At 31.0% G+C, this 288,358-nt stretch overlaps 6 protein-coding genes and 1 long non-coding RNA gene across 7 annotated transcripts; 2 read left to right on the top strand and 5 right to left on the bottom strand.

The window, feature by feature from the left end:
- Positions 1-59,055: 59,055 nt before the first annotated feature.
- Positions 59,056-61,029, bottom strand: LOC134697954 (ankyrin repeat domain-containing protein 50-like). Its single transcript, XM_063560239.1, has one exon. The coding sequence runs from the start codon at positions 61,027-61,029 to the stop codon at positions 59,056-59,058; it is 1,974 nt and encodes a 657-aa protein (XP_063416309.1).
- A 31,730-nt stretch (positions 61,030-92,759) lies between these two features.
- On the top strand, positions 92,760-95,197 carry LOC134695941 (uncharacterized). Its single transcript, XR_010102868.1, has 3 exons — positions 92,760-93,078; positions 93,823-93,891; positions 94,654-95,197. It is a non-coding gene; the product is annotated as an uncharacterized LOC134695941 (long non-coding RNA).
- A 36,974-nt stretch (positions 95,198-132,171) lies between these two features.
- Positions 132,172-243,792, bottom strand: LOC134696583 (uncharacterized). Its single transcript, XM_063558442.1, has 10 exons — positions 243,680-243,792; positions 242,343-242,422; positions 240,595-240,762; positions 239,162-239,285; positions 235,266-235,410; positions 233,887-234,015; positions 233,139-233,314; positions 231,147-231,295; positions 227,169-227,259; positions 132,172-132,302 (listed from the first exon to the last, which is right to left on the bottom strand). The coding sequence occupies exons 6-9, from the start codon at positions 233,942-233,944 to the stop codon at positions 227,226-227,228; spliced, it is 417 nt and encodes a 138-aa protein (XP_063414512.1). The 5' UTR covers positions 233,945-234,015; positions 235,266-235,410; positions 239,162-239,285; positions 240,595-240,762; positions 242,343-242,422; positions 243,680-243,792; the 3' UTR covers positions 132,172-132,302; positions 227,169-227,225.
- Positions 139,650-145,450, bottom strand: LOC134697953 (uncharacterized). Its single transcript, XM_063560238.1, has 6 exons — positions 145,445-145,450; positions 142,974-143,097; positions 142,047-142,198; positions 141,291-141,435; positions 140,464-140,547; positions 139,650-139,801 (listed from the first exon to the last, which is right to left on the bottom strand). Exons 1-6 carry the CDS (start codon positions 145,448-145,450, stop codon positions 139,650-139,652), a joined length of 663 nt encoding a protein of 220 aa, XP_063416308.1.
- LOC134697952 (ankyrin repeat and KH domain-containing protein 1-like) lies at positions 180,899-183,478 on the bottom strand. Its single transcript, XM_063560237.1, has one exon. It carries the CDS (start codon positions 183,476-183,478, stop codon positions 180,899-180,901), a length of 2,580 nt encoding a protein of 859 aa, XP_063416307.1.
- On the bottom strand, positions 233,966-259,212 carry LOC134697951 (WD repeat-containing protein 49-like). Its single transcript, XM_063560236.1, has 7 exons — positions 259,199-259,212; positions 242,343-242,422; positions 240,631-240,762; positions 240,176-240,207; positions 239,187-239,285; positions 235,266-235,410; positions 233,966-234,015 (listed from the first exon to the last, which is right to left on the bottom strand). The coding sequence occupies exons 1-7, from the start codon at positions 259,210-259,212 to the stop codon at positions 233,966-233,968; spliced, it is 552 nt and encodes a 183-aa protein (XP_063416306.1).
- On the top strand, positions 255,872-266,088 carry LOC134696307 (uncharacterized). Its single transcript, XM_063558025.1, has 2 exons — positions 255,872-255,934; positions 264,306-266,088. Exon 2 carries the CDS (start codon positions 264,311-264,313, stop codon positions 266,033-266,035), a length of 1,725 nt encoding a protein of 574 aa, XP_063414095.1. The 5' UTR covers positions 255,872-255,934; positions 264,306-264,310; the 3' UTR covers positions 266,036-266,088.
- Positions 266,089-288,358: the final 22,270 nt, after the last annotated feature.

Raw genomic sequence — 288,358 nt, 5'->3', positions numbered from 1 at the left:
CTTTATAACCTATAAACATAAATACAAAAATACTCATACAAAATACTCAAATATACATGTAGCTGTTCCTGTCTCAAAGTCCCATTTCTTTATAAACTATTTACATAAATACAAAAATACTCATACAAAATACTCAAATATAGCTATTCCTGTCTCAAAGTCCCAGATTTTTATAAAGTATTTACATAAATACAAAATACTCATACAAAATACTCAAATATAGCTGTTCCTGTCTCAAAGTCCCAGATCTTTATTACCAATAAACATAAATACAAAATACTCAAATATAGCTATTCCTGTCTCAAAGTCCCAGATTTTTATAAACTATTTACATAAATACAAAATACTCATACAAAATACTCAAATATAGCTATTCCTGTCTCAAAGTTCCAGATCTTTATAAACTATATTAACATAAATACAAAAATACTCATACAAAATACTCGAATATAGCTGTTCCTGTCTCAAAGTCCAAGATCTTTAGAACCTATTAACATAAATACAAAAATACTCATACAAAATACTCAAATATAGCTGTTCCTGTCTCAAAGTCCAAGATCTGTATAACCTATTAACATAAATACAAAATACTCATACAAAATGCTCAAATATAGCTGTTCCTGTCTCAAAGTCCCAGATCTTTATAACCTATTCACATAAATACAAAATACTGAAATATAGCTGTTCCTGTCTCAAAGTCCCAGATCTTTATAACATATTAACATAAATACAAAATACTCATACAAAATACTCAAATATAGCTGTTCCTGTCTCAAAGTCCCAGATCTTTATAACCAATAAACATAAATACAAAATACTCAAAAATAGCTGTTCCTGTCTCAAAGTCCTAGATCTTTATAACCTATTAACATAAATACAAAAATACTCATACAAAATACTTAAATATAGCTGTTCCTGTCTCAAAGTTCCAGATCCTTATTACCAATAAACATAAATACAAAATACTCAAATATATTTGTTCCTGTCTCAAAGTCCTAGATCTTTAGAAACTATTAACATAAATACAAAAATACTCATACAAAATACTCAAATATAGCTGTTCCTGTCTCAAAGTCCCAGATTTTTATTACCTATAAACATGAATACAATTTACTCAAATATAGCTGTTCCTGTCTCAAAGTCCCAGATCTTTATAACCTATAAACATAATTACAAAAATACTCATACAAAATACTCAAATATAGCTGTTCCTGTCTCAAAGTCCTAGATCTTTATAACCTATAAACATAAATACAAAAATACTCATACAAAATACTCAAATATACATGTAGCTGTTCCTGTCTCAAAGTCCCATTTCTTTATAAACTATTTACATAAATACAAAAATACTCATACAAAATACTCAAATATAGCTATTCCTGTCTCAAAGTCCCAGATTTTTATAAAGTATTTACATAAATACAAAATACTCATACAAAATACTCAAATATAGCTGTTCCTGTCTCAAAGTCCCAGATCTTTATTACCAATAAACATAAATACAAAATACTCAAATATAGCTATTCCTGTCTCAAAGTCCCAGATTTTTATAAACTATTTACATAAATACAAAATACTCATACAAAATACTCAAATATAGCTATTCCTGTCTCAAAGTTCCAGATCTTTATAAACTATATTAACATAAATACAAAAATACTCATACAAAATACTCGAATATAGCTGTTCCTGTCTCAAAGTCCAAGATCTTTAGAACCTATTAACATAAATACAAAAATACTCATACAAAATACTCAAATATAGCTGTTCCTGTCTCAAAGTCCAAGATCTGTATAACCTATTAACATAAATACAAAATACTCATACAAAATGCTCAAATATAGCTGTTCCTGTCTCAAAGTCCCAGATCTTTATAACCTATTCACATAAATACAAAATACTGAAATATAGCTGTTCCTGTCTCAAAGTCCCAGATCTTTATAACATATTAACATAAATACAAAATACTCATACAAAATACTCAAATATAGCTGTTCCTGTCTCAAAGTCCCAGATCTTTATAACCAATAAACATAAATACAAAATACTCATACAAAATACTCAAATATAGCTGTTCCTGTCTCGAAGTCCTAGATCTTTATAACCTATAAACATAAATACAAAATACTCAAATATAGCTGTTCCTGTCTCAAAGTCCCAGATCTTTATAACCTATAAACATGAATACAATTTACTCAAATATAGGTGTTCCTGTCTCAAAGTCCCAGATCTTTATAACCTATAAACATAAATACAAAAATACTCATACAAAATACTCAAATATAGCTGTTCCTGTCTCAAAGTCCTAGATCTTTATAACCTATAAACATAAATACAAAAATATTCATACAAAATACTCAAATATACATGTAGCTGTTCCTGTCTCAAAATCCCATTTCTTTATAAATTATTTACATAAATACAAAAATACTCATACAAAATACTCAAATATAGCTATTCCTGTCTCAAAGTCCCAGATTTTTATAAAGTATTTACATAAATACAAAATACTCATACAAAATACTCAAATATAGCTGTTCCTGTCTCAAAGTCCCAGATCTTTATTACCAATAAACATAAATACAAAATACTCAAATATAGCTATTCCTGTCTCAAAGTCCCAGATTTTAATAAACTATTTACATAAATACAAACTACTCATACAAAATACTCAAATATAGCTATTCCTGTCTCAAAGTTCCAGATCTTTATTAACTATATATTAACATAAATACAAAAATACTCATACAAAATACTCAAATATAGCTGTTCCTGTCTCAAAGTCCCAGATCTTTATTACCTATTAACATAAATACAAAAATACTCATACAAAATACTCAAATATAGCTGTTCCTGTCTCAAAGTCCCAGATCTTAATAACCTATAAACATAAATACAAAAATGCTCATACAAAATACTCAAATAAAGCTGTTCCTGTCTCAAAGTCCCAGATCCTTATTACCAATAAACATAAATACAAAATACTCAAATATAGTTGTTCCTGTCTCAAAGTCCTAGATCTTTAGAAACTATTAACATAAATACAAAAATACTCATACAAAATACTCAAATATAGCTGTTCCTGTCTCAAAGTCCCCGATCTTTATTTACTATTAACATAAATACAAAAATACTCATACAAAATACTCAAATATAGCTGTTCTTGTCTCAAAGTCCCGGATCTTAATAACCTATAAACATTAATACAAAATACTAAAAAAAAGCTGTTCCTGTCTCAAAGTCCCAGATCTTTATTACCTATTAACATAAATACAAAAATACTCATACAAAATACTCAAATATAGCTGTTCCTGTCTCAAAGTCCCAGATCTTCATTACCGATAAACATAAATACAAAATACTCAAAAATAGCTGTTCCTGTCTCAAAGTCCTAGATCTTTATAACCTATTAACATAAATACAAAAATACTCATACAAAATACTTAAATATAGCTGTTCCTGTCTCAAAGTTCCAGATCCTTATTACCAATAAACATAAATACAAAATACTCAAATATAGTTGTTCCTGTCTCAAAGTCCTAGATCTTTAGAAACTATTAACATAAATACAAAAATACTCATACAAAATACTCAAATATAGCTGTTCCTGTCTCAAAGTCCCAGATCTTTATAACCTATAAACATGAATACAATTTACTCAAATATAGCTGTTCCTGTCTCAAAGTCCCAGATCTTTATAACCTATAAACATAATTACAAAAATACTCATACAAAATACTCAAATATAGCTGTTCCTGTCTCAAAGTCCTAGATCTTTATAACCTATAAACATAAATACAAAAATACTCATACAAAATACTCAAATATACATGTAGCTGTTCCTGTCTCAAAGTCCCATTTCTTTATAAACTATTTACATAAATACAAAAATACTCATACAAAATACTCAAATATAGCTATTCCTGTCTCAAAGTCCCAGATTTTTATAAAGTATTTACATAAATACAAAATACTCATACAAAATACTCAAATATAGCTGTTCCTGTCTCAAAGTCCCAGATCTTTATTACCAATAAACATAAATACAAAATACTCAAATATAGCTATTCCTGTCTCAAAGTCCCAGATTTTTATAAACTATTTACATAAATACAAAATACTCATACAAAATACTCAAATATAGCTATTCCTGTCTCAAAGTTCCAGATCTTTATAAACTATATTAACATAAATACAAAAATACTCATACAAAATACTCGAATATAGCTGTTCCTGTCTCAAAGTCCAAGATCTTTAGAACCTATTAACATAAATACAAAAATACTCATACAAAATACTCGAATATAGCTGTTCCTGTCTCAAAGTCCAAGATCTTTAGAACCTATTAACATAAATACAAAAATACTCATACAAAATACTCAAATATAGCTGTTCCTGTCTCAAAGTCCAAGATCTGTATAACCTATTAACATAAATACAAAATACTCATACAAAATGCTCAAATATAGCTGTTCCTGTCTCAAAGTCCCAGATCTTTATAACCTATTCACATAAATACAAAATACTGAAATATAGCTGTTCCTGTCTCAAAGTCCCAGATCTTTATAACATATTAACATAAATACAAAATACTCATACAAAATACTCAAATATAGCTGTTCCTGTCTCAAAGTCCCAGATCTTTATAACCTATAAACATAAATACAAAATACTCATACAAAATACTCAAATATAGCTGTTCCTGTCTCAAAGTCCCAGATCTTTATAACCAATAAACATAAATACAAAATACTCAAATATAGCTATTCCTGTCTCAAAGTCCCAGATCTTTATAACCTATAAACATGAATACAATTTACTCAAATATAGCTGTTCCTATCTCAAAGTCCTAGATCTTTATAACCTATAAACATAAATACAAAATACTCAAATATAGCTGTTCCTGTCTCAAAGTCCCAGATCTTTATAACCTATAAACATGAATACAATTTACTCAAATATAGCTGTTCCTGTCTCAAAGTCCCAGATCTTTATAACCTATAAACATAAATACAAAAATACTCATACAAAATACTCAAATATAGCTGTTCCTGTCTCAAAGTCCTCGATCTTTATAACCTATAAACATCAATACAAAAATATTCATACAAAATACTCAAATATACATGTAGCTGTTCCTGTCTCAAAGTCCAATTTCTTTATAAATTATTTACATAAATACAAAAATATTCATACAAAATACTCAAATATTGCTATTCCTGTCTCAAAGTCCCAGATTTTTATAAAGTATTTACATAAATACAAAATACTCATACAAAATACTCAAATATAGCTGTTCCTGTCTCAAAGTCCCAGATCTTTATTACCAATAAACATAAATACAAAATACTCAAATATAGCTATTCCTGTCTCAAAGTCCCAGATTTTAATAAACTATTTACATAAATACAAACTACTCATACAAAATACTCAAATATAGCTAATCCTGTCTCAAAGTTCCAGATCTTTATAAACTATATATTAACATAAATACAAAAATACTCATACAAAATACTCAAATATAGCTGTTCCTGTCTCAAAGTCCCAGATCTTTATTACCTATTAACATAAATACAAAAATACTCATACAAAATACTCAAATATAGCTGTTCCTGTCTCAAAGTCCCAGATCTTAATAACCTATAAACATAAATACAAAATACTCAAATAAAGCTGTTCCTGTCTCAAAGTCCCAGATCTTTATTACCTATTAACATAAATACAAAAATGCTCATACAAAATACTCAAATATAGCTGTTCCTGTCTCAAAGTCCAAGATCTTAATAACCTATAAACATAAATACAAAATACTCAAATAAAGCTGTTCCTGTCTCAAAGTCCCAGATCTTTATTACCTATAAACATTAATACAAAATACTTAAATATAGCTGTTCCAGTCTCAAAGTCCCAGATCTTTATAACCTATTAACATAAATACAAAATACTCATACAAAATACTCAAATATAGCTGTTCCTGTCTCAAATTCCCAGATCTTTATAATCTATAAACATAAATACAAAATACTCAAATATAGCTGTTCCTGTCTCAAAGTCTCAGATCTTTATAACCTATAAACATAAATACAAAATACTCATACAAAATACTCAAATATAGCTGTTCCTGTCTCAAAGTCCTAGATCTTTATAACCTATAAACATAAATACAAAATACTCAAATATAGATGTTCCTGTCTCAAAGTCCCAGATCTTTATAACCTATAAACATGAATACAATTTACTCAAATATAGCTGTTCCTGTCTCAAAGTCCCAGATCTTTATAACCTATAAACATAAATACAAAAATAATCATTCAAAATACTCAAATATAGCTGTTCCTGTCTCAAAGTCCTAGATCTTTATAACCTATAAACATAAATACAAAAATACTCATACAAAATACTCAAATATAGCTGTTCCTGTCTCAAAGTCCCATTTCTTTATAAACTATTTACATAAATACAAAAATACTCATACAAAATACTCAAATATAGCTATTCCTGTCTCAAAGTCCCAGATTTTTATAAACTATTTACATAAATACAAAATACTCATACAAAATACTCAAATATAGCTGTTCCTGTCTCAAAGTCCGAGATCTTTATTACCAATAAACATAAATACAAAATACTCAAATATAGCTATTCCTGTCTCAAAGTCCCAGATTTTTATAAACTATTTACATAAATACAAAATACTCATACAAAATACTCAAATAGAGCTATTCCTGTCTCAAAGTTCCAGATCTTTATAACTTATTAACATAAATACAAAAATACTCATACAAAATACTCAAATATAGCTGTTCCTGTCTCAAAGTCTCAGATCTTAATAAACTATTAACATAAATACAAAAATACTCATACAAAATACTCAAATATAGCTGTTCCTGTCTCAATGTCCCAGATCTTTATAACCTATTAACATGAATACAAAAATACTCATACAAAATACTCAAATATAGTTGTTCCTGTCTCAAAGTCCTAGATCTTTAGAACCTATTAACATAAATACAAAAATACTCATACAAAATACTCAAATATAGTTGTTCCTATCTCAAAGTCCCAAATCTTTATAAACTATTTACATAAATACAAAAATACTCATACAAAATACTCAAATATAGCTGTTCCTGTCTCAAAGTCCCAGATTTTTATAAAGTATTTACATAAATACAAAATACTCATACAAAATACTCAAATATAGCTGTTCCTGTCTCAAAGTCCCAGATCTTTATTACCAATAAACATAAATACAAAATACTCAAATATAGCTATTCCTGTCTCAAAGTCCCAGATTTTAATAAACTATTTACATAAATACAAACTACTAATACAAAATACTCAAATATAGCTATTCCTGTCTCAAAGTTCCAGATCTTTATAAACTATATATTAACATAAATACAAAAATACTCATACAAAATACTCAAATATAGCTGGTCCTGTCTCAAAGTCCCAGATCTTTATTACCTATTAACATAAATACAAAAATAATCATACAAAATACTCAAATATAGCTGTTCCTGTCTCAAAGTCCCAGATCTTAATAACCTATAAACATTAATACAAAATACTCAAATAAAGCTGTTCCTGTCTCAAAGTCCCAGATCTTTATTACCTATTAACATAAATACAAAAATGCTCATACAAAATACTCAAATATAGCTGTTCCTGTCTCAAAGTCCAAGATCTTAATAACCTATAAACATAAATACAAAATACTCAAATAAAGCTGTTCCTGTCTCAAAGTCCCAGATCTTTATTACCTATAAACATTAATACAAAATACTGAAATATAGCTGTTCCTGTCTCAAAGTCCCAGATCTTTATAACCTATTAACATAAATACAAAATACTCATACAAAATACTCAAATATAGCTGTTCCTGTCTCAAAGTCCCAGATCTTTATAACCTATAAACATAAATACAAAATACTCAAATATAGCTGTTCCTGTCTCAAAGTCCCAGATCTTTATAACCTATAAACATAAATACAAAATACTCATACAAAATACTCAAATATAGCTGTTCCTGTCTCAAAGTCCTAGATCTTTATAACCTATAAACATAAATACAAAATACTCAAATATAGATGTTCCTGTCTCAAAGTCCCAGATCTTTATAACCTATAAACATGAATACAATTTACTCAAATATAGCTGTTCCTGTCTCAAAGTCCCAGATCTTTATAACCTATAAACATAAATACAAAAATAATCATTCAAAATACTCAAATATAGCTGTTCCTGTCTCAAAGTCCTAGATCTTTATAACCTATAAACATAAATACAAAAATACTCATACAAAATACTCAAATATAGCTGTTCCTGTCTCAAAGTCCCATTTCTTTATAAACTATTTACATAAATACAAAAATACTCATACAAAATACTCAAATATAGCTATTCCTGTCTCAAAGTCCCAGATTTTTATAAACTATTTACATAAATACAAAATACTCATACAAAATACTCAAATATAGCTGTTCCTGTCTCAAAGTCCCAGATCTTTATTACCAATAAACATAAATACAAAATACTCAAATATAGCTATTCCTGTCTCAAAGTCCCAGATTTTTATAAACTATTTACATAAATACAAAATACTCATACAAAATACTCAAATATAGCTATTCCTGTCTCAAAGTTCCAAATCTTTATAACTTATTAACATAAATACAAAAATACTCATACAAAATACTCAAATATAGCTGTTCCTGTCTCAAAGTCTCAGATCTTAATAAACTATTAACATAAATACAAAAATACTCATACAAAATACTCAAATATAGCTGTTCCTGTCTCAATGTCCCAGATCGTTATAACCTATTAACATAAATACAAAAATACTCATACAAAATACTCAAATATAGTTGTTCCTGTCTCAAAGTCCTAGATCTTTAGAACCTATTAACATAAATACAAAAATACTCATACAAAATACTCAAATATAGTTGTTCCTATCTCAAAGTCCCAAATCTTTAAAAACTATTTACATAAATACAAAAATACTCATACAAAATACTCAAATATAGCTGTTCCTGTCTCAAAGTCCCAGATTTTTATAAAGTATTTACATAAATACAAAATACTCATACAAAATACTCAAATATAGCTGTTCCTGTCTCAAAGTCCCAGATCTTTATTACCAATAAACATAAATACAAAATAATCAAATATAGCTATTCCTCTCTCAAAGTCCCAGATTTTAATTAACTATTTACATAAATACAAGCTACTCATACAAAATAATCAAATATAGCTATTCCTGTCTCAAAGTTCCAGATCTTTATAAACTATATATTAACATAAATACAAAAATACTCATACAAAATACTCAAATATAGCTGTTCCTGTCTCAAAGTCCAAGATCTTTATTACCAATAAACATAAATACAAAATACTCAAATATAGCTATTCCTGTCTCAAAGTCCCAGATTTTAATAAACTATTTACATAAATACAAACTACTAATACAAAATACTCAAATATAGCTATTCCTGTCTCAAAGTTCCAGATCTTTATAAACTATATATTAACATAAATACAAAAATACTCATACAAAATACTCAAATATAGCTGTTCCTGTCTCAAAGTCCCAGATCTTTATTACCTATTAACATAAATACAAAAATACTCATACAAAATACTCAAATATAGCTGTTCCTGTCTCAAAGTCCCAGATCTTAATAACCTATAAACATTAATACAAAATACTCAAATAAAGCTGTTCCTGTCTCAAAGTCCCAGATCTTTATTACCTATTAACATAAATACAAAAATGCTCATACAAAATACTCAAATATAGCTGTTCCTGTCTCAAAGTCCAAGATCTTAATAACCTATAAACATAAATACAAAATACTCAAATAAAGCTGTTCCTGTCTCAAAGTCCCAGATCTTTATTACCTATAAACATTAATACAAAATACTGAAATATAGCTGTTCCTGTCTCAAAGTCCCAGATCTTTATAACCTATTAACATAAATACAAAATACTCATACAAAATACTCAAATATAGCTGTTCCTGTCTCAAAGTCCCAGATCTTTATAACCTATAAACATAAATACAAAATACTCAAATATAGCTGTTCCTGTCTCAAAGTCCCAGATCTTTATAACCTATCAACATAAATACAAAATACTCATACAAAATACTCAAATATAGCTGTTCCTGTCTCAAAGTCCTAGATCTTTATAACCTATAAACATAAATACAAAATACTCAAATATAGATGTTCCTGTCTCAAAGTCCCAGATCTTTATAACCTATAAACATGAATACAATTTACTCAAATATAGCTGTTCCTGTCTCAAAGTCCCAGATCTTTATAACCTATAAACATAAATACAAAAATAATCATTCAAAATACTCAAATATAGCTGTTCCTGTCTCAAAGTCCTAGATCTTTATAACCTATAAACATAAATACAAAAATACTCATACAAAATACTCAAATATAGCTGTTCCTGTCTCAAAGTCCCATTTCTTTATAAACTATTTACATAAATACAAAAATACTCATACAAAATACTCAAATATAGCTATTCCTGTCTCAAAGTCCCAGATTTTTATAAACTATTTACATAAATACAAAATACTCATACAAAATACTCAAATATAGCTGTTCCTGTCTCAAAGTCCCAGATCTTTATTACCAATAAACATAAATACAAAATACTCAAATATAGCTATTCCTGTCTCAAAGTCCCAGATTTTTATAAACTATTTACATAAATACAAAATACTCATACAAAATACTCAAATATAGCTATTCCTGTCTCAAAGTTCCAGATCTTTATAACTTATTAACATAAATACAAAAATACTCATACAAAATACTCAAATATAGCTGTTCCTGTCTCAAAGTCTCAGATCTTAATAAACTATTAACATAAATACAAAAATACTCATACAAAATACTCAAATATAGCTGTTCCTGTCTCAATGTCCCAGATCGTTATAACCTATTAACATAAATACAAAATACTCAAATATAGTTGTTCCTGTCTCAAAGTCCTAGATCTTTAGAACCTATTAACATAAATACAAAAATACTCATACAAAATACTCAAATATAGTTGTTCCTATCTCAAAGTCCCAAATCTTTATAAACTATTTACATAAATACAAAAATACTCATACAAAATACTCAAATATAGCTGTTCCTGTCTCAAAGTCCCAGATTTTTATAAAGTATTTACATAATTACAAAATACTCATACAAAATACTCAAATATAGCTGTTCCTGTCTCAAAGTCCCAGATCTTTATTACCAATAAACATAAATACAAAATACTCAAATATAGCTATTCCTCTCTCAAAGTCCCAGATTTTAATTAACTATTTACATAAATACAAACTACTCATACAAAATACTCAAATATAGCTATTCCTGTCTCAAAGTTCCAGATCTTTATAAACTATATATTAACATAAATACAAAAATACTCATACAAAATACTCAAATATAGCTGTTCCTGTCTCAAAGTCCCAGATCTTTATTACCTGTTAACATAAATACAAAAATACTCATACAAAATACTCAAATATAGCTGTTCCTGTCTCAAAGTCCCAGATCTTAATAACCTATAAACATTAATACAAAATACTCAAATAAAGCTGTTCCTGTCTCAAAGTCCCAGATCTTTATAACCTATTAACATAAATACAAAATACTCATACAAAATACTCAAATATAGCTGTTCCTGTCTCAAAGTCCCAGATCTTTATAACCTATAAACATAAATACAAAATACTCAAATATAGCTGTTCCTGTCTCAAAGTCCCAGATCTTTATAACCTATCAACATAAATACAAAATACTCATACAAAATACTCAAATATAGCTGTTCCTGTCTCAAAGTCCTAGATCTTTATAACCTATAAACATAAATACAAAATACTCAAATATAGATGTTCCTGTCTCAAAGTCCCAGATCTTTATAACCTATAAACATGAATACAATTTACTCAAATATAGCTGTTCCTGTCTCAAAGTCCCAGATCTTTATAACCTATAAACATAAATACAAAAATAATCATTCAAAATACTCAAATATAGCTGTTCCTGTCTCAAAGTCCTAGATCTTTATAACCTATAAACATAAATACAAAAATACTCATACAAAATACTCAAATATAGCTGTTCCTGTCTCAAAGTCCCATTTCTTTATAAACTATTTACATAAATACAAAAATACTCATACAAAATACTCAAATATAGCTATTCCTGTCTCAAAGTCCCAGATTTTTATAAACTATTTACATAAATACAAAATACTCATACAAAATACTCAAATATAGCTGTTCCTGTCTCAAAGTCCCAGATCTTTATTACCAATAAACATAAATACAAAATACTCAAATATAGCTATTCCTGTCTCAAAGTCCCAGATTTTTATAAACTATCTACATAAATACAAAATACTCATACAAAATACTCAAATATAGCTATTCCTGTCTCAAAGTTCCAGATCTTTATAACTTATTAACATAAATACAAAAATACTCATACAAAATACTCAAATATAGCTGTTCCTGTCTCAAAGTCTCAGATCTTAATAAACTATTAACATAAATACAAAAATACTCATACAAAATACTCAAATATAGCTGTTCCTGTCTCAATGTCCCAGATCTTTATAACCTATTAACATAAATACAAAAATACTCATACAAAAAACTCAAATATAGTTGTTCCTGTCTCAAAGTCCTAGATCTTTAGAACCTATTAACATAAATACAAAAATACTCATACAAAATACTCAAATATAGTTGTTCCTATCTCTAAGTCCCAAATCTTTATAAACTATTTACATAAATACAAAAATACTCATACAAAATACTCAAATATAGCTGTTCCTGTCTCAAAGTCCCAGATTTTTATAAAGTATTTACATAAATACAAAATACTCATACAAAATACTCAAATATAGCTGTTCCTGTCTCAAAGTCCCAGATCTTTATTACCAATAAACATAAATACAAAATACTCAAATATAGCTATTCCTCTCTCAAAGTCCCAGATTTTAATTAACTATTTACATAAATACAAACTACTCATACAAAATACTCAAATATAGCTATTCCTGTCTCAAAGTTCCAGATCTTTATAAACTATATATTAACATAAATACAAAAATACTCATACAAAATACTCAAATATAGCTGTTCCTGTCTCAAAGTCCCAGATGTTTATTACCTGTTAACATAAATACAAAAATACTCATACAAAATACTCAAATATAGCTGTTCCTGTCTCAAAGTCCCAGATCTTAATAACCTATAAACATTAATACAAAATACTCAAATAAAGCTGTTCCTGTCTCAAAGTCCCAGATCTTTATTACCTATTAACATAAATACAAAAATGCTCATACAAAATACTCAAATATAGCTGTTCCTGTCTCAAAGTCCAAGATCTTAATAACCTATAAACATAAATACAAAATACTCAAATAAAGCTGTTCCTGTCTCAAAGTCCCAGATCTTTATTACCTATAAACATTAATACAAAATACTGAAATATAGCTGTTCCTGTCTCAAAGTCCCAGATCTTTATAACCTATTAACATAAATACAAAATACTCATACAAAATACTCAAATATAGCTGTTCCTGTCTCAAAGTCCCAGATCTTTATAACCTATAAACATAAATACAAAATACTCAAATATAGCTGTTCCTGTCTCAAAGTCCCAGATCTTTATAACCTATAAACATAAATACAAAATACTCATACAAAATACTCAAATATAGCTGTTCCTGTCTCAAAGTCCCAGATCTTTATAACCTATTAACATAAATACAAAATACTCATACAAAATACTCAAATATAGCTGTTCCTGTCTCAAAGTCCCAGATTTTAATTAACTATTTACATAAATACAAGCTACTCATACAAAATAATCAAATATAGCTATTCCTGTCTCAAAGTTCCAGATCTTTATAAACTATATATTAACATAAATACAAAAATACTCATACAAAATACTCAAATATAGCTGTTCCTGTCTCAAAGTCCAAGATCTTTATTACCAATAAACATAAATACAAAATACTCAAATATAGCTATTCCTGTCTCAAAGTCCCAGATTTTAATAAACTATTTACATAAATACAAACTACTAATACAAAATACTCAAATATAGCTATTCCTGTCTCAAAGTTCCAGATCTTTATAAACTATATATTAACATAAATACAAAAATACTCATACAAAATACTCAAATATAGCTGTTCCTGTCTCAAAGTCCCAGATCTTTATTACCTATTAACATAAATACAAAAATACTCATACAAAATACTCAAATATAGCTGTTCCTGTCTCAAAGTCCCAGATCTTAATAACCTATAAACATTAATACAAAATACTCAAATAAAGCTGTTCCTGTCTCAAAGTCCCAGATCTTTATTACCTATTAACATAAATACAAAAATGCTCATACAAAATACTCAAATATAGCTGTTCCTGTCTCAAAGTCCAAGATCTTAATAACCTATAAACATAAATACAAAATACTCAAATAAAGCTGTTCCTGTCTCAAAGTCCCAGATCTTTATTACCTATAAACATTAATACAAAATACTGAAATATAGCTGTTCCTGTCTCAAAGTCCCAGATCTTTATAACCTATTAACATAAATACAAAATACTCATACAAAATACTCAAATATAGCTGTTCCTGTCTCAAAGTCCCAGATCTTTATAACCTATAAACATAAATACAAAATACTCAAATATAGCTGTTCCTGTCTCAAAGTCCCAGATCTTTATAACCTATCAACATAAATACAAAATACTCATACAAAATACTCAAATATAGCTGTTCCTGTCTCAAAGTCCTAGATCTTTATAACCTATAAACATAAATACAAAATACTCAAATATAGATGTTCCTGTCTCAAAGTCCCAGATCTTTATAACCTATAAACATGAATACAATTTACTCAAATATAGCTGTTCCTGTCTCAAAGTCCCAGATCTTTATAACCTATAAACATAAATACAAAAATAATCATTCAAAATACTCAAATATAGCTGTTCCTGTCTCAAAGTCCTAGATCTTTATAACCTATAAACATAAATACAAAAATACTCATACAAAATACTCAAATATAGCTGTTCCTGTCTCAAAGTCCCATTTCTTTATAAACTATTTACATAAATACAAAAATACTCATACAAAATACTCAAATATAGCTATTCCTGTCTCAAAGTCCCAGATTTTTATAAACTATTTACATAAATACAAAATACTCATACAAAATACTCAAATATAGCTGTTCCTGTCTCAAAGTCCCAGATCTTTATTACCAATAAACATAAATACAAAATACTCAAATATAGCTATTCCTGTCTCAAAGTCCCAGATTTTTATAAACTATTTACATAAATACAAAATACTCATACAAAATACTCAAATATAGCTATTCCTGTCTCAAAGTTCCAGATCTTTATAACTTATTAACATAAATACAAAAATACTCATACAAAATACTCAAATATAGCTGTTCCTGTCTCAAAGTCTCAGATCTTAATAAACTATTAACATAAATACAAAAATACTCATACAAAATACTCAAATATAGCTGTTCCTGTCTCAATGTCCCAGATCGTTATAACCTATTAACATAAATACAAAATACTCAAATATAGTTGTTCCTGTCTCAAAGTCCTAGATCTTTAGAACCTATTAACATAAATACAAAAATACTCATACAAAATACTCAAATATAGTTGTTCCTATCTCAAAGTCCCAAATCTTTATAAACTATTTACATAAATACAAAAATACTCATACAAAATACTCAAATATAGCTGTTCCTGTCTCAAAGTCCCAGATTTTTATAAAGTATTTACATAATTACAAAATACTCATACAAAATACTCAAATATAGCTGTTCCTGTCTCAAAGTCCCAGATCTTTATTACCAATAAACATAAATACAAAATACTCAAATATAGCTATTCCTCTCTCAAAGTCCCAGATTTTAATTAACTATTTACATAAATACAAACTACTCATACAAAATACTCAAATATAGCTATTCCTGTCTCAAAGTTCCAGATCTTTATAAACTATATATTAACATAAATACAAAAATACTCATACAAAATACTCAAATATAGCTGTTCCTGTCTCAAAGTCCCAGATCTTTATTACCTGTTAACATAAATACAAAAATACTCATACAAAATACTCAAATATAGCTGTTCCTGTCTCAAAGTCCCAGATCTTAATAACCTATAAACATTAATACAAAATACTCAAATAAAGCTGTTCCTGTCTCAAAGTCCCAGATCTTTATAACCTATTAACATAAATACAAAATACTCATACAAAATACTCAAATATAGCTGTTCCTGTCTCAAAGTCCCAGATCTTTATAACCTATAAACATAAATACAAAATACTCAAATATAGCTGTTCCTGTCTCAAAGTCCCAGATCTTTATAACCTATCAACATAAATACAAAATACTCATACAAAATACTCAAATATAGCTGTTCCTGTCTCAAAGTCCTAGATCTTTATAACCTATAAACATAAATACAAAATACTCAAATATAGATGTTCCTGTCTCAAAGTCCCAGATCTTTATAACCTATAAACATGAATACAATTTACTCAAATATAGCTGTTCCTGTCTCAAAGTCCCAGATCTTTATAACCTATAAACATAAATACAAAAATAATCATTCAAAATACTCAAATATAGCTGTTCCTGTCTCAAAGTCCTAGATCTTTATAACCTATAAACATAAATACAAAAATACTCATACAAAATACTCAAATATAGCTGTTCCTGTCTCAAAGTCCCATTTCTTTATAAACTATTTACATAAATACAAAAATACTCATACAAAATACTCAAATATAGCTATTCCTGTCTCAAAGTCCCAGATTTTTATAAACTATTTACATAAATACAAAATACTCATACAAAATACTCAAATATAGCTGTTCCTGTCTCAAAGTCCCAGATCTTTATTACCAATAAACATAAATACAAAATACTCAAATATAGCTATTCCTGTCTCAAAGTCCCAGATTTTTATAAACTATCTACATAAATACAAAATACTCATACAAAATACTCAAATATAGCTATTCCTGTCTCAAAGTTCCAGATCTTTATAACTTATTAACATAAATACAAAAATACTCATACAAAATACTCAAATATAGCTGTTCCTGTCTCAAAGTCTCAGATCTTAATAAACTATTAACATAAATACAAAAATACTCATACAAAATACTCAAATATAGCTGTTCCTGTCTCAATGTCCCAGATCTTTATAACCTATTAACATAAATACAAAAATACTCATACAAAAAACTCAAATATAGTTGTTCCTGTCTCAAAGTCCTAGATCTTTAGAACCTATTAACATAAATACAAAAATACTCATACAAAATACTCAAATATAGTTGTTCCTATCTCTAAGTCCCAAATCTTTATAAACTATTTACATAAATACAAAAATACTCATACAAAATACTCAAATATAGCTGTTCCTGTCTCAAAGTCCCAGATTTTTATAAAGTATTTACATAAATACAAAATACTCATACAAAATACTCAAATATAGCTGTTCCTGTCTCAAAGTCCCAGATCTTTATTACCAATAAACATAAATACAAAATACTCAAATATAGCTATTCCTCTCTCAAAGTCCCAGATTTTAATTAACTATTTACATAAATACAAACTACTCATACAAAATACTCAAATATAGCTATTCCTGTCTCAAAGTTCCAGATCTTTATAAACTATATATTAACATAAATACAAAAATACTCATACAAAATACTCAAATATAGCTGTTCCTGTCTCAAAGTCCCAGATGTTTATTACCTGTTAACATAAATACAAAAATACTCATACAAAATACTCAAATATAGCTGTTCCTGTCTCAAAGTCCCAGATCTTAATAACCTATAAACATTAATACAAAATACTCAAATAAAGCTGTTACTGTCTCAAAGTCCCAGATCTTTATTACCTATTAACATAAATACAAAAATGCTCATACAAAATACTCAAATATAGCTGTTCCTGTCTCAAAGTCCAAGATCTTAATAACCTATAAACATAAATACAAAATACTCAAATAAAGCTGTTCCTGTCTCAAAGTCCCAGATCTTTATTACCTATAAACATTAATACAAAATACTGAAATATAGCTGTTCCTGTCTCAAAGTCCCAGATCTTTATAACCTATTAACATAAATACAAAATACTCATACAAAATACTCAAATATAGCTGTTCCTGTCTCAAAGTCCCAGATCTTTATAACCTATAAACATAAATACAAAATACTCAAATATAGCTGTTCCTGTCTCAAAGTCCCAGATCTTTATAACCTATAAACATAAATACAAAATACTCATACAAAATACTCAAATATAGCTGTTCCTGTCTCAAAGTCCCAGATCTTTATAACCTATTAACATAAATACAAAATACTCATACAAAATACTCAAATATAGCTGTTCCTGTCTCAAAGTCCCAGATCTTTATAACCTATAAACATAAATACAAAATACTCAAATATAGCTGTTCCTGTCTCAAAGTCCCAGATCTTTATAACCTATAAACATAAATACAAAATACTCATACAAAATACTCAAATATAGCTGTTCCTGTCTCAAAGTCCTAGATCTTTATAACCTATAAACATAAATGCAAAATACTCAAATATAGATGTTCCTGTCTCAAAGTCCCAGATCTTTATAACCTATAAACATGAATACAATTTACTCAAATATAGCTGTTCCTGTCTCAAAGTCCCAGATCTTTATAACCTATAAACATAAATACAAAAATAATCATTCAAAATACTCAAATATAGCTGTTCCTGTCTCAAAGTCCTAGATCTTTATAACCTATAAACATGAATACAATTTACTCAAATATAGCTGTTCCTGTCTCTAAGTCCCAGATCTTTATAACCTATAAACATAAATACAAAAATAATCATTCAAAATACTCAAATAAAGCTGTTCCTGTCTCAAAGTCCCAGATCTTTATTACCTATAAACATTAATACAAAATACTGAAATATAGCTGTTCCTGTCTCAAAGTCCCAGATCTTTATAACCTATTAACATTAATACAAAATACTCATACAAAATACTCAAATATAGCTGTTCCTGTCTCAAAGTCCCAGATCTTTATAACCTATAAACATAAATACAAAATACTCAAATATAGCTGTTCCTGTCTAAAAGTCCCATTTCTTTATAAACTATTTACATAAATACAAAAATACTCATACAAAATACTCAAATATAGCTATTCCTGTCTCAAAGTCCCAGATTTTTATAAATTATTTACATAAATACAAAATACTCATACAAAATACTCAAATATAGCTGTTCCTGTCTCAAAGTCCCAGATCTTTATTACCAATAAACATAAATACAAAATACTCAAATATAGCTATTTCTGTCTCAAAGTCCCAGATTTTTATAAACTATTTACATAAATACAAAATACTCATACAAAATACTCAAATATAGCTATTCCTGTCTCAAAGTTCCAGATCTTTATAACTTATTAACATAAATACAAAAATACTCATACAAAATACTCAAATATAGCTGTTCCTGTCTCAAAGTCTCAGATCTTAATAAACTATTAACATACATACAAAAATGCTCATACAAAATACTCAAATATAGCTGTTCCTGTCTCAATGTCCCAGATCTTTATAACCTATTAACATAAATACAAAAATACTCATACAAAATACTCAAATATAGTTGTTCCTGTCTCAAAGTCCTAGATCTTAAGAACCTATTAACATAAATACAAAAATACTCATACAAAATACTCAAATATAGTTGTTCCTATCTCAAAGTCCCAAATCTTTATAAACTATTTACATAAATACAAAAATACTCATACAAAATACTCAAATATAGCTGTTCCTGTCTCAAAGTCCCAGATCTTTATTACCTATTAACATCAATACAAAAATACTCATACAAAATGCTCAAATATAGCTGTTCCTGTCTCAAAGTCCCAGATCTTTATAACCTATTAGCATAAATACAAAATACTCAAATATAGCTGTTCCTGTCTCAAAGTCCCAGATCTTTATAACCTATTAACATAAATACAAAATACTCATACAAAATACTCAAATATAGCTGTTCCTGTCTCAAAGTCCCAGATCTTTATAACCTATGAACATAAATACAAAATACTCAAATATAGCTGTTCCTGTCTCAAAGTCCCAGATCTTTATAACCTATCAACATAAATACAAAATACTCATACAACATACTCAAATATAGCTGTTCCTGTCTCAAAGTCCTAGATCTTTATAACCTATAAACATAAATACAAAATACACAAATATAGCTGTTCCTGTCTCAAAATCCCAGATCTTTATAACCTATAAACATGAATACAATTTACTCAAATAAAGCTGTTCCTGTCTCAAAGTCCCAGATCTTTATAACCTATAAACATAAATACAAAAATACTCATACAAAATACTCAAATATAGCTGTTCCTGTCTCAAAGTCCTAGATCTTTATAGCCTGTAAACATAAATACAAAAATACTCATACAAAATACTCAAATATAGCTGTTTCTGTCTCAAAGTCCCATTTCTTTATAAACTATTTACATAAATACAAAATACTCATACAAAATATTCAAATATAGCTGTTCCTGTCTCAAAGTTCCAGATCTTTATTACCTATTAACATAAATACAAAAATACTCATACAAAATACTCAAATATAGCTCTTCCTGTCTCAAAGTCTCAGATCTTAATAAACTATTAACATAAATACAAAAATACTCATACAAAATACTCAAATATAGCTGTTCCTGTCTCAAAGTCCCAGATCTTTATAACCTATTAACATACATACAAAAATACTAATACAAAATACTCAAATATAGCTGTTCCTGTCTCAAAGTCCCAGATCTTTATAACCTATAAACATAAATACAAAACACTCATACAAAATACTCAAATATAGCTGTTCCTGTCTCAAAGTCCCAGATCTTTATAACCTATTAACATAAATACAAAATACTCATACAAAATACTCAAATATAGTTGTTCCTGTCTCAAAGTCCTAGATCGTTAGAACCTATTAACATAAATACAAAAATACTCATACAAAATACTCAAATATAGTTGTTCCTGTCTCAAAGTCCTAGATCGTTAGAACCTATTAACATCAATACAAAAATACTCATACAAAATACTCAAATATAGCTGTTCCTGTCTCAAAGTCCTAGATTTTTATAACCTATTAACATAAATACAAAAATACTAATACAAAATACTAAAATATAGTTGTTCCTGTCTCAAAGTCCCATATCTTTATAACCTATTAACATCAATACAAAAATACTCATACAAAATACTCAAATATAGCTGTTCCTGTCTCAAAGTCCCAGATCTTTATAGGCTATTAACATAAATACAAAATACTCATACAAAATACTCAAATATAGCTGTTCCTGTCTCAAAGTCCCAGATCTTTATAACCTATAAACATAAATACAAAATACTCATACAAAATACTCAAATATAGCTGTTCCTGTCTCAAAGTCCTAGATCTTTATAACCTATAAACATAAATACAAAATACTCAAATATAGCTGTTCCTGTCTCAAAGTCCCAGATCTTTATAACCTATTGGCATAAATACAAAATACTCAAATATGGCTGTTCCTGTCTCAAAGTCCCAGATCTTTATAACCTATTAACATAAATACAAAATACTCATACAAAATACTCAAATATAGCTGTTCCTGTCTCAAAGTCCCAGATCTTAATAACCTATAAACATAATTACAAAATACTCAAATATAGCTGTTCCTGTCTCAGAGTCCCAGATCTTTATAACCTATCAACTTAAATACAAAATACTCATACAAAATACTCAAATATAGCTGTTCCTGTCTCAAAGTCCTAGATCTTTATAACCTATAAACATAAATACAAAATACACAAATATAGCTGTTCCTGTCTCAAAGTCACAGATCTTTATAACCTATAAACATGAATACAATTTACTCAAATAAAGCTGTTCCTGTCTCAAAGTCCCAGATCTTTATAACCTATCAACATAAATACAAAAATACTCATACAAAATACTCAAATATAGCTGTTCCTGTCTCAAAGTCCTAGATCTTTATAACCTGTAAACATAAATACAAAAATACTCATACAAAATACTCAAATATAGCTGTTTCTGTCTCAAAGTCCCATTTCTTCATAAACTATTTACATAAATACAAAATACTCAAATATAGCTGTTCCTGTCTCAAAGTCCCAGATCTTTATTACCTATTAACATAAATACAAAAATACTCATACAAAATACTCAAATATAGCTGTTCCTGTCTCAAAGTCTCAGATCTTAATAAACTATTAACATAAATACAAAAATACTCATACAAAATACTCAAATATAGTTGTTCCTGTCTCAAAGTCCCAGATCTTTATAACCTATTAACATAAATACAAAAATACTCATACAAAATACTCAAATATAGCTGTTCCTGTCTCAAAGTCCCAGATCTTTAAAACCTATAAACATAAATACAAAATACTCATACAAAATACTCAAATATAGCTGTTCCTGTCTCAAAGTCCCAGATCTTTATAACCTATTAACATAAATACAAAAATACTCATACAAAATACTCAAATATAGTTGTTCCTGTCTCAAAGTCCTAGATCTTTAGAACCTATTAACATTAATAAAAAAATACTCATACAAAATACTCAAATACAGTTGTTCCTGTCTCAAAGTCCCAGATCTTTATAAACTATTTACATAAATACAAAAATACTCATACAAAATACTCAAATATAGTTGTTCCTGTCTCAAAGTCCCAAATCTTTATTACCTATTAACATAAATACAAAAATACTCATACAAAATACTCAAATATAGTTGTTCCTGTCTCAAAGTCCCAGATCTTTATTACCTATTAACATAAATACAAAAATACTCATACAAAATACTCAAATATAGCTGTTCCTGTCTCAAAGTCTCAGTTCTTAATAAACTATTAACATAAATACAAAAATACTCATCCAAATACTCAAATATAGCTGTTCCTGTCTCAAAGTCCCAGATCTTTATAACCTATTAACATAAATACAAAAATACTCATACAAAATACTCAGATATAGCTGTTCCTGTCTCAAAGTCCCAGATCTTTATAACCTATAAACATAAATACAAAATACTCATACAAAATACTCAAATATAGCTGTTCCTGTCTCAAAGTCCCAGATCTTTATAACCTATTAACATAAATACAAAAATACTCATACAAAATACTCAAATATAGTTGTTCCTGTCTCAAAGTCCTAGATCTTTAGAACCTATTAACATAAATACATAAATACTAATACAAAATACTCAAATATAGTTGTTCCTGTCTCAAAGTCCCAGATCTTAATAAACTATTATCATAAATACAAAAATACTCATACAAAATACTCAAATATAGCTGTTCCTGTCTCAAAGTCCCATTTCTTTATAAACTATTTACATAAATACAAAAATACTCATACAAAATACTCAAATATAGCTGTTCCTGTCTCAAAGTCCCAGATCTTAATAACCTATAAACATAAATACAAAATACTCGAATAAAGCTGTTCATGTCTCAAAGTCCCAGATCTTTATTACCTATTAACATTAATACAAAAATACTCATACAAAATACTCAAATATAGCTGTTCCTGTCTCAAAGTCCCAGATCTTTATTACCTATTAACATATTTACAAAATACTTAAATAAAGCTGTTCCTGTCTCAAAGTCCCAGATCTTTATTACCAATAAACATAAATACAAAATACTCAAATATAGTTGTTCCTGTCTCAAAGTCCTAGGTCTTTAGAACCTATTAACATAAATACAAAAATACTCATACAAAATACTAAAATATAGCTGTTCCTGTCTCAAAGTATTAGATCTTTATAACCTATTAACATAAATACAAAAATACTCATACAAAATACTCATATATAGTTGTTCCTGTCTCAAAGTCCCATATCTTTATAACCTATTAACATCAATACAAAAATACTCATACAAAATACTCGAATATAGCGTTCCTGTCTCAAAGTCCAAGATCTTTAGAACCTATTAACATAAATACAAAAATACTCATACAAAATACTCAAATATAGCTGTTCCTGTCTCAAAGTCCCAGATCTGTATAACCTATTAACATAAATACAAAAATACTCATACAAAATACTCAAATATAGCTGTTCCTGTCTCAAAGTCACAGATCTTTATAACCTATAAACATAAATACAAAATACTCATACAAAATGCTCAAATATAGCTGTTCCTGTCTCAAAGTCCCAGATCTTTATAGGCTATTAACATAAATACAAAATACTCATACAAAATACTCAAATATAGCTGTTCTTGTCTCAAAGTCCCAGATCTTTGTAACCTATAAACATAAATACAAAATACTCATACAAAATACTCAAATATAGCTGTTCCTGTCTCAAAGTCCTATATCTTTATAACCTATAAACATAAATACAAAACACTCAAATATAGCTGTTCCTGTCTCAAAGTCCCAGATCTTTATAACCTATTAACATAATACAAAATACTCAAATATAGTTGTTCCTGTCTCAAAGTCCCAGATCTTTATAGGCTATTAACATAAATACAAAAAAACTCATACAAAATACTCAAATATAGCTGTTCCTGTCTCAAAGTCCCAGATCTTTATAGGCTATTAACATAAATACAAAAAAACTCATACAAAATACTCAAATATAGCTGTTCCTGTCTCAAAGTCCCAGATCTTTATAGGCTATTAACATAAATACAAAAATACTCATACAAAATACTCAAATATAGTTGTTCCTGTCTCAAAGTCCCAGATCTTTATAGGCTATTAACATAAATACAAAAATACTCATACAAAATACTCAAATATAGCTGTTCCTGTCTCAAAGTCCCAGATCTTTATAACCTATTAACATAAATACAAAAATACTCATACAAAATACTCAAATATAGTTGTTCCTGTCTCAAAGTCCTAGATCTTTAGAACCTCTTAACATACATAAAAAAATACTCATACAAAATACTCAAATATAGTTGTTCCTGTCTCAAAGTCCCAGATCTTTATAAACTATTTACATAAATACAAAAATACTCATACAAAATACTCAAATATAGTTGTTCCTGTCTCAAAGTCCCAGATCTTTATTACCTATTAACATTAATACAAAAATACTCATACAAAATACTCAAATATAGCTGTTCCTGTCTCAAAGTCCCAGATCTTTATAACCTATTAACATAAATACAAAAATACTCATACAAAATACTCAAATATAGCTGTTTCTGTCTCAAAGTCCCATTTTTTATAAACTATTTACATAAATACAAAATACTCATACAAAATACTCAAATATAGCTGTTCCTGTCTCAAAGTCCCAGATCTTTATTACCTATTAACATAAATACAAAAATACTCATACAAAATACTCAAATATAGCTGTTCCTGTCTCAAAGTCTCAGATCTCAATAAACTATTAACATAAATACAAAAATACTCATACAAAATACTCAAATATAGCTCTTCCTGTCTCAAAGTCCCAGATCTTTATAACCTATTAACATAAATACAAAAATACTCATACAAAATAATCAAATATAGCTGTTCCTGTCTCAAAGTCCCAGATCTTTATAACCTATAAACATAAATACAAAATACTCATACAAAATACTCAAATATAGCTGTTCCTGTCTCAAAGTCCCAGATCTTTATAACCTATTAACATAAATACAAAAATACTCATACAAAATACTCAAATATAGTTGTTCCTGTCTCAAAGTCCTAGATCTTTAGAACCTATTAACATAAATACAAAAATACTCATACAAAATACTCAAATATAGTTGTTCCTGTCTCAAAGTCCCAGATCTTAATAAACTATTATCATAAATACAAAAATACTCATACAAAATACTCAAATATAGCTGTTCCTGTCTCAAAGTCCCATTTCTTTATAAACTATTTACATAAATACAAAAATACTCATACAAAATACTCAAATATAGCTGTTCCTGTCTCAAAGTCCCAGATCTTAATAACCTATAAACATAAATACAAAATACTCGAATAAAGCTGTTCATGTCTCAAAGTCCCAGATCTTTATTACCTATTAACATAAATACAAAAATACTCATACAAAATACTCAAATATAGCTGTTTCTGTCTCAAAGTCCCAGATCTTTATTACCCATAAACATAAATACAAAATACTCAAATATAGCTGTTCCTGTCTCAAAGTCCTATATCTTTATAACCTATTAACCTAAATATAAAAATACTCATACAAAATACTCAAATATAGCTGTTCCTGTCTCAAAGTCCCAGATCTTTATTACCAATAAACATAAATACAAAATACTCAAATATAGTTGTTCCTGTCTCAAAGTCCTAGGTCTTTAGAACCTATTAACATAAATACAAAAATACTCATACAAAATACTCAAATATAGCTGTTCCTGTCTCAAAGTCTCAGATCTCAATAAACTATTAACATAAATACAAAAATACTCACACAAAATACTCAAATATAGCTCTTCCTGTCTCAAAGTCCCAGATCTTTATAACCTATTAACATAAATACAAAAATACTCATACAAAATACTCAAATATAGCTGTTCCTGTCTCAAAGTCCCAGATCTTTATAACCTATAAACATAAATACAAAATACTCATACAAAATACTCAAATATAGCTGTTCCTGTCTCAAAGTCCCAGATCTTTATAACCTATTAACATAAATACAAAAATACTCATACAAAATACTCAAATATAGTTGTTCCTGTCTCAAAGTCCTAGATCTTTAGAACCTATTAACATAAATACAAAAATACTCATACAAAATACTCAAATATAGTTGTTCCTGTCTCAAAGTCCCAGATCTTAATAAACTATTATCATAAATACAAAAATACTCATACAAAATACTCAAATATAGCTGTTCCTGTCTCAAAGTCCCATTTCTTTATAAACTATTTACATAAATACAAAAATACTCATACAAAATACTCAAATATAGCTGTTCCTGTCTCAAAGTCCCAGATCTTAATAACCTATAAACATAAATACAAAATACTCGAATAAAGCTGTTCATGTCTCAAAGTCCCAGATCTTTATTACCTATTAACATAAATAAAAAAATACTCATACAAAATACTCAAATATAGCTGTTCCTGTCTCAAAGTCCCAGATCTTTATTACCTATTAACATATTTACAAAATACTTAAATAAAGCTGTTCCTGTCTCAAAGTCCCAGATCTTTATTACCTATAAACATAAATACAAAATACTCAAATATAGCTGTTCCTGTCTCAAAGTCCTATATCTTTATAACCTATTAACCTAAATATAAAAATACTCATACAAAATACTCAAATATAGCTGTTCCTGTCTCAAAGTCCCAGATCTTTATTACCAATAAACATAAATACAAAATACTCAAATATAGTTGTTCCTGTCTCAAAGTCCTAGGTCTTTAGAACCTATTAACATAAATACAAAAATACTCATACAAAATACTCAAATATAGCTGTTCCTGTCTCAAAGTCCTAGATCTTTATAACCTATTAACATAAATACAAAAATACTCATACAAAATACTCAAATATAGTTGTTCCTGTCTCAAAGTCCCGTATCTTTATAACCTATTAACATCAATACAAAAATACTCATACAAAATACTCGAATATAGCTGTTCCTGTCTCAAAGTCCAAGATCTTTAGAACCTATTAACATAAATACAAAAATACTCATACAAAATACTCAAATATAGCTGTTCCTGTCTCAAAGTCCCAGATCTGTATAACCTATTAACATAAATACAAAAATACTCATACAAAATACTCAAATATAGCTGTTCCTGTCTCAAAGTCACAGATCTTTCTAACCTATAAACATAAATACAAAATACTCATACAAAATGCTCAAATATAGCTGTTCCTGTCTCAAAGTCCCAGATCTTTATAGGCTATAAACATAAATACAAAATACTCGAATAAAGCTGTTCATGTCTCAAAGTCCCAGATCTTTATTACCTATTAACATTAATACAAAAATACTCATACAAAATACTCAAATATAGCTGTTCCTGTCTCAAAGTCCCAGATCTTTATTACCTATTAACATATTTACAAAATACTTAAATAAAGCTGTTCCTGTCTCAAAGTCCCAGATCTTTATTACCAATAAACATAAATACAAAATACTCAAATATAGTTGTTCCTGTCTCAAAGTCCTAGGTCTTTAGAACCTATTAACATAAATACAAAAATACTCATACAAAATACTAAAATATAGCTGTTCCTGTCTCAAAGTATTAGATCTTTATAACCTATTAACATAAATACAAAAATACTCATACAAAATACTCATATATAGTTGTTCCTGTCTCAAAGTCCCATATCTTTATAACCTATTAACATCAATACAAAAATACTCATACAAAATACTCGAATATAGCGTTCCTGTCTCAAAGTCCAAGATCTTTAGAACCTATTAACATAAATACAAAAATACTCATACAAAATACTCAAATATAGCTGTTCCTGTCTCAAAGTCCCAGATCTGTATAACCTATTAACATAAATACAAAAATACTCATACAAAATACTCAAATATAGCTGTTCCTGTCTCAAAGTCACAGATCTTTATAACCTATAAACATAAATACAAAATACTCATACAAAATGCTCAAATATAGCTGTTCCTGTCTCAAAGTCCCAGATCTTTATAGGCTATTAACATAAATACAAAATACTCATACAAAATACTCAAATATAGCTGTTCTTGTCTCAAAGTCCCAGATCTTTGTAACCTATAAACATAAATACAAAATACTCATACAAAATACTCAAATATAGCTGTTCCTGTCTCAAAGTCCTATATCTTTATAACCTATAAACATAAATACAAAACACTCAAATATAGCTGTTCCTGTCTCAAAGTCCCAGATCTTTATAACCTATTAACATAATACAAAATACTCAAATATAGTTGTTCCTGTCTCAAAGTCCCAGATCTTTATAGGCTATTAACATAAATACAAAAAAACTCATACAAAATACTCAAATATAGCTGTTCCTGTCTCAAAGTCCCAGATCTTTATAGGCTATTAACATAAATACAAAAAAACTCATACAAAATACTCAAATATAGCTGTTCCTGTCTCAAAGTCCCAGATCTTTATAGGCTATTAACATAAATACAAAAATACTCATACAAAATACTCAAATATAGTTGTTCCTGTCTCAAAGTCCCAGATCTTTATAGGCTATTAACATAAATACAAAAATACTCATACAAAATACTCAAATATAGCTGTTCCTGTCTCAAAGTCCCAGATCTTTATAACCTATTAACATAAATACAAAAATACTCATACAAAATACTCAAATATAGTTGTTCCTGTCTCAAAGTCCTAGATCTTTAGAACCTCTTAACATACATAAAAAAATACTCATACAAAATACTCAAATATAGTTGTTCCTGTCTCAAAGTCCCAGATCTTTATAAACTATTTACATAAATACAAAAATACTCATACAAAATACTCAAATATAGTTGTTCCTGTCTCAAAGTCCCAGATCTTTATTACCTATTAACATTAATACAAAAATACTCATACAAAATACTCAAATATAGCTGTTCCTGTCTCAAAGTCCCAGATCTTTATAACCTATTAACATAAATACAAAAATACTCATACAAAATACTCAAATATAGCTGTTTCTGTCTCAAAGTCCCATTTTTTATAAACTATTTACATAAATACAAAATACTCATACAAAATACTCAAATATAGCTGTTCCTGTCTCAAAGTCCCAGATCTTTATTACCTATTAACATAAATACAAAAATACTCATACAAAATACTCAAATATAGCTGTTCCTGTCTCAAAGTCTCAGATCTCAATAAACTATTAACATAAATACAAAAATACTCATACAAAATACTCAAATATAGCTCTTCCTGTCTCAAAGTCCCAGATCTTTATAACCTATTAACATAAATACAAAAATACTCATACAAAATAATCAAATATAGCTGTTCCTGTCTCAAAGTCCCAGATCTTTATAACCTATAAACATAAATACAAAATACTCATACAAAATACTCAAATATAGCTGTTCCTGTCTCAAAGTCCCAGATCTTTATAACCTATTAACATAAATACAAAAATACTCATACAAAATACTCAAATATAGTTGTTCCTGTCTCAAAGTCCTAGATCTTTAGAACCTATTAACATAAATACAAAAATACTCATACAAAATACTCAAATATAGTTGTTCCTGTCTCAAAGTCCCAGATCTTAATAAACTATTATCATAAATACAAAAATACTCATACAAAATACTCAAATATAGCTGTTCCTGTCTCAAAGTCCCATTTCTTTATAAACTATTTACATAAATACAAAAATACTCATACAAAATACTCAAATATAGCTGTTCCTGTCTCAAAGTCCCAGATCTTAATAACCTATAAACATAAATACAAAATACTCGAATAAAGCTGTTCATGTCTCAAAGTCCCAGATCTTTATTACCTATTAACATAAATACAAAAATACTCATACAAAATACTCAAATATAGCTGTTTCTGTCTCAAAGTCCCAGATCTTTATTACCCATAAACATAAATACAAAATACTCAAATATAGCTGTTCCTGTCTCAAAGTCCTATATCTTTATAACCTATTAACCTAAATATAAAAATACTCATACAAAATACTCAAATATAGCTGTTCCTGTCTCAAAGTCCCAGATCTTTATTACCAATAAACATAAATACAAAATACTCAAATATAGTTGTTCCTGTCTCAAAGTCCTAGGTCTTTAGAACCTATTAACATAAATACAAAAATACTCATACAAAATACTCAAATATAGCTGTTCCTGTCTCAAAGTCTCAGATCTCAATAAACTATTAACATAAATACAAAAATACTCACACAAAATACTCAAATATAGCTCTTCCTGTCTCAAAGTCCCAGATCTTTATAACCTATTAACATAAATACAAAAATACTCATACAAAATACTCAAATATAGCTGTTCCTGTCTCAAAGTCCCAGATCTTTATAACCTATAAACATAAATACAAAATACTCATACAAAATACTCAAATATAGCTGTTCCTGTCTCAAAGTCCCAGATCTTTATAACCTATTAACATAAATACAAAAATACTCATACAAAATACTCAAATATAGTTGTTCCTGTCTCAAAGTCCTAGATCTTTAGAACCTATTAACATAAATACAAAAATACTCATACAAAATACTCAAATATAGTTGTTCCTGTCTCAAAGTCCCAGATCTTAATAAACTATTATCATAAATACAAAAATACTCATACAAAATACTCAAATATAGCTGTTCCTGTCTCAAAGTCCCATTTCTTTATAAACTATTTACATAAATACAAAAATACTCATACAAAATACTCAAATATAGCTGTTCCTGTCTCAAAGTCCCAGATCTTAATAACCTATAAACATAAATACAAAATACTCGAATAAAGCTGTTCATGTCTCAAAGTCCCAGATCTTTATTACCTATTAACATAAATAAAAAAATACTCATACAAAATACTCAAATATAGCTGTTCCTGTCTCAAAGTCCCAGATCTTTATTACCTATTAACATATTTACAAAATACTTAAATAAAGCTGTTCCTGTCTCAAAGTCCCAGATCTTTATTACCTATAAACATAAATACAAAATACTCAAATATAGCTGTTCCTGTCTCAAAGTCCTATATCTTTATAACCTATTAACCTAAATATAAAAATACTCATACAAAATACTCAAATATAGCTGTTCCTGTCTCAAAGTCCCAGATCTTTATTACCAATAAACATAAATACAAAATACTCAAATATAGTTGTTCCTGTCTCAAAGTCCTAGGTCTTTAGAACCTATTAACATAAATACAAAAATACTCATACAAAATACTCAAATATAGCTGTTCCTGTCTCAAAGTCCTAGATCTTTATAACCTATTAACATAAATACAAAAATACTCATACAAAATACTCAAATATAGTTGTTCCTGTCTCAAAGTCCCGTATCTTTATAACCTATTAACATCAATACAAAAATACTCATACAAAATACTCGAATATAGCTGTTCCTGTCTCAAAGTCCAAGATCTTTAGAACCTATTAACATAAATACAAAAATACTCATACAAAATACTCAAATATAGCTGTTCCTGTCTCAAAGTCCCAGATCTGTATAACCTATTAACATAAATACAAAAATACTCATACAAAATACTCAAATATAGCTGTTCCTGTCTCAAAGTCACAGATCTTTCTAACCTATAAACATAAATACAAAATACTCATACAAAATGCTCAAATATAGCTGTTCCTGTCTCAAAGTCCCAGATCTTTATAGGCTATTAACATAAATACAAAATACTCATACAAAATACTCAAATATAGCTGTTCCTGTCTCAAAGTCCTAGATCTTTATAACCTATAAACATAAATACAAAATACTCATACAAAATACTCAAATATAGCTGTTCCTGTCTCAAAGTCCTAGATCTTTATAACCTATAAACATAAATACAAAACACTCAAATATAGCTGTTCCTGTCTCAAAGTCCCAGATCTTTATAACCTATTAACATAATACAAAATACTCAAATAAAGTTGTTCCTGTCTCAAAGTCCAAGATCTTTATAGGCTATTAACATAAATACAAAAAAACTCATACAAAATACTCAAATATAGCTGTTCCTGTCTCAAAGTCCCAGATCTTTATAGGCTATTAACATAAATACAAAAATACTCATACAAAATACTCAAATATAGTTGTTCCTGTCTCAAAGTCCCAGATCTTTATAGGCTATTAACATAAATACAAAAATACTCATACAAAATACTCAAATATAGCTGTTCCTGTCTCAAAGTCCTAGATCTTTATAACCTATAAACATAAATACAAAAATATTCATACAAAATACTCAAATATAGCTGTTCCTGTCTCAAAGTACCAGATCTTTATAACCTATTAACATAAATACAAAATACTCAAATATAGCTGTTCCTGTATCAAAGTCCCAGATCTTTATAACCTATAAACATAAATACAAAATACTCATACAAAATACTCAAATATAGCTGTTTCTGTCTCAAAGTCCCAGATCTTTATAACCTATAAACATAAATACAAAAATACTCATACAAAATACTCAAATATAGCTGTTCCTGTCTCAAAGTCCTAAATCTTTATAACCTATAAACTTATAATACAAAATACTCAAATATAGCTGTTCCTGTATCAAAGTCCCAGATCTTTATAACCTATCAACATAAATACAGGAATGCTCATACAAAGTACTCAAATATAGCTGTTCCTGTCTCAAAGTCCCAGATCTTTATAGGCTATTAACATAAATACAAAATACTCATACAAAATACTCATATATAGCTGTTCCTGTCTCAAAGTCCCAGATCTTTATAATCTATAAACATAAATACAAAAAAACTCATACAAAATACTCAAATATAGCTGTTCCTGTCTCAAAGTCCCAGATCTTTATAACTTATAAACATAAATACAAAATACTCAAAAATAGCTGTTCCTGTCTCAAAGTCCCAGATCTTTATAACTTATTAACATAAATACAAAATACTCAAATATAGTTGTTCCTGTCTCAAAGTACCAGATCTTTATTACCTATAAACATAAATACAAAATACTCAAATATAGTTGTTCCTGTCTCAAAGTACCAGATCTTCATTACCTATAAACATAAATACAAAATACTCAAATATAGTTGTTCCTGTCTCAAAGTACCAGATATTTATTACCTATTAACATAAATACAAAAATACTCATACAAAATACTCAAATATAGCTGTTCCTGTCTCAAAGTCCCAGATCTTTATTACCTATAAACATAAATACAAAATACTTACGAATTGAATGTTTCTTTTTGTAAATTGATTGGGGTGTAAAAGCGTTGACCGAAGTACATTTTGTATGAAGCGCTTCCACTAAAAATGTGCGCACGGTCAACGCTTTTACAACCCTATAAAGTTACAAAAAGAAGCATTCAATACTTATAATTACATTTTTAAGCTATGATCATGAAAACACGATTTTATAAATTTTGTATATTGTTCACCTGTGCACTTTACTGTGGGACCACGTGCTATCATAAATGAAAAGTTTTATTGAGTGATGCAATTGCTTACGGAATAACAATTGATGTGCCGTTATCCAATCAAGATAAAGTATTACAATGAAACATACATCTAATGTAATTATTCAAATATAGCTGTTCCTGTCTCAAAGTCCCAGATCTTTATAAACTATTAACATAAATAGAAAATACTCATACAAAATACTCAAATATAGCTGTTCCTGTCTGAAAGTCCCAGATCTTTATAACCTATTAACATAAATACAAAAATACTTATACAAAATACTCAAATATAGCTGTTCCTGTCTCAAAGTCCCAGATCTTTATAACGTATTAACATAAATACAAAAATACTCATACAAAATACTCAAAAAAAGCTGTTCCTGTCTCAAAGTCCCAGATCTTTATAAACTATTAACATAAATACAAAATACTCATATATAGCTGTTCCTGTCTCAAAGTACCAGATCTTTATAACCTATAAACATAAATACAAAAATACTCATACAAAATAATCAAATATAGCTGTTCCTGTCTCAAAGTCCCAGATCTTTATAACCTATAAACATAAATACAAAAATACTCATACAAAATACTCAAATATAGCTGTTCCTGTCTCAAAGTCCCAGATCTTTATAACCTATTAACATAAAAACAAAATACTCAAATATAGTTGTTCCTGTCTCAAAGTACCAGATCTTTATTACCTATAAACATAAATACAAAATACTCAAATATAGTTGTTCCTGTCTCAAAGTACCAGATCTTTATTACCTATAAACATAAATACAAAATACTCAAATATAGTTGTTCCTGTCTCAAAGTACCAGATATTTATTACCTATTTACATAAATACAAAAATACTCATACAAAATACTCAAATATAGCTGTTCCTGTCTCAAAGTCCCAGATCTTTATTACCTATAAACATAAATACAAAATACTTACGAATTGAATGCTTTTTTTTGTAAATTGATTGGGGTGTAAAAGCGTTGACCGAAGTACATTTTGTATGAAGCGCTTCCACTAAAAATGTGCGCACGGTCAACGCTTTTACAACCCTATAAAGTTACAAAAAGAAGCATTCAATACTTATAATTACATTTTTTAGCTATGATCATGAAAACACGATTTTATAAATTTTGTATATTGTTTACCTGTGCACTTTATAGTGGCACCACGTGCTATCATGAATGAAAAGTTTTATTGAGTGATGCAATTGCTTACCGAATAACAATTGATGTGCCGTTACCCAATCAAGATAAAGTATTACAATGAAACATACATCTAATGTAATTATTCAAATATAGCTGTTCCTGTCTCAAAGTCCCAGATCTTTATAAACTATTAACATAAATAGAAAATTCTCATACAAAATACTCAAATATAGCTCTTCCTGTCTCAAAGTCCCAGATCTTTATAACCTATTAACATAAATACAAAAATACTTATACAAAATACTCAAATATAGCTGTTCCTGTCTCAAAGTCCCAGATCTTTATAACCTATTAACATAAATACAAAAATACTCATACAAAATACTCAAAAATAGCTGTTCCTGTCTCAAAGTCCCAGATCTTTATAAACTATTAACATAAATACAAAATACTCATATATAGCTGTTCCTGTCTCAAAGTACCAGATCTTTATAACCTATAAACATAAATACAAAAATACTCATGTAAAATACTCAAATATAGCTGTTCCTGTCTCAAAGTCCCAGATCTTTATAACCTATAAACATAAATACAAAAATACTCATACAAAATACTCAAATATAGCTGTTCCTGTCTCAAAGTACCAGATCTTTATAAACTATTAACATAAATACAAAATACTCAAATATAGTTGTTCCTGTCTCAAAGTCCTAGATCTTTAGAAACTATTAACATAAATACAAAAATACTCATACAAAATACTCAAATATAGCTGTTCCTGTCTGAAAGTCCTAGATCTTTATAACCTATTAAAAATAAAAACAAAAATACTCATACAAAATACTCAAATATAGCTGTTCCTGTCTCAAAGTCCCAGATCTTTATAAACTATTAACATAAATACAAAATACTCAAATATAATTGTTCCTGTCTCAAAGTCCTAGATCTTTAGAAACTATTAACATAAATACAAAAATACTCATACAAAATACTCAAATATAGCTGTTCCTGTCTGAAAGTCCTAGATCTTTATAACCTATTAACATAAATACAAAAATACTCATACAAAATACTCAAATCTAGCTGTTCCTGTCTCAAAGTCCCAGATCTTTATAAACTATTAACATAAATACAAAATACTCAAATATAGTTGTTCCTGTCTCAAAGTCCTAGATCTTTAGAAACTATTAACATAAATACAAAAATACTCATACAAAATACTCAAATATAGCTGTTCCTGTCTGAAAGTCCTAGATCTTTATAACCTATTAACATAAATACAAAAATACTCATACAAAATACTCAAATATAGCTGTTCCTGTCTCAAAGTCCCAGATCGTTATAACCTATTAACATCAATACAAAAATACTCATACAAAATACTCGAATATAGCTATTCCTGTCTGAAAGTCCTAGATCTTTATAAACTATTAACATAAATACAAAATACTCAAATATAGTTGTTCCTGTCTCAAAGTCCTAGATCTTTAGAAACTATTAACATAAATACAAAAATACTCATACAAAATACTCAAATATAGCTGTTCCTGTCTGAAAGTCCTAGATCTTTATAACCTATTAACATAAATACAAAAATACTCATACAAAATACTCAAATATAGCTGTTCCTGTCTCAAAGTCCCAGATCTTTATAACCTATTAACATAAATACAAAATACTGAAATATAGCTGTTCCTGTCTCAAAGTCCCAGATCTTTATAACCTATTAACATAAATACAAAATACTCATCCAAAATACTCAAATATAGCTGTTCCTGTCTCAAAGTCCCAGATCTTTATAACCTATAAACATAAATACAAAATACTCATACAAAATACTCAAATATAGCTGTTTCTGTCTCAAAGTCCTAGATCTTTATAACCTATAAACATAAATACAAAATACTCAAATATAGCTGTTCCTGCCTCAAAGTCCCAGATCTTTGTATCCTATTAACATAAATACAAAAATACTCATACAAAATACTCAAATATAGCTGTTCCTGTCTCAAAGTCCCAGATCTTTATAACCTATAAACATAAATACAAAAATACTCATACAAAATACTCAAATAAAGCTGTTCCTGTCTCAAAGTCCTAGATCTTTATAACCTATAAACATAAATACAAAAATACTCATACAAAATACTCAAATATAGCTGTTCCTGTCTCAAAGTACCAGATCTTTATAACCTATAAACATAAATACAAAATACTCAAATATAGTTGTTCCTGTCTCAAAGTCCCAGATCTTTATTACCTATAAACATAAATACAAAAATATTCATACAAAATACTCAAATATAGCTGTTCCTGTCTCAAAGTCCCAGATCTTTATAGGCTATTAACATAAATACAAAATACTCAAATATAGATGTTCCTGTCTCAAAGTCCAAGATCTTTATAACCTATAAACATAAATACAAAAATACTCATACAAAATACTCAAATATAGCTGTTCCTGTCTCAAAGTCCCAGATCTTTATAACCTATAAACATAACTACAAAATTACTCATACAAAATACTCAATTATAGTTGTTTCTGTCTCAAAGTCCCAGATCTTTATAACCAATAAACATAAATACAAAATACTCAAATATAGCTGTTCCTGTTTCAAAGTCCCAGATCTTTATAACCTATAAACATAAATACAAAAATACTCATACAAAATACTCAAATATAGCTGTTCCTGTCTCAAAGTCCCAGATCTTTATAACCTATTTACATAAATACAAAAATACTCATACAAAATACTCAAATATAGTTGTTCCTGTCTCAAAGTCCCAGATCTTTATAACCTAAAAACATAAATACAAAATACTCAAATATAGTTGTTCCTGTCTCAAAGTCCCAGATCTTTATAACCTATAAACATAAATACAAAAATACTCATACAAAATACTCAAATATAGCTGTACCTGTCTCAAAGTCCCAGATCTTTATAGGCTATTAACATAAATACAAAATACTCAAATATAGCTGTTCCTGTCTCAAAGTCCAATATTTTTATAACCTATAAAAAACACCAAGATAATATGATTATAATCATGGTGTTTTTTATGGGTTTAAAGATCTGGGACTTTGAGACAGGAACAGCTATATTTGAGTATTTTGTATTTATGTTTATAGGTTATAAGATGCTCAAATATAGCTGTCACTGTCTAAGAGTGCCGGATCTTTATTACATATAAAATTATATACAAAAATACATATGCTACTTATGCTAAGTATATAAGTTTTAGGCTGTTTACAATTGTCTCCCTTTGTGTTCATGTTTCAATTGTATAGGTATAATTGAAATTAAAAAAAATATATAAACTTTGTATTATTATTAATTATTGGAAACCAATTTTTGTGGGTTTCGTGTATACGAGTTAACCATTAATTTAAATGATCAACAAAAACAAATTTTTCATAGGCTTTGTACATGTTGTATGCAGAGATTGGTAAAACCATGAATTCAAATATACAAGAAAATGCAAGTTGTCCTCAATTCACCAAAATGAATCCAAAGAAGATCTTAGAGGATGATGATGCATAAATGTGCATATTATCAGATGAACTTTCTTTGACCTTTCGAGTTCATTGTATTTAAGAATAAAAAGAACTAAGATTATTGGGGAATTGAGAAAAAAAATATCACTATATATACTTACTGAGACCTCAGAGCAGGTAATGACATAATTAAAGCAAGTATTATATTTGCAGCAGGTGACTGGTTCCTTGTGAGTAACTGTTATATCTCGATGTAAAGTTGGTCTGTAAATAGTACAATAAATACAAAATTACTTATCATTTAACATTTCTTAGCACACAAATAACATGAAAAATATTGATGAAATCCCTTTATAATTAAACTATTTACTTGCAGAATTTATTATAAGTTTTAAAAGACAGTGGTTAGTGTATATCACTCTTTCTTACCATTGATAAATATTTCTAGTCTAAAAAATTTGAAAATACTGCAATTTCTGTGAATCTATACTAGCTTTACTGCAACTTACAATAGTAGCATAATTAATCTTGATTAATTGTGTCAACCTATTTAGTTTGATTTAGAAACCTTTAATAACAGGTTTAAAACATTTTTTGAGACAAATTCTTTACGTAGCTATTTTAGCATCTTTTACAACTAGCTACAAATACTTTAAAAACTTTAGAAGAAATAAAATCATCAAAAAAAGTCACATTTCAGTTATTCTCTTATTTAACATTATTAGAATCAAGCCTTATTCCATCCAGTTAAAATCTTACCATGCATCAACATAAAACACAATGTTGCAAATTCTGCTGGCAAAGTCCAATTTTAATCATGGCCAAAGCAAAATCATGCAGTGTTTAATAAGTCAAAAAAGCAACCTTGCCAAACTTTTATAACTGCATTTTAAAGACACTAAGAGAAGAAAGGTTTAAGCATTTGTCTTATTGAAAGCAACTGTTTATTTGATGTGTGATTCATGTGAAATCAGTCCATTTGCCTTTGTCAATAAATCATTTTTGAGGGTCTGGGACTATTGTCTAATATAAAATTGCAAGATATAACTTATCATGTGTATTCAAACAAGAGGATCATAAGCATAGTCCATCATGTGTCGTTATAAGAGGATTGGTTTAAATGAAAAAAGTATACCAATATTTCATTTAAGTCCACAACTTTATCAAACTGCACAACTTGACTATAATTACTGAACTTAATATCAATCTGTTACAAATTTTCTTAATCTAGAAATTACTTGGTTGTAAAAAATTAAAACATAGAAAGCAACCATATATATAAAAGTAATCTGCTCCAAAGAAGGACAACTCCCACAGAACAAAAGAAAAGGGAGGTAACAATTAAACAGATTGAAATTAAGAAAAACAAATACAAATCAGGGATACATTTCATTGGGTGGTAAAAAGAAATTTGGGACTAGGACAAAAGTTTATGTGACAAAGATTGTTTATATATTATCATCATAATTAACATTTGATAATAATTATATATTAAGTGTCTCAACATTTCAAATTAATATCTTAGCAAATATGTTTGATAATTGGTTCTATATTTGATAGAAGTATTATATATTGTTTAACATTAAAGAGCAATCCCCTATTGTCCAGTAATTTGGTTAGTAAATATATCTTAATAGTTGGTCAGCAGACATACCATAAACCAAGTTTAACAGACATCTGACTTATAATATTTACCCTTCAGAAGTTTCTAATTCATCACTACATCAGAAAAGAAGAAATAATTAGTGTGAGAAAATTATACACATACTTTAACATTTAGTATGTTGTAAAGTGTGTAATTTCTCGTATATTCAGTTTTTAAGAAAATACCATTTATTAAAGTTTTAGTAGTCTTATATATAAAGTGTATGTAAAAGAAGTTCAGCTAATTTGTTTAGTACCATCTAAACACTTATTTAAACCATACACAAAGAGATAAGTCTGACAATGGTCAATGCAAGATCTTCAAACATTAAAAGTTTTAAGACGAAACCAAGAAGCCAAAGAAAAAATTCAAGCCGATAGACAATGAGTGGATACCTTAATTTTGGTCTACAACAATAAGAAACAACTACATACACAAACAAAATTGTGAGATATTCTACATATATATTGTTTCTATTGGAAACGGGAACTAATATTGTTCAGAAATAGAATGGTAAAATCAAATGATGCTGAAAACTTCATGAAAATGTTTAACCACTTGATTGTGCATTTGTTATTATTAATTGGTTACTAATATTCGTGGATTGCGTGAGTATAGATAAACTGCGAAGTTTAATGTTTAACAAATTATTACACATTTTCTTTAAAGTTGTATGCAGACATTGGAGAAACCATGAAAACAAATATCCACAAAAATGCAAGTTGGTATCCAGGAAAATAAAGGAATCTTCAGTATCTTTGAAAATTTGAAACCCTAAAAATAATAATAAAGCCACATTAACTATACAGAGAAAAAAACTGGGGATCAAATTTATAATGGTTTTATTCAGTATCCACGTCTTATAAGGAAATACAGAACACAGTGAAAAAAGTTCATCTTACAACGGCAATACAAGGTGGGACAACTTTGCAATGGATTGAGAGGAAAATACAAAACTTGGTGTCTATCTTGATTGCATCGTTTGGTAACTTCAAAGGGTAAATTCCAATAAAAGCAGCCATGTTTTTTTTGAAATTGAAAGGAATTTTGTAAGCAATAAAGCATTATAAATGACACAAAGAATTGTCATTATAAATAGCAGAATATGACTGATGCCTTGTGTATATTTCTGAAGAGTTCATCTATACTTTTGTTATTATCAGTTATATTTTAACCAAATTCTTTTTCAGCACTTTTTTTTTTAAAAATAAAGATCCAATAATAAAAAAAATTAGACTTTTCTGAAGGCCAAAAATGTAGTACATGAACCAGATATTGTCCATAAAAAAATCAAGTAAGAACCTTCTTGCGATTTTGAAAATATTTCTAAATAATTTGAAACAAAAACAGAGAGATAATGTCTTACTAAATTGTTGTACTATGCAAAATGGGATTGGCTGAACATAAATCATGTGATTGCACACAATAGCCAATAGCAGTGCAGTAAAAAAAGAAGCCATTTTAAGTCCATTCTAGATGGTTAGTAGGACTCACCTGACATTTTTTGTATCTTGATCTAATCTATTAGCAAATTAATTATATATCACACATTTCTCTATTGACTACAAGCTAAATATCACAAATTAAAAAAAAAGAAATGAAATGCTATAAAATTCCAATGATATTTTCAATTGAAATGGTTGTTCAGTAAATCATCATTAAAACAACTAAATAAATTGGTAGAACTATATTATACAATTCATCATCAAATCCTGAACTCTATACAATAAAAATCTTACTTCTGTCGTAACTGTAATACGCACTGTCTGTTGCAAAAGCCAATTATTTTGAGAAGATTGAGTGAAGGCAGGCTTGGATGTCACCTCTTATAGCATGACCCTTTTCCCTCACGGTCATCATACAATTTGGGGTCCTGAATATTCCAGATCTGGAAATAAAATAGCACATTATTTTTAAGTTATCCCCCTTCTAATCAGGATTTTTTTTTTAAACCATCTGTAAGCTTAGAGAAAGATGAAAAATCAAGAAAATGTTAGAATTATATAAGGAGATCCCTGTATAAATTTGCATAAAATTGATTTATACAAAATGTGTCACCAAGAAACAGATTGCATAGATGTGATTCTTCCGGTTGGACTCCCGCTTTTCAGAAACTCCTCCGTCCCTCCCGTTAAAATTTGATTCTATCCGTTTTTTGAAAATGTCAACCTCGAAAAAATTTCAGTAGGCAGTTTTGTTTACAAAATTGATACAGACAAAGAAAAGTCAGAGAACTCGAAATTGATATCGGAAAAGTGTAAGAAAAAAGGAAATCACCATTTCCTGTTATTGTTTTGTAAATAGCCTTGAGTAATCAATGAAGGTGTTAAGGATTAGACTGTATATACTGCAATAAAATATTATTGACAATTACCTGGTGATCAACTATTAAGTTTAAGAAACATGCCTGGATGATTAAAAGTGAAATAGTAACAATGGATTAAGTTGCATAATCAACAACTTTAAACAGTTATATTACTGAACCTCATAGACAAATGTCTTAATGAACTCAAATAAGACATTTATGCCTTCTACACCTGTTGCAAAGCTGACTATGGTGACCCTAAATATATACAGACAGCTACTCACCAGAAAGCACACATCTCTATCAATTCAATACCACTGTTCAGTAGTGGTACCAAAATTGACAATGTAGCTTAAGCAGAGATACTTTTTACCAACTATATATGATGGCTGATCACTTTATCTTGAACTTAAATATATAATAAATAAATATTTGAAAACCCCTTATCTTCTATTTCTATCAAGTAAAAATGGCTATTGAGTAAAAGAATCATTAACAAAGAAGGAAAATATGCTGTTTAAACACCAAAAAACCATTGCATACGTCGATAAAAATGTCGATAAAAAATCTCCAATTATGAGGCCCAAACTCCAGCTGAAAATTTCCAAATCTCCATAATGGTTTACTTTTATAAATTGTTATTTGGATGAAGAGTTGTCTCATTGGCACTCACACCACACCTGTCTCTATCTATTTAGTTGACAAATAGGCATAGAGTACGATGTGGACTGGAGACAGAGGCAGGATTGGATATTTTATATAATCTTGAATGTTGTAATGATTGACTGCTAAACATTACATTCATAGTATTTTGATATGCTTTCAATATGTTATCAAAACAGTTTTAAACAGGTTCTATGCATTTTGAACCAGAACATATATATATATACAAATAGGGTAAACTGGCAATAATTAAAGTCTTGTTTTCAAATTCTTTAAATTAACAGGGGTGGGGGTATAAAATGTACAGTAAAGAAAAACTTAGAGTATACACAGTATTTTCTTTAAGGCTATAGTTCTGATAAATGAGTATTAATGTGAGAAAAACTGATTTTAGAGAGTTTTCTGTTTGTATAGGTTGCACTTTGTAAATACAGCTGTTTCTCAAACCACGCCTCTTTTAGGGAGATTTAGAATATTTATAGAAAATATAATTTTGTTTACATACTGGTTCCTTTGAAAAACATTGTAGTGCATATGAACTTTCAATTCTAGGATAAGATTTTATTCACTATTCATAGTAAAAGTGGTACAGTTTTAGCCGTAAAATGAGTTCTAATGGGAAATTACATTGTCAATATTTTCAGAAATGCAACCAAAAGGGCGATGGATCATGTAGTGATACAGTACACTACAAAATATAGTATATAACAAGTTAAAAAGGGTACAGCATCGAGGTATAAATATGATGAATACGATAGAAGCCAAAACTATTGCGATGTGCTATAAACTTTGTATGAAACGTTACAATTTTTGTTTTTTTTTTTATTTTTGAAATAAAATGAAGGTAGCAACAGTCATTATCCCACTGCACTTGTATAATTTTTCGAAGCTGTCAATCATTTTTTTCATGAAATGAGGATCAGCATACTTTTTTTAGGAAACAAACATGCCCACCCAAATTGAAGTTAAATGTTCATTCGTTTTTGATGTGTTTAGTCATGTGAATATAGACTTTACGATTAGATTTTCCTCTGAATTCAGTATTTTTGTGATTTTACTTCTCCGGCTAAATATTTTTATTAAGAGAAATCTTATGCTATAATTTAAAGAGTAAGATTACATATTGCTCAATTCAAATGCTCAATTCTAAATCAACACGGTAATGAATCCGAAAATCGAGATTGCCATAAATTTATGGTCAATCAAATGACGACAAACAAATATTTCGGAATCCAGATCGTTACCCATACCTTCCCGTACGAAATTATAAAGGCATACATGTATTGCACATCGAAATATGGCGTAAACCAGGCGTACGTGGTAGTTACGTGTCTAGTTCCAGGCGTAATAGAGCAGGAAACATAATTGTGTAGTCCCTACGGGCGTAGAAAAATGGAAACTTGGCGTAAATTGACATCAGCAAGGTTAAAATTCTGTTACAGGCGTTAAACTGTTTGTATGGCGTAAATTAAAATACCCATAATGCTTGTTAACAAAATTTGTTAAAAGGATTATGTTTTTTTTTCTAAATTTGGCTCTTTGGTAGTAGTTTGCAGCTTCATATGTTCAGGGATAATTAGCTTGTTATGTGCTTTTTGGAAAAATTTGAAATTGGAATTATGGAATTAAACATGGTAAATTATAATAAGGAGAGCAACTAACTATCTATGCCTGTTCCAATTAAAGAGCCTGTTTTTCAGTGGTTGTCGTTTGTTGACGTGTTACATATCTGTTTTTTGTTCATGTGTTGTACATAAATTTGGCCGTTAGTTTTTTCGTTTGAATTGTTTTAAATTTGTCATTTCGGTGCCTTTTATAGCTGACTATGCGATATGGGCTTTGCTCATTGTCGAATACCGTACGTTGACCTATAGTTGGTAGTTTCTGTGTCATTTTGGTCTCTTGTGGAGAGTTGTCTGATGGACAATTACACCACATCTTCCTGTTTTATCTTTACTAAAGGATCGGAACAGTTTTTATGGATTTTAACTAACCCCTTATATATGTAATATTGATGAGTGGAGTTGACTTGTGTTGAGTTGCGATGGATTTGATGTTTAACTCGCACATCCCTTTATTCATGCCATCGATTTCTCTACTTATTGGTAAATTTCATACAGTGTCGAAACGCATAGGACAGGAAGAAATATTGTTATAGCACCAACCATTCATTTTGTTTTGGAGGACTATATCTGTTGTCTTGTAACAAATTTAATTTTTTAAACTTTAAAATAAAAATACACTATTTTTTCCTAGATATTACTGTTGCTTATATTTTTTTAAACTAATTTAATTGTTTTTACATCTTGATCAGAATTCCATTTATATCTCAGGTTTGATCTTACAGCTTTTGACATACCAAGTAAAAATAAAATAGTAATCCTTTCCGAAAATGTCTGAACTGCTCAGTTTGGTGGAGTTGAGACATATAGTTTGCCATATAAACATATATACTGTGACCTATAATTGTAAATTTCTAAATCATTTTGGTCTCTTCTCGAGAGTTGTCTCATTGGCAATCATACGTCATCTTTTTATTAGCTCACCTGGCCTAAAAGGCCAAATGAGCTTTTCTCATCACTTGGCGTCCGTCGTCGTCCGTCGACGTCCGTCGTCTGTCGTCCGTCGTCCGGCGTTAACTTTTACAAAAATCTTCTCCTCTGAAACTACTGAACCAATTCAAACCAAACTTCATCTGATTGATTCTTAGGGTATCTAAAATAAATTTTGTGTTTTAATTCCCATTTCATCAAAAAACATGGCCGCCCGGTGTCATATGGTATTTTGAACCCCATGGTAAAATGACCCCGGGGTCAAAATATCGCTATGGTAAATTGAACCCCCCCTGTATGAAAAATTGAACCCCCATGGTAAATTGAACCCCCCCTGGTTTTTTTCATTTTAGATGATTAATAAAACGTTTAACATTATATAAAAGCTAATCAAATATTAAAAATCATTTATACAAGAAGGGGAGGTAAGTTTTCAATGATTGGTTAAAAGAAAAATATTTGCTTGGTATAAGTGCTCTAAAGTCTTAACCAACAAAATTTCATTAAAAAAACTTCTTAAAGCATTAAAACTAGACCATGTAGCTTGGACACTATAATTCTTTGAAATTTAAAATATTTATATAGAATGGTAGACTTTTAAGTATTAATTCTCCATGGTAAAAAAGGGGGAGTAGTCAAATTACCATGGCTCACTTGATTTTAAAAAGTAAAATTTTCAAAACATCTTTTCAAACTAATAAAATATATACAAACTACTGATTGGAGTATAATAAATATGTTATGGAGTTACAGTAACAAGATATTTTTACATGAAAGGTCTTTAGATGTATAGTAGGGGGTTCAATATACCATGGTACAATAACCTGGCTAAGTAAAATTTTCAAAATATCTTTACCAGCATGTTATATACATACAAACAACTTATTGAAGTATTATTACTATGTTAAGGAGTTAGAATAGCTTGAATTTTTGAAAATTAAGGTCTATAGAAGGGGGTTCAATATGCCGCAGGGGGTCAAAATACCATGGCTAAGTAAAATTTTCAAAATATCTTTTCCACCATGTTGAATACATACAAACTACAAATTGGAGTATTATTACTATGTTAAGGAGTTAGAAAAGCTTGAATTTTTGAAACTCAAGGTCTATAGAAGGGGGTTCAATATACTGCAGGGGTCAAAATACCATGGCTAAGTAAAATTTTTAAAATATCTTTGCTAGTTTGTTAAATACATACAAACTACTTATTGAAGTATTATAATTATGTTAAGGAGTTAGAATAGCTTGGGTTTTTGATATTCAAGGTCTATAGTAGGGGGTTCAATATACCATGGTAGGGGGGTCAAAATACCATGAAAATATTTTTTCTTCAAAATATCTTTTCCAGCATGTTATATACATACAAACAACTTATTGAAGTATTATTACTATGTTCAGAAATTAGAATAGCTTGAATTTTTGAAAATCAAGGTCTATAGAAGGGGGTTCAATATACCGCAGGGGGTCAAAATACCATGGCTAAGTAAAATTTTCAAAATATCTTTTCCAGCATGTTGAATACATACAAACTACAAATTGGAGTATTATTACTATGTTAAGGAGTTAGAATAGCTTGAATTTTTGAAACTCAAGGTCTATGGTAGGGGGTTTAATATACTACAGGGGGGGGGCAAAATACCATGGCTAAGTAAAATTTTCAAAATATCTTTTCCAGCATGTTGAATACATACAAACTCCTAAACATAGTTATAATATTCAAACAAATAGTTTGTATGTATTTAACATGCTGGAAAAGATATTTTGAAAAGAAAAAAATAGTCCATGGTATATTGACCCCCTGAGGTTGTTGAACCCCCTACCATAGACCCGAAAGTTCAAAACTTCTTGCTATTCTAACTCCTAAACATAGTTATAATACTCCAACAAGTAGTTTGTATGTATTTAACATACTTGAAAAGATATTTTGAAAATTTTACTTACCCATGGTATTTTGACCCCCCTGCGGTATATTGAACCCCCTACCATAGACTTTAAATTTCAAAAATTATTGCTAACCTAACTCCTTAACATAGTAATAATACTCCAAATAGTAGTTTGTATGTATTTAAAATTCTTCAAAAGATATTAGGAAAAAAAATAATTTCAATGGTATATTGACCCCCCTGCGGTATATTGAACCCCCTACCATAGACCTTAAATTTCAAAAAATCTAGCTATTCAAACTCCTTAACATAGTAATAATACTTCAATAAGTAGTTTGTATGCATTTAAAATCCTGGAAAAAATGTCTTGAAAAAAATAATTTCCATGGTATTTTGACCTCCCTGCGATATATTGAACCCCCTACTATAGACCTTAAATTTCAAAAAATCTAGCTATTCAAACTCCTTAACATAGTTATAATATTCCTACAAATAGTTTGTATGTATTTATTATACTGGAAAAGATATTTTGAAAATTTTACTTAGCCATGGTATTTTGAACCCCCTGCGGTATATTGAACCCCCTACCATAGACCTTAAATTTCAAAAATTCTTGCTATCCTAATTCCTTAACATAGTTATAATACTCCAATAAGTAGTTTGTATGTATTTAAAATGCTGGAAAAGATATAAGGAAAAAAAATAATTTCCATGGTATATTGACCCCCCTGCAGTATATTGAACCCCCTACTATAGACCTTAAATTTCAAAAATTCTACCTATTCTAACTCCTTAACATAGTAATAATACTCCAATAAGTAGTTTGTATGCATTTAACATCCTGGAAAAAATGTTTTGAAATTTTTTTATTTCCATGGTATTTTGACCCCTCTGCGGTATATTGAACCCCCTACTATAGACCTTAAATTTCAAAAAATTCTAGCTATTCAAACTCCATTACATAGTTAAAATACTCCTACAAGTAGTTTGTATGTACTTAACATACAGGAAAAGATATTTTGAAAATTTTACTTTGCCATGGTATTTTGACCTCCCTGCAGTATATTGAACACCCTACCATAGACCTTAATATTCAAAAATTCTAGCTATTCTAACTCCCTAACTGAGTAATAATACTTCAATAAGTAGTTTGTATGCATTTAACATCCTGGAAAAAATGTTTTGAAAACAAATAATTTCCATGGTATATTGACCCCCCTGCGGTATATTGAATCCCCTTCTATAGACCTTAAATTTCAAAAATTCTAGCTATTCTAACTCCTTAACTTAGTACTAATACTTCAATAAGTAGTTTGTATCCATTAAACATCCTGGAAAAAATGTTTTGAAAAAATAATTTCCATGGTATTTAGACCCCCTGCTGTATATTGAACCCCCTACCATAGACCTTCAATTTCAAAAATTCTTGCAATTCTTACTCCTTAAACATAGTAATAATACTCCAATAAGTTGTTTGTATGTATTTAAAATGCTGGAAAAGATGTATGAAAAAAAAATGATTTCCATGGTATTTTGACCCCCTGCGGTATATTGAACCCCTTACCATAGACCTTGATATTCAAAAATTCTAGCTATTCTAACTCCTTAACTAAGTAATAATACTTCAATAAGTAGTTTGTATGCATTTAACATCCTGGAAAAAATGTTTTGAAAAATAATAATTTCCATGGTATATTGACCCCCCTGCGATATATTGAACCCCCTATTATAGACCTTAAATTTCAATAATTCTAGCTTTTCTAACTCCTTAACTGAGTAATAATACTTCAATAAGTAGTTTGTATGCATTTAACATCCTGGAAAAAATGTTTTGAAAAATAAATAATTTCCATGGTATATTGACCCCCTGCGGTATATTTTACCCCCTACTATAGACCTTAAATTTCAAAAATTCTAGCTATTCTAACTCCTTAACATAGTTATAATACTCCAATAAGTAGTTTGCATGTATTTAACAAACTGGCAAAGATATCTTGTAAATTTTACTTAGCCATGGTATTTTGACCCCCCTGCGGTAAATTGAACCCCTACTGTAGACCTTAAATTTCAAAAATTCTAGCTATTCAAACTCCGTAACATAGTTATAATACTCCTAAAAGTAGTTTGTATGTATTTAACATACTGGAAAAGATATTTTGAAAATTTTACTTTGCCATGGTAATTTGACCCCCTGCGGTATATTGAACCCCCTACCATAGACCTTCAATTTCAAAAATCTTGCAATTCTTACTCCTTAACATAGTAATTATACTCCAATAAGTAGTTTGTATGTATTTAAAATGCTGGAAAAGATGTAAGAACAAAAAATAATTTCCATGGTATTTTGACCCCCCGGCAGTATATTGAACCCCCTACCATAGACCTTGATATTCAAAAATTCTAACTATTCTAACTCCTTAACTTAGTAATAATACTTCAATAAGTAGTTTGTATGCATTAAACATCCTGGAAAAAATGCTTTGAAAAAAATAATTTCCATGGTATAATGACCCCCCTGCGGTATATTGAACCCCCTACTATAGACCTTAAATTTCAAATATGTTAGCTATTCTAACTCCTTAACATTGTAATAATACTTCAATAAGTAGTTTGTATGCATTTAACATCCTGGAAAAAAATGTTTTGAAAAAAAATAATTTCCATGGTATTTTGACCCCCCTGTGGTATATTGAACCCCCTACTATAGACCTTAAATTTCAAAAAATTCTAGCTATTCAAACTCCATTACATAGTTAAAATACTCCTACAAGTAGTTTGTATGTATTTAACATACTGGAAAAAATATTTTGAAAATTTTACTTTGCCATGGTATTTTGACCCCCCCCCCTGCAGTATATTGAACCCCCTACCATAGACCTTGATATTCAAAAATTCTAGCTATTCTAACTCCTTAACTTAGTAATAATACTTCAATAAGTAGTTTGTATGCATTAAACATCCTGGAAAAAATGTTTTGAAAAATAATAATTTCCATGGTATATTGACCCCCCTGCGGTATATTGAATCCCCTTCTATAGACCTTAAATTTAAAAAAAAAAACTAGCTATTCAAACTCCTTAACATAGTTATAATACTCCAATAAGTAGTTTGTATGTATTTAACAAACTGGCAAAGATATTTTGAAAATTTTACTTAGCCATGGTATTTTGACCCCCCTGCGGTATATTGAACCCCCTACCATAAACCTTGAATTTCAAAAATTCAAGATATTCTAACTCCTTAACATAGTAATAATACTCCAAATTGTAAATTGTATATATTCAACATGCTGGAAAAGATATTTTGAAAATGTTACTTAGCCATGGTAATTTGACCCCCCTGCGGTATATTGAACCCCCTACTATAGACCTTGAATTTCAAAAATCCAAGCTATTCTAACTCCTTATTATAACATAGTTATAATACTCCAATAAGTAGTTTATATGTATTTAGCATACTAGAAAAGATAATTTACAAAATTTAAAATAGCCATGGTATTTTGACCCCCCCCCCTTGCGGTATATTGAACCCCTTACTCATAACCTCTAATTAAAAAAAAGATAATAGCCAATAAATTGTAAATTAGATTATCTGCAATACTATTTCTCAAAAACAGGGGGGTTCAATATACCGCAGGGGGGTTCAAAATACCATATGTGAAAAATGACCCCGGGGTCAAAATACCATCCGGTATAATGACCCCGGGGTTATTTTACCGCATGGTATTTTGACCCCGGGGTCAATTTTTAGGGGGTTCAAAATACCATATGACACCGGGCTAAAAATAGAACATAGGGGTAAAATGCAGTTTTTGGCTTATTACTCAAAAACCAAAGCATTTAGAGGGGTAAAATTGTTTATCAGGTAAAGATCTATCTGCCCTGAAATTTTCAGATGAATCAGACAACCTATTGTTGGGTTGCTGCCCCTAAATTGGTAATTTTAAGGAAATTTTACTATTTTTGGTTATTATCTTGAATATTATTATAGATGGAGATAAACTGTAAACCGCAATAATGTTCAGCAAATTAAGATTTACAAATAAGTCAACAGGACCAAAATGGTCAGTTGACCCCTTTAGGAGTTATTGCCCTTTATAGTAAATGTTTAACCATTTTTCGTATATCTCCATGATCTTTTACAAAAATCTTCTCCTCTGAAACTACAGGGTCAAATTAATCAAAACTTAGCCACAATCATTATTTATGTATCTAGTTTAAAAATTATGTTTTTTGACCCGGCCAACCAACCAAGATGGCCGCCACGGCTAAAAATAGAACATGGAGGTTAAATGCAGTTTTTGGTTATTACTCAAAAACCAAAGCATTTAGAGCAAATCTGACAAGGGGTAAAATTGTTTATCTGGTCAAGATCTATCTGGCCTGAAATTTTCAGATGAATCGGACAACCCGTTGTTGGGTTGCTGCCCCTGAATTGGTAATTTTAAGGAAATTTTGCTGTTTTTGGATATTATCTTGAATATTATTATGGATAGAGATAAAACTGTAAACAGCAAAAATGTTCAGCAACCAAGATTTACAAATAAGTCAACAGAACCAAAATGGTCAGTTGACTCCTTTAGGAGTTATTGCCCTTTATAGTAAATGTTTAACCATTTTTCGTATATCTCCATGATCTTTTACAAAAATCTTCTCCTCTGAAACTACAGGGTCAAATTAATCAAAACTTGGCCACAATCATTATTTATGTATCTAGTTTAAAAATTATGTTTTTTGACCCGGCCAACCAACCAAGATGGCCGCCACGGCTAAAAATAGAACATGGAGGTTAAATGCAGTTTTTGGTTATTACTCAAAAACCAAAGCATTTAGAGCAAATCTGACAAGGGGTAAAATTGTTTATCTGGTCAAGATCTATCTGGCCTGAAATTTTCAGATGAATCGGACAACCCGTTGTTGGGTTGCTGCCCCTGAATTGGTAATTTTAAGGAAATTTGGCTGTTTTTGGATATTATCTTGAATATTATTATGGATAGAGATAAAACTGTAAACAGCAAAAATGTTCAGAAAAGTAAGATTTACAAATAAGTCAACAGAACCAAAATGGTCAGTTGACTCCTTTAGGAGTTATTGCCCTTTATAGTAAATGTTTAACCATTTTTCGTATATCTCCATGATCTTTTACAAAAATCTTCTCCTCTGAAACTACAGGGTCAAATTAATCAAAACTTTGCCACAATCATTATTTATGTATCTAGTTTAAAAATTATGTTTTTTGACCCGGCCAACCAACCAAGATGGCCGCCACGGCTAAAAATAGAACATGGAGGTTAAATGCAGTTTTTGGTTATTACTCAAAAACCAAAGCATTTAGAGCAAATCTGACAAGGGGTAAAATTGTTTATCTGGTCAAGATCTATCTGGCCTGAAATTTTCAGATGAATCGGACAACCCGTTGTTGGGTTGCTGCCCCTGAATTGGTAATTTTAAGGAAATTTGGCTGTTTTTGGATATTATCTTGAATATTATTATGGATAGAGATAAAACTGTAAACAGCAAAAATGTTCAGAAAAGTAAGATTTACAAATAAGTCAACAGAACCAAAATGGTCAGTTGACTCCTTTAGGAGTTATTGCCCTTTATAGTAAATGTTTAACCATTTTTCGTATATCTCCATGATCTTTTACAAAAATCTTCTCCTCTGAAACTACAGGGTCAAATTAATCAAAACTTTGCCACAATCATTATTTATGTATCTAGTTTAAAAATTATGTTTTTTGACCCGGCCAACCAACCAAGATGGCCGCCACGGCTAAAAATAGAACATGGAGGTTAAATGCAGTTTTTGGTTATTACTCAAAAACCAAAGCATTTAGAGCAAATCTGACAAGGGGTAAAATTGTTTATCTGGTCAAGATCTATCTGGCCTGAAATTTTCAGATGAATCGGACAACCCGTTGTTGGGTTGCTGCCCCTGAATTGGTAATTTTAAGGAAATTTTGCTGTTTTTGGATATTATCTTGAATATTATTATGGATAGAGATAAAACTGTAACAGCAAAAATGTTCAGCAAAGTAATATTTACAAATAAGTCAACAGAACCAAAATGGTCAGTTGACTCCTTTAGGAGTTATTGCACTTTATAGTCAATTTTTAACCATTTTTCGTAAATCTCCATGATCTTTTACAAAAATCTTCTCCTCTGAAACTACCGGGCCAAATTAATCCATACTTGGCCACAATCATCATTGATGTATCTTGTTTAAAAATTGTGTTTTGTGACCCGTCCAACAAACCATATTGGCCGCTACGGCTGAAAATAGAACAAAGGGGTAAAATGCAGTTTTTGGCTTATAACTCAAAAACAAAAGCATTTAGAGCAAATCTGACAAGGGGTAAAATTGTTTATCTGGTCAAGATCTATCTGCCCTGAAATTTTTAGATGAATGAGACAACTCGTTGATAGGTTGCTGCCCCTTAAATGGTAATTTTAAGGAAATTTTGCTGTTTTGGGTTATTATCTTGAATATTATTATAGATAGAGATAAACTGTAAACAGCAATAATGTACAGCAATTTAAGACTAAATAATAAGTCAAAATGATCAATTGACCCCCTAAGAAGATATTGTCCTTTATAATCAATTTTTAACAATTTTCATAAAATTTGTAAATCTTTACTAACATTTTCCACTGAAACTACACGGACAATTTCATTATAGATAGAGATAATTGTAAGAAGCAAGAGTGTTCAGTAAAGTAAGATGTACAAACACAACACAATCGCCTAAACACAATTTTGTCATGAACTGTCTGTTTCCTTTGTTTAATTCACATATACTAAGGTGAGCGACACATGCTCTTTAGAGCCTCTAGTTTATATATTTATATACATATATTTACAAAGCATATTACTATGTATGTTGCTTTTCCTTGTCAGTAGAACTTAGAGTTGTAAAACAATACACGTCATACATTAGGCATGCAGATGGAATTGAATGCAGATAAGCTAAATTATTTGTCGTAAAGGATCGTAAGATGCAGCCACAGAAATACTAATTTTGTTAAGCAAGTCTAAAAAAGTGACTTATCTACGACAGATCCATCCATTGAATCACCAGTGAAGGTGATACACTAATGAAAATTCATACTAGTATTATATTCATATGTACTGCAAATATCATTACAGCAATTTTCCTTGCCGGGATTCGAACTAATGCCATTAGGATATCGAGACAGCACCGCCTGCACTGTGTCCAGCGCTCACCTGGCCACCTAGATAGACATTATAATTACGCTTTCGGTGACTAGTGTAACCTTTCCTCGTTAGTGGAATCTAGAGTTGTAATAAAGTACATGAAATATTAGACATGAAGATGGAATTCATAGCAGAATAGCTCTATTATATATCGAAAAGGATCGTAGGATACAGTCACAGAAATAAAGTACGTCTAAACAATTGCAAGTGACAACTCTACAACAGACCATAATACTCTAAATATCAGCACAAAAATATTGTTTTATGAATACAGATTTTGAATTTTTGATAGACAGATATTTAATTTTTATTACCAAATAAATGTTCTGTTTGATCATGTATTATCTTTCATGAAGATATATTTCTTGTTATGCATGCTCATTTTATTTCATAAACACATATTTTGATTTTTCTAATACACTTTTATTTGTGAAAATATATCTAATTTTTATCAACATATTTACAAGTTTATTTATTTTTATCAACATATTTACAAGTTTATTTATTTTTATCAACATATTTTTATTTTCATCAACATCATTTGTACTTTTTTGTGAATATTGCAACATTGCCACAAGTTACGTTTTTTTCAATTGCCGGAAGCTCCATTGTATACATATTTACCACTAAATAAAAAGTGCAGGATCCAGTTTTTTTCATCTTTCCAAAAAAGTATTTTGTATTATAGTTTGTTAATGTCCAATAAAATATTCAGTAGAAAAAACGTTTTGCAAATGTGTGAGTGTATCATCTTTCAATGCGCTTTTATTTACCTAATATAGTTTTATGGCACACACTAAATTGTATTAAATCTATTTTGTATGGTTTCATATTACGGATGAGCTATACAAAATTATTCAATATTAGGTCAATTTCAGAAAAATATCAACTTTTTTGTATGAGGCTGAGAAACTGGGGAATGGCGAGGTTCTACCGAGCCCTTCCCCAGTTTTCTGCCGATGACAAAAAGTTGATATTTTTCTGACATTGACCTTATATTGTTTTTATACTGCAACTTAAAGAAATAAATTCATAGCTATTTAAATTGTAACACAAATTTCCGACTTATTTTTATCCCTTTATGAACCTCTGACTGTGAAAAAAGTGTTCCATGATGAAATTGACATTGTACAAAATATAGCTGTGTTACTATATTTAGGAAATAAACCCAACTAGTTACAGTATAAATGTAAACACGTAGACAACTTTGGATTACATATTGTTTCTATTTGGACATATTAATGATTTTTTTATTGCTGATTCCAACGAAGAAGAGAGCGTTCTTAGTTCTCCTGGTATATAACCCCTACCAAATGCTCTTCAACTTTGTATTTATTTGGCTTTTTAACTATTTTGATATGAGCGTCACTGATGAGTCTTATGTAGACGAAACGCGCGTCTGGCGTATAAAATTGTAATCCTGGTACTTTTGATAACTGTATATAAAACCAATAAATGTACCAAATAGCCAATTATTAACAAACACTCTCTAATCAAATATATGAATAGCCACGCCATAAAAGGCTATAATAAATACCAAAGACTTTGTCAAGTGGATAACCGCATGACAACGCCGATGCTCTATATTTAATATGAAATAAACACTATTGAAACAAATCTTCACATATAATTCAAACATCAATATCAAACAAAAAAAACTCTTCAAACGTAAAGCTGAGTATGCTTTAACCAGAAGTAAAATTTACCAATAACATTCCAATTGTGCAGATAGACAGTGTCGTGCTGAATGATTACATAGGAAATAAAATACCGTGAAAATAATTTTGAAGCGCGATAACCAAACTCCCTCTATGCTACATTTGATGATACACACAAGAGAAATTAATTTCACTCTACTGCACTGCCCGTTTAAACGAATAAAACTTACAATTTTATTTACAGTACTATTCAATTTCAAATTCATTCTATTTTGAGACTTTTGGCTCATCAGTGTATTCAAATAGAGTGTATTTGTTTTCGGACCATATGAGTAATTGGACCATACGCGTACGGTCATGACCATATGCGTAAACTAATATGATCCGACCATACGCGTATGATCGGACCATATAAGTATTGCACATGTTTGGTTATAAACGGGTCGAACCATATGAGTATTTAGACCCAGTAGGTATTTTTTAATAACTTTATCTTCCTAGCTGATTCTACGAACAAAAAACGGAACAAATTATTATCTAAGGTATTTTTTTATCTTTAACATACTGTATGACTATTGCTGTATCTGTTATCTTTTATTAGCTTTGAAGAAATTCTAATCAACTTTATACTGCCGATATTCGTCCGTTAGTGAATTGCAGAAGGGCGGGAGAGATCCGTTTGCACCAAAAATGCGTCCTTTTGCGCCACAACTTTTTTCTACAATGCTACGTTTGCGTTACATGTTTTAAAATTACATGGTGTCATGTGCGCCAAAAAAAAACATACAATTGTGCCAATTAGAAGAAAAATCCCTCCTCCTTTATTCGGAATTGGAACCGGCGGTTTACACGGCAAATGTTTCCTTTTCTGAAACCTATTTTCTTCTTACTGCTGCTTGATGGGTACTTCCCAATTTTATGTATGTAGTAGCTTGTAACTTCACTTTTGTTGTCCAAAAACACAAACATTGAAGGAGGAAATGCATAAAACAGTTCGTAATAATTCCTGATAATAGTAAAGCCCATCCTCATGGTGGGAACAGAGCACTGTGTCATCAACATAATTTATTTGGCAAAAACATAATCAAAAAAAGCATCTATTTTCATGGAAGAACATACTTTAATTTTACTGTACTATCAGATACATCAAAGATTAAATTTCAAATATTTCATGATATTTGCAATTAATTTCATAGACACGCATTGCGCCTTTTGTGTTTTTTCAAAAAGTACTTTATGTTTTCTTTATCTTCTTTCACAGTTGAGTTGAGGAAGTTAAACCATTTTGACAGACATATTTTTTTGTTCGGATTTGTTCCGCGTTTTGAAAATTAAGCAATTTTTTCAAAGATTCTGAACAAGAATGTATCAGATATAGACATCTTAAATGTACATTAAATGTCTTTCACGATCCGTTACCAGAACTTTCACGATCGTCTCTCAATACTTGACCGCCGTTAGATATTCTTTCACGATCATTTCTCTCGATAAACCGAATGACACCCGTGTAATTGAATAAGTCAAAAATAAATTGAAAAAAAAACACTCTTAAAAACTTAATATGTTGTACATCTTTAGATTGATGATCGTGTTAATTACGCCGATGATAATCATATGGTCGGACCATACATGTATGAGTATATACCAAAATGGTCACGACCGTACGCGTATGCAAATAGCATATACCAAACAAATACTAATAATATGCATACATAACAATAGGTGACGTCAGGAGTTTCATGATTACAAAATATCTTAACAATAAACTGTTTTTTTAAAAGAGAAATGTCTATATATATATAAGTTACGAAGCTGTTTTGCGTTTTAACCAAACAAAAGTTCTAAAAATATTTATGACTTGTAATTCATTTACAAGACAGGGCAAAATTTTAAATGAACTCAACGACAAAACTCACATTTGTGTTTATATTTATCGGCGATAAACACTAAGAAATATTGCAACATTTACCCATTTTTGGGGTGCAACAATATAGTGGTGGATCATACATACTAAAGTAGAAGATTGCTCCTGTAAATATTTAATGCTTTTTTTTCAATGTTGAAAGTGTTGCTGGAAGGGACATTCCAAAAGAATTGTGCAAACATTCTTACAGATAAAAAAAATTCTACAAACGGCGCTATCATCATTATAAATAATCTTGAACCATGAACAGTTTCTCTAACCAGTGGAGCTTTTAACATTTGTTGTCTATTTTCAAACATATTTCCTGAGGACTTCAACTATATCTAGGAAATTCTTTTTGCAAGCAATCTCCAAAGATGTGTGTCCATCAGAATCACGAATAGTTGTATCCGCCTTATTGTCTATAAGCAACTGTACAATATTTGCATGACCACCAAAACTCGCGGCGTGCAATGAAGATCTTTTTTCTTTATCACAATGATTAACATTAGCCCCTTTTTGAATCAAGTAGTTGACAATTTTCACACGTCCTTCTTCGCATGCTACTATCAGTGAAGTTTTTCCATTTGAATCTGCTTTTGAAATATCAGAATGTTGATCAATCAAAAATTTAACGACTTCAAAATTGTTTTCCCTGCTTGCAACAAACAAAGGTGAACCACCCCATATGTTATATTGGTCTATTTTAGCCCCATTTTTATGTAAAAGCTTAACCACATCAATGCAACCAGATCGACAAGCTGCATACAATGGAGAACGCTTTTTATTGTCTAAATAGTTAATGTTTGCTTCGTGCTTTAATAACATTTTTGCAATTTCAAATCTTCCTTTTTCACATGCAACAAATAATGGCGACCTGTCATTTTCATCGCATAGGTTTATCACATCAGGTTTATCTTTTATCAGCAATTGGACGATTTTTGGATGACCTTTTTCACAAGCAATGAATAAGGGCGATCTATTTTCCTGGTCACATTGCATTTTGTTTGCATTTTTAGTTATCAAAATATCAACTACATTGTCGAATCCTCCTTCACACGCAAAAATCAAAGAGGATCTACCATAACTGTCCAGTTTTGATATTTTCGCTCCTGCTTTAATAAGCGCATCTAATAAATGTGCATAACCTTTAATGGAAACAACAAGGAGGGGTGATACGCCTTCTTTATCGCATGCATTAACGTCTGCTTTATGTTTTATCAAAATATTTACCAAATCCGTTCCTCCATGGACACACGCAAAATAAAGAGGCGACTTACCCTCATTGTTGCATTTTGATACATCAGCCTCTGATTTCAATAATGCTTCTACCACGTTTTTATGACCACATTTGGAAGCTACAATCAGCGACGAATTTCCGTCTTTATCATAACTTTCAGTACTTGCTCCCTTTTCTAAAAGAGCTTTTACTATTTCATAGTTTCCTTCTTTAGAAGCAATATATAACGGAGATTGACCTTTGTTATTGCACAGGGAATGACAAGCACCACTATATATCAATTCTTTGGCCACATCAGTGTTATTGCGATAAATTGCAACAAACAAAGCAGTTCTCCCAAATCTATCGGTTTCATTGATGTCACATTTCATTTCTAGCAGCATTTTGACAATGTCACTGTATCCCTCCCATGCCGACTCGATAAGCGGCTTTCGCATCTTATGATCCATATAGTGATACTGCTTTGTAAAATCCAAATAGTCTTCATAGTCAGAACTGTCATCAAAAGAGCTTTGTGCAGTATGAGGGTCGGATTCGTTACTTTCTTTTATTTGGAATAAAAATTTTGTAATCAACTCCTGTTTCAGCTTGCAGTGGGAACAAAACTTTGCCCTGTATTCTTTATCACAGAGTTGAGCATTGTGAAATGTGCTGTAGGTTACCCCTTCCTCTAAATCATTAACCAATCTTTTGAAATATTTTGTTTGTGTTTCTTCCTCCTTAATCCAAACTACATTGTCTTGTTTTTCTCCGTTGGTCGATGTAAAGCGGTACCGTGTAGCAATAAACGAACAAGGTGCAAATTTGATAAAGCAATCAACGAATGTTTGTGCACAAACAATCTCTGCAGCCTGATAGATTTTACTGTGGATAAGACAGTAGTAATCCTTTATTTGAAAAACATAGGTGTTTTCAGATGAATCGAGTTTTTCTATTAGGCGCATTCTATTGGCTTCTCTGTGAAGACCTAAATTAAATTCTGCACAAATAACATCAAAAGCTTTTTTCTTTTCTTTTGACTCAAATGTATAGCTATCGTTCAACATATTAGCTTTCAGACGGTTTTTGAAAAAGACGCACAACGTAATAATGCAGAACAGCATGTTGCTGTTGTCTTTGAGATTAGCTATATCTTTTTTGATGAAATCATCGGAATTAACGAAAAGCATGTCAATCTGGTCAGCCGTTTTACCTTCGGATAATTTACAGAGCAGAGGAAAATATCCAACGTCGGATTGTATTTCCGCTCTTAACTTTGATTGTCCTACGGTTGGTCTATATTTCTGAATAATTTCACATGTTTCGTCGTATGTTAATGGGCATTCAGAGAGAAAGTAACAAAACTGTTTCAATTGTTTTAGCCGATTTCCGAAAACTTTGTCGTTCAAAATGTCTTCATTTGTTGCAAACAGAAGCTTTACTTGTCCAGGGCTTGAAATATTTCCATCTATATCCGTTTTAATAAGTTTCAAAACAGCATCGATTTGATTAGACCATTTGTCAATTTGCTGTGCATTAGCGACTAAAATACCACAAAAATCATCAATAATAAATAATTGCTTTCGGTTTTCATTGTGGTAATTCAGAATATTTTTTGGACTCGACACTGCTGGAATAAGTTCAAAATTTTCCTCCTTGCATAATTTGAGCGCAATGTGTTTGATTATTGCGGTTTTCCCGTTTCCGGGGCAACCGATTAGAAGAACGCAATTTTCTTTTCTGAGCTTTTCTTCTATATGCTTAGTTGCCTCTGTTATTACGAATTTGTTGTTATTCTTTTTCCATTCTTGTTGATCATATTCATCTGAAATGTTTGAATATGAAATTAATTGATAAACAAAGGGAACTGTAGTATACCGCTGTAATGAAAAGATAAATTTCAAATAATAATTATTTTGTTCTCAGGGTGGGCAAGCGGATCAGTTATTCCTCACCTCTAGTATCTGAAAAATTGCAGATCTATTTCCGAAATGATAGTTATCATATCCTTGATTTTGCTTTTCTTGATGTATAATCTATATTATATGTATGTTATTTTTTAACATTAGCACTTCGTGTGAGGTGTCTTTGTTAATGGTCATGTATTGTGTATCGACATGATGAGTAAAACCCATTTCGCCTGACTTAGGTATTAGGTTCATAGGTTGTGTTAATGTTATAATTACACAATTTTCCAAGATCAGGCGGAAGGTTGGACGCCCGAAAACATATTTAACTCCGCCATATTATATAATTATGTGCCTTTTCCAAATCAAAGCTGGTAATTTAGTGCTGTTCATTTTTTTGTGATTTATCTTATTTTAGTTTTGTTTATTGTTTTGTTCTTCAACTTGTTTTATATTTTTCATGAAGTAATCGTTTATAGCTTGAACTGCGTTATGGGTGTTGCTCATTGTTGTAGGCTGTACGGTGACGAAGAGTTGCAAATTTTGTGTAATGTGGTGAAAAGTTGTCTCTTTGTTAATCATAACACATTGTCTTTTAAAATTACTGAGAAATGTTAAAACTTTATGTTTTTTTGTCACCTGTAATACCAACATTATATAATTCCACGCAATTCAATTATAATTCCCATTTGGGGTTTTCTGCAACATTTTACCAACACACTCATTAAGATAAAAAGAAGAAGGCTTTATTGTTGAAACATATTTTACAAGGTTTTAATTTCTTAAGGCAAATGTTTCTATATTATAGTTTTCACTTTTTTTCTCTGTCAAGTTACCATGTCGAGGCTCTTTTTTATTTCAATGCTCATAAATGTTATGTATTGTAATCCTTCCTTATTGGCTTATAATCGTATATCAATCATTTAAATCTATGTACCGTATATCTTTTTTTTTCGCGTCGTTTTTTTCTGCGATTTGATGACAAAAAGGAAAGGTTTAATTTTCGCTGTGTATAATTTTCACTGAATGGAAAAATACACCAGGAATAATTCCCACCGTATTGTATTGTAAAAGTTAGATAGTGAGAAAGAAATGGCTGACAGACAATCGATTAAATATACATATACATGTACTACAAACTAAAATACACATATTCGGAGATCTTTCAATAATCATTTAACATATTTAAATCATGTCCATTGTGACATGGTAAAAAATTAAGTGTGTAATCAGGTTTGTGCTAGTTTAACAGATATTTGAAAGCAATTTATATTTGTGTTATTATCCGTTAAAATGTTATTTATTTTGATCTAATTTTTACACTAAATGCATAAGGTTCGGGTTAAGACAACAGTCAATAGTAATTAACACCTTTAGCGTGTAACTAAATTATTTGCTGTCAAAAGAAATGACATGTATGATAAGAAAATTTAATTATTATAAAAAGTATATCTTAATTAATAGTACACACTCTTTTGATCTCCCAATCAATATAAAAGACTGATTTTATATAAAAATGTTATGTCCCCTTTGGGGTTAAATGAGTATACATATACTTTTAAGATAAATAGCAGTTTATCGATCGTGCAAGGGCTGACTGTATAGCCAGACAAGGTCGTTAAAAACTTCCATCGTCAAATAGCAGTTTTATCTATGAATCGATTGTAGAACAGATGCAAATCTATAAATATGTAGAGAAATTTCCGAGAGTCAAATTTTCGCGTTTCTGTAGGTGCCGCCAACAAACCGAAAATTTAACACACGCGACAAAAATTTGATATACGGTATATGCATAAGTGAAAGTGATAGCGTATTTTAAAAAAAAAAAGGAATGACGTGTTGAGAAAACAGCAGTTTAAGAAAGTAAATAATTGAGTTTCGCTCTTTTATTTGAAAACTGATTGATTATGCCAAGTTTGCCGTTAGTTCAGGTTTTGTTTTGCCTTTTTCAAATACATATCTTAATTGATCTTACTTGGTACAGAATTGTATGAATTCCTATCATTTTTTTCATCAATGCCATTTTTCACTAATTCTTTTTCTTGTTGATTTAGTACTTCATCTCTAAAGATTTTTTGTATGTGTCCTGTAAATGTATAACAGATTATAGCCACTATGAATTTTGATGAATGGGTCTTATCCATCAGTATTTAAAATTTTGTACGTAAAATTGTCATTGTTATCACAAAGTTCAATATATTATACAGTCTGAAGCTCATGACCTGATTAAAATACCGTTCATTAAAAAAACACAAGGAGAGGGGTCTATTTCCACAGCTCAGTACATAAAAGGATAAAGTTGCTTTTGTAAATCGTTTTTCAAAAGTATTTTGATGACCAAGTTTTCATTGTTTTATAGTTATTACCAGATTAGCTTTTCATCAACAATTTCACCGTCTATACATCACATCTGATGTGTACGTTTTTCCTTTCTGTATTTAATAATTTGATACAAAAATGTTAACACATTCAGTAAATAAATTAGCTCTGTAAAGGACCACCCAGTAGAGGGAAGCTATCTTTATGACACAGATTACATATGATCAGCTGAGATTGATAGATATTTTCAATGAATATTATTGCATAAATATAGGGTTAAAAAATAATCTCCATAGAAGTCATCCATATTCATGAGCATGAGACACGTAGTCGCAAATAAACAGGATTTTTTAATTAAAGAAGCAGATTTGCATTGAAATAATTTGGAAATATTTTATTTCACATCTATAACAATATACCTTCAAATATATGTACATTTCTAAACTTATTCCATATTCTAGAGCATGTAGCTGCTTATCTTACTGTGTGAAACGTCACCAGTATCTGAGCAGAAAGATAAAGAAACCAGGGTTTTGTCAAAGAATGTTTCGTCCTATTTTAAAAAAAAAGTTTATCGAAAGATACCAAGACCGTTTTCAGAAATATTCCGTATCAACTTCACAAATAATACATGATAGTCTTTAAGTATTGATTCCATGTATCAAGGGATAAATTAAAACCAACTATGATAAACATAGGAGATTAACCAAGCTGTTCAGTTAGGTTTAACCGACTTTTTACGTCGTGAAATGACTGTACTATGTCAGGAAAATTACATTTGTTTTTCACCCGTGCCGTTGTTTGACAACATTTGATTATGTCAGTTTTTTGGACTTTCCCTTGTTTTTATTTAAGTTCAGTATTTGATTTCTAACTTCATCCAAGCTGGCAAAATCCATTCAATGTACAGCTGAAGTACACAATACACATGATACAGGTACTGTAACAAGTTCGCCGCAATATGTGACAGTTTTTTCCTATCTTTACAAATAATTATCGACCGATAATTATCCAACTTGAAAATTGGTTAAATTACACTGCTACAAAGAAGATACAAATTAAAGAGAAATTTGAAAAAAATGTTCCTCGTAGGAATTCAGTATTGTTTATCGATCCGAAAAGATCCCATACAAAGAAGATCCAAGTTCGTTTATTGTATGTTCAGTAAAGAAAAGTGCGTCATCAAGGACAGCACAATAAGGATGAAAACGCGGGTTGAAGATAGTTAAAATTCTAAAGTTAAATGCATGTTTTTTTCAAAATAAATTGAAATTTTAGATGGGACAGTATAGTTTTAAAGCGGGAATCTAGAGGTTTAGGATTTCTAGTGTAAACTGCAGATAAGTTAAATATATATTCATGGAACGTGACATGGATTGCACCTCCTCTTAAAGGCTTTCGGAACTTTTACTTCACAGGCCCAAGAGAAGGTAGTTTCATCGTATTATTAGCCTAGTTTTGATTGCTTAGATAATAGATGTTGACAATTTGGAATGAAGTTTCCCGAATTGATATTGAACCAAGAAATATGCCACTATAGTGACGGATAATCCAGTTCTCCATCTAGTCAAATTATAGTTTGAACAAATGTATCTGATGTGTTGATAGCATACACCTAAAATACAGTAACAATTTAACTCACTGTCTTGTAAGGACTAATTCTATGCAAAGTTACAGCTTAAGAACTTACGAACGTATTTCGTCAAAAGCATAGCTCCGCCCATTGTAATTGCTATAAGGAAACCTAAAATATATCATAGTCTTGATTAATTGCATTGTAAACGTTGTTCATAGACGGTAAGACATGGTATGCTTTCCCGTTAATGTATGTCTTATTATAAGAACGAAGAGGTATCATTTTGATTTAATTGTGTTACATGAATTTCAAAAACGTTATTTTTAGAAGTTATAAATTGGACTAAGTGTGATCTGACCATTTCGCCAATAGTTGAAAGAAAAGAATATGTGTGTAATTTGCTATTAACGTTTACAATATGTTTAAAGTGACTGATTGGTTATACATCAGTGTAAATACAGTTGTTATCTTTAATTCATATATACCAGGATTAAAATTGTATGCGCCACACGCATATTTTGTCCACAAAAGATGCAACGGTGTCATTGGAAGAAACAAAGTTCAATTGGCTAGATAAAGTATGAGGATTGCAAATAAAGTCTAAGGTAGTCTTTAACTTAGTAAAAACATTCTTAATATTTCTAAAAGTTTTGTAAACAGTTGATTTGTAGTTATTACCGTATTAATGACAATTCAGATTAACACAGAAGTGCTGACTTTTGGGTGGCGATACCTTTGTGGAGGAATTCTCTACCAGCTGTGGCATTGACCATGTGGTTATAAACTAAATCATCATAGAAACATGGGTCAAACAAAAAGTGAAAATTACCACTATGTTTTGATGTTGCTTACGAAGTAAACATCAAAATGGGGCATCCAATGACTGGTTTATCTTTGACAGCCGTTAAACAATTGGTATTAATAGTTCATATGATTTTTTGCTACTCCTTCTAGTATCTAGCAACTAACGCCATAAGATTAACCCATTCTGCTATTATTATGATGTTAATTTATTTGGCCTTTAAAAAAATTTGTTCGAGATTCACTGGTCAGTCTTCTGAAAACATCACGTGCGTCAGGCATTTTTAACAGTTTATTTAATACTACAAATATGTAGTTGACGAAAAAAAAAATCATTATTGACGAAATTTGTAGTTAAGCAACAAGTTCAGTGTTTTTGTGATTTTACTTTTTCAATCTTTATGAGTTTCAATTTTCACCAATTAAAATGATCACAATAATTCAGGATTGGGTTTGCGGTTGATATTTTATAATAACTGTTTCAACTGTTTATTAAATAGTTATCACATACTTGAAATGATGAAAAAGTAAATAAATATTTTTATAAATCTTATGCATGCGAAACGCTTTCCTTGATTTATCATAAGCATTAACGCCAAACAAACTAAACATGTAAACACCAATAACATGAATAAGGCGTAAATATACTTCAACATTTGTGATATATAGATGAGAACAAACTGAACATAAACAGCATAGCCAAACATAGAGAATAGAAAGAAATACCATTCTATGAATTCATAATTCATGTCATTATCTATACGTCAATATGCATTAACTGATGTTATCTTACCTGACAGAAACATAAATGTAGACACTATTTTCATATTTTCTTGCCTATGGTTTCGAACTATATTGGACGTGTCAGGTCCTTAAAAAATATTAGGTGTTACAGTTTATTCACATTTGTTGTAGTTATTAGTAAATAATATATATTTTGTATAGATAGAATATTGTCAGTCTTCCAAAAAGAGCAATCCTGATGTGATTCTTATTTTAAGTAAACCATTAACAGAGCATAGCAAACTGATTTTATAAAGATTCCAAAGGCAGCGTTTTTATACCTTAATTGCAATTGGAAACGATCAGTCTACAGGCTGAAAGCCAAAGGTATGCCAATCAAATTTAAATCAATAACTTAAATTGTTTCTGTTTTTGTATATTGCGGATCCAGGATTTACTTTTAATCACGTTGAAGGTAATCATATATAAATACATGACCTAGAAAAATAATGTCTTAGTTCTTATTGTGCTATTATCTGAATAATACACAGTTGAGGTGTTCGTAAACTACCTCAGATATAATGCACAGTTCAAATGTACTCCTTTTTTAAAGATATATGTGCCTAATGCCATTAAAAAAAAGTTAAAACGATTTTAGGGTTAAACATAATATATTTTTCAATCACTATCTTTTCAAATTATGAACTTGGAAGTGTATCTTTTCCTTAGAGCATGTTATGATATTATGCGTACAATTTAAATCCTGAATCAGTGTTTCAAAGTCATATATCAATGTATGAATACTTCTGAATAAAGGATGTTTCCATATATACATACATTTAGTTTTTTTCTCCTGAATAGTAAAAGTTACCTATGTAAGATATCAAATAGAATATTTTGCATCACCATGGTTATGAATATGTCAAAGATTTATGCATAAAAGACGATATAGCTGTTTTTAGTACATACAGGTCGTCTTCCATAAGTAAAGCAGAGTTCTATCCCTTGAATAATATATTTGTAAAAATCAAAGAGAGTTCAAAGGTTTGAATACATCTTACTCGTCTAACTTTCTCATTTGTTACAAGATTCTTTAAACACTTTTTACCTTAGCAATTGATGACTCACAATTCCAAGTTTTTACAAGTCTCAACATTAAATTTATTTCGATGATCAGACATTTACTTGTACCAAATCAAGAATATGACAGTTGATGTCCATTCGTTTGATGTGTTTTATCATTTGATTTTGCCATTTAATTAGGGACTTTCCGTTTTGAATTTTCGGAGTTCAGTATTTTTGTGATTTTATTTTTTATTGATTTAAAATATTACCTGTTACAAACGATGACAAAAATGGTGTCTTTTGGGTTACCAATACATCAACACTATGTCGAAAAAATATTTTAGAAAAAATGTACATACTGTATTATGTATAAAAATAACTTCTTATCATTATTGCAACTGTATTATGTGTAAAAGACAAAAAGAAAAAAATAACTTCTTATCATTATTGCAACAACATGAACATAGCGATTCTTTTTATGTTATTGTGCGTATTGCATTTGCAGATAAAATCAAAACAAAAATGGTGTGAATGTGTGTGTAATGAAATATAGACAAGTTCATTTCGAATTGAAAGTCTGCATTTAATAATACAATTCGTTGTATCGTTATAAAATTTCGAAGTTCCTCTAAAAATGCAACATAGTTAAAACCATTGAAAAAAGATCATTCAACCATTAAAAAAAATGCAATTTAACACTAGAAGGTTAACTAATGCACATGATGGAGAAATATTATTTCTTTTTTTACAATTCAAATTGTGCTCGCCAATATTGAACAATTTTACTATTCTATATAATTTGACAGTTGGCTTTTTTTCTTTACTTTGTCTTTCTTTAGTTACAAACATTTTTGTACAAATGATAAATCATGCATTCAATATAATAAAACAGAAAAGATCAAAATAAATACATTCTGAGTGCTACTACTTCACCTGTTCAACCACTTCAAACACAAGACACGACGATGCTTTGCTGAAAACATTATACGATTTATATCTATTATCATTATGTCTCGATTAAAACTAAACAGGGGGTCATTTTTGCTTAGAGTCTTTTATTGTTTTTTTTTGGTAAAAACAATCAATTATGACCGCAGAATCCAATGACCGAAAAACAAAACACCTCATCAGAATTTTTCTAAATCTCAAATTCTTGATTTAACAAATACAAAAAATCTTATCAGTTGATTAATGCATTTCAGACATAATTACACCTTATATAAGAATGCCAGATTTTAATTGATTGGAAGCCAGTGTATTTTTCGCTTATTCTTACATACTATCCTCCTTTCAAGATAAAGGATACTACAGATACAGTTAAGTCGGCCTCATATCTTGACTTACATCTAGATATTGACAATGAGGGTCGGTTGAAAACAAAACTTTACGACAAAAGAGATGATTTCAGCTTTCCAATTGTGAACTTTCCATTTCTAAGTAGCAACATTCAAGCAGCACCTGCATACGGGGTATATATCTCCCATTTGATACGATATTCCCGTGCTTGCATTTCCTATCATGATTTTCTTGATAGAGGGTTGCTGCTCACAAGGAAGCTATTAAACCAAGAGTTTCAAATGGTGAAGTTGAAATCATCCCTTCGTAAATTGTACGGACGCCATCACGAGTTGGTTGACCGTTATGGAATAACCGTTTCACCAATGATATCGGATATGTTCCTTATGTCGTAACTACAATCCCCTTTCCTTTCATGAATGTGACTTACCGAATTAGACTATTTACTGGATTTTTTATCACATAAGCAACACGACGGGTGCCACATGTGGAGCAGGATCTGCTTACCCTTCCAGAGCACTTGAGATTACCCCTAGTTTTTGGTGGGGTTTGTGTTATTTATTCTTTTGTTTTCTGTGTTGTGTCATGTGTGCTGTTGTTTGTCTGTTTGTCTTTTTCATTTTTAGCCATGGCGTTGTCAGTTTGTGAGTTTGACTGTCCATTTCGTATCTTTCGTCCCTCTTTTCAAACGAATTTGCATGTTTTTACCATTGCCGTTGAATATGCCTCTAATACCATGATATTTGCCATTTTGAATATTCCTTTTTACCCTCGCGAGCATCTTCCCGCCAAAATTTTTTCGGATATGACGTTAAAAAATAATCTTTATTGCAAATTTATATCCATAAGGGTCATGCAATGCAATCAAACAATAACATACAAAACAATGCAATACAATGTAATACAATACATAAAGAATGCAAGCTGACGCGTATTTGTTCATTTATAATTCCCGTGATTCTATTATGATATCCACCTATCCTCAAAATTATGCATAAACATAATTACAGCTTTCAATTTAAAAAAAGATTTATCTGCACCTTTACAGAGAGTTTCAATCCAAGTCTATTCGGTGTAATTCAAACAAATATATCATTTCTAGCCTAGCGGCTAGGGAAAGTTAACAGTCCCTTGACTGGTATTTTTGGCAAATACCCCTCCATAACATGATATATGTGTTCAATAATTTATGGAAGTTTCCATACTTCAACTTCGACATGACCAAGTGAATTGTCAATCCAAACTTAATATTTTATCGAATTGTTGATTCAAATCATAAAAATACAAAATTTTAATTCAAAGTCCTTAAAATAACATATTATTTTATGTATACGTCATTTTTCCATAGAAGTTATGGTTCCGCATAATTTTACTTATGATTCCTTGCTTTTCTTAGATTTGATGCACACGAATTGCCAATTTTGAATTCATTTTCAACATTTAGAATAAATGATTATCATTAAGGAAATGCATGTCTCTGTTTCGACATTTCTCTTAAAAGAAAAATAATAAATTCAAAATTTAAAAGAAGTTTGCTTACTTCTAATTATATATGAAATAACGATAAGGCAAAAGAGAATCAAAACGGCGGCGGCGTCAACAATGTATTAGTTTGTGATTATGTCTACTTTATGGTAAACCACAAGTGATCGGTCAATGATATTTGGTATGAAGTTGTATAAGCATGAGCTCATCTCAATTCCATTAAGATTATTTGGCCCTGCCTCCTCAGTCATGGTCTATTGACTTTGAAACTTTTGCTTAGTTTACATGTATTACTTTGTGATTAGGTCAGTTTATGGGGAACCACTAGTTTCCGGTCAAAGATATTTGGTATACAGTTGTATAAGCATTGGCATGTATCATTTCCAGGGAGATTATTTGGCTCCGCCCCCTTAGTTATGGTCTATTGACATTGAAAATTTTGCATAGTTTACATGTATTAGTTTATGATGAGGTCAGTTCAAGTGGAACCATTAGTGGTAGACCAATGTTAATTGGTATTCAGTTGTATAAGCATCAGCACATCTCAATACCATGGAGAATATTTGGCCCTGTAACTCAGTCATGGTCTATTGATTTTAAACTTGGTTTTAGTTACATGTATTAAAATGTATTATTGTATGATAAGATCAGTTTAAGATCAACTGATGAAGTTAAGTCAATGATATTTGGTATGCAACATTAACTATATTGGCATTACCAAGTTTTGTTTCCATGGAGATTATAAAGCCCTACCCCCTCATCCTGGTTCATTGACTTTGAAACTTTTATATAGTTTACAAGTTAATGTGTGTGTTAAGTTTGTTTAAATGGAACGACTTATTATAAGTCAATGGTATTTGTTATGCAGTTGTTTTAGCATTGACACATCGCATTTTCATGGAGATTGATTAGCCATGTACCTGCAGTCAAGGTTCATCGACTTTGAATACTTGCATAACTTAAATGTTGCTATTTTGATTTCAAAATTTGCATAATCAAAATTACAAAAAAGCGAGACATATCTCTGTGATAACAGTTTATTTTAATCAGTCCAAATTGACCAAACCATGTTTTCGTCCTTGTCTTATTATTTCTCAATTGGTCAGTAACAACATTATACATGTTATATTCAATAACTTATTTTTGAGTCCTCTGTTGGTTTCGATACCTTCAAACCCTTTTGTGCTTTACATATACATTTAGTATTTCTTTTTTTCTATTAGTTATTGTATATAAATATAGAAAGTTGTGGTATGAGTGCCAATGAGACAACTCTCCATCCAAGTCACAATTTATAAAAGTAAACCATTATTGGTCAAGGTACGGTCTTCAACACGGAGCATAGGCTCACACCGAACAGCAAGCTATAAAGGGCCCCAAAAATGACTAGTGTAAAACCAACTAAACGGTTTTATCTATTAAAAAAAAAAAAAAAACGAGAAACACTTCTGAACCACATGATGAACAGACGACAACCATTTATTATACCTTGTACAGTTTGTTGTAGTCCTTTTATATGTTATGTTTTGATGTTGTGGTTTGTTCATTATGATTAATATATTACTTTTACAAACTTGTCAATTATTTTGTTTTGTTTTGTTTAAAAGTTGATCTTGTTTACACTTAAGGAGGCTCACGGGTCTAAATCAATTTTTTTTCTAATATGGGATTTTGCTATATTTTTCTGTAAGAGAACTTTATCTAATACTTAATAGAAAAATAAAATAAAAACATGGTGTCACCGTTTATTTACGCTCACAACCTGGCTTCGAAAGAAGCATACATTTTTGTAGAGGCACTTTTTTTTCTGTTGAACTAAAAGGGAAAATAGAGGTAATATCGAAATAAAAAAAGAACTTCATTACAGAAATCGCTCAAATTTTACAAAAAAGTTGGTTTAAGTACAGCTTATTTGAAAATTATAATAAAAAATATAGGTCAACGTTGAGTTAAAAAATGGCATGTTTGCACCAAAGGGAGATAATTTAGAGCTTTCTCAATGTTATTTACTTTTTAAAATTCATCTGGGGACAAAACGATTTTTTGAATGATTTTTGTATCATATGATAAAGTAACAACTACTAACTAAAGGTTAATAAATAAAATTTGCAATGAAAAATAAATGTTTAGTTCTTTTCTGAAATTTTTGTACCATCGAGCCTCCTTAAACTTAGTAAAGTGATTGCACATAAATAAGTTAAATACAGTTTACATTACAGTAGCAACTTTTGTTGCATTGACAGTTTTTAAACTTACATAGCTGTCTTGATGGAAGGACATTCAAAATCGCCAATGATATCTGATGGTCTTATGCATTTATAATCTGAAAGTGTATTGTTTCAATTTACATATTGGTATGTAGAGTTTAAACCGTATATTACATGTATTACTTAATTTCACCAAAAAAATCGTATGAATAATGTACATTACAAACTGATACCATCCACAATAATTCTAACTGAGATAGATATGAATAATTTCCGCTGATAAACTTTATTACACATTGTTCAACCTTAACACATAATCCACAACAGATAAAACTATCTCCTATCTAACTGTTATATATATTATATACCTAAATATTGTTCTGGACAAAAATGTCTGTCATATGACACATTGAATATTTGTATTGAGGAGTTGATCAACCGCTGACCAAATTGAAAAAAAACATATCTTTTTTTAAGTGTTCTTTATGTAAACATGTACTTTTACACTGAACATTCAAAATGATAAAACATAAAGAATCATTTATAACTTGTTTTTAATCCTCAAACTATGTAACTGAAAATTTGGGGTTATTCATTAAATTGTACACAATTCCGGATAATCAGAGATCTGATGTGAATGCCAATATGACCTATTTTGACAAAACATATCAGATACAAGACTTTCACGGCACACATTTCGGATTTGAGACACGTATTTCATTTTGATGAAGATTATGAATGTTAGCAAAAATATAGATGTAGGATATATGACAAAAATAGAGATGATACAGTAAAATTGAGTTAATCTTTCGGACAGTATCATCACGAAACTTTTTAAAGAAGGCTCTTCACGAGCACCTTTTTGTTAACCGATTTCTTAAGTGACTTGAACATCATTTGAAACTGACAAAAAAAACGTTGTCAAAAATAATATATCGAGCACATCATTCTGCATGCACATTTCATTTTTTATTTACTGAAAAAGTAGATAGTTTTGTTTCAATTTCAACTATTGGCTCCTGATTAAAGTAAATCCAAGACACAATATCGTTCGCACTAATTTATAGGTGTCATTTTCATGCGCATAGTTACGTATTTCGATCTTTACATTTTCTTTTTTTTTACATTTCGTTAGATATCTTTTTTTCAATTTATAAAGTTTATTTTATTATCCATGCTATAAGAAATTAGAATACGTGCTGTAAACATACCTGGAGTAAAGTGGTAGCTCGATGGACACGTTGTTTGGTGACATGAACAATCTTCCAAAGAGGGCACGCAGAAACATTTTTTCAATGGTTGCTTGAAAAACGTATATCCTCTTGTATAGTCGCATCGACATGTTCTGTCCGTGATCGAATTACCGTCTTCAGTAGTTATCTGACCTTCCTCAGTACATTGTGACTTTTGCAAAAGACATTTACTAGTAGCGTTTGTCCAGAATTTAAAAGGCTGATAGTTGTCTTTATCACATTTTATTCCGTCAAGTGATCCCCTAAAGATAAATTTGTAACCTGAATTGAAGAAAAAAAAGAGATAACAATATGCATTGTAAAGAAAGACAATTGTGTTCTGCATAGAAAGGCATTCTATTAGTGATTGGAATATGAATTTGTTATCAAAAGAAGTATCAAGTCTGGTAACCGCAAGGTGCTTGATGATATATTGAACCAAGAGTTCAAAATGGTACAGTTAACGACGAATATGTTGCAATTGTCGTCACCGCAATCCCTTTTCTTTTCATTTATCGAATTATACATATCAACGTGTCGGTACTTACATGAGTAACAAGATATCACATGCGGAGCATGATCTGCTAACCAGGTGCTCCAAGACCACTTGAGAGCACCCCATTTTTTTGTTTGGGTGCTTGTTACTCAGGTTATAGTTATATCTATATTTTCTTTTAGATGCTATTGTCTGTATTGATTAGATTATAACCTTATGTATCTTCAAGGACTAATACAGGTTGAGACAGCGGGGAAACAATCGAAGCTTTACATGTATTTACATGTTATTCAATTAAAAAAAATATGCATGTTAATATACATGATAATAATACTTTATAATATGTATGCGTACAAAGTTTTCAAATGATATAAGCGATATGATATTATTTTTTGGCATTTAACAAATTTAAATGTAAATCTATAATAATCTATAATAATTTGGACTTTGTTTCGCCATTTGTCTTTGAAACGAATAGGGTTTATATTGAAATTGGTTTTACATATTTAAAATGAGTCACAGATCAAATATATTCGTTCAGTGTATGTTCACTTGTGTTTATATGTATTTTGATTGGGTTTATCCATTTCAATTGATATTTTATAGTGGGTATTTCTATGTTGTGATGTTACACTATTGTTTCAGATTAAGGTGAATATCTGTACCTAGTATTAAAACGTTTAAACTAGGTTTTTTTCTAATTGGTGGTATTTGGTAATTTTGAAATGACATTCAAAGACCATAAATACTAAATACAATTATAGCCAAGAAATAACAAAATTCATGATTAAACAACACACACATAACACGAGCTGAGACACATAAAGAACTGGTCTGACATAATCATAGGTTTGTGATTGCGTTTGTCTGTATCTAACGAAATGAATGCAAAATATAGTTTAAATAGTCTTTTAATGGTCTCATTAGGAATTGATTGATCATTTTTGTCGTGTTGACATATTTGTAGATCTTGTCCTGTTGATTGGTTTTGTTTTTTGTAAAGTTTCAATCTATATATTACATTATTATATTATTATAGATCGTAGATCTTTTCATAAGGATTACTTATGCTGTAATGCTTTATTTTTTTTCTCATTTTTGTTTAATCTAAAATGGCTGGGTAATGAAATGCAAAACAAAATATTTAAAAATTTTGTTTTAAGAAAAAAAAGCTCCTTGTAGATCTTGTCTTACCACTACTTTTTTCGTGACTTTAAGTAGTTTTCAAGATTGACATCCGCGCCTGATAATTGGTTAAATTATCTGACAGTTACTGACCTAAGATGTTTTCTACAGTGGATTTTAAAAGTGAAGATAAAACTTGCATTTTACCCCTGACAGTCTATCTTTTGCCATGTCAGAAATGTCGGTTAGAGGCGGAATCATCCGAAACTTTTTAAAACTATTATTCATACTTATTTATTGTGTCTATTTAGTGAACACATCATTGTTAATATAACGGAAGAGGGTTAGCGCTATAAAACCAGGTTTAATCCACCATTTTCTACATTTGAAAATGCTTGTACCAAGTCAGGAATATGACAGTTCTTGTCCATTCGTTTTTTATGTGTTTTGTTATTTGATTTTGCCATGTGATTATGGACTTTACAAATTGATTTTCCCCTAAGTTCAGTATTTTTGTGATTTTACTTTTTTCGAATGATTAATTTTGCAGAGTTAGGTTCAAATTTGCTCAGTAGTTTAGAAGGAGAAGATGCAGACTTAGAAGGAGAAGATGCAGACTATTTAAGGTCGACGACGAACGATTCCAATTGATGACAAGAGTTTATTTGGCCCTTATGGGTTACCAGTAAGTTGAATCAGACTTGAATTGTAAACTTCTAAACGATGCATTTTTATTGATTATCTTTGAAACATGGAATAGAATATATCTGGAATTAAAATGGGATTATTAATCCAATTAAATCCAATTTTATGATTTGAAATGTTGCATTGAGTCATTCGACATTTTTGCCATTATCTTTCTTGAAGTTGATTTGTTTCCATCGGTTTAAGTTTGATACCTAGATTTGTACTGACTTTTGAACAGCGGTATACTAGTTTTGCCTTTATTTCTATATTATTTCTATATTATAACATGTTGACGTTTCGCTCATGTATATGTTATGTTCGATACATGTTGTTGAATAACAAATTACATAATACATGTATAACTCAGAGAAGCCGAAGATGTAGACACTAAAATATCAAACAAACTCATACTGAAGAAAAGAAGAGTAAATGAAAAAATTCCAACGCAATATATAATTTAGATATATAAAGTAGAGTAAGTATTTCATATAAGCAAATCCAACTATAACATGACAGGTAGAAGAAAAAATGTCAGATATGTAAAAGTTAAAAAGGAAAACACTGATGACATTGAGGGATCTTAAATAGAAATGAATGAACATAATTATGAATTTAATCCAATTTCATAAATATATAATATTTTCTTATAACTAATAGTAATTAGTAACATTACCTGGCCTTTTAAATTCCGGGTTTTTTCGACATTGTTCTTCAAAAATCAAGTTGTTTGCATTAAGTAAACAATAATACTCTGGATTTTTTAAATCTGTACATAGCCCCTGTGATCTTAGTTTTCGTTGAGGTACTGCTGGACATCTTAGACTATAACTTTGTATGTAACTTGGTGTTACAACAAGCAGCAATACCTTCAAAATAGCCGACAAAATGTTAGAATAGTCTTTATTGTTATCTACTGAGGTCAGACTAATATTTGAAAGGTCATTGATTTTATAATAGTATTAAATCTATTGTAACATGTGTTACACATATCACTGTAACAGAGAAATGATTTAATAAAACGTATTCCGATATCGGTTCAGGTCACTGTTATTGATTTTTTTTTTCGTTGCAGTCATTACGTTAAGCTCTATCTAAACATAAAAAAAGACTCATTACAATTAAGACATTTTCTGCAATGGTCGACAAAGTAAATTGTATACTTACCAGAATTATCGTTTTCAACAGAAAGACGATTACTGTCATTCTGTGTTCTTATAATAAAACGTGCATGCATGCAAATACATATTAGATGATTGTTTGTTCCAAAATCTATAAATAGTAATACAATCATTATTTTTATAATTAGTAACGTTAGATAACAAATCGTTTAATTGATAATTTATTACAACTGGCGTAACAGTTTAACGTTCATAAATATTTTCTATCCAAATATAGACAATATTTACCTCATAATTTAGTATGGTTTAACAGTATTACGAAGCTAAAGAAATATTTCAATCATATTGATTTTTGATAAACCAATGAATTAAGAGCATACACAAATTGATGGTCATCAAAATAACACCTTTTCAAACTGACAATAAATGTAAAAAATAGATTAAGAGTTCAATGAAACATGCTTTAACAGTGTTACGAGAACTAAAGGCTAATTTCCATTTTTCTATACATTCCTCATATTTTAAAAAAAGTTTGTCTCTTGTGGACAATACCCTTAGATCTAATGACAGCGCTCCTAACTTAACTTTGTTACCTGCGTTCATGTACAAAAAGACCAACCTAAAGCCGGAAAAATGTAATACTTCTTCTTTTCCCTTAATTTGTACCTGGTTTTGTTATTCCCCTTTAATTCAATTTGGTAAATATTATATTGTGTTGTAAATATTATATTGAAAAGAAGGCTGGTAAATTGTTATAATTTGATCATTAACAAAGAAAAATAAAACTTCTTTTAAAAGCTGTGAACTCTGATTAATTGTAGTACGATCTGCTTTATTAGTTTAAATAACTTTTGATACATTTAGCAACACACGTTTTTGAATAACAAAGTAATAATGATTCATTTTATTTTTTTGGGAAAACTGATACAGGAAACATAGTTAATTAGATGTAATGAAAATATTATGTATAGAACTTTTTTTATATTTCCTTGTCAAAACGTTTGGTAAAATGTCCGTTATCTCACATGTAATCTGCTTGAGTTATCTTGTTTTTCGTTCATGTCTGACAGAAATATGTTACTCCGGACAAGATCGAAGGTATAGTAAAGATATTTAAAGTCATGTTTTTAATGTAAAATATAAATTGTAATCTAGCAGTAAACGCAAAAATTGTAACAGATTCGATCTATTTTAACGGTCTAGTTGACTACGTGTATCTACAAAGAACACAAATCTCAAAAGTCTCTTCTGTTATTGAATTTTTAATCTTTAACAATATTTTGAAAAATATTCTAAATTAAGGTATACATCTCCCTTGTGCAAATATTTTCATTATAAAGGAGGCATACATGCCAAATCGCACTTTCTGTAGGATTTGCGTTGTAACTGAATAAAGTCTATTGGGAAAAACTTTTTAACAGTAAATAAGTAGCAAGAAAGTATTCATACATATCCATATTAAGGAATATTGTACACTTCAGCAATGTTCATGGCGTTTATGTAAACAATCTCCGAGTAAGGACACATGTATTGAAATGACTTGGAAACGTACATGGAAAAGTACCTGCATGATTTACCGCCTGGGGAAATGAAGTATCGTGTGGAGAACTAGTACGAAATAGCAAGGAGATGTACTAAATATCTCAACTGAGGGAACATTTAATTTAGCGAAAGCTACATATACTAAATAAATAGTAGGCATACATTATATATCAGCAGATTGAGAACTTTATACACATTTATCATGTTGATTGCACTGTGATATAAAGTATACTAAGGAGAACAACGAGTATTCAAATACCAAGAAAGAATGGTTTATACTTAGGACAGATTGATCACTCCCGCAGAAGATGTAACAAAATTCCTGGAAAGCCATTTACAAATATAACAAATACTTCACTAGTGTAACTTCTACAGAACTCAGGGCTTTGAAGTCTGAAGTCTACTTGCATTAACTACAGGTTGTTTTGTTAAAAACAATAATTGAATCACTTTTTTTATATTACGCAAATCGGGCAATTTATGCAGGATTCTATGCGTTGCTGTAGGAAATATACTAGGAAAACAACGGGTATACTAATAACAAGGAGGCGGGTTTTTTTTTCAACTTACTGAGTACTTCCTGCAAGTAAAGTGGATGCTTAATATAATACTTAAGGCAGAACTAGTATGAAAATCAAAGAGAGGCGTACTTTATATTTTAGAAGATTTAGAATTTCCTGCAGGAGTCCCGATGTTTATGTATGAAGTTTACTATAGTATCACTTTAACAAGCAGAAGGACGCCTCCGGGTGCGGGAATTTCTCGCTACATTGAAGACCTGTTGGTGACCTTCTGCTGTTGTTTTTTATTTTGGTCGGGTTGTTGTCTTTTTGACACATTCCCCATTTCCATTCTCAATTTTATGCTTTATTCTTCACAAGTTTGAGTGTTTTTTTTTAGTTATGCTGTTGATTTTTCAGTTCTACTACGATCAACTACATGTATTCAAACTGAAAATAAGCATACACTAAATCTAGGTGATGTATACATTCCTGCAATGTTCACGCCATTGTAATACAAATCTACTATGGGAAACCATATGCATTGAGACAACAAGAATGCAAACAACATACATCATAAGATTTATCTCGTTTTATACAACCTTGCTTTATGAAATATATTAATTAGGCCGTTAGTTTTCTCGTTTGAGTTATTTCACATTTTTATTTTGTGGACTATGTGGCATAGGATTTGCTCATTGATGAAGGGTCGCACGGTGACCTATAGCTGGGAACTTCTGTGTCATTTGGTCTCTTGTGGAGAGTTTTCCCATCGGCAATCATACCAGATCTTCTTTTGTATATGTAGAACTACAGGTTTTAAAATAGCAAGGAGGCATATATTTTTACATTTTTGTTGAGTGTTATACCAATATTACAAAGTCAGTTGCATTCTCTAAAGAGATCGTGTTGTACGTTTATATGTTTACTGTTTTCTCGCTGATTACCAGATGTAGATATTTTATATATAATACAGATACCTGACTATTGTGTACAACAATATGTTAACGTCTTGATTTTTCTTTGGTTCTACTTGTCAACTTGGATGATTGTTATATTAATGTACCCCATCTTCAGTTTTCACATCTAAGCATTCTGAAATTTGGCAAAAACTGAAAATTTATTAAAACACAGTAATCATAAACACAGTGCAAAAAATTAAATAACAAAAAACATCGAAGTCCGAGGAAACTTCCCTACATGTATAACTATCCCTAGTTAAGGGCATGTAACTCAATGATTATCGTTTATATTTTGGTCAGTAAAGATACCATTGGTTTTCTTCGTTTTAATGGTTTGTTATATCTGTCATGTCGGTGTAAAGTAATCTCATTTAAAAGTCCTACCATATCTTTTATTTCATAGTGGACACTGCCTAAATCGTGACTTTTTCTGAATCACAGACCAACATTTTTTTTATTCTTTATGCATCAAATAGGAAGCTGAATGGTAAATACTTCAAGTAGTAATAATTAAGGGTTCATAATACTTTTTAGTTTCAGTCGAAATTATTTTTGCTGTGATGGCTTTGAAAGAATAAATGGAAAATGTATAGGTGAGCAGACTGATAATGTGATCAAATGCAAACACAATTAATGTTCATTGAATAGCGTGCGATGCTTTTTCGGAGAAGAATTTAGGGCACGTTTCAAAATCATTTCATAAAAATGTTATTACAGCCCTGTATCTCATGTGTATTAAGATTTATTTAGTTATGGAGTTATGTAGTTGCAGAATCAAAATAAATATCATTTAAGACAGACAGTTAGATACCATAGAAATGAAACACATTGTCGGCCCAGAATGTTCCTATTTATGATTTCCATGTTAAAGAAGAAACAGACAACACTAAAGTCAAAATAAAAATTTTATTTGGGGAATAAAGACTACCCCATGGGATGAAAGAAGTGACAAAAAGACATAGCTTACAAAACACCATACAGAAAACTATAAAAGAAGAAAAAAAACCATTTAAAATATATTTTGATCATAATTTGTTAACAAAGATTTTAAAGGAATATTGGTTTTTGTTGCAACCTTCAATCAGATGACCCTTTCTTTTAAACATCTTTTAGTAGTATATAATGAAAAATTCGGTATGTTCAGTTTCACGATACCGTATCAATTTGTTGTTGATTAAATATATAAAGTGTGACTTAATTTTGTCGTGGTTAACGTTAGCTGTTGAAATATACAATACATATTTTCGGAACAATGTATAAGATCGCGATGTATGATCGGGTTTTATCTGAATGTTTTATTTATTATTCTAATCAAAGTGTATCTAACCATTGAAATTATGTTTCAGAATGCACCATCGGTTATACTACCACAAATGGAGAATCATGTCGCCCTTGTACGAAAGGATTTTATGGATATCGTTGTGCTGAGTCTTGCTCATTTTGCAAGATATTTCAAAGGTTCAGAATACATTTTGTTAAATATCTTTAAATCATATCTTCAATGATGTTGTAAAAAGTTATAAGATGTAGATATTGTTAAAATATAATGATCGTAGGACGTCAATCGCGAAGTAAGCTATCGTTTTTGGTTTTCGTGCTTATTGTTTTGTGCAATTTTATTTAGTTTTGACCAAAACCAATTGAATGTTCTGTTCTGTCTATTTATTCATCAATATAAGATGAGGTTCCACAAACAAGTTTAAGATTTTATGAGAGACACTTATGTTTTTATTTGTTTATTTTCTATCTATTTAGTATTTTTCCTATTTACAAATTTGATGACGGCAATTTGTGAAATTGAAAACATCTTGAATCGGTTTCTTTCCACAAAGTTACAACGTATATGCGCTCACTCAAAAGATGATTGTGCCATGAACAGAAATATGTTATAATTAAGATATTGTCCTTATTTTCAACAAATTTATTTATAAAGATCTAATAACTTTACATGTTGTGTAAGGATATTACAAAAATTAAACTAAACTGTTGCATGGACCTACCCCGGTCACTAGCATACCACTTCCTTCATATTATGAAATATAAGTAAGTAAGTAAGTAAGTAAGTAATGACTTTATTTAAAGAGGGTGACTCAATTAGCTTTCGCTAATCTACAGTGAGGCCCTCACAAAGAACAAACAGTACAAATATTACAAAGCTTACAGCTTCTAATAACATTAAAGGTACCAATTTTCTTGCATCAGATGCGCATTTCGACAATACATGTCTCTTCAGTGATGCTCTAACATATTATGTAAATGCACTATTCATGCTAACTATAAATTGTCTGCAGAGCAAGAGAAAAATGAATTCATATATATATATAACTAAAGTAGAGTTGTCATTGACTCAGACGTACTTATATATATATATATATAGTCGTCAATGGCAGTCAGCAGGGTTAAAGAACATCAGTTGTTCGACCTGTTAGTCAAATGCGTTTTGTTTAAATATACTTTTTCACGCTTTTGGTCTTTTGGAAAATGTTGTTTGTGCTGTTTTTAGACCCTTCTACAACGAAATTTGTTTGACATGCACACGTATAAAAATTGCGGTTTTTATCCAACGCAGTCATAGGTTTGAACGTAGTTTTCAATTTAGACTCGTATATATATATATATATATATATATTTTTGACATGCACACGTATAAAAATTGCGGTTTTTATCCAACGCAATCATAGGTTTGAACGTAGTTTTCAATTTAGACACGTTTATATTTTTTGTTTGGGCATGTATCATATTTTCCCTCCGGTTTATATGATCCGTTCATCCTATATTGTCTCTTAAAATTCAAGAGTCAATCTTAAATTGAGAGTAAATTATACGGCCTTCCAAATACCGTTTCGATCCCTAACATCACTGAAGAGACATATATTGTCGAAATCTAGATCTGGTGTACTAAAGAAATATTGACACCGAATGTTTGTGGCACAACATCGAAGCCACAAGTTAACAAATTTGTGTTCTTTCTGTGACGTATTAAATTTATATTCAGATCCATTTTGTTACATCTTGTGATCAATTTTATTTGGCAATCGCTAATGGCAGTCAGCAGGGTTAAAGAACATCAGTTGTGCGACCTGTTAGTCAAATGAGTTTTGTTTAAATATACTTTTTCACTTTTTTGGTCTTTTGGAAAATGTTGTTTGTGCTGTTTTTAGACCCTTCTACAACGAAATTTTTTTGACATGCACACGTATAAAAATTGCGATTTTTATCCAACGCAATCATAGGTTTGAACGTAGTTTTCAATTTAGACTCGTTTATATTTTTTGTTTGGGCATGTATCATATTTTCCCTCCAGTTTATATGATCCGTTCATCCTATATTGTCTCTTAAAATTCAAGAGTCAATCTTAAATTGAGAGTAAATTATACGGCCTTCCAAATACCGTTTCGATCCCTAACATCACTGAAGAGACATATATTGTCGAAATCTAGATCTGGTGTACTAAAGAAATATTGACACCGAATGTTTGTGGCACAACATCGAAGCCACAAGTTAACAAATTTGTGTTCTTTCTGTGACGTATTAAATTTATATTCAGATCCATTTTGTTACATCTTGTGATCAATTTTATTTGGCAATCGCTAATGGCAGTCAGCAGGGTTAAAGAACATCAGTTGTGCGACCTGTTAGTCAAATGAGTTTTGTTTAAATATACTTTTTCACTTTTTTGGTCTTTTGGAAAATGTTGTTTGTGCTGTTTTTAGACCCTTCTACAACGAAATTTTTTTGACATGCACACGTATAAAAATTGCGATTTTTATCCAACGCAATCATAGGTTTGAACGTAGTTTTCAATTTAGACTCGTTTATATTTTTTGTTTGGGCATGTATCATATTTTCCCTCCAGTTTATATGATCCGTTCATCCTATATTGTCTCTTAAAATTCAAGAGTCAATCTTAAATTGAGAGTAAATTATATGGCCTTCCAAATACCGTTTCGATCCCTAACATCACTGAAGAGACATATATTGTCGAAATCTAGATCTGGTGTACTAAAGAAATATTGACACCGAATGTTTGTGACACAACATCGTAGCCACAAGTAAACATTTTTTTTTTTTTCTGTGACGAATTAAATTTATATTCAGATCCATTTTGTTACATCTTGTGATCAATTTTATTTGGCAATCGCTAATGGCAGTCAGCAGGGTTAAAGAACATCAGTTGTTCGACCTGTTAGTCAAATGCGTTTTGTTTAAATATACTTTTTCACTTTTTTGGTCTTTTGGAAAATGTTGTTTGTGCTGTTTTTAGACCCTTCTACAACGAATTTTTTTTTACATGCACACGCATAAAAATTGCGGTTTTTATCCAACGCAATCATAGGTTTGAACTAGACTCGTTTATATTTTTTGTTTGGGCATGTATCATATTTTCCCTCCGGTTTATATGATCCGTTCATCCTATATTGTCCCTTAAAATTCAAGAGTCAATCTTAAATTGAGAGTAAATTATATGGCCTTCCAAATACCGTTTCGATCCCTAACATCACTGAAGAGACATATATTGTCGAAATCTAGATCTGGTGTACTAAAGAAATATTGACACCGAATGTTTGTGGCACAACATCGTAGCCACAAGTTAACATTTTTTTTCTTTCTGTGACGTATTAAATTTATATTCAGATCCATTTTGTTACATCTTGTGATCAATTTTATTTGGCAATCGCTAATGGCAGTCAGCAGGGTTAAAGAACATCAGTTGTGCGACCTGTTAGTCAAATGAGTTTTGTTTAAATATACTTTTTCACTTTTTTGGTCTTTTGGAAAATGTTGTTTGTGCTGTTTTTAGACCCTTCTACAACGAAATTTTTTTGACATGCACACGTATAAAAATTGCGATTTTTATCCAACGCAATCATAGGTTTGAACGTAGTTTTCAATTTAGACTCGTTTATATTTTTTGTTTGGGCATGTATCATATTTTCCCTCCAGTTTATATGATCCGTTCATCCTATATTGTCTCTTAAAATTCAAGAGTCAATCTTAAATTGAGAGTAAATTATACGGCCTTCCAAATACCGTTTCGATCCCTAACATCACTGAAGAGACATATATTGTCGAAATCTAGATCTGGTGTTCTAAAGAAATATTGACACCGAATGTTTGTGGCACAACATCGAAGCCACAAGTTAACAAATTTGTGTTCTTTCTGTGACGTATTAAATTTATATTCAGATCCATTTTGTTACATCTTGTGATCAATTTTATTTGGCAATCGCTAATGGCAGTCAGCAGGGTTAAAGAACATCAGTTGTGCGACCTGTTAGTCAAATGAGTTTTGTTTAAATATACTTTTTCACTTTTTTGGTCTTTTGGAAAATGTTGTTTGTGCTGTTTTTAGACCCTTCTACAACGAAATTTTTTTGACATGCACACGTATAAAAATTGCGATTTTTATCCAACGCAATCATAGGTTTGAACGTAGTTTTCAATTTAGACTCGTTTATATTTTTTGTTTGGGCATGTATCATATTTTCCCTCCAGTTTATATGATCCGTTCATCCTATATTGTCTCTTAAAATTCAAGAGTCAATCTTAAATTGAGAGTAAATTATATGGCCTTCCAAATACCGTTTCGATCCCTAACATCACTGAAGAGACATATATTGTCGAAATCTAGATCTGGTGTACTAAAGAAATATTGACACCGAATGTTTGTGACACAACATCGTAGCCACAAGTAAACATTTTTTTTTTTTTCTGTGACGAATTAAATTTATATTCAGATCCATTTTGTTACATCTTGTGATCAATTTTATTTGGCAATCGCTAATGGCAGTCAGCAGGGTTAAAGAACATCAGTTGTTCGACCTGTTAGTCAAATGCGTTTTGTTTAAATATACTTTTTCACTTTTTTGGTCTTTTGGAAAATGTTGTTTGTGCTGTTTTTAGACCCTTCTACAACGAATTTTTTTTTACATGCACACGCATAAAAATTGCGGTTTTTATCCAACGCAATCATAGGTTTGAACTAGACTCGTTTATATTTTTTGTTTGGGCATGTATCATATTTTCCCTCCGGTTTATATGATCCGTTCATCCTATATTGTCCCTTAAAATTCAAGAGTCAATCTTAAATTGAGAGTAAATTATATGGCCTTCCAAATACCGTTTCGATCCCTAACATCACTGAAGAGACATATATTGTCGAAATCTAGATCTGGTGTACTAAAGAAATATTGACACCGAATGTTTGTGGCACAACATCGTAGCCACAAGTTAACATTTTTTTTTCTTTCTGTGACGTATTAAATTTATATTCAGATCCATTTTGTTACATCTTGTGATCAATTTTATTTGGCAATCGCTAATGGCAGTCAGCAGGGTTAAAGAACATCAGTTGTGCGACCTGTTAGTCAAATGAGTTTTGTTTAAATATACTTTTTCACTTTTTTGGTCTTTTGGAAAATGTTGTTTGTGCTGTTTTTAGACCCTTCTACAACGAAATTTTTTTGACATGCACACGTATAAAAATTGCGATTTTTATCCAACGCAATCATAGGTTTGAACGTAGTTTTCAATTTAGACTCGTTTATATTTTTTGTTTGGGCATGTATCATATTTTCCCTCCAGTTTATATGATCCGTTCATCCTATATTGTCTCTTAAAATTCAAGAGTCAATCTTAAATTGAGAGTAAATTATACGGCCTTCCAAATACCGTTTCGATCCCTAACATCACTGAAGAGACATATATTGTCGAAATCTAGATCTGGTGTTCTAAAGAAATATTGACACCGAATGTTTGTGGCACAACATCGAAGCCACAAGTTAACAAATTTGTGTTCTTTCTGTGACGTATTAAATTTATATTCAGATCCATTTTGTTACATCTTGTGATCAATTTTATTTGGCAATCGCTAATGGCAGTCAGCAGGGTTAAAGAACATCAGTTGTGCGACCTGTTAGTCAAATGAGTTTTGTTTAAATATACTTTTTCACTTTTTTGGTCTTTTGGAAAATGTTGTTTGTGCTGTTTTTAGACCCTTCTACAACGAAATTTTTTTGACATGCACACGTATAAAAATTGCGATTTTTATCCAACGCAATCATAGGTTTGAACGTAGTTTTCAATTTAGACTCGTTTATATTTTTTGTTTGGGCATGTATCATATTTTCCCTCCAGTTTATATGATCCGTTCATCCTATATTGTCTCTTAAAATTCAAGAGTCAATCTTAAATTGAGAGTAAATTATATGGCCTTCCAAATACCGTTTCGATCCCTAACATCACTGAAGAGACATATATTGTCGAAATCTAGATCTGGTGTACTAAAGAAATATTGACACCGAATGTTTGTGACACAACATCGTAGCCACAAGTAAACATTTTTTTTTTTTCTGTGACGAATTAAATTTATATTCAGATCCATTTTGTTACATCTTGTGATCAATTTTATTTGGCAATCGCTAATGGCAGTCAGCAGGGTTAAAGAACATCAGTTGTTCGACCTGTTAGTCAAATGCGTTTTGTTTAAATATACTTTTTCACTTTTTTGGTCTTTTGGAAAATGTTGTTTGTGCTGTTTTTAGACCCTTCTACAACGAATTTTTTTTTACATGCACACGCATAAAAATTGCGGTTTTTATCCAACGCAATCATAGGTTTGAACTAGACTCGTTTATATTTTTTGTTTGGGCATGTATCATATTTTCCCTCCGGTTTATATGATCCGTTCATCCTATATTGTCCCTTAAAATTCAAGAGTCAATCTTAAATTGAGAGTAAATTATATGGCCTTCCAAATACCGTTTCGATCCCTAACATCACTGAAGAGACATATATTGTCGAAATCTAGATCTGGTGTACTAAAGAAATATTGACACCGAATGTTTGTGGCACAACATCGTAGCCACAAGTTAACATTTTTTTTTCTTTCTGTGACGTATTAAATTTATATTCAGATCCATTTTGTTACATCTTGTGATCAATTTTATTTGGCAATCGCTAATGGCAGTCAGCAGGGTTAAAGAACATCAGTTGTGCGACCTGTTAGTCAAATGAGTTTTGTTTAAATATACTTTTTCACTTTTTTGGTCTTTTGGAAAATGTTGTTTGTGCTGTTTTTAGACCCTTCTACAACGAAATTTTTTTGACATGCACACGTATAAAAATTGCGATTTTTATCCAACGCAATCATAGGTTTGAACGTAGTTTTCAATTTAGACTCGTTTATATTTTTTGTTTGGGCATGTATCATATTTTCCCTCCAGTTTATATGATCCGTTCATCCTATATTGTCTCTTAAAATTCAAGAGTCAATCTTAAATTGAGAGTAAATTATACGGCCTTCCAAATACCGTTTCGATCCCTAACATCACTGAAGAGACATATATTGTCGAAATCTAGATCTGGTGTACTAAAGAAATATTGACACCGAATGTTTGTGGCACAACATCGAAGCCACAAGTTAACAAATTTGTGTTCTTTCTGTGACGTATTAAATTTATATTCAGATCCATTTTGTTACATCTTGTGATCAATTTTATTTGGCAATCGCTAATGGCAGTCAGCAGGGTTAAAGAACATCAGTTGTGCGACCTGTTAGTCAAATGAGTTTTGTTTAAATATACTTTTTCACTTTTTTGGTCTTTTGGAAAATGTTGTTTGTGCTGTTTTTAGACCCTTCTACAACGAAATTTTTTTGACTTGCACACGTATAAAAATTGCGATTTTTATCCAACGCAATCATAGGTTTGAACGTAGTTTTCAATTTAGACTCGTTTATATTTTTTGTTTGGGCATGTATCATATTTTCCCTCCAGTTTATATGATCCGTTCATCCTATATTGTCTCTTAAAATTCAAGAGTCAATCTTAAATTGAGAGTAAATTATATGGCCTTCCAAATACCGTTTCGATCCCTAACATCACAGAAGAGACATATATTGTCGAAATCTAGATCTGGTGTACTAAAGAAATATTGACACCGAATGTTTGTGACACAACATCGTAGCCACAAGTAAACATTTTTTTTTTTTTTTCTGTGACGAATTAAATTTATATTCAGATCCATTTTGTTACATCTTGTGATCAATTTTATTTGGCAATCGCTAATGGCAGTCAGCAGGGTTAAAGAACATCAGTTGTTCGACCTGTTAGTCAAATGCGTTTTGTTTAAATATACTTTTTCACTTTTTTGGTCTTTTGGAAAATGTTGTTTGTGCTGTTTTTAGACCCTTCTACAACGAATTTTTTTTTACATGCACACGCATAAAAATTGCGGTTTTTATCCAACGCAATCATAGGTTTGAACTAGACTCGTTTATATTTTTTGTTTGGGCATGTATCATATTTTCCCTCCGGTTTATATGATCCGTTCATCCTATATTGTCCCTTAAAATTCAAGAGTCAATCTTAAATTGAGAGTAAATTATATGGCCTTCCAAATACCGTTTCGATCCCTAACATCACTGAAGAGACATATATTGTCGAAATCTAGATCTGGTGTACTAAAGAAATATTGACACCGAATGTTTGTGGCACAACATCGTAGCCACAAGTTAACATTTTTTTTTCTTTCTGTGACGTATTAAATTTATATTCAGTTCCATTTTGTTACATCTTGTGATCAATTTTATTTGGCAATCGCTAATGGCAGTCAGCAGGGTTAAAGAACATCAGTTGTTCGACCTATTAGTCAAATGCGTTTTGTTTAAATCTACATTTTCACTTTTTTGGTCTTTTGGAAAATGTTGTTTGTGCTGTTTTTAGACCCTTTTACAACGAAATTTTTTTGACATGCACACGTATAAAAATTGCGGTTTTTATCCAACGCAATCATAGGTTTGAACGTAGTTTTCAATTTAGACTCGTTTACATATATATATATATATATATATATATAAACAACTCGTCTAAACATCAACCCAACAATGTAAGATCTGTAAATTTGCTATCGCAAATTTTTGGTTCTTCCCTCGCCGGGATTCGAACCCATGCTACTGTGATATCGTGACACCAAATCGCCTGCACTGCAGCCGTCCCGCTAGACCACACGACCACCTGGGCTCTCAAAAAAAGAGCTTTCGGTGGGCATATGTTACCTTTCCACGTCAGTTTTAATCTAGCGGCGTACTACAGTACATGATATATAAGGCATGAAGATGTTATTGTTACAGATCAGCTAAATTATCTATAGTAAAGGATCCTACAAATTAATGTAATATACAGTCACAGAAAATAATTATATTCATAAGTACGTCTGAGTCAGTGACAACTCTACAACAGATGTATCCATCGGATCGCCATCAATAATGGTGATACATGGTTGTGTACATAATGTATATACAACTCGTCTAAACATCAACCCAACAATGTTAGATCTGTATATATATATATATACATAAAATACAAATCATTAGAATATTTGAGTAAGTTGTTATAAATCATTTATAGTCAAGAAATCAACACATTTTTGTTTGAAAGTGTCAAGGTTTTCACAACATTTTATTTCATTGGTAGTTTATTTCAAAGTATAGATGAGCTATATGCAAAAGATTTCTTTTTTTGAACTTGTGTTCGGTCGTACGTACAACAGCTAAATTATTATTTGCAGAAGACCTTAGATTTCTTCTATATAAAATAATTGACGTGTAAACTATGATGATCACAGTTATACTTTATAGTTTTGACATTTACCATTTCTTAATTCAAACAAATGATTTATACAATTGAGGTCTTTCCACATCAATTTTCAAAGTTTATGAAAAGAATCTAGTTCCAGTTTACTCAAGTTAAAATTGGTAGTCAATGATATTTGTTTTCATACTGATGCGATGAATAAATGGTTTCTTATTACTTTTTAGTGAAGTAAGGGAGAACATAAGCTACTTCCGGTGAAGTGAATGTCACTTCCGGTCTCATATGATAGCTTCTATTCCACTGATTTAAAAAATATATAGTTTCTATATACTTTTGCCTGTAAAACAGGAGATAATTGACCAATTCCAGTTTATCGAAAGGCATGTTTGGTCTTTAATGATAAGTTTATGTTTATAAATTACAACATATGCGGATTCCGAGTAATTTGTCCTGAAAAAAGTGCAAGAATGGGTACTTCTGGTTTTCTCAAGGTCACTTCAGGTTGTCATTTTTCAAAGTCATATGTCACCCAACCTTTTGTTAAAGGTCATATGGCTTTATAATGAATCAAGTTGAAATAATAATCAATAAACCCCATATTAAGACATTTCAGGGGCACTCACTACTATATATAAAAGAGGGACGAAAGTTATCAGAGGGACAGTCAGACTCATAAATCGACAATAAACTGACAACGCCATGGCTATAAATGAAAAGGACAAACAGACAAACAATAGTACACAAAACACAACATAGAAAATTAAAATAAGCAACACGAACCCCTACAAAAACTAGGGGTGATCTCAGGTGCTTCGGAAGGATAAGCAAATCCGGCTCCACATGTGGCACCCGTCGTGTTGCTTATGAGATAACAAATCCGGTTAATAGTCTCATTCGGTAGGTCACATTTATGAAAGGGACTGTAGTTACAACGTAAGGAACATATGGGTCAGGATCCCTAATAGACCTTGAGATGAAGAACTGAGATGACGTAATTAAAAAAAAATATTAGTCCACCATACAATTGTGGATGCTGTGATTTTAAAAATGGATATAAATGAAAAATAAGAACTGTTTTATAGAGCTGATGTGATGAGATAAGAAATATGAATATTTGACCTAAAATATAATATTTAGAAAGGACAATTTTTTTATTGAAATTTATGGTCAGAATTTTGGGATTATTTCATGAGGAGAGTGACATTTTTCACCATCTTCCGGGGTCCAGCAATTTGCGAAAAAAAAGTAATCTCACTTGCCACCCCGAAAATTTAACCAGACATGTATAAATGTATCAGCTTCGATTTGAGCCATCATACATGTTCAAGTAAACGATATGGATTGAGCAACGGAGGAAAACGTTACCATTACCGCCTATGGAGAATTAATTGTAAATGTTTACCCAAATTAGAAGCTTAATTCCAGAAGTTTTCAGACTGATTTATGGATGATTTCACCTTGTACACCACCGAAAATGATGGTTAGTAGTTTTTTATTTATACCTAGTTATTATAAACGGTTTAAGATAAATATTATTGATAATGATCAGCAAAAACTCAATGAAATTTTCGCTTTTAAAATGCATTACTGGCACGGGGCTGAACACTTTTTTTAGGCACAATCATAACTTTGTTTACTTCCGAGAGATTCGAAAGGAATTTGTTTACTATATTTAAAAAGGCAAGAAATAACTTTTAAATATTATTAAACTGTAAGTAAACACGACACACTATAGTCTTTGTTATGTAATTATCAGTCTGGTCTACAGGAATACCTGATAATCAAGGGAGATAACACACTTCATACGAGTAAATTGGGATATATCATCGCAGGTGTTTTTATCAAATGATTTGACCCCTGGTCAGTAGATATCATATGCAAAAAAACAGAAAAAACATGTACATGTTTTAAGAAAATCATGAATTATTATTTTTAATGCACTTGAGCAAAACACAAGATGTTGTCATTTCTCAGTGAAAAAGGGGGAGGGTCAAACCTTTTTGAAAACAATATTTCTGCACGTATTCAACTATAAAGCTAGTTTGCTACTACCCATTGCTTCTAATATAAAAGGTTTAAATGAAGGTGGCTAAGCCACAAGGGAGAAGCATTCGTCTTTCTTTGTGATTAAACTTTCAAGAATTAGATTTTTCTCTCTCAATAATACTTATGTATTTAAATCAAATGATAACACAGCCTGAGTAATTTTTTTGTCTTATTTCAGTTCCAGACATATCATTCCTTTTTAACCTGAGATGGCAAACTAGAGGTTTTAAAAAGTCCTGAATAACTGGTAAGCATTTTGTTTTATTAGGCAAGCTCTAAATAGTTTATTTAAGGTTTTTATGCAATTGAAATTACAGTAGGTATGTTAAAAATATGCATATATGAAAACTGTTGCTATGGTCTTGGTATTACATGAAAAGGCTTAGTTACAGATCGTTTCAACTCAATATTTCGAGTTAAATCTTGCGGCAACTGTTTCTCACGTAACACTGCAAACTATATTTAGCATTATTTTGATATGTCGTTATTTAATGACTCCATAATACATGTGATGTCACAATATTTCCTTTGAAACCTCATGTGGATTTCTCACGGATAAAAGGTTTTCACTGAAATACATGTAAAAAACATTTTTTCTCGAATAGAATTATGTGAAAGGACAAGTTTGAAAATTTGCACTATATTGCACTCTAATTATATGATAAGGATGACTTTCCCGGTAGTTTAGATTGCTTTCCACAGTATTAAATACCAGATTTCCACTAGTAAGAAATTATTTTGGTGTTGGTTTTTTTATAATTTTTTTTGCATTTTTGCATAATTTCTCTGTCAAAATGCACTTTAAGGCCAAATAAAATTTTATAGACTGCTTTAACAGGGTCTGTGTATTGTGATTAAAGGTTATAATCAGAAATTTTGTTCTTATTTTGACTAGTGAAGGTATTCTGGAAGAAATTAATTATACATACACATTGTATTCAAAATAAATGAATATAGCGACGAAAGTGTCATTGCCTTATAGTGCTAAAACAACTTTTTTTTTTTTCAGAAATGGATAAAAATACACAGATTTATTCAGAATGTTATACCGATGAAGATCACATAAAAATATTTAGAAAAATCAGAAGTATGGATTTCAATATCAGGATCCCTAATAGACCTTGAGATGAGGAACTCAGATGACGTAATTAAAAAAAAATATTAGTCCGCCATACAATTGTGGATGCTGTGATTTTAAAAATGGACATAAATGAACAATAAAAACTGTTTTATAGAGCTGATGTGATGAGAAAAGAAATATGAAGATTTGACCTGAAATAAATTATTAGAAAGGACAATTTTTTTATTGAATTTTATGATCAGAATTTTGGGATTATTTCATGAGGAGAGTGACATTTTTCACCATCTTCCGGGGTCCAGCAATTTGCGAAATAGTAATCTCACTTGCCACCCCGAAAATTTAACCAGACATGTATAAATGTATCAGCTTCGATTTGAGCCATCATACATATTCAAGTAAACGATATGGACTGAGCAACGGAGGAAAACGTTACCATTACCGCCTATGGAGAATTAATTGTAAATGTTTACCCATATCCGATATCATTTGTGAAACGGTTATTCCATAACGGTCAACCAAATCGTGAGGCTATAAGATGTTATTAGATTGTATCAGACCAAATGTAACATAAATTATTTACTATAAAGCGATTATTTTGCACTTGTTCTTTTATATATATCTTTAAAAGTGTTGGAGAAAATGCGAAAACAAGGGAAAGTCAAAATTAAGAACTTAACCTTGACCTCATTTTCTAGTTAGGACCAGGGGCCTCAAATATAAAGATTCAAGGGTTATACGGTTAACGGTTTATGAGTTAAAAAAACATACCGGTAAGTTTATTTGGTACAGGTAGATAACTCCTATAAAATTTCCTCGAACCGCTTCGATTCAAATTATCCTAAAATTTCTGAGGATGTAACGAACAATTTAGTAACAGATTATCGATATCTTATTTTGTTACGAAGGATATGCACACATTTGATGAACAGTGAATAGGGAGATAACTCTAACAAAGAAAATGGTTCGGCTTAGAATGGGTTAAAATAAAAAGCGCATAAACTGTATGAAACTATACAAGAAATATCTTAGCGACATATTCCAAACAAAATTTGTACACGGGAACAAAATTACACTAGCTTACTTCCAGTTGGCTTTTCCATGGTCAAGTGGTTTGCAACGTAATACAAATAGTCCCATGGCATTATCAAGTGTACAATTGAGGTAAAAGTAAAGGTCAAAGTCTAGAACATCAAATTTACCTATGACCTCGAATTCAATTTCAAAGTCATATACAAAGGGCTTCAAATCGAAAGACCATAGGTCTAAATTATATATGTGTAAAGAATTATATCACTATATGCCGAAATTTTTATATTAAAGGGGAGAAAACTCCATTTCATGATAGCGTACCCTTTCAACCAAAATGTATGTGTTATGACATGCTGCAACTTACAATTTAGTAAAAATATGTTGTCGATATATTATACGGTTTTTGAAAAGAATTGAAACTAAGCCAAAATCAAAATTTTAAATATGACCTTGACCTTTGACCTTGACCTTTTTTTTCCTTTTTTTGGACCAAGGACCTCAAATGAAACGATCCTGGTCTCTATCACTTATGGTTTACAAGATAGAAATGCATATTATCACAAATATTAAAAATAATTAGAAGGTCTTTCCAAATCAAAGACATTTTGAAAAGAGGCTTCTTTCTTCAAACTGATGCGATGAATAAATGGTTTCGATATACTTTTGAGTGAAATGAGGGAGATACAGGAAATGAGCTACTTCCGGTGAAGTCAAGGTCCTCCCGATCTCATATGATAGCTTCTTTCACACTGATTCCAAAAATATATAGTTTCTATATACTTTTGCCTGTAAACCAGGAGATAATTGGCCTCTTCCGGTTGATGGAAAGTCATTTCTAGTCTAGAGTGAAAAACTTATGTATCTAAATTACAAAATATATGATTTTCAAACCTCTTTTTGATACACGTTTAGTATTGCATTATAGCAGTTTCATTGAAATGAAGTACAAGTCTCGGCATTATCATATAATATACCGTATTGTATTATTTCGTTATCAAATAAAAAAATCGTACTTTGTATAAAATAAAATTATCGATAATTGAAAGTCACTCTCTAATTTATATTATTCGTAAAATTCAAAAACAAGAGGAGAGCTTTAACATGAAAAGCATTTCATATAACGTATAACTCTTATTTTTTAAGTTGTGATCATGTGCAAGGATGTAACAGCTTTTCAACAAGTCTTATGCCTACAACAACTGAAGGTTTGTTTTCAACAAATAATATATGTCTATGACAACAGTACATAAAACAAATGTGTATGTTTTTCAATAAATAACTATGTATCAGAGTCTAAGAGTAAATTTGTTGATCAACATGATTAGGCATTATTTAAGAATAGTAAGGGGTTAACGTCAATGAGACAGCAAAATGTCAAAATTAGGTATTTCAACAATGACCACTCTACAACATTTAAGATTTAAACAAAACATGACAAAAACAAGTAAGTTGACATGCAGAACAATCTGACACTAATGTTAAGCTACATAACCAAAGTTAAGTTGGGCACCAAATGGACCCAATAGTTTCAGGGGGGGGGGGGGGGGGGGGGGGAATGTGTAAAAATTAAATGGCTTTTGTTTTGGGCAAGGCAAATAAGAATCGAAATATCTTTACTTATCTCTTTCTTAATAAAAAAATATAAGTAAATATGCTAGATTTATATATACTACTAGTATAAGATATGTATGCTATAAATTTCTCCACGATGCCAAAAAAATATCTATTTATATGATACCATTGTCAGACAAACAATACAACAAAATGAGAACTATGTAACTTAAGTTTCATTGAGATTTTGTATATAAAATCAAAGATGTTATTTAAGTTGGCAATTGGAAAGCTGTTGATATTTTTTGTGTTTTCATAGAGTTTACTGATATTGCTTCTGTTACACCATATAATATACAGACAGATATTTTTGAACACAGTACCAGTCGTAAGTACTGCATATTAAATGTCAGATAAAAACGTATAAAAAAGGAGGTTCAATACTTTCTTTTGGGTTTAAACCTCAGTATTTAAGACCTCATACTATTTTTTATATTTGTTCCTTTTAAAAAAATTCAACAAGGCCACAGCCAATAATATCAAATGATATTAAATAAGATGTGAAAGACCATAGTATTACAAAATTTGAAACAATAAAATGGAAAAAAAACGGCTTAATCTATATATTGTAACGAGAGGCTATAAAGAACAGTGCCTGATCAACTATTTCTATGTGCATTTACATCGACTTCAAAAGTCTAGATAAGAATAGTATTCATGATATAATTTCTATTTATCTCTATGTACAAATGTATTCCTTTTTTGCCGATAACAAATAAAGTGTTAAAATCATATAAAAAAAAGACGACTAACAAATTCATCTACATGTCAGCTGAACTATTTGCATTTTGAGTTTCTATGTATTTACAATAGTTTTCAATATAATACCTTTTTTTGTTGCTCATTTTTACGTTACATTTTTATTCTACCTATAAAACTCAAAGTTCAACAAATGGCAAAATCAAATAAGCAATAAAGTGTGAGGATTGACGCTATAGACGCATTTGTAGATCTTGTATTGCAGATAATTCTGACTGTTTAAAGTGTCTATATATACAGAGGTATTCCCATAACCATGACACCAGTATGAATAATCGTAATGCTTATGTTGATAATAATACTGAATCAGATGATCCTTTAGTGATATCACAGTTTTAATGTCTATGATAAGTATGACGTGATCAGTGGGTGTTATAGACGAACGTTCACCAAAATCTGGTCCAGTCAATGGGATACTTGAGCGATAAAACATTTGGTCTCGTCAAAACTGTTATGAAAGCGATTCTATCATAGATTTTCTCAAAATAATAGGCAACAAAGCACAAAAAAATATTCGGTTATGATGTTTTACTTGCAGATCTTGTCTTGCAGATCTTTTATGCTTCAGAATTTATATTAAAATTTAGTGAAAGTATGCAAAAATGAAGAAAAAAAATATGAAACAACTCGTAATTTAAAGGCAATCACTCCTACAAGAGGAAGTCTTATAGATTTTATGTTAATGTACTAAAGGAAAATCTCATCATTTTGAAATGTCTGTCTCTGTAAGATTTTCTTAATAGATAATTTCAAGATACATGTAATTGAAAAACTGGAATTTTACCCCTATATGTTCTATCTTAAACCATGTCGGCTATGTTGGTAGGCTGGCGTGGTTGTAGGACGCATGCTCTGAGCTAGAAACCCATATAATGATTTCGGTAACATTTGACCAAATAGATTCAACGATAAAATGATGATCTTTTTAAGTGTAAATGGACGACTAACCACGTCAGCGAACGATGGACAAAAGCCCGCGTTAGCAAAATGATGCAGAACGCACCAATTGGAATTTTGGGTCATGTGAGGTGAAAATGAACGAAATCATTTTTTTCTGAAAGCAAACAACAGAAACCATTGAATACATGTAACAGGTTTTAAGGCATGTCATTAAAATGAGACGAGGTTCAATATATTTTGCTTTCATAGAATAATGGTATTTTGAAATATCCCTGAAAATTATATTCTATGAAAACATGAATTATGTTTATAAAAAGATATTCATTGTTTTAGATACTACAAGACAATTGGTGATTATTTCCGGTTTATTTGTCTGTGGAATGATCTTCTTAGTATTTATATTTTCAATATGGTTGTTTTACTACAAAAGAAAAAGAAATATGAACCTCTCCGACAGAAGCGGGGAATCAAATACACAGGAAAGTTTAAATGAAAATGCCTATGAGGAAATTGATGAAATGGTGCTTCAAGAACTCACACAAGGTCAGCAAATAGCCAATCAACCTGTAAGACCCACTGAAGAAGATTCCTTAAGGAGCTCAACAAACACAGACGAGAGCATTCAGTCGAATCTAGAAGATTATTTAAACCCTTATCAACCTATAGTTCAGAACGCAGAACGACGAATCTATAGAGAACTTGCAGGTAGAGAATTATTGGTTCATAATTCCGTAATGCAGACATCAGTAAGAGACAATACCGATATTAAGTTTCTATCAGATGAACAACTTAATAACACGTATACCATCCAATCAGCAGATGTTGATCGAAGATGCAAAGTGCTGCATTACTCCGAAATTCAGATCGACAAGACATCAGTAAATGCCAAGGAAAATGACAAAAAACTAACAAATACCGTAATGTTTCCTACTCCACCACATTTCAAACAGAAAACACAATATGCAGAAATCATACATCTGTGAAAACACATGCATAAAAATAACAGGGACGTTTAATAGGCCTTTAAAACTCCTAAATACTCTTTCAAAGCGTGATTTTTTTTTATTGTACCAGGAACTTTTAAAACATGGGCACCGTCTGAAATATCCGACTAAGATGAACACGGAAAAATTCTAATCAACCACAAACTCGTCTTCTCGTGCACGATTGTAACATCACCGAATAAGATTTGTCATCGAATTTGTACTTACAGTGACCAACATGACCGTTGCAATATGTAGATCGTCTAGGGGTTTAATGAGGTAATGCTTTAGTTTTCAGTGTGTTAGTTGTGCTGTTTTCATTTTTAAATGTAGATAAGAACTTGTTTTCTTTCATATTTCAATTTCAAAATTTCTCAGTTTTTCAAATCTAAGTTATCGTTATCAAGGATTATCCCCTTCCTTTATACGTGAAAATTGACGAAGCCAACCCCACCCCAAGATAAGCACAACAACACAGAGAGCTAAGAATGCCACCTTGATTTGTTATAATCATCTGAAAATAGTCAAATGCGTGTTGTTAAAATATATTTATTCACTCCTTTGGAAAATGTTGTTTGTGCTATATTAAGACCATTCTACAACGAAATGTGTTACATACACACGTATAAAATTGCGGTTTGTATCCAACGCAAACAGAGGTTAAAGTGTTGTTTTCAAATTGGACTTGTTTATATTTATTTCGTTTGGGCTTGTATTATATTTTCCCTCCGGTTTATATAATCCGTTGATCCTGTTTTGACTCTTTAAAATTCAAGAGTCTATTTTAAATTGAGGTAAATTAAACGGCCTTCCAAATACTTTCCGATTCCTAACATCACTGAAGAGACATTAATTGTCGAAATCGGGATATGGTGTGAAAAAAAATTAGCACCTCATGTTGTGGTTTACCATCTTTGCCGCAAAATTATTGTTTTCTACTTGGCATTAAACTAATATAGAGATCCATTTTCTTACACCTTGTGATCAATTTATTTTGCAATCTTCAATAACAGTCAGCAGGATTTAAGAACATCAGTTGTTCGACTTGTTAGTCAAATGCGTTTTGTTAAAATGTTGGGGTTTTCTTTCACTCTTTTGGGGTTTTGGAAAATGTTGTTTTTTGCTGTATTTAGACCCCTCTTCAACGAAATTTGTTACATGCACACGTATAAAAAATTGCGATTTTTATCCTACGCTATCATAGATCTGAACGTTGTTTGCATTTTAGACTTGTATGTACAATTTTAAATGTTCTTAATTTTTGCAATAAATATTTTTAAACTTTTCAAAATAAAAAAAATAATTTTTTTTGTCGACATTATTAAAGGAATGACAGCAATATTTTTTCTGTCTATGAAGAAATAACATAAAAAATGTGGTGCACACTGAATAACGCGCGTAGCAGGTTATTTTACAATGTGCACCACATTTTTTATGTTATTTCGAATAGACAGAAAAAATATTACAGTCATTCCTTATAATTTAATTCAAGATTCCATATTGAAGGAGTAAATCATGAAAAAACGTTGATGACGTCACAGTCAAATGTCAAAATTATGTCGATGGGCTGATAAACAAATTCTCAAAGCGAATCAGAAGACGTGTTACATCCACAATTAAATTATTAATAAATATCTATAAATAAATCATAAATAACAAAATATATTCTGTTTTAATGTTTTGTATTGATATGATATTAAATGAAATATTTATTATTAACAAATATGAAAATAGGAGTTCAAAAGTAAAGCTACCACCCAGTTCTGCTACACCTCTATAATTAAAGCATAATTGGACATTCACATTATTACATTTGGTTGTAATGCTTCTGATTGCCTCGATAATGGGTTTCGAATAATTCTATATCTATGATTGAATACACGCTTTCAACAATTGCAGAACCAAACTTATTTGATTTGTAATAACTTGTCGAAAGTCTAAATATAGATGTGAATCGTTTGAAAATAATCATTTACAAATATTATAGTATAAAGACAGAATATGAAATATGATATCCGTTGATACTTCGAAAACTTGTGTGTTGCTTGCACTACAAAAGTCAAAAAGTCTGAAGAGACCAGTTTTTGTTTGAACTTGCTTGAATGTAAGCTCGACATTCTTAATTTGTCTTGTTTTTAAAATTCTTAACATAGTATGAATTTGTCTAATAAGGTTCTTGATTTTTCTTGACAAGTGTCTTGACAGTATAAACTTTTTCTAAAAAATACTTGACACTTGTATCATCTGATAAGAGTCTGGATTAGTCTCGACCAATTCTTGACTGTCTTAAATTCATCTCGATCAGTCTTGACATATTCTTGACATTCTTAATATTGTCTGAATATGTCTTGACATCTTCTTGACATTCTAAATAATGTCTGAATATGTCTTGACACATTCTTGACAGTCTTAAAGCTGTCTAAATATATCTCGACACATTCTTGGCAGTCCTAAATGTAACTTAACACTATCTCAACGGTATAATTTCGCCTCAAATGTAACCAGACTTATTCTGCACTGTTTATGACTTTCATTGCTGTTATATACTCCTTTTTATTATGGCTAAACTAAACTTTGAAGAATCAAGGATTAATTTTGTATAGTAAGATTCCATTTAGGTGCAACTAAGTTGGAATACCCTGAATTATTCTCCATGTAGTTTAATTTTGATTTTTTTTTATTAAACGTGCAATTAATTGTTTTCATTTGGATTATATATCAAAATTACTGACAAACAGCTTTTAGATTTTTGCCGTTCGCAAAACTGCCTGTCAAATTTGCTTTTATTTTACTAAATTATGTGTCTTGTAGGCAGTTTTAAAATGTGTCTCTTTTGAACCCCACCTTTCATATTTTGCGTTTGTGTGGCTAAAAAAAGGGGAAGGGCTTTCGTTTAGGTCAAAGAATTTGTTTCCATCTTGAATCAAAAACCTGATTCATTTTTTAGAACAACTCAAAAACATTTTTTTTTTCAAATTTGAGTGTTGAATTTCATAGTTTTTTTGTTTTTTTTTAACAAAAATTAATTTTTGTGATCACTCCCTCCTGAAAAGACAAAAAATGTTTAAATCTATATTATGCATGTCTGTTTGAGATCCATTTCATAACACAAATTCAATGATCTCTATAGAAATCATTGATGGGACCCATCATAAATCCATTTTTTTAATTATTTCTGAAGCAGAAAAAAAATTTTTTTAATCTTTGGGGATTATTCAATTTGTTTTTATGTTAAAATAATAAACTTCATAATTTTGTTGAAGAAAATCTATTTTAATTCATTTTATTTCATTGAAATGATGATTTTCATTTTCAACTATCAACAAATTTTTAAATTGTAATAGCCTGGTCGTTCAACTGATAAGTTGTATGGCTGATTACAGGTAAAGCAGTCATTTCTATTTAACAGTTAGGTATACTATATATATAGCTAGGGTGTTTAATACCTTAATTTTATGGGGAACATTCTGTCCATGTGTAATACTTAATATGTTTTCCAACAGATGACATTACACAATTTTTCTTCTAAGACTATACAAATCCTTGAAAGAATTAGGATACCATCATACTTTGCTATTTATATAAACCACATTTTGGTACAATAATTATGTACCATATCAACATTAAATATTATGAATGTAGAATGAAATATGTCTACAATATGATTGGTTTTAATCATTTACTATTTAGTAATTATTCATAAGATTTAGGAATCAAAATTTTTAATTATTAAAAAATCACATTTAAATTGTGTTATATCAATATTACCACATTTAAATTGTGTTATATCAATATTACCACATTTGAATTATTAATACTTTAGATTTTATAGCCATATTTGCATTTGTAAAAATATTTATATACCCAAATTTTCAATTATTTTACACACCCAACTTTTATTTTTGTTGTAAGAATTGTGACTTGAAACAACAGTATATTATATAAAAAGAAATAAAGATTAAATTATATTATGAATATTGGTCATGGTTTGTTCAGAATATGAGAAGCCATACTCTGAATAATTAGAATGTCGAGAATATTTCAAGAAATTTCAAGACAGTATTCAAATGTCAAGAATATGTCAAGAAATTTTAAGACCATAATCAGAATGTCAAGAATATGTCGAGTTAATTTTATACAAATTTGATATAAATGAGAATTTGTCAAGAACAATTAAGACACAAGTCATTCTTTTTGGAGAATGTCGAGTAAAAGTTTTTACAAATTAAGACAAAAACTTGTCTTTTCAGACTTGTAAACTTTTGTAGTGTTGTCTTTCATTTGTTTGCTATGTTCTTTGTCTATATGTCTTTTTATGTTTCTTTTTTACATATTTGACGTGGCTCTTTACTTATACATCCCATCATTGTGTTATTGTACTATGGTAGATGTTTGAAGTTTTTCATTAATTTTTGCTGATATGCTTGGTATATATGCCATTTTGAGCTTCTTTTTCAAATATTTGTATGGTTTTGTTTAGTGATTAAGATTAAAACACAATGCTGACTGCTGTATTTTTGACATTTTTACCTATATTATGTCTCTTAGTTTTGTTCACGCATCATTGTCAATATAATCATGACAATGGAATTTGATGCGACTGTCATACAAGTGAGAGGTTTAGCTAGCTATAAAACCATGTTTAATCCATCATTTTCTACATAAGAAAATACCTGTACCAAGTGAGGAATAGGACAACTGTTATCAATTCGTTTGATGTGTTTGAGCTTATGATTTTGCCATTTGATTAGGGACTTTCCGTTTTGAATTTTCTTCGGAGATCAGTATTTTTGTGAACAGTCATTTTACTAGAACTCTTTATAATAGAGAATTTATAAGAAGTAGTAGATTCGGAAACGATAATCAACTTGCGACCAAAGTAGCTCTTGTATTATCGTTTATGAATCCACTTCTTCTTATAACTTCTCTGATACAGAAATGCAGTTTTTAAATCTTTGAATTACAAGTAAACTGAAACGATATACCAAATAATTGTGACACAGTTACCGTGGCTAGTTCTAAAGATAAAGTAATTCAATCGTTATGTGTTTTAAATAATATGATTAGATATTTGTGTTATCAGAAACTGTTTTATTTTTTCCATAAACCTGGTTCGTGTAATTGTATTATATATCAAAAGTTTTCTTAAAAAAGATTTGACAAATGTTGGTTAAGAAGGCTTTAAATGATAATACAAAACATTATTAAATTGGAAACAAGTGGAGTTTAATTCAAAATCATTTTCAAATTACAAAAATATTCAAGTTTATCATCGAAAAGCCGTCCCCTTTTATTATATCACATATTTTCTTTCCAAAGAGAATCCGTGTTGGTGGTTTTTATGGGTTTTAAGTTTAAGTGCTGTAAATTTTGTCTTGTTTCGATAAAAACATTGTCCATGTTGTAAACGTTCTGCTCTCATGAGGACAATTTTATAAGTCTAAGAAATAATTGTTTGCTTTGTATATTATTAAAGTATGCATACTTCTTTAAGTATTAATACGATTTTACGGATAGATTACAGGTTAATGACGTCTCTCTCCTAATGTGGTAAATATGTAGATAGCGTTACCACCGACTATCAATTCTATTGAAAACCAGTATAATCAAATAAATAGATTAGGTTGTTTAAAAGATATATTTACATGCGTAATAATGTACTCATCTAAACCCACTGGTCTAAACATGTTAATAACAGAAAATTGATATAATCTTTGTGACCTTTAAAAATTGATTGTTTACGGTGCATATTAATTAGTATTTCTTATGAATGCCCTCCAAAATAAGAATTTGCGACAGAAATATCTGCACCTGTATCTATCAATGCAAATGTATCATATTTATCAATAGAAATCTTAATATAATTGTTTATCAAAGAAGCAGCGTTTTCTGTACATAAATTGGTTTGTGGTAGGTTTTCGACATATTTTGAAAGAGCTGTTCAACGATATTAAATGTAAAGATCAATAAATATTCTACCACTAAATCGAGTGTGATACGATATTCATCCTTTCAACACAGTTAAATATTTTTTTCAAATTTCAAACTCGAGGGTAGCCGATTGTTTTAAATATTAGAAATTAAACTGTCGAGAGTGAATAGTAGTCGGATTGCACGAAATTCAGAGGTGGAATCAGTTTTTCTAATTATTTTTAGACGAAATCCCCAAAAAAGTTTAATCCTTCTTTTCGAATGATCTGATGTGTTCTTTTTATGTGAAGTAATCAGGCATGGATGACGTCACAATCGGAATTTCAGAGGTAAGCTAGACATGTTGTCGTTTCAATCGAATTTTGACCAATGAACAACCGCACCAAACGTTGATTAAATTTAAAAAAAACAGGTAAGAAAAATGTTGAATCGGATGAGAATTAGAGAAAACAAAATATATGAGAGATAATTGGGCACAAAACGTAGACTAAAAAACTGTCAGTCCTTTTTATAATCTTTAAAAAAAACAGATTGATAATCTCTAATATAATGATAAATGGTGTTTACTATGTTTCCTGACATGAACAATAGAGGTGTATTATATATCTTGACAACCATTGGTGATGTTAACATTGTAACTGAGTGAACCGTATCAAAGAAACATAGGTTTTTTTCAAATTAGCTAATTTCTGCCCATAAAAATCTATGTTTGTTTTTAATTTCTGAAACACAAAATGCATATTATCTGGTCTAGTCATGAATTAAAACTTTCAAATATGCATTTGTTTGTCTGTGTTGTTATGTAAACGCAGCAATATTTGTCAATTCCTTTTAATGAACCTTAATAACACAAAATGTGTGTCTGTATACGTTCTAATGCCCAAGCTAACCAGTCAAAAATATTTACTCACACCATTTAATGTGTTGTAACATTTCTCTTTTGAGATCAAAATCCCGTCTTCAATTATTAAAGCTGTTTTTAAAATACCTCTTGATTTAAAGGTATATGCATTAAAATGTCATTGACAATTTACAATTTACCCTTGAACAAAAACATAAAAGATTTTTCTATGCTTTTAAACACAGGGTTTACCTGTGTAATTTCATTCAATCACTTGTGCACATCAATCTTTGTATGACCTGACATATACTTTACCTTTATATAATTTTATGCGCACTTGGCCAAATCTACCCAGTAAGCTTTTAACACTTCTTAGAGTCCATCGCACGATTTTGTCCGTTAACTTTTACAAAAAATTTCGGTTCTGACTCTACTTTTAGTTATTATACCACCAAATCATAGCCCGACACATCCCGTTTCAAAAGAAAAATGATAGAATTAAATATTCCCTTAGTTTTACAGTTGTAGGATATTAACCGTGCATTTCATTGCAGAAAATAAATTGATGTCATCAACATATAACACACGAACTACGGTTGAATATCGACTGCATGTATTCACGTCGTGATATAAACTGCTATAAACATGTATTTGAAATTTAGAAAAGTTAAGTTTGAAGGATACCAACACCTCATTGAGTTTAACTTACTGTAACAAGACTTTCTTCTGTAAACATTCACTGCATTAATATGCAGAAAACATACGTCTGTATACATCCCCAACCAAAAGATAATAAGTTATAAATACATTTACTTACATCTTTGAATGTGTGGCATTTCATAATTGAGATAAAAAAAAAACGACGGGTAACGTTTACAGCTGAATTTTTTGTCATTAAAACATATATGTGCATTTAAACGTAGTGGTTAATATTGTACCTTTGTCAAAGATCTGTACAAAAGGTTTACTTACCAATTAAACCGGAAAATCACTTGTGTAAATTCATTGAGGATATTAACTGCAATCTTGACCTTACTTTTAAAGAATTTGACAATATGATCAAATTACATGATTCACATCACAAGCCTTTTTCACTAGTATAAAACTTAATCCGTTTACCGATACAAATATATACTAAAATATCATATATAGATAGACGTGCATTCCTAGGAAGCACTTGAGTACGCCTTATTTATCAAATAATCATTAAAATAAAATTGACGGTAACAATTGTCTACACAAGATTTGTATTTCTATAAAAGGGTTCCTTTAGTTTTGATTGAGGCCAAACTATTTTAATTCCAAAATGCATTATGAAAAATGTAATAGTTGATCAAATCAAAACGGGTAAAAAGATAACCAAAGACCGACAGGGAATTAAAGCTTTACATGAGGGGGTATACTCTTTAGTTTAGAATAATTCCGAAATTGTATCTGGATATTTCAATAACAAAGTATATGTAATTTCATACCATTTCTTGGTACTGAGCTGGTGACACACACAATACTAGTTAATGCTTAAGAGGCCTTTTATAGATATCAAGCATGTGCATATTGCAATAAGTAGTTAAATCAGAAATTTTAGAAATAATTTAAGATTTTTTTCCACAAGTAATTGAAAAGTTTTCCATTCAGTATACAACTCAAATACCTTAAAATGTAAAAAACAGGTAATGTTGTTAAAATGAACTGTACCAGCATATGATCATCTGAAATTTTCACAATATATAATTAGATGCTTGATAATATTTATGTTTGTCTACTCTTATTAAGAATAAATTCACACACCTAATGGAATCGTCATTTAAAAGGCCAGAATGCGAATATATCTGCTCAAATTCTTTTGGTTCACAATAGAAAGAACCTAGTCAATTGTGTCTGCATGATACAATAACTGACATTGTATTTTTATTTTTTACTAGATACATTTTGGTTCACTATGAAGAGTCCGTGTTTCGTCAAGTTATTGGAAACATCAAACGGAACTAATTGTGCACCACTTACTGCAGACCTGTTTCTGTATTGTTATGAAAAAAATATATGACTTAAATAAACAACGACCAAACGACACAATATCTGATAAAAAAAAATGTAACAGTTTTAGATATTTGTATGATATATTTGCTCTCTATAATGAAGACTTCATTGTGTACAATAGAGATTTATCCCGTTGATCTAACTTTAAGCTCAAATTAACGATGAACACTGCCCTTTCCTGGATCTTGATATCTTTATATTAAAAGGGACGCTTAATACCACAATGTACGACACAAGAGATGATTGTTTTCATTTCCTATTGATATTTATTCATTTTTTAGATGGTGACATTCCCTTGTCATCATCTGATGGTGTTAACATATCTCTTTTTTTTCAATTCATTCATGTAATAAAGGCTATATAACAACGTATTTGATTTAAACAAAAGAAATATCTGTATTACTGAATAATTATTTGACCGGGGTTTTCGATGCCACGAGCTAATCAAAATATTTACTAAATCATATCTTCGGTACAAGGACATCATTCGCAAATATGAAAAAAAATCAAAATGAAAACATCTTATACTTGTTATATGTTCAGGTATTTCTCATCAAATCTTTAATTGCAATATTCTATACAAAGTACAAAAATTTCGGCCTTCACCTCAAAAGTTAACTAAACCTTTCAACAAACTTATTCAGAAGGGAAGACCTATAGTTTTGATACAGTTTTCAGGCCATTACAGATGGCATAAAGCAATATTTATGTATCAATATTGATTCAAACATAGTGTCTTATTATTAAACCAGTTGTTGGCATGAAACGGGTTATGTTCTTCTCGTATATTTTGTGATGGTATGTTACCCCAATTGAATGGATTGTGCTTGATTTAATATGATGATTTTCAATCAGTTGAATAGAGGTCTGGAGCTGGCATGTCAATACCCGCAAGTAGTCCTTTGTTAATGTATGTATCATTGTCATTTTGAATAGTTTTTTGCCTACATCTTCTGACATCGGATATTTATTTTTAACTGAGTTTCACTGTGTGTTTGGTTATGGCACGAGGTATTAGTGAAGGGTTTATTTATAACAAAACATGTTTAACCCCGCAGCACGTTTGCGCCGGTCTCCAGTCAGGAACATCTGACCTTTGTTAGTTTTTAGTGTGTGTGTGTGTTTTAATTCATTTATATGTTTTCGAGCTTAGTGTGACGTACATATTCACTAGTATAAATTGTTACTTAGGGACCAGCTGAAGCACGTCTCGGGTTCAGGATTTGATAGCTGCCTTGAAGACCCATGAGTGGCATTGGGCTGTTTTCTGATCTTTTTGTGTCTCTTTGACACGTTCCCAATTTCCATTCTCAATTTCAATGTTACTAAATATAACAGTGAAAAATTGTTCATCTATAGTGACACAACATGTAATCATATGTAATCATATGTCATTGAATCCAAAAAATAATTCAAAATGGAGTATTATTATGTTATCAGCTTAAATGTCCTTTCTTTTTATTAGTTTAAACTACTTATCGTTATCTTTTAACCCTAAAAGTTTATAACTCTTTTTTAAATTTAAACTACTAATTACATTTTGTTGACAGACAATGAGATAATAAATGCTTCAATAAACATCAATCAAGATGTTAATCCAAATGTTCAGAGAGGGGGAGATATTCAAAATGTTTTTGATTAAAAAAAATAAGCTTCGCATGCAAAGATAGGTGTCATTCAATAGCTGAATATTTCACAGCTTTCTATAATATATGGTTAAATTGATTTTCTTTGAAATGAAAATAATCAACCACTTCTGGTTTACAAGAGTCACCTCTAATGTCATCTGATAGCTTACTTTATTAAGTACTTTAAGTTATGTATTTTCCCTCCGAATAATTGACAAAACTGATAACTTCCGGTATACCAATTGCAACACATTTAGTGTCATATGATAGCTTTCATTACACTGATATGATAAATATATATATACAGTCAAAGCAGTTTTAAGAGACCACTTAATGAAGAGTAAAAAAATGATCTCTTAAAACAGGTGGTCATTTAATACAGGTTCAATTTATATGAAATGTACTACAGAGGGATCTAAAATTGGTGGTTTAGCATCAAGTGTTCCAGCCATATACTGAAGTGCAATTTGTAACTTCGGCAGTTTTGAGTACGATATAATTTTTTGGTCGGCAGTTATGATCATTATGGATATCTGTGTCACAGAATATATCTGGATATGTTCCATTAGTCGTACCTTCAATCACTCCTATTTTTTTGTATCTACTAAAACATTACCGAAAGCGATTTCAATGCCATAGCGTTTTCTGTTTATATTTGAAATGCAGTTTGAATGTCCCTCATGTATCTTTCGTCCATCTTTACCTAGTATTACCTCCTTAGTAACACGATTGATATAACTAGCGGAGCAGGAACTGCGTACCTCTCTGATTCAAGTGTTTTTTAGGGTTATTTGGGGTCGTGTTGCATAATTTGTATCTGTTAAATATTTCCTCTTTGTTTTTTGTCCTTTCAATAATTTCCTTTTGACAATGGTGTAGCAATTTTAAAAGCACTAATAAATTACAATTGACTCCTCTGTATTTACGTTGACATTATCGAATCATTATGCAAGAAATGATATATGTTTATTTGAATTTGATTAAATTTTTTTAAGAGCCACGTTCATCGATTATTCTAAATCTAGGAATGTTAAGAGTCGTAATATCAAAAAGTGATATTCATTACCTTATCGTACTTTGCTTTTGGTATTCCTATTGATTTCTGAGAGAAATATAACCATGATAACAGTTGTATTCCAAAAAATAAATGCAAATCTTCGACTGATTTTATTTAAGATACCATGAGAGAATTTAATTTAGTCAGTTGACAACGTTAACAAACACATTCAGCAGACTTAACATTTAAATGGGGAAAAAATAAACAACAGTTGCAAAACGAAAAAAACAGAAAATTCAATATTTAAAAACGCCAACATAACAATGAAAAACTGAGATAGACAACAAATTGCTGAAAGGGACGAACGTAGTCTACATCACTAAATTTTATATTAATATGCACTTCATCCGATCGACTTCATAAATATTAACAAACAACATATCAAAATAATTAGAAATAATTAACAACATTTTATATATTTAACCATTGTTAACAGTGTCAAAGAATATGTCAAAGACATGGGTATGTGGAAAAAATTGTATGTCTTTAGAAGAATCTGTGCAACTTATTTTGAATCAATTAATATTTATTGAAGTGTAAAATAACCATACAACAGATGATAAATTATTGTTCAATTGAGGCTGATTGCAACGGATTATCCACTTTGAAACAATGTAAGTGATTCCCTTTGATAGAAAATGGTTTTATTGTACTTTATACGGGTTTAAATGTATGCATCCTCTCTTCCATTTCGCAGTTTCGTAACTGTATTGATGATAAAAAAAAATATTTAATAAAAACTTCCTCTTATAATAAATTTGTATGAATATCTAAACCATGACCTAAAAAAAACAGAGGAGATTGAAATCAGTCTGCAACTAGTAATAAATACACAAAATTATTCAAAGATGAGCCTGCCAAGACTATGTTATACAGACAATACGATATATAAAGGTTGAATTACGTTGTCAATTACAATAAGCTAAGTCAAAGCATGAACATGCAAATACCAAGGTCGTCTTCTTAATAGAGGGTTGCTGCTCACAAGGAAGCTATTAAACCAAGAGTTCCAAATGGTGAAGTTGAAATCATCCCTTCGTAAATTTTACGGACGCCATCACGAGTTGGTTGACCGTTATGGAATACTAGTAACCGTTTCACAAATGATATCGTCGTAACAACAACATTCTCTTTCATGAATGTTAACCCATTTCTCTGACGTCAGTCTATTGTTCTAACGGTGGATTATTTTTCAATAATCCACTGATCGCCATGTTAACTTAAGATAACTCATATCATAACTTTTAACTTACGATATTTTATCCTCTCAAAAACGAGTGACTAATATAGGTTCGAACTCGCGCGTATTTTCGACAGTTAAGTCTGTAGTCTATGCATGATACCACTAAACCACGAGTGCTGAAATAAATTGTTATTTAAATATCACTCTTATAGCGTATATCTGTCAATGCATGTCAATAAACTGTATGTCTGTCTTTTGTTATCTGATGAAATATATAAACACTATAAAATCAAGGAATTGTAGATATTACTTACTAGTACAATTCCTTGATAAAATAAACATCCATGTACACATAACACTTTTAAGGTACAAGGCCTTTTCTTTTTCATCATCTTTTAGTTTGATGATTATAATGATATTATACTATGATCACTTAGTTAATCTTTGTTTGATTATAAATGGTCCAAATATACATCAAAATTTAACTGACTCTTATGTGAATAAAGTGTGATTAACTACGACTATAAAACTACTTCTTTGACGGTGAAACCAGAAACAAATCGTCAATTTTATAGTAAAAATGAAATATAGATACCTCTAAGATTAAAAACAATATTTTGGTAGAGAAAAACATTACAAAAAAATCATTCCGGGTACTAGGCTTGAACTTGGCACTGTTAATATCACATTTTTTTTCTTTCTTTCGATTCCAACGACTAGACGATCACGGCTATGAACAGCTTACATGAGGCAAAAATTGACATAATTATATATTGTACATTTGAAGCAAAAGCATTTCTGCTTGGGTTTTAGGATGCGTACCACAAATAAGACTAGTTCATTAACTGATTGACGATGGATGACAAAAGCAATAACGTTAAAAAAATCAAAACAAAATGAAAGGTAACCAGTTTAAACAAAATGTATATATAATATTTCAATTATGACCAATCATAGTATCTATTTTATCAACAACTGGTGTATAGTGAAGTGGTGTATTTGTGAATTTTAAAATGTTTGTAGTAATTTTGAATGTGTGTTGTAAATTCAATCAAACGAACCATTGCTTTAATATATATATGGAAGTGTTTAACGACCTTGAATAGCTTGTCAGTCCTCGCACGGTCGGCTCGGTGCCCGAAGGCGTTTGGTGAGCTTTAAATGATTTGATGCCATGGGTCAGGAACAAGTAGTGGAGGTCGCAATATGTAGGCCGCCATCTTGGTTTTGGTGAGTAGACTTTTCTTTTTGACTATTTTGATGTTATTTCTTCACTAACGGCTGCTTTCAGGGCAAGTTTGGTAAGCTTGGCAGCCCGCTAGCCTCGATGATGGAGTACTGGTAGATGATCTCGGACATAGTTCAAAAGATGACAGGAAGCGTTATCAGGACCAAAGCCGTGAGGCAGTGAAATGAAGGTCGTATCACCCAACAGCCTAGGATACAGCCCTCGGGCGTTAATCGGCATGACACTCCCCATGATACAATGGTTTTGGAGTGCATGTTAACGCGGGTACGCCAACTACTACGTCTCTCTGTACGGCATGGATTAGTTTCTGTCATCTTAAGTAGTAAGTCTTTGATATCTAACTGTAAACCCTCATCGAAGATAGCGGGTAAAGGAGAGCTGGCCCAGCACGTCCGTTCAGCTGTAATGACTGAGACGTGACTGATGAATGATGGATTGAATGAATGGATTACCCCGTTAGGTGGTATTGCTTTGATATATAGTTTGCTAAATACTATATATGTAAATATTAAAGGTTTCTAAATGTTGGTAATTAAAAAAATTTAACTTTCCAAAAAAGTTTTTTAAAAATCCATATATTAGTTATAGGTCTTTTTGAATGAATTATAAATACTAAAATCTAATCAATATTAATTATTTGTAATGATTCAACATTGAATGAAATAATCATTTACAAATACAAAATCTGGTAATAAAAAGGGAAGATAACTACACATTTAAGTTAAATAGAACTTATATAAAGTTAAATATAAATGTGAACCGTGTGGATCTAGTCAGTTCCAGCTATAAGACAATATTAAAGACAAAATACGAAATTATTTTCATGAAATTCAGTCGATTCATTGTCAGATCATGAAACAGATAATCTTCACTAGAAATGGGTTAGGCTAGAAAATTGATAAGAAGTAGTGGATTCGAAAACGATAATCAACTCGCGACTAAAGTCGCTCGTTGATTATCGTTTACGAATCCACTACTTCTTATCAATTCTCTACTACTGACCTACCGAATTAGACTATTTACCGGATTTGTTATCACTTAAGCAACACGACGGTTGCCACATGTGGAGCAGGATCTGCTTACCCTTCCGGACCATCTGAGACCCCCCCCCCCCCCCCCCCCCCCGAGTTATTGGTGGGGTTCGTGTTGCTTATTCTTTAGTTTTCTATGATGTGTCATGTGTACTATTGTTTGTCTTTTTGTCTTTTTCATTTCGAGCCATGGCGTTGTCAGTTTATTTTCGATTTATGAGTTTCATCGACCCTCTGGTATCTTTCGTCCCTCTTTTATACCTTCTGTTATTTCACGACTAAATAGAGCTGGAAGTCTACAATACCTATTCAAATTATGTACTGGAATCCAAAAGGTTTTAGGCAGTTGTCATTCAGATGTTGATGGTTTCTTGTCGTTCTATAACCAATATTTCTGCGAGTGTTTACATCTCATACAAATCCGAATAAACTTTCAAATATATATCTGCTTCATTTCTGGATCTGTATCTGTATCTTTATCTTGAATTGGCACAAATGCTGGACCTCATTTTAGACATATGACAGTTGTTATCTATTCGTTTGATGTGTTTTAGCTTTTGATTTTGCCATATGATTTGGAACTTTCCATTTTGATTTTTCCTCGGAGGTCAGTATTTCTGTGAATTTACTTTTTTATACGCATTCATTAGTCACCATGTAAACTCAATTTCTGTTTAAATGTCTGAATACTAGGTCAAGTTATGTTACTTTTGAATTATTGACCGAACGACAAATACAGATTTTAAAAATATCCCTCCCACTTCTGCATTTTTAGTGTTAGTACCCAAACATGTAAATGTAGTTCGTATTATGTAAACATTTACGAGTGTACGAGTGTAACATACCATAATATACACCTCGCCAAAAGTTAAGCAACACCTGATAATTTTTCAGAATCGTTTTTTACTGAATTTATAACTAATCGAAATATCGATACAAATAACTATAAATTTGTGTTTTTATAAGATAAGATAAGATAAGATATATAATGTTAATTGAAAAGTGAAAGTTTGGACTGATTTCATGATTGAATTTTTTACTATTTCATTTTAGGCAAATGGTTGTAAAATGGCAAAATAAAATATAAGATAAAGTTTCAACTTATACTGACGTTTTTGAAAAATTTGCTTTGCACAATACACAAAATTCTTATAAAACTCAAGAGTGACAATTTGTGAGTACATCAAAGTACAATTTAAGTTACAAGCGAGTGTATCAGCCATGCTGAGTTCATTTACACGTCGTCTCATGCTTTGAACTAAACCTTCGTAATGTTCTAACAAGAATTATTTGCCATTCTTCAACAAAGGCTGCTCGTAATTCCTGTTAATTCTTACTAGCAGGAATCCTGTTGCTGATTTTTCGACCAATATCATCCCAGACATGGTCAATGGGATGCATATCCGGTGAAATGGGTGGCCAAGGAATAGTGTCAGTTACCTCCTTGCGTAAATAATCTGAAACAATGCGTGCTCTGTGTGGCTTAGCATTATCGTCAATGAATATTGGTCTAGTTGCAAAATTGTGATAGTCAAAATGTGGCACAACGATATCCTTGGTATGTTACCGCGATATTTTTGACACGTCATAGTCCCATCAGAACATAAAGGTCAATTTTGCAGTCAAATAAAAAGCATCTCCAAACTATCAAACCCCTACCACCAAACGCTGTAGTTCCTAGAATGTACTGTTTCCTGTATGATGTATTCCGAGGACGCCATACGTGCATGCGCTCATCAATATAATATTGGAGAAATCTTCTCTCGTCAGACCAATGGACTTGACGTTACTGTCTCAAAGTCCTATTGCTGTGACCAGGTGACCACTGAAGTCGAGCTTGACGATGCCTACGTGTCATCAATGGTCTGTTGACTGGTCTACGGGCACATATATTGACACAATTTAGTCTGCGATTAACAGTTACATTTCATTGCACGAAACTTGTATGTAGCTTTATAAAACCTGTTTTTAAGGTACCTAGGATTAGAATTTGGACCTGAATTCTTACCTGTCGATTAACAATAGATTAACGAAATATAGGGAATCAAAGCAGTATCAAATTGAATTTCAAAACAAAAAATAGAAACAAAAACATTTGGGTGTTGCTTAACTTTTGGCGAGGTGTATATATAAAAACGTATATACGTTTATTAAGATATGAGAACACCAAACAATAGAGGTGAGATAAGTTACTTGGAATTAGAAGATGAAAATTAAATAATAGCACGTCACGTCATCTTAGTTTGAAATCGTCCATTTTTTAACTCGTGAACAGCATCTGACAATTATCGCGAAAATCCCAAGAGCCTGGGCCGCTCACGAGGAAAAAAATATGCTACTGATATTCATTTATACCTGTATTGCAATCAATTGTGTTTGATTATTTGTAAACTTTATTTACAGTATTTTTATAGATCTTGTTTAGATAATTATTTTACTGTTAACAGTTTTTACGCCTATCTTACAGTTTTAAGTATATTGGCAAAATTTTAAAATAAATTATAATAAGAAAGAAAACAATTGAATGTCTTTCAACATCAGTTTTCTAAATAAATAATAAGCTACTCAAAGTTACTATTAGAGTGCAATCATATGTGTCCATATCCTTTTGTCTTATATAAGGGAGATAATTGCCAACTTCCGATATTTTTCAAGGTCCATGTCACTTTTCATTTTGTAAAAGGCTTTATCATGTACCAATCTGAAGTTACAATCAATTTACCTAGAAATAAAAAAATATGTCAGGGGCAATATCTCATACAAGATATAACTGGATTGTTTCAGACCGTTTGTATCATATCTTACTTACAATAAAAGAAATATTTTGAACTAGTTTTTTTTCATATAATGCTAAAAATGTCAATGAGAATATGCAGAAAAATGCAGAAGACGAAATTCAGAACATGAATGTGATATTTTCATTAAGCATTGCAAAGAGAAATCCCACAAAAGGATAACGTCTTATTTGAAGAAATTTCCAAAGAGTATACCAAGTTGAACATAAATTACAAGTACAAAAAAGAAATAAGATGACAACAGGAAAGACGGATGCCCGACATGGAAATCGGGGGGGGGGGGGGGGGGAGGGGTAGCATGCGGACTAAAGCAGCTCCAACTATTTTTCTGAATTAAAAAAAAAATGCAGGTGAATATTTCGAAGAAGCTATGGTAGTTATGATGAACGTCATAAGGAAAATAAGGTGAAATTCTAACAAAATGAAAAAAAATCCAGATGCTAAGTTTCTGAAAAAAAGACAGAAAAACAAGCTACAACTCCACCTCTTCTTACGAACCAATAAGTCTTACATGCATTATATGCGAATTGTTGGAAAAAATAAAATTAGAAGGAATAGGTGCACATACTGATTGATTTAAACCAAGTGGTCTAGAAAAAAATCATTTAACAATAAATGCCTTTTTTAGACGGTTTCAAACAATAGTTGATGTTCTTAACAGGAATTAAGTGGTTTTGACTTGGCTAATAGATTTGCAAATCTTTATTGCCATAACACTGCTTATCTATAGTATGTGACACAACATAACAAAATAGAAATGAACAATATCATCAACAAAAGGGTCATCAAATTGCCTTGTTTAAACAGGAACAGCAGTAAGGAAGCACTGGAAGTAGAGGCCAATATGCAACCGATCGCCCTCAGAGTGGAAGAAATTTCAGTCTTAGAAATCGGAGAAACCAAACAAAATGCATAGCCTAACCAATCAGACGACACTTTGAGGAGTATTAATCTTATCAACAATGACACATGTGAACGACATGAATCTCCATTTGGTAATGCTATAAATCAAGCCATAGACATGCTAAAGGCACCAAAAGTAGATATAAAAAAGCTTGAGTTCACCTTCAAGGCAGGAGCGGATTTAATGCTGATGAAAACACTAAGCCAATCGAGCCGATTAGGAAGCTCAAAAACAGAACCGCCGACAAAAACTGCCGAAAGTAAACAAAATGAACAAGAACTGACATGAGCAAGCTCAGATTAACAGCTATTGTATTTACAGATAGCTCCTGTCAGGGAAATTCAGGACCAAGTAAAGCAGGAGCAGTAATATATATTCAGAACCACCAAGGAACAAGCTTTAACGGACCAGTAACTAGCAGAGACTCGATACTCTTAGCGGAACTAGTAGCTATCCTTAAGGTTTTGGAATACTGCATTTACACACGTTAGAGCACAGTTCACTGAAGTTAGGATTATATCGAGTTGCCAGACAGCTGTAAGAATATTGACTCTCTACTGGAACTACATCGACACTATCACCGACATTACAGAAAGCATTGGGACCGTCTTGAGAGGCGGCATACAACATGTACAAACTATCCTGTATTAGATCGCAGGCCATGCTAATAAAGCCGGGAATGAGATAGCGGACCACTTAGAAAAAATGCAAAAAAGAGGCTCCAAGTCTAAATGACCAGTACAACGTCATAATAATGTCAGATGTAAGAAGTGAAGTTTATACAGCAGTCCCACTATGCCACGATCGCACTACGATCTGTGAAAAAAAATGAATATTTTGACGATAGTAGTACTGCGATCGTGCAGTTCGCAGTAAGGTCGTAGTACGGTCATGGTGAGGTCGTCATGATCGTGATGAGCGTGTCCATGTTAAAAAAAATCGTGGTGCGATCGTGGCGAAATCAGGTCGTAGTAGAAGCGTAGTGAGAGCGCAGTAAGATCGTGGTAACATCGCAAAGATTGCTGTACCATCGTAGCAACAGCGCGATTCTAGTTGAGTGGACTGCGCTACGATCTCACAGCGACTTTACTATGACCTCACTACGACCATCACGTTCTTACCGCGACCAAAACACGCTTCCACTGCAACTATACCACGTTTATACCACGCTTATATTACGCTGTTTAAGACTATAGTACGATTTTAGCACGCCCATGCCGTCCTCATCACGCTGTTCTTACAACCCGACTATGTTCATACTACGATCATCATGCTCCTTGTCATTGTCATATACAATCTATAAAAGCTCTCCAGCTTTTGTTTGTCAGTATGGTGTGTGGTGAGTTGTCTCATTGGCAATTTTACCACATCTTCTTATTTTTGAAACATGAATTTTATTGCACAATTTTTTTCATATTTGAAAAATCTTCCGTGGTCAAAAGGCAGGATACACCCCTTCTAGAGCACCTGAGATCATCTTATTTTTTATGGGTGTAGTGATGCTACGTGTTTGTCTATGTTGTGTTATGTTGACTGCTGTTTGTCTTCTCGTCGGTTTCCTTTTTCCCCATGGCTGTGTCGGTTTATTTTCGACCTTTGAATTAGATTTTGAATTTGATCGTGTTGCAATCGGATAAATCATGGTATGATCTTAGTGAAGACTTGATGAGCGTAGAAAGATCGTGATTATCGTAGTTAGGTCGCAGAATAAGAGTGGTGAGAACGTGGTATAATCGTTGCGGGATCGTTGTAGAAGCGTAATGAGCACGTAGTAGCAACGTGATTAAAATGAACATTTACATTGTCATGCCGCTTAAGTCCCAGTCGTCCAAGTAGACCACGATCGCACCACGCTCACCGCGATCAAAATTAATTTATATCGTGATGAGGTTGCGGTATGAGCGGCATGAAAATGTAAATTTCGTTGCTTTCATGATGCTACTACGTCCTCATTACGCTTCTACAACGATCCCGCTACGATTATACCACGTTCTCACCGCGCTTATTCTGCGACCTCACTACGCTTATCAAGATCTTTCTACGCTCATCACGTTCTCACTACGACCATACTACGAGGTATCTAATTGTAAACACGATCTTACCACGCTTCAACTGCGATTATAGTACTTTCTTACCACGTTTATACTACGTTCATACCACGATCTTACTACGTTCTCAGCAATAACGTCAACATCGTGTTCCATATCAATACAGTTCCATTCCTTCATTTTCTGTTTAATACGTGGATTTCTTGGAAACAATACAGTCATTCCACCAAAATCTACTAGAAAACGTAGGCGTGGTGGTAGGGGTTGATGTAGAGCCAGAGGGAGCCCTGATAGTAACGAATCCTGATCAAGCAGAGATGTTCGATCGACCAATCCAACCTAAATTACAACCTATTGATGGTCCATAAAGCTCAAATGACGATATTTTAGTTAACGGTAGCAGAGATGACAGGGATGTGTCAATAGATATAGGTTGGTAGGTATCAGTGCCAATAGGACAACTCTCTCGCGGTGAGAACGTGATGATCGTAGAGAGGTCGAAATAACGTCGTTGTGAGGTCGTAGCGCAGTCTCTCCGAATAAAATCACGCTCTCGCTACGCTTTCCCTACGATGGTACAGCGACCTTTGCGATCTAACTACAACCTTAGTGCGCTCTCACTACGCTTCTACTACGACCTGATTTCGCCACGACCGCACCACGATTGTTTTGAACATGTTCAAAGTTGGCCACGCTCATCGCGACCATAAAGAACTCACCACGACCGTGATACGACCTTACTGCGATCTACACGATCGTACTACGATCATCATTTTTTTCACAGATCGTAGTGCGATCGTAGCTTAGTTGGACTGCGGTATTATACTGCGAGCGCACCAAGATCTGAATTTATTTAAGATCGCGGTGAGCGTGATACGATTGTGGTCTAGTGTGACTGGGGCTTAAGGTGTCAACAAAACTTAAATGGCAAAATAAATTTACTAGAAGTGAAATTAGGAGACAACTACACGAAAAGGTTCCTATTGTAGGTATGACCCACCAACTTGATTATCCGAATCCAGTGATAGCTAGAATCATATCGGAATTTAGAACATGCTACAATAGACTAAATAAATACCGCTATCAGGAAGGCCAATCCCTCACGACGTTCTACGAATGTGGTGAAGAAGAAAGCAGATAACACTTCATACGTAATTGTACGAGACATTACAAGGAAATAGACGACAACTGGAGATACAAAACATCCCTATAGTTCACAAGACCCTACTACTAGCACCAGGAAAGAAAGAGACATACAAAAGAACAACGAATATAATATAGTATTGAAAGAGTTCATGGCATTTTCAAGTTATATGTAGCCCTAAAAATCATGATCCTTCGCCTAAACAAATTAACTAAAGTACAGTGGGACATTACTCACGAGAAACCATAGTACCTAGATGAAACAAGCTAACACAAAGAGACGATTTGTGTTAAAATATATATTGACCTTAGGATCAGGATCAGGATGGCTATCTTATGTTACTTTTCAAAATTTCTCACTATCTGCTATTATAAATAACATCTCATTGTGACATCTAATACTTCATATAGTAAGTTTGTACACACTAAAGCTCTCTAATTTATTTTTCAACCACCATTTTTTTCTTGGTGGAAGGGTTATGATTATTTAATGTTTAGCATTATTTAAAAAATAGTTACAAATAACTTGTAACGTGTGTAATTAAAAGTTGCGTGGCTTCTTCAGGAAACAAACAACACATTTTAGTTTTCTTTTTGATGCTTAATTTTTTTTCACTTAATTCCATTCCAATTTATATGTTGTCAAACGTTTAGTTATTAAATTTTCACAATATGCAGACCTTATTTTGAAATTTTATATACAAAAACATGATTTGTATGTACTTTTAAAACAATTAAGTTGTTAATGAGTGACACGTGCTACTTTGGTTATAAAGAGCCTACTCACTGGATAATACCTTAAAATAAATTTTGTTTTGGTAGCTGATACATAAGTTGCTAAATCTTTAACTTTCTAGTAGTGTCTTGTATGCTGTTATTTGTCTTTCCATGTTTTTTAATTATTTTGCAATGACATAAGTTCACAATTTCTCTTCAACTTGTGAGTTTTGGTGTCCCTTTGGTATCTTGTCCTCTTTGAATTAATCTTCAAATGTATCGTCATTAAATGATATAATACAATCACACAAAATGGAACTATGCACACATGTTAACAGAACCTGTGATATCGATAAAGGCAAAATTAGTATACCGCTGTTCGAAATTCATAAATCGATTGAGAGAAAAAAAATCCGGGTTACAAATTAAAACTGAGGGAAACACATCAAATAAAAGAGTAGAACAACAGAAATACAACATTAAAATGCAACACACACAGACACGAACTATGATATAACAATGGCCATTTTCCTGACTTGGTACAGGACATTTTAAAACCTGGTTTTGTGGCAGCCTAACCTCCCGCTTTTCTGTGATGAAAAGTTTAACGAGAAACTGTTCACAATGGAAGTCTGTATAACAATGACCTATTCAAATATAATTTTTGTTTACTAAAGGATGATCTTGAGTGATATCAATTTAAATAACAACGCTAAATAAACAATTATGTATGGCATTTACCTCGATTTAAATTTGATTTATATTGAAGATAGATATACATAAAGTAAAATATTAATCATTTTGTAGAACAGAATAAGATTCAGGTGAATACACTCAATGCAGTAAATATTTCAAAATGTTCTTTTTGAAATAATATATTACGTGTAGATCATTTTTCAAAAAACATTTCTGATACAAAGCGATAAAATTCAGTTTTGGAATTTCGTTTCGTCTACAAAAGACCCATCATTGACGCTCGAATCCCAAAAAGTGAAAAAGGCCAAATAAAGTACGAAGTTGAAGAGCATTAAGGACCAAAATTCCTAAAAGTTTTGCCAAATACAGCTAAGGTAATCTATGCCAGAGGTAGAAAAGCCTTAGTATTTCAAATAATCTATTAAATTTTGTAATCAATACATTTAACAGTAATGAACCCGAGATAGTGTCAAGGTTAGTTCCTCCCTTTTTTGTACAAATAACTAGGTATGGTGTTTAATGTTTTCCTGAAATCCAATACTATATTCACCATGTTTGCCCACGCTTTGGAGCTCTAATTTATGTTTAACCACCAATATATTGTTGGTTAAAGTCCAACAGTTATTTTATTATCGTTATTATTCAATTTGACAATAAAAAGCATATTAACATGTGTAATTGAAACCTGTATATTGATTTTTTTTTCTCTCACTTCGGTGCATTGCACTTTGAATTGTGTCGAAAGTTGTGTAATAAAATTCTCACACTATGCAGACCTATACTTAAATATGTATTATGTACTTCACAAGTATTTTTTCCAAGGCATGTCTAGTGACACGATTTGTAGTCCCCTTTTTAATGTTTGAATGGGTTTTTTAATTGTTATAGATTACTCTTTTAATATACTTAGCCAAAAAGGTTTTGCAGCAAAAATATAAAATTTTATTCTATTACAAAATCATAACAATATATAATTTTGATAATTTATGTGTTTTTCGTACCAATGCTGTGTCTATGAACGTTTGTGAAAAATAAATTTAAAATTTCGTTTTAAAAGTACAGGTACAGAAGGTAAAAGTTTAAAACACCAATTAAACGTGCAAAGTTTAAATGGCCCAAAATCAATCAACCGGAAAAAGTACGACTGTTTAAAATTACAGGTATACCTTTAGATTAAATCAATGATGTTTAATTTTTTTTTCACAGACACAACAAAAAAATGAAAAAAAAAGTGGTGCTAAACTTTTTTGTTTTAGTATAGTTCCAGTGAACTTTTTTTTCATCAGGTATAATCTAAATGCTAAATTTGTTGAATTTAGAGGTAAACATTTTCAACAAATTGTCGGCATTCCTATGGGAACACTGTGCGCCTCCACTTGCCGAACTCTCTTATTTCCATATGAATCGGAGTTCCTTTAAACAGTTGCCAAAAACAAGAAGATAAAAGAAGTCAGATTATTTAATTTCACTTTCAGATATTGATCATGTTCTTTCCATTAACAATTCGAACTTTTCTGATTGGATTCCATTGATATATCCTCCAGAACTAGAAATTAAAAAAACAACAGACACAGCTTCTTCTCCCTCATTTTTAGACTTATACCTTGAATTTGACATACAGTCATCTCAGTTCCAGTATCTATGACAAACGAGACCATTTTTATTTTGAAATTATCAAATTAACCTGCATATGGGAGATACATTTCCCAACTTATTCGATATTCAAGAGCTTGCAACTCCTACACAGACTTTTTTAAACGTCATCAGTGTCTGAGCGGAAAGTTGACGAACCAGGTATTTGTCAAAGAACTCGATCTCGTCTTTTTTTCTAAAAGAGTTCATCGGAAGGTACCAAGACCTTGTTGATAAATATTCCGTATCAACTTCACTAATAATACATGTTGGTCTTGGTGGATAGATTATGTGTACTGACGGTTTTTATCATCTTCATAACGTGTGATATTGTTCTTTTATTTGTCTTTGTTATATCATTTTTTCTGTTTGGTCTGTTTTCGGTGATATCCATTTGACGTGGCTAGGTACTTATACATCCAGTCAATGTTTTGTTTGTATTATCTTTTATTTTTGCTGGTGTGCTTTGTACTTTTGACCTTTTCGTGTTTCTTTGGTACATATGACGTCGTCCTGTTCTTTTAAACATCCCGCCATCATGTAATTCTTCTATCTTAATGCCATTGTGTTATTGTTTTATTATAATTTTGAAAATACTTTGAACGACTAAACTATTTGATATCAATGTATTCTTTGTATTGTTTTCACTTTGCTGGTGTGCTTTGTACATGTGACTCTTTCTGTTTCTTTGGTACATATGACGTGGCTCTGTACTTTTAAACATCAAGCCATTTTGTTATTTTTCTATTATAATTTTCAAAATACTTTGAACGACAAGACTATTTTATATCTCTTCCTGTGTGACATTTACATTTTGACGTCAAGCACGCAACTCTTCACTAGAAATTATGTGAACCTTGCCATCTTGTCACAGGACTTCAAATATTTGGGTTGATTTAAAATACATATGTAAATAAGCAATTCATGTAGCGGTTAAATTTGATATATCCCCATTTTTGGTGCTTCTTTGTTAAATATTTGTTTGTTTTGTTCTTATTGACATTGTGACACGGTGATGACTGCGATACTTCTATTTTGAAAATTTTACCAAATATGTCTGTTTTGTCCACGCATCATTATAAATATAATGGAATTTGATGCGACTGTCATACAAATGAGACATTTAGCGTTATAAAACCAAGTTCAATCCACCATTTTCTACATTTAAAAATGCCTGTACCAATTCAGGTATATGACAGCTGTTGTTTATTCGTTTGATGTGTTTTTTCATTTGATTTTGCCATTTGATAAGGGACTTTCCGTTTTTAATTTTCATCGGAGTTCAGTATTTTTGTGATTTTACTTTTCACTGCATTCGGCCCCTTCCTTTCTGGATCGGAGCTTCATATATGATATTATTAGATAAATAGACTGTCAACAGGTCTTCAGATGAGTCTTTTTTTTATCAAAATGCCGGATTTTTACCTTAATAAACAGAGCATACTCGCTGAAAAATCCCTAACACATATAAATTGTGTTGATATCTTTTGAATAAGTTTATCAGTTTTTAGCTTTCTGTGTAGTGTCTTGCATACTGTTGCTTGTCTGTTCGTCTTTTTTTCGTTTTTAGTCAATTACTCTTCTACCATGGTGTGAAAATCACTGATGTCTTCTGCCTTTTTTTAATTTGTCATTCCTTATCGTCATCGTCATTGAATGTTTATATACAATCACACAAAATGTAGATATGCACACATGTTCAGATTATCTTGGTTTTGACAAGTTGTCGGACATTAAATGTGATGAGAAGTTAAACAATAAACGGTTAAGTATGAAATGACGGTTTACATTGACCTATAATGACTTAGTTTGCCATTTGTATGCACATGTAGATGATTTTTGGTAATTAATAAGTTTTTCTTTATTCCCCTGGATATTGATATGACATATTTTCATGCAAGTAGACATGATCTACAACTTGAAAAAGTCTACTTACTAGAAAAAAGTTAGAATTACTTTTTTGAATAATGATTCTTTTAAAGTATCAGCTAAACTCTAGTATTGCAGGAAAGACATAGATGACAGATATAGTCAAATACTAACCATTAGAGAAGCAATTTAATTCAAGTAAAGACACAGATGCCGTATGGTCCCCAAACCTTTTCGATAAAATAAATTGAATCCACTAGGGCACATTGAAAAATATTGAGAATTAGTTACAGTATTAGTTAATTTATATCTGAATTGAATATATTTTTCAAACTTTTATTCTGATAAAAAGCGACAAAACTGAAGTAGTTGTGGCGCCGGAATCGTTAGCGGCATAGATCATGTCATTAAACATGTTAAAATTAAATTGCATCCTCTGATTGTTTTTCCAAAACAAAACATGTGTTAGAAAAAATAAGGTATATTGTTTCTTTGATAATTTCTTTCTGTAGTTTTGATTACAACTGAATTTTGAAAACAGTAAAAGTACATAAACTGTCAAAACTACTTAACGATTTGAGCAATATAAAATGCATTTTCCAATCATTTTGATAAATAAGTATCTACACAACTATGAATATCTTCTCAAAAAGAATATTTTACGAAGAAATGTTTATTGACAAAATGTTTTACCATTTAGAAAAAATCGTTACTTAGCTAATACAATACAGCTGCCAAGTGTATGATTGAAGCCATTATTGAAATTTTTTTCTGTGTAGAAAGTTGATGAACCAGGGGTACATGTATTTCAAAGAATGTCGCGTCATTTTTCTAAAAAAAAAAAAGTGCATCGGAAGATTCCAAAACCTTATTGATAAATTATCTGTTTCAATTTCATATATAATACACGATGGCATAGACGTTTAGATTCCAGATTGTTTATCTTTCTAATAACTTTTAATCTTAATGTTTTATTTGTCTTTGTAAATTATTACTTTAACTTTTTGTCCTTCATTGTGACATTGTGCATAGTAATGGTTGTATTCTTGTCTTTCGTTGTTGATAATGTGCTTTGTGTATATTTCCCTTCTGGTTTATCTTTGATGACATAAGTGCTTGTTTTTATAGTAATTAATATTATAACACAGTGTTGACTACTGTGATCAGTTTTGAAATTTTTACATATTATTGTTTTGTTCAGTCCGTCTGAAGGGGACGACAAATGGCTGACCCGTGTTAAGAGAGAGCCATATCTCTTGCACGTAAAAGACACCCTTGTAGATTTCGAAAAAGAGTAGGCTAATGCCGCTACTAGGCAGCACTCGCAACCGCAAAGTGGGAAGGGATTTATATAAGTTGCAAAACTTGTTTCCCAATCCACTATAAATAAATATGTTTAAACTAACACGATTACTTCATATATATAATGTTTATATAAAATTCATAAAATAATAGAAGAAACTGTTGGAAAGATTTAACGTCTTAATCAAGTTGATTAAACATGAAGTTAGCTATGCAATGAAATGATTAAGATACCATTTATTAACAAAACTGAAGGTTATATTAAACAGTAACAAACACGAAGTCAAGGTCAGGGTTTGTTCCAATTTAAAATTGTGTACAAATACTAGGAAGACTTCATGTTATCATTCCTTGAAATCTGAATTTACTATGTCTGTGTTCGCATTTGAACTCTTAATGTACTTAAGTGTGACAATGATTTAATTCTGGGTGTTATAATTTGACAATAAAAAGAAATATAAAACGGATATTAACCGGTGTAATTTAAAACCTGTTATTGATTTCTTCACTAAAGTTCATTCCACTTTAAATTGTGTAATAAAATTCTCACAATATGCAGACCTATATTTAAATCTTATACAAAAGCATAGCTTTAAAGTACTAACTTGATCATTTTTTTTTCCAGAATGATACGATCTGGATTCACATTAAATTTTGTTTGCAAATTCTATACAATTTTCAAATGTATTAAATGTCATTCATAATATTTGTTTAGTAGTCCGGGCGAACCTACTTTACTTAAGTGATATTCTAAACTGTTATCTCACTGCATCTAAGTAGTGTACAGAGGCAATATTTGGCTAGATTTCCAGGCTACTTTGATATTCAAAGGGAATGAGGAGAGGCTCCTGCTATACGGAGCTTCATCAATGATAGATGAAGAGACTTCAACAGGTACCACTCCAAACGTTGTGATGCAAAAATAGGGGGTTCAAAATCCCAGATTTACAGCTATAATATTTATATCATACTATCTGAATAGTAGCTCAACATAAATTGCGTTGATAGCCAACTGTTTTTACATCGGTTGATCAGTTTTAAGTTCTTTGTAGTGTCTCGAATACTGATTGTTTTGGTGTGTTTACGTTGTTTTTCGTTTTTTGAAATGACATTGCCAATTCACTACGGTATTTTCTACCTCTTGTATAAATCGTATCGGATTAGTTAGCCCAGTTTGTGCTGACTTTATTCTTTATATATTAAATGCAACATTTATTAAGAAAGATATTTTAGCAAGCAACAGCAATCAGATTCAGCAGAAAACTTAACACTGAAAATTGCTAATTGATTCAAAATCACTGGACTATGAGGTAGAAGGGCCTCGAATTATTCATCAAACTGATATATATACATATATTGATAGTAATGCACTTTTATAGAAAATATCATTGATCTATCAGAAGAACTTTCTATCAAACTAACTCAAGTAGAAAACTTAACATTGTTGATGCCTTCACCGCTGCCAATGCTGCCAACACAGTTGAGTCAAAAAACCGAAAGAAATAGACAGGTTCTTAATTTTTCTAAGTCTTGAAAATTTAAATAAATTTAAGACTATCAAAGCTGAGTTATTAACCATTAGCTGAAGGACAAAAGCAGTAGATATTGACCTAATTAAAAACAATCTGTCTTGGCTCAGGTCTTAATATTGACCATAAAATTGTGCACGGCTATCTCTTCTTATTCCTGATGAGTGAAAATTGAGTAATTGATTGCAATGGTTTTTGGTGTTTTTATGCCACTCTCAATGCCATCTGCTTTCAAAAACAACCACTGACCTTCAACAATTCTTCAGCAATTCTAGTCAATAAAAAATCAGATTTAGCCATGTGCATGAATGGAGTTAAAAACCTCAGTGTTGACAATTTCAAATGCAAATGATACAGTAGATGAACAACTAAGACCACTTTGTCATCAAGGTCCCAGTGAAAATTACTGATCATGCCCACATGTAAGAGGATTCACGGATACCTAACAAACAGTAATGAACCTTAACTGTGATAAAAGAATATAACTATTCTGACATGAAACTCTTAGTCTGTCTAATGTTAGACACAGCTAAAACTGGTTATTTGACAAAGAAGTAATGGCCATTAATATAAAAAAATCATCAACGTTGTAAAGATGTCTATCAGAAACACAAAAACACACATTATATTTTTAATTTTATTTTCAAATAGAAATACATCACAGGTTCTTGTTGTGGACTAATACATAAATATGAAAAAGCAACAGTGCTTGGCAAATCTAACAACAGAACATAAAATATTGTTAAAAAGGGAAATAAAACATGATTCTATAAGTAACAATTTGCTACAAATTTTTGATTGAAGTTACCACAAGCAAAATTTTCTTAAGAAATATCTCATGATTAATTAAAATTTAATTTTTTTAAAAATAACTACCTTTCATTGTTTCAAAATTCAAGAGAAAATAGTGCTTATTTTTTTAAGCCGACAATGTCTAAAGATGGTCAATGAGTACATGTAGGAGTAAAAATATGTAAAAGTTTCAAATCATCAAACACAAATAGTTAGCAAGAATATACTTATTAGGGAAAAAGGTGCAGAATACATTTTTTTTTATGATTGTCATAAAGTTCCAGACAAAAAGTCCTAATCCCATTGTACAATGGAAATGCAGTTTTGGAAGAAAGAGATGCTGGATATATCTTAATATTTTACAGAAAAAAATGGTGGATTCCGTAAAAAATCCATAGCCCATATGCCCTCTCCCTTTATTTGGAATAAATATCATGCCACTATTCCACTTGGAAATCTGACAAAAAGTATTGAGAAATGATGTATTAGTCCATTTAAATGTAAACGCTAAGCAAAAGGTACATTGATTTTTTTTATAAAATAAAAACAAATCCCAGCAAGAAAACATTTCACATTGTACATAGGGCTTAACAAAAAAGCACTTTTGTTCATATCATAAAATAGAAGTGGTGTTAATTGTAACAATTAAAATTTATATTTACGAGTCTACTATGCATTCATTTATTCTCCAGGGTATCAATTATTTTAGATTGAGGAAAAATTGCATTTTCGTAGCAATTTGATTTCCAGGTTTTGCCAATCTCTGCATACAAATCATTTAGAATAATATTTACGATTCATTTAACAAATAAATTCTTGGTTATCCTACAACCACATAAATTGTTATCCAACAAATATTGATGAATCCACAGTATCATATATTTTTATACAAGCTTGGCACACATGAGGAAATATTGCATAAAATTGTCAAATATAAATAAATATACTAACAGTATACATAGACTCTGAAATATGTACATATATACAAACACTATACAAAACAGATAAGTTAAAAGTGAGTATATATAACATGTACAAAATTATAAACCTCATAATAGTTATCACATTATTTTCCCTTTCATTTGATAAACATAATTATGGACGGAAACAAGACTTTCAATATAAAAAGCCTTCTTTAAATATTTATCTTTAATAGCAGCAAAATATTATAAATCTTTATCGTAATGACCATTAATCAAAATTTTAAGAAGTAATTAATTTTTATTCAACTTACATACTTAAATGTTAAATTAGAATGCTCAAGGAACATTTAAAGTTCTTATAATAAATAGTACATAGTAATATGCTATTGAATTTTGATTAATTTTGATTTTTATTACCACAAAAAGTTTAACCTTTAAATAGATAATTACTTGCTTTGATAAATGCGACATAAAGCAAGATTAAATGTATCATTTTTAAAACCTACAAATAATTCATAATTATCACATTTCAAAATTACAAATGAAAAAAGTTCTATCAAATATAAAAGTGAGGAAAATATTTCTAAAAAGTGTCCTAAAGTAACCATGGAAACAAAAATAAACAATTGTGAATACTAGTATGGTGTATAATTTTTAAGCAGCAGCAGTTCCTGAGTGAGTTTTGAAGAAAAAGTAAGAAATACACACTCAGCATTTATTTTTACTTTCTATAAAATTCTGTGCACAAATTGGCTATAAAATCCCATTACAAAAACCTCAATACAGTTATTCTAAAAATGTTTGTCTCTTCATTAAAAATCCAAAGAAATTTCATTTAAATATTTCAATACATAAAAGACCAATAATTATGACACAGCCTGTTGTTTATTTGTGAAAGATTTAAGACTATTGGTCATCATTTCAGGGTCCATGCCTGACCCAAAAGGATCGTCTTTGTCAAATTTCACTTTGGGAAAATCTGGATTAGGTGGGTCGACTATTTTAATAGATATAGGCAGATGTGGTGTGGGTGCCAATGAGACAACTCTCCATCCAAGTAACAATTTAAAAAGTAAACCATTATAGGTTAAATCAAGGCCTTCAACACGGAGCCTTGGCTCACACCGAACAACAAGCTATGAAGGGCCCCAAAATTACTAGTGTAAAACCATTCAAACGAAAAAACCAACGGTCTAATCTATATAAACAAAACGAGAAACATGTATATATTACATAAACAAACGACAACTACTGTACATAAGATTCCTGACTTAGGACAGGTGCAAACATTTGCAGCGGGATTAAATGTTTTAATGGATCCAATCTTTCTCCTTTTTTCTGAAACAATAGCATAACATCACAACATAGAAAAACACACGATAAAATATCAATTGGCAGACTTAACTCAATCAAAAAACGTATGATTACACAATGAACGAATAAATTTGATCCGCGATATCTGAATACAAATGCACAGTTAAATAAATATTAGAGACAAACATTCATGACCAACAAGCTAAGAAACATATTCAAACAAAGCCATGGCAGGACATCACTGAGAAATATTTAACCAATCAAAATTCACTTTAGAAAAAAACCGGTTTTAAAAAAAATTATTATAATCTTGAAGTTTATACAAATGTAGTAAGAATAAGTGAAAAATTGAAGATATTACAAATAATCAAAGCTGGTATACAGACAAGATCCATATATTTAAAAAAAAAATAACAAAAAAGCATAATAAGCAGTATCAACAGGTTGAATTAACAAGAAAATACGATTTGAGAGTACTTGCAGTTACTGACAGCTAGTTAAAAGCGAAAGCCAATTAATAATAAAAAATCATGCATCAGAGACTAAAATCAACTAAAACACATCACAGGGATTTAGTATTTTAACGTCATTAATAGTCGAAGAAGACATGACTTGTGCAATGCCAAAAATAAATGTATCGACAGGTAGTAGGATAGTGAAGAGCGACTTCTATAGAAATACAAATTAAAGTGTCTGTGTCTCTATACATCTCGCCTCAAAAGATAATGAAATTTAGTTATGTTTTAATTTGCTAATGACAAAATCAATATTAGTGCCAATGTGAACTATATTCAGAGATCTAATTACAATATTGGTACGATAACCCTTACTTATAAGTTTGTTCAAAGGTTTGATGAGTTTACAAAGATCACATAGTGATTTCCTCGCTTTAAGTACAATATTACCATAAAATTTAGGATGTGAAATACCATTTTTAATAAGCTTTCTACAGGTATAGCCAAAGGAGTATGTTCCATAAGGTCCTAAAATGGCCCCCTTTATTAGCGTAAATTTCAAACTTGGATTTATCGACCAATATCATGATAAATTATAGCTAATACATTGACTAGCTAGGATATAAACCATTTTGTTGAAATTTCTACGTTTCTGCGTTATGACGTCACAAGTTGTTCTCATGTTGATTTTTCACGAAAAATCAATGAAAATGGGTAAATTTCCATAGATTATTGGACAGGAAACATAGAGCGCATACGTCGACAACAAAAATCTTTTAAAATAATGTTTGTGAAGACATTTCACATGTGTTGTTTGAATTTTAAGCTTGTCGACGCCTGCGCTCTATGTTTCCTGGTCCTTTATTTGGTTGAAATCTAGCTGATTTTGTCAAATTTCACCTAAATCCCTTAAATTGACCTTTTATGGATGTAATAAATCAACGTGTAAGAATTAAAATTTGACAAAAACTGTTCTGTTTAACTTTCTAACATGTCTTTAAGGCAACTTAAAGCATGTATTATTATGCAACTTTATAATTGGGGCCAAATATGGCCCTTACCGAACTTACTCCTTGACTAATCAAATCTTTGTATCTATGAAAGAATTTAGTAAAAGTTTTAAGTAATTTATGGTATCGAAATCCCTGACACAACAATTTACCAGTGATGCATTGATTACATTCTTTAAAATCTATGACATCAGAACACACATGGGCAAACCGAACGAGTTGCGATATATAAACACTGTATGATGGAGCCAAAGGCACACCGCCATCTAAAAAAGGAATATTAACAATAGGAAATGAAAAATCGTCTCTTTTGTTGTAAATTTTAGTGTGAAGTTTCCCGTTTCAAATTGAAATGTCTAAATCTAGAAAAGGACAACTGCTGCTGTTTATGTTAGATTTAGATAAAGTAAGTTCGTTTGGGTAAATTTCTGAAGTATATTTAGAGAACTCTGGATTATTCAACGAAAAAATATCATCCAGATAACGGTAGGTATCTTTGAAAGTATCAACCAAATATAACAATGATGGGTCTTTACTGAGTTTGGTCATAAACTGAGATTCATAGCAATATAGAAATAAATCTGCTATTAAAGGGGCACAGTTGGTGCCCATAGGAATACCTACTACCTGACGATACACTTTATCGCCGAAACGTACATAAATATTATCTAGCAGAAAGTTTAAAGCTTCAATCATATCCTCACATTTCCAGTAAGTGTATCTAGCATAAATTTTTCGTTAGAGAAAAAGGCCTTCAACGAGTTACAGCAAATAAAATTTCAATGAGATTTTTCGAAAGACCATTTTATCAAATACAAAAACTTTTTCTTTATAAGATTGTGTGGAAGTGTAGTGTACGGAGTAGAAAAATTATAACTGTCAACAGAATTGTAAGGACCATTGAAAGCATGTATTTTATCTAAAACCTCTAAAGAATTTTTAATACTCCAAAAATAATTAATACCATTATTTTCATAAGCTTTATTACAAAAGTTAATAACCAGTTCTTTGATAGTAGTAAGGGAGGTAGTTAGAAGCACTGATAAATCTGGTACCCCTGTCATGCCTTTATGGACATAAACTGTATAATAGGTAAATAATAACAAATATGACAGTCCCTTCCTGTCCTTGCATAAATTGGTAGCTGCAAATTCATTTATTAAGATACAATGCAGCATGCTTAATATCCAGTGGTAATATTTGAAGTATATTCAGGATAATCAAACTCATTGTGAATATTTGGTATATCAAACACCATAGCACACAAAGAATGCTTCAAAAATATTTTTTTTTTTTCAGGCTTCTGACAATAACTTCCAAAATGAGTCAAATTATTTTGGGGACATAAAGTTACATTTTTGTTTACATTTGAATCCGGAATATTGTTACTTATTTTTTTAATCTTCAAATGTGCAAACGAAACCCTTATGTGCAGATATTTCAACCTATCTATTTTGGACATTAAATTGAATAAGTCTTAAATAAACATCATTTATGGTGATTTTTCCACAAAATTATTGAGGAAAACTGAACTAATTAAATTATACAGAGAAAAAACAACAATCTAAGGGAGATAACTGGTGAATATTTTAAAAGTTTTTAATTTGATGTAATTTTTTTCAAATTTTTAAATTTACTGTTCAAAACTGCATTTTATGACTTTTTCTATTTATTATTATTCTTTAAAAGATTCTCTTCCTTTTTATATCCTGTTGATTTTTATTAGGGTGTGTTTTTTTCCTTCCTTTTTATGTAAATACATTCTGGTAGTACTGAAAATTAAAAAAAAAATATGCTGACAAGAGTTAACGCCCTTGCATAATATGTTACTGGGTATATTATAAGGCCAAAAAAAAATGTTGTCTACCTTTTGATCGTAGTTGTGTGAAATCTATTCTTAACACTTGTTAAATTATACATCTATTTATTTAACTTTTCAATTTATTTATTTTTATGTCTGAGACAATCATTAGTTTATATGATATGCTATGTAATGTTTTGATGGTGAAAGTCAAGTCATTAAAGCAACGCTCAGTGAAATATGGGCAAAGTAGCTGAGAGAATAATGCATTTATCCAGAACCTAGCTCTCCAAATCTATCAATTAGTAATGACATGACCTTAGAAATTTGGTTATAAAGTGAAAAAAATATATCTTCTATGATGTCCAGAGCTAAATTTACCCAAATCTATCTTCACAAGGTAGACAAGAAGCTGTATTATTTGTTAAAGCACTTTGGATAATTTTTGGTTGAACAATTTTGATATATAGAAAGTGTTACTTAATTAAAACTTTAAACTTTGTAATGTCCTGCTGGATAAAAATCAAAACTTCAAAATGTTATGATCTATGGGAGACAACTGAGATATTTTTTGACAGTTTTTTTATTTTGTATATTTTGTATATTTTGATGTTTTATTTGTATTTTTTTTTATATATAACATTATATCAAATAGCAATGGATGGATTTTGACTTTTGAGGATTCCAAATTCTTCAAATTTTCTGTCTTTGTAATGTTTATGTTATTCCTTCCATATTTTTTTACTCAATTCCACTTTGCCAAATTGGAAGTTTCAATAATTTTAGTCGATCAAGAGTAAGCTCCCATATATATTAATGTTGGTAGTCTTTATATAATTCTGTGAAAAATATTCAATGACATTTGATTTGAGAATTACTGTTCCTTCTCATCTTCCATTCAGAAATTGTTGTGTATCTATTCATAAGCAGATAAAAATGTGAGACAATTAAAAGAGGTTTCTGGAGATGCTGAAATCAAAGGGTGTAGTAAAATTTTAAAATGCTAGTTTAAAATAATGCTTACAGCTCTTCTATAAACGCATGCAAGGAAAACATTTGATCAACTTGCTTGCTATGTTTGTTTGGATGTTTGTAAACAACAGGTAGGTAGTTTATTTCAGTCTGTTTACTATATACTGGAATTTAATTGGACAATAAACATTAATTTCATTGCATGTCAATTTTTGGTGTTCAATCAAATCCCAGTATATATAAAACAGACTGAAACTCCGCCTACCTATTGTTTGCAAACATCCAAGCAAACATAGCAAGCAAATAAATCAAAGGTTTGTTTTGCACATTTTTTAAAGAAGAGTTGTAAGTGTTATCTTGGGTTAATCACAATAATGAAAATATAGCAATTTGTTTTTCCTGAATTCATAGCGTTGAAAAACGATTTAGGGTAAGATTTTCACTGAAGTTATTATTTGTGTAAGGTGCAAATGTCCTTTTGCAATTGGTTTACAGTATTTGCTTCTTTTTTTTTTAAAGAAAACCTACCATTTCCCGTGATAATTCTTGGCTTGTTCTTCATCAAGGCCTGTATCTTTGAGGATGCCATTTAAATCTTTGATATCTCTAGCAATTGTTTCATCATCTATATTGATCTGTGGCTTGGCATACGATGTATATGCTGGCTGTATCTTTGCCTAAAATGTATTTAAAAATTTAAATTGCTGTTGTATTGGAGATAAAATATACTCATCCTATACTTGCAATAATTGATTTGTTTTTGGCATTTGGTTAATTGTGTTATTTCAGTAATCTATTATAGCTGTTTTTCTAAAGAAAAAAACCATCTTTAAGTTTAGAAAGTATACTTTTAATCTTAATTTACAAAGATCACGATTAAGGCAAAAGCTAGGGCATGCAAATATTCCAATTCACATTTATTTTTTACTTTTGAAGTCATAACTACTCAGACAAATTGAACCCAAACAATCAAGTGATAATATCATATCACACAACAGTCTGTCAAATCAGCCACCATTTAATTAAACAAAATACAATCACCATGTGTTTCTATTCTAAAGAATAATAATTATGTCATGAAATGGATAGAGGGGGTGTCCAAAGGCATTTTTTATTTTCTACCTGCAATGCAAAATATGTTAATCAATTCTTTTCTATACCTGTTCAAGCTATCTTTCTGAATTAAAATATCAGAAGTATTATAGAGAAATCAGAACATCTAACACTCTGATAAAAACCGATGATCATTTGATTATTGTAAATTCCAAAATTTTGTAACCCTACACCATAGATTTCTTTTCTCCACCTAGAAAGTGCAGTTTTATCTAAGGCCCTGAAACCCATAACTTTCTACGTCTATTTTTCAAGTGCCTATATATTCTAATATATATACTGTCATCCCATTTATTTGTCAACTTACATAGAAATAAAATGAAGATTTATGCCAAGAAGAACCACTCTAAATGAAAAATATCTTTCATGCATTTAGGCTAAAAGAGAACAGACTTCTGAAGCAGACATTGAATATAAACAAGATGGACTTTTTATTTAAAGTGGTTAAGGACTTCTATAGTCATCAGTCACCTGTTCTCTTAAATTATGTTTTGTAGTTTCAAGCCTTCTATACATTGTAGCTTTGTATGCTGTATGGGTTTTGTTCATTGCTGAAGGCTGTACATTGACCTATAATTGGTAACCTTCTACTTCATTTGGGCTCTGGTGAAGAGTTGTCTCATTGGCAATCATACCACATCATTTGATTTGTTTTTAGATGAAGCGTTCTTTTTTCTTTCATTTGTTGTTTTCTTTTTAATAAAGTAAATGCACCAAATATATTATCATGGAATTTTGTTGCAAACTTATATATAGCTGACTATGGGGTATGGGCTTTGCTCATTGTTGAAGGTTGTATAGTGACCTAAAGTTATTAATTTCTGTGTCATTTTGGTCTCTTGTGGAGGGTTGTCTCATTAGCAATCATATTACATCTTCTTTTTTATAATATGAGCAAAATTTTGTTAAAAATCAACAAATATTTGCAAAATAATATAACCTACAGGAGACACCATATAGTAATGATACTTAACAGACAGCATACCTGTCAACTTTTCAAAATGGATTTTTTACGTGCAAGATGGATCTTACAGTCCCCAAAAAAAACTTCATGGGGCCTTCAAATGTATCTTAATGTTGTTTTTAGGCTTCTTCATACTTTTAAAGTCTATAGCCATTGTAAAATTAACTGTTTAGTTTAAAATTGTGGACAAAATTGCTCTTTCAAAATTTCCATTTGGGAGCTTTCATAGGGGAAACCCCCCTGCAAATAGTGACAGTTGACAGGCATATTGCTTTTTGCATTATGATGGACTTATTGATGACTATTTAGTGCTAGCAGCAACTATAACATGTTTGTTGAAGATTAAAACATCTTAATCAAATATGAATATATTTTTTTTAATTTTTTTTTTATTTAAGTTAGACTGTTGGTTTTTCCATTTGAATGGTTTTACACTAGTAATTTTGGGGCCCTTTATAGTTTGTTGTTAAGTGTGACCCAAGGCGCTGTGTTGAAGGCCATACCTTGACCTATAATTGTTTACTTTTATAAATTGATATTTGGGTGGAGAGTTGTTGTCATTGGCACTCATACCACAGCTTCCTATACCTATATCCTGTTTTGTAATAGTTCAAAACCTTGAGACTGATTTTCATCATCCTGGCCCTATGAAAATCTTTGTGCTTATACATATAATACTAACAGTTTCATCTTCTTTTTTTTTTATTCACTCAAATAGATCATCTGTCTTACTTCCTTCTTTCAGTACTGGGTGAGATGGTAAACTCATGGGGTCTATCAGTACATCGTATGGCACCATGGGATGACAGAAAGTAGAGGTGTTATATAGGTCCCATTGTTCTGGCTGACCAAATGTACCTGAAAATTATGTATTTAATTTTAAGAAGATTGGAACTTTGATGCCACAAGTTCATGGATTTGAATTTGGTACGTAAAAGCTGGAGATCTTCATATATATGATCAGATATAAGTAGCATTTGAAACGTTTTTTGTACAAGAGCTGCTATTTAAAGATATTACTCATTTTCCATTCAGACTACAGTAAATTTAGAGATTTGTGTGTTTATTTCTCATTGAAATTTTTAAAGAAAGGACAAAAAGATAAATTATTACAATTTCAGTAAATGCTGTACAAAAATATTGCTGTCAAAATTTAAAATGTGACAAGTTACACAATAATAATACAAATATCACAAAAACTTCTGAAGTTACAGAGTACTGATGATTTATCTATTTTCCAGAGTACTAAAATTTGGGAGTTTAAAAGACAAATTTTATCATTTAGTAACGAAGATCATTTGAAAAAATAAATGTATTATAAGTGACCTACAAATGCATTTTTTTTTTACCTATTTCACTCTTTTCACATGTCTCATTCACATCTGCCAGGTATCATTTATTTATTTTCATTTTAATATTACAATCATAACTTACCTAAATAATTGCTTTCCGAATTGATTTTCCTCTGAGTTCAGTATTTTTGTGATTTTACTTTTTTCTTCATAGTTCCACAGTCTGACTGTACAGTCGATAGAAGCTGTCATTATAACTTTGTTTTTCTCTACTAATTCTACTATCAACATGTCCTCTCCATGTGGTCACCACTGTAATCATAAAAATATATTTTACTATTAACTTGATACTTCACATAAAAATTCATGTATTATAATAACTAGTCTTTGTTGATAATTTTCAGCTATCAGGCCAACTATCTCCCTTTTTAATTTGACATTCAGATATAACTCAATTGGTGGCCATTGGCTTTAAAAAACAAAACCATGGATTTTTTTCTGTAGCAGCTGGTGACTTTTCTCTATGACTTTTACTGGTAGTAATTTTCTATCTTCAAATTAAAAATCAAACAAAAGCCATTATCTTTTGTGACAAACTTTAAAAAAAAAAATGGAAGCTAGATCTCAGATGTATATATGATGGTTTGTAATAACTTTCCTATAATCGTGAAAGAATATCTAGAAATATGCATTGTGCATTTATAAATTTCTATCATATGTTTATAAAAGGACATGTTTTTTACAGCAAGTACTCCCATTTGAAAAGTAAAATAACAAAAATACCGAAAACAGTAAAATAAGTAAACCCTAGCGTATAGCAAAATGATGGGTGCCACTATTGTATTTGAGTATCTTATGTTTTGAGCATGGTGTGTTGCTCAATCTAATCTTGCATGTAGTGCTTTTTGGAAAATGGTCTCCTGTTTGCTTTTTGCTTTGGTGTAAGGTATAGTTTTTCTTTGACTTAAGGCTTTTGATTCCTTTTTGGGTTTCTTCTCCACCTTTTACAAGAGAAAATAAACAAAATACAATACATGTAATTACATGTTATGCACATTCAGGTGGTTCCTTTTCATACCCTGACAAAGCATAGCCATCAACATTATATACAAATACAAATCCTAAATTATCAGCCACACATAGCATAGTGTTGGCCATGTTGATTGTCATAGTACTGATTAAAGCACCCTCTGTGGAAGTCTGGAAGAAAAAATTATTCAAATTAAAACAAAAGCATGAAAAGTAGATGCATCAAAAACAGATTATAAAGAACTGGTTAAGTATCAAAGATGAAAATAAATTCTTACAACCATGCAATAAATATTTTGTCTAGCCTTTTAAGATTATTTCTGTTTTATGAGATAAAAATAATAAAAGGAAAAAAATTTGATGTCATTTAGGATGATCATCATGTAGTTCTGCAACAGAAATTTTGTGCGTTCAAATTAAAACTTGGCACTTGGTCAGGAGTGTGTATTTGAGTTGTTTTCATGATGATTGTTGTCTGCCTAGCATATATCAGGCCATTGGTTTTCTCTTTTTATATTGTTTACCATTTTGTCCAGCTGGGTTCACTTAAAGCATACTATAGTGAATGAGATTTGCTCATTGTTAAAGGCTTTATAGAGCCTTAATTTAGATTCTTTACTTTTGTCTCTTGTGCATAATTGTCTCATTGCAATCTCCTTATTGTTATTTTCAAAAAAGGATAACTAATTTTCAAGCCTGTTTTGCCTTCTATCTCCTATGCAGTGAAGTGAAATTTTGAAAATATTTTTCATGCAATCAGCCGTTTGAAATGTTTTACTTACCCCAGGGAAGTCTGCTAGTAGAGATCCACCCTCAAAGACTTTCCAGAACAGGATATGTCCATCAGGTCCATTGGAGATTAAGGATGCTGCCCCTTTGTTGTAGGCTCTTTCTGACATAAATACTAACTTGCTCACACTACTCTTACCATGTACTGGAAAAGAAAACATGCTGGTTAGGAAACAACCATTTAATTTCAAGGGTGGTTATGTGTTTTTGTTTGAGTTAGAATTTTTTTTCGCACTAAGCCTGAACATTTCTTTTTTTTAAAGCTATCTTTCATAAAAAATTTCAAAATTTAACACTATAATAAGGTATGGGGAAATTCTGGATTCAGTATAATTGTTTTCGTCAAATTGGAAATCAGAATTTTTTTTTTTTTGAAAAACCATAACCCTCTTTTGAAGTTGAATAGTTCTTCCCTTATGCATGTTATGTTAAGTGTAATAGAAATTAATAGAACGTTTAAGCAACTCCATTTTTAGAGTTGTGAAGTAAATTGTTTAGTTTCAAAATCCTCATAATTAACATCTTTATGCAAAATAAAACGTCAATCAATCGATTTCAATCACTTCTAAAAAAAAAATTCCAATAGATAAATATAGAAATTCGATCTCGGTCTTTAAAAAATACATTATCCAGTTTTAGAGTCCTCATAAATGACCTCTTGACCAATCAGAATGTACAAAACTGTTGAACTTCCAGAATGCAATTTCTTTCCTGAATAGGCTGATTTTGCAGAATCTTGTTTAAGTTGTGTTACATCTGTATTTTAGTATCAATTTGTATTTTCATAAATTCTGAGTGAAGATGAAAACATAAACATTTGTGTCACATTTTTTATTTAAATCATGAAAACTGAACCTTCCGTACTACCAGAATAAAAAGAGAAAAAGAGAGGTCAGATATTATATAATGGATAAACTTACATTTACAGAAAATATGACCATATACCATATTCCATACAACTATTTCCCCATCATACCCTGCTGTTGCCAGTAAGTTTGGTTGGCACTGGGCTATAGACAATATGTCATCCTTATGTCCATTTTTCTGTAATATTTAATGCACAATATAGTTAAAAGTAAGAAATGAAAATGTCTAAAATAATAACATCATATGCGGAAGATGACTAGTAAATTCCTCCAGATTTTGCATGTTTGTTTTACTTTTTAAAATACTTCTGGTAATTGAACATAAAAAGTTAGTGGAAATCATATGCTCCTTTCATGAATGTATGTAAGCATATGAAAATTTAATGGAAATTGTATTCTACTTTATTAGTTTTTTAGAAAAATCAGGAAAACCTGAAACTGGAAAGAACATTGCTAATTTTTATATAAACCCAATCTCATTGTGTGGAAATTACCCTAAAATTAACCTAAGAGAAAACAAAAGGCTGTCAGAGCGACAGCAAACTGGATTTATTAACATTTATTTGTGTCCTGGCATTTTTCAATATCACAAGGACCATAACTGATGAATGGTGAAATTGAAAATCGTCAATATCAAATTTGACATCCATTTTGTCATCAGTAACAAGTTAACAACATATTTAAATTTGAAAAGCTTTGGTTGAACTGTTCATGAGTAAATACACCGACTGGAAATGCCATTTTTCAATCTTTCATTGAAGAACCATATCTCCTGAACGGTAAAAGTCAAAATCGTTATTATTGAACATGACCTCCATTTTGTTGTCAGTCACAACATATTAATCAAAGAGCTGATTGCTCTGAGGTGGAAGGAGGTGAATAAAAGGTAACTTGAATTCCCATAAAAGCAGCTAGCCCAGCCCCTCTTTTGTTCCATTATCGTTATGACGTCATTTTTTTCTTCAAACAAGAATGTGTCATAAGTACATGGATTTCCCATCTGTACAATCATTTTCTATGTTCAGTGGACCCTGAAAATTAGGTAAAATCTTTAATTTGGCAGTAAAATTAGAAAGATCATATCATAAGGAACACATGTGTACTAAGTTTCAAGTTGATTGAACTTCAACTTCATCAAAAACTACCTCGACCATAAACTTGAACCAGAAGCGGGACGGACAGACAGACCAGAAAACATAATGCCCATAAATGGGGCATAAAAATAGTAAGACTTGTTACATACCTGCCAACTTTTGAAAGTTCCCATGGTTTTTTTTAGTGTGTGACAACAATTTTAAAGGTTACAAATTTTAGCGAAGTATTTTGCGCGATCTGGATTGTCTAGAAAAAGTGTCATATTTGTATGATGAACTTACATGCCTTTTTCTTAAGTCTATTTGCATGATTCTAGTTATTAAATCAGTAGAAAAGATGAACATGTAGCTAGCAGACCAGGATTTATTTTCTTGTGTAAGGATATTAAATGCTTGTTGAAATTTCCAATTTTGAATTATTCACAAAGATGGTCCTTTAACAGGTTGGGAACAACACTCCAAATGAGGGGAAACCCTCATTGGAAGAACATTACAATCCACTGTAAAAATGAGCACCTTTATATTCATATAATTTGATGAAACTTTTCCCCAAGAACCAGGGATGGGGTAATTGAAAATGTTATGGTAATTAAGTGTAATGCATTACAATTTTTCATGTAATTGAATGTAATGTGTAATTGAGCATTAAATTTTTTTTTTTAATTACATGTAATGGTAATTTAATTAATTACAATGAAAAAAGCATGTAATGCTCAATTAATTTTAAATAACATTTAAATTACATGCACTTTTATGGTATTAATGATAAGTATTTGTGTTTAATAATATTAATTGCACCATTATATTTATTTTTTAAATTCTTTCTGAAATTTATTCTGAAGTTTTTATATTACTTATTTGACCAACAGATTTTTTTTCTGAATAGTCTTATAACTTGAAAACATAAATATATTTTAATAAAGATATTTAACTAAATAGATTGAAAAGTAGTTAATCACCTTGTTAAACAAAACCAAAAAAAATGTGTGAAAAATCTTTATGAGAGTTCATTAAAAATTTAAATTTAGTGCACACAATCAGTTTGTCAAATTAGTATACACAAAAGGATTATAGAGATAAAAATTAACAGTTGTAAAAACAAACAGCAATTAATCAGATTAAAATGTCCAGGGGCAATGCCACTGTTACATGTATTTTATCTAATTAGCAAAATATTGCTAAGATTTAGACATTATATACATTGTTTGTACTAAACATTATTTTCAATGTTGTGAAAAGTATACCTTGTAATAATTAATAAGTGATTTTTTTTTGATTTTTTTTTAATTTCTTTATTTCTTTATTTATGTTATGTTTTATTTAAATAACTTCATTTCTGAGATGTCAAAATACCCCTTAATGTATTGGCAAGTTAATAGGAACACATTTCCTCTTCTATCAACAAATCTTCTGATTATGGAAGTATAATACCTCCATGTTCTAATCAAGCAATATATGCCACATTAGCTCCTATAGAAATACTTTTGAGAATTGTTGTCAAAGTGATCAGACCAGAGAGATGCAGACTAAATGACAAAACATTAAAATACTTATGATTATCAAATGCAACGCTTGAACTATGTTTACATGAATATTTTACGCATGCATTATACATACATGTATAACATTGGTAAAAAATTATTATGATGAAATGTAATGTGTAATTTAATTAATTACTTTAGTAAAGTAATTGTAATTTAATTAATTACATTTCAAAAACTGTGTAATGTGTAATTAGTGTAATTGACCAATTTTGCAATGTAATGTGTAATTGACCAATTTTGCAATGTAATGTGTAATTTAATTAATTACATTCCAATGTAATTGACCCCAAGTCTGCCAAGAACTATGCATAGATCTATCAAGTATTAAATGGTAAAAACATGTCAAAAGATTTTTGTGATGTTTCTGAACTTATATCTTCTTTATTAATTTGACCCCTCATTTAGAAAAGTTGTTCCAAATATAAGGAATATTCCCACTTTTGAGTTAAAAATCTTAAAATATAATCTCTTTTTTTTTCAACAGTAAAATGACCCCTTGTTAGAATAATCTTCAGAGAAAATGTTTTTGATTGGCTTATTAATTTGATCATGGGAAACATTGAATTTGATTGGCTGAACACGATTGTCTTACCTTGGGAACAAAATAAGGAACAATCATATTTTTGTGATGATTTTCACAAATTCATGTTTTAGAGGTTTTTTAACGATACCCTTAATATTAATATTTTTTAATAAATGCAAGGACGTATTTACGGTATTATAAAACGTCCTTGATAAGTAAAGAGTAAAGAGAATGAACACAGGGCAAATGTACAATATGGGCGAAAGAACTCAGGATGAACAGACCAAGGGCGAACATGTAAACAGGGCGAGTTGACCCGATACCAAATTCACGCATGCATACTACAAATATCTACATTAAAAACATCCGGTTACAAGTAAACAAATAACATTCATGTAGATGAGATGAAATCTAATAATTTACATATAAATAAAGGGGTATATATTTACGATGGTGATTTATTTTTCAATCCTAATTTACAAATTAAATGATTCAGATGTTTTAATCATGTGTAAAAATTGGTGTCAAGAATCGGAAGTTGTTATGAAATTGTAATACACAGAAACAGATGCAGCATAAGGAGGTGGTAACGGTTTAATGATTTTACAGCTGGCACCATAGGCCGTCAGAAGACTTGAAGTCTTCTTCCACCAAAACTTTAAAAGCTTTGTTGAACTGTTCATGAGTAAAGGCACAGACAACATTTGGCTGTCGCCTGTCTGGACACCTGACCGCCCGCTGTTCATCTCCAAATCAACAACCGACATTTGGTGAAAAAAATCTGTTTAAAAATTGATAGTATGCAGTTATTCTGAAATGTTAAATGTTACAAATACTCTTTTTATCATACTAATTACATTAAAATATGTAAGTGGACCTTGTCATATTATCTTTTTGTTTTCAATTGTTGCCAAGTTGAACAAATTTACATTTTGTAGGTTATCAGGGATATCTGAGATTCATTTATTTTTTTGGGAGTCAATTTTCGTGTATAATGGAAAACTTGCAAGTTGGTTGATATTTAATATTGTGGTTTTGCTGAAGTCTGCATACAAGCCTATAAAAAAATTTGCTGCATTTAATTTTGTGATTCACCAGTACATTCCAACTAAATCCATGAAAATTGGTATCCATGCAACTGATGCAACATACATTTTTTTGTACATCTAAGTTCCTACCAAATCATCAGTCCAGACTATATTCGGGTGTTGTACTTGGTGTATATTGGAATCAGTCTGAGAGTCCAAGTAAATATTGATTCTTTTGTCCAATCCTACAGATATAATGTACCGATTCTTGTCCATCTCTACGTAAACAACATCTCAGTTTTTATCATTACCCTTGGCTGAAAAAAGACGTTAAATCATATAGAAATCAACAGTTTTTAAAACAATTTGGCCTGGATTCGAACTCATGCTACTGAGACATAAAACTAATCAGAGTAAGTCAGGGAAAAAATTCCAAAGGAATCAATTGATATGCAGCAAATAATTGGCACATTTGGAATTAAGTTACTACATTTGTACTACATGTATTAAGCAAATTCAAACACAGATCTTGTGTCGATGAAAATATTGAACATGTTGTATGTAAATAGATCAAGACCACTGAAAATGCTTGTAGAAAACTAGATAGATTATTTTGTTTTAATTGTATACAAATTAGTAGAAAGAAACAGGTCTACTTTATAAAAAAAAAATCAAATTTTTTGAACCTGCACAGACCAGTCAGAGATATAACTCTATAGGGTTATTACAGAAAATAACTTGTATGTGTTATTACAGATACTTTCGTGAGTTGTCTACTTTTTATTCCTTAATTTTTCTTAATCTGTAATAACATATATTAGTTATTTGTAAAATTATTTTGTTTATAGTGGGCTCTAGGGAACTCTTGAGACTTTGCACAGAAACTAAATGCATAGCCTTGGTAACTAATTTTTAAATTAAATTAATACATAATATTATTTGATTAACCATGGTAAATCAATGAGACGAGGCTATTAAGGGATAAACTTATCTGTGATAACAAGGCTAGGTTATTAAAGGATTGTAACAGGTCGGGACCACTACCTTATATGGATATGCATAAATTAGCATACTTATGTTCTCGCACATGTAATTGTTTATTTACATGTGACGCAAATTATTTTTACCTAGGTTTTTGACCAATCCATTAAATGAGTCACAATGCATGATGGACTACACTTATCTGTGATAACAAGGCTAGGTTATTAAAGGATTGTAACAGGTCGGGACCACTTCCTTATATGGATATGCATAAATTAGCATACTTATGTTCTCGCACATGTAATTGTTTATTTACATGTGACGCAATTTATTTTTACCTAGGTTTTTGACCAATCCATTAAATGAGTCACAATGCATGATGGACTACTACATGTTTACAATCAACCAAGAACACGTATTATTTACTGAAATACAACACATTTTTTCGTGTAATGCGGGATTCACAATTTTGCTTAGTTTTTCATTTTGTGTATCCTAATTTATAGTTCGTGATATAAAGTATTACTTCCATGCTCAGATTAACGAAGAGTTGTTTCTATGCGAAGAAAAAAGGTTTTGAATTACCCGATATATATAGCCATTAACATGTTTGATGATGGCACAGAGATTTCATGTATTTGTCCACCAGAAGCAACGAAACAACAGCGAAAAAACACAATTACCTATGAGACAAACTTACTGGTGTAAAGTAACCCGTTGATAACAGCCGGTGCTGATATTTAAGAGTACATCAATGTTCGTATAGATAATTAAAGGCAAATGTGGGATCCTTGAATTTTATGTGCGTAAAAAAGGCGAAGAAATCTTTACATACATGGCAGTGTTAACAAAATCTATGAGTATTTTTGTTGGTCACATTTCAGTATATGGAACTTCCAAACTGTTCCCTTTGTTTTGAAGGTAGTGAAGTCTGCAACTGTAGTTTCAGTTTTGTTTTTTTTTAACGAGCTCGGACATTTGCCAAACTGAATAAAATCATTACAGCTGATTTCTTAAACCTGCAAAGTAAAACTTTGGTTGGCTTGCTTGCTTTGTTTGTATAGTTGTTTATACAAGCTTTGAAAATAAGATTGACATCTTTAAACAATATATATATATAGGCATAGTTTAACTTGTATATTTTATATTTTGTACAATATACAAACAAAGCAAGCAAGCTAACCAAAGTTTTGCTCCACATGGCACATGCATTAGGAAATAAGATGTAATGATTTTAACCATATGTATGTGCAACAAGGTGGAAAATTTGATATGTTTTGTGAAAATTGCAGCGTTGGATCTATGATAAAAAAGAAGATGTGGTATGATTGCCAATGAGACAGCTGTCCATAAGAGACAAAAATGACACAGAAATTAACATTTATAGATCACTGTACGGCCTTCAACAATGAGCAAAGCCCATACTGCAAAGTCATCTATAAAAGGCCTCGATATGACAATGTAATTCAATTCAAACGAGAAAACTAACGGCCTTAGTTATATAAAAAAAAAATGAATGAAAAACTAAAATGTAACACATAAACAAACGACAACCACTGAAATACAGGCTCCTATACAATATATTTTTTTTGATGGGATAGATTTCTTGTCCTTTTAAATATTTAATTGGGTCGGGTTTTTTTTTGGTATTTTTTTTGTTTGGATTGTTTTACACAAGTAATTTTGGGGTCATTAACAGCTTACTTTTTAGCATTGGACGGACCTATGACTGCTTACTTTACTAAATTATGTCTTTGTTGGAAAGATGTCTCATTTGGCACTCATACCTCATCTTCCCATTTCTATATACAAAGCACGTTTTAGAAAAAAAATTAATAGGCAATATGGCACCCACTATGATCCAGAGACTTTTAATATTGGAGATATATTACATATATATGTCAACAGAACAGCAGCCTAACGATAACAAAAAAAACCTCTGAGGTATATTTTGTGATAAAATTAGTAACAAACGGATATTATCAATGGATGAAACAATAAAAAAATGTATTGAGCTATATACCGTACATGCTCAGTGGCGGATCTAGGGGGTGGTGGTTCCGGGGGATTGACACTTTTTTTTTTTAAGATCAGTGCATTTGGATGGGGACATGTAGTTGGAACCCCTCCCCTTTTGTTTAGGGTTATGACCCCTTTTTAAAATTGGTGGACCTGACCCTGTCGCTTTCATAACACTTATTTTTAGCATACTGCATATTATGATGTTCTTACTATTAGTTCAGGTCCTGATAAAAAAAAATACACATTCAGTACAGAAAGAAGTGTTTCAATGAAAGTTTCATGTTTTTCTAGGCAGAAATGATTTTGCAATAACATTAGACAGGTTTAAAAGAGCTCAGATGATTTTCTTACTGGACAGTGGTCACTTCATTGGATATTTCACTGTGTCATGTTGTGAAATTAATGCTTGTTCAATTCATAACAATGCACAAAACCGGTTCAACTACTTTGCAAGGCGAAAAAGAAAGTCGAAACGTGAAGCCAATAAACAATATTTTTTTAATTTGAAGATTACGTAATATATTTTACATTAAATATATTTGCAGAACAAAAAACTTTGGTAATGAGAGTCCCAGACAATATATTAATTGACTGTTTTCCCACTAATTCCACGTGTTTTAAGAAGTAGTTTACTCGTAGTAGCCCACAGTGCATTGTAGTTCATTGAGTCGATTGGTCAGATTTTCAAGGCCATATTGGCCTTGTGTTTTGGAAATTACTATGCAAAATATATTCTGACATCAGAAAATCTAGAGTTCTCGACCTGTGTAACTTATTATATAAGACACTTGAGAATTACTCAATACTGAGAAACTTGTGCAGAACCTCATTACATGCTCTGGTCATTATTTCTTATAATAAATTAAAATACATTGTAATTAAGCATGATGTATGTCTGAGCAAATGCTTTGAAGTGATATAGAGAAGCTGTGATAACACCCTTTAGTTATTACAGGCATATTTTTTCTGTAATAACATATAGGTGTACTATGTAAAATTGGAACGATGAACTGTTATATCTTTCAATAGTTAAGTATACATCATGTACATATAGACAAAAGTAATAGCAATAGAACTTTTATAAATTTTAACTAAACTAATGATGTAATTGTCCCTTTGAAACATGTAACACACATATATATATGTTATCACCATGATCACAGTTTTTTGACTTTTTTTGTCCACAATTAGAACAAATGTATGTTATTTTTCTGTAATAACCCTATAGAGTTATAACCCTGACTGCAGACAGACTTTTAAATTTCATATTCATCATGGTTATGAAAAAGACAATTTATCTATTGAAAGTACATGTATGTGACACAAACAGACTGGTGTGCAGTGCTGGATAACTTGGGTGTGAAAAAAAGGTACTTTGGGAAATTGTAATGTTCATTTTTTTAGACTTTTGGAACAGTCCAAAAATTAGTGTGAAAGATAGAGGATTTTTGCATGCAGTGTAAAGCAATGATTTCCTTTGAAGTTTATAAAAAAGATAAAACAAGTATAAATATGGACCAATTCAAGTACACCTTGTTACTGTACCAAATCATCAGTGCAGACTATATTAGGATGCTAATCTTTTGATTTTGTGTGCACATGAATTTTTTCGATTTTTGTTATCAATATGCATCTAAGATTGGATAGTCGTGGTGCAGTGATTAGTGCATCGAATTTACTTACACAAATGTTCCTTGTTTGATCCCCGAAAAGGGGAAAGAATTTCAGGGACTGACTTTTCAGCTCTCCCTTGACACCATTTGAGAATAAGGTCTTGGGAAATGATGATAGTCCGTCAGAAGGGAATGAAGGGAATGATACATGGCTGTCATATCTCTTGCACATAAAAGACGCCCTTGTAGATTTTTATCTAGAGCAGGCTAATGCTGCTATTAGGCAGCAGGCAGCACTCACACCTGCAAAGTAGAAATCAATTTGAATACGCACGACATATAAACAACAAGGAGCAAGTGCAGAGATTTAATTTTAATTAGATTGAGGTTTAAACTTAGATTGTTTTTTTTTTTTTAATTTCAGTTTTGCAGGCTTCTACTGCAAAACATTTAATGGCTAGTCTATGAGGTAAGGCTCAAGTAGGATATACGGTACTATAGTTCCGGCTTTTTTGCCGTAAATTCCTACGTGTATGTATTCATGGGTAATAAAGGTAAAACTGTTTGAATTTTTCATTCTAGTAAAATTAATGAGTGAAAGACAGGTTGACAAGTCGACAGGTTGACAACTTTGAAAATGTTATCGTTGAAATAAGTGGTCGACAGGTTGACAAGTCGACAGGTTGACAATTTTAAAAATGTTATGGTTGAAATAAGTGGTTGACAGGTTGACAAGTCGACAGGTTGACAGGTTGACAAGTAGACAAGTCGACAGGTTGACAATGTTAAAAATGTTATCGTTCAAATAATTGGTTGACAGGTTGACAAGTCGACAGATTGACAATGTTAAAAATGTAAAAACAAATTATAGTTAACAGGTTGACAGGTCGACAAGTCGACAGGTTGACAGGTTGACAGGTCGACAGGTTAATAAGACGTTGACCAATTGATAATAGCGTATAGGACCTGTCAACTTGTCGATCTGTCAACTTGTCGACCTGTTATCCGGTCGATCTTAACACTTATAAACTTGTCGTTTGTCAACCTTTTCATTGTCAAGCTGTAGACCTGTCGATTTTAACACTTGTCGACCTTTTCATTGTCAACCTGTCGACCTTTTCATTGTCAACCTGTCGACCTTTTCATTGTCAACCTGTCGACCTGTCGACCTGTTAATATGTCAAAATATATATATATACATGTAAACCAATTTACTTCTAATTTAAACCAATTTACTCCTATTTTCTTCCGATGGAACTACAGTACCGTATATCCTACTTGATGTTTATGTACCCCTTCAGCATGTTCAGTAGCCAAACAAAATTTTCAAACAGCCATAGTATCAAAACAGCAAAAATAATGAAAGATATGGGCCATTTTGTACATATACCAAGGGGGAAACTTTGTGAAAAGCATTATTACTTACAATGACTTATTGTTTCATTGCATTCTATAGAAAAGGGGAATTTTGTGGTAAATTAAACAAAGATTTTTGTAGAAAACCCACTGTCATGTGACTGTCTTTAAAAAATTTCAATTTTTGTTTCCAAAAAGTCTTAAAACCTTCAAATTCCAAAAAATCTTGTGCTGAGTCATTAAAGTCAAGGGCACCTGGCCTACAAGGTGTACTTGAATTTGTCCAAATTTATTCTTGTTTTATCTTTTTTATCTGATAAACCTGTTTAAACATTTTTGTTTAAAGGAAATCATTGCTAGCACTGTATGCAATAATCCTCTATCTTTCAAGCACCGAATTACTTTATTTCTTTAATAGACATATGTATAAATTTAACATTAATGGTGTTTATCTAGTCCAAATAATTATGACGTTTGGAACGGCGTCCCAGAAAAAAATTAAAATAGCCTTGCCAGACGTCATAATTATTTGGACTAGTGTTTATCTATAAACATGCACAGAACTAGTAGTCCAAATAATTATGACGTCATAGTTATTTGGACTAGTGTTTATCTATAAACATGCACAGAACTAGTAGTCCAAATAATTATGACGTCTGGCAAGGATATTTAAAAAAAATTCTGGGACGCCTTCCTACAACTACAACTAGGCCTCCCAGATAAAATTAAAATAAAAAATTAAAATAGCCTTGCCAGACGTCATTATTATTTGGACTGGCACAGAACATGTACATGTATGCAACCTAGTCCAAATAATTATGACGTCTGGCAAGGCTATTTCAAATTTTTTCTGGGACGCCTTTCTACGACGACGCCTTTCTACGAATTAGGAAAAGAAGGCGTCCCAGAAAAAAATTTAAAATAGCTTTGGACTACAATGTACAATTTATGTCCTTTATTTTTATTCATACTAGTATATGTATAAAAATATAACTGCGAAATATACTTTGGCTCATAGTTTGAAGAACGATAGGTCTAAATAGTTTTGGTGTAAGGCGAAATTAAGATCTTAAATCTTTTCAAAGCATGTCACAGACGAAATACCCCATATGACACCCAAAAGAATAGTCTTCCAAACAGAAGACATTATGACACTCAAAAGAAAAGTCTTCCCAACAGAAACTTTTGGCCTTTGCGATCTAATCATAGCCTAGGATATGTATGTCATTGTTATACCCTGGATGTGTCAAGAGAATGAAAGTAATATATTCTCGTACTTTTGCAAACACATACCAATGTCAACTCGTACCACCCATACCAATGTCAACTCGTACCACCCATACCAATGTCAACTCGTACCACCCATACCAATGTCAACTCGTACCACTAAAAATAAACTCTTTCTAATGCAAACTCGTACCTTTCTTTTCTTTTCTTTTCTTTTCTTCGTAAATTCCTCCGCAACGGAACACGTACCCGTGTCACACGGTGGTAAAATATTTATATAAAATATTAATATAAAAGAGAAGGTGTGAAGGGATATATTTACAGGCCATTAATTATCTTTATAGTAAACTTTAAAAGCACAAAAAAACATTAGCTATGTAAAAAAAGTGTTAAAAGGATGTTGAAAAAAGATTAAAATATAAATATTAAGTAAAATTGGTGCTCACTGAGAATTTACAGTGAAAATATTTACATTAATAGTTTGATTAATTGCATTAACTACATGTATATGGTAACTCACAAAATTAAAAGTGACTTCAATTATTTCAATTGACTAAATCTAAAAATTGTTACGAATGGATGTAAAAAAAATCAATAAAAGCTTCCACAGGTTTGTGTCGCGTGTCACGTGTACTTATCAAGCCTTCTATTATCTGATTCTTCTTCTTCTTCTTCTTCCAGGTAAGGAACCGGATTCATTGCTGAATGTTAATGGTTCCGCGCGAAAACTTTACGCAGTGTCGGGCAACACAGAAATATTTCTCTTGGCTATTTACAAATTACATTTAAAACGTTCGCAAAAAAATATACAATTAAAATTATTTACAACTGGTTTTCCTACTTCCTTTCAGAGCATACCTTCAGGGCAGCTCTGAATCCCTCAACGGTGTTGGTCGCTGTAACTGTTGTTGGTAGGTTGTACCAGTCCCTGATTGTCCTCGGGAAGAAAGATTGGCCGTAGGCCGGTGTCTGTACTTGTTCTTTCTTGGAAGACGCGGTTTTTACCTCTGGTCCGGTTATCATTCGGCGTCAAATATTGGTGACGGTCTATATCGATCTATAAGTTCATGCTGGATCTTGAATAGCATGCACAATCTATTTGTTTTCCTCCGTTCTTCGAGGCTTTCCCACTTTAGATTTTTAACCATATTTGTGACACAGCCAGGTGTTCGGTCTGTGTAGTTGTTATTCACAAATCGTGCCGCTCTTTTCTGAACCTGTTCAATTGCCTTGATTTTATTTTTAGCGGTTGGGTCCCATACTGTGCTTGCATATTCCACTGCAGGTCTTACCATGGACACATATGCAGCTGCCTTTACAGGTTTTGTACAGCCTTTGACTGCGGGTTTCTACGTATAAACCCCAAAGTTCTGTTTCCTTTGCCTACTGTATTGTCTATGTGTTTATCCCATGTTAGGTTGTTACTGATGGTTACTCCAAGATATTTACTTGCTTCCTCTGTGTCTAGAGTATGACCGTGAAGATGGTACGATGTTTGTATCACTGGTCTATTTTTGGGGGATATTCTAATGACAAGGCATTTTTTGGCATTAAAACTCATCTGCCATTTGTTTTCCCAGTCTTCCAATGCTGTTAAGTCCTTTTGAAGAAGTTCACTGTCAGCTTGGTTGGTGACGGTACGAAAGAGAAGGCTGTCATCCGCGAACAATTTGGTCTCTGATGTAGATGCTGTTTCTGGCATGTCATAAATGTAGGCCAGGAACAGTTATGGACCAAGGACTGTGCCTTGGGGTACACCAGAGAGTACTGGTACTTGTGAAGAGACGGCACCCTCTAATATCACGCTCTGCTTTCTGTTATGTAGGAAAGAGCGAATCCATTTATTGGTTTTGGGGTTGACGCCGTAGTATTCCAACTTGTGTAGGAGGCGGTGATGTGGTACCTTGTCAAATGCTTTTGCAAAGTCAAGCAGGATGATGTCTACTTGGCCGCTACTTTTTAATTTCGATGCAATGTCGTTGATGGTTACAATTAGTTGGGATTCGCATGATCGTCTTTTGCGGAATCCGTGTTGTGCATCAGTTAGTATTTTATTTTTTTTGTCAAAGTGGTCCATGATGTTGCTATGTACAATATGTTCTAAGACCTTACATGTGATGGAAGTTAGTGGTTAACCACTGCAAACTCGTACCACGGTAAATTCATACCATTTTAAACTCATACCAACTTATTTAAGATATATCATCGATATTCAATATATAATTAACATGGTAATTAAGAAATTACATTCATATTTTTGTCCAACTTTTCATTAAAATCTGGTATAAAATTCAAAATTTAGTAGTACAAGTTTGCAGTTGTGCGAGTTCTGAATGGTACGAGTTGACTTGCTTCCATATATGGATCTAATATTTACTATACCTTAGTTATAATTTTCTATATAAAATAAATACACAATATTATTACTATTTTTTTCAAATTCCAAGCGTTAAACTATTGGACCGGTCAATAGCTAGTGTCCAACTATTGGACCGGGCAATGGTGTTTCCAACTATTGGACCTGGATGTAACTATTTGACCACAAGCGTTATCATATTTCGCGGAATTTCCCATGCAGCTACTGGATTTGAGGATTTTGAACAGACAGCGGGAGTAACGACATCGCTGTTGTGAGGGGCCTGATGGGAAATTATTTTCGCTCTAGATATCGTGATCCGTTTCTACAGGTTGTTTTTTTTTTATATTTTCGTGATCCGTGACCATGGAAATTTATTTTCTGTGAATCGTGGATGAGATCCCCTCCCCCAATCAGGCCCCTCTATTGTATCTAGGGTTGACGTCTGCGTGCAAGACGTAGCCTTAGCATTTCAGAATTTTTATGACTCTGAGCAAACGTTTTGGTTGGGCTGTACATATATTACGATAGTTGATTCATCACCGTCATTTATTGTCTGTTGTCTTTTTCGATATAATAAATCCCTTACTGACTGGATATTCGTGGAATAGTAAGTTTATTGCCCCCTCGGATACAACTATTGCCCTCGGCTACGCCTCGGGACATTAGTTGCACCTCGGGGACTATAAACTTACTATTCCACTCATACCCAGCCAATATCAATAGTGTCATATGTTTTCGTATGTCATATGTTTTCCATGTTCTATCCTCGGTTTGGCCTATGATTGCACACGCGTATATTATGACGTCATTTTTTGGTTTCTATATTTGGAACAACCACACTTCAACTTGACAAATTTAAAACATATTCAAGGTCGCTTTAAAAGACGTTTGAACAAATTGACATGTTAAGCCATTTTTATCTAATGTCAAAAATATGCATCACTTGAAAAAACATTCTGAAGGGTTACAGAAAGTGCAGCTATGTCGTTTGCCTGTCAGACGACATGTATCATGATGTGACTCTCCTGTGTTTTAGGTCGTATTTTAAAATTACAAACCAGTAAGTTAAAATTAACAGCTATAGTGTTCTTGTATAAAATGGTTGTTCAAACTCCATTCATTCAATATATATATTCTATTGACAATTCTTTTTATACATCCTTAATACATAAAGATGAAAACAGTCTAAGCTTTTTACATTTAATAAAAAAAAAAAAAAAATGCATTTTTAATTTCTGTAGAAACCCAGTGTCAATCTGCAAAACAATCAAAATGTTACAATTAAAACATGAAACATCACACCAAAAACCTTTTACTAGTTTTTTTTTTAGTAATTATTTAGTCATGTTAACTAGTACTGAAAAGAATTAAATAACTTTTTTTGTGATGTTTATACATGTAAGCAATTACCAGAACCACGACTTTAGCAAATACTCATTTCCGGATTTAATAGACAATATTCCTGTGTACTGATCCCATTTTAACTTCATACGAAAAACATATGACGCCATATTTGACATATGCAAATCGCAAACTAATTAATCGGAAACAGTAGAAAGTCGTAGAAAGCCTTAATTGTCAAAGAAATATAGATACATAAAAACATTCGACAGAACATGCATATGCTTTTAAAATTTGAGTATACAGTGCATAACAACTCAACAGTGAAAACCGTTAGCAGTGAAAATTATTAGTACGAAAACACATCACACAAGGATATATATATATATTAAAGAGGGAGGGCAGGACCTTTTTCATGCAGGACGTCAAGTTCTTGTGTTTTTAAGCTCGGGATTTCTGGATTGATACTTTCGGTATCTGGGAATTCTATACATTTAATTTCTATTTGTCTAACTAATACATTAAATACAAATTATAAAATATTGTTTGCCATTATCTACACTGAATTCACTAAATCAGGAAATAATCGATAATCTTTGTGTATCTTTCACGTTTTATTCCCGACCGTATGACAGTTTATTATAAAAATCGGTTGCGGGTACGCGTAGCCTACGAAGGCCAATTTGGCTACGCGTACCGGCCGCATGCGGGTACGCGCGGACAATACCTTATATCAACTTCAGCCCGTTACAATATGGTATGTTGACAGTAATAAAACCAGTGCGGAGTGACATTGAAAATAAACGATTCAGTTAGCCCAACATCGATTAGGGCGTGGTTGGTGCAACCACACAAATTTCTGGAATCAAGTGAAATAAACTGTAAAGTATAGGAATTTCTGCAAATTGTGTGTGGGTAGGATGTCATTGTAAATATGCGCACGTCAGATCACTGTCGAATGGTTGAGGGATCGAGCAACAGCACTGTATATATTATATAAAAATCACTCGAGCTGAGCATGTTAATATGGTTAGATGCACAATGATGGAAGGAGAAGAGCACTGTACATAAAGAGAGCACCTGTTCTACATGTGAAAAACATGGTTCCTCTAAAAAGGGGGTTTAAAGACAAGTTAAATATAAGTTTAGATGTTTGGTGTGCAGTTACTTAAGCATCAGAACAAATCATTTCAATGGTTTTTTTTGCCCATCCTTCCACTTCAGGGTATATTGATTTGAAACTTTTGCACAGTTAATTTTTGATCAGGCATATTTCATAGTTAATATGATATTTCAGGTATGCAGTTGTATCAGCATTGGCATATATCATTTTAAATGAAGTTAACTGTTGTATACTCTACTTCTACTTTAAACTTTAAAGTTCATTAACTTTGAATAATTTGCATAATCTACATGTAAAAGTATTGCCATTTTTTTATTTCAACATTGGCATTTTTCTCTATTCAGGCTAGGCATTATATCTCTGTGTCATCAGATTATTCAGGATTTCCGGCAATAGTTTTCATGAAATTGCTATCCAAATGAAAATTGTAACAGTTACTTTCCTTGTTTTGATATAAATGAATTAATATCAAACTAGTGCGATGACTGTATTAATATGTTTTTGTTCTGTATTTGGAATTTTCCTCCTTCAATCAGTGTTCGGGAACGAAGACGGCGAATGTTACAGAACAGTCTGGTACTGTACAACGATTTATTTTTCTTTCAATTTCAATTTTATCTTCTTCTTTTTGTAGATCTACAATTAAGTTCCCGCATTGTCAGGATTAATTCATTTTGTATAGGTTAAGATAAAACTGGAAACTGAAAAATTGTGCCTTGCATCTGTGTTCTCACGATCAAGACATCACGAGGGAGATCAAAGACTTCTTTCGGCTTTCCTTGATATTGAATAGTTTCTGTAAATATGAATGGACTATAGTCTATGCATTTGAACTATTGAAGCTTTGAATATTACATTTTACTTATCTTAATTTTACTTATACATGTACAAACGTATAATATATATATATTTAAATACTCCAAAATGAAGGAAAATAGCCTGATAACCACAAGGAAGCTATTAAACCAAGAGTTTCAAAGGATGAAGTTGAAATCATCCCTTCGTAAATTTTACGGACGCCATCACGAGTTGGTTGACCGTTGTGGAATAACCGTTTCACAGATGATATCGAATATATTCTTACGTCGTAATACAATCCTCTTCCCTTTTCATGAATGTAACCTACCGAATTAGATTATTTACCGGATTTGTAATAACATGAGCAACACGACGGGTGCCTCATGTGGAGCAGGATCTGCTTACCCTTCCAGAGAACCTAGCTGAGATCACCCCAAGTTTTTGGTGGGGTTCGTGTTGCTCAGTATTTGTTTTCTTTGTTGTTTCTTGTGTACAATTATTTGTCTGTTTGTCTTTTTCATTTTCAGCCATGGCGTTGTCAGTTTATTTTCGATATATGAGTTTGACTGTTCCTCTGGTATCTTTCGCCCCTCAGTCTTTTATCACTTCATGTATTATATTTATTCGAATCATAAGGTATTAAGCATGTGTCTTCTACATGTACTATTATTTTTCTGTTTGTCTTTTCATTTTTAGCCATGGCGTTGTCAGTTTATCTTCAATCTATATACCGTCTAATCATTTTCTATAAAAACTGTATCACGCTTAACTGATCTCATCAACATAAAATATTTTTCGGTTTTCTTTTCAATTAGGTATAAAAACGCCAATAAAGGTTCAAACATACGATGAAACAAAACTCGTTTATCTTTATATTAATCTTAGTAGTCACTGTAATTGCATAAAGCAAGAAAGAAAACAATTGTTTTTGGCATAGGAAAAAATCAAGTCACTTCCGTTGGTAATATTGATATATGGAAGTGCTTTGATTTTTAAACCGTTAATTTTCAAAAAACATAATGTCCTTGATTACTTTGTAATTGAATTAAAAGTATTGTAGTGAAGGAATTTCTTAAATATTTAGACTGTTTTACATTGATATCTGACCTAGCTCTCTTTCTTGCTGTAATATACATGTAGCGATTTCCTAAATTTTCCCTCTGGTAGCATGATAATAGAGCATAGAATTGCAAGCAATTTTGTATATCTGAATCTTGACAAGTAATGTATGAGGGCATGGATATGGGGTTTTTCATTTCTGTATTTTTAAATTCATAAAACCATTTTCCTCTATTCTTTATTAATTTTGCCTGTTACTCCGGATCCCTTCTCTTTATATTTTTACAGCTCATCATTCTTTATTAAAATTTCTTTATTGTTTTCCTTACATTTCTCTATCCTTATTTTTTAGTCCTTTATTCTGCACATTTTGCCTATTATTCTATATTCTGTATTTTGTTTGGTATATCAAATTCATTCAATCAAAACTCTTATACACACATTAAATTATTATGATGAAACGAATTATTTATCAACCTAAGTATGTGCATGTAACAACAAAAGGTTTTTAAAATTTTACGGTTCAGGTTATTTTAAATCCGCCGATAGCAGGTCTTTTGATATTTTGTTTGGTTAATCTAAATTATAAAAAAAATGTTAAACTATAATTGATTTGTTTAGTAAATATGTTGAACAGTGGCAATGTAACTTACAGTCGGAGAAAGCTTTATCTGGTAAAGGTGGTAACAAACTTCGTACATTTAATTGAAGAAAAAAATTTAAAAACAGTTTTGAATCAAAAGCTTATTATACAATTCCAATGCCATTTTTGCAAAGGAGTTCTTTTTCCAAATTTCGATGTGGTGTAACACCACTAAGAATCGAAACAGGGAGATTCGAAAAATTACTTTTAGATGATCGAGTCTGTGATACTTGTAAGGATATTTATGAAGATTATGCCCATGTTATTTTATCATGTCCTTTATATGACGGGTTGAGAAGAAACAAATTTGATGAACAACACATTTTAATATTGATTTTATGTCTTTAGATGATAACAGAAATAATTGATTTTATTTACAGATATCAATGATTCGTAGCTGTGGCAACGCCTGTTATCTTATTTTTATTAGACGTAGAAATGTTTTAAACTTTAAATAACGTTCTTATAGAAATGTTTTATACTAGACGAACTCTTTATAATGTTTTTAATGTTATAGTCTCTTATAATTCTGTATAGAATGGCTCTCTTTTTATATCCATATATTTTTACACTAAATGTAATCTTGTATTATATATTATTGAGAGATGAGAAAATATTGAATTGAATTTAATTGTGTATGCTTATATCAATGAGATGTCTTTCGTGTTGTATGAAACACAGCTAGGTGATTATTTTTTTTCTTCTGTATATTGAATTTTCAAATTGATTACTGAAAACTATGTTGGCTGCACTATAATGAACTTATTTGTTTATTAGGTGTTCCATATCTTACAATAACAGGAGATACATGTTATTTTATAGGAATGAAGTTTTAAAGAAATATAATATTGACCATTATTGCTGTGACGATTACGTGAGAATGAATGGAACTTGTATTGGTATGCTCAAATTAAATACTGAAGTCATCACTTCAGGATTGCGTTTTTATTTTGAATCTTCTTTTTATCATAAACGCTACTTTTTCATATTCTCTGTTACCTTAATGCATATTCTTAATAGAAATGTATGTTTTGCATGGACAATTGTCTTTAGCTATGTTTAAAAGAAACAAGTCATGTACAAATAAGTGTCCAATAATCTACTTTAATTATATTTTTTGTTTAATTTTATCAGGCTAGTTAACAGGTGCTTGGGTATATGATACAGATATTTTTGTATATATTATTAATTTTTTTTTAATCAAAATATTCAATTCTCTTTATTTGTAATACATATCTATCACTTCTGTGCATGTCTAACCTAGTTTCGAGTGATTTAAACGACTCAGAGAAAGGAAAAAAAAATTTACTATCCATACTATAATAATAATTTTATTTGCAAAAATACACCCATATGGGTCAAGCAAACACAAATACAACATTTAATACAGACAGTGAAGAATTACAAATATAAACATAAAAAAAACATAGTTATAAATGGTAATTAATGTAGCCTTTGATGGACATGGACCTCATTTTCGCAATTCTAATGATTGCTTTATAAAGTCACCAATTTCTGTCAAAAGCTCAGATTTAGGAATTAAAAGTTGTTTTAGCTTTAAAAGTGGTTGATAATTTGTAAAATCAGGATTTAAATTATTAATCTTTAAAAATAAGCAATCTCTTAAAGTTGAGTTTAGTTTGCAGTATAGTAAAAAATGGTATTCATCATCAATTTTATTACAAAGTTTACATAACCTTTGATCTCTGGGTACATTTTTATATCTTCCCATTTCAACTTCTAGGTTATGGTCACTAACCCTTAATTTAGAAATTAATTGTCTGGTTTTAAAATTTGATTCTTTTAATAAATAATTTTCAATTTTTATCTCAGTTTTTATTTGACCATATAGAAATAATTTCGAACTGTCTGTTATAGAAGAAAGTTTATTCAAGACTTCTTTTGTATAAAATTCATGTGATACCTGTTTAAACTTCATCTTTAAGGAATATTTAATTTTATTGTATGGTTTATCACAAGTTTCAAAATCTTTAGCATTTAATCCAGTCTCTTTAAAAATATTTAGAGCAAATGTATACCAACTATGAAAACCATCATTATGCAGGGACTTATTTAATTCATAGGCTTCTTTTAACAGAGGATTAATATTATGGGTATGAAATCTACAGAAATATAGCATAACTTGTGGTTTAATAAATGAAGCCATAGAAAATCTGCCCAGTTCTGTTTTGGCTGAAATATTACATGCAGTTTTCCTAAGCCCTAGGACAGATTTACAGTATTTATTATGAATCATTTCATAGCAAAATTTATCTTCTAACGACAAAGTATCACAAACAGAACCATGTTGTTCTGAACGTTTCAAAGATTTAAACATGGATAAATAATCTTCCATAAACCATACCTCACTATTATATAATAAAACAGGTCTTATTAAGACATCAAAAAGTTTGCATGATAAATTAACAGGGATGGATTGAAAGTTAGAAAATCTACTTTTTAAAGCAAATAGGACCTTCAATCCCTTTTTTTATAGTTCTTGGATAGCATTTTTAAAATTACCCTTATAGTTAATAATGTTTCCTAAAAAAATTGTATTCTTTAGTCTCATTTAATTGGACGTTTTTATAGCATACCACAGGGGTGGGAGAAAATTTATTCTGAAACGTCATAACTTTAGTTTTTTTAGTATTAACTGTTAATTGGCAGTCATAGCAGTACTTCTCTAGTTTATTTATTGCATTCTGCAGTCCTATATGTGAACTTGACATTATTACCAAATCGTCTGCAAAACTTAAGCTGGACAATTCAGATTTTTGAAGGACTAAAGGTTTACAAGTATTGTCAAAAATCTGATGTATATCATTAATAAAATAATTAAAAATAGTAGGGCTTAAACTATCCCCTTGCTTAACACCTCTTTCCAATATGAAGGATTTAGAAATTTTATTATCAATTTTAATAGAAGATTCTGTTAAGTTATACATATCACTAATTACCTCATAATTTTTTTTCCCTAGCCCATTTTTTATGAGTTTGTATCGTAACCCATTATGCCACAAAGTGTCAAATGCTCTGCGTAAATCAACAAAGCAGGCAAATATCTTTTCTTTCTTTTTATTTATTTACATATTTTGAAATTAAAGATTTTAATATAAACAAACTATCTGTGGTTCTATGATTGACTCTAAATTCAAACTGTTGATTTGCAAAAATGTTTTCATAATGTAATGTTAGTCTATTATTTAATGCAGAGCTAAAGAGTTTTGCAATACAATTTTGGAGAGATATCTGATGTACATGCAGTAGTTGTCGTTTGTTTATGTAATTTATACGTGTTTCTCGTTTCTCGTTTTGTCGAGCCTTCGACTTAAGTCGAAAAAGCGAGACTAAGCGATCCTACATTCCGTCGTCGGTGTCGTCGTCGTCGTCGTCGTCGGCGGCGGCGGCGGCGGCCACAGATATTCATTCTGTGGTTAAAGTTTTTAAAATTTTAATAACTTTCTTAAACTATCCTGAATTTCTACCAAACTTGGACAGAAGCTTGTTTATGATCATATGATAGTATCCAGAAGTAAATTTTGTAAAAATAAAATTCCATTTTTTCCGTATTTTACTTTTAAATGGACTTAGTTTTTCTGCCAGGAAATATTACATTCACTCTGTGGTTAAAGTTTTTTAAATTTTAATTACTTTCTTAAACTATCCTGGGTTGGTACCAAACTTGGACAGAAGCTTGTTTATGATCATAATTTAGTATCCAGAAGTAAATTTGAAAAAAAAATCCATTTTCCGTATTTTACTTTTCAATGGACTTAGATTTTTTGCCAGGAAACAACACATTCACTCTGTGGTTAAACTGTTAAAATTTTAATAACTTTCTTATACTCTTTTGGATTATTACCAAACTTGGACAGAAGCTTGTTTATGATCAAAAACTAGTATCTAGAAGGACATTTTGTATAAAAATATTTGTTTTTCGTATTTTACTTTAAATGGATTTTTTTTGCCAGGTAACAACACATTCACACTGACGTGTGGTTAAACTTTTTAAAATTTTACTTTCTTATACTATTTTGGATTTGTACCAAACTTGGACAGAAGCTTGTTTATGATCAAAAGCTAGTATCTAGAAGGAATTTTAGTTTTCTTCCAGTTAACATAAAATTATGTCTGCAGTTAAAAATTTTTTTTAACATTTATTAGTTTCATAAACTATCTTGGATTTTTACCAAACTTGGACAGAAGCTTCTTACAATCAAAAGTGGTATCAACAGGAATATTTTATTGATTTATTCCCTCATTTTTGTTGAGTCTGTGATTAACAGAAAGAGTAGGCGAGACACTGGGTTCCGCGGAACCCTTACGGATTTTTTATATAGATTAGACCGTTGATTTTCCCGTTTGAATGGTTTTACACTAGTGATTTTGGGGCCCTTTATAGCTTGTTGTTCGGTGTGAGCCAAACCTCCGTGTTGAAGGCCGTACATTGACCTATAATGGTTTACTTTTATAAGTTGCTATTTGGATGGAGAATTGTTTCATTGGCACTCACACCACATCTTCCTATAGTTATATAAGAAGGTAAAATTAGTTTTTTTCTCCGAGTCTTTTCAATAACTCGGAACTAAGTGAGACATGCACAGAAGTGATAGATGATGTGTATTACAAATATAGAAAATTGAATTTTTTAATCAACAAGTTTGGTTTAATATGTCTTTAAATCATGTCATCTTGCACACCTGTGTGTCTGTCTTTTGGTAATAAACTATTGTCTCTTTTCAGTCTTTTTTATGTTTCCAGGAAAAGAGACCACTCACTTCTCAAATATTTTAAAGGAATGGACTCCTAACAAAATAACTATTGAAAAACGTGTTAGATGTTCACAGTTTAGAGACATAATTTTAAAAGTTTAAATTAACGCAGCTTTGCATAATATGCATATAACACCTTAAAGATTTGGTATATAAAGATAGAAAGACTATTTAGTATTAATCAGAAGGTTGTTTGTAACTTTGCATAATCTACATCATGAGAACTGAATTTTACTTTTATATTATGAAAGCAGTCAAAAACTAAATCAATAGCTCTGACTAACAATCTGCATCACTCTTTTGATATCATGTGATACACCTTTGTTTAGGGGGGGGGTACAATCCAATGACTCTTCGGAATGTTTTTAAATGTTCATATAATATGTAATTACGACGACATCTGTAATTTCCGGAATTATTATCGTTTTACTAGAAAATCTCTGTTTTTTTCTCCATTTAAATGATAAATAAATTTACTGGAATTGTTAGAATTTTAAACAATTTGCCTTGTATCATTCTAGATAATAAATATAATGACACTTTATTTGAGTTTAAGATTAGTATATGTAACAACAATTGACAATTGTTTTCACTTATTTTATATTTTAAACATCAGAATGTGAAAAAGGTTATACTTCTACAGAAGGAAGGCAATGTCAGCCATGTCCAAATGACTCGTATGGAATCAGATGCGTTAAATCCTGCCTATGCACTCACATTCAGAGGTATATATGAAAATAGTTATTAATATAGATGACAACTCAATGTACTTTCAACTTTAAACCAAGGCTTTGTAATAATGATTTACGTTGCACTGTATAATTATATTTTGTTTAAATTAGGATAACATTTTGTATGTAGTTCGCGTATGCGGACAATAATAATAATCAAATGTCAATGAAATATTTCATACTAAAAGAAGAAGAAGATCATAGCTTGTCATCACCAAAAACCGACGTGACAGCAAACAAAAATGTGCTACCGAGTATGTGTCCGTTTACGTATTGTATGGATAACTTTCTGTTATTCTTTTATGTTTTTAAATTTTGTTAATCTTATTACAGGTGTCATCATGTTATTGGATGCGTTAATTTGTCATTTACAACATATCGAGTAACTAAGGAAGGTATGTTTAAAATGAAAAAAAAACATATTTAGAACTGTTTGGTTGTCCTTTGTTTTTAGTAAACTGTTGTTTCTGTTATTGTGGAGCCAGTTAAATTCATTTACAACTAATGTAGCTCGGGAATAATATATTGGATACACATTTGATAGTATATTGAACTTAAGACTAGTCAAGTTTGTTTAGTTGTTAGATTATGGTGTCTTTGCCGCCATGAGACAGTAATCTAATGACTCGGGAATATTTCCTATAATTCAAGAGCAAGTTTAAAAACATCGGTACAGGTGAAAACTATAATTGAATTATAGTGAATATTTATCAAAATATGACTATGTAACTGTGATTTGGAATCTTTTAAAAATTAAGCAAATCTGGACTTTCCTGATTTTGGAAAATAATAACTTTTTTGTACAAAACGTTTTATGTTTTACAAAACTTAAATGTTAAAGGCAAAAGAAACAATCTGCAATGATAATTAACTGATTGATACACAAAATGTTTCCATGCATAACATAGATTATACAGTTAAAGCCGTAAAGACAACGTTTTGATCAGGATTTTTCTCAAACGTTAGAAATTGCAGGACATTGACTTTTTTATCAAGTAAAATACAGATGCAGCTAAAAGACGTTGAATTGATTTTTCAAAAAAGTTATCATTTTAACCAAACCCTACTATCTATACAATAAACATATTTACAGCACCAGAAATATATATTACTTTATGATATCAGCAGACAAAATTCAGTAAATGTCTTTGGGTGCAATAACAATCAATATAATTGAAATATTCAATAATTTGTTTCATAATTTTTAAAAAAGAACGCATTTTTAATTAATTTTTTTACTTATATTTCAATCACTTAAGTAACGCATTTTTATATATAATGGTAGTGTGAAAAATAATTATAGCGTGTCGATTTTCTTAGATTTTTCCACTTCTGCTGCAGTGACAACCACAATTTACGAAACGGAAGGGAAGAAAGACGATAAACAAAACAAAGGTAATAATTTAATGATATGGGAATATCTATTTGTTGAAGGAACATTTTGGCGACAAAAATCATGTTTGTTAATAGATATAAAAATATATGGGATGAGTGTCATTATGACAAGTCACCATCCAAGTTACAATTTGTAAAAAAGTAAAACCATTAAATATTGTACATCAAAAAACAGCCTTCAACATGATGCCTTGGATAACAACGAACAGCCACATATAAAAGGTCTCGCAATGACTAGACAAGTGTTAAACAATTAAAACAGGAAAACCAACTGTCTAATTTAAAAAAAAAAAGTAAAAAAAATAAAGAAAATAAAAAATTACCCACATCAATTCAATGTACCAACAACCAATGAACATCAGGTTCCTGACTAAGGACAGGAGCAATTCTTTGTCCGATTTTCAATCGTGATGTCATTCACAAATCTGTGTTCGTCAAAAAAGATAAGGCCTCAAATCTGTGTAATGTTTTTATTCCTTTTTCCAGTTTGTTTCGCCATGCGCAAATGTATGCCCGTCTAATGAATTCGGCCTTATAGGTTTTTTGTTTTATTAAGTCATTTCCAATAATTCAATATAAAGTTGGTATGTGTATTCCATGTATGTGGCAATAACTCAAGTATAGTATACGTTAAAGTAAATTCGACTAAATTATTTCGCTGGTATTTATAACATTGTTTAAAGTGCGATATTATATTTTTTTTGTTTTATTAAGTAATTATTTTATGTGTGTGGTTAAAATCTGTACATGCGTGTGTTATTATTGTATGTCGTCTTCAAGAATAAAACTACACATAGTCATTTTACTAAAAAGACAGTAGAAATAAATTTATAAATTGTTTTTTGGATGGAGAGTTGTCTCATTGGCACTAACACCACATCGTCCCATATCTATCTTTCTTATTTTATATTATTCTTATTTTACATTATATATATGTTTTCCAATTAAACATATTTAGTTGTGGTATAAAACATTCAGTATCTAGCAAGTTGTTGTTGATTGGAATATTTGTGAATCTCAATAGAACATATATCAATTGTTTGGTCTTAGCTGATATACTTGATGAGGTTTTGTTATGTTTTACGTCGATGAAAGGACACAGATTTGAGCTATAAATAGCCATAGATTTGAGTAAATAAAGGCCATAAACGTGAGACAATACAGGACATAGTTTTGCGATTATAAAGGACATAGATTTGAGGCCGGACATACATTTGAGGCTTACATATATAATGGTGGTGTAACAACATTATTATAGCGTTTTTATTTTCTTAGATTTATCCACTTCTGCAGAGACAACCACAATTAACCAAACGGAAGGGAAGAAAGACGACAAACAAAGCAACGGTATTGATTTAATGTTATTTTTTTTAAGAAACTTTTTTGCGACAAAAATCATGTCTATTAATCAATATACGAAGTTATGGTATGAATGTCAATGAGACAACTCACTATCCAAGTTTCAATTAGTAAAAAATAAACCGTTATACGTCAAAGAACTGACTTTAACATGGAGCTAGGCTAACACCAAACAGCCAGCTATAAAGGGCCTCGCAATGACTAGTGCAAAGCAATTGAAACAGGAAAACCAACGGTCTAATCTATATAAAAAAAATATTTCAATTCAAACAATTCTTCGGAAACAGGACATTTTTCAAAAATGTTTAAAAATGTATCAAAATACAAAAGTAAGCAGAGTGCAATATACGCCTGTTAAAACGTAAAACCCCCATTTGTCTAGAACCTGTTGTACAGTGTGGTTGTTGTTTGTTGATGTGGCTCTTAAATGTATCATGTTTCTTGTCTTTTTTTTTATTTAAATCAAAATAAACTGACAACGCATGGCTAAAAATGAAAGAAGACAAACAATGTCTGGCTCATAATTTTTTTTTTAATATTTCCATTCTTTAACTAGATATTAACTTGTCAAAACCCTATATTCTGGTATATTGTTCAAGATTAGATAATATATATTATTATTGTTAAGCAATCTAGTAATGCATAAATTTCAGTTCTACATGTATGTCTAGATCACCAATTTGTATTAAATGTGTTAGACTTAGTTCTTCCTGTGTCATTATTCAATTTGTCCTAATTATACCCATTTTTTATAGTTAAAAATTTCATTGTAATACAAGCCTTTCAGTTTATATTTTCCAAATATGTCTATTTTTTCTTCGGAGTTCAGTATTTACTTGATTTAATTTTCTGTCTATTGTTGAAAAATGTGTTTAGCCCTTCGTGACTCATTTGTTTGTTTTGTTATTGTTTTGTTGCTATCTAAATGACTAGTGCATCAAAACTGTTGTTATTCATAATGTTTATTTACATTTCCTCAAACCTAGCTGTATATTGCAGAACTATTTAGTCAGAAGATAGTGGTTTATACATCGTGTATAGCGGGTCTGTTGGTGGTGATAACGGTATGTTATGTGTGTGCAAAACGTCTACAAAATAACAGAACTATAAATACACATATTGAAAGTAATGTCTGGAACAGGGACCATGATAACAGTAGATTTGTTCGACGTGATCTTCCAAATCCAGTGTTTTCTTATAGGGAAAATGAAGTGGAATTTGAAAATATTTACGATGAAATCAACGAAAACAATATAAAAGAAACTAAAGACACATTCGAATGTCACGTCAATACAATTGAAGAACCAACTACGGAACGTTCTGAAAGTGAAAACGAAGAAAAGCTGGATGACGATGACTACTTAAACCCTTATCAGCAAATGGTGAACGACCAAGATAATCATGATTACAACACTGCAATTACATATACTGAAGAATCAATGAAAATCAAGTTTCGGCATATACAAGAAGTTGATATTGAAACACACTCTGATAAAAGTCTCTGCAGTGATAGACACAATTTAGAAAATCTCGATCAGACACTTTTAAATTACTCAAATAAATGTGTAATTACAAATGCAGTCCATGCATTACAATTGGAAATCTCAAATGATGGAGCTCTCGATGTTCTAAATCTAAAACACAACAGCACTTCAATGGTTCTACTATCGAGCAAAAAAAAATCATTCAAAGATAATTCTTCAATGCTATCATTTAAAAGGAGAGGATCAATTTAAGTTGCTTCGAGACCGGAGATAGGTCAGGGAAAAGTTTATGATTCATAAAATTAATATTTAAAAGTCTTCAGTGTATGTTATCCATTTAATATCGACAAAACATATACCCGAAATAGTTTTTGTAATAAATTATTGCTAATGAGACAGCTATCCCCCCAGAGAAAAAATGACACAGAAATAACTACTCTAGGTCACTGTATGGTTCACGACAATGAGCAAAGCATTTACCGCGCAGTCAACTAATAAAGGTCTTGCAATGACAAATGTTAAACAATTGAAATGGGGGAAATAACTGACTAATTTAATTACAACAAAATACTGAACATCACACAAATATGCAACACAACAACCACTGAATGACAAGCGCTAGACTTAAGAATAAGGCAGGGTTAAACTAGTTTGAAGGATTCAACCCTCCTCTAACCAGAGTCAGCACAACATATGAACAAATATAAAAATGAGTTGACAAAAGGTTTATCTCATTAGAAAGATACAGATAAAAATACATCTAACATAATACAGAGGGGACGTGGAAGGCTACTTATACATCACCACAACCGAAAGACACTAAATTAAGATCTGAACGTACTTGCAATTACTGACAGTTAGTAAAAAGCTAATACCAACTAATACAAAAGCATAAGTCAAGTAATCTACTTGTTCTATAAAAGTGATCTACATTGTAGTTTGCCGAGTTGTCTAGGATGCTTCACACAACTGGCAATAAAAATATTTTGTAGATGGCTGCTTATTGTATGGAATTGTTATTCATAATTATAATGCACAATTTTTATAGTTCGTTTCTGTGTGTGTTACATTTTAATGTTGTGATTCTGTTGTGTCGTAGTTCTCTTTTTATATTTGATGCGTTTCCCTCAGTTTTAGTATGTAACCCGGATTAAGTTGTTTTTTTCTCAGTCGATGTATGAATTTCGAACAGCAATACACTTCTGTTGCCTTTAATAAAAATATTTTATCTATTTTTGTGCAAAGGGGACAGGACTAGCACATGACTGGTTATCCTGAAAAATGAAACGTACTACATATCGTAAAGCAATTTAACCCTCATGAATTGGGTTATACATTGTTAAGTCAATACTAAGAATCTGTAAAAGACAGCGAATATTTAGATGTAACTATTAAATTGACGATATAAATCGGACATATGTAAAAGAGAACAACTCGACCAAAAAACCGAAGGCCATCGATGGGTCTTCAATGCATCGAGAAATAGTTCGCCCGGAGGTTGGCCCCAGCTGGTCCCTAAATTGAAATGTTTACTAGTTCAATGATATAGGACGTCAACCTAAATTCCAAAACTTATAGATGAACTAAGATTACAAAACATACAAAACTTAAAAAGGACAGATGCTCCTGACTTGGGACAGGCGCAGAAATTCGACGCGGTTTAACATGTTTTTGTTTATGTGAGATTTCAACCCTCTCCTTAAATCTCAATACCCAATGTAGAATAAAGAAATACACATCAATACACACAGTAAAACTCAGTTTGATGTCAAAATAAGTGACAAAAGAAATGAAGGAAAATGATAAGGATACACAAGTTAACAAAGGATCCGGACTCACAGCATTTACTGACATGCCAGTTCAAGACATCAATTAAACCGATTGAAAAATTATGTCTCCATCATATGAACATGATGAATAAGCTTTCATATTGATTAAAAAACACATCCATGAACAATATTACTTAAATGCAAATAAAACCTTGGGTTTCTTCGTAGAAACTGAAAAAATCTACATGTACGGTTAAAAACATTACACACATTACGTTTACATCACTTGTTCGTTCAGTCGTCAATGATATCCCAGATAGCTACATGTAGTTTAACCCGAACAAATTTACATTTGCTTTTTTTCAAGCCAGTAAAAGTTCAATGTGTTGATATTAAATGTTTTAATGTTTTATGACTGAATGATCGTAATCGGCTTCTTTCTAAACAGTTATACTAGCTGGTTGTACTGTGCTTGCCTTGAACATAACTGTTCTTTCTTATCTCTCAATTGCACTCCAGAAAGCCAGATGCAGCTTCCAATATTATTTGCTGTTGAACAATATTCGAATATCATGAAATGCTGTAAACACCTCAAATGTTGGACTGTTCTGGCATTGCTTATATTAAATATATTTGGACATTTTGTAAGTTACTGCAAACAGGAACTTCTTAAGATGAAAAAAGGAAGGGTTGAAAACAAAACTGTACGACAAATAAGATAAGTTCAGCCTCCCAATTGTGAACTTTCCATTTCTATGTAGCAACCTTCCCACAGCGCCTGCACACGGAGTATATATCTCCCAATTGATACGTTAGTATTTTCCATCCTGATTTCCTTGATAGAGAACTGCTGTTCACAAGGGAGCTATAACCAAGAGTTCAAAATGGTGAAGTTGAATTCATTCCTTCGTAAATTTTACGGACGCCATCACGAGTTGGTTGACAGTTATGGAATAAAAGTTTGACAGGTGATATCGGATATATGTTTCTAGCGTCGTAACTGCAACTCCTTCCCTTTTCATAAATTGCTTGTACATGTAATAACATAGAAACGCGACGGGTGTCACATGTGGAGTAGAGTCTGCTTGCCCTTTCGGGAGCACCGGAGATCACCCCCCGTTTTTGGTTGGGTTTGTGCTGCTCAGTCATTAGTTTTCTATGTTATTTCTTGTGTACTATTAACTGTCTGTTTGTCTTTTTCATTTTCCACCATGGCATTGTCATTTTTGTTTTCGATGTATTAGCTTGCAAAAAAATGACTGTTCCTCTTCTATCTGTCCCTCAATTTTATAATCCCGTGTATGACCATGAATAAAAATAACACGTTAAACATGATTTTAAAATGTTGTTTTAAGTCATTTGCTTTATCAATATGAACTTCAGTGACTCCCTTCGCTAAAAAACTCCGATTGTCTTATATTGTATCAGATCTTAGATTAAATCGTACTGTAGCAAAATGATGGATCAATATAAAAAATAAGAAGATGTGGTGCGATTAACCAACGGGACAACTAGCTATCATAAATCAAATGAAGTAGATGTAAACAATTCATATGCCAATGTTTGGCCTTAAACATGAGCAAAACCCATACCATATAGTAAGTTATCATTTAGTCTGATATGACAAAACAATGTAAAGCAATTAAGAAAAGAATACCGTTAAAGTTTTACTTTTAAACAGTAGATCAAAAACTTAGATGAAATTGAAAAGAAATCTAAGGTTTCCACTTCCCACGCATGAAATGTATTTGTAATGTAAAACATTTTCACTAATGAAATATTATCTGTCGGAAAAAAATTTAAATGAAATATTGTCCGCAGAAACTATTTCATTATGTAATACAGATCAAGACGATATTTCATAATGTGAAATAGTGTCCGTGCATATAACATTTTGTTACCTACTTCTTGACATTTTTGCACTATGAAATTCTATCCATGACAATATTTCACTATGTAATAATGTCTAATGTGACAACAATTTACTGTAAAACTCTGTCCCTGACATTGACAATTTTTCTTTGTTATATTATTACAAAATAGTACACAAGCATGAAGCATGTACAATTTTAGATTCATAACTGAAATTGTTTTGAAAAGATAATATTTTAAATTCGTAACATAAGGTAGTTTGAGATCAAATTTGCATAGATGCCTTATAGTTAATAAACGATTAAAGAACTGTCTAACGTATGTTCCATTGTACTATATTATACTGTATGAAAATATAAGTAATGTACTGACAGGAGTACAATTTAAATGGAACAATGCATTTACGTTTGTTTGTTATCAGTCAAACAAAATATCATTATTTAACATGAATATATTTTGATAACTCCCCTTCATGAGAAAAAGTCTCATGACAATCTGTCTATGATATATTATCTCAATACACACAAAATATTACCTCCTGTTAAAAGGCCAAATTTCATCCTATTCATCTGTAAAATATTGTCTAAATACAGACCACAATTTCACAATGAAAAATTGTCCCTCTATTTCCATAGATGAGGACGTGTGCCACATGTGGAGCAGGATCTGCTTATCCTTCCGAAGAACCCTGAAATCAACACCAGTTTTTGGTGGGGATTCGTGTTGTTGTCGTGTCCCTATTTGAGATACTTTGTTCACGCATCTTTGTCAATATAATAGAATTTGATGCGGCTGTCGTACAAGTGAGAGGTTTAGCGCTTTAAAACCAGGTTCAATCCACCATTTTCTACATTTGAAAATGCCTATACCAAGTCAGTTGTTGTCCATTCGATTGATGTGTTTTATCCTTTGATTTTGCCATTTGATTATGGTCTTTCCGTTTTGAGTTTTCCTCGGAGTTCAGTATTTTTGTGATTTTACTTTTTTTCATGAAACTTAGTTATGAAATTTTGTCTTGAGGACGATTTTTCGTAGGACAATATTTTGCTTAACATATTACTCTCAGACTGTTTTTTTTTTTTTTTTTTTTCATTGTTTATTATTTTTGTTGTTACTTGTTCTAAGGGCCTCGATGTCCGAATTATCTATGTGGGCCATCAATCTACTGTATCACTAGCCTGTCAGCACTTGATCTCAGCACGGGTTCCGACTCAAATCTTAATTGACTAGGATTATTTGTTTTCCTGTCAAAGGTTTGCGGTTCTCTCCGGCACTTCGGTTTCCTGCAACAAGAAAATTTTATCCGCAGGCAAAAAAAAAAAACATTAGTGCTAGAAGTGTTGATGAACACCATAAATCAACCAATTGAAGAAAAAGAAAAAAAAACATTTAAGTTAAAGCTATAAGTATGTGAGAAGAGTAATTTTTGGCTGTTCTCTATATAATAAAATTCCCAGTTCTCATCACTACAAATCCGCTTCCAGGATATACAGATCTGTTAACAAAACATTTCCTGTCATTGAAATTTAATTTCTTCCTTTGATTGATTTTAATATTTGAAAAAATAAATAGGTCTCTGATCTCAATGCTTTTTTATTTCCGTAGTTTTTGTTTGTTTATCATAGAAAACTAGGCTAAAATGTATTTACTATGTCATGGACTCTCGCATGAAGATTGCCAGAATGCTTGGAAACGTTAGCTAACTTTTCAACTTTTATATTGATAAATATGAAGGGTTTTATTTTGTAACTAATTTATTATTCCGAATATATATTATTCATCATAAGTGCTTATAAGTAGGACGCTAATTTTGCAGCTTAATAGATATATTAGATGACGTTCATGATTTTTAATTTAATTTATGAAATCTGTCGTTTTCACTTCCTGTGTGAAAATTAGTTATATGTAACACGTTAGACAGTCATGCAGTATGATGGAGAAGAAACAGTTTAAAAATTTAACCATCGATCATGGTATATAACTGTCGATGTCTAACAACGTCAAGACACCTTCGCGATGTTTCTGAAATATTTCAATTTGCGCAGAATTAATTTTGGAAAGAGATATTTTATATTTCGTTCATTTTTCATTTTTTCATAGGTGAAACTAAATAGGCCCATTACTGATAGGAATTTCGTTGTTCAAGATTAAAGCTAGTTACATAAATTCGGTTTTTCAAAAAGAGTAAAGGCTGTTTTAAAAACTTAAGGTTTACAACTATCAAAGTGTTATAATGGTTTGTATATTAAAATTGTACATTTGAACTCTATGAAAAAAAAATCGTCAAATAATATAATAACGTTTCAAAGAATTAAACAAACAAATTGTAAATAGTTAAAATAAAATATGTAATCTGTAAAATCACTATATGCATTGAGTGAGCAGAGTTCGAAGTGTCACGGTTTCATACCTAAAAGTCGAAAGGCAAATCTCGTGCAGTTTTCATATAAATACTGATAACTTCAACTATTTTATTACGTGTGTATATGAGCAAGAAACGAAATTCAAATTTTATCGATTCAAAACTACAGAATCTTCTGGAAGACGTGAACGAAGAGTAAAGCTTATTTTTTGTGGTAAAATGTAAAGTGTTACAACCAACAGTGCTGAAAAGAGGGATTGGGATCTAATATGTATCAGCATCATGGAAGGAGCTACCATTTGATTTTTTTATGAGGAAAGGGGGACAGCTAAGATAAAATTTGAAAAAAGGCAGGTCAGGAGTTTGGAATTAAAAAAAAGACGGATGGCAATTTATGTAAAAAAGTCAGGACCGAATAGGATGGAAAAAAAAGGAAAGACAGTTATAACAACCCCAAAAAAGCATGGTAATATTTTTTATCCAAGCCAAATCCTTTTCCTCGCCATAAAATGAGATAGAAGCAACACAGGTCATATTTGGTTATAAAAATGACCATCCTTAATATATCCTTATGTTAGAACCATTCTGAAACCATCTTAAGACACCTAAATTAGTATCCTAAATTTGGGACAATTCCTAGGATTTTCATCAGTTGCGAGATGTTTGAAAAACCCACTTAGGACTAAGATATGTCCTAACTTGGTCTTAGGACACGTCCTAATCACAAGAGAGCTTCGATAAACAGAACCCAGAAATTTAAAAAAAGACACATTTCTTATTTTAGATTCATTTTCTTATTATAATATTAAAGCTCTAGAATCATTGACAAAAATCTACATTCTTTTGTTTCAAAAGCTAGATATGAAGTAAACTATGGTAGGGGATCTAGTAGCTCAAAACGCAGCTTGAGATACAAATAATGCAGTTGATACACTCCGAAGTACTATAAATACATTCTATTTTATCTGTACTACAAAGTGATGTTAACATACATATTTTCCTTTGAAATAGGTTATATTTCATCAAACTATTTTACTAATTTATAAGTAATCGAAATGTAATCGAAAAGTAATCGATGATTACATCATAATTTTTGCTGTAATTGATTACATTACGATTACATGTACATGTCTTCGATTACAGAATACTGTCGAATAATTACAATCGATTACGATTACAGAGTAAGATTACCCCATCCCTGATTAAGAAAGTTACTTTAAAAAAGTTGACTTTTCCAAACAGTGTTCATTATGTATATTGTTGATTTTTTTTCATCGTCCATATTCAAATATATCATACTGCTGTTTTCTTCTTTGTTAAAGCATATCATAGAAATATGAATACATTTGGGGTCCGACGTCCGTGATCTTTTCAACCTTTGAACTTCTATTTGAGAATCACGGAGTGGAATCAATATATTTATATGTTATTTTTCTCCATTTTTGAAGCATATGATAAAAAGATCATAACATGTCATTTTTCATATCGCATGTATTATCAGTCCTTGGAGTATTGCAAATTTTTTAACCAAGAAAACTATGAACTTATTATTATAAAAGCCTTTTGTATAGAAAATCACACTCTTGCTTGGTTAGTTATGCACATTACAGGATTTAGCAGTCATTTAATGATTTTTTTAAAAAGAATTTATATATTGAACTGGTTTATTCACACATATATTTTTTACAAATATGGCTCTGTTTAAACACATCCTGTTCGCATAGTAGCTGAATTATATTGAATAAACGATGAAAGATGATATCTACGATATAATTCCGGCAAGATGTATCATCCATCATGTAATTGTTAACTTTTCCAAATGAATTGGCGTACATTGAGATGTGGACTAGAGATAAATGCAGAATAAGTTACTTTGTCAATGTTTGTATAAATTTTATTTTCACAGATATTTGTTATTTAACCGACTGGTCTCAGAAACAATCTATATGCTTCACTTACACATGGGTAGCAGCGAAATTGAATTCCGAGTCGGACCAAAAGTAAAGGGAGGGGTAGAACAGAAAGTAAGCATAAATTTTAACTCAGTCGTTTGAGGCATATAAATGTTGAAAATATGCCGCACATCCTTATGTTTTGACATTTGAAAATAACAATCCAGTGTTTATACGTTTCTAAAAGATATTTTTCTACGGACCATAATACTACAACGAGCACAGTTTTTTTTTTGTTTGAATTTATTGCCTTAACGCAAACGCGACGATGATAAGTTTGTATGTTGTCTGATTTATGAGAGTTTATCAAAATGGAAGATGTCTTATAGAATCAAGAAATATCGATAAAGAATACACGTATCTGGAAATGATTAGAAAGCAGGCATTCATATTTTATTCCGTCATTTCAAAGGGAAAGCATTTGATTCCGATGTTCAACCAAAATAAATATCCAACATTGATTGTCTTTAAACAATTCATAACTTCTATCTGAATGAGTTATGTGAACGGCTTTTGTTCAGAATATTTCAAGTAATAGTTTTACATTATATTTTTAAATATCGTCTTGTATTATTTATTTGATGCTGTTCGTCAATGCGAGCGTAGTAGAATTGTTAAGAAATTAAGGATCATTATTACTAATCATAGTATAGAATATTATTGTTTCAAGTTTTAAGAATATTATTACTAAAGGAAAAGCCTGCTAAGAGTGTAGTTTGAGATTGGACTACAAATATGATGAATGGACGAAAGAGATTTATATACATGCTATACACAAGACTTTAAACGAACTGGACGCAAGATAATATATATCGCCGAGGATGTGAGTATACTCTCATTGATTGATATCTTTGGTGGAAGTACTTATGATTCATCTTAAAGTTTATTCGTTCAACATCAAAGTGGTTGGTTTGAGGGCTATACAAGGTCAGGCAATACTTACATACTGTTTGGGCGATGAGCTCATTGGTATATCTGCTTCACAAATCCATTAGCACCAAAATATTGAAAGGTTTTCAGATTTAGTTTTAAATTTTATTATTGGTATACATGCATGCATTTTAGGTCGATGGCATGATAAAAAATTTAAAAAACACAAGAATTTCAGTGTGATCAAATGTTTGAAGGAACACACCTTTGCTTAAGCGTCTGATGAAGTGATTTTCACGGTAAATTTTAAAGATAGCATGTTTGTTTGTTTGCTTTCGAATGGTAAATAAGTTATATATCTTAGATAAAAATATTGTTAATTATTTTGTTTCATTTTTTAAGTAGCTTTATCTATGTTGTTTATATCAATTCAGTGAAATATCTAGTTAGCTCTTTACGCATGATATTGAGCAAATAAGTCAGCATTTTTTTATTAAACGTCTTTTGTATAGATATTATCTTACATGTAGAGAGCTGTCTATGACAATAACTTAACATAAACAAGATGCAGGATACTATCAATCACTGAGGTTATGTGTTCACCATACATTTGAGTTCGATAATAAATTTTAAAAAAATCATTGACGAGTTTATCAATTCGATTCCTATAACTCTTTTACATTTTTGTTTCTGGAAAAATTATTGTTTCAGGATGTTTTCAATGTCAGTGTGTTCTCTCATTTGAGCAATTTGCAAAGGAGTTCTGTTATCGTTATCCTTATGGTGAATATTAGATCCATGGTCGACTAAAATCCTCACGACTGCAGCATTTCCTTCATCGCAGGCTACCGAAAGCGGGGTTTGTCCGTTAGAATCTGCAAGATTCAAATTAGCATGTTTTTGTATTAAATATTGAACCACTTCAATATGGCCTTCTTTGCATGCTGTGGATAAAGGCGTTGCTTGGCATATATTGACGTTATCAATCTGTGCACCTTTATGAACCAATAATTTTACAATTTCTAAAAAGCCCCCGCTACATGCTACGTACAGAGGTGTGCGTTGTCTTTTGTCAGTTTGCTCTATAATTTCAGAAGAAGTGGTGTCCAGTAAAATATCAACTATCGACTCGTGACCTTTTTCACATGCAATAAACAGCGGTGACTTGCCTTCTTCGTCCGATTGTTTGATAATGGAAAGGCCAAAGTGTTTGCCTACCAAATGCCTGACTATTTGTTCATGGCCAAAAGAGGAGGCGATAAATAATGGCGAACGTTGTTGCCGATCAGTTTCTTTTACATCTGCGCCTATCTGAAGAAGTTTTTCAACTATCGTAAGTTGACCATCTTTACAAGCAAAATGTAATGCAGATCTTCTATCGGTATCGGTTTTGAAAATATCTGCATCACTGCTTATCAGGATTTCAACAACATCATACCTTCCCTGTGTACAAGCTGCCAAAAGAGGAGATATACCCTGTTTGTCGCATTGATCAATTCTAGCTTTTTTTTCTATCAAAAACTTAACAACCCGTTTTTTTCCATGATAGGAAGCAACAAAAAGAGCAGAGCGACCAAAAATGTCATCTTGATTAATATCTACAATGATCTCGGCATTCAATAATTGTTTCACAATCTTTATGTGACCGCCTTTGCTAGCTGCATGTAACGAGCAGCAACCGTTTTTATCAGATTTGAAAATATCAGCTCCTTTGTTTAATAAAGCATTCATTGTTCTTATGTAGCCACCTTTACAAGCAGCAATTAGAGGTGATATTTCATTATGTTCAGCTAATTCATGCTTAGCACCCTTTTTTAAAAGGTAGATTGCTATATTTTCCTCACCACGTTGACATGCTACAAATAATGCCGATCTTCCGAATTTGTCAGTTTCATTGACATTACGTTTCAATTCAACTAACAAATCCACAATATCTTCATTTCCTTCCCATACTGATTCAATTAATGGTATCCTCATTTTGTGTGACGAGAAATGGTATGACTTGGAAAACATCATGTAATCTCCATATTCATTAACATTTTCTTCGCTTATCGCTGTTGTTTTTTCATTTGTATCCTCACGCGAATATTTTATGTTCTTTTTTAAATTATTCAATATTTCAACTACTTCATCTTTTCTTTCTCTGCAGTATTTACAAAATTTGTCTCTGTATAATTTATGTATGAGTTGTCTGTTATGGAATGTACTATAAGTGATCCCTTTTTTTAAATCGCTCAACAATCTATCAAAATATATTTTTTGTGCTTCCTCATTATGAATAAATATAAGATTGTCTATTTTCTCCTCATCACATGACATAAACGAATACCGCTCGGCAATGTAAGAACTATGTGCAAATCGAATGAAAATGTTACTAATCATCATTTTTCCACAAAATACTGCAGCAATGTCGAAAATTATTTGATGCATAAGTTGATAGGATTCACAAACTTTAACAAAGTATGTTTTTCCGAGATATTTAAGTTCTTCATTTAGTTCTGTTCTTGTAGATTCTTTGCAAAGGTCGAGATCGAACTCCGAACAAACAGCTTCTATAACTTCTATATCTTCCACTGGTATATTCTCCTCACGAAACATATCATCCTTTAAACTTTCCAATAATATACATATAGCAATCAAACAAATTTGAGTTTTGTTTGTATTTTTAAGCTCCAAAAAATCTTGTCTGATAACTTCATTGGGATTTGTGAATAATTGTACAATCTGTTCTTGCGATTTTCCTACCGACAATTTACATAAAAGTGGATAAATGTCCTTGTGGCTTTTTAACGAACTGGTGATTATGTCAGTTATTTTTTCCTGGGTTACATATTTTTCAATCATGCAAAGTTTTTCTTGATCTTGTAATGGCTGCTCAGAAAGAGAAAATTTGAACTTTGAAAGACAGCCCATACGAATAAAAAGTGAGTCTTTAAAAATGTCTGAAGCGGTCGCAAATAAAAGTTTTATATTTCCTTTTCCAGTTTGTTCTTTATGTTCCTGGTTATTAATAATTAATTTTAATATATTATCCATGTGCAATGACCAAATTTCTACATGTTGAGGATTTAAGACCTCCTTGCCACAAAAATCATCAATAACAAAAATTTGATTTCTTTCGGGGTTATGGTACTTCAAAATGGTAGTTGGAGCCACACCAGTTGGAATAATATCATACCCGTCTTCGTTAAAATGTTTCAGAGCAATGTGTCGTATTATAGCTGATTTTCCGTTTCCTGAGTGGCCAACCACTAGAACGCAGTTATTTTCCTTGAGCATTTTGTCTACTTTTTTTGTCCCCAATGTGACGTAAAATTGTTTATCATCCTTGATCCAGCCAGAAACATATATCTCATAGAAATCTGTGAATATACCAATAGTTGTTTAAGATGAAACATTAAATATACTACCTTTGAAAATATTATCTCATGTCATAACTTAGCTTGCATATGGTACATTATATTAAACACAACCTATTCAAGTGAGGGCTTTTTAATTCAAAATTCATAACCCCGTGCTACGAATCAAAACAAAGCAACAAAGCTATATTTATAAAACCTCAAATGACTGTTCAGCTATTGTACTGCTTTCTTTATCGTAAAGAATGGTCAAACTATATAATTTGAACGAAATTGAGATGGTTACCATTATACGTATGATATGGCATTAACATGAGCATATACCATATAATGATGGTTTCAGTTCCTTGATACATGTGCAATTTTTTAGACACTTTAAATTATGACATTTATCGTGAATAAATTATACTCCTGTAGGCATCGAAACTTGGGAGTGAAACAAACGAAGATGAAGTTACTATGTGTAGGATTCGAGCGTCACTGATGAGTCTTTTGTAGACGTAACACGCGTCTGGCGTATATATACAAAATGTAGTCCTGGTATCTTTGATGAGTTTATTTACAACCACTGGTTAGATGCCACTGCTGGTGGAGATTTATTTTTCCGAGGGTATTACAAGCCCAGTAGTCAGCACTTTTGTGCTGACATGAATTATCATTGATATGGTTACATTTATAAATTAACTGTTTACAAAATTTTGAATATTTGAAATACTAAGGCTTTTCTACCTCCGATATAGATCACCTTAGCTGTATTTTGCAAAACTTTAAGACGTTTTGGTCCTCAATGCTCTTCAACTTCGTACTTTATTTGGCCTTTTAACTTTTTTGGATTCGAACGTCACTGATGAGTCTTTTGTAGACAAAACGCGCGTCTGACGTATATACAAAATTTAGTCCAAAATTTAGTCCTGATATCTTTGATGAGTTTATTTACCAGTTATTATAATAATTTAACTTGTAACGAAATAAAACAAAACCATAAATTTAATTCATAAATAATCTTTAGCTGTGTTAAAGACCCATCGTATGGCCTTTGACTGTTAACTTCTGCACTTTGGCTGGATTGTTGTCTTTTTGACAAATTCCCCGTTTCCCGTTTCAACTTTTAATGCTATTTTATAGAAGTACTTAAATCCAACCTTTACGACAAATGCATTACGTTAATTCGCAAGATATACCATTTACCTGCCACAATAAAACATTTACGCCGCTAGATATAGTCCACAAGGAAATACATTCCTCGACTTACAATTGCTATATTTAATATTTGATGACCGAGTTGTCTAGGGTGCTCGATTCAAAATTAGCGTATCTCAGAATCGGGGTCTATAATCACCAAGTCAGGAATATGACAGTTGTTGTCCATTCGTTTGATGTGTTTTATCCTTTGGTTTTGCCATTTGATTAGGGACTTTCCGTTTTGAATTTTGATCGGAGTTCAGTATTTTTGTGATTATACTTTCCACACAAGAAATTTTCAGATTTAACATTTCAGACGAAGTATGTAGTTTATAAATAGATTGTATGTTTAAAAAGCATTGAGCGACAAATGTAATGCATTCATAGATAGGACAGAAATATCAAGGATGTTCACGCAAATTTCTTGGTCTTTTTTTTATTTATTTATTTCCAATCAATTCTGTTCCCTAACTTGTGTATTTTAGGTATTATTTTCGATATTTTCAGTTTCTCTTATTTTCTCCAAATAAAATCCATCAAAATTTACAAGAGTTTTATTAATCTTTCTGAGGCCGACGAGACATGTACAGCAGTTCAATGTTATTGTTTTCTTGTTTTGATACATAAGAGTTAATTGGTGAAATTGTCAAATGAAATAAACGATGAAACTTTCATCTTACACATTTTAATTTATGAGCGTATCGATTTAAATCACCAAAATAATGTTATTCCACGTGTATTTGTGTATGTTTTGTAAAACATGCATATGACCAAAATTTTCTTGTCGTTTACATGGGCGGTCTATCATTATGATCATGGAGCATTGTCATCAAATCATACCTCGTAAAATTTCGCTTTGAAAGAATCAATGTTCGTCTTTAACATTCCATATACTATGTTTGGATCGTTTTTATTCATTACAATTAAAACAGTAAAAAGTACTTTTTACATATCATGTCGAGTTGTTTATTTCCATAATATTTGATAAGACGGGAAAATACTTTTTTTAATTATTCAGTAAAGAAAAGTGTCTCCCCAAGATCTAGATGATATCAGCGATGTATGAATCGGGTTTTATACACTATTTTTAGGGGTCGACACTATGGAGGAAGAATTTTCAGTAATATTGGTAAATAACTTAAAATGTAATGCATTCTATTGTATGCTGAATAACATCATAAATATACATGATAAGCCATACCACTGGTTCCATCGAATAAATTCATTTTTTATTATTATTCAATAGGTATTTGTGATTTAAGATTGTAATGTATGCACACGTACCTCTTATTTGTTCAGGGATCTTATCATTGTAGTCGTTTTGTATTTCAGGTTTGGATGATGATAAGCCTACATGATAATAATACGATTAAATTGAAAGGCGATTTAAAGTGTAAAATGCATAAAACAGAAAATACATATACATGTACTCAAAAATCATTTCTCATATAACAAATATTTGATCTTACACTTAATAGTATATGTACACCTGAATAATCACATTTACATTCCTCTTATTGAATAGATACAAAATCGAAATTGAATGTAACATTATACAAGTGCAATTAAACAAATTGCATTCGCAATAAGGTAATAAATGACAAATATATAATAATGGTACCAAATTCAGTAGATCTTTAATTATTTTTCCCCTGAAAGCATACTCGGTTAAAAACAAATTGAATAATTTACGGACTTGCGACTTATGAGTCCTGCTGTAGAAGTTTTTAGAGTTTCATAAACGCTCTTTTAATACCTACATTCACGATTTATTAATTTTTAAAGAATATAAAAATTGAAGTAATACCTACATTCACGATTTATTAATTTTTTAAAGCATACAAAAATTGAAGTAAAAACAAAAACAATCATAGGAACATCAAATTGAGGGAGGGCATGTGCTTCAACACGGTATAATGTCATGATATTGCATGTATCTATGGAACGCCACAGCTGCCTTATGATAACAATAACCACATCATTACGGGTAAAGATATATCATAAAGCAAATGTTCTATACTATAACGATATTTGACTATTAACTCTGTCAATTTGCTATATCACTAAGATCAATTTATATATTATGAAGACACTTTGATACAAAATGGAGCTACCTTTTCATACTATTCTGTCATTTCACTTTGCTATGAAGATACTAATTCATACTATGAAGACACTTTGATACAACATGGAGCTACCTTTTCATACTATTCTGTCATTTCACTTTGTTATGAAGATACTAATTCATACTATGAAGACATCTTGATATAACATGGAGCTACATTTTCATACTGATTTGTCATTTAACTAAACTAGTATGTAATATTGCTATGTCATAAAGATACATTTTAAACTATAAGTTTTATGCAATTATCATAAATAGTTTCTAAGATACGGCGCGGCATGTGAAAAAAAAACTTTTTTTTACCAAAATTGAATTTTAGATCGTCACCAAAAACTATACAGATCTTTAGATTAGTATATCTAAGAAGTGTATAAAGTTGTAAAGTTTAAAGCAATAACCATTAATGGTTTTTGAGACACGGTGCGACATGTGCCCCCTTCCCTCTAAAATAAAATTTTGAATTATCACCAAAAAGTTTTCAAATATTTGGATAAATATAGCTTCGAAATGTGTAAAGTTTTAAGCAATAATCATAAATCGTTTTTGAGATACAGCGCGACATGTGAAAAAACACATCCCTGTTTTAGTTAACGTTAAGTCCCGTAACTCAAAAAGTTTAAATTCTATTTTCACCAAAACTTATATGTACAGATTGTATGAACATCATAAGAAACAACTATATACGTTGTCATGTAATTTGGATAAGCGGTTCTCAAGTTACGGTGCGATATGTGGACTCCTGACAGATAGACAGACGGACGGACGGACAGGCTAACGGATGGACGGCAGATATTTGTATACCATAATACGTCCCGTCCAAATTTTGGCGGACGTATAAAAAATTGATTAAAGTAAAGAACAAGTATTTATCGTCCAGTTACACATATTACATTCATATCGGAACAAGAGTAAGTTATCGTGGTTTTAATATTAGCATGTTTTATACAAGAAATACATGCTGAATATGTGAATAGGTAGTAGATTATATCAGAAATATATGATAGGATACAAAATTGTTCCCATTGTTTGTTAAATAAAGAGCCCGGTATTTTTTTCACAGCCGAATGTCTGATTGTTCATAGCTGTGTTTCTAGCCACAAAATGTTTCCTCTTCGATATTTTTGTAGTAAATTTTTTAAAATACCAGATGAAACCAAACCAAAATAAGTTACACTTTCACATACGAAATCTTTTAAATGTTTGACATTGATACAAACGATATATATTTCTTTATAATTTATTTTATTTTTGATAAGGATACACAATGCAGTGCATCATAAGCCTATTTGGCTGGCTGAAAACTACTTGTATATATGCATGTCATTGTTTGTTATAATTCAGGTTGCACTTTAATATTGAAATATTCATTCATCTATATACGAAAAGGATAGCGCACAAGAACCCCAGCGGCACCCCCTTCGTTGATAAATTCATTCATTTTGAAAGCAATTCCCTAAGGCCCGTAAAAAGTTTCCCTTCATGGACTGTTGCGGATGAATCTCGCGGGAAATTTCGCCGCTATTTATAGATATGTCTTATGGTATGATGAAATGGTCTTATGATATACTGAAATGGTAATGTGATTTCATGAAATACTCTTATAATATGGTGAAAGGGTCTCATGATATGGTAAAATGGTCTTACAGTATAACCAAATAGTCTACTGGTATATAGATGACACCTCGTGATATAGGAACGGTTAGCTTGATATTAAAATATGCCTTTATAAGATAATTATATGACATAATAATATGACAAAGTTGTTCCATGTTGTATCGAGATGATTGAATAGTATAAAAATTTATCGTTATAATATACTGTGCTGATAAAATAGTATGAAAAGGTTGCTTAATGTTATATTCAGATGTCTTTATAGTATAAATTGTATATTTATGACAAAACAATGGCACTTAATAGTTTAGTTTAATGTTCTATCAAGATGTGTTTATAGTACGAAATATTATCTTCACAACAAAGTGAAATGACAGAATAGTATGAAAAGGTAGCTCCATGTTGTATCAAAGTGTCTTCATAGTATATAAATTGATCTTAGTGATATAGCTAATTGACAGAGTATTATAGTCAAATGTCGTTATAGTATAGAACATTTGCTTCATCATATATCTTTACCCGTAATGATATGGTTGTTGTTATCATAAGGCAGCTGTGGGGTTCCATATGAATCATCTGTCATGCCAATCCACTATGTAGAATTTAAACAATCGGAAATAAAACCTTATCGTTTAATTCACATATCAGGCGGCTATTTTGTACCTGATGATCATAGATTTGAAAATGAAAATAGTAAGTTAATGAAACACGGACACACATTATCTGCCACTCAACTAGTAATTGTATAACTAATAACAAAACTCATGTAGTAACGTTTTTGTTGTTCTCATATGTTCATTCTCAAAATATCAGGTCAACCAGTTTCATGCCAAAAGCGTATCCCTGATTTTGAAGTCCCTATAATGTGAAGGAACAAGAGTTTGCGTATTAAGTGAGTTATATGCACCCTGTACATATAGTATCGTAAGGCAACGAAAAAGTAATGGTATACAATAAGTAGGTACTGCGATAGAAGACAACCGGGATGTATATCAAGAAATATCGAATGACGCTTACAAATAATGGTTATTGGAAAGAATCCTCAACTATGTCGTCAATGGGTTACTTGCAGACACCTTGAATTTTTGTGTATATTTATTTGATAAACATAAAAGCCCTAACATTCTGACGGAATCTATCAACACCTTTGATGATAGTAATAATGAAACAACCTTTACGACATTTTAATTCTGCTGGTCTGTCAAATATACCATCTGATTGAAACAATATAGCATGCACGAATTAACGACTCTAAATAAGCAGACTAGGAAAGGCATTACTCGAATAACGATAGCTTTATTTCAAATTTCCTAGTTGAATGAGTGGTACTTGTATATGGTGCTGTATCCAGTTCAGGGATTCTAATCAACCCGAGAGTATAGATCATTTTTTTAGTACTAGTAGCTATTAGCTTTATTCATTATTTATATATTATGACGATTAAACAGGGAAAATAAATAAGTATTTTGCCGAATTATACATGTTATAATAAACAATTATAAAATACTTTATAATAAATAATGGATAGTTGTAAGTGCACATAAAATTTAAGAAAATGAATAAAAACTGTCTTTCTTAATACAGTCGAGAAACAATTTTTAAAAATGACTTTAAAAAGAGGATAGATGACAACAACGGTGTATGATCTTGTACGTCGAGTTTCTTACAATATTGATAAGGGTCGACAGTACGGAGGATGAATTCACAACAATAGTGTGCAATAACTTGAAAATGTAATACATTCAATTGTATACTGGAGTATATACTTTGAGAAAGCCACACATATTGCATTGTATTTATAGATATGTTTAAGACTTATATATCCATATGAATTTTCAATGTATTTCAACGTACCTTGTATGTTGTTAGGGATGTTCTCATTGTTTTCATCTGGCATTTCGGTTTTTGATGATGATGACCCTAAATCAAATAAAGTTAAACATATATTTCACACTTTGTTAATGTATTACATAACCTTATGGCTTGCATTTGATTATCCAACATTTAGCACGATAGTAGTTTAGATCACGCCCGTTAAGACTGAATTGTATCGTCAATTGGAGTCAAATATGCGATCTTTCATTTTGTTGTATAACTACCAATTAAATTAAACATATCGCATTTAAATGCAACTATATGCTAGTGCAATGACATATTAACTATAACCCTTTATCCAAATTATTTTTAATCATAAATAATCCTTAAAAAAAGTAATAACACTACAACCTTCACGACATATTTATTCCACTAATATATCAGATATTATTAGTTACATAGTGCGTAAGTGATCTAGCATGATATATACGGGGTCAGTAAATTCCATATGGAATGAGAGCTTTGCCTGAACCCCATATTGAATTTACTGACCCTGCACATTTAGTATTAGGTCATTAGCACACTATATAATGAATAATCTTACCGACTATCTTTATTTGTTGAATTAAGACTAGAGTTGTCTAATTTGCAATCATACCACACATCTTCTTATTTTTATTTTAAAGCGTTCAAGTGTTAATTTTTTAAAGAACTTCTTCCATTGGTCTGCACAAAAAATAAAAGTAATGTCAACATCATATATTCAACGGATATAGTTTAGCATAGCCGAATAATGTTTTAAACATGTGGTTATGCAACAACAGACACCAATAAATTTATAGCAAATCATTTACTTACTTCTACATTTCATCATGTGCATAGCTGTTAGAAAGCAGCAATAAATGATGACAGCACCTGAAAAGAATTACAGATATATTTGAAAAATTCTTAAACTATAACATAAGTCAAAATGCTCTACAAAGCGGTTCTTGTTTTAATGTAGATTAAAGAAAAACATCCAGCTTTACAAAATCTAAGCACAATAATTGTTTTAAAAAACAACATACCTATTTTAAATTTAGTGCTGGTAATAGATATATAAATTATTTAGAAATTAATATCTAAAACCCTACTTAAGGGGGTACAGAACACTTAAGAAAGGACAACCCTTACTCAAAGTCTGATTCATTGCTGCGTTTTAAAATCACATGCAATATGCAAGCTTTTAAAGGTCATGATCAGAATGTTAACATTGTTGCTAAGAGCAGCAGTACACATACTGTAATTCATTTAATCTTTTAATCCATTTATAGTTACATATTTTTCCATAAAAGAATCTTCAAAGATACATAATAGGAAATTTCAAATTAAAATAAATTTACCAAAGCAAATCTGTAGGTTAGGAAAGAAGGGAAACAGAAAGATCAATAACTGTTTTCGTATTTTGTCCTAGGCCTTACATATAATAAAAGAGAGCATATAAAGTCAAAAATCTAAGGAAGCTATCATCTGGTTTTGGTTTTCCAAATCATCCAATTTTTTTTTATTAAATATAAAAAAAGAAGATGTGGGAAGATTGCCAATGAGATAACTGTCAACAAGAGACCAAAATGACACATACATTAACAAATAAAGGTCACCATATGGCCTTCAACAATGAGCAAAGCCCATACCGCATAGTCAGCTATAAAAGGCCATTTCACATTTTACAACATGTCTTACATTAGTTTAAGCATTTCCCGATTATGGAAGCAACACAACAAGACTCTTTAGATGGCAGTTAACTATTATTCTGAAATCTTTTTGACAGTACATGTAATAGAATATATCTCTTAGTTGACTGTTTGTCAATTTCTCATGTATGCATTAAGTTAAATTATGCCTCCTTACATAACCAGTTTACCTTAATTGTGCATTGCCATTTGTAGGGAAAATTAATAAACTATTAAATCAGCTGAAATACAATCATAATTACATTCTTTGTAAAAAAAAAAAGTCTTGTCAATGTAAGGAAACCTCTATTGCTATCTCTATTTCAGCCAAATATGAGGGCTAAATGAAAAAGTAAGGACCCATTAACTATTTAATGGTTTCAACATAGCTCATACTGGTGTCATGTTACTACAGAAATACATATTGAACTTTATGAAAACTTGTATATAGATGTACGTGTGTCGAGCATTTATGATTAAAAAAGTACTGCAAGTTACTTAAAAATAATGAAGTTCTACTTTCTAGGTAAATTTTTACATTATTGCCCACCGATTAGCCAAAATTTGCAGAATCATAAATTTTCACTCCAAGGGATGTAATTGAAGGGCTATTTTTCTTAATCAAATTTTAATTGATAAACAAACAAAATGCATAGCTAAAAATAATCGTTTATTGAATTTGTGTAAAGAAAAGTATCCCCCTTAAGGTGGCACGGTAGTACTTCATGGCCTATAAGGGATAACGATAGCTTCTTTAGAATTTTCACCACTTTCTAACACTGCCAAAAATTCCGCATTCACAGTTAACTGAAGAACTTTCATTTTACTATTCAGAAATTAATTTGAATGTGTATCAATTGCAATACCGTTTAATTGTTTTGCTATTTTTTTTAAAATTATGGCCACTAGTGCTTTTTGGGGCTTTTATTGTGCAGTGAATACAAAATTCTCAAAAATTCTCAACAATTCATTTTCATCTGTATGTAACATTATTTCATATTCTTTCTACACCTGATTCATCTCTCAGTTTGGGAAAGTATGTGCAAATGATACTGTTTTTTTTCCCAATCACACTGTTCAGATGCATTGACTTAGGTAGGATATACAAAAAAGCAACCTAAATTCTGGAATGCAAATACTACCGTGCTACCTACACATGTTGGATATAAATGGAACATGCTATTTTTGCTTTATCAAGTTCTAATTCGGAAGGGATAACACATTTGTTTTTTTTTCTTTTGTTGTGCTTTTGTCATATTTGTGTATCTTTCGGAATTTGTGAATAAAATTTTGAAGTAAATATAAAAACAAATATGCGGTGTGATTGCCAATAAGACAAGTGAACTCTCAATTCAAGCTTTTGACTGAATAGAGTAACTGTATAATAATAAGGCCCAGAAGATAATGTGACACTTGTAACTGCAGTTTAATATTTTGAGGAATGAGAGATGAAATTAGTTTAGATATTAAACTAGATGTGTCAAAGCGACACGAATGGCCCTGTCCCAAAAAGTAGAAAAATCTGCAATTTGAATAACACATGTGGACACAAACATAATGGTATGGTCTCACTTATCAAAAATCTGGAGCCGTATAGAAAAAAAGGCAGTATAACTGTGATTTTCAACTATTTATCAAAGTCCAAAGCCCGTAATTTCGGAAAAATTAGCATAGGGGTACGAAACTTGAACTTGATCTGTAACTCATCATGGTTAACTCACATACCAAAATTCAGCCCAATATCTGAAGGCGTTTAGAAAAAAAACTCCGTATAATGGTTTATTGCGGAATGACGGAATGACGAAATTATGAAATATCGGAATTGATCGTTGCAGGGATCGAAGAGGTGGTAAGAATGTTAATGAGAAAACTCTCCACAAGAGACCAAATAAATAGCTATAGGTCACCGTACAGCCTTCAACAATGAGCAAAGCTAATATCGCATAGTCAGCTATTAAAGGCCCCGAAATGACAAATGTAAAACAATTCAAACGAGAAAACAAACGGCTTAATTTATGTACAGAATAAGAACATGATGAACAAAACAACACACATCGACCACTGAATTACAGGCTCCTGACTTGGGACAGGCATATACATACAGAATGTGGCAGAGTTAAACATTTAAGCGGGATCTAACTCGGTCAGTGGTGTAACAGTAAAACATAAGACAAACTATAAAAATCAGTTAAAAAAGCTAAACTCGTCAGAAGGATACAAATAGAAAATCATCTAACAAAATCACCGAGTACACGTGTCCGTGTCTTGTATATCCAAAACAACAATAGACACGAAGTACTGATATGAGAGTACTCACAGTTACTGACAACTAGTTCAAAGCCACTCACAACTAATACAAAAATCATGCATCTAAGACTAAATATTCTATTTTGGCAGCCATTTTAAGACTGATTTGCTTTTAACTAAAACCCAGTCGACAATGTATCTTATTTTCATAAACTCTGCAGAAATATTAACAAATACTATGTTTAATAAACTTAATTATACAAAAGACTCTTGAACAGTCACCTCTATTTCATCACTCAGGAGCAATGGTTCTTTGCATCAATGATTTTGTCGTTCAGTTTTGAATTGTATATTTTTGAATCTGTAGACCAATAAATTGAAAATCTTGATCATGTAAAATATCTACAGATTTTTTAGCTTTTTCCTATGTATCCTTGGTATTTTTGGCGTCGCATGCTATTTATTTCAACAGCTCGGGAAAAAAAATTAATGACATCCTTTTTTATTTGAATATATCATGTACTTTTACAAGCAGAATCCATGCTTGAAATGAAAAACAAAATAACATTATTATAAGTAATTAAGTACATACACTGCGATTCAATAGAGGTGTAATACCACCAAAGCATGGTACGCCACATCCGGTTGCATACGAAAGTAGGCCTAAAAAAATATTCCCTTGAATTTGACAGTTGTAGAAAATTAGCCCTGCATTTCAATGCACTAAAATTTTTCTGAGTCGTAAAAATGTATGTTGGATGTCTGAATGCATCATTCTTTTTTTATTTGATCGTCTTATAAAATATTCTGGAACGTTAAGGTAACATAGTTACCAAAGCAAGTAACCAGTAAATACAAGTGTAAAAATTGGGTTGTTTACTTCCGGTGATGATTATTTTCTTATATGCAATGACATGTAGTGTGAAATTTTCACTGTATCACTGGAAAGGATTAAACTTTACACATGCAAAGTATTTCTTTGGTTGAAATAAAGGTAAATACTGTACAATTTTTTTTAAAGTGTCAATTTCACAAAGACTAATAGGGAAAAATCAATGGTGGTATTACACCTAGAAACTATACATTTTTTAAAACAATTTTATGTAACTACATGTCCATTATATATTCCGTGTGCATGGAATGTGTTGATATGTCATGTGTGTCTATGTTCCGGACCATATGAGTATTTGGACCATACGCGTATGGTCATGACCATATGGGTATATACTCATATGGTCCGACCATACGCGTATGGTCGGACCATACGCGTATGGTCGGGGTAATTAACACTCTGTTATAGTTAACTTTTAATACTTCTAAACTCTTCATATGGTATGACCGTTCATTCAAAATACGCTATCATATAGGTAATTTTATCATTATATTATAATAAAAAGATAAGCTAAATAAAAATAAGAAGTTTAACATAGTTAATTTTACTTAATTGTCAAATTTAAAGTAAACACATTTTATACCGATGGTCATTACCGATTTGTTATTTCGAGTAAATGGCAATATGTCGACTAAAAAATTAAATTCCAAAAATTTCTTAATGAACTGTTACATACATGTAGTCACTGGAAAGTAGTATACTATTAGTTTATTTAAGTTGTGTTGTGAAGATGGTGTATTGCAGTCATTTTACGATATTTGAGATCTAGAGCTTCTTAAACACACCGTAGACATCAGAATTGCAAAAGACCTCGGTATCACTGTACGCAGCTGCAAAAAAGGCTTGTTTTTCACTCGCAAACAAAATGTGTAAATAAAAAAGATCGTGCAAAAAAGCTATGATACCGTGTGGAAGTGAGTGTCATCCAAACCTATATGCACGAATGTAACTAGCGATAAAAACTAACTATAGCATCAATATTAAATTTTTACGTAGTTTTTTGGATTATAAAATTAAAAAAATTGTCATGTTTTAAACCATCACTGTTTTTTAGATAAATTTTTTGTATTATTGAAACGTTTATAATGTAATTTGAAAAAATATATATACCTATATGGTCCAAATACTCATATGGTCCGGCCCGTTAATAACCAAACGAGTATTATACTCATATGGTCCGACCATACGCGTACGGTCGGACCATACGCGTATGGTCGGACCATATGAGTATACGCATATGGTCATGACCATACGCGTATGGTCCAAATACTCATATGGTCCGGAACATCTATATTGCTGTCTTGTCGATTAAAGGTTGTGAACAACCGACTGGTATAGCACTCAAAATGGTAATTTTTTTGGAAAACAATAAACGACTCATTTATTTTCCAATAAAAATTTCTTCTTTAAAAACTAGAAACTGTTGTTTCTTTAGTTAGGTTCAAGCTCTGTGGGATGTAGTAATGGACCTAAATCAGAAAAGTTTAGTTGATGGAAAGAACATCATCAATATATCTGAATATGAAATTAAAAGACCTGTCTTATTTTTATTTATTTATTTTTACCTTTTTTTTTGGTTTATAGGAACTAAGATTCATATGAAAATGAGAAGAGGTCGGCGAGGACAGACGCATAGTTCGTTCCCATAGGAGTTCCGTCAATTTGTTATAAAATTCTATCTTCAAATACAACAAATATTTTGTCAACAAGAAACTCAAGCATACTTATCACTTGTTACTCTATGTTGAAAGCAATCGATCAATAAATCTTTATTTTTTTCAAATGGACCAGAACGTTTGTTAAAACAATTGATTTTATCTAAATTTGCTGTTACGATGATTTGAAAGGGATTTCAAATTAATAAAATGCATTTCTTTCAGCTCTTCTTTATATTTTGTTTTGTTTTGTGTTTCAAATAATTTAACCTCAAAGATCATCGAAATACAACACGCGCTTATCTGTAATAAATTGGTACCGTTAATACTATTTTTTAATCATTTAGGAGAAACTCACAAACTCCTGATAAACCTGCTAATTTTCTAGCTGCGTCACCGCGTTTTTGTACAGCAATCGACAGAATGTGCTTTGGCATCATATCTGAAAAAGTATACAACTTCTGTTATTTGAATACATAGAAATTATATACAAAAAGGATGTCATAAAATTCATTTGAACCCCATATTCTGGATCATGGATCTATTGAGGTTAAGTTGCATACAATGGTTGTTATAAAACTCATAACACAATGACTGCCAAGACAAGCCCCCGCAAAAGTAAGGCATTTTTTGATAATTATTATAGTTAGATGTTAGCAATATACCTTTGATAACTAATCATACAGTTACAAGTAAGAAATATATAACCAAATTGTGTTATAACACCATCAATTTCAAAACGTAATCCATGTACTTATAATATAGTTATTTATGTGACTGTGTCTGACATTAGTTTGTAGGATCCTTTATAATAGATTATTCAGCTGATCTGTTACAACTCCATCTTTATGCCTTATATATCATGTACTGTGATACGACGCTAGATTAAAACTGACAAAGAAAGGTAACACCCGGCCACAAAGGTACCAGGACTATAATTTAATACGCCAAACGCGCATTTCGTCTTTATAAGACTCATCAGTGACGCTCAGATCAAAATAGTTGTAAAGCCAAACAAATACAAAGTTGAAGAGCATTTAGGACCCAAAATTCCCAAAAAGTTGTGCCAAATACGACGAAGGTAATCTTTTCCACGGATAAGAAAATCCTTAGCTTTTTGAAATTTTTTAAATATTCAAAATTTAACTGTCGAGAGTGAGATTTTAAGAAGAAATCTGTTTCTCCAATGATATGCAGACATGCAGACAATCTTAACTATTGTTTTCGAACAACTTGCAAAAGGATGTAATCTATCTACATGACGTCATCAGACATGATCGCCTTTTTGTGAGTACCATTAAACCAATATTTTGGTTCATTCATTAATAATAAATTTCAATTCAAAAGTTGTTTAAAAAATCTCTATAAACAAGATATTTTGGGGTTAAAAATTAAAAAGCGTTGCTGTGGCAACAAATAGCCAAATTTACCTTTTGTAAAAAGTAACAGTGAACTTCAGGATTTACCTATTTGCATTATAATGAGCTAATAAAATGGATATGTTCCCAAACTCGTTTTTACGGAATTTTGAATCTATAATATCATTTCTGTAAAACACAAAAATACGTTTTTTGCGGATTGTTAAGAGGATTTTCCAATGAAAGTCATCGTTAATAGAATCTTTTTACAAAGATCCATTTGGTCTTGTAACACTTTGAGTTTTATCATAATCAATATACCCACAACTATCATTCGAAAGGGGAGGTGTTTAACTTTGGTCATACTACTATATTAATGCATGCACAAGTTTCCAATTTTGAAGGAGACACTTATTTTCTTTCAGTGCTTCAAACTAATATTTTGAATCTTATGATAGCATTCTGATTGCCATTAAAAGTAATGAAAGTTGCTTTCTTGCCCCATGTTTGGTAAATTGTTTGTATGCAGCAATTGGATAAAAAGACATATATTTTTTTTACTAGTAATGCATTTACCGCAGCTTTGTTTATTCTATTCAGTTAAATCTGGACACTAAAAATTATCATTTCAATATGATCAAATATTTAGGACTAAGTAGGAAAACGCCCTGAAGGAGAAACATATACCTGTATGATTTGTTCAATTGTTACACATAATTTTCAGATTTGGAGTATTTGACAAAGCAAACAAAATACATGCTCCTATGCATAAGATTGACGATACAGAAGATGGCCAGGGAATACGAATGACTAAACGTATTATGTATTGATCATACATGAAATATTAAATTAAGTTATGTAGACATGTCAAATGTAAAAAATCTTTCACATACTTTCAATAAATTAAAATCAGTGCAGTGAAGTTGAGGAGTCCCCGTCGTTATTTGGCGATTTGATATTCACAAATGCGGAGACAGTAAAACGGAAATTTGTGACCATCAAATCAAAGTTGATTGTGGCTACTCTAAGGTTACACGTGTCGCTCCACAGTAATGTATGTATTTTAAGGCATAACAAAGAGAAATAATACGTTAGAGCTGGATATAAATAGGAAATGTGATTATGGGAAACAGATGATGTCCCCTCTTGCATTAAAATTAAACATTGTAAAGAATTACGTATAAGTTTCATAACATAAGGTTGAAGCAAACTAAAGTTAGAGAACAGAAACGAAAAATTCAGAAAACGACCTCATAGAAATACTCAGAGCGTCGTCACTACTTCTTTATGATTTCTCATATACGGAGAAAGACTAAAAACAATTTCCAAGATTTTACACTGAGTTCGATTGTCTGTACGTGTATAGAGACACGTGCCACCGTCTTTGTTTTAGATAAATTGCTTTAAAGTTGACTGATATGCATAAAATGCGGCAGAAAAGAGATAACGTTACTCAGAGGTATTGAAAAAATATGTAACGATAACAAATGGTGTTGGTTTTTTTTCATTTCCCCTGTACGTCTGATTTCGTAAATTTCCTATTAATTCTAATGATTTATTTTTTTTCAAACTAAATGTAACTGGGTCTTCATTTATCTTAGAATTTTTTTTTATCTTCAATTTAACCATAAGAAACTATACAAAGATTATGCCACCACTACTTTAAAGTGCTTCAAAAATTGGATAATGCAAACAGCGAGTTTCAAGTACAGTTTTAATTGTTTTATTAGAGGTTGTTAAATGTCCGGTAGAAAATACTTCAGGATGTATTGGACGATACAATACAATTTGATATAGTTGTGTCTGAAAGACACATTTTTAATGCATCCATAAAAAAAAATACTATTCAAACATTCCATCAGTTGTAAAAAAAATTGATAAATAATATATATTTTGATTATTGAAACGTCTCGGTGGTGTGCATTTTTGCGGACACACCTTGTAAACTGTACATTTGAAAAGACCAAGTTCAACAGTATGTCATTCGTAAAAATTATGCAATAAAAGTATCCTGAGATAAGTATATGCATTATCTATAAATAAAACACTTGGAGCATTATGAAAGTTCCGACCATTTTTAAACGAATGGGTTTCTGACCGAAATTGACTAAGAGTGTCACAGATATCTGCCGTATTTTCACTCAATCATGCGTTTGTATACTTTGTATTGATACCTTTTATTTAATCATGTGAAAACGGCATACATCAGACCATTTAAATGAAAGAGACAGCTTAACAGTCAGTAAAAAAGTAATGGAGGTTCTTGAAGCAGAATAAAAAGCACTTCTATCTTGTGAAAGAACAAGACAGGGGAAAGCCATAAAGTCAAGACATTAGATCGATTTCTATTGAAATGAGCTACCCACACATTAGCTTTTTTAATGTTTTACGGCGGGAGACTAGTAAAAGGGGATAGGAAAAAGGAAAAAGATACCCCTGTCCGACGCTCATAACTCTAGAACGGTAAAAGAGTCGGCATCAACATTCAAATTTATTCTGTGGTTTGTGATAATAAGCATTGTGCATCATTTTCATATAATTTAATTGAGGCAAACTTAAGTTAGAGAACATCATTTGCTACGGCGGGGGCATTACAATGTATGAATTTAGGATAAAAGAAAATTACGGGAAACTTCATGAATGGTGTTTGCACAAATATGTTATGGCTAAACGTGATGCCATATGAATGAAATCTGACAGACTGAAGGGTATTGCGTTACTTCTACGATTCAAATGTTGATAAAATCACACCAAAACGGCGATTTTGAGGTAGGTGTTGTTTTATTTTCGATAATATAGTAGGAATCGAATTGTTGGTTTTTGAACATTGGTTGATCCAAGCAATTCAATATGGGGTCCCTCCTTTTTTCAATTACTTGAGTTCGAGTTATCTCCCTGTGTACTCAAACCTTGTTTTCATAACGCTCAATCAAGACATGTTAAAGCCAAAAGAAGCGAAAACATAGCATCCAAATAACCATCATTGGTCAACCCTTTTTTACATAGTTGGAACGAGAAGTTCGTTATTATTCTACAATTAATAAATATAAAGTGTACGAAACGTATATTATATATCGTATCTGTCTCGTATTACTGACTGTCAGATGACTACCTTGGGAACTAGCAAACCAGTGCTTCAGAATTCAATTAACACAACTTGCTGAAACTTGGATTTAATTTGATTAGAATAACTGAAAAACAAATTGAAATCGTTAATGTTTGAATACTTCAGTACATCTAAGCCCAAAAGAAGCATTTCTGATAAAAAATAGTGTATGCTATTAAGTATTTGAGTTGTGAAACACTGAATACAGGTCTTATAATTACCTCGGTGATATGCAATATATTGAAATATAAACAACCATTGTATAGTAAGAGTTTGATTTATGATAAGTTATTTGCATATTACAAAAAACACATACCATTTTCATGTGAAAAATCTGTTTGCTGTTTCTGGGAATCATTTGACGGCCTGTAAAAGTTAACAAAAAGATGAAAATGTAAAGTAAACACAAAGAAATAGTCTGTTGATATATGTATATATGAAATGGTAGAAAGTGTATCTGATAGATCAGACATAATCCGAATATATCAACTTTTCAGCTATTAGAAATGAAATTGGCCGGAATCAGGTAAGAACGTGTAGTGTCGTAGTTCTTTAAGAAAAAAGTAAAAACACAAAAATACTAAACTCCGAGGAAAATTCAAAAAGGAAAATCAAAAATCAAAAGGCAAAATCAAAAGTCCAAACACATCAAACGAATGGATAACAACTGTCATATTCCTGACTCGGTACAGGTATTTTCTAATGTAGAAAATGGTGGATTGAACCTGGTTTTATAGCTAGCTAAACCACTCACTTGTATGACAGTCGCATCAAATTCCATTACATTGTCAACGATGTATGAACAAAACAAACATACTCAAAGAGTAAAAATGTCAAAAATAGGGGTACAGCAGTCAATATTGTGTTATCATCTAAATATCACTATAAAAACAACAAATGTAACGAAGAATCACAAAAAGGTATATCTCAAATTTAACATACTCATTTTGCTTTTCTTTTACCACTTATTTTATGTGAATAAAGTCTACCCGTAAAGGAAAGAAGGTTTTCATTACTGGTGTAGAAATGCGCGTTTGAAATTCGTACAGGTAGACATAAAACTAATTATGTCGTTCAAAGTATGAAGGCATACATACATGCATCACTATAAAAACAACAAATATAACGAAGAAGCACAAAAAGGCATACTCATTTTGCTTTTCTTATACCATATAAAGTCTACCCGTAAAGGATAGAAGATTTAAAAGAGACACATATATTTAACAAAAAAAACCTGAACAAATCATATGACACCTTACATAATCAAAACTTGGGACCTCGACAGGGGTAAACGCCTCCTGCATAAATTGCATCAGCAGTCAAGTGAATCCACTCTCAGTAAAACGTCACTGTTTGGCATAAGACATAGAGTAGAGTTTTATAGCAAATGAAAAATGGTAAATAAAGATCTAAGAAAGCTAAAATATTTCGCTAGTATGTTATATTGTCATATTGTTTCAGTCAAATAATAATTGATGATAAACGTACTGATATGATTCCAAAACAAACCGTTGTCAGCTCATTTTTATTTTTTTTATTTTTTAAAAGTAAGGTCTCAACCACATCAGGCAAATTTAACTATTTAATTTGCCTATTTCTTTCCGTTTTGATATGTAACTCTCAAATGAACGTTCTTATTCATCTTTTTTTCTCCAGTATTTGGCGTTGAGCGTTTCTGATGACATTAAGAAAAAGAAAAGCGATGCGAACGCAAGAAATGCATAACGTATTGTTTTCATTTTGTTATCTTATTTAGCATCAATTTCAGTCGTTATTCCTCATTCCTCCGTTGAAGCAGTTACGGTGTGCGGATCAATACCTTTATGAATACGTTGTTATGCACTTTGTCAAATGAAAAATTGTTACAGTAAATCCCCCGAAAAATATACTACAAATAACCTTTTCCATGATAACATTTTTAATAAATAACAGCTATAAACATAGTACAGAGGCTTCTTAGATATGCATTTGTTCCGTTTTGAATCTGCAAATAAAACGATTTCAGGGATTTAAAAATTTCTTGTTCTATTGGACATTTATAATATGCTTTATCAGTTGCACATGTGAGTGTTTTTGTCCGAATATGGTAAGAAACGTTTACAAAACAGATGGAACACACACAGCGAGTGTTATTATGTTAATGCACCGTTCAAAAATTAAGATTACTTTTCAATATAAAATTATGTTTATTTGTTTTTATGTTAATCTTTAAATTTTTTAGATAGATTTTTATCCTGAAAGTAATTTCGTGGTTTCAAAGTAATAATATAAATGTCAACATACATGTATGAGATTGAGCAATAACTTTCGAAAGAAACTCTGCAAATTGTTTTTTTATAATCCGTGATGTATCTGTCCACGTTTTCTGTATAGTTAGTTATAGAAATACTTTCTAGTGTTGTTAAGGTTAAGACTTTCCATAGCACAGGGTTGAAAAAGTATTGCCCATGTGGGAAATCACAAATAGGAAAACAGACAACCAAAAATTGTTAACACTAGGTAACATTGGGCAATTATACTAAAGGTGTTAAGAAATAAAATAAATAAATGAACCACAAAATGTTTTATCATCTCCTATTCCTGAATTTCTTATACATAAACCTAACTATTTGTGTTGCTCATGTACATACATGCCATATGTATGTAATCAGTATCTTCCAAAGATTTGATTTTCAAAATTTAAAATGGTGAAATGTAATTCCTGTGATGTGTATACATGGCAACATTATGCATTTATTTACCAAAAAATAGTGCAAAAAAGGGGGTCAGAACGTCACATATCCCCCAAAAAATTGACCAAACTAGAATTTCAATGCCTTTGAGTAAACCCTTTTTATAAACTGTTGACATTAACCTTCCTAATGATCAAATGAAAAAATGGTGTATCTGCCTCATTTTTTCGTAAAATTTAATCACAAAGTTCGTGCGACAAAAACATTAAAAAAAACATTACAGTAATTGCCGGAAACCAATGCTTGGTATGCATATGCAAATATGGACTGTCATACAGAAAACAGCCTGTATTACATAAATTACATAATCTTGATGTTCATATAAATCCAATGTGAGCGCTACTTTAATACGCAGCTATCCAAAAATGACTGTTATTGCACACTAGCTCTCATATTTGAAAAATTATCAGGGGCCAAAATGCGAAATTACACACCTAACTGTGGAATGCTACCTTATACAACATGTACAAACAAATCTTAAAACGTCAAATCCGGTTGGTTACAAAAAAGGGTCGAAAAATACTTTCAAACATTATATTGCTATACAATAAAAGGGTTATTGCATGAATATTGGGAATATTGTTCCTTGTAAAACATATATTACACTCGCAAGCTCGTGCAATATAAAATTATACTCGGGACAATATTCCCCAATATTCAGGCAATAACCCTATATTATTAGAAAATTGACTAGAAATATGACTCTACCATAAATATTAGTAGACTGAGCAAGCCATACTCAGTATTTTATTAGGACTTTCTGACATTTTCACCTTATTTTTATATTCTTATATTCTGATTTAAAAGAAAACATTGTCTTACTGAATATAGTAATGAGTAAATGAGTAATTTTTAAAACAATAATAACAAATTATTCATTTTAAAATTATCTATTTGAAAATATGTTAAACTGACTTCGATATGAACAGTATGCCTACGTGTATATTGCAAAGTGCATATCCTGTGCTGTTCGCGTCAAATTCCTGGTTATCAATTTTTGGGGTGTGTATTTTTCACAAATTGGTTCCGGCAAACATATAACACATATATACAGGACATATCAATCATAAAATGGTAATACAGTTGGAAGACGAATTTAGGCACCTTGTTCATGTTCTCCGATTTGACTCAAAAAGTCATATTTACATATTTAAACGTTTATTCAAATAAATAAAAGTCTAAAATTAGCAATTAATCATGTATAAACTCGAAATTGCGTATCAGCATTTTTTCTGTGAATTTTATTCTAGACGCCATCTAATAAACTAACGAATTTTTACTACACCTTTTCACTTTCATGAATGGTTGAACAAAAAAATCATATCTTTTTCCAAATATCTCTTAAATTGTGGCCCTTTATATCTTATTTAGGTCTTGATATGCATAAACAAAGTTTAGCCAAAAAAATATATAAAATTATATAATCAATCCGAGTTGAATAAAATTAGAAATTACTGAATTTTCCTCTCCATGTTCAATATAGAGATATTAAATAATATGATAAAGCAATAAGGGAAAATATGCAAACATGAAGAGTACATATTTTTCTTACAGATTAAATTCAAGAATTAATTTTAAAGAAAGACGGAAAACTAATGATTATATGCTGTGTCCTTTTACCTGTTGTCAAATTCTGGACATCCTGTTTGAACCTCCGGACTGTAGTTGGAAATACACTTATAGTCTGTAGGAGTGGAAAAAACAAATAATTGTAAGATTATATTGCGTACAAATATGAATTTATGAAGAAATCTTGATAAAAGTGCAAAGTTTAATAACGTGTTTTAAGTTAAAAAAAACACAACAGAAAAGGAGAAATAGATAAATATGATTTGCAGACTTTTTTTGGTAAGCGGTATCATGCGTTTTCCCTCTGTGGCGGTCCTGCTGTTGTTTGGACTTTAATATACTATCCGCACGGTTGTCAGTGCTTTGTTATTGATGTTGTACAAATTATAAAATTAAAAAGGGAATAGGGATTATATCTCAACAACCCGATCAAAGAGCAGTTATCAGCCGAAATTAACCAATGTGTCTTCAACGCAACGAGAAAATCAGCCTGGGCCTCAGCCAGTCCCTTAATAAAATGGTGTGAAAATGGAGGCCACAATAAACTCCAAAACATATAATGAACTAAAATTTTAAAAAAAGACAAGACTAACAAAGGCCAGAGGCTCCTAAATTGTGACAGGCGCAAAAATTCATCGGGATTAAACTCTAGCCAATGTAAAATAAAGTGAATCAATATTGATACCAAAATATGCCAGTCTTAATGACCTCACAATAGTATCGTTACTAAATCCTTCATGATAAGTCTGTTTGATGATTTTGTTAGCTTTTGAGGTGAATGTCGACATTTTTGTGTTTTGTAAAATACATAGATCCAGGAAAAGGCAGTGTTCATTGTTAGTATTAGCTAATTTATTCAAAGTCATTTCGACAGGATAAATCTCCTTAGTGTACACACTGAAGTCGTCTTTATTGAAGGCTAATATATCATCTAAATACCTAAGAAGTTAATTAAATTTTTGAATCAGATGCAATTTTGATGGGTCGTTGCTGATTTTAGTCATAAATTGTCACTCATAACAATACAGAAACAGGTCCGCAATATGTAGTGCAAATGTAGTCCCTATGCGAATTCCGATAAGTTGACGATCTACGGAATCTCCATACCGAAAATAGTTTTATCTAGTTTAAATTCAAGTGCATTTATTGTATCAATCAGTTTCAACTGATGCCAATATAATGAGGTGTGTGAGTTTTTCCTTAATAGGATTACCAGCCAAAGTGATATATAAGGTAGAAAAACAAAAGCTTTAAACAAATTCGATATCACCAATATAAGCATGCAATTTATCAATAACTTCCAACGATATTTTGCCACTCCAAAAGTTATTAATACCACTAATTACAAAGGCATTATTTGCAAAAGTAATTACCTGGTTTTTGATTGTATCAAGTGTACTAATAACATGAGTAAGTAGGATGATAGTTTAGTTGTTGAACAACGGCTCGGAGACGAAGTAAACCTATAGTTGTAGACAGTTATGTGCAGCTTCAGAAGACAGTACAGATATTGAACTTTCTTTGTGTTTGTTTCTGATTGTGAAGAGGTAGCTAAACGTTAATGTTTGTTACAGAAGTCATTTTCCAAAAATGTAGTGAGTCGGAATGTTGGTGAATTCGTGATTTTCTTTTTGAAAATTTCTATGTAAACTTTATGTGAAACAATAATGATATAATTAGCAACCATTCAGCCGGAACAAAAACAAATTCCTTGGCGAGTTCTTTTAGCATATGTTTGATACGAGACTTAGGGCTATTATGGTTGTTGTTAAAAGCAAAATGATCTTTACAATGTTGTTTGCGTTTATCAGAATGTTCATTACTGAAATAAAAAAAGAAATCTTAGTGTTATCCATTCAGAGCAGTAAGTTCGGAGTGGGTCGTGGATAATGTCACACATTCCAATTAATAATTGACGGGGAATGATATTTAGGTCCTCTACTGAGGAATGATTTCAACTCTCTGTGACGAACGATGTTTAGGTCTCCTATTATAACATAGGAGCTTCAGACATTAAATATGTTCGGAATTAGTGCAATATAAATTTATTAGATGTATGTTTCATTATAATACGTTATTCTGATTGGTTAACTGGACATCTCACGTTATTTCTTAATCAATTGCATTACACATTAGAATTTATCATTAATGATGACACGAAGTCCCACAATAAAGAGCACAGGTGAATTAAATAAAAACTTGAAAAAAATCGTGTTTTCATGATCCTAGCTAAAAAAAAATGTAAAAATAAGAATTGAATGCTTCATTTTGGTTCTTCATATGGTTGTAAAAGCGTTGACCGTGCTGACATTTTTAGAATGCCGCACTTCATACAAAATGTACTTCAGTCAACGCTTTTACGCCCTAATGAAGTTAAAAAAAGAAGCATTCAATTCTTAATTCATGACGTAGGTGTATTGTCACTGATATTTACATCTTTACATACTTAGCTATAATTAAACACATATTTCCGGGAAGTTTTTTTTGAAACATTACACGTTGTAATAAATTTAAAATATATTGATATTTTCCTTGGTGAAAAAGTATAGGATATGCAATTATATCCCCCCTCTCCCATTTCCATTAAAAAATCGTTAAAATCATACATTTGCCGCAAAATTGAATTACTTCAATATAAATGTATCAACTGAATGCATTTCCTATTTCAAGTGAATGAAATGTTATGAAAAACTGGATATTGTGTTTTTATTAAATATATATATAGGCACATATATTGGATTTTATTAATAGTTTATACTTATAGGTTTTTTTTATATATATGTCTCTGGTAGTGTTGATCAGGATTTATCACTTGTCACTATATGATCCAATATTAGCTTACCGTTCAAAATTGATGACATTAGTTGACTGATTTTTCTTTACGATTTGCTGCATATACATGTCTTACACGGACAACTTTTTTTATTTAGAGGACCAATCGTGCATTGGTGAGTTGATTGGGATTTTATCTTTTGATTAGATTTGATTTTTTTCTATATATATTTTTTTATTAATATAAACGTTGGTACAAGCATTTCTTTACTTTCAGCATTGTCCAGAAATACTATGCATGTCCATATATTGAAGGAAAAAAGCAAAACACTTACAGACCGACCATTTAGCTTCAAACGGGGGTAAGAAAATTATTTATTTTTTCAACGCTATCACCCAACTATTTTCATTTTTTTTCGAAATTATACTATTATATACGGTATATGGAAAATCAGGAATCAGAACATTGTTTTGTCATCTGCTTGACCACAACATATTTTTTCTCATATTATTTGGGATAAAAAAACATACCCCCTTTTTTAAGTTCAATGGTCAATCCCTTAGTGTCCTGATATGAATAGTCATTTACTGGAATATATTTATTGATACTAACGTAAATAATTTAATAAAAAAAAAGACAGAATATATGTCGGTGAAACAAAATGTTCAAATCTTTTTGAAATTTAAAATGCCCAAGAACTGCTTGGGGCAAAGTCGTATAAGTATAATTGTTCGGGAGGTATGCAAGTGAGTTAATTTAATGGAGTGTCATGTTGTTTTAAATCGGTTTGATGAGTAGCTGTTGTATTTTATTTTTATTTATTTTTTATTTTGGAAAATAGATTTTAAGGGGGTCGTCAAAGTCAAGCCATAGACACCACATTAAAGACTAAAACGGGCAATAATGAATATGAATATAAATCATTGTGATATACGCAAAACGTTGAGTTGCTTTTCTTATGCACTTTATCACAAGTTAAACTTTCTTAGCGAAAAGCATGTTCAGACACCCTGACAACATTATTGTTCTGAGTGTAAAATTGTTGGTTATTTTTTATTCATTTATTTTTTGGCGAAAAAAAGTAGCCATTGAAACCCTTCAGTTTAATCAGATTGTTAAATGTCGAAATATAAGTTTTCACGCTTATACTTTTTTAGACTTTTGGAATTTCTTCAAACATTAAAATTTAAAATCACAATGTTCTTCTTTAAAATTAAATCAATTTATTCTAATTAAGTTTATCTCAAAGTAATTATTTTATAGGAAAAAGTCGCCTGAGTTAAGTGTCTGTCACAATATAATAAATAATAAAACAATAGAAATAATGAAATAAACAAGACAGAAGCCAATGACGATATTCAACCTACCTGATGAAAGTTGAAAATTGCTTTTGCAATTTTTTTTATAGCATGAGCAGTCTTCCTTGGAAGGCATACAATAGCAACTGTGTTTTGTTTTTGAAACAAAGTCAAAACCTTTAGTATGGTCACATCTGCACTGTGTATTACTTGTTGTTGATCCATTTTTGTAAATAATCATTCCTTCATCTTGGCAAAGAGATTTTTTGTATACGCAATCACTATTTCCATCAGTTCGAAATATGAAAGGTTGGTATCTTTCTGTAGAACACATTTCTCCATCGAGATTACCTCGTATTACACACTTATGGCCTTCAAAATACATTAGGTCAATTTCATAGGCTAATGATTGTATTGATAAAGACAAACAAAGGTAAGTTCTGACGAGTAATATTTAGGTTTGACATTGGTAATAGTGCTTTCAAAATTACACTAGTCCTTGTCCTAACAAATTATAAAGAGTTGGGGAAAAAATCAATGGAATATGAAAATATTTATTAACATTTAATTAATTAGTATGGTATCGTGCTTAACGTCTTATATCTTTAAATACTATGCATGTGTCTTCAAATTCACAAAAAAAAGATTAAACTAAATGAGACTGACAGTATAAAATCTTAAGCCATGTAGATCAATCAGTTCCGTCGATATTGCGAATCAATAATGTGATTGAGAATAGAAACGGGGATGTATTTCAAAACACAAGAACCCACCAGAGGGCCGAAAACAGCAACACAGCAAGAAAAACCCACGCACCCTTAGCTTTATTTAAAGTCAGTTCAGAAGGATACATCTCTTTAGTGTAAATACTGTACTCGTCATTATTGAGTCAATATCATAAATATGTCATCCAAATTATATCTATTTAAATATTGTAAAAACATATTATCAGTTGTTATTTCGATGAGTCTTTGCTGATGTTAGTCATAAATTTTCGTACTTAATTTGAACAGAGTTTAATCTGTAATTCTTGATCATCTCTACCATATATCACTGAGAACTAAAATTTACATTTAATGGACAGATGATGTCGTTGGCATGTCGTTACTTTAAATTATCAATTCATGAACGGTATCGTAATAAACATTTTTCAAAAAGTGATAACGACGTTTTTGCAAACCGCGTTAGACATTGGAAGCGCTATGCCTAGATACAAATAATTTACGGATTTAATAAGATACAACCGTAGCAGCAATTCAAACATACTGACCAAAGCAAAATAAAAGTTTACCTTTCTTCCAGATAACATCACGAGTTATATCTGGATTTCGTTTACAAAATTCTGTATAATTCTTGAAATTATCATTTAGAAGACAAAAATATTCTAAGACGTTGTCACATTTATGGATTCCTTTAGAATTCCATTCTGATTGTATTGGACATCTTGTTTCATAGCTGTAACATATTCTGTTGCAAAGCTCGATAATCTGTAAACAAAATATCATATTCACATGATACAGATGTACAAGAATTATGTATTTAATGCATCCATACAAGATAACACTTTCGTTTGTTTGCTATGGGCACTGCATGTCGTACATTTACATCTTCGTGTAGTTTTGAAATGTCAACCTTCCTGATGTTTAATGTCCAATCTTTAAAGCTGCATTCCCATTCAGGAAATTCACATGTTATACTAAATTAGTAACATCAGTTTATCAAGATGGTACGGGAGATGTGGGTTTAAAGTACAAAGGATTTTACAAAAAAAATAAGAAAACTGGTGCGTGTAGTCCATATATGCCAAACAATTTGTTTACTACGTTCATTTAACACTGTAACATCGGTATTTAATCCTAAATGTTTCTCTGTCGATTGAACTTTATTAAGTATAAATGCGTAAGGATCCTAAACTTCCATATCGTACTCGTATTCTATATGTATGGTTCAGTCTGTAACCATTATATTATAATCATATGATATATTTGATTTAATTGTTTCCATACATTGATATTGGCATTAATAGTTGTGTTTTATATTGACTCTTTAGGTATAATACCACAAAATCATGGTACGTCACATCCGGTTGTATACGACAATAGGTCGAAAAAATATTCCCTTGAATTTGACAGTTGTAGGTTATTAGTGCTACATTTTATTGCAGTAAAACATTACTGTGTCATAAACATATGTCTTGGATATTTCAAAGCACCATCATTTTTTTATTTGGGGTTTCTGTAGAATATTTTGTTGAGGTTACATGATTACTAAACCTTGTATACAGATTAAATAAGGGGAGACATTTGATTGGTGTAATTCCAGTGATGGTTATTTTCTCATATGCAATGAAAATTATGTGCAATTATTTCTATAGTCCTGAACAGGATTAAACTTTAAGCAAGCCAAGTATTTCTTTATTTGAAACAAAGATAAATTCTGCACATGTTTTGAAAAGTGCAAATTTAACAAAGACTAATAGGGGAAAATCAATGGTGGTTTAACACCTTTATGCATTCTATTTTTGTTTTTGTATTTAATATGCTGAAATAAAACATATGAATACAAGGAAGATTGTCATTAACATACATTGGTCATGAACCAGCAAATTAAAAACTAAACATTAATAAATTTCCATATTAGCAAGATCAGTAGGCTAATCGGAATCAAAGAGTTGTATATACTTTTATATTGGATAAGCACGTAATATTATAGCCTCATCGTATATGCTGAATGAAATTGCATATTAAGTTTGTACTCTATTGTGTGTCTTTAGATCAGACAAAAACTCACACAAACACATGACTAACCCTAATCTCTATTAAAAAAAGAATGTCTCAAAAATTTTGTCGTATATTGCCTTCGTCTTTATTTCAAATTTTGAAAATTGTATATGTATTAATATTGCAAAGAAACTACCAAAAGATATTATGAACTGGTTATATGATTAAATTAAGAATATCAAAAATTTATGTTTTGAATTTTTTTAGGCAAAATGATATGAGAAGATTATGTCAGATGATAAAAATAAATTACTTACATATAGAATGTTCAAAAATGTATATGGTGTAGACAATTATTTGATTTTTAATATACCAGGTACATACATGAGTGCTTGAGCCACATTTAGATGTAGTGTAGCAACCAGAATTAAAACTGGTCGGTATGAAAATATTGATATTGAAAAAAATATATATGTTTGAACCGTAAAGATAACGTTGAAGGTGAAAATGATGAGAATTTTAAACATACGTCTAATAATGAAAAAATTATATTTCTTTTTACAAAAGAAAATATGGTATTTCATATTGCCAAAATGTGCTATGAAATGTTAATAAAGCGAAAATGTTTTTTTTTTTTCTGATGATAGTTTTCTTGTATTTGTAATATAATTTTAGAGAAAAATGTTTTATAGTCTCTCACAACTCTATAGAGTGGCTCTTGTTGTTAACTTGTATTTTAAAAAGCTGTATATCTTATATGTAACAGGTTGTGAGACTTTAATAAAGTATTTGTCTTGTCTTGTCTTGTATAAACTCATCATAGATACCAGGACTAAATTTTTTATATACGCCAGACGCGCGTTTCGTCTTCAAAAGACTCATCAGTGACGTCGAATCCAAAAAAGTAAACAAAAAGGCCAAATAAAGTACGAAGTTGAAGAGCATTGAGGACCAAAATTCCTAAAAGTTTTGCCAAATTCAGCTAAGGTAGTCTATGCCTGAGGTAGAAAAGCCTATTAAATAGTGACTAATAAAAAACTCTTGTAAAATATCACCGGATCACATCGCTTCATTTGATAAAAGCTAATTGATGATATAAGGAACAATAAAGAAAAATGAATTTTGTCGATTGTTTTTTAGTTATTGAGGAAATAAACAGAAAACAAACAGTGTTCGGAAAGATCACAATAATATAGAAATTGTTTGGTTAAACAATGTTAAATTAAAAAGAGTATTTATCAACTGAACGATATGAATACGAAAATTATTAAGAGTGACATATTGCAAAACTGAAATTTAACGCTAGAACAACATTTGCCGAAACAAAAATAATGATCAGAACACAATCAAAAGACATTTATTATTAAAAGGGTATCAACTTACAACAGTAGTATGCTGCTGTTCAAAAGTCATAAATCGATTGATAAAAAACAAATCCGGGTTAAAGAAAATACATAACCAAGTGAAATACAACAATGACCTTGACACCATTTTCAGGTTTATGCACCAAGGAACTCAATTCCTTAAAACATTATATCTAAAAAAAACTCTAGAATAAAAGTTAAGTCTACAAGGGTCAAATTTGAAAATGCATATTAAACTATTCGATAACATATACCAAACATCTAAGTGTCATGTTCCAAACCAAAATTTAGAAGCATTCGCGGAAGAGGAAAAATAAGAATCAGAACAAATACAATAGGTCTTTTTCACAGATTTATCCCGTGTGAATATAGCTATAACATGTATAATTTGAAATTGAAATTATTTTTTTATTTATGTGTTATTTTAGGGAATTATATAAAAGGAAATTACGAAAGTGTCAAACAGACGACAACCAGGCAAAAAAAGCAGAAAACAGCTAAAGGTCACCAAAGAGTCTTCAACACAGCGAATTAATCGCGCACAATGAAGGAGGCGAGCTTCGGTTGGCCCTTAAAAGGAATGTGTACGACATGTAGTTCAGTGAAAATTAATTTCACTCTGAACTCCGAAACATATTAATGAATTAAAAAAACATACAAGACTGAGACAGTTCAGAAGATTGTGTCAAAAATATAGGTTCCTTATGTTTTTAACCCAATGTTTTACTTTTCTCTTTTGACTTTCAATTTAGCATTCTGATTTAGTTCTTTTATGGATGAATAAATATTCTATTTTGCTTTGGTATAATGTAAAAAGCACGGAGCATCTTGTAGTTAACAACAATCAATCGAGATTAGCCATACTCTTTATTCTGAAAACCGAATAATTGTAGTAAAATGACTGCACCTATGTTAATCAATTGTTATTTGAAACCTATAGTTACCGTTGCTTTGTTACACACTATTACATACAATGTGATAAATTAACTGCGTGTTACGTACGTTACAAAACATTTAAACGTATAATAGAAAAGTATTTATAAACAACAGGAAGTAGAGAGATAAATTGCTGAACCTTATATTGGTTTAAATTAAAATTTATCAGAATCAAGATTTATGGTAATCATAAATAATTATCTGATTTCAAGAGTGATTTTTACGTCTGATTGTATAATATATTATCAATGCTTAAAAGGAATATTTTAACCGCACGACATTCCCTGACCGAATTCATGAATATTGTCAGTAGTATGTTTTGTATAGTTTTACGATTATGACATTATAGACCTTGAAATAATAACTTATTCTTGATTTGATGATTCTGGAAATTAACTGTTAGATAAAAATCTTTCCGCAAGGATAAAAAAAAAATAATAAAAATGTCAGGTCAGTTATTCAGATGCACAACATTTTTTAATTGCAAAACATGCCAACTGGGCACAATTTTCCAAAAAAGATCATTAGTTACTTTTTTTTGAAAAAGCATTGATACAAAAAAGTTGAGTTCATGTTCCTTATAATGTTTTACTTACTACAATGATGATAGTGTATCGCATTTTTTTGTCTGATGGATCCATTTGAATTTCCGATAGTGAAAGTACTGGTCATACACAAAGACAATAATCTGTAAAAAAAAAAGTTGTTCAGTCCATTCCACTTGCTATCTATCTTTATATTCTAAAATATCTTTGACAATAAAATGCATTTACACATGTTTAAAATATCATTCAAATGAACACTAATATTTCGGTAAAAACAAATCAAGTAGCTGCTTTTGTGCACCTGAATCGATATGAATTTAAATATTAAATAACTATCGATACCTGGGCACGTCATAGATAAGCAAGTATAAAATAGACAGGTTTGTAAAGTATATACAATGTATATGATATATGTGTAACTTATTAAAAATATTATTATATAGATAAGTCGATTTGTTCCGTATTATCAGCCATGCGAAAAAGGCACGTCCCTTATAAGGAAGTATTACATCCAAATATTGGATTATTGAAAATAGTATTATCAGCCATGTGAAAAAGGCACGTCTATTTTTCATACCCCATAAAGAAGTATTATATCCAAATATTTGATTTAAGAATAATGGAAAAGTACTTGCACACAAAAGGGAGTAAAACGATGAATCTTATATTGGATTCCTATATAATTCATCGAGAATACGGATTTATAGTCACTGTAAAGTATTAAGCTATTATAGAATATTTTTGGACTTTTCATTGAATTTAATACAAATCACAATATAAATTCCATAAATAATATCAAATAAAGTTATATCGCATATATAAATGCTACAAACTTGAGCCTCAAATAAGGCCTCTCCTGGTTCCTATTTTTATGTTTTATATCTAACTGCTCTTTGGGCTTCTGTAATTGATCATTCGCTTAACGAACTGTCATCTATCTATTCAGTACTCTTTCTGTATCTAGATTGCTACATGTCTCGTTTATTATGTGATATAGCAGATTCAAAGATTGGTTTCATGTCTTTTTGTTTAGCTTACTTTAAGAGGTATTATCCTAAATTTTGTGTTGACTATAAATGACATGAAATAAATGCCCATTTGTCCAGTTTACAATCTGAAGATGTCTTTATCATGTTTTGTTGAACATTTTTCGTCGGTAAAATTTGTTGCTCCTACAACCCATTGACAAGTGTAACATAGCTCCGTAAAAAATTAATGCGTAACCGTAGAAACTACGAAAAATGACCGTAAATAAACAAAAGGACGACAAGCAGCTACTAACATACCAGCTCCAGACCTCAAGTAAACTGATTGAAGATTATATATTCATCATGTGAAAATCGTTTGAAAATCAAGCACAACCCCTCCCGTTATATATAATATATGTGAAGAACATAACCCGTATCATGAAAACCGTTGGTTTTGAAATAAATGTGTTTATTTCCTACGTAAATACCTTACGAATGAATCAATATCAATTCCAAAAATATGTCATCTTTTATTAGGTGACGACAACATCATTACTATTTTCCTTCTGAATTAGTGTGTTTAAAGGTTTGGTTATCTTTTGAGGTGAATGGCGACAGTTTTGTGCTTTGTATAGAAAATTACCTTAAAAGATAAAATTTGAAAACCTGAATTTATTTGATGTTTGCATGTTGATTTATATTGACCGTGATGGTGTCCGTGTACCGATAATAAAACTAAGTTAATGTTTTGACCAGATTGTGATATCAAAAACTCTGGTGAATTAATTTAAACAAATACTATTATGTGGTTAATACGACTCATCATCCAATTCGCAATTTATAATCATAAATATCAAGTCTGCATTATTCATTCTACACATTACTGCTTACCTAAAAAGAATTATTACTAACTGTAGAAAAAAGTAAAATCAACAAAAAACTGAACTCCGAGGAAAACAAGAGGCTCTCAAGAGCCTGAATCGTTCACCTTATTTTTTTTGGTTAAATCTCTCATCAATGATTATTTTGGCTTTTTAATTTATTTAAATGTTCTTTGAATCGTCCTATTTTCTTCAAAAGCAAAAAAAATCATTTTCTCCTATGTTCTATTTTAGCCATAGGAGCTATGTTTCTTGACATACAAGGAAATGAAGTATAAAATCTATACTAGATATACTGAAACTCATTTAGCCTAAGTTTGGCTGAAATTGATACATCAGTTTCAAAGGAGAAGATTTTTTAAAGTAAGTCCACATGATGAACAAATTGTGAAAAAAGTCTTTAAAGGGCAATAACTCCTTAAGGGGTCAATTGACAATTTTGGTCAAATTGACTTATTTGTAGATCTTCCTTTGCTTGACATTTTTGCTATTAACAGTTTATCTGTATCTTGTTACTAGTGTAACATAGCTCCGTAAAAATGAATGCGTAACCGTAGAAACTACGAAAATGACCGTAAATAAACAAAAGGACAACAAGCAGCTACTAACATACCAGCTCCAGACCTCAAGTAAACTGATTGAAGATTATATATTCATCATGTGAAAATCGTTTGAAAATCAAGCACAACCCTTCCCGTTATATATAAAATATGTGAAGAACATAACCCGTATCATGAAAACCGTTGGTTTTGAAATAAATGTGTTTATTTCCTACGCAAATACCTTACGAATGAATCAATATCAATTCCAAAAATATGTCATCTTTTATTATCATTTTCTCCTATGTTCTATTTTAGCCATAGGAGCTATGTTTCTTGACATACAAGGAAATGAAGTATAAAATCTATACTAGATACTCTGAAACTCATTTAGCCTAAGTTTGGCTGAAATTGATACAGCAGTTTCAAAGGAGAAGATTTTTAAAAGTAAGTCCACATGATGAACAAATTGTGAAAAAAGTCTTTAAAGGGCAATAACTCCTGAAGGGGTCAATTGACAATTTTGGTCAAATTGACTTATTTGTAGATCTTACTTTGCTATACATTTTTGCTATTAACAGTTTATTGGTATCTATAATAATATTCAAGATAATAACCAAAAACTGCAAAAAAATTTTAAAATCATCAATTCAGGGGCATTAACCTGAAAAACCAGTTACCCAATTCGGCTGAAAATTTCAGGACATGTAGACCTTGACCTAATAAATACTTTAACTTCTTGTCTTATTTGCTTTAAATGCTGGAGTTTTTGAGATATAAGCCAAAAACTGCATTTTACTCTGTGTTTTATTTTTAGCCATGACGGCCATGTTTTTTGACGAAATAAAAAAAAAACACAAACTTTATTTTATACACCCTACTGATCATTCAGTTGAAGTTTGGTTGAATTTGGTTGAGTAGTTTTAGAGGAGAAGATTTTTTAAAGTTAGCAAATACATTGTATGATGAACAAATTGTGAAAAATTGTCATTAAAAGACAATAACCCCTTAAGGGGTCAATTGACAATTTAGGTCATATTAACTTATTTGTAGATCTTACTTTGCTGATCATTTTTGCTGTTTACAGTTTATCTTTATCTTCAATATTCAAGATAATGACCAAAAACTGCAAAATTTCCTTAAAATTAACAATTAAGTGGCAGCAACCCAACAATGGGTTGTTTGATTCATCTGAAAATTTCAGGGCTGATAGATATTGACCAAATGAACATTTTTACCCCTGTCAGATTTGCTCTAAATGCTTTTTTTTTTTTTTTTTTAGATATAAGCCAAAAACTGCATTTGACCCCTATGTTCTATTTTAAGTAACGGCAGCCATATTTTTTGACGGATCAAAAATCAAAGCACACACTTTGTGCAGGATAATCTAAGGAACGATCATGCTAAGTTTTAGGCCAGGTGAGCTAAAAAGGAAAGATCAGTCGCTCAAACACATTACACGAATTGATAAAAACGTCATATTCCTTGGTACAGGGTTTTATAGCTATCTAAACCTCTCATTTATATGACAGTCGCATAAAATGTTATTACATTGACAATGATGTGTGAACAAAACAAACAGACACAATAGGTAAAAATGACAATAATAGGGGTAGAGCAGTCAACATTTTGTTATTATCTTAATCGCTCTAAAACAAACAAATATATTAACAAACATTTACCATGACAAATTAACATTTGTGACATGATGTATACGTACACAGCCACGATATATGTAAGACAAAAACACTAAAAAGCATACAGACAATGCATATTAGAAAAAAATAAAAGACAAGAATACAGAAATTGTCATAGAACAAAAACACAATAACGGGATTATAAGTACATAGCCATATCATATGGATTCTACCAAAAACAGTCTAAACATTTAAAGTGATATTCATAACGACAAGAAAAGACTACTTTAACACGTTATTGAGATGATAAACAACGTCAGTACCCAGACTCTATACATTAAGACAATCTTAAACTACTTGTGAAGTTGATACCGAATATATACCAACAAGGTCTTAATACCTTCTAATGAAAACGATTGATACAAACAAGTAAGATATATACAATCGAAATATAAATTCCATGTTTAACGTGGAAACAAAATTTACAAACGGGAAGGCGTTAAATATACAATATTTTCAAACAGCTCAAATTGTACATAATTACTGACACATTACTTTGCTGCAACATTCGCATTCATTATGCACCACTCTAAGATTAAAAAATGGTCCCATTACTGGTACCATCAACGAACAAATTGACACAATTACCAATAATGGACGCACATATGACTAATATTTACATTGAAGATTATCGAGTACCAATACATTACTCCGACAAACCTATTTGGAGCCGACGATACGACAAGTTATCAAGAGTACTATACATAAATGTATGATCTGCAAAGCTAGTCAACCATAGTTGGTCTAGATTTGTCAACATTACCTAGGTTTGGCAATAACATCGTATAAAAGAAGCGGTGTTGATTTTACTGATGTCGAAAATGTTTGAATCACAGATTTTCACACCAGCAAAGTATGTATATAAACTCATCATAGATTCCAGGACGAAATTGTATATTTACGCCATATTTACGCGTTTCGTCTACAAAAGACTCATTAGTGACGATCGAATCCAAAAAAGTTTAAAAAAGCCAAATAAAGTACGAAGTTGAAGAGCATTGAGATCCAAAATTCCTAAAAGTGTTGCCCAATACAGCTAAGGTAATCTATGCCTGAGGTAGAAAAGCCTTAGTTAGTATTTCTAAAAATTCGATATTTTGTAAACAGTTAATTTATAAATATAAATTATATTTGTTTATTTACTTGCACAAACACACGTGCTGTACATTTGGAATAAGGGATGAATAAACTGAAGAGACATCATTATAAGCGTTTCAATATTCGCCAGTAGAAAATCATTGCCAGAAGAACCACTCAACCCTTTGCACTTACTTTTCGGACGTAATCATATTACAACGCTACTCTTTCTTGCAAATCGACATATAAATCTATAGATAAACTGTCTAAAAATGAAGATTCATCTATTACTTAAAGGACTCTTTCCGCTATCAAATAAATTAAACGTAGGAGGAGACGGACTATTTTATTATCGCGTCTGATCACAAAATGTAATTTCTACCCACTTGAAGTTTAAATAGTGGTTGTATACACTATACAATTGATGTCGACAATATAGACAGTACTTGTGTGCAGATAAAACATGCCAAAAATCTAAGCTGATTGTCATAAAGAAGACAAAAATTGACTAAGTGGACTGTAAATGTGTAAATACACAAGGTTTTATCTAGTTTCTCTAATTTCGTACAGCGGTATACTACTGTTGTCTTTATTTCTCATGAACATGAATTCATTTTAGAAACGCTTTAAGTTTCAGATATTTTCTTTTCTTAATATTATGTTTCAATGTCGTTAAAAATATTTAGATAAACATGTATTCACTTTCGTGTTATCCCAACATCCCCATTAAATACGGCACACATCACCCTCATGTATCGCGGTTTATGTAACGTAACCACACCTTGGTGTGCTGCTGTTGCTTGCAAATCTATCAAGTAGTCAAGAAGTCTTTTCTTTCAATCAACCACTTTATGATATAGTATCCTTATATTAAGAAAGTATTGACACTTTTTAAACAATGTCAATCCGATCATCGGGTCCAGTTATATAACAGATGGTATAGTAGAATTTTCAACGTTTTAAAAACAAGGTCGTAGTATTTCATTTTTCCATCTTTGGATGACTCTTTTGTTAAGCTACGGCAGTTGGAAGTTAAACAATTTACATTCGAAGATGGCCTTGCAACAATATCTATATCAGAATAACAAAGTACTAATTTCACATGTATCTGTTTTGTCTAGATTTTCACTGGGAAACGTGGTAGATTAAGTAAATTTTAATAGTGTCGACTCTGGGGAGAAATACTTAGGTTTGGCTTTATCGTATCTAATGCCTAAACCCAATGTGTTGAGTACAGAAAACACTACCAAGAAAACAAAATAACCTTTAACAAAAAATAGCCTTATCATTGAAAATAATTTATCAAATTAACGTATACTGTCACTTTCTAATGAGATTTGCAGGTATAAAATAGAAAAAAAGATATGGACAAGGTAGTAGACTTCATAAATTAATTGTCAACCTGTAATTTTGTTTTGTGCTAAATAGGAGATTGTAATGCAACAGATTTAACATGCAGCTAGCCATGGATTACGATTATAAGGATATAAAATTTTCACAAACTGTAGGTCACATTTAACAGTAAAACACGTTAAAGTTAATGTCTAGGTTATTTCTTATTTTGCATTACTTGTATGTACAAAAAACTAGGTATGTTTAATGCTTTCATTGTTTGAAATCTCAGTTTTCTGTGTGTGTGTTCACTTTTGAAGGTTTTAATAGGTTTATATATCTGTAATTGTAACCCGTCTTTCGATCTATCCCTTACTGAAGTGTGATAATAAATTTATTTTCGACATTTTTTAATAAGACAATGCTAAAGAGATACAAACGCATACAAACGTGTGTAATTGAAACCTGTTATTCATTAGTTCACTAAGTTCATTCCACTTTAAAATGTGTCACACGTTGTGAAACAAAATTCTCACGATATGAAAACCTAGATTTAAATGTTTTATGTACAGGATTAAGTTATTTTCCCTAGCATACCTAGTGACACGATTTGTGGTCTCATTGATTTTTTCCAAATTATTTTGTTCGCACATTAATAAACTGTTAAATGTTTAAATATTATTCAGATTTTTTTTAAATAGTCCCAGCAACTTTCTTTGCTTCTGTAATACTCTTAATGTTATTTCACTGCATCTAAGTAGTGTACAGAGAAAATATTTGGCTTGATTTCCAGGCTACTTTTATTTTCAAAGGGGAGTTACCCTCTTTTACGGACCTTCATCTATGATAGATGAAGAGACTTTTAACAGGTAACACTCCAAACGTTGGCATTCAAAACAGGGGGGGGGGGGGCAAAATCACGGTTATATACCTTTTAAAACATACGCTCTGAATAATACATAAACATACATTGTGTTGATAGTTAATAGGGAAAACGGTACTATTTTATTCTGCCATAGGCAACAATACTAATACTTTCTTAATTTACCACTTTTTTATAATGAAAACCTGGTTAAACAGTTGTGAGTGGTGTTATAGTGTATGATGACATTGTGTGAGGGAATACGATGTTTGCTATACCAGTGTTCATTGTAACACACTTCGTGACAATAAAACTGTACCAATCAGGATGACATTTTTCACAGTGTTTTAAGAAATGAAATAACGTTGTAGTCATATATTATTTGTGAATCATTTAACGTTTTAAAAGGGCGCATTTTCTGTATAAATTCAATAATTATCTACAATTTTGAAGCCAAAACTTTTTATTGCCTGAAATACGCAAATGAAAGATCCAAAAACTATACCAATACAGAAAGACCTGTTTATGAAATTATAGCAAAATGTTTGGTTGAAAATTTTTAATTCGTTTTTGCGAAAAACTAACTCGAAATTTCTGACATGTTCTCCTTACTAAGTTTACCTTTATTACTTACTATGATGTGGATCCCGGAACGGTCCTTGTTATTGAGTCTTAAGCAATTTGATTGGATAAAGTTATTATTAATTAACCTTCAAACGGTTTATGCGTTTCTTACATGACTGTTGATTTAATCAGAATGTGTACGAATGTGTACAGTAACTTATATGACCTTCAAACTAGACTCTAAGACGAGTCCATGTTATTTTTTATCAATGAAAGTAAAGGTATGAAAGGTAAGAATCGCCACTTCTGCTATTGTCACCAAATTTTCAGAATTCATAGTAAATTGCAAATCTTTAAATAACTTATTTGGATAAAAAGAGAAAGATTACAAATATGCGTTTTGTTCAAAGTAACAAGCCATTTTCGAAGAGAAATGCTGAAATACATTTTATGCACGGCTACGCCAGGTAAAATTATTGTTAATCTGAACAAAAAAACATTTTTCAGTTTCATTGGAATATTTTAATACAATTAGTCCCAAACTTAAGTAATCATCAAATAAAGTAAAAATATGTCCGAACTGTCGATTTTTTGACATCTTATTAAGTCAATGCCATCGTTTTAAGATCAATTGCGTGTACCTCCCAAAATCTTTTTAGGCACTATATATATTGTACTTTATAACTCTGTTTTAAAAATTGAAGCCAAATAGTATCATGAATAACTTCCAACGGAGCTTGTTTGTGTTATTCATGTCCAACGTCATTTTACACCGCATTTATGAAATTTTTTGAAGTCTTTTCGAATAAGTCTCTAGAAAATATTTCAAAAGGTTTCAAATCTATGCTGTAAATAAACACACTGCAGTTATTCATAGATAACTAAAAAAATTGTACCTTTACATCCAATCACAGGACCTTCACATAATGCTTGGAAAATGGAATAGTACCGTTTTCACTTTACATCGGCTGATCAGGTTTAAATTTCTGTAACGTGTCTTAAATACTGTATTGTTTGTGCCTTCCGTCCTTTAACGTTTTGTGCAATGATCTAAACAAATTTCTCTTGATCTAAGTTTTGAATGTTCTTGGGTGGCTTCTGCCTCATCTTTAAATCATAGGATTTCTCATCTTCGCGTGCATTGAATTTAAAGATAAAATCAAACAAAAGGAGCTGTGAATACATGTTAAAAAAGATTATCTTGAAGTTGACAAGTCATGGGCTATAAAATGCTAAGAACGAGAAACGGTTAACAATGAAAAGTAGGTATTATATTGACCTATTTTAATGTCCTTTCTATGCACTAAGATATGATCTTATGTGCTGCAGTATCAAAATTATTTATTGTGACATCAATTTAAATCTAAACCAGTTTAAAAATTACTAACTATTCAAAATCACTTGATCATGATATATGTGGCAGGGTCTCGAATTAGTTACATTACGCTGATAGGTATTTGTTAGTAATTCAACTTTAAAGACATTTTGGCTTTTGGCATTGATTCCTATCAAAGAGGGGAGAAAGATACCAGAGGGACAATCAAACTGATAGATAAAAAAACCTGACAAAGCCTAGGCTAAAAAAGAAAAAATGCTCTCAATAATTTCTGAATTTACAGTAATAAACATCTCTCCTCATTCTTCATAAGTGCAAATTGAGTAATTGATTGCCATGTTCTATTGGTGTTTCAATACCACTTTCAGTGCCAATAGATTTATTATGGTGGCAAGATTTAATTAATGTAGGAATAAAATTGAGAATGGAAATGTGGAATGTATCAAAGAGACAACAACCCGACCATAGAAAATACAACAGCAGAAAAGAAGCCTGCATGCAAAGAAAACCACTGACCTTCAGGAGTTAAACAAGCAATTCTAGCCAATTAAGAATCAGAATATGCCATATACAGGGATCGAATTCAAAACCTCAGTGTTGAGAACTTGACATTACATTCTTATGATACAGTAGATGAATAACTTAGACCACTTTGTCACCAAGGTCCCAGTGCAAATTGCTGGTCATGCCCACATGTAAGAGGATTCAAGGATACCTAACAAACAGTAATGGACCTAACCTGTGATAAAGACTGAAAGGAATATAACAACGCATGAAACTCTTTTTCTGTCTTATGTTAGACACTGATAAAACTGCTTATTTGACAAAGAAGTAACTGCCATTATTAAAAAAAAACTTAACATTGTAAAGAAGTCCATCAGTAACATAAAAAACACATAACAACTTATGAAACTCTTTTTTTCTGTCTGATGTTAGACACAGATAAAACTGGTCATTTGATCAAGAATGTAAAGACGGCTATCAGTAACACAAAAACACATCATGCTTTTAATTTTATTTTGAAATAGAAATGCATCACAGATTCTTGTTGTGGACGAATACATAAAATGAAAAAACAACAGTGCTTGGCAAATCTAACAACAGAATATTAAATATTGTTAAAAGGATAAATAAAACATTATTCTATAAGTGGCAGTTTGCTACAAACTTTTGATTGAAGTTACAAGAATAGAACAATCCTGTGTTTGTCACAAGAAAAGTTTGTGCGAAATAGTTTATATAAGTTCGAATATTTTATGATTTGTTACAATTTAAATTTCTCAAAAAATAAATATTTTTTATTGTTTCAAAATTAAGTAGAAAAAAGTGGTTGATTTTTTCAGCTGACAATATCTGAAGGAGGAGAATGAGTACAAGAATGTTAAAATAAATATATGTTTCAAAACATCAAACAAAAATAGTTAGCAAGAATATACTTTTTGGGAAAAGGGTAAAGAATAAAAAAAAATTCTGATTGTCATAAATAAAGTTTCAGACATAAAAGTCCTAATCACATTGTACAACTGAAATAAAGTTTTGGAAGAAAGAGATGCTAGATATACATGATATAATCAAATCTTAATTTGTAACAGAAAAATGGTGGATTGGGTTAAAAATTCTTATGCCTCCCTATTAATTTTGAAAAAAATATGCCACTGTCCCACTGGCATGGGAAACCTGACAAAACGTATTGAGAAAGGATGTTTTAGTTCTTTAAATGTAAATGCTAGGTAATACAGGTACATGGATTTGCTCTATAAGGTTCCCAGCAAAAGAACATTCACATATAGTGCATAGGGCTTAACAAATAGCACTTTTGTTCATATCATAAAAAAACAGTGGTGTTTATTGTAACAATTAAAATCTATTTACTGTGGATTCATTATAAATCGTTGAATACCAAGGGTTTCGTGGGTACAGGTGAACCACAAATACAAATTTTCAACGAATTACTAATTTTATTTAGGTTTTGAGTTGAGCAAAACCACGAAATCAAACATCCATGAAAATGCAAGTTTTTCTTAATCCACAAAAAAATGATATTTACAATTTAGACAGTCTATCATATATTTTTATATTAGCTTGGCACACATGAGGAAATATTGCATAAATTTGTCAAATATAATACTATAACAGTACCATAGACTCTGAAATATTTACATATATACAAACACTATACAAAACAGATAAGTTAAAAGTGAGTATATATAACATTTACAAAAATAATAGTTATCACATTTTTCATTTGATGAACATAATTATGGACAGAAACAAGACTTGCAATATAAAAAGCCTTGATAAATCTCTTCAAATATTGGTCATTACGATATAGATTTATAATATTTTGCTACTATTAAAGATAAATATTTGAAGAGATTTATCAAGGCTTTTTATATTGCAAGTCTTGTTTCTGTCCATAATTATGTCTCTTCATTAAAAAAAATCCAAAGAAATTTCATTAAAATATTTCAATACATTACATTTTTTCCTTCTGCAAAAATAAATGCATTTAATAGAAATATCATTACAATAAAACAATAAAAAAACCATCTCAATTTAAAAGTGTTTCTTTTATATAAAAGACCAATATTACGACACAGCTTGCTGTTTATTGGTAAAAGATTTAAGACTATTGGTCATCATTTCAGGGTCCATGTCTGAACCAAAAGGATCGTCTTTGTCAAATTTCACTTTTGGAAAATCTGGATTTATAGGTGGGTCCACAATTTGGGACCATTTTAATGTCTGATAATCTGATGGTCCTCCTTTGTCTATTTTCTTGATCTTTGTTTTCTTGGTCGTAACCTGAAAGACAGAAAAAATAAATAAATGTATGATATATTTTATGTACTATGGAAGTTGAACTATTTCATATCAAAAAATCTGGTACCCGTGTTCTGTTCATGAACTAAATAATAGAAAATCTCTACCAAGTAAAAACAAATATCAGCATCTCTCCCTGTACCAGCAAAAATGACAAGCAATACCGGCAATTTGTTATGATTAATTGCAGCATGCTTAATATTAAGTGGAAAATATTTCAACCAAACAAGTGTAACTGAGAGCTACTGCTCACTGATGATACCCAGCCTCAAGTGGATATTGTTAATTAGTGTAAAAACCATGTTAGTGTTCAGTAAACAGGAAGTTGTTGAGTGATGAATCTGAAAATGAATCACAAAGTTTAGCTGACATATATTAACCCCAGAAACCAAATTTCAGAAATCCTTGTATTGTAGTTCCTGAGAAAAATGGTGATGAAAATTTTCAACTTAGCCAACTTTAACATGTGTTAAATGTATTAGGTAATCAGGAAGTTGAAGAGAGATGAATCTGAAAACGCATCACATGGTATAGCTGACTTAGATAAATTCTGAAACCAAATTTCATAAATCCTTGCATTGTAGTTCCTGAGAAAAATGCGACAAAAAAATATTCATGGGATGGACGGACTGATTGATGGACAGACAGAGGTAAAACAGTGTAGCCACCCTTTTTAAAGCAGAGAATAACAAATATTTTGTATGATATATCAAACAATATAAAACAGAAGGAATATTTCAAAAACTTTCCTCTTAATAACAATTTTGTGATAACTTCATTGAGTAACTGTCTGTGCTTAGTCAAAGAATTTCATAATCTCCTGTTATACATTTAGTAAAAAATAAACAACTAAAGTACAGTGTTAATATAGAAAAGAAGATATGGTATGATTGCCAATGAGACAACTATCCACAAAAGACCAAAATGACAAAGACATTAACAACTATAGGTCACCGTAAGGCCTTCAACAATGAGCAAAGCCCATACCGCATAATCAGCTATAAAAGGCCCCGATAAGACAATATAAAACAATTCAAACGAGAAAACTAACGGCCTTATTTATGTAAAAAAAATGAACGAAAAACAAAATGTGTAACACATAAACAAACAACAACCACTGAATTACAGGCTCCTGACTTGGGACAGGCACAAACATAAATAATGTGGCGGGGTTAAACATGTTAGCGGGATCCAAACCCTCCCCCTAACCTGGGACAGTGGTATAACAGTACAACATAAGATTGAACTATAAAAATCAGTTGAAAAGGCTTAACTCATCAGATTGACAAAAATACAAGTGGACGTGGCCCGGTACTTATACATCCCGACACAAAAAAGACACAAAGAACATATCTGAGAGTACTCGCAGTTATCTGACAGCTAGTTCAAAGCCACCAACAACTAATGAAAAAAATCATGCATCTTAGACTAAACTATCAATCTGTACACATCCAACATCCAATGGATTTAGTGTAAAGACGTCATAAACAGCCAGAGAAAACATGAGTCTTCTTGAATTCTTATCAACTGCAAACAATAGCTTGTGAAATGTGTCAAAGTTAACTCAAAGTTTTGTTTACATTTGAATCCAGAATATTGTAATCAATTTTATTTAAAACAAAAAATTCATAAATAGTACAGGTCTTAAAAATTTAACTGGAGTTTTTCACCAATCATTTAGGAAAACTCAACTTATTAAATTATACAGAGTAAAATCAACAATCTAAGGGAAATAACTGGTGAATATTTTCAACCATTTAAATTTGATGTCATTTTTTGAAAAATTTTTAATTTACTTGTCAATACTGCAATTAATGACTTTTTCTTTTAATTATTCTTCTTTTAATGATTCTCTTCCTTTTCATATCCTATTGATTCTCATTAGGGTGTTTTTTTGTCGATCCTTTTAATGTAAATACATTCTGGTAGTACTGAATATTTTTTATTTTAAATTATGCTGACAAGATTTAACTCCCTTGTATAATTTGTTACTGGGTATATTATAAGGCCAAACAATGCGGTCTACCTTTTGATTGTAGTTGTGTGGAATCTATTCTTAACACTTATTAAATTATACATCTCTTTATTTTTAAAACTTTTCAATTTATTTTTTTGGTGACTCAGTCATTAGTTTATATTATATGCAATGATCGTGTAAACATTAATGTCAAGTCATTAAAGCAATGCTCAGTGAAATATAAACAAAGTAGGTGAAAGAATAATGCATTGTTTCAAACCCTAGCTCTTTAAATCTACAGATTAGTATGAACATGACCTTAGAATTCTATTTAAAAGGGAAAATAACTTATATATTCTATGTTGTCAGGTCATTAAAGATTGCATATTTTGGCTTTAACATTGATTCACTGATAGGGTCTTTGCATCGGAACTAAACACATTTATTTCTAAAAAAAACAGTTGTTGGCATGACACGGGTTATGTTCTTCTCATATATTTTATGATAGTATGATACTAAACCCCTAACAGAAGGGATTGTACTTGATATTCATATGATGAAGACATAATCTTTCAATCAGTTTAATTGAGGTCTGGAGCTGGCATGTCAGTCAACTGCTAGTATCTGTTGTTATTTATGTATTATTGTCATTTTATCTATTTTCTTTTGTTACATCTTTTGACATTGGACTCTGACTTCTCTTGAACTGAATTTTAATGTGCGTATTGTTATTCTTTTACTTTTCTACATTAGCTAGAGGTTCAGGGGGAGGGTTGAGATTTCATAAACATGTTTAACCCCGCTGCAATTTTGCGCCTGTCCCAAGTCAGGAGCCTCTGGCCTTTGTTAGTATTGTATGATTTTAAATTTTAGTTTCTTGTGTATAATTCGGAGTTCAGTATGACGTCCATTATCACTGTACTATTATGCATATTTTAGGGGCCAGCTGAAGGACACCTACGGGTGCGGGAATTCTTGCTGCATTGAAGATCCATTGGTTGCCTTCGGCTGTTGTTTGCTCTATGGTCGGGTGGTTGTCGCTTTGACATATTCACCATTGCCTTTCTCAATTTTATGATGTCCTGAGGTGAATTTAGCAAAGTCTTCATTTGCCATGAGGTCAAGAAGCTGTATAATTCTTAACAGTTCTTTGCATAGTTTTGGATAAAATTATGTGGATTTATAAAACATGTTCCTAAATTTAAACTTTGTAATTTCATGCAGGATAAAAATCAAAACTTCAAAAATGTTATGATCTATGGGAGACAACTCAGATATTTTTTGACAGTTTTTTAATTTTGTATATTTTGATGTTTTATTTGTATTTTATAAATGTAACATTATATCAAATAGCAATGGATTGATTTTGACTTTTCAAATTTCTGTCTTTGTCTTTGTTCATGTTTATGTTATTCCTTCCTTTAGATATTTTTTTACTCAATTCCAAATTGCCAAAAAAAATTCAATTATGTTATGTGATCAAGATCTTGAGTAAGGTCCCTTATATATTAATGTTGAAATTCTTTAATTTTGTGAAAAATGTTTATTTGATTTTTGAAATTTCTGTTCTTTCTCATAATCCATTCATAAATTGTTGTGTATCTATTCATCAGCAAATAAGTTTGCAGCAAAAAAAGTTTTTTTTGAAAATTCTGCATACAAAGGATGAATTCAAATTTTAAAATGCTAGTTTAAAATTAAGTAAATATTGCACAACATAATTCACAATAATGAAAACATACAATTTTATTTCTCTAAATTTACAGTATTTGAAAAATAATTAAGTGATTAAGGCCTTGCTGAAAATTATTTATATAAGAAGTAAAAATTGTTCATGGGGTTTGGATATTGAAGACGAGTAACACCTCATTTGCTACTTTTAAATGGACATTGTCATGGATTTTACACCTACCATTTCCCGTGATTATTCTTTGCTTGTTCTTCATCAAGTCCTGTATCTTTGAGGATGCCATTTAGATCTTTGATATCTCTAGCAATTGTTTCATCATCTACATTGATCTGTGGTTTGGCATAAGATGTATATGGTGGCTGTATCTTTGCCTAAAATATATTCAATAACCGTGTTATATTGTACATTATTTAAAAAATAAACTCATGCAATATTGGCAAGTTTTATTTTATTCTTTGTAATGTGGTAAATTTGGTTATTTTTAGTTCAGAACTATCAATCCTATGTACAAGGATAATATTTGTGTATTACAACATATCTAAAAATACCATTGATAACTAATTAACTTAGTTCACATCAGTATTTGCAATAGCACTTCTACCACTGATTCTCATATGAAATCTTAACAAATTTCTTTAGTTGTCAAATAACAAGAAAAATGTGCTTCTGACCTAAATTTTCATGGCTATTGTTTGCAAATGTATTTTGATTCACAATTTCTTATTTAATATTAACATGTTTTTCATTCATTATTTTGAACATAAATTAGGCCATTATTTTTCATTTGATTTTTTTCACATTTGTCATTGCAGGGCTAACTATTCAGTATAGGCTTGGCTCATTGTTGAAGATCTTACAAACGGTGACCTATAGTTGTTAATCTCCCTATCTCATTGGTAATCATACCCTAAATTCTTTTTTTTATATTTGATAATATTAACATTCTTTTTTGTTTGTTGAATCATTCTTTCAATAACTACTATTATGCTAACTGAACCCCACCAGTGACATCAAGTGATAATATATCTTCCAATAGTTGCCAGTTCATCCACCATGTATTCAACAAAAAACAACCACCACATGATTCTATTCTAATTATTAATCTATCTTGAATAGTGAAAAAGTAGGTAGAAATAACATGAAAAGCTCTTCACTTCAGACTTTTGTGTTTAATGACATAATTCATTTATAAAACATATAGTGCAGTTCCAGGAATAAATGAAAATGGCAGGGTCCAAGGTAAAAAAAAAAAGGGGAAGAGGGGGCTCAGAAAAATGAGCTCTTCAACTTACCAATGCAAGCTATATATAAAATTTGAACTAATTTTATTTTAATGCTTAGGCTATCTTTTTAACCAATAAATCTGGGTTCTTATTTTAAAGCTGTTTTATTTTGCAACTGTGCACTTCAAATTCAGAGGGATTTTTATTATTACATTTATTATGAATTTACAAGGTATAATGGAAGAATTTAAGATAAAACGTAATATGGCACATGCTTATCACAACCTAGGATATAATGACTTCAACAAATGTCCTATCTTTGTAACCCTACGCCATACACTTCTTTGATCAAATTTTAGAGTGCAGAAATACAGTTTCTAAAACCAATTAATGACCTTCTAAGTCTATTTTACAGTGAAAATAAATGTATTAAAATGAACCTAAACCCATTTTTTTGCCAACTTACATAGAAACAGAATGAAGATTTATGCCAAGAAGAACCACTCTAAATGAAAAATATATTTCATGAATTTAGGCTTAAAGAAGACAAACATATATTGCGTAGGTAAAATTGTAACCTTTTCCCATATTGTTGGGTTTCATGGGTTGTGTTGAAAAAAGTGAATATTTAAGACGAGGAACCTGTGTGTAATGTTTACTTACGGTGATTCTTTCAGCTGTGAAAAAATGACGGGGCTTTTCATATACAAGTAATTGGACCTTTATCGACCTTATCATATATTTCTGATAGTTTTCTCCATCTATTCCCATAATTTCAAGCTGGAAAAAGTGACCTATTCCAGTGGCACGTCCTATCACCTTGTATATAGGAAGTCCACCCCCTCCCTTCCTGTGAACATGTTTGTTGAAGACAAAAACATCCTAATCAAATATGAATATATCCTGTTTTATACTTGTTCAAAACTTTGAGATTGATTTTCATCATTCTGACCCCTATGAAAATCTTTGTTCTCATACAAGTAATACTAACAGTTTCATCTTCATTCTTTTTAATTTCGTCCAGTAGATCATCTGTCTTACTTCCTTCTTTCAGTACTGGGTGAGATGGTAAACTCATGGGGTCCATCAGTACATCATATGGCACCATGGGATGACAGAAAGTAGACCTGTTATATAGGTCCCACTGTTCTGGCTGACCAAATGTACCTGAAAATTATGCATTGAGTTTTACCAGAATAAGACATTTTAAGCCAAAATTTCAAACAGACAAATTTGGGGCCTTTTATAGCTGACTATGTATGCAATATTGGCTTTGCTTATTGTTGAAGCCATACAGTGACCTATAGCTGTTAATTTCTGTGTCATTTGGTCTCTTGTGGAGATTTGTCTCATATGCAATCATACCACATCTTTTCCTTTTTTATAAATATGTATCTGTAATAATATTAGAAAATTTATACAAGGACTTGCAATATTAAAATATGGATTTGATTTTGGAACAACACAAATAGGTCATAATTGTGTTTCAAATAATATTGACAGCTTTTCAGGATTCAATTGAGGTTATGCTGCAGATTTTTTTTTAAACAAAACTTTGGAAGGTAAAAAGAAATTTGAATACATAATCTAGAAAATAAGAGCGGACTGAAAAATGGTACAATTAGATGACCTTCGAAATGCAAGTTTTTCACCTTTTTGTTAGTTCACTATCTAAATCAAATTTGCCTAAAATCTGTCTTTTTTATCATTTTTATTTAAACAATACAATCAGACCTTACCTATATAATTGCATTCATAGTTCCACAACCTGACTGTACAGTCAATAGAAGCTGTCATTATAACTTTGTTTTTCTCTACTTACTCTATACAAGATATACTATCTACATGTCCTCTCCATGTGTTCACCACTGTAAAAAATAAAATATATGTTACAACATTTTTATCAAACCTTAGAAATCCTCTTATAAAATATCTTATAATCTATTACAGTTTTCTGGTACTGTGAAAGTACTTTTATTCGTGGGGTATTAATTTTCGTGGTTTTTGTGGATGACTTTATCCACGAATTTAAATGTCCAACGAAATAAAACAACAACTGTCGAAACCAAGACATGGAAAGATCCCCATGAAGGTTTGACTAATGATATGATCAAGAGAATATATTGAATAACCTCGAATCAGCGAATACTTTAATAGTTTTGGTACATATGGGAAATAATAGTTTCATGCTGGGCTTGATTGTGATAAGAATTATTTGATATTTCTAGATGGGTTTAAAGCATTTGTTTATGATACTGATTTCTTTAGGTGACATGATTATGGCCTGATTAACACATTTGATGGTCCTTACTCTGTTGATCACTTTCACTTGGGTTAATTAGTGTTGTCACTACGATTTACACGGGTCAATGATTACTTTGCAATTTCCTTCAATCCTGACTATTTGTAACCTTTGTTTCTAAATTTTTCAATAATATGTTTTAGAAAACTTAAATCCACGAATTTAAAAACCCACTAACATGTAAATATTGCTCAAACCACGAAAATTGATACCCACGAAATAAAGTACTTTCACAGTAATTGGTCAATTATGTCCCCTTGATTTTACATTACAGAAGGAAACAATGACCATGAGTAGAAACCGATTAACACAACCAAATATTTTTCCATAATAATCTAATACATTTCATTTTGCAGTATCTTTAGCTATAGTGTACAGATGTTCTATCTCCAATTCAAAAATTAAACAAACCAATCTTTTGACTGAATTGTGACATTATACCTCCTTATAATATCTCAGATGTAAATACAGTGGTACATTTTAACTATCTTGTAATCTTTAAAGGATATTTAGTAACCTGCCAGACATAAATTGTCGTCTTGTTTAATAAAGTATACGTCTTTCACAGCCAGTACCCCCATTTTAACCCTTGCTGTGGGCAAAATGATGAGTGCCATCAGAGGAGCAGAAACTGCTGCCCTTCTAGAGTATTTGAGTTTTTTGTGGGGTTTGTGCCGCTCAGTCTAATTTTATGTAAAGTGCTCTATGTACTTTTGTTTGTCTTTTTTCTTCTTCTTTGGTTTAATGTCTTGTTTTTCTTCAACTCAGGATTTTGATTGTACCATTAGAAAATAATATTTTTATAACAAAACTTACATTCAGGAGATTCCTCTTCATACCCTGACAATGCATAGCCGTCAACATTATATACAAATACAAATCCTAAATTATCTGCCACACATAGCATAGTGTTGGCTTCGTTGATTGTCATCGTACTGATTAAAGCACCCTCTGTGGAAGTCTGAAAGATAAAAGAATATTCAAATTACAAGAAAAATAAATAATGTAGATCCATAGTTATTTGTACGATACAAATTTTTATAGATTTTGTACGTGTAAGTGAACTTAAATAGTGATTGCATGCAGACATTTGGAACACCATGATATATACTGTAAATTCAGAAATTATTGCTTGCATTTATTATTGCGATTTTGTCATTTTAGACTTAAATGCGATTTTAATTTTTACAATTTTCAGAAAACTCCTGTTTAATTCATATAAAATATTTCAAAATGCGAGTTTAAATTATTGCGTTTACAGCTCTGTCGCATTTTTCGCACATCGCACTAATAACAACCTTGCATTAATTTCTGAATTTACAGTATCTATGAAAATTTTATTTTTCCTCAATCCTTAAAACTTGGAACCCAGGAAAATAAATACATCCTAATACATGTACTTTAAAAAAGGATCTGAATGGACAGGTAGAGCATTATTAATGAAAAAACAAAATGAAAGGAATCGATACAAACTATATTGATATTTTGTTAATTACTTTTTTCTATGATACAAAAACATAGAAGAATAATTGAATATTATTACTATATCATTATGTAGTTCTGCAACAGAATTTTCTCTTGAATCTTTTGTTTAATTCAGAAATTAGAAATCAGTTGCAAATTTCTTTTTGGAGTTAAGGTGGTACAGGTACCCAACACCTTGACTAAAATTAATTTGGCTCTTTAATTTTCATAAAATTTTGACAAAGTACTTACTTTGAGCCTTTGACAAAAATATAAAAATTTAAACCAACCACTTAATCAGAATAATTACACTGGTTATATAGCACTTTGCTAGACAATACTTTTGATCATTGAAAAGCTTAATGTTCCCTTAACAACTCAACGTAATTAAAACGTTTAGCTGATTTTTAAAGTGTTATCTCCCTGCAGTGTTAGGTACCACCTTAAATAAGAACTTATAAAATCTAGCAAATATTGATCTTTAAAGACTGCTCCATAATTGATTTCAAGCAAATGTTTTATTGTTTCACATTTTGTCCAGTTTACAATACCGTATACGGTATGAATTGTGTTTATTGTTCAAAGCTATTCAGTGCATTATAGATGTTTCAATCCCTGTTTGTATATCTCTTGTGAATAATTGTCTCTCTTGCAATCATACCATATCTTATTGTTATTTTTTAATATATATATGCATTACAAACAATAAATCATGTTTTGACATTTTTGGCATGTCAGTTAACTGATAGTAGTCTCTTGTTGTTTATGTATTATTGTCATTTTGTTTAGTATCTTTTGTTATATCTTCTGACATCAAACTCGGACTTCTCTTGAACTGAATTTTAATGTGCGTATTGTTATCCGTTTAATTTTCTAAATTGGCTAGAGGTATAGGGGGAGGGTTGAGATCTCATAAACATGTTTAACCCCCACACATTTTAGCATTATGTGTAGGCAGAGGTCGAAATTAGCACTGGTCCAGTGGTCCGAGACCGGTAGAATTTACGTCAGACCAGTAGATTTTGTTAGCTGGTGGTCCTACGGACCAGTAGAAATTGTTGATAAAAGTCACTGATTGCAACACAATCTAAGTTTATTAAAGTCATAAGAAACGAGTGACCAATAAAAAATAATATTATTCCAATTCTTGAACCAGTGCATACAAACATCATAAACTTAGGTCTTCTGTGCACGATTTTATCATTTTGTCCCGATAAATTTCGTATAATCGTCAATTTTTTTTGCAATCGGTCAGTGTTGTGAAAATATGGCAGGTAATTAAAGTTCGTGTTTTGAAGCCAAAGTAAAACGATTGTCACCGATTTGTCAAAATTAACAAAAAAGCATGGATATTCAGCACGTGTTTTAACATGTACACTCAGATAATAGTTTATTTTAAGGACATCCATGCGTATTGCGATCACCGGATTTTTACCAGATGGGTCACACCATTGAAGTAATATTTAGAAGGAATAACAACGACTAATTAGCATGTATTTATAGCATGCTGAGCTCTGTACTAAAGTCATACAATTTTATCCAATTATAGTCTCAGCGGTAAGACCCCTTTGGTTACTATCTGCGTTACCGCGGTTGTAAAATGGCATCTGGCATTTCTTATCAGTCACATGGTTTTATCGAGTCCGTTAATTATAAAGTACCTGTGTGACATCCGCGGTTTATTAATAAGAAGGTGGCGCTGTATCATATAAAACATCTACCTTCCAAAAGAAGTCGTATGACGTAAAAAACTTGAAAAACGGACGAAAATTGTTCAAACTACAGCAGTTTAACATGGAAAATTGTATTTAATTTAGCTTATTTTAGCTTTTTACCGTTTGTTTTAAACTGTTCTAAAAGTATTTTCCGGTTAAAAGCGGATCCCGAGTTAAACAGGTAAATACCGATGAATCGATCAGGTTTCGCATGATGTTTAACAAAATAATGTAGGCAAATGTAGGCATATATTTTTTTACTGTTGAAATGTGCAAAGTTTATCGAGATTGAATAAAATAATATTTACTTTCAAGTATTCTAAATTTATGTATATGTCATAAATGTCATTGATTGCATTATTGAAACTGGACAACTAAAACGGGGATAATATTTTCGTAAATATATATTTAAAAAGTGTTTATTGTGGAATGCTTGTATTAATATAATAAGCTATACACTAAAACATATAACAAGCCGACGAAATGGGCTTGAATCTATCTGTCTTACGGTAAATTCATTTTTACACAAATTAGTTTATGTATCAAGAACTTAAATTGAAGGATAGAACCGTTAAGAATTGTGAATATTTTAATTGATAATAAAGGGGGTCCAAACGTATTTTTGTATAATCATCTTCTTAACTTTATACGGAAATGTTTTTTTAATTGTCTGTTAATATTAAAATTGAAATGGCACAACTTTGTTCTCCAATTTCGTATGTGAAAGCTGTCGGTTTAAACTATTTGGATCAAACTAACAAAAAATATGGAAAAATTGGACTAAAATAAAAATTGAACGAATGACTTTTTTCGGCAGCGTACATCAACGGAATGTAACGATTGACTATTCGGGTTACTTCGCAAGTATATTCGACAAAAAACTTGTCTGTTCGTAGTTCTCCGTGAACACGAAAATGACCGATAAGTGTCAGTGATTAGATCGATCACATGCGGAGACTAAACTTCCATGCTAGATATTGAACCAATTAACGAGTTATTGAAAGATGGGCGGTAACGCAGATGAAACCTTTGAAGTGAAGTCGTTGTTATTCCTTTTCAATATTACTTCCATGGTCACACTGAGGTCACTTTGCATACGGAAAATATGTCGGGGGAATTGCTTCCTGGCAGGAAGCAATACAAATAAAGTAAACTTCTAAATATGAACAAATAAAGTAAACTTCTAAATATGAACAAATAAAGAAATTTTCTTCAGAAATAAGTATATAGATGTACATAAGTTTTATAATGAAAACTATCCATTGAGCTATAAAAAACATATGCATTATTTTTTTTAATTTGAGGTTTCTTATGACTTTAACAAACAAAAAATACCTGCTAAACAAATTTCACTGTACAGGGATGTTATTATTTATATTAGTGTTTGTGGAATGAATGCCATTATTTAGTACCAGTAGATTTGGTGCCGGACAAGTAGATTTACGGTTCACTGGTTCGGCTGGTTAGTACACAAAAAAGCTTAAATTCGGCCACTGTGAGTGGGACAAAAAGAGATATAATGGATAAACTTACATTTACAGAAAATATGACCAGATACCATATTCCATACAACTATTTCACCATCATACCCTGCTGTTGCCAGTAAGTTTGGTTGGCACTGGGCTATGGACAATATGTCTTCCTTATGTCCATTTTTCTGTAATATTTAATGCATAAATGTTAAAAACATCTAAAATATTAACATCATATGTGATATGTGCCTAGTGAATTCCTCAAAGTTTTTAACATGTGAGATTTTGCATGTTTGTTTTACTTTTCATAGAGCATTCAATTTTATAATTATGAAATAACAGTTGTCAAAATATTTAAACAAAACAATTCCAGACAAAAACTAAAGGCATACTTTAAATTTGCTGTAAAAAATTGTCTGCCCTTAGTCAATTACTGAAGATTTTCTTCTAAATGCAAATAAGAATAACAGTAATAAACATGCTGTTCCTTGAACAGAGGAAAATATAACTGTTCACCATTGTCTATCCACATCTTCTTGACTAACTTTCATAAAAATCTGTTCTCAAAATTTAAACCAAAATATCTTATTTTGTGGAAATTACCCTAAAATTGTTGTTTAATATTCTGTAAACCAGGACAAAGTTCTTTGTCGCAAAAAAATCTTAAGACAGAAATTGATAGTCAGTTAAACTGAAATACAGTGCTCCCCACAGCTTTTTAGTGGGTCTCATTGAGGTCTAAGAGTGATGCTGGATTGCCGATTTTTTGTAAGCGTGACGCTTGAAAGTCAAATTATTGTGTCGTGAAAACGGGAAATGAGGTCTAGCGGGATCCGGGAAATGACAAAAATTTGAGAATTGCTTACATACATAGTGTAAGCGGGATACGGGAATCTGAAAAAACAGTAAGCGGGATCCGGGATCGGAACCCCCCAATGAGACCCCCTTTTTATCATCCTAGTAATGATATGCTATATTTCTTGAATATAATTCAATCTGAAATGAGTTTCTCAAAGGTTGTGTTACAGATGTGATGTTATAACATTTAGAAACATTATGGTTTTTCTTTGTTTACCAAGAAGCTATATGAAATATCTGTGGGGAACACTGAAATGTTTATAACTTATTAATATTCTTTATCATTCAATTGTTTTTGTGAAATATGTAGTTGTAATTATGTATAAGAGGACCTTGTCACATTCTTTTTTAGTTTTAAATTTTTTTCACTATGAACAAATTATGGTTATCAGGGATATTTGAGAACATAAATGATAAGTACTGGATAACTTTACCCATTATATCTAAGCTAATGAACAAGTATATATTTTGTTTAGGGGCCATCTAAAGGCTAGCCTAGTTCGCGATTTTCCTGTTCTGTTGAAGACCCATTGGTGGCCTTGAACTGTTTTCTGCTCATTTGTCAGGTTGTATTCTCTGACACATTCCCCCGTTTCAATTCTCAATTCTACTGATGCAATATATCAAAGTACCTACCAAATCATCGGTCCAGACTATATTAGGGTGTTGTACTTGGTGTAATATTGGAATCAGTCTGAGAGTCAGAGTAAATATTGATTCTTTTGTCCCATCCTACAGATATAATGTAACGATTCTTGTTCATCTCGACGTATACCACATCACAGATTTCATCATTACCCTTGGCTGAAAAAAGAGGTTAAATCATATAAATAAGTTTGAAACAGAGTATGCATACAAGGTATTACATTCTAAATTTTCTGGAAAAAAAATTATTGAAATTTATTCTCTGGTTTATGAGAAGCAGTTCATTCAGCAGTGAGTGTACAGGGGAAAAGAAATGTGTAATAAGACAAAACATTCACCATTTTAGGGTTCCTGATAGAGGGTCTTTATTTTTTTTTTATTCTTTAATGTTTTAAATCATATTTGTTTGAAGTATCTCTATTGAATTCTTTCTTTCTTTCAAAAATGAGCCATGTTGTTCTTATTTATATCATTTTAGAGATTCAAATAAATGCATTGGCTAAGCTTGTTAAACTTGTTATATCCAGTTTATCATTGAACCCAATACCAGCTTCTGCAAATTCATAAATTATTGCGTGCATTTATGATAGCGATTTTGTCATTTTAGACTAAAATTGGATTACAATTTTTGAGATATTCTGAAAAATCCTGATTGATTCATATGAAAAATTTCAAAATGAAAGTTTTAATTATCGGAGTGGCTATTTGTCTGGCTAGCCGGACGAATATTGTCAGGGCTTTTTGTCTGGCAATTGCAATGCGCATGTCATATAATTTGCATTCGGAAGTGCGTGTAATATTATCTACAGTAGCACCAAGGGAGGGCGTGTAATCTGATCACTGATTTTCAATTTTAAGATCATGGCTGAAAACGGTGATATCAATATTTGTGATAAATTTTGCAGTTTTTGGAATTTGACAATGGAACACGATATTATGAACTTCCAAGAATGATATAATTTTATAAAAGGGACTCTAAAAAATTGAAATCACAAGGAAAATGGGAAATAAAAGATAATAGATCGGAGAACTATACTTTAACAAAATTATTTTTTTTTTACTTCTTTTTGAGGGAAAGGGTGGACATAATAGAAAAATCTCTCACCTTTCACTCAAAATATGGATAATTTTATGTCAAGGGGTCGATAATTCTCTTTGACAGCTACAGACATAATAATTTTGTACCTTTTTTTTTCAGCCAGAAAAAAATCCTTTGCGTTAACTTCAAATGCACGAGTCAGGTTTGTTTTACAAGTAATTTCTTCTCTCTTCTTATAAAACATGTATAATAAATATGGGATATATACATATGAATTTTTTTTAATTATCTGTTATCAACATTGGACTATATATAACAGTATGACATGTATGAAGAAATCAACAAATTAATTTCAATTACCAGTAACAAGATTAGGCCCTAACACTAAAGATTACAAACATGTGCTACCCCCTGGTGCTGCTTAAGATAATATAACACCCACACACAAATATTATAGTGACATGCACATTGTATTGGCTGGATAAATAGTCCTGGTACTATTCGTCCGGCTAGCCAGGCAAATAGCAACTGCCTTTAATTATTGCCATGATAACCCGTCACATTATTTGCAATAATAAAATTTCTTCCAATAATTTCTGATTTAATAGTTCTTGTTTTTTCATTGATGAGGCAGGTATGTAATCCTATAGTTTTGCAGTGATTCAAAGTCAAATTCATAAGTGATTATAATAGTTCTTACATTTTTGTAGTTTTCTGAGACAGTGTCCGTTATTGTAATTCCATATATTTAACACACCATCTCTGGCTCCAGTTATTAACCTGTAAAATCAAAGGTAAAGTTAATTTTTTTGTTAAAACAAATTATCAAAGGCTCAAACAAGACTTTATTGAACACTTCAAATTGGTAACTTGTGAACCTTGACATATATTGTTGTCACATTGATTTTCATATATTTGTTTGGATTTTTTTTCAATTTTTCTGTGTCAATTTTTCTTAATTTTTAGCCTCTTACAGTTAACATTGATACAGTTTTGTTACAAATATAACAATGCTTTGAAGCAAACCCACACAAAATGCAATATAGATACATGCTCAAAATGTAACAGGAAATGTCACATGGACACATAATTCTTGATGTTAGATTGTAATAGAGAGTTAAGGTGGTACCCAACACCTTCACTAAAATTAGTTTGGCTTGTTTAATTTTCATAAAATTTTGACAAAGTATTCACTTTGACCATTTGACAAAAATATATAAAATTTAAAAAATTTGAACCAACTGTTTTAACAGAAAAATTACACTGGTTATATAGCAGTTTGACAAACACTAATTTTGATCATTGAGAAGCTTAATATTCCCTATAAATCAACTCAACGTAATTAAATCGTTTAGCCGATTTTACAGAGTTATCTCCCTGTAGCCTTAGGTACCACCTTTATTAATACAAAATACATATTTGTGTGATGATGATGATTGGACTCAGCTCATGATAATAAACTACTACTGAAGCTGGTCAACTTTATAGTGATTTTTTTTTCTTGAAGATTTTATAACTTTATTGATGTATAGTTTAAGAAAACATACAATTACAACACCATCCAAAATAATAATGATTAAGATGATTAAATGATTAAAACTTTTGACATGTATATCAGCTGTGAGATGAATAAACATTAATCATTTCATTAGTCAATGTTTAATTCATCTATTGGTAAATGTTCACTAGTGAACTAAAATCTGGGTTAACATGGTTAAGGTTACCTTTCTTTTCTAGCTCAGATCAAACTTTACCATTAAAAGATGTTTAGTTAATACGGAGTAATGAAATTCCCAGATAGACTATTATATTTTGACATGGACTAGACCATCATAAGGGACAATCAATTTCAAGACAGACTTTTCTAATTTGACATGGACTAGTCCATTATAAGGGACAGATGGAAGAACAGATGGAAGAACAGATGAACAGACGGACAGACGAATGGACACAAGTGCACATCAAAAAGCCATAAAGCCAATAGTGGGGCATAAAAAATATTTATTTGTCAAAATTTTACTCTATTGTTAATATTACCTTCTTTCTGTATTATCAAAAGTCACCAAGTCACCATGTGCTTCTCCATACTCAAATATAGCTGTCCCTGTCTCAAAGTCCCAGATCTTTATAACCTATTAACATAAATACAAAAATACTCATACAAAATACTCAAATATAGCTGTCCCTGTCTCAAAGTCCCAGATCGTTATAACCTATTAACATAAATACAAAAATACTCATACAAAATACTCAAATATAGCTGTTCCTGTCTCAAAATCCCAGATCTTTATAACCTATTAACATAAATACAAAAATACTCATACAAAATACTCAAATATAGCTGTCCCTGTCTCAAAGTCCCAGATCTTTATAACCTATTAACATAAATACAAAATACTCAAATATAGCTGTTCCTGTCTCAAAGTCTCAGATCTTTATAACCTATTAACATAATACAAAAATACTCATACAAAATACTCAAATATAGCTGTTCCTGTCTCAAAGTCCCAGATCTTTATAACCTATTAACATAAATACAAAAATAATCATACAAAATACTCAAATATAGCTGTCCCTGTCTCAAAGTTCCAGATCTTTATAACCTATTAAAAACACCATGATAATAATCATATAAGATGCTCAAATATAGCTGTCACTGTCTAAAAGTGCTGGATCTTTATTACATATAAAATTCAATACAAAAATACACATGCAGCTAACGTATGCTAAGTATATAAGTTTTAGGTTGTTTACAATTGTCTCCCCTTGTGTTCATTTTTCAATTGTATAAGTAAAATTGAAAAAATATATAAGGCCACACCAATTTAATTTCTTGTTCTACAGATTTTTGGACTCCAAAATTTGGGGCGAGCGAGCTATTTGAAAATTAAATAAAAAAATATTTAATTTGCAAATTTTTGAGGCGAAGTTTGAAAAGTAAAGGCGAGCGATTATAATTTTTTTTGTAAACATAAAATAGTAGGTTTTGACACTATATTAAAACTTGATTTATCACTTGTGTATGTTCATGGACATTTCTTTAATTTCTGAAGTATTTTTTCCCTGTTCAACAAGGAATAATTAAATCTGGTCTATCATCTATGTACATGATGTATATACATGATATATGTGTGACTGACAATGAGACAATTCTCCATCCAAGTCATAATATTTCTGGACTTTAACCATGTTAACACCAGTAAGGGATGATTCCAGGTGTTTTCAAATGGTTACCTTGAACACCAAATTGGGAATTTTTATTCTAATTGGGAATTTTTTAACCATAAAATCTAAGACGAAATAACATTATGTTCCTGTGAAAATGGGAAATGTTTATTATTTAGATTAACTAACCTGTAATATTCATGTAAGTGGTAACATATGGAATAATTCTGTATGGGCTACTGTTATTACATGAATACCATTGAACATGATGCACTAGTCTACCATCTTAGCTATAGTTACCTATGCCTATTACAAAAACATATATTTCAGCTAACATAAACGGTAACCACTGAAAAAAATCATTCATCGGGTATTTTTTCAACAGCAGGTCATCTCTAATGACTTTATAAATTTACCTGGATTCAAATGGATTTCAAATTGAACTGGTCAATTGTTGAATTCAGAAAAGCAATTACAAAAGTATATATATTTAATTGGTAAGATATTTAAAGCATTGAACCAGTGTTCTTTAAAGTTATTTTGATCATCTTCAAAACTTTTGAAATAGTTCCATAATGATGACATCGTATTTCATGAATGGTCTATCATCAACATTATTTTAAAAAACGCTCAAACTTTTGTCTTTTGAGGAAGTAATTTCTTTTACAAAACAAGTTTTCATCATATTATATAACCGGATCTGCTGGGCGATCTGCTTTTACGAGATCGCGCCAATTAAACTTGATCCATCAATGTTATATCAAAATTTGAATTTGCTCTCTGCAAAGGTCTGCTTTGACACCCATTTTTATCAACCTGCTTGGCGATCTGCTTTACAAGATCCAATACACCCATAACATATTAATCAATTGAATTCAGCTGCTAAAATTGTTTGCCACATGTTGACACAATTAAATTGTTGTTAATAAAAAGTGATCATAGTCAGCATTCTTATCGGGATCAGGCGCGTAGCTCCCTATACGCCAACACGCAGTTGCGTGCACATCGCTTCAGCATGCAAAAAAAAATATTGCAAAATTAAAAAATTACAAATTAAATTTTTAAGGAAACACACATGTTGTCACTTTTTTAATTTATGAAATGTCATTAAATAACGGCATTTGGTTTCAGAATAGAAGTTTTATTGAAGATCATGCATGACGAAATCGGACAGTGTATTGACTTGTATCTTTTACAAGATTTGAATTTGTTATACGCAGTCTAACACATGTAGTTTCAGAGCACATTTTACAGAGTACGGTTTATCTGTTTGGAATGAGATGTTTCAATCGGCATGAGATTCATCAGAACCCTTCGATATCGTTGAAATTATGCCATGGCGATGTGTTCGACGGACTAACAGAGCAACTCATCCTGCAGTATTGGAAAGTCTCATTATATTTTGCGTTTATAGACCATATGAAAATCGAATGCCTATGATAATGGAACTGGAGAGTGGAGTCGCGTCTGGTATTATCAGAAAATCGCTTCTTTGTGTCGTATCTTCTTCCTCCTGTTGTAGGAAATATAACAAACGAACAAATCTCAACATTGTCAGAGACATACGAAACTGACCTGGTATGTAATTTTGACGAATTCAATTGGAAGGTCGCTCAATGGCGAACACGTACACTGGTTTATAACATCTCGCGACTGCTACCGTGGAGATCTATCAATGTACTACGTCTGTTTAAATCAAATGTACGATCACCAATGAACAATGACAGGTTAGCATCGCTAGCATTACTGCATATGCATCGGGATAGTGTGAATATTGCCGACAAATAAATAAAATAGAGAAGTTCGTTTCGGCCTAGACCCGAAGAGCATATTTTTGACAATTTCGAGTAAATTCTGTATTAGAAAAATGTGTAGTTTATGTTTTCAATTAACCATGATTTACTCTATTCAGCAGCTTTATAAATAGTTTTACATTCATAAATTGTTTATAAGTTCTAACTACATGAAGCTCCTCTATCAACTGTCCTATGACCAAAAACCGGAAAAAAAAACATTTTCCTGCATAAAAGGGTCCCAAAAATTTTTCGCATCGCTCCGCTCGGCGGTAGTTGCTTGCACTTCGTTTCTTTCTAGCTACGCCCCTGGGGATTTTAAAACGTTTTGACAACAAACTATGAAAAATTATAGTTGCCTTAATCGGTGATGTACTCTATTCTGACGACGAACCAGGGGAATATAAGTAAGGGGAGGGAAACCAATTCTGATATGCTGGGAAGATCTTATTCGAACCTGTTGGGACTTTACCATATCAAACCCATATCAAATGAGTAAATATAAATATAAATCGTATCGTGCCATTGGTTTCAAAATGTTTGTAACGTCAAAAGGACATTCTAATATGACGTTCGTCTTTAGCTTTGGGTACAAAGCCATGTACTACACTTTTCTTGTTCTAAAATATGAATGCATAATTTAGCTATTTATAACAAAAGCGGCTTGTTAGGCAGCAACCATTTGATACCATGGTTTTTTTTGGAAAAAAAAGTTTGTTTCCAGGTTTTGGTGAAAAAAAATAATTTGTTTTGGACCCTGAGAGAAAGAAAAAAAATTGTTCAGTTTCGCTTTGTCGCTAAAAAAATAGAATGTTCTTCGCCGAAGGAAAAAAAAAGTTTGCACAGAAAAAAAAAACCATAGCCCCCCCCAGAAAATCAAATGGTTGCTGCCTTAGTAATGTGCTTATGACAGTACTATAGACAAAGTTGATCAAAGTTCTAGTATATTTTAGGCACTGGCTACGGTCACATGGAAATGTAACAATAATAAAAAGATTATTTTTACATTGGAGACTATAAATGCTGGAATGCAAAATTGGGTAAGGAACTGATTCATTACGAATGTAGCAATAATTATTGAGGCTACGGTTACATTGCTTTATTGTTACATGAAAAAACGGCAATGTGTGATGGAACTAGTAATATGTACTAAATAGTAAAAGTTGAAAACATTTATTTTATATTTGCAATACATACAATTATTTCATACAATTTCTTTATTTACAATGACAGTTTCTACATATCCAGTTAGTGGTTTTTGGAGCATTTTAAAGTCCAACACATTTTTTTTTTATAAAACCTCTCCAAACAATATTTGTATAATAGGTATATAATAGATTTAAAAAGGGAAAATTTTACCTTTGGTTTAGGCTCCATCTGAGTTTGAAACGAAATTACGTCCTCCATGAATACATGTATACAGAAGTTCACAGTTAACAAACTTTGCTTTTGATATATCATTTTTTCAGAACTGCGTTTGTATAGTTGTATGAAATTTGTGTCTTGTAGATTAAATCAGTTTCGTTTCAAACCAATCATGCCAAAGTTTTAAATTTTTCACCCAAAACTAAATTGGTAATAGGAATCTATTCATACTTTGTTCAAAGTATAATGACAGTTATGAGAGTAGGTGTTCAGTTAAATACTGACTCAGCCCGACCGTTTTCCGTAATTTTTGAATTTGTGAGCTGCAAAGATTACAATTAGATAGTATCCAAAAATGTTTAACAACGACTCCATCATAAAGTGGGTCTTTATTATGACTTTTTTCTAATATCAAACACAAATTTTGCAAACCTTTAAATATTTCCGTTTTATCGCACCTTTTTCAGCAAATAAATAATTACAAATAAGTTTCCAAAGCAATAATTATAACATAACCCGCAGTTTAGATAAAAACAAACTTCTTCTCTTGGGAGTGTACTTCTCGACGGTACCGAGTAAAACTCGTATGCACATTCAGTCGACGGAGTTTAATAATCTTATAGGACACTTTTCCTTTCTCTCTCATTGAAACGCGATGTTAGATAAAAGGGGGATAGTTCAGATAAACAGAAAACTGACATTCATCTTGGTAACACTTCATTTTCCTTAACGTGTGTGTCCCGCATCAGTGAGAAACGTTGTCCTTAGTTATCGTTTGTCATATCGCATTATCCCCCTCCCCCCTTATTTAAAGAATTACGTGTTAATTTTACCAATTTTATAGTTTAAGAATATTGCAATATCACTACAGTAACAGTTATGTATTGTCTGATTTCGCTATGAATGATCCCCATTTGAAATTTTTATCGTTGAAAACGGCATTGAAAATCATCATTTTATCCTCGGTTGCTATAAGACGCTTTTCCTGTGCAGTTGTTGCTAGGGTGTTCTCGTCGAGGTCCACTTTCCTAGTATAAATAGTAGATAGCTTCTCGGTAATATAAATTCCCAGCTTCGGGTTAGGTTGATAGGTGTTGAAATTCATTTTATGTAATACTTTTTTTTTTATTTGGAAGTATAGCGTAAACTGTTTGGCTCTCGAAATTTTGGATTGCTCTTCAAATCCCAGGATACTGGTACTAACACGATGACAAAAAGTATTAAAACGCCCCCGCCCGCATACACTAAGAAGAATAAGAAGATGTGGCCTGATTTCCATTGAGGCAACTCTTCTCCAGAGACTAACTGACATATAAATTAATATAAACAACTATAGTTCGCAGTACAAGCATCAACAATCAGCAAAACCCATACCCCATAGACAGCTTTAAAAAGGCCCCGAAAAGACAAATGCAAAACAATTCAAACGAGAAAACTAACAGCCTGATTTATGTACAATCATGTACATAATAATGAACGCAAAACAAATATGATACATACAGCATCCAACGACAACAACTGAATTACAGGCTCCTGACTTGGGACTCATTCCAATCCAGGTTGATTTTTATCTTCCAAAAGTTTTATGGAGGCGGGATCAATATACCGTTATTTAAACATCAGACAAACGTATCGTGCTGGTTACTGTAACTTTGGATACACCAAACCAGGTACTTCATATCTGAGAAAAAGGCAAAATATGCACTCTTGATTAATTTTATAATTCATTCATACTTTTATGTGTCATTCAGAATTGTCAGTCAATATGTGTTTTACAAGTCTTTCACCTTTCATTTGATACCTTAATAACTAAATTATATTCTACATAGTTCTATAGTAACACTCATCCGTAGGAACTATTTTGTTTTAACTGCATGTACTACTTTCTTATACGTTCCTTTTGTCAGCCGGTCCGAATTCTGAGTGGTTCTGTATACCTTCTGCTAGTCCAGACTGCAGTTAAGCGCACACTAAAACAATTTACACACAAGCCTTGTTGGGAAAGAAGCACAGGCATCCATGCCCGCTATATGTGAATCTTCCTACTTTTTTGGAGACATTCAAATAAAAGAAAACTAAATGAAGAGAAAAATCAAAAAAGAGAAAAACACTCCTTCTTTATTGATTTTGTGTTTTTTTTGTTTATATATCAACAATAGTCAGACTATGTTTGAAAGATTGCGTGGCTCTAAAAAGAGATGTTTTCCATGTTCAATTTTCTTTGTTCTGTAATAATCTGTCTAGGTGTAATCACTGTAACAGTTTCTTCGGCAGTGTTAACAGCTGGGCCTGCCTCATACACTGTAGTGTAGACCGTGTTTCTCCTCAGTTCCATCAAAGCGTTGTTACCTAGTATTTACAAAACATTGAAAATATCATCTTATTTTATAACTGGAGTTTATCATTTAAGAAATCTATTTCATGACTCCCCCTTTTATAAAAGCAATAGCAAAGCACAAAACAATGGAATAGAAATAAGAGCAAAACACACACACAAAAAAAAGGTTTTACCTTCATAATACGAATCAAAACAAGCTACTTCTTTCAGAGCTTAGCATACTATGTAAACGGTTTCAAATCCTTATATAGTGCACAATTTGCAAAGTTTTCTTCAGAGACGATATTGAAAAAATTAGAACCGTTTACAAAAAATGTATATACGTATTGTATACGTTTCAGTACGGTTTTTCGGCCTTTATCATACCTTTTTCAGCAAATAAATAATTACAAATAAGTTTCCAAAGCAATAATTTTAATATATTTCGCAGTTTAAATTAATCAAACTACTTCTGTTGGGAGTTTACTTTTCGACGGTGCTGAGTAAATCTCGTACGCACATACAGTCGACGGAATGTAATAATCTTATATGACACTGTTCCTTTCTCTCTCATTGAAACGTTGTAAGATAAAAGGGGGATAGTTCAGATAAACAGAAAACTGAAATTCAACTTGGTAACACTTCATTTTCCTTAACGTGTGTGTCCCGCATCAGTGAGGAACGTTGTCCTTAGTTATCGTTTGTCATGTCGTAATATCCCCTTCCCCTTATTTAAAGAATTGCGATCAAATAAATAGATTGATGACGACATCACACAAACAAGGGAGGTAACTACTTTTAAAACTGATAGGAAAACTAGCCCGGTCGTTAAAGTATACGTGCATAGCGGTTGTCAGATCAATATTATTTTAATCGAAGAAAATATCGACAATTACAAAAGTAATAATCAATCTAAACAATAATGGTGCGTGATCTTTTAAGTTTGGAGAGGTTGATCTAAGATGATAAGATAAAACCGTAATCTGGAAGCTATAGCCTCTTAGTCTAGTACAAATAAATCTTGCATTCAAAACGTTTCTTTCGGACCCTTTCTTAATCTAAAGAGCAATTTTTTTTTTTATTATATTATATATTCTGGTCTCGGAGCAAAATATATAGATACAGTGTAAGACTTTTAGTATTTACATGTAGGAACAATATCAAAAGACATATGTGAAGGATAAAGAAAAAAAACATTGTAATCCACAGAGTCAAGTGTGTGGCTATTGTTTAAACATATTCATTTATAGTGGATTGGAAATTTTCTCCCAGAATCGGGGATCGAACCAGGATCCTTTGTTTTTGTAGTCCGCTGCACTAACCTGTGTGGCTATTGTATAATGGGCATGAATGGTCTAGTTCCTAGTTGAAGACCCTCCAGCTACTTTCAAGATGAAGAACAGGAATAAAAAGCCCTGTTCATTAATAATTTGTATTTTTTCTATGTATTGTGTGCGATTTTGTCCCGTGTACATTTACTTCACATCTCTTTATTTTCTATTTAGGACCTAACCACGGCTCAATGCAAGTTTAGCCTTCCAATATTAAAGGTCATGTATATGCTTTTTTTTAATTATTTGATGCCGGGGGATTTGGATTTCTAGCTTTAACGTCACCCATGTCAGCTTTTTAACTTGTATTTACAGCAATGTTAGCCAGTTTTGTGTTCTGTAATACTAGTATATTGTAACAGTTTAATTTTCCATGAAAAAAGAACATGTTTTTCTATTTCCGGTAGCATCGTAACTTCTTAAAACATGTTTCGAACAATAAACACTGTGCGGGACAAATTTGCCATTCCAGAATTGGAAAATCTGACTTTGTCGGTTTACAAGATATCATAAATATTAAAAAAGTGAAAGATAATAAAAAAAAAAAATTCCCGATATGTCCCCTCATGTCACCGTTGTCACTGTTGTCACCACAACTGATAAAAAGTACATTACCCATAGGAAATTTAAAAATTCCCATGGGAAACGTTAAATTTTTGGCAAACACTTTTGAGAGTCTTGTTAGATTTGTATTTTATGATCTCTCATTTTTTTGGTTGCTGTTGAATATTTTTTTTTTGTACGAATAGACTACTAAGATTTCTATCATATACACATAGAGAAAAATTCGAAAAAGTTTTTATTTGTAATTATTTTTAAAGGACAATGTAGGATAAGGTTTTTTTTTGGCCCCCTCTCCAAATAGTCTATATTTATACCATTGATGGACTTTGTATAGAAACTGAAAAAAAAATATTTTTTTTTATGTTTCTGTGAAAGGAAGGTTGCCTAGCAACGGGTTTTATGAAATAGCCAAAAAATCACTTAAGGACTGATTAATCTGCACAAATTAGTACAATTTTAAGGAAAATGTTTGTATTACAGAATATGTCTAAGATAAAAATGAACAGTGACTTCAATTTTGTTAATTTAATGCATAGCAACCACCTAGCAACCAAAGAATCTGCCTAGCAACAGTTAAAAAACGATTTTGTTTTATGCTCTTAAGTATCGATTGAGCAACATAAGACAATTTTAGATTTAATAAATGGTTTAACGTTAATATATCATACCTCAGTCATTGTATTTTCATCTTATTAAACGAGGTTTATATTGAACATAGCAACAAATATGTTGCTTAGCAACAGACAGGAAAGATTAAAGTCAAGTCAACTATACATTAGTTATTACGTTTATTGAACATATTAAAACAGTAGCAAATCAGATTGGTGAATACGAATAAACAAGAACAAGAATAAGTTATAAATGATAGTCATATAATCGATATATTACGTATTTTTTCTTCACTGGGTAGCTGTGTTGTGAAACTTGCATTTCGGGCATATTCTTTACTTCTACAACAAATGGAAGTTTTTAACGACATTGACTGGCTATACGCAACCAAATCTCCATGTATTATTTATGTTTCTGGCAAAGGCGTTTGATTGGGTATTAGTTTGATGTAGGCGTGTTTTCGGTAACATTCCTCCAATCAAAAGTAAAAACACAGAAATACTGAACTCCGAGAAAAATTCAAAAAGGAAAATCAAAAATCAAAAGGCAAAATCAAAAGTCCAAACACATCAAACGAATGGATAACAACTGTCATATTCCTGACTTGGTACAGGTATTTTCTAATGTAGAAAATGGTGGATTGAACCTGGTTTTATAGCTAGCTAAACCTCTCACTTGTATGACAGTCGCATCAAATTCCATTACATTGTCAACGATGCATGAACAAAACAAACATACTCAAAGAGTAAAATGGTCAAAAATAGGGGTACAACAGTCAATATTGTGTTATCATCTTGATATCACTACATAAACAACAAATGTAACAAAGAAGCACAAAAAGGCATACATCAAATTTAACATTCTCATTTTGCTTTTCTTATACGGCTGAATTTATCTATGTAAAGTCTACCCATAAATGATAGAAGGCTTTCATTACTGGTGTAAAATTGCGCGTTTGAAATTCACACAGGTAGACATAAAAATGATTTTGTCGTATGACGGCATACATAAATGCAGACTCACGTAAAGTAGATATAACAAAAAACAGACTTAACAGTAAAAGTAATGATAATAAATAAAATAATGGTGTGGTTCGAAAGTATGACGGGATACATAAGTACAGTTTCACGTCAAATACGGCTGAATATATCTATGTAAAGTCTACCCATAAATGATAGATGGTTTTCATTACTGGTGTAAATTTGCGCGTTTGAAATTCGCACAGGTAGACATAAAAATAATTTTGTCGTATGACGGCATATATAAATGCAGACTCACGTAAAGTAGATATAACAAAAACCAGACTTAACAGTAAAAGTAATAACAATAAATACAATATAATGGTGTGGTTCAAAGTATGACGGGATACATAAGTACAGTTTCACGTCAAATGTATATCATAAAAAACAGACTAAACAGAAAAAGTAGTATTATTGAATAAAATAGTTTTGTCATTCATAGTATGTCAAGATCCTTAAGTAAAAGTAATATCAATAAATGAAATAATTTTGCCGTTCAAAGTATGTGGTTTTACATAACCACAGAGTCACTTCAAATGAATATCTAAAAAAGACATATAAAAGAATACTATAATACGTAATTAAGATGATAACAAACGTCAGTACGCAAAATCTATACTCCAAGACCATCTTGTACCATCAACTGACCGATTCGACATACTTGTATGCGCTGATGCGTGTAAACTGGCTATTGTAACGACACATGTCTTACATCGGAATCTGTCGTGCGTGACCAATGTCTATTGTAGAATTTTTTGGCATGTGGTCTAATTATCTGACTGTCAAACAAGTTTTAAAGTTTGCGCTTTTTGAAAGATTATTTTCGGAAGTGGCCCGATATACTGTCCTAAAGTGTTTTTATTTATGTACTATAGGTAAGAACAAATTATGTACAAGTTTTCATAATTTTTGGAAAGAATTTAGAGAAAATACTGTTAAATCAGGTCTCAGAGACAGATATTTCAATTTTATTTTTTTTGGTACAGAAAAATATCTGCAATTAAAAGAATTTAAAGAAGGACAAGCACTGTGCAAGATCAGAATGAGTGCACATCCCCTATAAAAGTAGAGACCCTATAAAAGTAGAGACAGATAGATATGCTAAAACCTACATAGATCATATAGTAAATCACAAAGATTATGCCAAAAATGAACCTTGATAGATAAAGTTGAAGATGAAGAACATTTTATATGTCAGTGTCCCCTTTATAACTCTTTAAGAAAAGAATTTTATGATAATATTTCAGTAGGTTGTAAACATTTTGAAAAGTTAAGCACAAGTGCCAAATTTAATTGGCTTTTTATTCAAGAAAAACCTAGAGGTATTTAAAAAGATTGCTATTTATATAAACAAATGTTTGGAACTGAGAAAACCATCAAAATAGTATAGATATTGTTTTATTTAAGATGTTGAGAATATTTGCTTGTTTTAATAATAGATATATTATGTATATGGCTCTGATCTGGTTGTAGATTAACATCTAAGAAATAGTTAAATTCATGTTTATGATTTGTGTCATTATTGTTTCATTATTGTAACAATTATAAAAATCATTGTAATTAATTGCTTTGCTCTACATGGGCCCTTTAATTGGAATAAAAATATCCGTTATCTTAACTTATGCAGAGTTTAGAAGTATCAAAAGTAAACGGTAACAGATTGTAAATTACCCCGACCATACGCGTACAGGTCGGACCATATGAGTATAATATACCCATATTGTCATGATCATACACGTATCATACTATGTATGGTCCAATTATGTTATTGTGCAGATAGATATATAAATAGATAAGGCAGAAACTCAAATCATAAACTAGATTCTTAATGTCCATCTAATATTTGTTGTTCATTCATTTCAAGCTATTTATTGTTGTTCTAGTATCTGTTGTTATTCCCATAGTATTTTCGTTATATTCAATATTGAATATTGTTTTGACACAATAGTTGAAACGTTATGAATATTTGTATTGTAGCCAGAATTATCTGAATTAAATTTAGTTTTAAGGAATATAAAATGTCATTTCCGTGTTTGTCTATACTTTTACTATCCGTTTCAAGACTTCCGGTGTAAATTTCTTTTAAAAAAACACACATGTATTGAAAATACACTTGTTAAAGATTATTGGTAAGAATTAATCGGTTTTTATTATTTGAACTGATCATGGTGATTATTAACTCAAAAACTTAAATGGCGCTACAGAGATATGCAAAAGTGCACCCAATATTGCGTATTCTATGAAATATAAGTAAAATCTTAATCACGCTACACGGCAACGTCTAAACGGAAGCAGGACAAGTCGCCACACGGGCAAATCGCCCCACACCTATTCGCCCCATTTTTTAAAAAATCGCCCCACATGTGAAATTGGTTTAATCATGTTCAATATTACTCCTGCCAACTCGCCCCACTTAATGGAAAACGGTAATGTTTAGATAAATATATAGATATATAATTAAAAATAAAAACTCGCCCCACTTTAATGAAAACTAATCTACACAGAATACAAACAAACCGAAAATTTATTTAATTACTATTATTGATATACTGAAATTATAATTATAAAAAAAATAATTTTCGTATTTTTGAAAAATAACTGTATTTTTTTAAGCTTAGTTATTTGCATAACAATTGAAAAGAAACCTGTTAATTGTATCGTTTTCTTTTAAGTGGGGCGAGTTTGCAGGAGTAATATTCACGGAATTTAACTTATATACAACGGGATAACATATTTTTCCATAAGTGGGGCGAGTTGGCATTACTAAATTTATCCTGGTTAATAATATATTTTTCTAGATTTTACCGTTTTCCGTTAGGTGGGACGAGTTGGCAGGAGTAATATGGATTTAACACATTTAACAAGTGGGGCGATTCGGTAATCCAGGTTGGGGCGGTTTTTTTTTTAAAGTGGGGCGAGTTGGTGAAAAAGTGGGGCGATTAGGTGTGGGGCGATTTGTCATGGATTCGTCTAAACGCAAAAACGAACACTCTTAGCCAATCTCCCATGCAGAGTTGTCGGTCCTTGCTCTCTCTCCCATGCAGAGTTGTCGGTCCTTGCTCTCTCTCAATTGCAGAGTTGTCGGTCCTTGCTCTCTCTCAATTGAGAGAGAGCAAGGACCGACAACTCTGCATGGGAGATTGACTCTTAGCCTCACGGGACAGGAACGATTTTTGAACTTTAATGAAAAAAATTATGTAGACTACTTTTCTTGAATTGTTTATACCATACAATTCAAGATGTATGAAGGCTTATCATTTTGCATCATATCCCACATTTTTAATTCACGTAAGAATACTTTAGTAAGATTTGCGTGACCTCGTCTTACGGGTCAAGAGAGCCACATATTGACGCAATTCCGAACAGCACTGTATTGATATATATCTTGCAGAAGAAATCAATGGCAACAGTCTAGATTGATGAAGCGTACATTAATCTTTATCTCAAACACATTTTCATAGGAAATAAGATGCACAAGTTTGTTTTTTTACTTCAATTACTTCAGCAGTGGTTGCAGACGAAATGTCTGTCATGTGTAAAGGAAAGATTTCTGATTTTTTTGTGTTTGTAAGTTACTCCTTTGAAGGAGCACTAAATTCAAGTTTATCCATTTCGGTAGTGTACTTATCATTCATCTATGATTTTTGTTTATAATGGTAAACATTTCTTTCTGAGTTCTCTGGACTGTTCAATAAAATTAAAATATTTTCTTTTGACCATAAATAGTGTTACAAGAGTCTAAAAAACGTCAATTGTGGGGTTATTTGGGCAAGATAAAAGGCATCACGCATATGAACAGAATCAGGAGATATTTTTCTTTTTATATATTAACAAAAGAAGGCAATATGCACTTACCTTTATGTTTTTTTTAATATAACTTACAGGCCAAATTGCCGTTCTTATAATATTTTCAGACTGATTTTGTCATCGTCATTAACATTCACGAAGTGCACATAAATTGTAATATCATGAAAACAAGGGAATTTTAATAGGGTTTTATTTATAAAAACATTTATTGATAAATTTTAATAAATATGATCTCTGAGGGCAAACATTGGAAATCGTCCGTAATTGTGTCCAGTCGCAATTGCGTCCTGTGGGGCTACTTGTGTTTTCTTTGTCCGTTTAGATACTTTGATAAAACTAGTCTGATTACATGGAATGATGATCCAGTTAGGGATAAACCTTATAATATGTATGCATAAACATACTAGTGTGCATTTTATTTGAAATTGACAGGCTTTCTCCAAACAGAATTATTTTTTCCCTTTTCAAATAGTGAGCAAAACAATGCTTTCATGACGAACCGGCCCCACGCTATATCCGTCCCAAATCGATCTGTCCAAGTCGAACCGTCCCAACGACATCGATCCAGCCCCAATGATTGAATGAAAAATATATTTATAAGGAATAAAAATAAAGATATTTATTTATATATATTAATTTTGATTCATAAATTTTTCTGAATTTTATTATAATGTAAAAGTGTATGGTAAAAATAAATGTTTTCACTACAAGTTTTCTAGATTATTGGGTATAATTATATTTTAAAAAAAAAATAACATAATTTAGGACAATCATGACAAACAACAGACATCAATATTAATGAGCAGTATTAAATTATCAATTTCTTTCAATTGACTGTGATCTTAACAAGTCTTTCATCCTGTGTAATAACGTTAAACAAATAGTTACATGCACAATAGTACACTACAAGCTGATACATACACACTTAGTTTTTGTGTGAAGTTTTTAAAATTCCTCAAATTGAGAAAAGTTGTTTGATTTGCTGAATCCTTTCTGAAAATGTGCATTCAGTGAAATTGTTTTGTTATTTATATCTTGCAATAAAGAATAAAGGATACTCATGATCACTTATATAAGTAATAATTTTTTTTATCTACTCACAACTATTCAAAATATTTTCAACCTCAAAAAATATATATTGGATAGTCCTGATATTCGATATTATTGTATGGCAATATAATATTTCCCATAGAACGTAACCAAAAGTTAGCGTGCAATAAATTCTAATATTGCACTAGTGCAATAAATCTTCAAATTCGTGACGTCATCAACGGTCAAATCTTAGTTTAAACCAATTTTTACTTTCAAATATTATATTGCTATACAATAAAAGGGTTATTGCATGAATATTGGGGAATATTGTCCCTCGTAGAACATATATTGCACTCGCAAGCTCGTGCAATATAAAATTCTACTCGGGACAATATTCCCCAATATTCATGCAATAACCCTATATTACAAAACAAACCCACCAACAAGTGTTATAGAAGCTTCTGGTGTTACCTGAACAAAATACAATCACAAACATTTTCGTATCGACTTAAAATATTTCATCTTTCTGGTACTCCAAATATATTCACACTTACCTGTTGTCATCCATCATTAAAACTTTTTACAAATTCCATTTATACTCTTAAAAGTCTTTATAGTTTATTCCTTATTATGGGGGGCAGTTCGACATGGAGCCGGATCGACGTGGGCCAGATCGACTTGGGGCCGCATTGACTTGGGGTCAGAACGACCCCCGGATACCCAAAATAACCAGTACACAAGCACGTTAACATTGTAATTAATAACAGATAGAGGTAAAACAGTTCCGACTATAAGTATTTGTGTAAATGCAGTTCAATTTTTTTTAACCTTATAATTCTCATTTAAACTAGTACATGTACAAATACATGTACAATGTAGCTACAACTTCAACATGGTGAAAGGTGACAGGTCATGGGTTCACATGTACTTTTATAGTAGTTTCATAATAGTTCATTATTAAAATTCAGATCAACTTGGATGTGTATGCAAAAATAAATATACGTTGATAGTGGTTCTCCCTATGGATAGAAACAAGTGTCTGTGTGATACATCTATGGATATTGAGAACGAGGATAAACAGTTTAATATAAGCTATCAGCTTTTATGGGATATGTTTAAGGAAAGGAGAACAGTAACTGTTTTTATCATATCTCTTATAATATTGTCGAGTTTTCATTATATTTGATTATGTTTGTTTTGTCAATGTATTTGCCATAACCAAAACTGTTTTTTGTATGTTTTGCAAATACATAAACCATAAACCTTTTTTTCTGTTCTGACTTTGAAGAAAGGACTACTTTTCGCCCAATCGAAATGGTGCATGGACATATTTTGTTTCATATCATTAGAATTATTTTCAATATTATCGGTATTAAACTTCATTATCGACATATGAAAGTTTGTCAGCATTGTCAATCTTTTTAACGTTAAAGTACCAATAGTTCGGTCACTACTCAATTAAGTTTGTCGATAACGTAGCCAATTTTGACGGTAAAGAAACACCAATTCGATCACTTCTCTGTTACGGGCTGTAAAATAAAGAATTATATTTAAGATGAAAGTCCGCGGATCTGCAATCTCATTTTCGTCTTTCCAGATAAAAGAAGGAAACAAAAAAGAAAAGGAATTACTATAAGATATCATTATTAAATGAAAAACATTTGGAGAATAACTTTCCATCAGTATACCAAGAAAGAGAAGGGATAGAACTAGAATTAAAAATATTGAGAGAAAACTAGAGGCTCTAAAGAGCCTGTGTCGCTCACCTTTGTATGTGTGAATTAAACAAAGGAAGCAGACAGTTCATGACAAAATTGTGTTGAGGTGATTGTGATGTGTTTGTACATCTTACTTTACTGAACATTCTTGCTGCTTACAATTATCTCTATCTATAATGAACTTGTCCGTGTAGTTTCAGTGGAAAATGTTAATAAAAATTTACAAATTTTATGAAAATTGTTAAAAATTGATTGTAAAGGACAATAACTTCTTAGGGGGTCAATTGACCATTTTGGTCATTTGACTTATTTTTGAGTCTTAAATTGCTGTACATTATTGCTGTTTACAGTTTATCTCCATCTATAATAATATTCAAGGTAATAACCAAAAACAGTAAAATTTCCTTAAAATTACCAATTTATGGGCAGCAATCCAACAATGGGTTGTCTGATTCATCTCAAAATTTCAGGGCAGATAGATCTTGACCTGATAAACAATTTTACCTCATGTCAGATTTGCTGTAATAAGATTAACGGTACCAATTTTCTTGCACCAGATGCGCATTTCGACAATACATGTCTCTTCAGTGATGCTCGTTGCCAAAATATTTGAAATCCAAAGCTTATATAAAAGATGAAGAGCTATAATCCAAAAGGTCCAAAAAGTATAGCCAAATCCGTGAAAGGAATCAGAGCTTTGCACGAGGGAGATACATTCCTTAATTTAAAATAATTTCTATCATTTTGTAACAGCAAATTTTAATAACACAAAAAAATCCGTATTTTCATGCCAGTACCGAAGTACTGGCTACTGGGCTGGTGATACCCTCGGGGACTAATAGTCCACCAGCAGAGGCATCGACCCAGTGGTAGTAATAAGATTAACGCTTTGGTTTTTGAGTTATAAGTTCTATTTTTAGCAATCGGAACAACTCGGCCTTTCTGGTTGCACGAAGAAATAACCTCGAATGCATTAGGCGGAGGAATCATTGTCCGGAAAATTTTCGGATTCGATTCAAAATTATATTTTTTCGACTGGACTGGTACATTTTTTTTACCACTACTGATTTAACTTGCTCCTGTCCGGAAAATTTTCCGATCCGATTGAATTTTATATTTTTTCGACTGGAATGGTACAATTTTTTTACCATTACTTATTTACTTTGCTCCTTCTTTCGCGCCAAAATATTTGGCAGAGTTAAAGTTCTTGATTACTGTGATATGTAACCAAATTATAGCGCCACCTGGAGGATAGAACTTCTTTGTGTCGCGGATCACTACAATTCCGGCCAACAATTTAAGAAGAATTTCTCCGTAGTGCATACGGGGCTATTGTACTGCGTAGCGAGAATGGCCGAGTAGTTACGATTGCTATTTTTAGCCATGGCGGCCATCTTGCATGGTTGGCCGGGTAATTAAACACAAACTTTAAACTAAATACATCAATGATGATTGTGGCCAAGTTTTGTTCTATTTGGCCCGGTAGTTTCAGAGGAAAAGATTTTTGTAAAAGATCATGGATATTTACGAAAAATGGTTAAAATTGACTATAAAGGGCAATAACTCCTAAGGGGTCAACTGACCATTTTGGTCATGTTGACTTATTTGTTAATCTTACTTTGCTGAACATTATTGCTGTTCACAGTTTATCTCCATCTATAATAATATTCAAGATAATAACCAAAAACAGTAAAATTTCCTTAAAATTACCAATTTAGGGGCAGCAACCCAACAATGGGTTGTCTGATTCATCTGAAAATTTCGGGGCAGATAGATCTTGACCTGATAAACAATTTTACCCGTGTCAGATTTGCTCTAAATTCTTTGGTTTTTGAGTTATAAGCCGAAAACTGCATTTTACCCCTATGTTCTATTTTTAGCCATGGCGGCCATCTTGGATGGTTGGCCAGGTAATTAAACACAAACTTTAAACTAGATACATCAATGATGATTGTGGCCAAGTTTGGTTTAATTTGGTCCAGTAGTTTCAGAGGAGAAGATTTTTGCCTTGAAAAGTTAACGACGACGGACGCAGGACGACGGACGACGGACGCCAAGTGATGGGAAAAGCTCACTTGGCCTTTCGGCCAGGTGAGCTAAAAATGTAACCGGGATTATAACAAGGGCTAAGGCAAGATGGCAAGTAGAGGGTGGAAAGGGAAGTAACTAGTTTTGTAATTAAGAAGAAGAAAAAATACACAGAAAAAAATATTCCCATAATTTATTTTGGAGGATGAGACTGAGATAACAGATCCCAGTCATTCCAGTACTATAAGAAATGAACAAAAACAGTTTAAAAAAAAATATATACTAGTTGTAAACCATTGTAACTTGAAACTCACAGGGACACATTTCTTAAACAACAGATATATTTCAGAATTTTTTCATTGAAAAGAGGCGCTCCTCAAGGGGATCCTCTGTCTCCTTATCTATTTATTTTAGCTTTGGAACTACTCGGTGCAGCTACAATGTATTAAAAATTACCCTGATGTTGCTGGGGACTATCAATTAATGAGTCAGAATTGGATGGTGACCAAAAGTCTCTAAATCAATGTCTAAATTTGTTTGATAAATTTTCAGAATCTGCTGGGCTCAGGTGCAATGTTGACAACCTTAGGCCATATGGATTGGATAAAAAAAAAGGGGTAGTATGGAAAAACTTTTGCCAGAAAAAAATCTTGTTTGGAACCTTTCTGGGAGGTTCAAACTATTAGGTATATGGTTTGAGCTTGATAAAAGGAATTAGAGTCTATGTCATTTTACAGGCAATATAAACAGTATCAAGTCAGTTCTTAATAATTGGGCTGATAGAGAACTATCATATATTGGGAGGGTGGTTGTGATTAAAACTTTAGCACTTCCCATTTTGGTTCAAGTTCTTACTGTCCTTTCTTACTACCCTAATGGGGTTTTGAAGGAGATTCAAAATATATTTTTCAATCTTTTTATGGTAAGGAAAACCAGATGAAGACATACAGGTACTACCTGATATATACACGTACAACATACAGGTACTATATGATATACATGTATGACATACAGAATTAACACAAACGGAAACATCAGGTAAAAGAAATATCATTTCTAAACGAATATTACACTTGCATTTTGTAAACAAATCATAGCATCTAGCAATGGTAAACATTATTACTTGTATTACAGTAAGTTTATTGCTATCATTATTTCAAATAAGTCTTGACTCGAAGTTGGACTTATCAAATATATATACGTGAACATACAATCACATTCGGTTTTAGTAAAGTTTCAATAGCATGTGTAAAAATGTTTGACAGACGTACATTGTACGATCTCCTTTTCTACTGGATTGAATCTGAAATTAAAATTATAACACAAAATATGAATGTAATTCTTTTTTTTTTTTAAATATTCCATGAATGGGATATCTGCAAAAAACATGGCCTTTGGTATTTTCAATATCTTGAAAACAACAGTCAAAATAAACCTAGAATGGTATCCATATAATTTTTCGTCGTAAAATATCTTCCTAATTAAATTTGACGGAACAAAATTGCCAGTAGCAATTGTCATGAAAGCAGAGGATTCTGCATATGTCTATATTCATTTGTATGCCTTCATATCATATGTTTAATGTTTAACCATGTACACGACGCCGAATAATAGTTGGCTTAATTCACATTACTTTATTTGCTAAAAGTTTTTCTAATTATTTTCTATTTATAACTGTTCATAAAAAATTATAATGATTCAACCTCGTTATAAATTATTGACAAAATCTTCCAACTTGATATAAATAAACATGATATACTTGTAGCAATTACATAAAAAATATCACCATCCGATAAAGATTATACATGTACAATGAATGACTTATTATGTGTTCAATCGGAGTCTTCTAGTACTACCTAAAGCAAGATACATTTCAATATGATTTCCATTAATTTCATTCTATCTTCATTTCAAGGTGATATGGCTGCTACACGTAATGTATTTTGTGGAATTTGTGAAGCCCGTCATATGTCAAAGGCAGCTACTATTTGGTGTTCTGAGTGTGATGAAGGATTATGCATCGAATGTCATGCCCATCATAGTATCTCAAAATCGTCGAAGCACCATGAAGCCATTTCGATTGAAAGTTACAATAAGGTACCAACAACTATAACAAAAATCGTCAACTATTGTAACGAACATGACATGAAATATACAAATTATTGCCCACATCATGAAAAGCTTTGCTGTCCTGCTTGTATTTACTTTGACCATAAAAGCTGCACTGATATTCAGTTACTTCAACACGTACTTAAAACTGCAAAGACGTCGGCTTTGTTAGACTCCATCGAACTAAGTATTGAAGACTTAAAAAGTAATATTAAGGATATAATAGAAGACCGTCAAAGAAATATTTTCAAAATCCATGACCAACGAAAGGTATATCAGCACGAAGTGAATCAAATACGAAATAAAGTAAACTTTTATATAGACACACTGGAACAAAAAATGCTTAAAGAAATAGATGATGCAGAACACAAAGCATATACAGAGATGAAGAGGTTAATAGGAAAATTATCAGAAAAAACGCATGTGGCAAATAACCTTGTACAAAAAATTTCAGCGATAAAAAAGTATGCATCAGATTTTCAGTCATTCATTGGAAGTAAATCGATTGAAGCCGAAGTAGAAGAAGAGGAAAAGTATTTAAATTCATTAACCAAGGATGGTAGTTTTAATCAAATTCGGTTAAAACTGAACATTGAAACCAAATTATCGAACATAGAATCCACAATAGATTCATTTGGAACAGTGACTTCAGAAATAGAACCACCAAGTGTTATGTTGAAAAGTAGAAAGGTTAAACAAGCTCAAATTATGTCAGTTGTTCCACACGTTGTCCAAAAATCTTTTGATGAATTGACACTCTCTCAAATATCGCAATTCTCAGTGCAAGTAAAGAAACGAAAACGACAACAGTCGAATGAAATAAGGGGAATTACTGTTTTACCTAACGGAAGAATAATCTTGGCAGACAATGGGACATCGAAACTGTATATTGTAAATGACAATGGTAAACTCTACAAATTAATATCCTGTCCAACAGCTGGGACTGGACCATTTGACGTCACCTACATTAAAGACCATGAAGTGGCGATATCACACTCCAGGGGCATTCAGATCATCAACATTAACTCAGGAACCGTTTTAGAAAGTATTAAAACTGATGGAGAGTGTCGAGGAATAGCACACAACAACGGGACAATAATATGCTGCGTCAAATCAAAGGGGATTCAATGCATTCAGATTTCAAACAAGACGATATCAACATTGGTGAAATATCACGAAAATATTGACCCACTAGGCATATCTGTTTATGGAAACAAAATTTACGAAACCAGCTATAATTACCCTGCCGTTAATTGTTACACGTTGGAAGGCAAGCGCTTGTGGCATTTCATCGCCGAAGATTTCGATTTGGTGCAGCCAACAGGAATAGCGGTAGACAACAATTCAAACGTATACATTGCATTCCCTTTTTACCATTCCATAATTGTTTTGTCCTCAGACGGAAAAAAGTTTAAAAACATTCTTACACATAAAGATGGATTGTACCAGCCAATAGCACTACATTTTGATGAAACTAATAGCACCTTGTTCATCGCTAACAAAGAACAGCCAATATGTCTGTATCATGTTCAATAAAATATACGTTATCACTTTCGTTTTCATTTACGAAATGACCCTTTTGTGTATATGTGTCTGCTATTTTTCATCTGATTTGATGTTTTATAAGTGCTATCCATTTTTTAAAACAATGTACCTTCAACGAAAAAATGAAGTCGTTTTTTATGCATGTGTTTGGAACTTTGTTATTATTGAAGATCCGCATAGTCTCCTTAAATTCATTCATAATGTGTTCTTTACATATCATTGAAAGTAACCTAATGGTGAGGTTATCTTCAAAATGAAATGTTAACTATTTTTCAGTCAGTGAGTTTTTTCTGAGTGTTTTCAAAATCGTTCTCTGTTTACATTCATTACGCAACGAACAGTTAAATGTGATCCTTTATATTTCTTCATTGTGTATGCTGTTTATATACTTGTATTGTTGGGTTATTCACTTATACCATATATTTTCTTGTGAGCATGTTTGATACGCTTGTTCATCGATTGTGTATCTAGAAATTAAAATCGCAGAGAGAGGAAAGACAAGACAAAAAAAAATGTAAAGATAAAAATCAGTACATGGAACATTCGCTGAAGATACATGTAGTACACTTTTTGTTTTGTGTAAAAAAAAAATGATTCAAGAATAAGAATAAGAATAAGAATTTTATTAGTTTGAAATCCAAACAATAGGATTGTTACTAAAATACACAACAAAAAAACAAACAAACAGGCATATTAAAATTACAAAAAGATAGTCAATAAACAGTTACACTACAAACATGTAGCATTGAAAGAAAAACAAAAACATAGATTAATAGTATTAATTATAATACTATTTTTGACAGCATGCCTCCTCTTTAAAGTTATGAATTAAAATATTATGCTTATGTATCAAAAAATATGTTATAATATACATTACACAGTTCATATATTGACATTATAATTGTTTCTCTCATTATACATTTCACTTATGTAGTTAACAATGATAAGTAAAATATCACATTCTTCGCAGGAAAATATAAAATCAAATTTGTTTTCTTCACTCATGGAATTAAAACAGGGGACAATATTAGAAATTTCATTAAACATTTTGATCCTAGTTTTATTAATTTCTGAACATGTAATTATGAAATGAAATTCATCTTCCAACTCTTTATGGCATAAAGGACATATTCTATTTTCTAGAGCTGTTTTGTTGAATCTACCACGTTCAACAGCCAACATACTATTACTTATTCTTATTTTAGCATATTTTTTTTGTAACATTTTTATCTAAATTCAATAAAAGGTACTTTTCTAGTTCATACTTAACTTTAAATTTTCTGTAGGTTCTTAGTTTATTTCCATTTATTGAATTATCATCATTAAAGAGACAATTTCTCCAAAATATAATGTAATTTTCATTGAGCTTCTTCACGACGGCTAATAGTAATCGTTTTTTAGAGAAGGTACATTGATTTTCCCAAACATGAGTGAAATTTAATTTTGAAAGTAGCATTTTAACTTTTGAAGCAAATCCATCATTTAACTGCTTGTTAGCTTTATAAACATTATATAATAAAGACTCATTTTCATTTGACTTTAAAATATGTAACCAAAATCCTATAGAAGAATTAAGGGCCTGTATACCAATAGGGTACATTCCCAATTCAGCTAATACAGCTGTATTTACTGCCTTTGAATTAACATTTAGAAGACCTTTCGCAAATTTGATTTGGAGTTTTACTGATTCCATAGATAAATATTGAGATTCAAGAGTTTTGTTGTTCTTCACAATATTTAGCGACCATATCTCACTACAATACAGTAATATGTCATGTGAATACATTACACGCGTACCAATCCCAAATGGTGTTGACAATGGAACAATATTTGTTTTCGTATACATATAAGCAACTAATGCAGAACGATTTATATGGGGCATAGCAGGATAATTAGACAATATACGTATAGTGTCTTGAAATATGAAATTTATTTGTATGAGGCTTAGAAACGGGAAAATGCGAGGTTCTACCGAGCATTTTCCAGTTTCGTGCCGAATACAAATAAATTTCATATTTCAAGACACTATACGTATATTGTTTTTATACTGAAATCGAAAAAAAAATTTTAAAATGAAAAAACTATGTAACAAAAATTGTTAAAAAAAGTGTTTGGAATTTCCCTCTTGGGGTACCATTTTGGGGTATTTCCCTAAGAGCGTAGTCCAGGCGGTAAAACATTAACATATTAAGGAATTAGAAAGCGAAAATGAACTTAATTGATAACATTTGATAACCATGGTATATAAATAACCAATTTGAAGACATAAAAGTTTAAATTAATAAAAGTTTGACCATTGTTACTTTACGTTGTCATGGTCGTGATGTGACGTTGTTGGTGAAATACAATAAGGAGGCGGGGCTTATAGGTTAGTTGAGGTCATTGACGTATAAAGCTTACGTTTATACGTATAGCTTTATCTGTATAGTAAAATAGCTTATTGCAGTATAAAATGTCGTATTTGAACTTTGAACATTTTTGTAAATAGCAGTGAAATAAAAACGTTGACATGTCTGGTTTATCGGCCGAGAACAGAAATAAATCAAATCAAATCAAATAATTTTATTGCCATATAAATCAAAAACATGATCTGTGACAAACATAACATATATACAAAAATACAAAAATACACAATACAATATTAGAATACAAAATGTATATAAGAAATGTACAATTATTTTATTCCCAAAGCCATTATACAATCATTTTCAAGTTTTCATACAACATTTTGGAAGCAAACTTTACAAACAACTGACATTGGCAATTTTGTAATTAGTCTTTTTTCAAACGTTTTGATTGGTCTAACTGTATGCTATTTTGTAGTACCAAAGATTTCCTCCCGCTCAGACCATTGGTGTCAAAAAGTGTTTTTAGCCCAAAAAGTCATATACGACATTTTAGAAGCCCAGCGACGATATAAAGGTTGAGGATGAACATAGATGCGGCCACTTTCATTTTTGACAAAAATCGTCTGAAAAGTGACATTTTTTGGTAAATTTGATAGATTTTTCATATTTAAGCTTGAATTGTAGCGTTTTTAATGACTAAATCAGTTAAAATCTTTCACATAAACTTATTGAATCAACTGAAATAGACACTTAAGTGTTTAAAAGTGTCCAAAATCTTTTGTCAAATGAACCTGAAATTTGAGACTAAACTCGGCCCTTACCTTATAAGCAATTTCTTAATTTTTGTTCCTTCGATTTGAAACCCAAATAATACCAATGCAAATGAAAAGAAAAATTCCGAGTCAGCCTTTTCCCGCTTTTTTAAAAACTCCAATATCTCGAAAAGGAGGTTCATGACCTATCAATATAATTAGCTTATTTTGTTCCTTAGCTGGTGCACTTTCACAGTGTAGTATCAATTTTAATTTCTTGATTTTTTTTAAATTTCACGTAAGTACATCCATTAGTTCATTTATATGTTATGGAGTTTACCTCTGGATGCAAGATTTTCTCGCTGCGTTGAAGACCTATTTTATAGTAAGAAATAAAAGTAAAAGAATCTTTCTCCCTTCCTATCCCTATTCCCTGAACATCAAATGGTCGTCCTATTACGTTTATTCTGTTATAAAAAATCTTCTTTTTTTTAAGTGTTGGGTCACTTTTACGTCATCAAGACCTCTCATGGTATTTATTGTGCTGATGATCAAATTTTAGGATGTTAATTTCCAGAAAACTTAGTTTAAGGAAACGTGTTCGAGTCATACAGTTTAACAACCATACCGAGGTCTCAACCTAGCCAATATCTTTCAATGGAAGCCGTATACTGAAGACCAAAGATACAGAGAATCAAAAATGGTCGTAATGACTTCATTGTGATTATATTTATATATACACATGATACAGTCGATTGCGTTGAGTGTGTAGGCAAAGGTAATGTCTTTGTTAATTTGCTTGCTAGCTGAGCCGTGAAGTCATTATTAGGTTAGGTATATTTTCCCTATGTGAAATTGAAAAATCGCCTGAAAAAAATCATCAACAATTCCTTTCAACATAAAAATGGTACTTTGGGATAATATAAGGCATATTTTGTGCGTAAACAATAGGGTAAAACATGCTACACAGAGGAACAAGTGATTAGGTTGTTGGAGTTTCTTATCGACGACATATTTGTTGAATTGGAGGTAGACTTTTTCAAAAAATTATCGGCATTCCTATGGGAACGAACTGTACACCTCTCCTTGCCGATCTGTTCTTATTTTCATATGAATCGGAGTTCTTTCAGGCACTTGTCTAAAACAAGAAGATCTAAGAAGCCAGATTATTCAATTTCACTTTCAGATATATTGATGATGTTCTTTCCATTAACAATCCGAGCTTTTCTGAATGGGTTCCATTTTTATATCCCCCAGAAATAGAAATTAAAGAAAGCTTCCTCCGCCTCATCTTTAGACTTATACCTCTAATTTGACATCTCAGTACAAGAATCTATGACAAACGAGACTATTTTAATTTTGAAATTATCCATTTCCCCCACCCTAGTAGCAATATACCAACTTCACCTGCATATGGGATATACATTTACCAAATTATTCGCTATTGTTAAATATTTGTTTGTTTTAAGATTGTGGCACAGTGACTAGTTTACCTATTATATCTGTGTTGTTCACGCATCGTTGTAAATATAAGAAAGTTGATGCGACTGTCATACAAGTAAGAGGTTAAGCGCTATAAAACCAGGTTCAATCCACCATTTTCTACACAAGAAAATGTCGGTACCAAGTCAGGAATATGACAGTTGTTGTCCATTCGTTTGATGTGTTTTATCATTTGATTTAGTCATTTGATTAAGGTCTTTCCGTTTTGAAGTTTCCTCGGAGTTCAGTATTTTTGTGATTTCACTTTTAATCTTCTTTTAAGGGTAAACTAGTCCAACATATAACCAATCTATCTTTATGTAAGACTAGGCTACTTCGAAAGAATGGTAGTTTACCTTACCTAATAATGACTTTTGAAGGTTCAGCTAGCAAGCAAGCTAAACAAAGACCTTTGTTATCAGTAAATTAAAGGCTTTGAACTAGCTGCCAGTTAACTGGTCCGAGTACACAGTTATTTCGTAGTGCATTTCTTTTAGACAATAAATGTAAATAAAAAAAATCTCACCTGCGCTTTCTCAATAACATTTTTACAGTGTGTTGTACTACTACTTTTGGGACAAATTATATCAAAATTATAGAAAACTTCATCAGCTCTAACTCAAAATATGGACAGTTTTGTGTTAAGGGGGTCTTGAAATCTTTTGACAGCTTCCGAAGTGCTAATTTTTGACCTTTTTCAGCTGGACCTAATCACTACTTAACCTTAATATTTATGACCCAAATTTTTTTACAGTGACATTTCACCCCCCAAATTGCTATATGAGGCATAAAACATGCAGAATTAAATTTGGAAGGGGTATAACATAAATTGGCAAGTAACACACTGTCCACATTAAGGACTATATTCGTGGACAACGAAAATCAAAGGACGATAACTGTGTACTCGGACCTAATAGGATAGAAAAAGTTGCCCAATCTTTATAAAACTTGGTATGACAAAAGCTTAATATATTATAAGACTGCTTACAAAGTTTCATAGCAATAGGATATATATTATAGACACTATAATTAATTCTATATTCAACTTTACGTGTTAAATTTGGACGTTAAAATTGAGAAATTTGAACTATCAACATTTGGGGCTTTTAAAATTAAAATATTGCAAAAAAATACTTTTAAAATGCCTTAATATATAATACATCATGTATTTAAAGCAATACAGTACTCATTTTATATATCAGACTTAGCATAATTTTTCAAAAGTCAAATTTATATGAGCCTGTGCCTAAAAATGGAGGTTTTCCAATGAAGGGGAGCCTTACTTGAAGATGTAATATTTTCCAGCAATTTTAAATTTGTGAAGCTTTTTGATTATAAATAATCCTTACATATGTACTTAATGTACTTTAAATGGAAAGAAAACTTACAAATAACATATCATATTAGTTTAAAAGGGTCTTAGGCCAAGTATGACTAAAAATAATTTAGGGTCAATTTAGGCTGTAGCACATATTAAAATTTACATTTAAAAATGCATATTGAAGCTATAGGAAATAAAAAATTGTGTCTTTTCTATCATTTCTATACTCAGGTGACATGATACAATAAATCTGAGCACAAAAAGCCTATTACATTCAACTTTTTAAGCAGACAGTATGGTCTGATACAAAGATTTTTCACTTTTTAGTGAAATACTTGCATCAATTTTAGTCTCAACAGGCTTATATTTGAACCACATGGTATCCTACAGAGTTAAAGAAAGATATTATGTGAAATGAAACAGGTACAAAAGACATTGTTAAATGCTTTTTATACAATTTTAGTGAGGTCTTTATTATGGACTTCAACTTTTATGTACCATGCTCCTCACATATAACTTGATCCAAACAGGGCGTTAGATGAGGGTCATTTATACAACACACTTTGCTCATATTGTCTGAGATAATCTTCTTTTCTGTAGATTCAGAGTTCACAAATGAGTAATACAACTGGATTAAAGCATAGAAACACAAAAATTGACACATGAAAACATGTCAGATAGAAAGTCAAAATGCCACTTATGCATCAAAATTGAAAAAGCTATGAAATGCTTATTTTGACCATATAATGCCAAAATTGGTCATTTTTGCAGAAATTCTATCAAATAAAAGTTTAAATCCTTTAGTTTTATGCTATTTGACAAATTGACACCATCAGATCATTCAGGGAAGTTGCCAAAGTACAGATTCTATATTTCCTGATTTCACCTAATAGGATAGAAAAAGTTGCCCAATCTTTATAAAACTTGGTATGACAAAAGCTTAATATATTATAAGACTGCTTACAAAGTTTCATAGCAATAGGATATATATTATAGACACTATAATTAATTCTATATTCAACTTTACGTGTTAAATTTGGACGTTAAAATTGAGAAATTTGAACTATCAACATTTGGGGCTTTTAAAATTAAAATATTGCAAAAAAATACTTTTAAAATGCCTTAATATATAATACATCATGTATTTAAAGCAATACAGTACTCATTTTATATATCAGACTTAGCATAATTTTTCAAAAGTCAAATTTATATGAGCCTGTGCCTAAAAATGGAGGTTTTCCAATGAAGGGGAGCCTTACTTGAAGATGTAATATTTTCCAGCAATTTTAAATTTGTGAAGCTTTTTGATTATAAATAATCCTTACATATGTACTTAATGTACTTTAAATGGAAAGAAAACTTACAAATAACATATCATATTAGTTTAAAAGGGTCTTAGGCCAAGTATGACTAAAAATAATTTAGGGTCAATTTAGGCTGTAGCACATATTTACATTTAAAAATGCATATTGAAGCTATAGGAAATAAAAAAATGTGTCTTTTCTATCATTTCTATACTCAGGTGACATGATACAATAAATCTGAGCACAAAAAGCCTATTACATTCAACTTTTTAAGCAGACAGTATGGTCTGATACAAAGATTTTTCACTTTTTAGTGAAATACTTGCATCAATTTTAGTCTCAACAGGCTTATATTTGAACCACATGGTATCCTACAGAGTTAAAGAAAGATATTATGTGAAATGAAACAGGTACAAAAGACATTGTTAAATGCTTTTTATACAATTTTAGTGAGGTCTTTATTATGGACTTCAACTTTTATGTACCATGCTCCTCACATATAACTTGATCCAAACAGGGTGTTAGATGAGGGTCGTTTATACAACACACTTTGCTCATATTGTCTGAGATAATCTTCTTTTCTGTAGATTCAGAGTTCACAAATGAGTAATACAACTGGATTAAAGCATAGAAACACAAAAATTGACACATGAAAACATGTCAGATAGAAAGTCAAAATGCCACTTATGCATCAAAATTGAAAAAGCTATGAAATGCTTATTTTGACCATATAATGCCAAAATTGGTCATTTTTGCAGAAATTCTATCAAATAAAAGTTTAAATCCTTTAGTTTTATGCTATTTGACAAATTGACACCATCAGATCATTCAGGGAAGTTGCCAAAGTACAGATTCTATATTTCCTGATTTCACCTAATAGGATAGAAAAAGTTGCCCAATCTTTATAAAACTTGGTATGACAAAAGCTTAATATATTATAAGACTGCTTACAAAGTTTCATAGCAATAGGATATATATTATAGACACTATGATTAATTCTATATTCAACTTTACGTGTTAAATTTGGACGTAAAAATTGAGAAATTTGAACTATCAACATTTGGGGCTTTTAAAATTAAAATATTGCAAAAAAATACTTTTAAAATGCCTTAATATATAATACATCATGTATTTAAAGCAATACAGTACTCATTTTATATATCAGACTTAGCATAATTTTTCAAAAGTCAAATTTATATGAGCCTGTGCCTAAAAATGGAGGTTTTCCAATGAAGGGGAGCCTTACATGAAGATGTAATATTTTCCAGCAATTTTAAATTTGTGAAGCTTTTTGATTATAAATAATCCTTACATATGTACTTAATGTACTTTAAATGGAAAGAAAACTTACAAATAACATATCATATTAGTTTAAAAGGGTCTTAGGCCAAGTATGACTAAAAATAATTTAGGGTCAATTTAGGCTGTAGCACATATTTACATTTAAAAATGCATATTGAAGCTATAGGAAATAAAAAATTGTGTCTTTTCTATCATTTCTATACTCAGGTGACATGATACAATAAATCTGAGCACAAAAAGCCTATTACATTCAACTTTTTAAGCAGACAGTATGGTCTGATACAAAGATTTTTCACTTTTTAGTGAAATACTTGCATCAATTTTAGTCTCAACAGGCTTATATTTGAACCACATGGTATCCTACAGAGTTAAAGAAAGATATTATGTGAAATGAAACAGGTACAAAAGACAATGTTAAATGCTTTTTATACAATTTTAGTGAGGTCTTTATTATGGACTTCAACTTTTATGTACCATGCTCCTCACATATAACTTGATCCAAACAGGGCGTTAGATGAGGGTCATTTATACAACACACTTTGCTCATATTGTCTAAGATAATCTTCTTTTCTGTAGATTCAGAGTTCACAAATGAGTAATACAACTGGATTAAAGCATAGAAACACAAAAATTGACACATGAAAACATGTCAGATAGAAAGTCAAAATGCCACTTATGCATCAAAATTGAAAAAGCTATGAAATGCTTATTTTGACCATATAATGCCAAAATTGGTCATTTTTGCAGAAATTCTATCAAATAAAAGTTTAAATCCTTTAGTTTTATGCTATTTGACAAATTGACACCATCAGATCATTCAGGGAAGTTGCCAAAGTACAGATTCTATATTTCCTGATTTCACCTAATAGGATAGAAAAAGTTGCCCAATCTTTATAAAACTTGGTATGACAAAAGCTTAATATATTATAAGACTGCTTACAAAGTTTCATAGCAATAGGATATATATTATAGACACTATGATTAATTCTATATTCAACTTTACGTGTTAAATTTGGACGTTAAAATTGAGAAATTTGAACTATCAACATTTGGGGCTTTTAAAATTAAAATATTGCAAAAAAATACTTTTAAAATGCCTTAATATATAATACATCATGTATTTAAAGCAATACAGTACTCATTTTATATATCAGACTTAGCATAATTTTTCAAAAGTCAAATTTATATGAGCCTGTGCCTAAAAATGGAGGTTTTCCAATGAAGGGGAGCCTTACATGAAGATGTAATATTTTCCAGCAATTTTAAATTTGTGAAGCTTTTTGATTATAAATAATCCTTACATATGTACTTAATGTACTTTAAATGGAAAGAAAACTTACAAATAACATATCATATTAGTTTAAAAGGGTCTTAGGCCAAGTATGACTAAAAATAATTTAGGGTCAATTTAGGCTGTAGCACATATTTACATTTAAAAATGCATATTGAAGCTATAGGAAATAAAAAATTGTGTCTTTTCTATCATTTCTATACTCAGGTGACATGATACAATAAATCTGAGCACAAAAAGCCTATTACATTCAACTTTTTAAGCAGACAGTATGGTCTGATACAAAGATTTTTCACTTTTTAGTGAAATACTTGCATCAATTTTAGTCTCAACAGGCTTATATTTGAACCACATGGTATCCTACAGAGTTAAAGAAAGATATTATGTGAAATGAAACAGGTACAAAAGACATTGTTAAATGCTTTTTATACAATTTTAGTGAGGTCTTTATTATGGACTTCAACTTTTATGTACCATGCTCCTCACATATAACTTGATCCAAACAGGGCGTTAGATGAGGGTCATTTATACAACACACTTTGCTCATATTGTCTGAGATAATCTTCTTTTCTGTAGATTCAGAGTTCACAAATGAGTAATACAACTGGATTAAAGCATAGAAACACAAAAATTGACACATGAAAACATGTCAGATAGAAAGTCAAAATGCCACTTATGCATCAAAATTGAAAAAGCTATGAAATTCTTATTTTGACCATATAATGCCAAAATTGGTCATTTTTGCAGAAATTCTATCAAATAAAAGTTTAAATCCTTTAGTTTTATGCTATTTGACAAATTGACACCATCAGATCATTCAGGGAAGTTGCCAAAGTACAGATTCTATATTTCCTGATTTCACCTAATAGGATAGAAAAAGTTGCCCAATCTTTATAAAACTTGGTATGACAAAAGCTTAATATATTATAAGACTGCTTACAAAGTTTCATAGCAATAGGATATATATTATAGACACTATGATTAATTCTATATTCAACTTTACGTGTTAAATTTGGACGTTAAAATTGAGAAATTTGAACTATCAACATTTGGGGCTTTTAAAATTAAAATATTGCAAAAAAATACTTTTAAAATGCCTTAATATATAATACATCATGTATTTAAAGCAATACAGTACTCATTTTATATATCAGACTTAGCATAATTTTTCAAAAGTCAAATTTATATGAGCCTGTGCCTAAAAATGGAGGTTTTCCAATGAAGGGGAGCCTTACATGAAGATGTAATATTTTCCAGCAATTTTAAATTTGTGAAGCTTTTTGATTATAAATAATCCTTACATATGTACTTAATGTACTTTAAATGGAAAGAAAACTTACAAATAACATATCATATTAGTTTAAAAGGGTCTTAGGCCAAGTATGACTAAAAATAATTTAGGGTCAATTTAGGCTGTAGCACATATTTACATTTAAAAATGCATATTGAAGCTATAGGAAATCAAAGGACGATAACTGTGTACTCGGACCAACTGCGAGTACTCTCAGATATATAACTAGTGTCTTTTTCTTGTTGGGATGTACAAGTACCTGGCCACGTCCACTTGTATTTTTGTCCATCTGATGAGTCCTTTTTAAACTGATTTTTATAGTTAGTTCTTATGTTATACTGTTATACCACTGTCCCAGGTTAGGGGATGGTTGGGATCCCGGTAACATGTTTAACCCCGCTTCATTATACATGTATGTGTGTGCCTCATTTTGTGCCTGTCCCCTGATAGGAGCCTGTAAGTCGGTGGTTGTCGCTTGTTTATTATGTTAAAAATCAAAAACGAGATAGATAAGCTATAACATAATGGTCAACAAGGTTATTTGATAATAATAAAAAAGTTACACGGCGAGTTTATTCTTATTCAAATAGAATCCAATGTTTTCATGTAAACCTCTAAATATAAATAAGAAATCTAACAAAATATTGAGGACGTGTCGTATCATGATTATACGAGTTTCTGAATGCATTGGGGTTTACTGAAAATAAAAATAATGGATTCTAAAATGTCATATATATGACTTTTTTGGCTTAAATTACACAATTTGACACAAATCATTTTGGCGGAAGGAAATCTTTTATATTCCAAAATAGCCTACAGTTAGACAAATTAAAACATTTGAAACAAGACATGTTAAAAAATTGCCAATTTCAGTTGATTGTAAAGTTTGCGTCCAAAATGTTGTATGTAAATAAGGGCAACAGTAGTATACCGCTGTTCGAAATTCATAAATCAATTGAGAAAATAACAAATCCGCGTTACAAACTAAAACTGATGGAAACACATAAAATATAAGAGGAGACCAAAGACACAAGAGAAACACAACAATTAAATGCGAGACACACAGAAACGAAGACAATAACAATCAAAACCAAGGAGCAAACAAAGACTCGACATATAAAAACCAAAAGACATTTAATTACATCAACAGTTATAAATCACAGTGTGGGAACGGAACTGTACGGTGTTTTAATGTTTTGGTCATTCGGGAGACTGTCAAGCGGGACTCCGATATTCGAGAGCATTTTCAACTACGGAGAAGGTAAGTGTCTTATATAAATACTATCTCTGGGCTCACTTTTAATGCATATGAGAAAAGTATTGCATCTGTCAATAATATTCAAACATTCCAGGGGTCAGAAAATATTCTAGAGGCAAGAAAATAGGGGAAAAAATGGAATGAAAGTAAGAGCTCCGACCCAAATTATGCAAATGATTGTCTTCATTAAGCTGAAAATCTAACTTTACAAGGTTTTTTTTAACAAAATGTTAAGTTGTGTAATAAGAATTATTATATATTTTTCCATCATATACAACTTCACCATGTTTACACTAGAAAATGGTTCTAAATCTTTGAAAACAGAAGTCACTAAATATTTTTCACTGTACGGTCGCTCGTTGGTAAACAACTTTCGACTGCCGTATTATCACTTGGAGCAGTTCTGTAATGTCGCCTGGGAGCAGAGTAATGATGTTGCATGGCTACAGTTTTCATGAGAAACCTCGATTTTAGTACACATGTATATACAAAAAGGAAATTTTCAAATCAAATATCTTTAAATAAAAACTCAGATTATATTTTATAGCCAATATGATATTTATAAATATATACATTGACCTGATAAATATAGATTCTTACATTGATACCAGTGGATTATCGGATTTATCCAATCGAGATAGTTAAATTATCAATTTTAAAGTTCGAGCCGCCTCGGCGAGTACTTTAAAATTTATAATTTAACTATCGAGATTGGATAAATCCGATAATCCACGAGTAACTATGTAAGAATCTGTTTCTCTAATGATTAAAAAGACATTTTCTTTTTTTGTTTACCGAAAATCCCCTTCGAGTGCCTTTCACAGTGCACGAAGTTGTCAATTTCATTAACACCTGTTATCATATTTTGGTTCATCCGGTCAGCCAAAAAGGTCATGACCCTTAAAATCATCCAATGATCTTCTGAGATCACCAGCAACCACACGTTGATTAAATTTTTTTATACAATGGGTTCGAAAAGGGATAAATTTCCATAGAATTAGAGAAACTTCTTTATATATCTATATTAATATCATCAGCTGTAGTGTTCCTATAAATTATTGAATTGACTCAAAAGTAAGTTGTAATCGAGACGTCCTTATCATTTACATTCACAGAATTGAGCACGGTCACACACGTAAGATCTTTATTATTATTAACAAACTAGCTGACAAATACAAACACAAGATAAAAAAATGTACATTTTGGAATTTGTTTGTTTATTAATGGAGAAAACATAAAATAAACTTAATTGTTAAAACTTCGTGTTTCATTTCTGCAATGCATAGCGCGGTTTGTTCGACTTGCTATGGAATTGTTAATCTTTTAAAAAAAATGATTTATGATGATACAAAGCATGTTAAAGCATCAATCAATTTGGAGTTCCATTTTTAACCGGATTTTTGTGACAAAAATGTCGGTTATTAATTTGGGGATGTACGGTGGGCGGGCGGGCGGCGGGATGGCGGCAATCAAATGTTGTCCCTGCATTAACTCATGAACCATTCAACCAAAGCTTTTAAAATTTTAATATGTTGTTACTGTCAACTGAATGAAGGTCAAGTTCAATAATTGCGATTTTGACTTTTACCGTTCAGGAGTTCATAACAGATCATAAAATGGCGTTTCCATTCACTTTATTGCATTTACTCATGAACCATTCAATCTAAGCTTTTCAAATTTTAATATGTTGATACTGATGACAAAATGGAGGTCAAATTTGATATTGACGATTTTCACTTTCACCATTCATCAGTAATGGTTCTTGTGATATTGCCAGCCGGACACAAATAAATGTTAATAAATCCGGTTTGCTGTCGTTGTGACAGCCTCTTGTTCATATAATAAGATACGTAGACTTGTTCCAAAATGTATCAATAAAAAGTAAACAGACAAGCCGTCGATATGAAAAAAAAGAAAAAAAAAACCTCCCTTATCAACTTTAAACATGGTAGTTAATTTCTATTACAACAATTTTGGGATTGCTTCCTACTGAGAGTGGTTTTTAAAATCAAGCGCTGGAGATTAAAAAAAATCCAGAGCCATTAATTTTAAGTCCAGCGCTGCAGATTTTAAATCCATCCACTGCTAAAGATTTAAAATCAAGCAATTGAGATACAAAGTCGTGCGCTGTGTAGATATAAAGTCGACCACTGGATTTGTTACATCTCGATCGCTTGAGCTGAAATGTTTTAAGATGTGGACTTTAGATCTTCAGCGCTCGACTTTAAATCTTTGAATCTGTACGAACTCTTTTCACAAAAAAATCTTAAGTGTTACATGCATCTTACATGTATAGTAAGTCTTTAATATTCCTTAACAATTCAACTAAACTTTTTTGTCGTAAGATTAATTCTACACTTAAGACTTTTTGGGAAAAGGGCTACTTTAAGATTTATGACGCTTGACTTCAAAACCACAACCTTTTTTGTATGATATAAATATCATAAATGCATCTCTTAATTATTAGGATCGAAATCAAATAAAATTGAAAAACTAAGTTTCTTTAAGTTTAAAGCGCGAGTATGTCTCTTTCTCCTTTTCAGCACTTTAGATTAGTATATAAACTGTATTAGCGTTAAGCGCTAGATATATCCACAACTTACGATCTGTCTCTAATAATGATCTTTTTGTTCCAAGACCAAATACAAATTTTTATAAAAAATCTTTTCATTACTCTGCAACCAAAGTATGGAATAATTTACCACTCGAAATAAAAAAAATGTCCTAATGTGGAATTATTCAAGAAACATAGTTATAATCATTTTCTTGAAAATTATATGCAAGTCAAATAATTTGTTTTTCTCTAACAAAACTATATCAAATATTGTCATTTATTACCCTTTGTATATTTTAGTGATTGAATTGTTGTATATACTAGTAATATATATTGTAATTTAATGTAGCAATGTTAACTGTATGCATGTATTTTGTTTGAGGGCCTCAATGAAAATTAGACTTTTTCTAATTGAGTTACCCTCTTTAAATAAAGAATTTATTATTATTATTATTATATATATACACGTATAAGTATTGTACTTTAAATATACAGCGCTGGAATTGACATTGACAGCGGCAAACTTCACATTTCTACCGTTGTACTGTTTATCTATCTACAACATTAAACTTTAGATCTGAAGCGATCGTGTTTATTTCTTCAGCACTTGACTGTTTTCAATGCAGGACATGACACCTCTACCGCTGGACTTTGCTCTACAACGCTTTATTGACATCTACAGTGCTAAAATTCACATCTCCAGCGTTTAACGTTTGATATAGCTACAGTAACAAATATACCACTGGAGTTTGGTTGGTATCTTCATCGCTGAACTTTTTATCTATGTAGCGCTGCACTCAGTGGCGGATCCATAAAATTTCATAAGTTTTTAAGAGGGGATCCGCTCTGGTCATGCTAAAGTGATTTCCCTATATAGTCAACCAAATTTAGACCACAAAAAGAGGGCCCCTAGAAAAACCTTTTAACCCCCCTTCTGGGACTTGATTTATATCTATAACGCTGGACTTTATATCTACAGCTCTTAACATAACATCTTTATTGACTGAATTTTGTGTAACGAGCTTATTATTCTTAATCGATATGTATTATGATGTGTGCTTTACGTTTTTGTCTTGTATACTGATTTTCGATTTACGTTTCTCTGGTATAGAAAAACTACGTGTGCGTTAGAATGGTGTACTCGATTGAAACTTAATTGGAAAACGAGGAGAAAATTTATGTTCACTCTTATTTATATATTCAATACATCAATATTGAGTGAAGAAATAGAAAACAATGAATTAAATATGCAATCTATTTTATTATTTTGCCCGAGTGATTGTACAGAAAGGCTCCGTGCGAGAATACAGCCGGCGAGCGAGCGATTGTACAGTCAATAATATCAACCAACATCAAGAAAATTGATTTATTTAATTTTCTACTGAAACAATCGTTATGGAACTTTCAGAATGGTTAGACTATATATCACCAAAGGCTTAATTGTAAAAAATGGTGTAGTTATGAATATCCTTTTGAATTATTTTTTAACTTTTATTCGATGTTGATGACGAATTTTGAGCGATTTACTCGGAGCTCAACTATTTGTTAGAAAACGTCTGGCTGTATTTCGCTTACAGCATTTGATTGGTCTATTATATTGTGTAGAATGTTTTCGTTACCAAATCTTTAAGCAGAAACTTAATATTATAATGTTTGCGTTAATCAAAACTTACATTCGTCAACTTGTTGTTTTTCGAATGTCGGAGCACCGCTTGACAGTCTCCCGAATGACCAAAATATTAAAACACCGTACAGTTCCGTTCCCACACTGTGAAATAATAAATAAGAAACAACACGAACTCCACTAAAAACCGGGAGTGAAATCAGGTGCTCCGGAAGGGTAAGCATTTTCTGTACCGTATAAGGCACCCGTCGTGTTATTTCTTTGTTCCGTTCGGTAATGATGGAAGGTTATTATGACTGAGGAAGAATATCAGATAGGATTTCTGACACACTTTTGTCATAATGGCCAATGCAATCAGCTCATGATGGCGACCGTAAAATTTATTGAGTGATGACCTTAATTTGATTGATTCACAGCCCTGTCTTAGTAACTTTTGAGAAAGCAGATTCGAAATATCATACTAATGGAAATTTTCCTGACTTGGTACAGGACATTTTGAGAAAAAAATGGTGGGTTGAACCTAGGTTGAACCTATTTTTTTGGGGGCTAGTCAAACTTCCCGCTTTTATGCCAATGTTAAATTATAAAAGTAAAATGACAACATTACATGACACGACTACAATACAAATAAATGGGAGAACATACAGGCAAGAAACACACAAATCAAAGATAATAGAAATAATATATTTCAATTCAATTCAATATTTTATTGGAAAGAGCACAATAGAGGCGTGATCCAAATACAGACAATTATAATATTAAAACAACATATAAATGAAATAAAGATTCATGTAACAAGTCATGAGCCAATTCTATGTATACAAATACATTATAGACTGATATTGATACCATAGACTTATATTTCAGTATTATTATAGATTTTCGTATATTTACTTAAAACACACAATACAAGATATTTATATATATATATGTATATGCACAAACTACTGTAAAAGATTATTATCTGATGAAACGGTATGGTGGTCTCTCAAATCAAGAGCTTCTTCAATATACATACAAATAGATTTTAATTCCTTTTCAGACATAGGATTTAACATTTTGGTAAAATTTTCATCCAAATTATTTGAATTAATATCATTTATTTTATATTTAGATCTAATGTTTTTATATTGCGGACATTCAATCAAGAAATGAATCTCATTTTCAATTTTTTCTGTGCAAAATTTACAAAATCTCTCATTAGATGGTATTTTTGGTCTTGCATACCTCCCAGTTTCTATTGCTAATGAGTGTGCACTTATTCTTAATTTAGTGAGTTTTTTTCTAAGGTATTTAGGAATATTAAAATTTAAATATTCTTGTTGTTTAAATTTAGTATAAATTTTACTAAAAAATAAAAGTTTACCACAGTTTCCATCTTTTATCTTAGAAAGTTCAAAAATAATTTTATTTTTGTAGAAATCTTCTAGTTTCTGTTTGAAATTAATATTACAATGCTTGTTAAAGGATATTCCAATATATTTCATTAATTCAGATAGTTTATAAGACCATGAATTTTCTTTATTTGTGAGAGTTTTGTCCACTTCAAAAGCAGCTTTGAGAATTTCATGCCGACCACCAGACCGTTCACCAATATCACTGAGACGCTCATAATATTTAAACATAAGTTGATAACATTTAATGCTAATGGGTAAAGTGCCCAATTCACACCGCACTGCTAGATTGGAAGACTTTCCATGAACCCCAAGTATGTTTTTAAATATGGAGTTTTGTGTTTTTTTCTAATTTACTTTTGTCTAATGCTTCAAAATTTGGTTTGAATTCTGATATCCATACTTCTGATCCATAAGTTAAAATAGGAGTTATCATTGAATTAAAAAGCTGGAGCCAAGTCTTAACAGACAAATTTTCACTATATGGTAGTTTTGACTTCAATGCAAAATATGCTTTTTTAGCTTTATCTGAGAGGCTTGACACTGCCTGTATAAATTTTCCAGAGCTATGAAAATCAACTCCTAAGTATTTATAACAATCAACAATTTCAATTGCATTAGAGCTGTAATAAAAGTAAAAGTTTTCTTTATTTACTTTAATTTTAGAGAAAATTATAATTTTTGTTTTCTTAAGGTTCACGTCCAGTTTCCATTCAGTACTATATTTTTGTAAAGAATCAAGAGAGTTCTGGAGACCATCTGCAGATTCTGATATCAACAATAAATCATCGGCATACAATAAATGGTTCACTTTTTGACCATTTAAATTAACTGCACTAGTTAAGTTTGTATCTAAGTATTTTCCTATGTCATCAACAAATATATTAAATAAAGTTGGACTTAAACTGTCACCTTGTTTGACACCCTGATTAGCAAGAAAAGGCTTGGGAAACATATTTTGATATTTACATGAATATAAGGTATTAGAGTACATGTCATGCAGTATATTATAAAATTTGCCTTGTATTCCTTTATTTTGTAATTTTAAGAACAGAGCTGATCTCCAGACACTGTCGAAAGCCTTTTTAAAATCTACAAAACACACATATAGTTTCTTTTTACATTTAAACAAATATTTGTTTATTATTGTTTTTAAGATAAAGACATGATCTACAGTTCTGTAATTTTTTCTAAAACCACCTTGATTTGAAGATAATAAATTATGTGTTTCAAGAAAATCACTAAGTCGTTTTTGTAAAATGGATGTAAAGACTTTACCTAGACAGCTTGTAATGCTTATACCTCTATAGTTCCCACAATCAGATGGGTCACCAGATTTATAAATTGATGTCAATAGAGAAATGTTCCAAATTTTTGGGAATTTTTCTGAGTTAAGTATCTTATTAAAAAGTTTTGTTAAAAGTAAAACTAGTGTGTTTGACCCCACCTTTAGAAATTCATTAATTATTAAATCAGGACCTCCAGATTTTCCCTTTTTTAGCTTCTCGATGCAGTCTTTGATTTCTTTACATGTAATAGGGACATTAAGGGATGTATTAGAAAAGTTTTGATTTTTGTTCTCTATATTTTGATTTGTATCAGTCTTATCATTATTACTTGAAGCAAGTAAATTTTTATAATAATAGAAGGTATAATTGCTCTGGGAATCAAATACTTACATCATGGCAATAATTTGAAGAAAAACTACAAAAAGACCAACAATTGTACAAGAAACTCAAGTTAACATGGAAAATTAAAAATAAATTAGCAAGTTGACACGAACATGACCTTGCATTACGAACCCAAACCAAAACCTATGTATACCTTCAATGTTAAGTTAAAATGTGTTATAATCCAGTTTCGGAGAAGTGATAACAAGTTGAACAGTGCCCTCGAAAACTGGAAATGATACATGTATTAGAAACCATGCACATGTACTTTGTGTGCCGTATTGTTGCGTATTTATTTTTTCTACATTGACTAGAGGTACAGGGGATGGTTGAGATTTTAAAACACATGTTTAACCCGCCACATTTTTGCGCCTGTCCAAAGTTAGGAGGCTCTGGTCTTTGCTAGTCTTGTATGATTTTTAATTTTAGTTTGTTACATATATTTCGGATTTTAGTATGACGTCCATTATTACTGAACTATTATACATTTTAGGGGCCAGTTGAAGCACGCCTACGGCTAAATTTTCTCACTACCATTGAAGATCCATTGGTGGTCTTCGACTGTTATCTGCCCTTTGGTCGAATTGTTGACTCTTTGATCTGCTCCTCATTTCCATCCTATACATTCTTTAGAATTCTTTCATTTTCAACACTAATGGATGACGACTCTCCGAAGATGAAGATATTCAAATTTATTGGAGAATTCTCTGTAGCCATTGCAGGTTATTTAATAGTTGGATTCTAATATTTGCATAATAGGAACATTTAAAGAAGTGATATATGAATATAGTTTCCGAGCTACAAGACGCATCTATCTTTGGTTTATTTCATACAGTGACTCTTTAAAAAGCCTGTTGTATTCAAATTGATCCATACGTAAAGCATTTGTTTTATTCTAATGTCAATGCACCAGTACCTGGAGGATAGCATTTATATACACGATTGGTGAGATTGTTTTAGCTATAATCTGTATTATAATAGTTGTTTTATGAATCCTTATAATTAGTTGAAACAATCTATTCTCAGAGTGAATTTAAATATGGTTGATACAAATAATTGTGTTGACTGAGGCTATAAACTGTATCTATAATTTTCTTGTTTTGCCGTGACAAAGCTAACATGTTTACTGTGTGTGGATTTATTTTTTAAATTCCCACACCATGTTTACTTTAAAACATATTATATGATTGACTGTGTTTATAAAAAGTCTCAGATATTTCTTACATTTTGAAGCGATATCAAATGACAGAAGGGAAATAACTCCTGAGTCATTGTGATAAAAAACAATCTTGAGTAATTTCCCTTGCAGCCGGTTCCCGCCTTAATTTTTGAGCACTGTTTTCCTCGTTCGGGTCATCAGTCTTCACACATTAACATTAAGAATACAGAGACAGATAAAACACAAAAAATATATCCCTATACTTTTAAAATTTTCTAGATTATAGATATTTTATTCACTATCATACTAACAGAACTGTCACTTGGAATGGGACATATTTTCCATCTCCCCCCCCCCCTTTTTTTTTTACAAATCAGCTATTAATAATATCCTTGAATTTATCTGTGTTATACTTGTATACAGTAAATCCTGGTAATTCAACAAATGTTTATTATTTACTATCAATTGCTATACACAAAGTAAAAAGTGGCTTGCACCATGATATTCGAAAAAGGGGGAGGTCACGTCCTGTCTCCAAGTATGTGGATAGGAATGTACTTAATCGGCAGGAATAATGGTAACCCGAATAATGTAGTCGTTATATTATTTTTTTTTTTTTTTATCTTACATGTTTCATCAAAATATAATTTACAAATAAATATCTGTTCTCGTCATTTTTTTTAAAAAACTTGAGTGATTCTTCAAAATCAGTCTAGTTTTTATTGTCTTTAAGGAACATTTTATCCTGATACACCAAAATTAAATAACTAGAGGTCACTATATGACCATCAACAATGAGAAAATCCCAAATTGGTCACAAACTGTAAAGTTTATATGACAATAAAATATTTGATTTTTTTTTTTTTGTTATTGTGTTACACATCTACATTATTATTCTGCCACTTGAATTTGGAGTAATGACTGATAAAACATAATTCCTACAATACTGAGGGGGGATAGGGGGGGTCCTGATCCCGAAATCCCGGGGTTAAAAACACTAAATCCTGAGGTCCTGAAATTAAATAAATTAAATCCCTGCATCTCGAAATCCCGAGCTTAAAAACAGCTGATCCCTAAGTCCCGATAAAGGTCCTATCCCCCCTCAATACTGACACATTTTGGGTCAGCTAGAAGTTCAAATAAAATTATCTAATGGATACAAAAATCATCTATTTCTAATGGATTCAAAAGATATGTAGAAACATGCCTGTCCAAAAAAATGCCAGTTTTGTTGTTGCAAGATCAAAGGATTCAATAAACAGGAATTTACAATGTACATTGAATGAAGAATTCACATTTTATATGCACCAATTGAGTAATACTTGCATCAAATTGATCATAAGTATAAAAATCAATTATTGATAGAAAATATATTCAAATTCAGTCCCTCCTCTATCTCATCACATTTAATAAAATTACAAATTTGTGTATCGGAATTTTTCAGTTCGCTAAATTTGATGATGTTATTAAACATATTCAGTTCTTTCATCTTGTGACCCTTTTTGTAAAGAAACCTTTAATCTTGTTAAGCTAGATTTTAGAAGTGACATGATTGAAGTTAATA

Source organism: Mytilus trossulus, chromosome 14, assembly GCF_036588685.1.
Source record: "Mytilus trossulus isolate FHL-02 chromosome 14, PNRI_Mtr1.1.1.hap1, whole genome shotgun sequence".
NCBI lineage: Eukaryota > Metazoa > Mollusca > Bivalvia > Mytilida > Mytilidae > Mytilus > Mytilus trossulus.
The sequence above is the reverse complement of the archived record's forward strand: the minus strand, read 5'-3'. Positions and strand labels throughout refer to the sequence as shown.

What these genes read in the sequence shown, in the direction of transcription:
- LOC134697954 (XM_063560239.1), bottom strand. Translation starts at nt 61,029, where the DNA reads ATGTTGAACGATAGCTATACATTTGAGTCAAAAGAAAAGAAAAAAGCT.
- LOC134697953 (XM_063560238.1), bottom strand. An exon ending in TGGTCATATTTTCTGTAAAT is followed by an intron (nt 142,199 to 142,973) that starts GTAAGTTTATCC and finishes TTTCTTTTCCAG; the next exon opens with TACATGGTAAGAGTAGTGTG. An exon ending in CAGCTTCTATCGACTGTACA is followed by an intron (nt 139,802 to 140,463) that starts GTCAGACTGTGG and finishes CATAATTTTCAG; the next exon opens with GTACATTTGGTCAGCCAGAA.
- LOC134697952 (XM_063560237.1), bottom strand. Translation starts at nt 183,478, where the DNA reads ATGCTCAAGGAAAATAACTGCGTTCTAGTGGTTGGCCACTCAGGAAAC.
- LOC134696583 (XM_063558442.1), bottom strand. Translation starts at nt 233,944, where the DNA reads ATGACAGCTTCTATTGACTGTACAGTCAGGTTGTGGAACTATGAATGC. An exon ending in CTATGAATGCAATTATATAG is followed by an intron (nt 233,315 to 233,886) that starts GTAAGGTCTGAT and finishes CATAATTTTCAG; the next exon opens with GTACATTTGGTCAGCCAGAA. An exon ending in AAGAATAATCACGGGAAATG is followed by an intron (nt 227,260 to 231,146) that starts GTAGGTGTAAAA and finishes TCTGTCTTTCAG; the next exon opens with GTTACGACCAAGAAAACAAA.
- LOC134697951 (XM_063560236.1), bottom strand. An exon ending in TCTCAGAAAACTACAAAAAT is followed by an intron (nt 240,763 to 242,342) that starts GTAAGAACTATT and finishes CTCTTTTTTCAG; the next exon opens with CCAAGGGTAATGATGAAATC. An exon ending in AAATAGTTGTATGGAATATG is followed by an intron (nt 235,411 to 239,186) that starts GTATCTGGTCAT and finishes TTTATCTTTCAG; the next exon opens with ACTTCCACAGAGGGTGCTTT.
- LOC134696307 (XM_063558025.1), top strand. Translation starts at nt 264,311, where the DNA reads ATGGCTGCTACACGTAATGTATTTTGTGGAATTTGTGAAGCCCGTCAT.